Below are 255,696 nucleotides of genomic sequence, written 5' to 3' on the forward strand. Positions count from 1 at the left end.
TCTGAATTTCCTTTCTTGTAACTTGAAGCCTGTGCTGGGCCCAGGGGTAACCCGAGAATCCGGTTCAGAATCCAAAGGTTCCTCTAGGAGTCAGTCTGACAGGGCCAAGGCAGGACACGAGGCAGGAAACCAGGCAAGGACAGGTACAGGATCTCAGGCATACAGCAATGTTGCTCCCGCAACCTGGGGCGGGGTCCGACAGCTTTTTGCCTTTGTCAGGGTAGTGGCCGGTCCTGATCCCCCAGCAATTCACCTCCCTGTTTCGCCCGAAGGCGAGCACTCATCCTGCACGTACTCAGGCCTCTCCTTCTCTCAGACCTGAGTCTCTGCAGCTGGGGAGACATCGGAGGGTTACTAGACCCAGAGGCCGCCTCAGCCTCCCCTGATCAAGCTGGTAGTGGAGCAGCTGTAAGTGATGGCCCAGCTGAAGGCAACGAGGTAATCCCCACACCTGGAGCCAGGGCAGGCTCAGGCCCTGGTGTTTGTTGCAGGGGCACCTGTGCAGACTGGGACTCTTCAGGATCAGGCCCCAGGCTTGGTTCAGATGATGCCTGAGGCAAAGGATCCAGACTGAGACTCCTCTGGTTCCGAGTCCGAGTCCCAGGCCATCACAAAGCCATTGGTTCTAGCCCTACCCTGCTCATGGCACATTTGTTGTGGACCCGTGCATCTTGTCCGCCATACAAAGGCAATCATTATTGCAGAAGAGGGAAACATTTGGCTATCTGCATGATGAAATCTAATTAAGTGCTTAAATGAGCTGGGGCTGACAAGCCTCCCCTCTCTCCCCCTGTCATATGCTTCCCATATCTTTGATACAATTTGCTCGTTCAATTTGCAACTATTTACCTTTGGTCTGTTCCAGCTTCCAAAACCTTTTTACATAAAGGGAAAATGTGAGAACATTACATTCAGGCCATCACACATATGTCAATGTCCAACTCCAACTCCTTGAAAGATCCCATCAACGGGGTCTCCAATTTTTTTTACACATCACTTGGGAAGACAGGCAAACTAATGCCAGTGTACTGGAAGAAGCAAAGATCACCAGTGTTGAAGCAAGGATTCTTCAACATCTACTTCGTTGGACTAAATAAAAAAATTCCTTCCAGTAGCACCTTAAAGACCAACTAAGTTAGTTTTTGGTATGAGCTTTCGTGTGCATGCACACTTCTTCAGATACACACTTCTTCAGTGTGTATCTGAAGAAGTGTGCATGCACACGAAAGCTCGTACCAAGAACTAACTTAGTTGGTCTTTAAGGTGCTACTGGAAGGAATTTTTTTATTTTGACTATGGCAGACCAACACGGCTACCTATCTGTAACTGTTCGTTGGACTAGTCATGTTGTGCAGATGACTGACTATTGTCTTCCAAAGCAACTACTCTATTCTGAACTTAAAAATGGAAAGCGTAATGCTAGTGGTCTACAAAAGAGGTTTAAAGACTCTCTCAAGGCAAATCTTTAAAAATGTGGTATAAATACCGACAAATGGGAAACACTGGCCTGCAAGCGCTGCAATTGGAGAACAGCCTTTACCAAAGGTGTCATGGACTTTGAAGATGCTCAAACTCAGGATGAAAGGGAGAAACATGCTAAGAGGAAGGCACGCTTGGCAAACCCTCACTGTGATCAACTCCTGCCTGGAAACCAATGTCTCCACTGTGGAAGGATGTATGGATCCAGAATTGGCCACCACAGTCACTTATGGACTCACTGTTAAGGCCGTGTTCATGGAAGACAATCTTACTCAGCTACGAGTGATCGCCAAAGAAGAAGAACATATGTCAACGAGTCATGTGCCCACCTTGGGCAACCTCACAATAGCACATTGTTTTGCTTTTAGCTCATGTATTGGTGATCTACAAGGGAAGAATTCTGTGTTGATCACTGTGTGTAGGTTTGAGTGCCCGGAGGAGGAGGAGGAAGGAATTGGAGCTATTTCTGTTCTGAACATGGAAGCATGTTGGAATGGCTGTGAATGAGTAGAGCTAGTGACATGGCGCTGTCCATGCTAAATGCATCGCTTTACCTCTGATCTCAAGGCCAGGTGTACAATAAATGTGGAGTTGATAAATTTTGTCCTTGTGGAACAGAGGATACACGTGTTGCCAAACCAGGAATAGCCTGCACACCTGTTATAACCACAGATGGCTTCTAGGATTCTAGACCAAGGGTTCCCAGAGTGCGTCTGTGGACCGTCAGAGGTCTATGAGCTTCATTCAGGTGGTCTGCAGTGGCAACTCTGTCGGGTGACATAGCTTTGTGTGTGTGAAGAACGTTGCGTGTGTGTGGAATGGTGGATCAAGTCAAAAGCCCATTTGGCCCAATATTGCATTCTCACAGTGGTCAACCATGTTCTGGAAGCCCAGGGTAGAAAAGCACTCTCTGTTCCCACCATCTGGTATTCAGACTGACAGGCAGGGAAAATACATCGTCCGCAAGGCCAATAGCCATTCATACCCTAATTCTCCATGAATTTTGTTCTCTGCTTAGGAGGGCGGACATTTTCTCTTTAGGTTGTTATTGTAGGCTCAGATTTTCACCTCAGCCAGGGATAAGGACCACAGAATAAACATTGAAACTGAAAACAAGGAGATGGTTTATTGATGCAAAACACTCAGTACAGTACAGAACTGATATTGTAGACCAGCGGGCGCCCACTTTTTTTGGACGAGGGTACATTTCAAGTTTTGAGGGAGTGCTGTCGGTACCAGTAACAAAATGGCTGCCATAGGAGCATATAGCATCATACCATAACAAAACATGGCTGCCATAATACAAAATGAGAGGGAATGCAGTCATGATGAAGCTTTTCCCATGACTGTATTTTCATACTAGAAGAGGCTTAGCCTGTTGGATTTCTGCCTGCCAGGCCATTGTTAAAAGCACAAGAACACTGTTCTTCCCACATGCCAATCTCATGCAGCTGCACGGGAAGTGCAAAAACAACTCCTCTTTTTCAGGGCATTGGGGGTGATTGGGGAGGGGGCTGTGAGGAGATTCAGCAGCTCAGTTCAGCTCCTTGCCCGACCAAGAAAAAGGGCCAGGTTTCCTCCCCAAAGAAGAACGCTTCCGGGAAAGTGAAGATCAAGACATCTCCTTCGACATCAAAAAATTCCACAGAACCCCTTTCATAGTCCAGAGTCACCCGGATCTTCCTGAGCTCGTGATTCAGGAGCAAAGCCGCTCAGGGGCAGTAAAAGCCCAAAGTCCATACAATGAGCCAACTATGGCTTTCCCGACAGCCCAGATTCCTACACTAGGTTGAAGGCTGACCTGTCCCTTCCTCGGGGTCGACTCGCGTGCCACCCCCACTGCCCACGTGGCATTTTTCTCTCCCCCAACTTCCACTTCCCACCATTTTCTTACTGCACGGAATCTCTCGCTGCCCAGCACGTAGGTCTTCGGATCAAATCTCTTTGGGCTGTCGGGCAGATTTTGCCTTTCCCCTCCACATCTCACACTCTTCCCGTCTTCAGAGAGAATGAGGTAGTGATTTGCTGTTATTGGATCCAAAACTATGTTCACTGTAAGAGAGATTCACACACAGAGAGAGAGGGGGCCGGGTCAGTGTTTGAATTATAGGGCAAGGTGCATGTGTGCATCTATCTTTTGTGATACCCTATAGTTTATTTATATGCCTGTTGTCTTTGTCCATGGAGTTTTCTGGGCAGGGATACTGGAGTGGCTTGCCGATTCCTGCTTCAGGTTTTTTTTGCTGGAGGAGACTCTTGAGAGTCCCATGGACTGCAAGAAAATTAAACCTCTCCATTCTGAAGGAAATCAGCCCTGAGTGCTCACTGGAAGGACAGATCCTGAAGCTGAGGCTCCAGTACTTTGGCCACCTCACGAGAAGAGGAGACTCCCTGGAAAAGACCCTGATGTTGGGAAAGAGAGAAGGAGAAGGGGATGACAGAGGACGAGATGGTTGGACAGTGTTCTCAAAGCTACAAACATGAGTCTGACCAAACTGTGGGAGGCAGTGGAAGACAGGAGTGCCTGGCGTGCTCTGGTCCATGGGGTCACGAAGAGTCGGACACGACTAAACAACTAAACAACAACAATAGTTTTTTCTGCGTTTAGGAAGCTACTGAGGGGGTTATGGGTTGGCTAGAGTTTGGAGGGGTGGGTGGGAGTCAGGGCTAGGAAATGGCAAATTAACAATTTTTGGTTTCTTATGTTTTCTACTCCTAAATTCAGTTCTCCACATTTTCACATTGCTGTGCAAATTCTTTTCTTTTTTTAAGTACTCATGAAAATCCATCTATGTTGCTAGCTAATCCTGACACTTTTTTGCATGTTTGTACACATTACATCCTTGGAGAACTGTGCTGCAAAATTCGGAGGAGGCTGATATCACAATTTGCATATACTTTCAGGAAGAGCGAATTAGGTATGATTCATTTTTCAGTGTGAATTGACCTGAATTTCTCCCCATCCTTAGTCAGAGTGGAGCTTATGGATTTCGTTAAGGTGGTGAGGCTCAGAGGGCAGTGACTTGCCCAAGGAACAAAGTTGAAGACTGCATTCCTACACTTGGTAGCTTGGAAATGAATCCTTCTGAACTCCATAGAACCTATGTCTGGGCAGACTCAGGTAGGATTGCTCTGTGTATCTCCATCTGCTGGTGGAAGGGGTTAACAGCCTCTGGAGCTATGAAGAAGGAAGGAAGGAAGGGAGGACCAGAGGGAAGTGGGAAGAGAAGAAAAAGGAGCAGGAGAGAGTTTAAAAAAGAGGGAGGGAATGGCTCAACCTCCCCTATGCTCTCTGATGGGTTTTTATTAGGTAAGTGTGGGAATATATTAACTATATTTTATCCCTCCACAGACACATGTGTGTGAGTTAACAAACAAAAGAATCAGCTTATTGTCTGCTTATAAAGGGTGGGGCTGAGCAGAGTTTAAATCCCAATTTAGGCAGTTTAATTCAAATCATAGGAATTAGCCGTTAGGGTGATCTCCTCCTTTGCTTCCCCCGTTTATAAAAAAGAACAAAAACAAAACAAAAACAAAAAAAAAAAAAAAAAACAGGCCACAGACTGAAAAGTAAGTTTAAAACATATAATCATCCTTAGCAGCAACAGCATTAAAGATAATACTTGTATTTTTAAAAAACAAACAGCTTCAGGCATTAAAGATAATACTTGTATTTACAAACAAACAAACAAACAAACAAACAAACAAACAAACAGCTTCAGGCATGCACCAGAATTTGGGGCAAGTGGAGGCATGTCTGCCTCCATTGTTGGTCGAAGGAAGAGAGAGAGAGAAGGAACAGAAAATATTTATTGGCTTCTCCCCCCTCAGGAGAGAAAGGGAAATGACACCACACACTGCCCCCTCTACCAATTACATTTCTATGGTCTGTGGCCTATCAGCAAGACAGCTCTATGGTCTTAACTCATTCACATGCTAACTAGTAAGTATGTGCATTATTACTGTAGTTTTGACTGCAAAATCTCCCCCCCCCCTCTCACACACAAATGGGGGGGGGGGATGTCCCCAAGCAGCGTACCTGATGCTATCTTCCCAAGTCTTCCCGAGTTGCTCTTCTCCCTCATGATGCACATTTCACCTTGTTGTATGCTCTCTGGTGTTGAGGAGTGCAAGACAGAGCCAACTGCAGCAGCAAGGAACATGATTAGTTGGGGACATCTTTAAGAAATGGCCAAGTAAGACACTTAACAGTTGTGCTCTGGTTGACTGAGGGAAACGGTCAGGGATCAACCAAAGCAACACTGATGTTCCTGCCAGGAGGTCCTGCCTAAGGGCATTTTACGTTAAAAACAGCAAAGTATTGTTAAAGGCAAGGTGTGAGGAGGCAAAGCACAACACGGGAAATTCAAGGAAGTGACCAAGATGTGGACTGCATGCCCACCAGGAAAGGACCTTGGAAATTGCCACAAGCAAAGTACAGGTGTCCTCCTTTTACAAGTTTTCTTGAGCTTAAAGGGCTGCACCCTCTCATGAGAGAGAGAGAGAGAGAGAGAGAGAGAGAGAGAGAGACTTGTATTGAAGCCTTGTACAGTGGGTTGTGAACGTGATCCGTGCGGGAAGCACGTTCGCAACCCGCAGTGTTCACAACCCACAGCGCCGTGTGTGCACAGGCACGGGCCACGATTTGGCAGTTCTGCGCATGTGCAAAGCATGATTTAGTGCTTCTGCGCATGCACAAGCGCCAAAACCTGGAAGTAACCCATTTCAGTAAAAATGTTAGCCGCTTTGAGACTCCTTAAAGGGAGTGAAAGGCGGGATATCAAATCCAACTCTTCTTCTTCTAAAGGGAGGTTCATCCTTTTCCATGTTTCCAAATTTCTTTTAATTTCTTGCCAATTTTTTTCATAATTATCTTAAATTTTTTTTTATGTTATCCATATTCCTAAATATTTTACTTTTTTATATGCCTCTATCCCTACCGTCTCTGTTATTTCTTTCCTTTCCATAGTTTTTGCAAGGAAATGGCCCCGGAAATATTTTTCACCCTGCCTGGAAATTTGGGGGGGGGGGGAGTGGAGAGAGAAATCACCTGCGTCTCCCAAGGCTGCACTGCTCCAGTAAATGTGGATCACAAATGGAATGATTCCTTTTTTCTCCAGTGGTAAACATTTACTGTTTTATTCATGTTCAGATGTTAATGGCGTTTCCTTTCACTATGATGTCTTTATTAATACAAAACTGCAAAACAACAACACACAAAATACACAAAATATTCAGCGTTGCTGAATATCGGATTTCCTCTTCTTTGGAAATAACTGCAGACTTTTTCATATATAGAACTCTGGAAACTCCACTGAGTGTTAATGAAGGACAGGAACAATAAAACTGAAACCTCCTTTCCGCAAACCTCAAATTTGTAAGCGGCCTCGTCTCTGCTCCTGCCAAGAATGAATAAGGTTGCACCACTTCTTGTAAACCTCTTCTTGTCACTATTCCAAACAAGGTTCGCTTTTTTTCCAATGAAAGGGCAATTTGCCAGTCTTTACCCTCCTTCACACTTACTTTATTGGGAAGTTTAGTCTTGTATGCCATGTCCCAAATTGAATCAGGGCTTCATTTGGGTTTTTTGTTTTTTGTTAATCGTTGAGCCCTTACCAACAACAGACTCGCACAAACTACACATCAGGGTAGCAGAGCCATAGTGTTGTTGACATCCCATCAGCCCCAGAGAGAGCAAGAAGGGGAACAATGTGGTTCCCCAAAACAACAGGAGGCCATGATCCAGATTTGCCCCAAGACAGACAACTTGCAGGGGGGCAGAGAGGGGGAGAAAGAAAGAAGAAATTGGTGGCTGCACATGGCGGCAGTGACACAGCATGTCAGAATCCGTCCGTTACAAACTCCCTGTAAAGTGTGTGTGTGGGGGACTTAGAGTGCTGAACCCTTTCCCCACCACACATACAACCTTCCCTGCCAAACGCACTTTTGCCAGACATTTCCCCACAATGTAAGAAACCTACACTGGGGGGTAAACAGCTGGGAGCTTTTTGGGGGTAGGAGGGGGAAGAAAGTCTAATGGGGTGGGTGGGAAGAGGATCTGATGCCTTCTTTCCTTCCATGTACCCCTCCCTTGCTTTAAAGGATTTGGCCCAACCAAGTGAGTTTTGCTACTGTCAGATGGATTGAGCCAGGAGCAGACCCCCTCCCCAGAGAACATTTTGTTGTTGTTTAGTTGTTTAGTCGTGTCCGACTCTTCGTGACCCCATGGACCAGAGCATGCCAGGCACTCCTGTCTTCCACTGCCTCCCACAGTTTGGTCAGACTCATGCTGGTAGTTTTGAGAACACTGTCCAGCCATCTCGTCCTCTGTCGTCCCCTTCTCCTTGTGCCCTCCATCTTTCCCAACATCAGGGTCTTTTCCAGGGAGTCTTCTCTTCTCATGAGGTGGCCAAAGTATTGGAGCCTCACCTTCAGGATCAGTCCTTCCAGTGAGCACTCAGGGCTGATTTCCTTAAGAATGGATAGGTTTGATCTTCTTGTATTGGTGAAAGTGAAGGTGATGCTGTGAGAGTCAGTGTCAGAAGAGAGAACTGATCTGTTTTTATAGCTGACACACACATGGATCCTCTTGGACTGGAACTTCTCCAGTTTACAGGTTGGACTGGGGCAATGGCCACAGGGATATTCCAGGAGCCGTGGATAGGTAATAATCACCAAGGGAAGTCTGGACGATAGCCCAGATCCCATGTCCAGCATTCAAACTGTCCATATTGCACCAGCCTGCTGTTATCTGCAGCTTGTCTCGTCTTTATAAACACTGTTGGGCCATTTTTAGTAATAGTTGGTATTACTCCTTGCAGTCTATTTACCAAGATCGCTGTTAAGATTTTTGCATCAATGCTTATCAAAGAAATTGGGCGATAGTTGGCACATTGCGTCAGGTCCTTGCCGGGCTTTGGAATAACAGTAATGTAAACCTGGTTGAATAATGTCAAGATGATTCCATCTTTAAATATCCCATCATATAACTGATATAATCTAGGTGACAGGAGATCAATATACCGTATTTTTCGCTCCCTAACATGCTTCTGACCATAAGACACACCTAGTTTTTTGAGCAGGAAAACAAGAAAAAAAATATTCTGAATCACACCTTGGGAGGCTTTCCTTCTCCCCACTTTTTTCTCCCCTCCCCAAGCAGCACAGTCCCCTTTTCCAGCCTCCTCCTCTCCATCCCTTTCGCCCAAACTCCTCAGGTGATGCCTGCAATTTCTCCCCTTTGCTGCTGCCTCTCCTTTGCTCTCTACCATGACTCTCCACCCATGGCAACCTGCCTCCTCTCCCTTCACCCAGCTTCTTAGTCCCCCTCTTCTCTGTCCTCTTCCTCCCCTCTCTTGGCAAGCAGCCTGCCCGCTGCTCCCAAACCTTCTCCCAAACCCGGCTACCAGCTTTGCCTCCCCAAACCACTTCAGATTGTCACACCGGTGTAGCCTTGTCAAGTGTAAACGCTCTTGCACACTGCACCTCTGCTTTGCACTCGTGCCAACCTTTTGCACCCCTCTCCAATCTAATCAAAACCTGCCCCATTTTACCTGTAATTTGACAAGCCTGTGTCACTTTATACCACCCAAAACCTAAGGTATTAAAAAGTTACTCCAAGTTACTTTTGTAACGGGTTCTATGCTGCTCACCTGCAGAGAACCCAGCTGCAACGAAATAAACAGGATCACAGCTGAAAGCTGCCATGCTCTTCTTTTTCTCGGTTGTGGTAGTCCCCTGACTTTTCAGGCTGCTTAGCAACCCATGAGGGGGCCCTGATCCTCAATTGTATTTTTACAACAACACATAGGAGCCAACTTCTAGTGGCCGAGGTACCGTCGCACCCCTCTATAAAATATTTGAGAGGGCCAGCCCCCCGCTTGATGGACATTGCCATTGAAATAGTGTGTGTGTCATATCATGTGAAAATATATATATATATATATATATATATATATATATATATATATATATATATATATAAAATTTTCAACAGTCATTTAACATAATTTCATATCTTACACAATTTTTAGACTTACATCAATCACATCTGAAAATTTTCTAATCTTTTTCACTTAGTTTACATTTCTTAATTTCACTATTACTTTTAATTATCTTAACTAACAACTCTCTTCGTAACCATCCTTGCAATATTTCATATTTTCCTCCTTACAAAACGTCTTGTAGTCCTACTAGCATAATTTGTTGATTACAATTGCTTTTCAAATATTTGTTTTCAAAAATGTGTTGGAAGCCGCCCAGAGTGGTTGGGGGGACCCAGCCAGATGGGAGGGGTATAAATACCGTAATAAATTATTATTATTATTATTATTATTATTATTATTATTATTATTATTATTAAATAGTTCACATATTTATTCCAGTCTGCCGAGAATCTCTGGTCCCGCAGGTTTCAAATCCTTCCTGTCATCTTGTCCAATTAATTTCGTCTGCCATTCTTCTTTCATCGGTAATTCTTCCTGTTTCCATTTCTGGGCCAACAATACTCATATCATGCGATTGACTATGTGGAGTGGGGCTTACTGGGCCCCCAACATTTTATTCAGGTTGGCACCCCTGCAACAACATACACAGTGGGGTTTGTGAGTGGGGAAGTTCACAATATGGTTGTTCTCCTGAGATAGAGAGAGCTCACAGCTGCTCTGTGACCAGCCTCCTCCCCATATGGGAATGAACAAAGGGGTGGAGAGCAGGTAGCTTCTGCCCCCATCTTCACCTGCAGATGTTTGTACTTGCTGAGGAGTCAAAGTCCAGCCCTCCTTTCCCCCCTCGCTTATCAGGTGAACCTGATCTTGCACCCAATCACCAACCTCAGCACCTGGGATGAGCTTTCTAGCCTGAGCCCCGCCATTTCGTTTCAGAAGCAAGCCCCAGTTGAGGTCAGGCTGTTCTTGCCTTTGCACGTAGCATTTCAAAGGGCTACAGATTAGTTGGGGCAGAGCAGCCCTGGGTGAGTTTCCAGGGGGTTCTTTTGGGAAGAAGCTGAGCTGCCAGAAAATGGAGAAAACAGGAACAAGAAGAATTCAGGTAGGTGGGGCAGATATTTGAGAAGGAAGAGTAGAAAAGAAGGGCAGGGGGTGTGTCTCTGTGTGTGTGATGGTGTTTGTAGAAGGAAGGGGAGTAAATTTACAAAAAAAAGCCAGTGTTTTAGGAGCAAGGTGACAACTCGGTTCACTCAAAGCACTTCGTCTTGCATATCTGTTCTATACCCTATTCTTGTTTCCTTCTTAATCAACCTTTAACAGTGGCGTAGCGTGGGGGGTGCAGGGGGGCCGGCCGCACCGGCCGCAACATCTGTGGGTTAGGGTTAGGGGGCGCAAATTACTTGCCTTGCCCCGGGTGCTGACAATCCACGCTACGCTACTGACCTTTAAGCTACACTGTTGTCCCCGACATATGGCATCTCTCATGAATGTCAAAGTTATGCTGGCTTGGTGGGTTTTTGGGGTGGTTTTTTTTTGGGGGGGGGAGATTTCCTTTTTCATTCTACTTCTGATACAATTTATTATTATTATTATTATTATTATTATTATTATTATTATTATTATTAATTCAAACATACAAATGCATACATAATTAACTAATACATCCATTGATAGCTTCTGGAAAAAAATCAAATATCAAAAAACTATACATCTCGACGTATTTATACTTCCGATACAATTATTTATTGGGACGGATTCCCTCCACCCTGACCCTCATGGGTGATTTTTGCCTGGGCAATCTTCCATTAGGAATCAGTGGGGACCACAATAAGTCTGGTGGATTTTTTGATCAATACATTCCCAATTCGCAATAATTTTATTTAGGCTTTGCTCAATGAAGTTTTTTTGTTTTTCTTAAACTCTTCCAATCCCAGGGGTAATATAGACCTACTTATTGTTCCTTCTCTTAAGTTAGCTGAACTAGAGGAGGGGGCGGGTGGAAGGGGAATTGCTTCCTTATATTTTATTTTACATCCATGCTTTATTAGGTGCCTTAAACTGCGGATGTAAATAGTTATATGTTTCTGCTATTCAGTTTTGTTACAGCCCCATTGTAATTGCTTAATCCGTTGTTTTGTACTTGTGTTTTATATATGAAATGCTGTTTGTTCTGCATCAGGTTTTCGCTGTTTCAAATGAATGCTTGTGATTTTTCTCCATTTGTCTAGTCACAGGTAAATTTTAAGTTGACTTTCATTTTGATATGGTTCTGGTTCTTTGCTTGCTCTCCCTATGCTCACTGAACCAACCAAATATGGACTGAACTTGGAAGCTATTTTCAATAGTTATTTCTAATTTGCTCACTGAGAGCCAGTGTGGTGTAGTGGTTAAGAGCGGTAGTCACGTAATCTGGGAAACCGGGTTCGCGCCTCCGCTCCTCCACATGCAGCTGCTGGGTGACCTTGGGCCAGTCACACTTCTTTGAAGTCTCTCAGCCCCACTCACCTCACAGAGTGTTTGGCGTGGGGGAGGAAGGGAAAGGAGAATGTTAGCCGCTTTGAGACTCCTTAAAGGGAGTGAAAGGCGGGATATCAAATCCAAACTCTTCTTCTTCTTCTCACTAGGAATTAACTCTTCCCGCTTTGTTTACCATCTTGCCTGATGAAGAGTTTCCAAAACTTGCAGCCTGATAAAAGCACCCCCCTATTAGGGCTTATGGGATTTTTCTTAGGGCCAACATGACTTATATTTTAATGTTCTCTAGGGTTTCCTATGCTGCTATTATTATTGTTATCATTTTGCTATCACATTTGGAATTTCAGAGAACAGTCCATTTCAGCTTGCAGTACTAACCCATTTTTAGTATGAAATAAAGTAAATTTCTGCCTACACAATAAAGGTTTATCTACGCATTTCTTTCAATGGGAGGGAACTGCTTGTCCAGTGTTGCGAAATGAGAAAAGGGAAACTGAAGCCTTCGTTACCATTTCAGGGAGACACAATGGCAGAAGGCAGCCCAGTCCAGAACCTCTGCGAGGAAACCACATGCCCCATCTGCCTGGAGTATTTCAAAGACCCAGTGATCGTAGACTGCGGCCACAATTTCTGCCAAGCATGCATCACTCGGGCCTGGGGGGGACCTGACAGGGATGCTTCTTGCCCCCAGTGCAGTGAACCTTGTCAGCAAAGGAATGTCAGGACCAACCGGCAACTGGCCAGCATTGTGGAAATAGCCAAGAAATTCAGCCTTCAGATGGCCAGAGGGGCGGAAGCGCTGGGAAGGGTTTGCGAGAGACACCAGGAGCCCCTGAAACTCTTCTGCGAAGACGACCAAGACCCCATCTGTGTGGTGTGTGACAAATCCAAGGAGCACAGGGACCACAAGGTGATCCCTAAGGAGGAGGCCTTTGAAGCGTATCAGGTAGGAGATGGAAGGTGGGAGGGTATGAGGAACGGGGGACCCATCCATCTGCTTCCATTAAGTGTCTTGACCCTCGTTGAGCATCCCAAGCAAATGCTGTAAGGACATAAGGAGAGTCCTGCCGAATGGAGCCAAGGGAGCATCTAGGAGTCTTGGTTGACCACAAACTTGACATGAGCCAACAGTGTGACGCGGCAGCTAAAAAAGCCAATGCAATTCTGGGCCTCATCAATAGGAGTATAGCATCTAGATCAAGGGAAGTAATAGTGCCCCTGTATTCTGCTCTGGTCAGACCTCACCTGGAGTACTGTGTCCAGTTCTGGGCACCACAGTTCAAGAAGGACACTGACAAACTGGAACGTGTCCAGAGGAGGGCAACCAAAACGGTCAAAGGCCTGGAAACGATGCCTTATGAGGAACGGCTAAGGGAGCTGGGCATGTTTAGCCTGGAGAAGAGGAGGTTAAGGGGTGATATGATAGCCATGTTCAAATATACATGTACAAAGTTTGAAGGAGAGTTGCAATGTGCAACCTTCACAGCCTTCTCCTTTCCCCATCCCAAGGGCCGAGAGAGCTACCACAGCAGCTTTATTTATTTATATTTTTTTAAAAATATAAACTGCTTAAAGGGTTTGTTTTGTTTTCTGCAATTGGGACGTTCCTATTTTCATCACAGAAATGTTGGAGGGGACGTCTCTGTTTTCACAAGGGAAATGTTGGAGGGTATGGAATAGGATGTCCCTATTTTTACCGGAGAAATGTTGGAGGGTATGAATCAGGCGGTGTATAAATTTCATGAAATAATAAGCAAAATACCGCATTTTCCGCTCTATAAGATGCACCAGACCATAAGATGCACCTAGTTTTTGGAGGAGGGAAACAAGAAAAAAAATATTCTGAATCCCAGAAGCCAGAACAGCAAGAGGGACCTGGCTTCTGGGATAGCCTAGAATCATAGAATCATAGAGTTGGAAGAGACCACAAGGGCCATCGAGTCCAACCCCCTGCCAAGCAGGAAACACCATCAGAGCACTCCTGACATATGGTTGTCAAGCCTCTGCTTAAAGACCTCCAAAGTAGGAGACTCCACCACACTCCTTGGCAGCAAATTCCACTGTCAAACAGCTCTTACTGTCAGGAAGTTCTTCCTAATGTTTAGGTGGAATCTTCTTTCTTGTAGTTTGGATCCATTGCTCCGTGTCCGCTTCTCTGGAGCAGCAGAAAACAACCTTTCTCCCTCCTCTATGTGACATCCTTTTATATATTTGAACATGGCTATCATATCACCCCTTAACCTCCTCTTCTCCAGGCTAAACATGCCCAGCTCCCTTAACCGTTCCTCATAAGGCATCGTTTCCAGGCCTTTGACCATTCTGGTTGCCCTCCTCTGGACACGTTCCAGTTTGTCAGTGTCCTTCTTGAACTGTGGTGCCCAGAACTGGACACAGTACTCCAAGTGAGGTCTGACCAGAGCAGAATACAGTGGCACTATTACTTCCCTCTTGCTGTCCTGGCTTATGGGATAGCCGTGTGAGCCTCTCCCGGGCAGCAGGAGGAAGGCTCCCCCAAGAGTGAGCAGAGCATGTGTGCAGCTCTTTAAAGGGAGCGCAGAGCAGAGCCTCCCGCCTGCATTCGCTCCATAAGACGCACACACATTTCCCATTACTTTTTAGGAGGGGGAAAGTGCGTCTTATAGAGTGAAAAATAGGGTAATTTAGAAGCATAGCATGAACAGCGGGGTGGGGGTGTGGGTGGCCTGGGGCCTAGAATCCTGAATATCAGACAGAGAGGTTCTGAGCCATTGGGCCTGAGGTTTCCCACCAATGTCCCCGACTCTCCTCTGTCTTTGTGTACTTAAGAGCCTTGAACTGACATTGCAAATCCTTTTTTAAAAAAAGATCTCTGTCCCAACAATGAACTCAAATGCCTCCTTTTTTTCAGGGTAAAATCCAGGGTCATTTGGAATTCCTGAACAAACAGAAAAAGGAAATTCTGGCTTCTAAACTGAGTGGGGAGGCTGAAAGCCAGAAGCTGCTGGTAGGTACTCGACTGTAGAGGCTCCAGCATCTTTATACTTCCAGGGTGAGGCCTTAGTTCTGAGTGCTGGGATGTGAATAGATGCTATTTATCCAGAGCTATTTTTCCAGAAAAAAGAGGTGCCAGAACTTGCCACAAACGCCTCCCTTGTTCTCCTATAATGGCAATGATGCCCACCTGAGAGGTGCCGGAACTGAGTTCCAGATTTAAAAAAGCCCTGGATATATTTATTAGATATTACCCTTCCTTCCTCACATTTGTGGTTTCAGTAGAGTGCATCGTTTTGCAGCTTAGAAAGGCTACTTTTAGTTTAAGTAATCCAGAATACTTTAAGACAGGCTGGATTTTCCTGCTGTCCCCCCCCCCTTTTAAAACCTTAAAATAACAACGTCCCATAACAAGTACAAATAACATTTACACACTCGAAATACTTGCTGAAGAGTAACAGATACAGCAGGTTTGTCAGGCAGGCTTAAAATGGTAATTCAGTTACAAAGACGTTCTTAAGCCTAGCTTAAAAATGGAGCCTGAGCATGGAGCTCAGACTTAGCAGATACTCTCATGTTGCTGGCATAGTGATGAAGAGCAGAAAGCAAAAGTGTACCCAGGCAGGCAGTGGGAGTGTCTCTCACAGAGTCTTCTCTAGCAAACTTAGAGGAAAACTCTGAGCTTCAGCTCCTATCATGTACCTCGCTAGCAAAACATGAATTGGCCTGTGCCTCACTCACACAGTGTCCTGGGTTTAGTCCCACATTTGAATGCCTGATCTACCCAACCCATCCAAGTTGCTTGGGCAGCGAGAAGAGAAAAAAATAGAAATAGGAAAAGCATAGCCCAGCAGGTAAGGGAAAGGGAAAGGACCCCTGGATGGTTAAGTCCAGTCAAAGGCAGCTATGGGGTTGCCATAGCTCTCTCGCTTTCAGGCCAAGGGAGCCGGCGTCTGTCCGCAGACAGCTTTCTGGGTCATGTGGCCAGCAGGACTAAACCGCTTCTGGCTCAACCAAACACTGTGACGGAAACCAGAGCCACGCACGGAAATGCCGTTTACCTTCCTGTCAGAGTGGTACCTATTTATCTACTTGCACTGGTGTGCTTTCGAACTCCTAGGTTGGCAGGAGCTGGGACAGGGCAACAGGAGCTCACCCCATTGCAGGGATTCAAACCACCGACCTTCTGATCAGCAAGCCCAAGAGGCTCAGGGGTTTAGACCACACCTCCACTCGTGTCCCTATTGCCCAGCACCCTGATGGTAATATAAATGCTGCTTCCCTGGCCATCGGGATGATCACTGGATGCATGTAGAAAAGGCAAAAACCTTAGCTGATTGACAGGAATCAGCTGGCAGGAGGCTATGTGACTTTGAGAGAGGAGGGTGGCCACATTCACATTTGACCACACCCACTGCTGGCATGCAAACTTTGGAAGTTAAGCCAAAATTAATGCTGCCCCTGAGCGAAAAAAAATAGGCCAGCTCTCCCGTTAATCCTTTTAAAAGAACTGAACGCAGCAAAGCCACCCCTTCTTCTTCTTCCCACTTTAGCCAGGCTCCACTATCAGAAAGAAAGAAGTCACACCTAACATTATTGTGGGTGTGCAACGGAGCCATGCAGTCTGCCTTGATTCCCCTAAGGTAGTCTGCCTGCCCTCTTCAATTGTGGAAGAAGCGCTGTCCCGTTGCCAGTGCAGAAGTGAACTGCCGCCCCAGTCAGTTTGCGTACGTGAAATCAGGGAAGCACCTAAATATATTTGACTGGCTCTGACTTTCTCATTACAGAAGCGGACGGAATCGGAGCGGCAGAAAATCATGGCCGATTTCAAGCAATCGCACCAGTTTCTGGAAGAACAAGAGCGCCTCCTACTGGCTCAACTGAAGGAACTGGACGATGGGATTAAATCCTGTGGGGACCAACATATTGCAAAACTCTCTGAGGAAATGTCCTCTATCGATGACCTTATTAAGGAGCTGGAGGAGAAGCAGAAACAGCCAGCGACTGAATTCTTGCAGGTAAGAGTTGGCACAATTAAATAGTCCAGGTTGTCCTGCGGGTAAGGGTTGTACTCCCAACCACTCTGTCTGTTGGTTTATAGAAGTATTCATAGTAGCGATGTGCCCTGGCCACACATTTTGTTCAAAACTGTGATTTGGAGCTTCATCAAAGTGCATGATTCAGGTTTGATAGAAGTGGATGGAATTTGCAGGCAAAGCCGCTCCTGCAGTATGGATGAAGCCAGCCAAATTACAATGGATCCAGGGAGTTTTTGTGCTAGCATTGGCAATGGCGCCAGCAACACCTGGCCAGTTGAGTTCTCCCTCTACCCAATTCAAACATGTCCTCGCTGTTGTGTGTAGAGCAATATACATCATGAGCGGTAGCAAGTTGACATCTGCTCTCAGGCTGGTGGCACCAGTGGTGAGAGCAAGTAGCAGAGCATAGCCTGGGATCACTTCCAGTTGGCAGAAGATCCCAGGCTTGCCACCTGCCTGCCATTTCAGGAAAAAGCATAACTGGGGGAGGTTGTGGGGCAGAGAGCTCCTCTGTTTATCTCAAACTAGGGTTGCCATGCATCTGGGACATCCCAGACATGTCCTCTTTTGGGGGGGCCTACATGCCCACCCAGGGGGATTTTCAAATTTGAAAGCAAATGTCTGGGTTTCTGTAGTTTTTTAAATTGTATGTGTGTGGGGTGCGTGTGTGCTGGCGGCTCGGGGTCAGAGGGCGATTGCCCCCCAAAAGCTCAATTAATGTCGGAATTCTTGCAGTATGGCAACCCTATCTCAAGTTTTCATCCCCTCCATCTCAAATAAGCAGAAGAATCTGCAGCTTAGTGAGCAGGCAATGGAGGATATGGGATCGGGGAAGTATAGGACCATAAAATGCGAAGTTTCCATCTGTCCGATATGTAGGAGGAGACTGGTGCAAGAGGCTGAATTAATATTATTCTCTCCCTTCCCTTCTAGGATATCAGAAGCATCTTGCAAAGGTATGTGGCTTTGTTATGCACAGTGGGCTGATATGAATCTCCTGTCTCTCTGAAGAGAGTTTAGATTGCTTCACTTAAAACCATGTGCCAATCTAATTCACGGATCACAGACAAATATGCCAGTCAGAATACAGTTATTCATTGGATTGCAGATTTTCTGAAATTTTGTGATGTAGCTTTGATGGAAAACTATTGTATTGGGGAAGGGAGGGTGCACATAAAAGGTTTATTTTAGGGGAAGAAGTGATGGTGTTCCTCCACCTATTGTAAACTTTATTTCAGAGCACATTATGATGGTGATTTATTAGATTTCTTACTTGCCCTTCACTTTTTGGGCAGACTACAACAATCTCAAAATAACCCTAATATACATATCCCAGGTGTCAAAAGCCAAGGTAAAATGACGCTGTTATTAGATGCAATGTACATTCTGTGCTTTGGGAAAATATTCAGCATTTTAAAAATCAATTTACCTTAGGTTTTAGGCATTTCTGACCTAGTTATAATTTTAAACAGGGTATGCTAACCAATGTCTCCATCTAAAATATAGGCAGGTTGTTTGAAAATATTGTTTTATATTGACAATAAGGTTGAAAAAAATGAGTTAAAATCTAAAATTACATTTTAATGTAATTATTTTATACTTCTCATTTTTTAAACATTTTACATTGTTTTTAACTCTACATTTAATAGTAGACTTAACGTATTATTGTGTTGTATCTGCTCCGTTATCTTCTCTACTGGTTATTGACCAAAATAAATATACATAATTTTATCTCATCTGCAAATTTTATATGAAAAGTATATGTAAGCTAACTCTTTATTCTTTTCCTTTATTCTTCTTATATTTCATGATAGAAATTTTTTCAGTGTATAATAGGTGTTTGTAATTGGGCAGATAATTCTGCTGCCTGCCTTCTTTCTCTTTCTCTCTGCATTTGTGCTGTTCCCACTTTTCTTTCTCATCCCAATTGCTGATAGGAGACTTGAGAACGAAGAGATGAATTGCAAATAAAATTTGTTTGCTTCTTCCTAGGTGCCATGAAAATAAAGCTGTGGATCCAATAGCTTTTCCTCCCGGATTTAAAAAGCGAATTGAGAAATTCTCTAAAATGCATCCTTTTCTGGAGACCACCATGAAGGAATTCAAAGGTAACGAAGGGTCATTGCGTTAACTTCTGGAAAATGGGTTTGAAAATATAGCTCGTCTGATCCTGTTGCGAGTCTAACTGTGGGTGGGAATTGACTGCTTGATGGAAAAATGGGTGCGTGGAATTTAAGATTTTCACATTTAGAATTTCCCATTAGATACTCGAAATCTCAGCATTTGAGGGATCTGCGTGCAGGACCTTTTCTTCCTTTAAAAATCTGAGCAAACCATCTGTATTTGGCAATGGTTTCAGCTCTACCTTGCTTTTCTTCATGGCACTTAACTGTAATGATGCAAGAGGGCCAAAGGTTGGATACGTTGGCTAAACGTTAGCTTTCCCCCCTTTTTTTGCACGATCACAGTTTCAAGCACTGTAAATCTAAAGCCTGACCCCTGGAGTCAAGTATTAGTAGTAATTCGTTTCTCATAACACTTTTCTTCCTTAGATATTGTGCTCTCTGGGCCGCAAGAAAAGAAAGGTACATTTCCAGGTTTGGCAGATCTTTAAACAATTTTTGCAGATGAGATATAATAATAATAATTATCATTTATACCCTGTCCATCTGGCTGGGTTTCTCCAGCCACTCTGGGTGGCTTCCAACGGAATATTAAAATACAATAACCTATTAAACATTAAAAGCTTCCCTAAACAGGGCTGCCTTCAGATGTCTTCTAAAAATCTGGTAGTTGTTCCATAGGGCGGGCGCCACTACCGAGAAGGCCCTCTGCCTGGTTCCCTGTTAACTCACTTCTTGCAGTGAGGGAACCGCCAGAAGGCCCTCAGCACTGGACCTCAGTGTCCGGGCAGAACGATGGGGGTGGAGATGCTCCTTCAGGTATACTGGGCCGAGGCCCATATGGGAGGATTTTTGCACTAGAGAGAAAACTTCAGCTGTGTTTTGGTGTCAGGAAACAAAATCAGTCTCTGCGTGTCTTTCATGCTTCCTTCGCCTATCCATCCGTGCATGTGCACAGACTGATGTCTCGAGCAGATAATCTGTGACGCCTAATGACAGGAAGTGAAGACCTGCCTTTATATAAGCTCAAGTCATTTCACCCATCTAGCTTAGTGACTGGCAACAGTTCTCCAGGGATTTATACAGGGGTCCTTTCCTTGCCCTACCTAGAGATAGTAAAGGTCAAGCTAAAGGGACCCCTGACCATTAGGTCCAGTCGTGGCCGACTCTGGGGTCACAGTGCTCATCTCGCTTTATTGGCCAAGGGAGCCGGCGTACAGCTTCCGGGTCATGTGGCCAGCATGACTAAGCCGCTTCTGGCTAAACAGAGCAGCGCACGGAAACACCGTTTACCTTCCCGCCGGTGTGGTACCTATTTATCTACTTGCACTTTGACGTGCTTTCAAACTGCTAGGTTGGCAGGAGCACGGACCGAGCAACGGGAGCTCACCCTGTCATGGGGATTCGAACCGCTGACCTTCTGATCGGCAAGTCCTAGGCTCTGTGGTTTAACCCACAGTGCCACCCGTGTCCCAGAGATAGTAGAACCATAGAATTGTAGAGTTGGAAGGGACTTTGAGGATCATCAATTCCAACCCCTTGTGGTGCAGGAACATGCAGCTGCCCCATACGGGGATCAAACCTGCAACCTTGGCATTATCAGCACCACGCTCTAACCAGCTGAGCTATACATGCTGTTTGCATACAAAGCTGCATTGCAGGGGGTTGGACTAGATGTCCGTTGGGGTCACTCCCCTTCTATAACTCTGTGAAACCAAATGCCCTATGCAAGTGGTTCTCCCTCTGCTTCTGAATTTATTTTTATGGGGGGGGGGATACTTTCCCAGGAGTACATTGGCTTCTCAAGCCGCTTCCTAGCTCAGAGCTGCATAAAACTTGGATGTAGGTCATGGGTAGGCAAACTAAGGCACGGGGGCCAGATCCAGCCCAATCGCCTTCTAAATCTGGCCCACGGATGGTCCGTGAATCAGTGTATTTTTACATGAGTAGAATGTGTCCTTTGATTTAAAATGCATCTCTGGGTTATTTGTGGGGCCTGCCTGGTGTTTTTACATTAGTAGAATGTGTGCTTTTATTTAAAATGCATCTCTGGGTTATTTGTGGGGCATAGGAATTCATTCATTTCCTCCCCAAAATATAGTCCAGCCCCCCACAAGGTCTGAGGGACAGTGGACTGGCCCCCTGCTGAAAAGGTTTGCTGACCGCAGAGTAGGTGCTAACTCCTTTGGGAGCCTGCCTCCCTAATCCTTTCCTTTCTTTTGCAGGTGAAGACATGCCCAAATTAGTACTATCATCGTATTCCACCTTGCCCTGGGGTTCTTACAGAGGTCCCAACGAATTGCTTTGTTGTTCCTATGTTATGGGAGTTGAGAGAATCACCTCTGGGACCCATTCCTGGATAGCCAACTTGGGGGGTGAAAAGTTCTGGGCCGTGGGGGTGGCCAACGAGACTTTAAGGGGATGCAATATTGTCAATTTGAGCGCTGGTCTTGGGATCTGGGCTATCGTCCGGACTTCCGCTGGTGATTATTACCCAACCACGGCTCCTGGAATATCCCTGGGTCCATTGCCCGTGTCTAGCAATACAGCCTGTAAGTTGTTGAAGTTCCAGTCCAAGAGGATCTGTGTGTGTGTGAACTATAAAAAAAGATGGGTGATGTTTTCTGACGCCGACTCTCACAGCACCATCTTCACTTTCACCAATGCTGCGTTCTCTGGGGAGGGGGTCTGCTCCTGGTTCAGTGTGGGGCAATGAGGTGAGGCTGTCTTTGGGGGGGGGGCAATCAAGATCCATCTGACAATGGCAAAACTCACTTGGTTGGGCCAAATCCATTAAAGCAAGGGAAGGAAGGAAGGAAGGAAGGAAGGAAGGAAGGAAGGAAGGAAGGAAGGAAGGCACTGAACCCTCTTCCCTCCCACCCTCGTCAGACTTCCCTCTCCCTCCCACCCAAAAAAGCCTCCCAGCTGTTTACCCCCCAGGGTAGGTTTCTTACATGGGGGGAAAACATCTGGCAAAAGTGCCTTTGGCAGGGAAGGTTGTATGTGTGATGGGGAAAGGGTTCAGCACTCTAAGTGCCTCCCCCCCCCCCACTTTACGGGGAGTTTGTAATGGATGGATTCTGATATGCTGTGCCAATGCCGTCACGTATGATTTTGGCCTGAGAGTGCCCGTGCCAAATAATATTATGGTATGTGTGGCAAAACATTAAAAAACCTACAGTGCAGCCACCAATTTCTTCTTTTTCTCTCCCCTTGCCCCCCCCCCCCCCGCAAGTTGTCTGTCTTGGGGCAAATCTGGATCGTGGCCTCCTATTGTTTTGGGGAACAACATTGTTCCCCTTCTTGCTCTCTCTGGGGCTGATGGGATTTCAACTACACTATGGCTCTGCTACCCTGATGTGTAGTTTGTGCAAGTCTGTTGTTGGTAAGGGCTCAACGATTAAAAAAAAACCCAAAACCCCAAATGAAGTACTGATTCAATTTGGGACATAACATACAAGACTAAACTTCCCGATAAAGTAAGTATGAAGGAGGGAAAAGACTGGCAAATTGCCCTTTTATTGGAAAAAAGCGAACCTTTTCATTTTAGTTTGGAATAGTGGGGTACAAGAAGTGGTGCAACCTTATTCATTGTCGGCAGGAACAGAGACGAGGCTGCTTACAAATTTGAGGTTCACGGAAAAAAGGTTTCAGTTTCATTGTTCCTGTCCTTCATTAATACTCAGTGGAGTTTCCAGAGTTCCGTATATGAAAAAGTCTGCAGTTGTTTCCATAGAAAGAGAAATCTGATATTCAGCAATGCTTTTGTTTTGTGTATTTTGTGTTTTTTTCTTTTTGCAGTTCTGTATTAATAATGGCGTTTCATTTCACTATTATGTCTTTAACTTCCAAACATGAATAAAACAGTAAATGTTTATCATTGGAGAATAAAGGAACCATTCCATTTGTGATGCAAATATACTGGAGCAATGTAGCCTTGTTGGGGAGTTGACCTGGCTGCAGGGGGTTCCTCTCTAATTCCTCCCCCCCCCCAAAACCTTCCCAAACAGGGTGACAATTATTTCTGGGGCCATTTCCTTGGTTCAGCAAAGATACAAATATAAAAATGCAGCTCCCTTCTACAATTGGATTTGAAGACTCATACAAACTCGCAACATATGAACGACTTGCATATAAACGCAGACTTGCCATGGACAAATTCAATGATATTTGGAATCCATTCTTACAAATACTGTAATTAGGTTAAGATCTGGTGAAGTAAAGTAAAAAAGGAAAGATACAACCGTCAGTCACTCCGGCCCCCAGTGCAATTGCGGAAGCTTCAGCTAGAGGGTGTCTGTGTCTCTCTAAATTATGAACAAATATCAACAATCTTTTCAATGCTGGCACAAGATATCCCTTCACTCTTTCAACAATGCCCCATTCTGTCACAAGAGGATCTCCCAGATCAGCGAGACACAACTGAATGTGATTGGAAGAAGCAATATTATTATTGTTTATTATACCACCCTATACCCGGGGTCTCAGGGCAGTTCCTAAGAACATGGGTGGCACCAAATCCCTATAAAACAGATTGGAGGGGCAAGATTTCAAGGACAACTTGAAATTTCGTAGGCCAGCTGAACCCTATCCCATGTTTTTCTCTCCAATTGTTTTCCCTACGAAAGGGTTCGTGGAGTTATGCACTCAGAGAAGGGTATATAGAATTTGAACCCATATAAAAGCGGGGGGCATTCTGGTACAAACATAATGGAAACAGTGCTCCCCACAAAAGCTGATGAAGAAAATACCAATGAATGATGTTTCCCCCCTTACAGAGCTATAGAACAGTTGCATGAAATGGTCCCAGGTGACTTTTCACTTCGGTGATGTTGTGGGTGGGTGGGGTTTGGAGGAAGGTGGGTGGCTGGGTGAGGAAGGAAACTAAGCTGCATAAGGGGGGGGGGGTGAATTCAAAAGTCAAAGTTAGTTGTCCCCAAAATCCTGTTAACATTTGGGACTGGAGCAACAGTGTTTGCAAGAAGATACTGTTTGAGAACTGGAGGTGGGAGACAGGAAACCAATTCTTCCCTCACTGATTGCTTCTCAAGTAAACAATTGTTTTTCTTAGGCTTTACAGTGGTACTTCTAGTTACAAACTTAATTTGTTCCGGAGATCCGTTCTTAACCTGAAACTGTTCTTAACTAGAGGGATGCTTTCTCTAATGGGGCCTCTTGCTGCCACTGCATCGACGGCACACATTTTCCATTCTCAACTCAAAGTAATTCTTCCAGGTTAGTGGAGTTTGTAACCTGAAGCGTTTATAACCTAAGGCGTTTGTAAGTCGAGGTTCCACTGTACTTCCTTTTTCTTCCTGCTCCTGTCAGTTAGTATTTGACCTTTTATTAGCCTCATGATGGCCACATACCTCTCCCTCAAATTTTCCTGGGGACTGTAGTTAGTTAAGGGTGCTGGGAAGTGTAGCTTTTTGGGGTAAACGGCCATTGCCAAAATTCTTTGGCAGACACCATGCACTTTGAATTCATGGTACAGATGTGAAGCTGCACACTGTAACGGTTTCCCCCGGCTTATGCTGTTTCTTTTCAAAAGCTATGAGTCACCCAGAGGGAGGGAAAGGCCCGCCCTGTGGTTTGAAACTGGAAAAATGAAACTAAGGCTTTTATTCTCATTTCAGGCAGACGAAATGGCAGACGAGGGTCCAGTCCAGAACCTCTGCGAGGAAACAACATGCTGCATCTGCCTGGAGTATTTCACAGATCCCGTGACCATAGACTGCGGCCACAATTTCTGCCAAACCTGCATCACCCAGGCTTGGGGGAACTCGGACCAAGAGGCTTCTTGCCCGCAGTGCAGGGAACCTCGTCAGCAAAGGAATGTCAGGCCCAACCGGCAACTGGCGAGCATTGTGGAAATAGCCAAGAAATTCAGCCTTCAGATGGCAAAAGGGGCAGAAGCGCTGGGAAAGGTTTGTGAGAGACACCAGGAGCCCCTGAAACTCTTCTGCAAAGACGACCAAGACCCCATCTGTGTGGTGTGCGACAAATCCAAGGAGCACCGGGACCACAAGGTGATCCCAAAGGAGGAGGCCTTTGAGGAGTGTCAGGTACGGAGCTGTAGGATTGGGGACCAGGCTTCCAAGGGATGCTCAGTTATTCTAGGGATGGGGAACATATTTCAGCCCAAGGGCTGCATTTTTCTCTTTGCGAAATTCGGGCGGGGCATGTGGGTGGGTGATGTGGGTGGGTGTTTTTGTCCCAAACGCTGCTGGTTATTGGGTCCCGGGGCAAAAGGGGACAGAGCAACACTTGAAAATTTCACCTTTTTGCAGTAGGCTAGTTCCTACAAATGCTCTTATTGCCGTCTATGTTCACCATCTAAGTAAGTGGAAAGCATTAGTGGAGTTCAGGGACACATTCTAGCCAGGCAAAAAAGACTTGAGGAGGATGTGAACTGGAGCTGGTGAATGTTCCAGCCTGGGGAGAGGCCGGAAGCGAGTTAGGAGCTGCAGGACTCACTATCTTCTACTGAGCATTCAGTAGCAGGAACATTCGCAAGAAGTTCCAAGGGAACTTGAAAACTTGAAGGCTGGTCTGAGGGCCATAGCATTTTTCTGTAGGGCTGGAGACAGTCTTTGTCCCAAATCCTGGAAAGCAGTCTGTATAGAAAACAAGCCAGAGGTCTGATTCTGTATAAGCCAGCCTAGTGGAAGCATTTGATGTCGCCAGGTCCCAGCAGTCTCTCTTTTTCTTTAGTCCCAGAATTTATGTTGGGAAACAGATGTTATGCCCACCAGTTTCTGCTCAGGAGGCCAGCCCCCCCGGTGGTCTAGGAGGGCAGTCTGCCCAGTGGAAAGGTTTTCAGGAGCTGCAGATGCAGGGATTAGCACTCACAAGCCAGTCTTCAGTGGGAAAAGGTTGCACCATCGTTGCCTGGAGAGAAACACCACTGTCACCTTCTCATGCCACAAAGTGGGCTTCTGGGCTCTTAGGGAAGGGAGCTGGGATGTGGTGACTGGCAGGATCAAGGTGTGCAGGGATCTGCAGGCGGGGCCTCACGAGAGTCAGTCCTGCTTGCAAAGGATTCAAACAAGGAGGTTTGTTTTGCACACACTCCCACTCAAATATTCTAACTTCCATGTTCCTCAGTATTTCAGCCACAGAGAAAAGTAACAAAGCCTAAAATTGTAAAAAAATATATTGTAAAAGCTCTTCACTTCAGTCATTGTTTGGATGGGGAGATTTATTTTATCCATATCCGCAGTCACACAATCAATCAATCAATCAATCAATCAGTAGCTGAGCTGGGTTCCACACAGTCACAAAAACAAATCAACTGAAAAAGCCTCAAAAACAAAAATTCAAAATAGATAGCAAAAACAAAGGGGCCAAACTTAATCCGTTCCGGAAGTCCATTTTACTTCCGAAATCTTCGAAAACCAAGGCGCAGCTTCTGATTGGTGCAGGCGCCCCAGAAACAATAGCTGGCAGCCGCATCAGACGTTTGGCTTCTGAAAAATATTCAAAAACAGGAACACTTACTTCCAAAGTCTTCTGGCAGTATTCAGCACTAAAGACATGTGCAAGCTCCATAGCATATAATCAAGGGTCAACAAAGTGAAGTTGAATCCAGATCAGACTGAGGCACTGTTAGTGGGTGGTTCCCTAGACCAGATGGGTGGGAGATCGTCTGCTCTTGATGAGGTTACACTTCCTCTGAAGGAGCAGGTTCGTAGCTTGGGGGTCCTCCTGGCCTGGATCCTTTGCTGTTGCTCGAGGCTCAGGTGGCCTCAGTGGCACAGAGTGCCTCCCTTCAACTTTGGCTGGTGCCCAGCTATGCCCCTATCTGGACAGGGATAGCCTAGCTACTGTTGTCTATGCTCTGGCACACTCATATCTTCCTTCCTTTCAGAAATTTGAAAGCCATTGTGATGTAGTGGTTAGAGGCCTGGGAGAGAATCAGCTTCAAATTGCCACTCTTACTTAAGAAGAAGAAGAAGAAGAAGAAGAGCCAGTGTGGTGTAGTGGTTAAGAGCGGTAGTCACGTAATCTGGGAAACCGGGTTCGTGTCTCCGCTCCTCCACATGCAGCTGCTGGGTGACCTTGGGCCAGTCACACTTCTGTGAAGTCTCTCAGCCCCACTCACCTCACAGAGTGTTTGTTGTGGGGGAGGAAGGGAAAGGAGAATGTTAGCCGCTTTGAGACTCCTGAAGGGGAGTGAAAGGCGGGATATCAAATCCAAACTCTTCTTCTTCTTACTTAAAACTCACTGCTGTGGCCGGAAGTCACTTTTCCCCAGCCTAACCCACCTCACAGGGCTGTTGTGAGAGTTAAAGTGAGGGCAGGGGAGAAGGACCATGTAGATTGACTTGAGTTCCTTGCAGACAGGTGGAACAAAAATGGAAAGATCGGTGGGTGGATAACGCTAGGATAGAAGTCTTTGTTTCATAACTCCATCTTGCTGGACATGAAGTCCCATGGATTTCTGAAAGCCTACATTTGCACTGCTTGCAAACATGTGAGTTCATTAGCTATTTTCTCATATGCATTTTGGGAGCTGTAGCTGTTTGGTAGGGGACGCGGGGGGCGCTGTGGGTTAAACCACAGAGCCTAGGACTTGCTGATCAGAAGGTCAGCGGTTCGCATCCCCACGACAGGGTGAGCTCCCGTTGCTCGGTCCCTGCTCCTGCCAACCTAGCAGTTCGAAAGCACGCCAAAGTAGATAAATAGGTACCGCTCCAGTGGGAAGGTAAATGGTGTTTCCGGGTGCTGCTCTGGTTCGCCAGAAGTGGCTTAGTCATGCTGGCCACATGACCCAGAAGCTATACGTCGGCCCCCTCGGCCTGTAAAGCAAGATGAGCGCCGCAACCCCAGAGTTGGCCACGACTGGACCTAATGGTCAGGGTTCCCTTTACCTTTACCTTAGCTGTTTGGTGCAGTAGGTACCTTTGGATATTCTAATACAGACAACATCTGGTTTCGTTGTGCCATCAGGGAAGTATTAGGTGCAATCCTATCCATGCAGAAAATGCTGAGCTTATTTGGCTCAACATATTTGTGTGAGAAGACATTCTCTGCTATGAACTTTAACAAGAACAGCATGAGGACAAGACTAAATGACTCTCACCTGTGTGGCATTTTGCAGATCAAAACCACTGCCTTTGAACCAGACCTAGCCTATGTCCAGATCTCAGTTTCACCCTTCACATTAGTGCAGGCAAGTTTTGTTTTTCCAATTGAGATGAATACATTGTAAAATCTCAGTTAATGTCAGTTGGTCTAAATCAGGTATAAATATATTTGGACACAACATGTATACCTGGTGTTATGTTCCTGTTCATATTTTTTGAACTTAAAAGTTGACAGGCAACCTTTATTACCAATAACATGTAATGTACTTTACAATGTTTCTGACATGTATTTCAGCTTCCTGAATTTTTTTTTTCATCTGGCCTGCAGATATGAAAGGCAGAGTGATTTAACACCTGTTTAGATTTGTCATCCATGTGACGAAATGAAAAGTATGCCATTTGCAATAAACTTTGCATAAGTACTCAGTGATACGCAGTACCAGCACCTTTCCACCCCAAATCTTAAAAGTGTGGCACTTACAGTAACAACTTCTTGGTGAATACTTGAAGGGTTTTTTTTAAAAAAAGAAAAGAAAGAAGAGCGAGCTCTGAATAGGGCTGTTCACCAGCCACAAGTTTTGGTTCGCACCCCAATTTAACTTTGGAAAAGATCATGGTTTGGTGCAGAAAGTTTTATGAGGCTGCTACGATTTTATGATTATATCTTTGCTGCCAAAACTAACCCAAATGCCTTTTTGGCCACCCCAGGGTAAAATCCTGCGTCATTTGGAGTTCCTGAACAAACAGAAAGGAGAAATTCTGTCTTCTAAACTGACGGTGGAGACTGAAAGCCAGAATCTGCTGGTAGGTGCAAACCTTCTTGCCTATCCAGGATGGTTATATTGAAAGAGTGAGGCCTGCGTTCTGCGGTGAAGCCTATGCTTCACTTGCACAGTGTCCCAGATTTGATCACTGGCATTATCAAAATAAAAAAATTCCTTCTAGTAGCACCTTAAAGACCAACTAAGTTAGTTCTTGGTATGAGCTTTCGTGTGCATACACACTTCTTCAGATACACTGAAACAGAAGTTGCCAGATCCTTCTATATAGTGAGAAGGTGGGGAGGGGTATTACTCAGAAGGGTGGTGGGAATGGGTGATTGGCAGATAGCTGATATAAGCCTGTTGACGACTCTTAACGACTGCAATAGGTCTTACAGGAAAAAGCAGCTTCTCTTTCCAGTCCAACATACCAAACAGTCCATTGTATATAGCCAGGCACTACGTTACAGCCGCATCTGTTCCAATTCTACAGACAGAGACTCTCACCTAAGAGATCTACAGCAAACCTTTTTAGAACTAAAATACCCAGCAAGAGAAGCTGCTGAATTGCAACTCATTACCAAACTTAAAACCATGGAGAGACCTGGTCTGAACAGAGACATTGGATTCTTATCTCATTATACATGACTAGCCATTTCTCACCTTCTCACCCCTTGCCTTTTCCTGTAAGACCTTCTTTGGAAAGAGTGAGCGCCTCCTAAGCACGTGCAGAGCGCCTCCCTCTGCCCCCGCCACGTGGAGCTCAGCCTGCACGTGGGCAGGCCCTTTGCGTCATGTGCGCTTGGCGCGCTGCTCTCTCCAGCTTCCTCCCGGCCGGGCCAGCGGCTCCACCTCTTTTCCTTTGCCTCTTTGAGCCGCTTAATTCCCAGCAAGCAATTAGCAGGCTCGCTCCACCTCCTCCTCCTCCCGGCTTTGCTGCTGCTGCTGCGCGGCTCTTTTCCTCCACCGACGGCGCGCTGCGCCTTGGAGAGGTTCCTGCTTCCTCGAGGGGGGCCGGCCAAACGCGCCCCCCCAAATGTTGCGCCCGGTGCGGCCGGCACCCGTGGCACCCCCTACGCTACGCCACTGCTCCCAGGCTGTGCACCTGGTATTTTAAAGAACGAAGTGACCCCACAAAGCTAGTCCTCCTTCTTCTCGTCACTTCCTCACGGCCCTACTATTAGGCAGAGTGAGGTGGCCAAGGCAGGATGAAGATGCCAGGGAATAGAGAACAGCAGCAGCTTAATAGATCGGTAGGTGAGCAGCAGGAAAATATTGCGGACAGAGCCAAGCAAAGTGGCCATGTCTTGCAAAGCTAGCCTGCCTGCTGCCCTCAGCTGTGACTGAACTGCTGTCCCATTGTGACTGTAAACATCAGCTGCCCTGCCAGTCAGCTTGTGCACATGGAATTAAGGGGACATCTAAATGTCTTTTTCTGGCCATGACTCTCTCCTTGCAGAAGCAGACAGACATGGAGAGGCAGAAAATCATGGCTGATTTCCAGCAATTGCACCAGTTTCTGGAAGAACAAGAGCGCCTCCTGCTGACTCAATTAAAGGAACTGGACGATGGGGTTAAAAACTGTAGGAATCAATATATTGCCAGACTCTGTGAGGAAATTGCCTCCCTTAACAACCTAATCAGGCAGCTGGAGGAGAAACAGAAGCAGCCAGTGACTGAATTCTTGCAGGTGAGCAATGGTGGAACAAAACCGTCCAGGTTGTCCTCTGGGGAAGGGCTGTTCATTGGCCTATAGAAGTATTTACAGTAGGAGTGTGTGCTTCGATATTTGGTAGATATATATAAAGCAAAGGGGAAAGTAATAAACTGCTGGAAGGAACTGGGTTGGTCAAAGAAAGCTTGACAAAAACAAGGAGTCCATTTAATGTCCCTTCAAGTTGCATCTTGTTGGTGTCTCCTTACATCTGTCAGTGTCAAGACCCTGTCCTGGCATCCCTTCTACCTGCGAACAGGTACCTAAAGTCAGCCTAATTGTCAAATCAAAAATACCTGTCTGTGTGTGCACAGCTCAATCCTAGGGAGAAAATGGAATCCCTTTTATTTTTCATTTTCCCAAAATCAACTTTAAAGACTCATAACACCAACCCCTAGAATTATTTGTCCCCTTCCTTCCTTCCTTCCTTCCTTCCTTCCTTCCTTCCTTTACTCCAGTTACACTTGTCTCTCATGTTTTCCTATTTTCAGACTGATTGTCCATAAAACACTAAGGGAAGTTAAGCGATTCCTTTTTTCCCTACTCCAGAACTGTAAAGTCTACCTTTGTGGGAGAACTGTTGCAGTTATCACTCATTCCCTCTGAAGGAGCAACCATGGGCACTAATTTCATCCATTTTTTATTAAAGGTTATAGAAGTTTCCTTAAAAAGAGAGAAAGGGAGCCAAAGCTGCCCAATGGGACGCCCCCTGCATTTATTTGCCTGCAATTTGCAAGGTTTAAGCTACTCTGGAGGGACAAAGAGGCTTGCAAATTTCATCCACTTCTGTCAAACAGAAACAAAGTTAGAGCCATAATATGGAACATTTGTGCTGGTGGAGCTTAATTTTTGACAAAGTAGAATTGAATCTGGACCCTTTGTTGCACTGGGCAGAGTACGAAGTACTCCAGGGCGAAAGAAATCAATGTTTTAAACCAGGGTTGCCAAAACCACACATGACCTTGTAACTTACAAGCAGATGTAAATCTGTACCATTTAAAGGAAGTAAGGAAGCATGTGGAAGAGAAAGCCTGTGGAGGACGGGTGGGGCCCCGCTCCAGCCTGCTCCCCCTTAAGGCTCTAACATGGCAAGGGCTGAGAGCAGCTTCTCACGCCCGCCTTGCCCAGTGGGGCCCGTGGTCCCTGGACCAGCGCGTTGTCTCTGCAGAAAACCTTGTGTTATACATAGAAAGATACAGTATGTCCCCTCTGTGAACTGATATGTGGGAGGGGTCTGGTGCAAAGGACTAAATTTCCCCAGGCCGTGGGGAGCCCTGAAAAAATAATTATTATAATTTGGACTATAATTTGGACTTTTTAATTTTAGTTTTTTTTATTTTAATTGGAGTATTATGATTGGATGTTTTTTATTGGAAAATCAATAAAAATGATTATTATTTTTTTAAAAAGAAGGACTGAATTTCTCTCATTCTGTCTCTTCCATCTAGAATATGAGAAGCATCCTGGAAAGGTATGTGGCTTTGTTATGAATAGTGGGTTGGTATTGATTTCCTTCCTCTGAGGTAAGGGATAAATTGATTTGGTCTATGTGAACCAATCTAATTCACAGTTTACAGACCAATAAGCAGATCAGAAAACAATTACCAATCTGATTGCACACTTATACAAATGTTGTGATGCATTTTTTATCCAAAACTGCGTATCTCGTGCGGGGAAACGTACAAAAAGCGTATTGGGGGATACCTAGAACAGCATACAAAAATGAATAGAATTTTGGTGTGTGTGTGTGTTATGCATATAAAATGCATATTTTAGGAAGGAGTGATGATATTTTTTCCATCTACTGTATACTTCATATCCTAGCAGATATGTTGTTGGTGGTGGATTATTAGATTTCTCACTTGCCCTCCACTGTCAGGTTCCAGGGCAATTTATGGATTAAAATACAATATTAAAAATAGTTAAAACAAATTACAATCCAAGAAAACTGGGTGGGTCCTAAAATACATCTCCTGGATGACAAAGGCCAGAGTAAAGAGATGCACTTATTAGTTACTTGTGTGCATTATCTGCAAACATAATTTGTTGGAGTAAATATTCAGTAAGGCTCTGCTCCAGATTCACCCAGATCCTTAACTAAATTGGGCCGATTTATACCCTCTTCTGATTAGGTAGAAGCAGTGACAAATCACAACTTTGTCACAAGTTAATCAGGCACTTCTGACCTAGCTGTAATTTTAAACATGGTACGGTATGCAACGTGTGTGTCAAAATTTCAGGCAGATTGTTTAAAATATTTCTGCATCTTAACCGTAAAGTTTATTTTTTTAAAAAATAAAAGAGAGGTAAAATAGATTATGGATTGATCATTTATATGTAATTTTTAAATGAAAATGTTTATGTAGATTTACACTTTATACTCTCCACCCCCTTATACATCATTTTCTAGTTTGTAATAGGAGGTCTTTGTAATGGTCACAGGGCAGACAATAGCATTAGTTGCTATCACAGGACTTCATCCACACATCTGCTTTTCCCGTTATTTCTAAGCACACTTCCGAGAATCTTTCCTTTTGTCCTGCCGCTTTTCCTGGGAAAACCTGCTGCTTGCCACAGAATTGGAAGAAACATAAATCCGCAGAAAACCCGATAAATGTTTGGTTCTATTTCGCTGTTAACCCACAGAAAACTCGACTGACCTTTGTTGCGATTCAGTGGTAAACAGCAGGGACTTTCGTGGGGAAACCAGGGGGAATGAAAGAAAAACCTATCATGGCTGAGCCCTTGGTATCTTCCTGCTGTTCCCACTTTTCTCCTTCATTCTGATGACTTGAGAATGACCTGATGGGTTACAATAAACTTCACTTGCTTCTTCCTAGGTGTAATGAAAATGAAAATAAAACCATAGATGCAATAGCTTTCCCTCCTGGATTAAAACAGCAAATAGATAAATTCTCTAAAATGCATCCTTTTTTGGAGAAGGAGACCAAGAAATTTAAAGGTAACAGAGATCATTGTATGATGTTTTATATGTGAGAGAGATGATGATAGATGATAGATATTGTTGCATGCCAGCCCATTCCCAACTGATGAATATTCCAGGGGTTCCAGGCGGTTTCCCCAGGGTTCGAGTTTCCTATTGGCAAATGAGGCACAGCAGAGACTGTGGTGTCTTTAGGATATATGGTTTATTTACACATATATACAATCTGAGCCTACAATGGAGGGGTTCGCAGGCACCCCAAGAGAGTCTTGTTTCTCCCATAGCCCCAGCCTTGGATCCAAAACAGGAATCAACCATCTTGCTCTGATTCTCTTTCCATCTTGCTGCCTTTTACAGCCTGTCACATCCCTAAACTCTGCTCCACTTCAAAACTCTGGTTTTGTCTTCTAACTCTCTCAGAGCTGGGGGAGGCAACTCTTCTCTGTGCCCCCCGCCCCAAACATGCTTTCATAACACTTAATGCTAATGCTGGAAGAGGGAGGAAGATGGAGAACTATGGCTAAATTTTAGATTTAGACACGAACACGCTTGCAAACATTCTAACTCTGAAGCAATGCCCTTGGAGCCAAGTATGAGTATTGACTTTTTCCTCATTTCACTTTTTTTCCTCAGACATTGTGCTCTCTGGACCTCAAGGCGAAAAAGGTACATTTCCAGGTTTGGCAGATCTTTAAACAGTTTTTGCAGATGAGAAATGGGAGGGTTTTGCACTTCAATCTCCCAGCAGCACAAGATTGCTGGGGTCCCAAGCTGCCTCCCCTGGGTTCATATTTCCTTTTGGGAAATGAGAGACAGCAGAGACCGTGGTGTCTTTAGGATATATGGTTTATTCACACATATATAGAATCTGAACCTACGATGGAGGGGTTCACAACACGGACTCCCCAAGAGAGTCATGTTTCTCCCATAGCCCCAGCCTTGCATTCAAAGCAGGAATCATTCCTTGTGCTCTGAGCCAGTGTGGTGTAGTGGTTAAGAGCGGTGGACTCGTAATCTGGTGAACCGGGTTCGCTTCCCCGCTCCTCCACATGCAGCTGCTGGGTGACCTTGGGCCAGTCACACTTCTCTGAAGTCTCTCAGCCCCACTCACCTCACAGAGTGTTTGTTGTGGGGGAGGAAGGGAAAGGAGAATGTTAGCCGCTTTGAGACTCCTTCGGGTAGTGATACAGCGGGATATCAAATCCAAACTCTTCTTCTTCTTTTTCTGGCCTGCTGCCTTTTACAGCCTGTCAAATCCCTAACCTCTACTTCAAAACTCTGGTTTTGTCTCTGGTTAACTCTCTCAGAGCCGGGGGAGGGGGCCATTAGTGTACCCCATTATTGGCGCTGTCTGCAGAAGGAAGCTCTAAATCACATGAGGATCCTACATGAGATTTTAATGTGATTGGGGGCAGGGTATAGAATGCTGGAAGGAAAGAACCGTGTGTAGAAATTTAAATTTTCACACGTATAATTTCCTGTTAGATATCTTATATCTTGACATTTGATGGTTCTGTATGAGGGTCATTTTAAAATTCTGAGTGACCCTTCAGTCTTTGGCATTGATTGCAACTCTTCTCTGAGCGCCCCACCCCCCAACATGCTAGCATAACACTTAATGCTAATGCAGGAAGAGGGTGGAAGAGGGAGTAAAAGGTAAAGGGACCCCTGACCATTAGGTCCAGTCATGACTGACTCTGGGGTTGCAGCGCTCATCTCGCTTTACTGGCCAAGGGAGCTTCTGGGTCATGTAACCAGCATGACTAAGCCACTTCTGGCGAACCAGAGCAGTACACGGAAACGCCTTTTACCTTCCCGCTGAAGCGGTACCTATTTATCTCCTTGCACTTTGACATGCTTTCGAACTGCTAGCTTGGCAGGAGCAGGGACCAAGCAACGGGAGCTCACCCCGTCACGGGGATTCAAACCGCCAACCTTCTGATCAGCAAGTCCTAGGCTCTGTGGTTTAACCCACAGCGCCACCCGCGTCCCTTGAAAGTACCATAGCTAAATTTTAGATTTTGGCATGAACACACTTCCAAGCTCTCTAAATCTAAAGCATTGCCCTTGGAGCCATGTTTGAGTATTGACTTTTTCCTCATTTCGCTTTCCCCCCTTAGACGTTGTGCTCTCTGGGCCTCAAGAAAAGAAAGAGACAGCTGTACCCCAAGCAGCACAAGGTTTCTGGATTCCCAAGCTGCCTCCCCTGGGTTCGTATTTCCTTTTGGAAAATGAGGCACAGCAGAGACTGTGGTGTCTTTAGGATATAGGGTTTATTTACACATATATGCAATCTGAGCCTACGATGGAGGGGTTTGCAGGCACCCCAAGAGAGTCTTGTTTCTCCCACTGCCACAGCCTTGCATTCAAAACAGGAACCAACCCTCGTGCTCTGATTCTCTTTCTGTCTTGCTGCCTTTTACAGCCTGTCACATCTCTCAGCTCTACTCCAAAATACTGGTTTTGTCTTCTAACTCTCTCAGAGCTGGGGGAGGCAGCTCTTCTCTGTGCCCCCCACCCCAAACATGCTTTCATAACACTTAATGGTAATGCTGGAAGAGGGAGAAAGATGGAGTACTGTGGCTAAATTTTAGATTTAGGCCTGAACACACTTGCAAACATTTTAAATCTGAAGCATTGCCCTTGGAGCCAAGTACGAGTATTGACTTTTTCCTCATTTCACTTTTTTCCTCAGATGCTGTATTCTCTGGACTTCAAGGAAAGAAAGGTACATTTCCAGGTTTGGCAGATTTTTAAACATTTTTTGCAGATGAGATATGGGAGGGTTTTGGACTTCAATCTCCCAGTAGCACAAGATTGCTGGGGTCCCAAGCTGCATCCCCTGGGTTCGTATTTCCTTTTGGGAAATGAGAGACAGCAGAGACTGTGGTGTCTTTAGGATATATGGTTTATTTACACATATATACAATCTGAGCCTTCAATGGAGGGGTTCACAACACGGACACCCCAAGAGAGTCTTGTTTCTCCCACTGCCACAGCCTTGCATTCAAAACAGGAATCAACCCTCGTGCTCTGATCCTCTTTTCGGCTTGCTGCCTTTTACAGCCTGTCACATCCCTAAACTTTACTTCAAAACTCTGATTTTGTCTTCCAACTATATCAGAGCTGGGGAAGGGGCCCTCCCAAGAGCTGTCTGGCACAGAGCCCCCTCTCTGTCTTTCTTGATGGCCCAACTCTTGGTTTATGGCCCAGACTAACTGTGTACATGGGACTAACTCTCCTGGCTACTACACAATGATGAAGCTGCCCTCCTTTCACTTGGCGTTTCCGAGCACGATTCAAAGTGTTGGTACTGACCTTTAAAGCCCTAAACGGCTTCGGTCCTGTATACCTGAAGGAGCGTCTCCACCTCCATCGTTCAGCTCGGACACTGAGATCCAGCGCCGAGGGCCTTCTGGCGGTTCCCTCATTGCGAGAAGTGAGGCTACAGGGAACCAGACAGAGGGCCTTCTTGGTAGTGGAGCCCGCCCTGTGGAACGCCCTCCCATCAGATGTCAAAGAGATAAATAATTACCTGACATTCAGAAGACATCTTAAGGCAGCCCTGTTCAGGGAAGTTTTTAATATGTAACGCTGTACTGTTTTTAACACTGATTGGGAGCCGCCCAGAGTGGCTGGGGAAACTCAGCCAGATGGGCGGGGTATAAATAATAAATTATTATTATTATTATTATTATTATTATTATTATTATTATTATTGGCTCCCTTCTCCTGTCTGCAGTAGGACAAACCGATGAATACTACTTCCTACTGCAATCTGGTGAATGAGAGGACTGGGTAGCAAGCAAGAATAGCTGGAGCTACTGGCTCTGCGTTGAAAGGAAGTTCTGAAGTGGACTGTTGCTTGCTCTGAAGCTGGTTCAGATTCATCAAAGCCAAATGTGGAGGGAAGACTATGGCTCTCTTGTGCTGTTCACTTCTCCTACACACTTAGAACCACACGAGGGAGAGCAGAGATATATGCACAAGCTTTGCCCCCTCTAGTGTACCCCATTATTGGCGCTGATGGCAGAAGGGAGCTCTAAATCACATGAAGATCCTACATGAGATTCTAATGTGATTAGGGGCAGGGAATAGAATGCCGGAAGGAAAGAGCAGTGTATGGGAATTTAAATTTTCACATGTAGAATTTCCAGTTAGATATCTGATATCTTGACATTTGAGGGTTCTATGTGAGGGTGAGTTTAAAATTCTGAGTGACCTTTCAGTCTTTGGCATTGATTGCAACTCTTCTCTGAGTGTTCCCCCCAAAACATGTTTTCATAACACTTTATACCAATGCTAGTCATGTCCGACTCTTCATGACGCCATGGACCAGAGCACACCAGGCACTCCTGTCTTTCATGGCCTCCCGCCGTTTGGTCAAACTCATGCTGGTAGCTTTGAGAACACTGTCCAACCATCTTGTCCTCTGTTGTCCCCTTCTCCTTGTGCCCTCCATCTTTCCCAACATCAGGGTCTTTTCCAGAGAGTCTTCTCTTCTCATGAGGTGGCCAAAGTATTGGAGCCTCAGCTTCAGGATCTGTCCTTCCAGTGAGCACTCAGGGCTGATTTCCTTCAGAATGGATAGGTTTGATCTGCTTGCAGTCCATGGGACTTTCAAGAAAAGAAAAGCAAAGACTCTCAAGCCAGTGTGGTGTAGTGGTTAAGAGCGGTAGTCTCCTAATCTGGGGAACCGGGTTCGCGTCTCCGCTCCTCCACATGCAGCCGCTGGGTGACCTTGGGCTAGTCACACTTCTCTGAAGTCTCTCAGCCCCACTCACCTCACAGAGTGTTTGTTGTGGGGGAGGAAGGGAAAGGAGAATGTTAGCCGCTTTGAGACTCCTTAAAGGGAGTGAAAGGCGGGCTATCAAATCCAAACTCTTCTTCTTCTACTATGGCTAAATTTTAGATGTTGGCATGAACATACTTGCAAACATTCTAAATCTAAAGCATTGCCCTTGGAGCCAAGTATGAGTATTGACTTTTTCCTCATTTGACTCCACCCCCTTAGGTGCTGTGCTCTCTGGACCTCAAAAAAAGGAAGACAGGACTGTACCCCAACTCAATCTCCAAGCAGCACAAAATTCCAGGGCTCCCAAGCGGTTTTCCCAGGTTTCGTATTTCCTTTTGGGAAATGAGATACAGCAGAGAACTGTGGTGTCTTTGCGATATATGGTTTATTTACACATATATACAATCTGAGTCTACGATGGAGGGGTTCACAAGGCAGACAACCCAAGAGAGTCTTGTTTCTCCCATAGCCACAGCCTTTGATTCAAAGCAGGAATCAACCCTCGTGCTCTGAATATCTTTCTGTCTTGCTGCCTTTTACAGCCTGTCACATCCCTAAACTCTACTTCAAAACTCTGGCTTTGTCTTTTAACTATTTCAGAGCTGGAGGACTGGGAAGCAAGCAAGAGTAGTTGAAGCTTAACATTTAAGGGTTCTTTTTTCTATTTAGAATTCTGAGTAATCGTCATTACTTGGCATTGATTTCTCTGAACCCCACCCCCCTCAATGTTTTCATAAAATGTAATGATAATGCCGGAATGCTGTGGCTTGCTGAAGTCAGCTGGGAGTTCACCACACCTCAACTGGTGTGTGTTATGAGCACAGCAAACAGAGTCATCAGAGATTTCCTTCTCCCAACCAAACAGCATCTTCCAGAGTCCCAGTTAAGGGGGAAAACTCCTCCCATGCAGTTCAAAGTAACCAAGTGTTTAATGTCTCCAGACACAATGCTTCTGTATAAAACCCACGGCCTCTTTCCCTGAGTCCTACAGAGTCAGACCCTGACAGCAAATGGGACAGGGCACAGACAAGACAGACAGGATGAAAGCAATGCCCCAGAGGCTACTATTGCTGTCTCTACATGTAGGCACATTTCCTGGACCAATGGGAGGGTGAATGACTCCACAAGTCGCACACTCGACCTTTCTGGTGTTGCTATGGCAACCCAGGGCACCTGGCACCCTTATCTCAGAACATCCAGTCGTGGGAAATGTGCTCCTCAAGGCACAAGCCCAAGCACTGTGCAATTTCACCCATTGTTCACATTACACCAACACAGAAGAGGGCAAATGATCATATAAGATGGCTAAATTTTAGATTCTGGCGTGAACACACTTCCAAGCACTCTGAATCTAAAGCATTAGCTTGACTACTTCTTCATATCAATGTTTTTCCTTAGATGTTTCATCCTCCTTACGTCAAGATAAGAAAGAGAAATTCCGCCAAAATCCATAGAAGCCCTGGTGAAGATATTTCTCTTTCTGGACTTCTCCCTGGAACTGAAGCTTTGGATGACTCCATTAACTGATTAATAAGAGGATACACTGTTGAAGCCATTGTTTTGCCAGTCTGGCTGTTCTGCCAATAGAATGGAGTGTAAACAGTCAGCAGTGAAAACCAACAACAAAAGAATGTTTTATACCACCTGTTTATCGACTAGTGAAGCAGCAAAAGTCACCACCGCTTTTTCAATAAAAATATTAACAAGTCAGAATCAAGCTGATAAAAAGAAGTATTTGAGGTATATGAATGGCAGGTTTTATATACAGTGGTACCTCAGGTTAAGTACTTAATTCATTCCGGAGGTCCGTTCTTAACCTGAAACTGTTCTTAACCTGAAGCACCACTTTAGCTAATGGGGCCTCCTGCTGCTGCCGCACCGCCGGAGCACAATTTCTGTTCTTATCCTGAAGCAAATTTCTTAACCTGAAGCACTATTTCTGGGTTAGCAGAGTGTGTAACCTGAAGCGTATGTAACCTGAAGCGTATGTAACCCGAGGTACCACTGTACATGCATATACAAGAAACCTTGTAACAATGAATAGTGGATTTACAACCAAGATAAGAGGGGCCAAAAGGAAGTTAATAATATAATAGGAAGTTAGTTAGTTTGAATGTAAAAGGGCTGAGAGAGTCCAAAAAACAGTGAGTAATTCTGCAATACTAAAAACCTCTAATTACTTATATCGGTTATTTACAAGAGACACATTTGTTAAATCAAGACAAAAAAGTGTTAATGAAGAATTGGGTAGGAAAGGAATATACTGCAAATTTCCAATGCTAGAGGCCTTGCTATCTTGATACGAAAAGGATTGAGAGTGGATATATGACAAGTTATTAGAGATGAAAATGGATGGTATTTAATTTTGTGTGTGAAAATTGACGAAATGGTAATAATGTTGATTAATATATATGGACCAAATGTAGATTCCCCAGATATGTTTTATCAATGTTTTACTCATCTAAGTCAAAGTACATACAATAAACTTATACTGTAATAGGAGGTGATTTCAATGAAATGATTGATCCTAACCTGGATAGAAGCAAGCTTCCATGAAAAAAAAGTTTCATTAGTTAGAGAAACTCTCAAAAAGTACATGCAAGAGTTGAATTTGGTTGACCCTGTTTTAGGTTGGATTTTTTCTTAATATCAGCGTCCATCAAATTCAAGATTGTGATATTGATATATGTTGCAAGACCTGTATTCCCTTAAGCTCCACCACTTATAGCTGTTTTAGCTGCATGTCTTCTAGTTCTTAAAAGTTTTCATTATCAGTTCTTATCCATCCATTATCTGTGTTTAACCTTGTATTCTATTCACATGTTTATCCTATGCTTGTTTTCTTATTTGTATTTGCTTTAACAATTACCTGTGTAAATCCTAACTTCTACAGTCATACCTTGGTCTGCGTCAGCCCTGGCTTGAGTCCGTTCCGCAGAACGTCGGCAGCAAACCCGGAAGTACCAGAACGGGTTACTTCTGGGTTTGCTGCTCATGCATGCGCAGAAGCACTAAATCACGCACGCGCATGCGCAGACACGACACTTTGGCCTGCGTCATTTTCGGGTTACGGCAGGGGCTCCGGAACGGATCCCTGCTGTAAGCCAGGGTACCGCTGTATTTTATTCATATGTTTTTCTTATGCTGGTCTGTGACTGTAATAAAGATTATTGATTGATTGATGTTGTGTATCTGATGACAGTGCAATTAGCTTGGATTGGAAGTATTATAATACAGCTAAGATACCAAGAAACTGGTATTTTAACATCTCATTACAGTCGTACTTCGTCCGGCGTCCACTCTGGTGGGAGTCTGTTCCGCCAAACATCGGCACCAAACCTGGCAGTACCAGAACAGGTTACTTCCAGGTTTGGTGCTTTGCACACACGCAGCGCTTTGGCGTGCATCATTTTTGGCTCCTGAACGGACCCCCGCCTTAAGCCAAGGTATCACTGTACTTAATGGTGACCAGTTTGTAAAACAAATGAAGACTGAGACTGAACAATTCTTTGATATAAATACTGACACGTTGACTGCTAGGATATATGAATGGGAAGCATATAAAGCTTTTATTAAAGGTTGAATTATAGCCTACTCGTCACATAAGGAGGGGAAACTCAAATAGGAAATAAATGACTCATGGACATTGATAATTAACAAGCCAACTGATGAATTATATAGTAAGAGGCAAAAGAAGAAATTTGAACTAAGTAATATATTGTCCCAACAAGTTGAATTCATGCTTATTTGTACAGGACAAAAGTATTGGGAGACAGGTGAAAGGGCCCCCAAGAAAACCTCCCAGCTGTTTACTCCCCACTGTAGGTTTCTTACATTGGGGGGAAACGTCTGGCAAAAGTGCCTTTGGTAGGGAAGGTTGTATGTGTAATAATAATAATAATAATAATAATAATAATAATAATAATAATAATTTTATTTATACCCCGCCCTCCCTGGCCAGAGCTGGGCTCAGAGCAGCTAACACCAGTAAAATTACAATAAAAACATAATGGGGGGAAACACACACACACAAAACACCAATTTATTAAAATACGGGTTAAAATACAATTTAAAATGCAGCCTCATTTTAATGGTAGCCCTTAGATCAAAACCATAAGGGGAGGGAAACTTAAGGGTCAGACTGAGTCCAAACCAAAGGCCAGGCGGAACAGCTCTGTCTTGCGGGCCCTGCGGAAATATGTCCAGTCCCGCAGGGCCCTATTCTCTTGTGACAGAGCATTCCACCAAGTCGGGGCCAGTACTGAAAAGGCCCTGGCCCTAGTTGAGACCAATCTAACCACCTTGCGATCTGGGACATCCAAAGTGTTGCTATTTGTGGACCTTAAGGTCCTCCGTGGGGCATACCAGGGGAGGCGGTCCCGTAGGTGGGGGAAAGGGTTCAGCACTCTAAGTGCCCTCCTCCCACTTTACGGGGAGTTTGTAACAGACGGATTCTGACATGTTGTGTCACTGCCGCCACGTCTGATTTGGGCCTGAGAGCGTCCCGTGCCAAATAATGTTATGGTATGTGTGGCAAAACATTTTAAAAAGCTACCCTGCAGCCACCAATTTCTTCTTTCTCTCTCCCCCTGCCCCCATGCAAGTTGTCTGTCCTGGGGGAAATCTGGATCATGGCCTCCTGTTGTTTTGGGGAACGAGGTTCACGGAAAGAAGGTTTCAGTTTCATTTTTCCTGTCCTTCATTAATACTCAGTGGAGTTTTCAGAGTTCTATATATGAAAAAGTCTGCAGTTGTTTCCATAGAAGGAGAAATCCGATATTCAGCAATGCTTCTGTTTTGTGTATTTTGTGTGTGTTTGTTTTTGCAGTTTTATATTAATAAAGACATCATAGTGAAAGGAAACACCATGAACATCTGAACACGAATAAAACAGTGAATGTTTATCATTGGAGAATAAAGGTATCATTCCATTTGTGATGCAGCCTTGGTTGGGAGATGCAGGTGGTTCCTCTCCACTTCCTCCACCCCTAAACCTTCCCAAACAGGGTAAAAAATATTTCCGGGGCCATATCCTTGGTTCAGCAAAGATACAACTGTCAGTCACTCCGGCCCCCAGTGCAATTGTGGAAGCTGCAGCTAGAAAGTGTCTGTGTGTCTCTAAATTATGAACAAAGACCAGCTCAGTATGCTGACTGGATGCTAACCGTGCCCATGGGCAGCACCAGGGTGCCAACTGCTCTCCCTTCTCAGGGCTCTTTATCCTTAAACCCAACTTGGATTGGCTGCTCCTTCAGATACAGACAGTGTGGTATAGTGGTTACAGCGCTGGACCAGGATGGGGAGTTCAGGGCAGACACACACAATAAAAACACATGAAATCATAAACTTAAGTAAACATTCATGTGGTTTTGCTTTTCTTTCTTTGGGCTTATTTAATTTTATTTTAATCTAAAAGCCTAATCATATCAGCTACAGTGTCCTGACTGTGGTAATTCAAAAGTCAAAGTTAGTTGTCGCCAAATCCTGTTAACATTTGGGACTGGAGCAACAGTGTTTGCAAGAAGAAACTATATGAGAACTGGGGGTGGGAGACAGGAAACCAATTCTTCCCTCACTAATTCCTTCTCAAGTAAACAATTGTTTTTTCTCAGTCTTTACTTCCTTCCTCTTCCTGCTCCAGTCAATTAGTATTAGACCTTTTATTAGCCTCTTGATGGCCACACAGCTCTCCCTCAAATTTTCCTGGGGACTGTAGTTAGTTAAGGGTGCTGGGAAGTGTAGCTTTTTGGGGTAAACGGCCATTGCCAAAATTCTTTGGCAGACACCATGCACTTTGAATTCATGGTACAGATGTGAAGCTGCACACTGTAACGGTTCCCCCCGGCTTATGCTGTTTCTTTTCAAAAACTATGAGTCACCCAGGGGGAGGGAAAGGCCCGCCCTGTAACTTGAAACTGGAGAAGGGAAACTAAAGCCTTTGTTCTCATTTCAGGCAGACGAAATGGCAGACGAGGGTCCAGTCCAGAACCTCTGCGAGGAAACAACATGTTCCATCTGCCTGGAGTATTTCACAGATCCAGTGATCATAGACTGCGGACACATTTTCTGCCAAAACTGCATCACCGAGGCTTGGGGGAAATCGGACCAAGATGCTTCTTGCCCTCAGTGCAGGGAACCTCATCAGCAAAGGAATTTCAGGCCCAACCGGCAACTGGCCAGCATTGTGGAAATAGTCAAGAAATTCAGCCTTCAGGCGGCCAAAGGGGTGGAAGTGCTGGGAAGGGTTTGCAAGAGACACCAGGAGCCCCTGAAACTCTTCTGCGAAGACGACCAAGCCCCCATCTGTGTGGTGTGCGACAAATCCAAGGAGCACAGGAAGCACAAAGTGATCCCAAAGGAGGAGGCCTTTGAGGAGTATCAGGTAGGGAGATGTAGGATTGGGGACCAGGCTTCCACGGGATGCTCAGTTATCCTAGGGATGGGGGAAATATTTCAGCCTGAGGGACACATTTTTCTGTGGGGCGTGTGGGTGGGTGTTTGTGTCCCAAATGCTGCTGCTTATTGGGGCCCAAGGCAAAAGGGGACAGAGCAACACTTGAAAATCTAACCTTTTTACAGTAGACTAGTTCCTACAAACGCTCTCATTGCCGTCTCTGTCTGCCAACTAAGTACCGTATTTTTCGCTCTATAACACGCACCAGACCATAACACGCATGTAGTTTTTAGAGAAGGAAAACAAGAAAAAAAAATATTCTAAACGAAATAGTGGATATATGATTTTTGTGGTTCATGCTGTGGCCACAGACATGTGATCTGACAGTTTGGAGTAGCCCAATGCAAAAATCCTGAGGATCCATGTGGATCCATGCTTTGTAACCACGGAGGAGGGAAGGAAGGGGAACCATGGATCCTCCGCTCACGACTGCAGCAGGACCCCCCCCCCCGCAGGCATTCGCTCCATAACACGCACAGACATTTCCCCTTACTTTCTAGGAGGAAAAAAGTGAGTGTTATGGTGCAAAAAATACGGTAAGTGGGAAGCATTAGTGGAGTTCAGGGACACATTCTAGCCTGGCAAAAAAGACTCGAGGAGGATGTGAACTGGAGCTGGCGAATGTTGCAGCCTGGGGAGAAGCCAGATAGTGAGGCCTGCAGCTCCTATCTTGTACTGAGCATTCAGAAGTAGGAACATTCACAAGAAGTTCCAAGGAACTTGAAAAATGCTCATTTCAACCATCTCCCACCTTTTCCTGCCCCAGGAGCCCAGAGAACTATCAGGGCAGGGAAATGCTGGAAGGCTGATCTGAGGGCCGTAGCTCAACAGTAGAGCTTCTGCTTTGACCGAAAAAGGTCCCAGGTTTATTCCTCAGCATTATTATGTGGGGCTGGGGACAGCCTTTGCCCCAAAGCAACTTTCTGTCGGTATAGAAAACAGTCTGACTCCGTATGAGCCAGGCTTGTGGAAGCATGTGGTGTTCCTCAGGTCCCAGCAGTTTCTCTTTTTCTCTAGTCTCAGAATTTATGTTGGGAAACGGATGTTATGCCCGCCATTTTTTGCTCAGGATAGTCCCCCCCCCAAAATATTTTTTTAAATAAGATATTTATTAAGATTTTTTAAAATATTACAGTAAAAATGGAAAAAGAAAAAGAAAAATACAAAATAAAAACAGTTAAAAACACATTGATTTTCCATTACTTATTTTCCTTAGGCTTATTTCCCCGGACCTCCTCATACCTCCATTTTTTGTATTCCACTTAGATTTATTAGTTCAGCAAATCCTTGCCATTAAGCTTTTACCCATTTATAAGCCTTTTTTCATATTCTCTTAAAGCATTACAGCTGGAAACCACTTAATTTCTATCCAACATCATTCTAACATTCATTAATTTTACAATATTTCTGTAAATAGTCTTTAAATTTCTTCCAATCTTCTTCCACCGACTCTTCTCCCTGGTCTCAGATTCCGCCAGTCATTTCTGCCAGTTCCATGTAGTCAATCACCTTCACCTGCCATTCTTCCAAAGTGGGTAGATCTTGTGTCTTCCAATACTATAGTCCCCCCCAAATAGTCTAGGAGGGCTGCCCGGTGGAAAGGTTGTCAGGAGATTCGGCTGATGGCCGAATCTAATTCCATATTGAGAACGGAAGTTTCCTAGAAGCTACACGTACACTCTTTTCAACTTTCATGTTCTTGGTTTCTTGAACAGACATGCCTGTTAGAGTTTATATCTTTGCTGCCAAAACTAACCCAAATGCCTTTTTGGCCACCCCAGGGTAGAATCCTGCGTCATTTGGAGTTCCTGAACAAACAGAGAGAGAAAATTCTGTCTTCTAAACTGAATGGGGAGACTCAAAGCCAGAATCTGCTGGTAGGTGCAAACCTTCTTGCCTCTCCAGGATGGTTATACTTGACAGAGGGAGGCCTTAATTCTTCCCTTGCACAGGGTCCCAGGTTTGATCATTGGCATTATCAATTAAATGGATATCGGGTGGTAGAGTTGGGAAATGTCTCTGCTTCAGACCTTGAAGACCAGCTGCTTGCAAGGTTAGACAACATTCAGCAGGACAGGCTAAAACTGGTAGGGTTGTCTAAGGGCGAATGTAGTCCTTGAGTCCATAAATGTCCAGCCATGCCAGCATTAATCCTTTAAGAATGAACCCCACAAAGCCAGTCTTCCTCCTTCTCGTCACTTCCTCACGGCCCTACTATTAGGCAGAGTGAGGTGGCCAAGCCAGGCTGAAGATGCCAGGGAATAGAGAGCAGCAGCAGCTTAATAGATCAGTAGGTGAGCAGCAGGAAAATACTAAGGACTGAGCCAAGCAAAGAGGCTGCGTCCTGCTAATTTAGCCTGCCTGCTGCCCTCGGCTGTGATTGATGTTCTATACCTTTGTGAGTGTTGAAGTAAACATCAACTGCCCTGCCAGTCAGGTTGCGCACATGGAATTAAGGGGACATCTAAATGTCTTTGTCTGGCCATGACTCTCTCCTTGCAGAAGCAGACAGACATGGAGAGGCAGGAAATCATGTCCGATTTCAAGCAATTGCACCAGTTTCTGGAAGAACAAGAGCACCTCCTGCTGACTCAATTAAAGGAACTGGACGATGAGATTAAAAACTGTAGGAATCAATATATTGCCAAACTCTGTGAGGAAATGGCCTCCCTTGACAACCTAATCAGGCAGCTGGAGGAGAAACAGAAGCAGCCAGTGACTGAATTCTTGCAGGTAAGCAATGGTGGAACAAAACCGTCCAGGTTGTCCTCTGGGGAAGGGCTGTACCACCACACACTCTGTTCATTGATCTATAGAAGTACCGTATTTTTCGCTCTAGACGCACCAGACCACAAGACGCACCTAGTTTTTGGAGGAGGAAAACAAGAAAAAAAAATATTCTCAATCCCAGAAGCCAGAACAGCAAGAGGGATCGCTGTGCAATGAAAACAGCAATCCCTCTTGCTGTTCTGGCTTCTGGGATAGCTGCGCAGCCTGCATTCGCACCATAAGACGCACACACATTTCCCCTTACTTTAGGATTGGGAAAAGTGAGTCTTATAGAGCAAAAAATACGGTATTTACAGTAGGCGTGCACTTCAGTATTTGGTTGATATATAAAGCAAAGGGGAAACTAATAAACTGCTGGAGGCAACTGGTACAAGGGACTGAATTTCTCTCATCCTGTCTCTTCCATCTAGAATATGAGGAGCATCCTGGCAAGGTATGTGGCTTTGTTATGAATATGAAAATGAATAATATTAATTTCCTTCCTCTGAGGTAAGGGAAAATTTTATTTGGTCTATACTTTTATGTGAACTAACCTAATTCACAGTTTACAGACTAATAAGCAGATCAGAAAACAGTTACCAATCTGATTGCATACTTTTACAAATTTTGTGATTCATGTTTTCGTTTAAAAAATCCACCCAAAACTGTGTATCTCATGCAGGGAAATGTACAGAAAGCACATTGGGGGATGCATAGAACAGCATACAAAAATGGATAGGATTTTGGGGGGAGAATGTACAGTGGTACCTCAGGTTAAGTACTTAATTTGTTCTTTAGGTCCGTTCTTAACCTGAAACTGTTCTTAACCTGAAGCACCACTTTAGCTAATGGGGCCTCTCACTGCTGCTGAGCCGCCGGAGCACAATTTCTGTTCTTATCCTGAAGCAAAGTTCTTAACCCCAGGTACTATTTCTGGGTTAGCAGTGTCTGTAACCTGAAGCGTATGTAACCCGAGGTACCACTGTATATAAAATGCATATTTTAGGAAGGAGTGATGATATTTCTTCATCTACTGTATACTTCATATCATAGCAGAGTTGGTGGTGGTGGTGGTGGATTATTAGATTTCTTACTTGCTCTCCACTGTCAGGTTCCAGGGCAGCTTGTGAATTAAAATACAATATTAAAAATATTGAAGAAGAAGCGACGACAAATCACAACTTTGTCACAAGTTAATCAGGCACTTCTGACCTAGCTGTAATTTTAAACATGCTACAGTATGCAACGTGTGCGTCAAAATTTCAGACAGATAGTTTGAAAATATTTCGGCATCTTCACAGTAAAGTTTATTTTAAAAAAGAGGTAAAATAGATTACGGATTGATCATTTATATGTAATTTTTAAATGAAAAAATGTGTATGTAAATTTACACTTTATACTCTCCACCCCCTTTTACATCATTTTCTAGTTTGTAATAGGTCTTTGTAATGGTCACAGGGCAGACAATACCATTAGTTGCTATCACAGGGCTCATCCACACGCCCACTTTTCCTGTGATTTCTAGGCTCAAGTCCGAGAGGCTTTTCTTTTGTCCCTTCGCTTTTCCTGGGGAAACCTGCTGCTTATCACTGTCTAGGTAGAAACATAAATCAGCAGAAAACCTGATAAATGTTTGCTTCTATTCAGCTGTAAATACACAGAAAACCCGACTGACCTTTGTTCTGAGTCAGTGGTAAACAGAGGGGACTTTCGTGGGGAAAATGGGGGGAATGTAAGAAAAACCTGTCATGGACGAGCCCTTGGTATCTTCCTGCTGTTCCCACTTTTTCCTTCATTCTGACGACTGAATTAAGAAAGACTTGAAATGACCTGATGAGCACAATAAACCTCACTTTCTTCTTCCTAGATGTAATGAAAATAAGAATAAAACCATCAATGCAATAGCATTTCCTCATGGATTAAAACACCAAATAGATAATTTCTCCAAAATGCATCCTTTTTTGGAGGAGGAGACCAAGAAATTCAAAGGTAACAAGGGTCATTGTATGATGTTTTAGATGTGGGACAGATTAGATAGATAGATAGATAGATAGATAGATGATAGATAGATAGATAGATAGATAGATAGATAGATAGATAGATAGATAGATGATATAGATGATAGAGTTGCGTGCCATTCCAATTTCCAAGGAAATTAATATTCTGGGGTCCTAGGCTGCTTCCCCAGGGTTCGAGCTTCCTATTGGCAAATGAGGCACAGCAGAGACTGTGGTGTCCTTAGGATATATGGTTTAATTACACATATATATGCACTCTGAGCCTACAATGGAGGGGTTCACAGACACCCCAAGAGAGTCTTGTTTCTCCCACAGCCACAGCCTTGCATTCAAAACAGGAATCAACCCTCGTGCTCTGATTCTCTTTACATCTTGCTGCCTTTTGCAGCCTGTCACATCCCTCAGCTCTACTCCAAAACTCTGGTTTTGTCTTCTAACTCTGTCAGAGCTGGGGGAGGCAACTCTTCTCTGTACCCCCCCCCCCCTGAACATGCTTTCATAACACTTAATGCTAATGCTAATGCTGGAAGAGGGAGGAAGATGGAGTACTGTGGCTAAATTTTAGATTTAGGCCTGAACACACTTGCAAACATTCTAAATTTAAAGCAATGCCCTTGGAGCCAGGTATGAGTATTGACTTTTTCCTCATTTCACTTTTTCCCCTCAGACGTTGTGCTCTCTGGACCTCAAGAAAAGAAAGGTACATTTCCAGGTTTGGCAGATCTTTAAACAGTTTTTGCAGATGAGAAATGGGAGGGTTTTGCACTTCAATCTCCCAGCAGCACAAGATTGCTGGGGTCCCAAGCTGCCTCCCCTGGGTTCGTATTTCCTTTTGGGAAATGAGAGACTGCAGAGATTGGGTGTTTTTAGGATATATGGTTTATTCCCACATATATAGAATCTGAGCCTACGATGGAGGGGTTCACAGCATGGACACCCCAAGAGAGTCTTGTTTCTCCCATAGCCCCAGCCTTGCATTCAAAATAGGAATCAACCCTCGTTCTCTGATTATCTTTCTGACTTGCTGCCTTTTACAGCCTGTCACATCCCTAAACTCTGCTCTACTTCAGAACTCTGGTTTTGTCTTCTAACTCTCTCAGAACTGGAGGACTGGGAAGCAAGCAAGAGTAGTTGAAGCTTAACATTTGAGGGTTCTTTTTTCTATTTAGAATTCTGAGTAATCTTCATTACTTGGCATTGATTTCTCTGAACCCCGCCCCCCTCAATGTTTTCATAAAATGTAATGATAATGCCGGAATGCTGTGGCTTGCTGAAGTCAGCTGGGAGTTCACCACACCTCAACTTGTGTGTGTTATGAGCACAGCAAACAGAGTCATCAGAGATTTCATTCTCCCAACCGAACAGCATCTTCCAGAGTCTCAGTTAAGGGGGAAACTCCTCCCACACAGTTCAAAGTAACCAAGTGTTTAATGTCTCCAGACACAAGACACAGTTCTTCTGGTCTTTAAAGTAAAGATACATATGAGCAGATCCATTGACAGTGATCACCATGCTAGCTAATGCTTCTGTATAAAACCCACGGCCTCTTTCCCTGAGTCCTACAGAGTCAGACCCTGACAGCAAATGGGACAGGGCACAGACAAGACAGACAGGATGAAAGCAATGCCCCAGAGGCTACTATTCCTGTCTCTACATGTGGGCATATTTCCTGGACCAGTGGGAGGGTGAATGACTCCACAAGTCGCACACTCGACCTTTCTGGTGTTGCTATGGCAACCCAGGGCACCTGGCACCCTTATCTCAGGGCATCCAGTCGTGGGAAATGTGCTCCTCAAGGCACGAGCCCCAAGCGCATTACAGCAACATGGAAGAGGTCAAATGGTCCTATATGATGACTACATTTTAAATTTTGGCGTGAACACACTTCCAAGGACTCTAAATCAATTTTTTTAAATAAATTTTTTGTTAGATTTTCCACAGTGATAACACAAACCACAAAGTAAATGATACACAAAAACAAAAAAGAAAAAGAAAAAGAAAGAAAAGGGGGAACAATAAACAGATAAACAATAACAACAAACTTAATTCTTCACAAATCCAACCTTTTAAACATCTTGGTTGACTTCCTCAAATCCCTCCCTTCTGAGTTTCCTTGTAATTAAAAGTAACAGCTTTCCATTATCATTATTAAACTAAAACAATTTCCAATTATAGTCCATCTTGTTCACTTTTCTTAACATTCTAAATCCCATTTATTTAATTATAACTTAATTTAATCCTAGGCCTATTTGTTTTATTACAATATTTATTCAAATAGTCCTTGAATTTCCTCAAGTCCTCTTGAAACTCCTCTTCTTTCTGGTCTTGGCTAAATTTTAGATTTTGGCGTGAACACACTTCTAAGCACTCCTAATCTAAAGCATTACCTTGGAGCCAAGTGTGAGTCTCAACACCTTCCTCATATCGGTTTTGTTCCTTAAGCGTTGTGCTCCCTGGACCTCAAGTAAAACATATGGTTCCAGATTGGGCAGTGTTACTTGAGCTGTCTGGACCTCCAGAAAAGAAAGTACATTTCCAGGTTGGGTAGGGTTCTTTGTTTTGGGTTTTACATGTGAGATTGGGAGAAGGGCTGAGCACAGGAGCACAGGAAGCAGCTTTTCTGCAGAGCCAAGCCGTCGGCCCATCTAGCTTCATATTGCCAAGAATGACTGGCAACAGCTCTCCAGGGTTTTATCCAGGGAACTCACCCTACAGGATTTGAACCAGGGACCTTTTGCAAGCAAGCCTACCTCTGAGCTAGCATCCTTGCCCTCAAGGGGCGTTCCCTGAATTTCTGAACTGACCTGCATGGGGGAGTGATTTCCCACCCCCCACCCCATTAGTACACTGGCTTTTCAAACCTCCTCCTAACTCAGAGCTGCACAAAACTTGGGTGCAGGTTTGGGGCGATGCCTCCCTAATTGTTTCCTTTCTCTTGTAGGTGAAGACATGGCCATTCCTAAACTAGTCCTAGAAGCGTATGGCCAAGCAACACCCACGTATACGAACCAACCATGGGGTGTCTCCAAATCCTCAAATAAGAACATTAGTAGTTGTTCCTATGTTATAGGAGTTGAGAGAATCACCTCGGGGGCCCATTCCTGGATAGTGGACGTGGGGAACGAGAACTTCTGGGCTGTGGGGGTTGTCAAGGAGTCTTTAAGGGGTCACAATATTGTCAATTTGAATGATAGATTTGGGATCTGGGCTATTGGGAGGATTTCTAATGGTGCATATTATGCTTCCACTTATCCTGGAATATCTCTGGGACCATCACCCTCGATCCACACGGGACCCCTTAAGTTCAACCCAAAAGGGATTCAGCCAAAGAGGATCCGTGTGCTTGTGAACTATGAAGCAGAATTAGTAACCTTCTGTGATGCGGACTCAGATAATACTCTCTTCTCCTTCAATGCTTCGTTCTCTGAGGAGGAAATCTGCTCCTTTGTCTGTGTGGGGAAATGAGATGAGGTTGCCATTTGGTGCAAACTTGACAGGCCAGCGGGAGGTGCCAAGTCCTTTAAAACCAGGGATGGGTGGGGAAGTTTAAAAAACAGTGGGGGGGGGGTCAGGAAGAAGGAACTGAATCCTCTCCCCACCCATACTTTCCTCCCTCAAACGTCTGGGAAAAGAACTTTTTTTTTGGGGGGGGGGTATGTGTGGTGTGGAAAGGGCTCAGGATATTAAGTCCCCGCCCCAAACTGCCAACTTCTTTAGAGGGAATTAGTAACAGTCTGACTCTATCATGCAGTATTATTGCTGTCAAGTCTGAATGGGCCCTGCAGGCTTTCTCCTCCAAATAGCGCTCTGTTGTGGGAAGCCAAACACATGAAAACTGCCATTCAGACACAGCTTCAGCGGGAAATAGTAGCTGAAGGGGGGGGGGGGGCTTTTCAACAAGGAACTGGCATGAGGCCCTGATCCAGATTGGCAGCGTGCTTCGGATCACAACCCCATAGCTATATTTTATTTGGAAAAGAAACACACAAAATAGAAGCATGATTAAAAAGGAATTGTCTGCAAATACATGACACACAAATAGAGACTTGATATGGGGGCATTTAAATGCCCCCTTAATTATCTAAAGAGGTGGGTTGTTTTATGTGTTTCAAGTAGTTGTTCTATGTCTTTTTATAATTGTTTAGTTGTTGTCACTCACTCTAGGACCTGATGTCGAAAGGTGTGTAAGAAACCTTGTAAATAAATAAAAGCAATTCCGCTTACTGCATTTGTGCGTGTCATTAATCGCTTAATGTCCAAGCTGCTCAGGGTGTGGTAGTGGCCCAAAGGGCCATAATGAATGTGATAATGTGAAATCCTTCAATATGCTTCTAATAGAGAAGTTATGGTAACCTGTTGCTTTAAGAAACAGAGGATTTTGCAAGATCCCGTCCCCCACTGGGACAGAAGGGCAGCTAATACGTGAATCACGAAGATACAGCTCATAAGTTAGAACGCAAGTTGATACACGGTGCAAATGGCTGCACGTAACACAGGTTCCCAACTTGCATACTAACACAATGTAACAGAGCACGGTGAGAATCAAAGTTTAGTTAGCAATGCTTATTGCGCATGTGTATTAAACATGAAATGAGGTAATGATGTACATGATTAGTGAAAATTGAAATCCTTTGTTTGAAATGTTATAAATACCACTGCCCTGACCCATGGGCAGGGTTGCAGTTTTGCGAAAAGATTCGACTGTAACTGTTAAGTCGTGGGTTGACATAGCAGCCGGCACAGCGATTTCTTCAAGTAGCTCTTTATTCTGGTAAGCTGGAGTAGAACTGACTGCAAACAGCTCAGCCGGCCTGTATTTATAGGCAGCCGGCTGTCAACATTGTAACCACAACAGCCCAGAGTTCCCGCCTAAAATAACTGCCGCGGACCTGAGTGAAAACTATCTACAGACCTGAGTGAAAACTATATACAGTATCCCCCTGTTGGCCCAGGGTGAAACTACACTACATAACACCCCTCCCCACCGAGATAAGGCGTTAGTTACAATCGTAATGGTTTCCTTATATACAGCACTACGCGTAATGGTTCCATTAAGCACAAAAGCATATTGGTTACATTTCCCATACTTAGACCAACAGTGATACCTGTCCAACAACATAGTCCTTTAAATAAGTTGGGCGCTTGGAAACTCTGCCAGACCGCCGGGGACTGGTAGCCAAGTCCGGAGGGCCACACAGTTCTCGCTGAGGCTGTGGTGCGACCCTAGGTGGCGTTGGAACCAACTCCCCTGGATCCGCTGCTGTGGGTGGAGCCTCCGCAAGTGGAGTGGTCTGAGTCTGTTCTGAAACGGCTTGGTTCGGCTCCACGCTGGCAGTTTGCGAGGGAGGTGTAGGTGGGGCCTCGCCATCTGTACGTGTCTCTTCTGGAGCCGCAAGCGCAGTTGGGGGCACCTCGGTAGTGTCCAAGTTCCCAACCCTGCGCCTAAGCTGGTCTATGTGCCGTCGCCACAAGCGTCCGTCTTCGAGTGCCACCTGGTACGAGCGAGGTCCAGTGACTCCCACTACTGTGGCTGGCACCCAAGGGATGTCCCCCACATAGTTCCGGGCAAAGACCTGGTTTCCTGGGACAAATGACCGTGGTGCGTTGGCACAGCCTGGGGGTTCAGCCACGGCAAAGTCTGGGTGTAGCCGGTCGAGCGGTGACCTGAGGCGGCGGCCCATAAGCAGTTCAGCAGGACTCCTCCCTGTGGCCGCATGAGGGGTGATGTGTTGCACGAACAAGTATTCGGCGACCCGCTCATGCCAGTCTCCCCGGTCCAGGCGCGCCAGTGCCTCTTTTGTCGAGCGCACCATTCTTTCCGCTTGCCCGTTGCTGGATGGATGAAAAGGTGCCGTTAGGGCATGGCGGATGCCCAGTCCCAAAAGATACCGCTCAAACGTGCCTGACGTGAACTGCGGTCCGTTGTCAGAGACAAGGACATCAGGACACCCATGCGTTGCAAACAGGCCTCGCAGCACCCGGATGACAGCTTCGGTAGTGGTGGAGGGCATCAGGGCGACCTCCAGCCATTTGGAATAGGCGTCCACCACTACCATAAAGGTCCGGCCGTGAAAGGGGCCAGCCAGATCGATGTGCACCCTCGACCAGGGTGTCTTTGGCGTCTCCCAGGTGTGTCCCTTAGCTGCCGGTGGTGCAGGCCTCGACTCCTGGCACGCTTGACAGGCGGACACCCAGGCAGTGATGGCATCGTCCATATTAGGCCACCAGACGTAACACCGAGCCAACGCCTTCATTTTGACAATTCCCGGGTGGCCAACGTGCAGAGCCTCCAGGACGCGCTGACGGAGTCCCTGGGGAATCACGACGCGGTCTCCCCACAGCAGACAGCCGCGATGAGCTGAGAGTTCATGTTGTCTGGTTGCGAAGGGCTGGAACTCCGATGCAAAAGGCCCTTGTGGCCACCCCCTCCACACCCAGTTGAGCACCCGGCTGATGGTGCGATCCTGGGCAGATGCGGAGGCCACAGTGGCAGCCGATACAGGCGCTGCCGGAAGATCCTCAATCAGAAGGAGCGATGAAGCTGGAGCCGGGTCTTCCACAAATGCTGGAAGAGGGCAACGGCTGAGGGCGTCGGCATGGCCCATCGATTTCCCCGGGCGATGGATGAGCCGGTAGTGGTAGGCAGCCAGGAAAACAGTCCATCGCAGCATGCGTGGTGAGAGGACCGGTGGAGTTGGACGATCACCGGCGAGGAGGCCCAGGAGTGGCTTGTGGTCAGTGATGAGGTCAAAAGTCCTGCCATAGAGGTATTCATGGAACCTCTTCACTCCAGCCACAAGTGCCAATGCCTCCTTGTCGAGCTGGCTGTAATTCCGTTCCGTCGGAGATAGTGTCCTGGAAAAGTAGGCGAGCGGTGCTTCTCTTCCATCTGGAAAACGGTGACTAAGGACAGCACCGATGCCAAAAGGTGAGGCGTCGCAGGCAAGGACCAGCGGCCTGGATTCACTGTACTGTACCAGCACACTGTCTGAAGAAAGGAGAGCCTTGACCGCGTTGAAGGCCGCCGTCTCCCGATGACCCCAGGCCCAAGGCGTCTTAGTGCTAAGGAGTCGGTGAAGAGGCTCAGCCACTGTGGCTTTGTGGGGCAGGAACATGTTATAAAAGTTCAGCAGCCCCAGGAATGCCTGCAACTCCGTTTTGTTCTTTGGGGTGGGGGCCTGCTGGATAGCGCGGATCTTGGATGTGGTTGGATGAAGACCGGAGGCATCGATAAGATAGCCCAGGAACTCTACCTGTGGAACGGCGATCTGGCACTTCTCCCTCTTTACCTTGAGCCCGGCCTCCTGGAACCTGGTCAGCACGGCACGGAGGCGCTCGAACAGCTGCTGGTGTGAGTCTGCAGACACCAAGACGTCATCAAAATATGGTACCACGCCCGGAAGCCCTTGCAGGAGACGCTCCATAAGGCTTTGGAAGATGCCAGGAGCCACACTCACCCCGAACTGCAACCGGCGGCAACGGAATGCCCCCCGGTGGGTGACGATCGTCTGGGCTTCAGCAGTGGCATCATCGACTGGCAGTTGTTGATAGGCTTGGGCAAGGTCCAGCTTAGCGAAGACCTTACCCTCACCCAGGGAATGCAGCAGGTGTTGGACAACAGGAACCGGATAAGCGTGCTGCTGAAGTGCCTTGTTGATCGTGCACTTGTAGTCAGCGCAGATTCTCACCGACCCATCTGGCTTGACAGGCGTGACGATGGGGGTTTCCCACTTTGCGTGGTCAACCGGCTCCAAAACTCCTTGGGCGATCAGTTTGTCCAGTTGTTCGTCCACCTTAGCCTTGAGAGCAAAGGGAACCCGGCGTGGCTTTAGCTTGATGGGGGCGACTTGTGGATCAAGGCTAAAGGAGATGGGCGTACCTGTATATTGGCCCAAGGTGCCGTCAAAAACCTCGGCAAAGTCTTTGACCAGACCCTCAGTCTCTGCGTTAGAGATGCAGTTGATGCCGGTGACTTCCAGGCCGAGAGCATCAAACCAGTCTAGCCCTAGGAGGCTTGGCCGCTGACCTTCGACCACCACCAACCGGAGCAGGCCCGAAAAATCCTTGAAGGCGATCCGGAACCGGCCAACGCCTACCACGGGAATGTCGTTTCCCTGGTAGTCTCTCAGGTGTACGCAGTGAGAGTCGAGTTGCCTTTTGGACACTCTGGGTACCAGTCTTTTGATGGTGCTCCATGACACGATGGACAGGGCAGACCCGGTGTCGATCTCCATGTCACATGGAGCTCCTTCAATGAGCACCGTGACGTTCAGCTTGCGTCGCGTAGGCGAGTCGGTTTGGCCAATCGTGGTTCCAGACGGGCAGCGGCAGTTGGTGAGAGCGAAACAACTTTCCTTGGCAGACTGGAGTGAAGACTTGGACTTGCGAGTCGATGAAGGGGGGGTGTCAGACGGAGCCGATCGGCAGACCTTAGCGATGTGGCCCCTTCTGGAACACTTCCTACAGATGGCGTCTCTGAATCGACACTTGGCACGGGAATGGTTGCCTCCGCAGCCAGCACATTCCGGTTGGCCCTTGGACTTCTGTTGGAACTTCCTGCGCTCCCGCTTTGTCTGGTGCACGTCATCGTCTTCACTGGAGGATGCCTCCTCACTGCTGGCCTCTTCATGATGTACCGGAACTGGCTCCCTAGCAAGACGCGGGCTGCTGGACTTGCGGATCTCCTGGGCGGAGCGTTCAGCAGCTTCTGAGGCCACAGCCTCCTCAATGGCTTTCTGTAGCGTGAGGTCTGGCTTGGCTAGGAGACGCCGTTGCAGATGGATGTCCCGGACCCCGCAGACGATTCGATCCATCAGGGCATCGTCTAAGTCTCGGAACTCACAGTGCATTGCAGCCTGTCGCAGGGCGGTGGTGTAGTTGTTGATTGACTCCCCCTCTGCCTGGTTCCGGTGGTAGAACGCATGGCGGGCAGCAATCTTGGACGGCTTTGGGGCGTAGTGGTTGCGGAGCTTCTCTTGGATCGTGTCCCATGGTGTTGCCTGGACTGCTTCAGGCGCAACCAACGCTCGGGCCGTCTCAAACACCTCAGGCCCACAGAGGCTGAGGAATAAGCCCCGCTTCCGATCCTTTGATACTGCTGTCAGCTCGTTGGCTTGGAGGTAGCAGTCGAACCGAGCGAGGTAGGAGTCCCATGATTCAGAGGCTGGCGCAAACGGCGGTAGAGGCACAAGTGAAGCCATGATTCCGATGCCGGCGTGAAGGGCGATGGATGGAACACAGTGCTCTAGCCAGAACAGTCAGCTCTGAACTGGGTCTGCCCAGTGATTTCGCTCAGTGATTTCGCTCTGTGATTCAGCTCAGTGATTCAGCTCAGTTCAGAGGCTGGCCGCATCTGGCTGTGCTCTGATGTCCATCAATCCCATCCTCGTCGCCAGTGTTAAGTCGTGGGTTGACATAGCAGCCGGCACAGCGATTTCTTCAAGTAGCTCTTTATTCTGGTAAGCTGGAGTAGAACTGACTGCAAACAGCTCAGCCGGCCTGTATTTATAGGCAGCCGGCTGTCAACATTGTAACCACAACAGCCCAGAGTTCCCGCCTAAAATAACTGCCGCGGACCTGAGTGAAAACTATCTACAGACCTGAGTGAAAACTATATACAGTATCCCCCTGTTGGCCCAGGGTGAAACTACACTACATAACAGTAACCTATTGCTTTGCAATAAACAACAATGGACTTTTAACTCCTCTTGTCTCTGAGTTATATTGGCCTAAACTCTGAAGATAAGCCATTTTTGGCTTACAACAAGGGGATTTGCAGAACCAAAGTTAAGTATCTCTCATTTGAACCAGTGGAGGACAAGGTGCTCACGTCTGCTCTTATATTATTAAACTGCTGTTGCTTTCTTTGAGTCTTTAATATATGAAATAAACAAGGGCTCCATTGATCCAGGAAGTGGGAGCCGTGGTCTGAACCAGCAGGGCTCTTCTGAAAGTATGTGCTTTTAAGTGAGATAAAAATCAAAACAATCCCTTTATGTTTGAAATAACCGGCTTCAGATTTAACATTTCCCAACGTGACCCATGTTGATGTGAGGCACAAGTGGGGAGCCTTTTGCAGCCCAGACACTGCATTCCCTTGTGTCTGGAGTTTGAAAAAATTTGGGCCCACCCCATGGGTGAACTTTGACGGATGGTTGGGACAATCACATAATATCACTATGAAATTACACGATTGACAGATGAGTTCCCTACCCATGCCTTATGGGGAACATTTGAAATAACATGCGCTGCGGATAGATAGGACCAGTAGCAAAAGTGAGCAAAAGTTCCTGCTATGCTCTCCATCCACACAAGCAAGAGAGATTATCACTGTCCAAGGATAGCTTTTAGTCAGAAGTGCATGCAAGGGAGCAGTGAGGCCTGTATCCTGACGGCCATTTTGAGGGGCCTGCATCCTTTGGCTCCTGCAGCTGAGGTTATCCAACCCTAGTGGGAGCTTGAGCTCTTTTTTTATTATTGCGTGAAAACATTTTTTTCAGTAAGCCCACAGAACACTTCTTTAATTGTGTACACTTGCCTTTAAACCTTTGCAGATTTTACCTGTGTTTTTATTGAAAACCATTTATACTATTCTTGTACCACAGCTTAGTTTTTTTAAAAAAGAAAAACCCTGAACTGGTTTCCAAACATTTCCAAATAAACAAAAGTGACAATGATACAACAATATTTCAATAACATTTCTTAAAAACAAAAGTAAACTATACATCATATAAAACTGAGAAGTGTACAGAACAGAAAATTTAAAAACAATTAGGAGCCAGAATCTAGCAAAACCTGGGGAAACATTTAAGAGATGTTTTTAAGAGATGTTTGGAAATCTCTACTGTCTCCTTCTCATGAATTATCTGAGAGAGAGCATTCCAGAGGGCCTCATCAGCTTGAGCTCTTACTACTGAAATTTGACTCTCATTTCACCCAATTTCAAGGGACCGCTTCAAGTTTGAGCCAGGGAACAACTGGTATTTTTATCATACAAAACGTAGCTGCTTATTCACATCCTCCTGGTCTGTCAACAGGGCAAGCAAATGGGATTCTGGCTGGTATTTTTGTCATACAATCTGTAGACTCAAACCAGTCTAACCAGGAGAGCCAGTGTGGTGTAGTGGTTAAGAGCGGTGGACTCATAATCTGGTGAACCGGGTTCAATTCCCCGCTCCTCCACATGCAGCTGCTGGGTGACCCTGGGCCAGTCACACTTCTCTGAAGTCTCTCAGCCCCACTCACCTCACAGGGTGTTTGTTGTGGGGGAGGAAGGGAAAGGAGAATGTGAGCCGCTTTGAGACTCCTTTGGGTAGTGATAAAGTGGGATATCAAATCCAAACTCTTCTTCTTTTTCAAACAGTGCAGACATCCTTCACATTCTGGTCTTGTTTGTTTTTTGGGGGGGAGTTCCCGCACACTGAAATTTAAGTTCCATTCCATTTGCTTTCTATTGTTAACACCTGTGGGAAAGCTAAATACAGATCACCACAGTAACATGCAAAGCAAGAAGAGTTGTGTTCCTATGCCACATCCTCCACCCGTTCATTATTGCATGAAAACATTTATTTCAGTAAGCCCACATAGACACATCTTTAATTGTGTACACTTGCTTTTAAATTCTTGCAGATTTTACCACAGCTTAGTTTTTTAGTTTTTTTTAGAGGAGCTGGTTTCCAAACATTTCCAAATAAACAAAACAACAATATTTCAAGAACATTTACTAAAAACAAAAGTAAACTATACATCAAATAAAACTGAGAAGTGTACAGAACAGAAAATTTAAAAAATTAGGAGCCAGAGTCTAAACACGTAAGTTTTTAAGAGATGTTTGGAAATCTCTACTGTCTTTGTCTCTTGAATTATCTGAGAGAGAGCATTCCAGAGGGTGGGTGCTGCACCCACAAATGAAGTGACCACCTATGGGTGTTGGAGTGACCCCAGCAGGGCTTCATCAGCTTGAGCTCTTACTGCTGAATTTTGTCTCTCGTTTCACCCAATTGCAAGGGTGGTCCGAATTTCATCTGAGGAACAACTGGTATTTTTATCATACAAAAATATAGCTGCTTATTCACATCTTCCTGGTCTGACAACAGGGCAAGCAAATGGGACTCTGGCTCACCCTTCTCATTGTTCATGTACAGTGGTGCCTCGGTTTAAGAACAGCCCTCTTTACGAACTACAGTGGAAACTTGTGTTATGTACCGTCCTCCTTGCAAACACTTCGGGTTACGAGCTCCACTAACCTGGAAGTAGATGCTCCCAGTTGCAAATTATGCCCCGGGATGTGAGTGGAAGTCGCACACTGGCAGCATGGCAGCAGTGGGAGGTGCCATTAGCGAAAGCTAGTGAGCGGTTATGAGCAGTTTCGGCTTAAGAATGGACCTCCGGAACGAATTAAGTTTGTAACCAGAGGTACCACTGTATTCAGTTTACAAACTCCGCAAAACCGGAAGTAGTGTCCCAGAACAGAAGTCAAATGGTAGAAGGGCACTGGCAGCAGGAGGCCTCATTAGGGAAAGCGCGCCTCGGTTTAAGAATGGTTTTGGTTTAAGAACGGACTTCCGGAATGAATCAAGTTCGTAAACGGAAGTACCACTGTACTTTGCAAACAACAGTGAAGGAACAGTATGTTGACTCAAACAGGGCAGACCTCTGTCACATTCTAGTCTAGTTTGTTTTGGGGGAAGTTCCCACACATTGAAATTTAAGTTCTGAAATATACTCAGAGTCGCAAAGTGATTTCATGCTCTTTATTCAGCTCATAGTGGTGAGGAGGAATGAATGAAAGTCCCCTCACAGTATCTGCTTTATATACATTATTTACACAATGGGCTGCACATGATTGGCTAATTCCGGAATTCTACTGTAAGCCAATCAGGTTGTGGATTCACTTCAATCTGGAGCAGGATTGGGTGGTTCCTGCCAACCAATCATACTGCTGCATTGTTCTAGGACCAATCAGACTGCTGCATTCTGAATCCTATTGTTCTAGGACTAATCAGACTGCTGCAATTTGGATCCTATTGTTCTCAGTACATAACACCCCTCCCCTCTAAGTTCCAGTCCTGCCCGGGAGGTCGCATTCATAGTCCTCAAGGTATGCCGGCAGCCTACGTGTGCGTTGCGGCCTGGGGTGTTCCCTGGACCGGGCTCCAGGTTCTGGCTCGTGTTCCAAGGATGCTGGCTGTGATGGGGTTGTTTGGTCTGGTGCAACCGGCTCGCTCAATCGTGGTTCTGGTTCGGGTGTCCTTTCAGCCTCACGGGTCCTCTCTGTATTTACTGATTCTGCCTCTCCTGCTGGCCCCTCCTGCTCTATGGGCCTCACTGCCCCGCTGTTCCCTTGGGACTCCTCTGACCTGTCCTCCTCCTGGTTTTCTCCTGGGAATCGTCGCCGTATCTGGTCGCAGTGGCGCCGCCAGCATTGCCCCCCATCCGTTAGCACCTCGTACGACACTGGGCCAGTGACCCTGGTGACTGTGGCGGGTACCCATGCTGGGCCTGCCCCAAAATTCTTTGCGTACACTGGGTCCTGGGCCTCGAAGGTCCGGGGGTTCCTGCCTTCCCCCACCACTACCTCATCCTGAGCTCTATCGGGGTGAAGGCGGTCCAATCTGATTGCAAGGCGCCGACCCATTAGTAGTTCAGCGGGGCTCCGGCCAGTCGTTGAGCTGGGGGTGCTGTGCTGTGCTAGAAGGAATGTGGCAAGGCGGTACTCCCAGTCCCCTTGCGTCATGCGGCGAAGGGTGTCCTTGGTGGTCCGCACCATGCGTTCTGCTTGGCCATTGGTGGCAGGGTGGAACGGCGCCGAACGGATGTGGCGGATGGCGTTCTGTGCTGTGAAGGTTTGGAACTCTCCTGACGTAAATGCAGTCCCGTTGTCTGAGACGAGAGTGTCAGGGAGCCCGTGGGTTGCAAACAGCCTGCGTAGTACACGGATGGCTGCGGACGTGGAAGTGGACGGTACCAGTGCGACTTCCAGCCATTTGGTGTAGGAGTCCACCACTATGAAGAATGTTTTCCCCTGAAAGGGGCCAGCGAAATCCACATGCAGGCGTGACCATGGTGCTCGGGCAGACTCCCAGGACTGGACTGGGGCCCTTGGGGGATCTGGGCGGGATTCTTGGCAGGCCTGGCAGTGTTTGACCCAGGCCTCAATCTCTCCATCGATCCCCGGCCACCACACATAACTCCTGGCAAGGGCCTTCATTCTTACTACCCCTGGATGTGTCTCGTGTAGGGCTGTGAGGACCCTTTTGCGGAGGGGCTGGGGAACAACGACTCTGCTTCCCCATAACAGGCACCCCTTGTGGGCCGACAGTTCATGTTTGCGGGTTGTGTAGCCGGCGAATTCTGGCCCGGGGCTGCTGCTGGGCCATCCCCTCCACACCCAGTCCAGGACCCGGGAGATGACCCTATCTTTCTTGGAATGGTGTGCAACTTCTTGTGCCTGAATGGGGCGGTCGGGAAGCAGCTCCAGGCTCATAACCTCTTGTGCAGGTGCTGGGTCAGGGCCTGTTTCCGGTAGTGGTAGCCTGCTGAGGGCGTCCGCATGGCCCATCGCCTTCCCCGGACGGTGAATCAGTGCATACTGGTAGCTGGCAAGGAAAATTGACCACCTGAGGACGCGAGGAGACAGCACTTGGGGGGTCTGCTTTTCGGGGGCAAACAAGCCAAGCAACGGCTTGTGGTCAGTCACCACGGTGAAGGGCCGCCCGTACAAGAAATCATGGAATTTTTTTACTCCCTTCACGATTGCCAGACCCTCCTTGTCAATTTGCGAGTAGTTCCGCTCGGTTGCGTTGAGTGTCTGGGAAAAGTACGCCACCGGTACCTCTCTTCCATCCGGGAGTTGGTGCCCCAGGACAGCGCCAATGCCATATGGTGAGGCATCGCATGCTAGCACCACCGGCAGCCTCTCGTCGAAGTGTGCCAAGACAGAGTTTGAGACAAGCAAGTCCTTGACTGCCTGGAATGCGGCCTCCTGGCGCTGGCCCCACACCCAAGGGGCCCGCTTGTCCAGGAGTCTGTGTAGGGGCTCCGCTACCGCCGCCTTGTGGGGAAGGAAGGAATGGTAAAAGTTCAATAGTCCCAAGAAGGCCTGAAGTTCAGTCTTGCTCTTGGGCGCTGGGGCATCACAGATAGCCCGTACCTTGTCCCCAGTCGGGTGGACCCCTTCTGCGTCCACCATAAATCCCAGAAAGTCCACCTGAGGCACTCCTAGTAGACATTTTTCCCGCTTCACCTTGAGACCCGCCGTCTGGAAACGGTGCAGAACGGTGCGGAGGCGGTCCTCAAACTCCTCTGGTGTGGGCCCGGCAATCAACACATCATCGAAGAAGGGGGTGACACCAGGAATCCCTTTAAGGAGAGAGTCCATTAGATTCTGGAATATGCCTGGTGCCACGCTGACCCCGAATTGCAGCCGCTTTACCCTGAACGCTCCTCTGTGCGTCACAATCGTCTGTGCCTCTGCTGTGGCCTCATCTACTGGCAGCTGTTGATATGCTTGGGCCAAGTCCAGCTTGCCAAAAATTTTCGACCCAGCCAGGGTGGCAAGGACATGGCTGACCACTGGCACTGGGTATGCGTGGGCCGTGAGGGCCTTGTTTATGGTACATTTGTAGTCTGCGCAGATGCGGACCGAACCATTAGGCTTGACAGGTGTGACGATTGGAGTTTCCCAGGGGGCATTAGGCACCGGCTCCAGCACTCCTTGCTCCACGAGTCGGTCCAATTCCTCGTCTATACGGGGTTTCAAGGCGAACGGGACCCGGCGGGCCTTGAGCCTGACCGGTCGTACTGCGGGGTCAAGCTGTAGCGCAATGGGGGGGCCCGTATACTGTCCCAATTTCCCGTCGAAAACCCCTGGAAATTCCTTGCATATGGCGTCCACGTCCACTTGTAAGCTAGTGTGGTTCACCCCGGTGACAGCTAGCCCCAGTGGTCCAAACCATGCCAATCCCAGTAAGCTGATGTAGGGGCCCTTGACCACAAGCAAGTCCAGTTGCTGCGTCCGCCCTCGGTATTGCACCCTGAAGGTCCCCACCCCCATTGTGGGGACCTTACGTTTCTGGAAGTCCCGTAGGGTGAATGGGGCCGGCCTGAGTTTGGGACCCCCAGTAGGACACAGTTTCCTTAAGGTCTTTGCCGAGATTATGGATAGAGTTGAACCCGTGTCAAGCTCCATGCGGCATGGGGCCCCCTCTATCTGTACCTCTACATAAATTTTCTCTACATTGGGGTGGGGCAACTGGTATACCTGGCAGTCTGTGAGCTCCGTCGAGTTGCCTTGGTGCGTTGGGCCCCGGGACCTGGGGCTCTTGGGTTGGTCATCTGATGCCTGGTGTCGGGTGGGCCGAGCCTGACACACCCGGGCAATGTGTCCCAATTTTCTGCACTGCCTGCACTCTGCGTTGCGGAAACGGCAGGTCCTCCTCTCGTGACTCTCCCCGCAGCTTGCGCAGTTTCCTCCTTCTCGTCGAGGCAGCTGTGGTCTGTGCGCTGCTTGAGTGCGCTGCTGTACTCGGTGCACCTCCTCCCTGTCGGATCCTGAGTCGTCGGTGAGGTCTTCGTGGTGGACCCTCGGTTGGGATGGCAGGCTCGGCCGTGCCTCTTGCGTCGACCTCTCGGCAGCTTCCGTTGCCAGGGCCTCCTCCAGAGCGACCTGGAACGTTAGGTCCTTCTTGGCGTAGAGGCGTCGTTGCAGCTTCTCATCCTTCAGGCCACCGACGAGGCAGTCACGAAGCATGTTCTCCAGCTCTGAGAAGTTGCAGAACCGGGCGGCTTGGCGGAGAGAGGTCACAAACCCAGTTATGGTTTCCCCAGGGGCTTGTCGCTTTGCGTAGAAGGCATTTCGACGAGCCACCACTGAGGGCTGCGGCGAAAAGTGCCCCTTCAGCTGTTCCATTATTGTTTTGTATGGAACAGTAGCGACGTCTTCAGGCGCAAGGAGAGCCCGGGCGATTTCAAACGTCTCCTCTCCGCAGACGCTGAAGAATATCGCCCTCTTCTTGGCGTCTTCTTCGTCGGTGACCCCTTTGGCTTCTAGGAGGAAGGTGAAACGGGAGGCGTATGCTTCCCAGTCTCCAGATGCTGGGTTGAATGGCGAGAAGTTGCTGTTGGCTGCCATTCTGAGTTCCTTGTGTCCCGGAGCTGAAGCCTGGATACACGGTGCGAGGCAGCGGTGCGGCAGGTGGCGGTGCTGCGGTGCTGTGTGTGGCAGTCAGCTCAGCGGGATCCCACCTTCGTCGCCAGTGAAATATACTCAGAGTCGCAAAGTGATTTCATGCTCTTTATTCAGCTCATAGTGGTGAGGAGGAATGAATGAAAGTCCCCTCACAGTATCTGCTTTATATACATTATTTACACAATGGGCTGCACATGATTGGCTAATTCCGGAATTCTACTGTAAGCCAATCAGGTTGTGGATTCACTTCAATCTGGAGCAGGATTGGGTGGTTCCTGCCAACCAATCATACTGCTGCATTGTTCTAGGACCAATCAGACTGCTGCATTCTGAATCCTATTGTTCTAGGACTAATCAGACTGCTGCAATTTGGATCCTATTGTTCTCAGTACATAACAAGTTCCATTCCATTTCCTTTCTATTGTTAACACCTGTGGGAAAGCTAAATACAGATCACCACAGTAACATGCAAAACAAGAGTCATGTTCCTATGCCACGTCCTCCGACAGTTCATACCTGCTTCAGCTGAGCTGGCGATCAGCAGTCCTCCTGAATCAGGCCGGAGATCCATCAAAAATACCCTCAGCAGGCGACTGACTGGTAATAATTTGGGGGCATTCTTAAAGGAAAGTAGGCTCCTTTTCTTAAAGAGATGGATTGGCTTAAAGAGATGGATTGGCTTCGTGTGGGAGAAAAACTGTGGTTTAAATATCTCTGCTACCAGATCCAGAGAGTAACTCACCCACTGAACATGGAGTCTCTGAGATCTGTGCAGAAACAGTTGCAAGGTTATGAGCCAGACACAAGGAATCTGGTCGCATGCTTGGACATGGCGCTGAGGAATTTCAAGCAGGAGCCTACGTGCGTGAAGGAGAATGCCACTTTGTTGATCAAGAGTGATGGGGTCGAGTTGAAATTCTCCTGTGGGAATCATAAATGTCTCATCTGCATAGATGACGCTAGCGGAGAACTCCAGTACAATGCCTCTGAGCTCTCGGGGGATGTTTATCTGTCGAGATTATGTTGCAGGCCCCAGCCACTGAATGTGGCAAGTCTCCAGGGAGTGAAGGAAAGTTTGGAGAAATGGGAGATGGGAGAAGATTTGAGAAGATGTCTCAAGCTAGCCCTGAAGGAGTTCCCCAAGGAACCCTTATTAGTGCAGGAAAATGCCCGGTTGATCATTAGGAAACGCAAAGTTCAACTGGAGTTCATCTCTGGGATGGGGCAATGTGAGATATCGGTGTGCTTTGACAAGGGGGAACCTCATTATGAGGTTGAACCGAAGACCTGGAAAATGTATCGCGAACGGCTACCACTCCACAAGGAACACCTGAATGCCAAGAATTTGGAAAAGATCCGTAGAACAGTGAGATCCCTAGAAGGGACGCCTCCTGATGTCCGGAAGAGCCTTAATATTGCCTTGCACAGGTTCTGCCAGGAACCGGAGGATGTGAAGAAGAATGCCCGCATGGTGATTGAAGTGGAAGGAGGGGAGATGGAGCTAATCTCTGGGACCAGAGAGAATTGCATCGATATCTCCTGTGTCGGTGGGGAAATATCCTACAGATGCAGCCGTCCAGCTCCAAGGCACAGGAAAGGGGCTCAAAGCAGGCAGGCACGAGGATGCCATCTCCAACGCTACCAGCCCTACCCACGCTACCACCGTGATAAACTCCCGCCCGGAAACCAATGTCCCCACTGTGGAAGGACGTGTGGATCCAGAATCGGCCTCCACAGTCACTTACGGACTCATTATTAAAACTGTGTTTATAGAAGACAATCTTACTCGGCTATGAGTGATCACCAAAGAAGAAGAAGACCAGCACAACTATCACCAGATAGTTCTGGTGGCACTAAGCTTTGTTGTTCATGGGCACCATCTACATACCTAAACAATGTCAGCTCAACCTCACAGGTCTATCTGCTTTCAGCAAGTCCTACGAAGTTCTGGCCTGAGAGTTGCTCCGACAGCTCCCCATTTCCTGCCATTTTCTTAGGATCATGACCCCCACCTGATTTTGACCTTCTATTTGCTGATGTTGCTGACCTTCTGCCCTGGTACTGTTGCCTAAGATCTCACGTGCTGCTTGACCTTCACAATGCTCCTGCCTCCGAGAGCTCTGATCCAGATCCGACTTCTCTGAAACTGGACCTTATGTTGTGGATGCCCCTGTCTCCGGCCATTGGATCCTGATCTCTGGCCAGCTTCCCTTGAACTCTCGGCTCCCTGATGGTTTGGAACAGAACTGGGCTGGGCCCTGACACAAGCCCACAAATATGCAGGTGCTGTGTGGGACACTTTGGGGTGGTAAAGTGCAGTAAAGTGTGCAAACGTGAGTAAAAATAACATACAAATATCTGAAGAAGTGTGCATGCACACGAAAGCTCATACCAAGAACTAACTTAGTTGGTCTTTAAGGTGCTACTGGAAGGAATTTTTTTGTTTTGACTATGGCAGACCAACACGGCTACCTATCTGTAATACAAATATGAATTATTTTAGGGAAATATAAATCTAGGGGGAAATATGCTTTGCAGAAATGTATCTGTTATTTAGGCTATCAAATAGCAAGCCTGTTGATTTCAAGCACCAGTAGCACCTTAGAGACCGACTAAGTTTGTTCTGGGTATGTTTGTTCTTAGTTGGTCTCTAAGGTGCTACTGGAAAATTGACTTTTTCCCCAAAAATATATATATATATATTTTTGGAAGGATTCTTTTAAAGACTTCCTGGGACAATAAGATTTGATTCTTTTAAGGGAGTTTTTAGGAGCAATTTTTTAAAAGAATTTTTTTGTTTATTTATTTTAAGTAAATAAATGTGCATATTAGAAGATTGCACAGAAATGCCCAGGACTTTTAAAACAAAGCAAAGCAAAATGAAACAAAACCACTAACTGATGTAGGAATGCAGAGAACTGAATTTAAGCCTGGGGGAAACAAAATCAGAGTGAAACTGAAATTGCCACATCCATCCATCTGTAGCTGTTGGGGCCTCACTTTAATCTCATTTCCTTTGTGAGTGAAATAAAAGAAGATGGTGCCAAGTACTTTTAGTTTATTTCTTTATTTAAAGCATTTCTACCCTGCTCTTCAGCCAAAACAGCTCTTGGAGCAGTTTACAAACATCAGTAATAAGATGTTCCCTGCTCTTACATTCAAAGAATCATAGGATCATAGAATCGTAGAACTGGAAGGGACCCCCAGAGGCCATCTAGTCCAACCCCTGCAATGCAGGAATCTCAGCTAAGCATCCATAACAGAGGGCCGTCCAACCTCTGCTTAGAAACCTAACTGGAAGGAGAGTCCACCACCTCCCAAGGTTGTGTTTCAGCACACAAATTGTCTTAGAGAATGTGAATTAGGTAGATTTGCCTTTGAACTGAATGAAATTCTTCCCGTGTCCCTCCCATCAGATGTCAAGGAAATAAACAACTACCTGACATTTAGAAGACATCTGAAGGCAGCCCTGTTCAGGGAAGTGTTTAATGTGTGACATTTTAATGTATTTTTAATCTTCGTTGGAAGTTGCCCAGAGTGGCTGGGGAGACCCAGCCAGATGGGCCGGGTACAAATAATAAATTACTACTACTACTGTTTAGGGAAGTTTTTAATGTTGCTCTTTTATTCTGTTTTTAAGATTCTGTTGTGAGCCACCCAGAGTGGCTGAGGAAACCCAGCCAGATGGGCGCGGTATAATATAATAATAATAATACAGTGGTACCTCTGGTTACGAACTTAATTCGTTCTAGAGGTCCTTTCTTAACCTGAAACTGTTCTTAACCTGAGGTACCACCTTAGCTAATGGGGCCTCGCGCTGCCACTGCACGATTTTTGTTCTCATCCTGAGGTAAAGTTCTTAACCTGAGGTACTATTTCTGGGTTAGTGGAGTCTGTAACTGGAAGTGTTTGTACAGTGGTGCCTCGCAAGACGAAAAGAATCCGTTCCGCGAGTCTCTTTGTCTTGCAGTTTTTTCGTCTTGCGAAGCAAGCCCATTAGCGGCTTAGCGGCTTAGCGCTATTAGCGGCTTAGCGGATCAGCTGATAAGCGGTTTAGCGGCTTAGCGGATCAGCTGATAAGCGGTTTAGTGGCTTAGCGGCTTGGGAAAAGGGGGGGGGGGAGGGAAAAAACCCCGCAGGAACTCGCAAGACATTTTCGTCTTGCGAAGCAAGCCCATAGGAAATTTGTTTTGCGAAGCACCTCCAAAATGGAAAACCCTTTCGTCTAGCGGGTTTTCCGTCTTGCGAGGCATTCGTCTTGCGGGGCACCACTGTAATCCGAGGTGTTTGTAACCCGAGGTACCACTGTAATAATAATAAAAATATTAACAACTAAATAATGCTGCATCCCCCAGCCACGCTGCTCATAGTCATGTATTTTCCCTCTTGGGAAAAACAGGTGAGCGAGTAACAATGTCTATCCTGCCAGAGATCTGGTACAACATCTTTGCAGTGGCAACCAGGAAGTTCATGCAGTCAAGGTACAGAGCATTGTGTTGGCTTCTGTGCTGGCTGCAGAGGAAACTCCATTCAATAGGGGGCAGCAGAGAAACACAGGAGGCGAGATCAGAGCTGAAACTAGGCTTTCTGTCACCCCGGTCAAAGACCCAGTTTGGCACCCCAACCCCCCGGATGCGTGTTTGTGTACATACATACACATACATACATAAATACACACACCCCTCAACACATTTATTTGTACAGGGCATAAATACAAATACAAAAATCCTTTGAATACAAAGGAACCCTAAGCATTATTATGACCGTATGACCAAAGGGAAAATTAGCAGCCTCTCTCTTTGGCAAATTGTTTGCCGAAAGTAGAACTTCCATGGGCAGCAATTGTCTATCTGAGGTCAGGTTTTGAATTGGATTTATTTGGTCACAGGATCGTTTAATGACTGCATTTTCATAAGATCAGCCACAATGTTCTGGTTTCCTTTTAAAACGTTTTCTCTCTGTCTCTCTTTGAGGCTTTTTGCCACCCCGCCCCTCTTCCTGGTTCTGCGCAAACCTTTTCAAGATTCCTTTCCATTTTATTTTGGTCTGATTGCTCATTTTAGGAAATGATAATTTTGTACTCATTTTAGGTTCCATGTAAGGCGAAGAAATAAATCTCCCCCCAACAAATTGTGAAATTTGGCTTTCACGACATGTCTTGCTGTTTCTATTTTTCTACTGTCTTTTATCTGTTTACCGTATTTTTTGCTCTATAAGACTCACTTTTTCCGTCCGAAAAAGTAAGGGGGAAAGTGTGTGTGTCTTATGGAGTGAATGCAGGCTGCGCAGCTATCCCAGAAGCCAGAACAACAAAAGGGATCGCTGCTTTCACTGCACAGCGATCCCTCTTGCTGTTCTGGCTTCTGAGATTCAGAATATTTTTTTCCTTGTTTTCCTCCTCCAAAAACTAGGTGCGTCTTGTGGTCTGGTGTGTCTTATAGAGCGAAAAATACGGTATTTGAAAAAGACAATCCCAGTACTGCTCCTATGCTTTGTATCCTTTAATGTTTTTTTCTTGATTGTTTGTACTTTATATTAATAAAAACTATTTTAAAAAAGGAGGTTTCTTCTATGGGGTTTCAAAATCCTACTTGGGGTTGGGGCGGGCGGGCAGAGCAACAGCATCGCCGCTTTCCCGGAAGGTGTGGTGTGGTGTGAATAAGTCTAGATTTAGGGCCACCAACCTCAATCTTCCCTGATCTGATCTTACTGTCACCTCCTTGCTATGTGTACAGCATATATTCAAGAAGAAGGGGCCGTCTGAGGGCAAAACTAGCCTCTGTTAATTTCAAATCTGAGCCCTTAAGTGCAGGACTTCTTTTTTAATACACAAATTGCCAGCAGGATCTCCGATCAAGAATAAGGCCCCTTGAGTGGGTTATTCCACCTACCTGTCAAAGTCCCTTGTGCACTACTTCCTGAGCACCTGACGGATGGCAGTTTTTCAGGTCCTTGGGAGCCGCATTGCAGGGGGTTTCTGATGGCCCTTTGCTCAGCGGGAAGCTCAGGAAGTGCTGAGTGTTCGGCTTGCAAAGCACTTTTGCACCATGCTTCCCAAATGCTCACCGACCCACTCGGCACTTTCCAGGCACCACGCCAAAGCTGCTTCCTTCAGGGATCGTCTGTGCAACTGGCTTCCTCGCGCAAAATTCTGCTGTGCAGCTGATCCAGGCATGTCCATCTCCTTGCCCCACACCGGATACAGCATTTGAAGCCACGTGTGGGGCAAGGGGGTATGCACTGAGGGAAACTGCCTCAAGTTTCAATTTGGGACCAGTGCTGGGCCAAATCTGGCCTGCAGGCTGGAGGATCTCTATCCTTCGAGCCTTCTTGTATAATAATAATAATTTTTTGGTATAATTTTTTTGTTTTACATTTTAGAATACAGTGGTACCTCGGGTTACATACGCTTCAGGTTACAGACTCCGCTAACCCAGAAATATTACCTCAGGTTAAGATCTTTACCTCAGGATGAGAACAGAAATCGCGTGGCAGCAGCGGGAGGTCCCATTAGCTAAAGTGGTACCTCGGGTTAAGAACAATTTCAGGTTAAGAACAGACCTCCAGAACAAATTAAGTTCTTAACCTGAGGTACCACTGTATTCATTTAACTTCCCTTCTTCTCTTTCCATGGTTCATTTTGCATACCATACATCCCTGCATATTTTACATAAACTAAACCATTCAGCATTCCATTATTGCATCCATCAAAACTTATCTACACTGTTGAATTTATCTTAATGCTGCCAACGTTTTTAAGTTTCAAGGACATTTTCCCTTTAGGTTGTTACTCTAGGCTCAGATTTTCACCTCTGTAGGCGAAACACAGCCAGGGATAAGGACCACAGACTAAACATTGCAACTGAAAACAAGGAGATGGTTTATTGATGCAAAATGCTCAGTACAGTACAGTACTGATATTGTAGACCAGCGGGTGCTCACTTTTTTGGATGCGGGCACATCTCAAGTTTTGAGGGAGTGCTGTTGGTACCAGTAACAAAATGGCTGCCACAGGACCATAACAAAACATGGCCGCCATAATACAAAATGAGAGGGAATACAGTCGTGATGAAGCTTTTCCCATGACTGTATTTTCATACTAGAAGAGGCTTAGCCTGTTGGATTTCTGCCTGCCAGGCCATTGTTAAAAGCACAAGAACACTGTTCTTCCCACATGCCAACCCGCTCTTGCCCCACAGGTGGAAAGGCCCAAATTTCTGTGGCTATTCCTCCCTGAGTGCCATTCCACAGCTCTTTGCTTGGATCTCATATAGTTGAACAGGAAGTGCATAAACAACTCCTCTTTTTCAGGGCATTGGGGATTATTGGGAAGGGGGCTGTGAGGAGTCGTGCCCTCAAGATTCAGCAGCTCAGTTCAGCTCCTTGCCCGACCAAGAAAAAGGGCCGGATTTCCTCCCCAAAGAAGGACGCGTTTGGGAAAGTGAAGATCAAGACATCTCCTTCGACATCAAGAAATCCCACAGAACCCCTTTCATAGTCCAGAGTCACCCGGATCTTTCTGAGCTCATGATTTAAGAGCAAAGGGGTCCGCTCAGGGGCAGTAAAAGCCCAAAGTCCATACAGTGAGCCAACTATGGCTTTCCCGACAGCCCAGATTCCTACACTGGGTTGAAGGCTGACCTGTCCCTTCCTCGGGGTGGAGTCGCGTGCCACCCCCACAGCCCACGTGGCATTTTTCTCTCCCCCAACTTCCACTTCCCACCATTTTCTTACTGCACGGAATCTCTCGCTGCCCAGCACGTAGGTCTTCGGATCAAATCTCTTTGGGCTGTCGGGCAGATTTTGCCTTTCCCCTCCACATCTCACACTCTTCCCGTCTTCAGAGAGAATGAGGTAGTGATTTGCTGTTTCTGGATCCAAAACTATATTCACTGTAAGAGAGACACACACACAGAGAGAGGGGGAGCCGGGTCAGTGTTTGAATTATAGGGCAAGGTGCATGTGTGCATCTATCTTTTGTGATACCCTATAGTTTTTTTGTGTTTAGGAAGCTACTGAGGGGGTTATGGGTTGGCTACAATTTGGAGGGATGGAATGGGAATCAGGGCTAGGAAATGGCAAATTATCAATTTTTGGTTTCTTATATTTTCTACTCCTAAATTCAGTTCTCCACACTTTCACATTGCTTTGCAAATTCTTTTTTTTTTTAAGTACTCATGAAAATCCATCTGTGTTGCTAGTGTGAATTTCTCCTAACACACATGTTTTTTGCATGTTTGTACACATAGGGACGTGGGTCGAGCTGTGGTCTAAACCACTGAGCCTCTTGGGCCTGCTGATCAGAAGGTTGACGGTTCAAATCCCCATGACAGGGTGAGCTCCCGTTGCTCCGTCCCTGCTCCTGCCAACCTAGCAGTTCGAAAGCGCACTAAAAAGTGCAAGTAGATAAATAGGTACCGCTCCCTCGGGAAGGTAAACGGCGTTTCCTTGCGCTGCTCTGGTTTCGGTGTTCCATTGCACCAGAAGCGGCTTAGTCATGCTGGCCACATGACCCGGGGGGACGGGGGACTGTCTGCGGAGCGGACAAACGCCAGCTCCCTCGGCCTGTAAAGTGAGATGAGTGCCGCAACCCCAGAGTTGTTCACGACTGGACTTAACTGTCAGGGGTCCTTTACCTTTTTTTACACGTTGCATCCTTGGAGAACTGTGCGGCAAAATTTGGAGGAGTGCAAATTCCGAAGGAGGCTGACATCACAGTTTGCGTATACTTTCAGGAAGTGTGAATTAGGTAAGATTCGCCTTTCCACGTGAACTGACCTGAATCTTTCCCCATCCTTAGTCAGCTTATGGATTTTGTTAAGGTGGTGAGGCTCAGAGGGCAGTGACTTGCCCAAAGAACGAAGTAGGAGACTGCATTCCTACACTTGCTAGCTTGGAAATGAATCCCTCTGAATTCTGTAGAACCTATTGTTAAAACTTTTGGAAGGCGATGAACCTTTGAAGTGCTTTCGCCTGTTGCACAGCTTAGCAGAGTATAGAAGAGTATCGCAGCGATTGTTGAGCAACTCTTGAGATTGCCCAGCTGAACGGCGAGCAGGAACAAAAACTGCTGACTAGTAACTTGGTTCTTGTTGTTTTATTATTTACTGCAGCAAACATACAAGCTATTCACAAGTTACTTTTTACAACACGATTTCTTCACTCTCAGTAACTCCTCAGCACTAACCACACCACACTAACACTCTCCAACACACACCAGTGTTATAGGTCATGCCTGCATAAGGAACTCAGACAATCACTTGGTTGTTGCTGGGTCTCCTTATCTCTAGGCAGATTCCTTTCATGTCCTGTATTCCCATGCTGTGGAGATTCTAATTGCAAACGTGCTAAGCTGCCTGCAAATCATGGATTCCAACACCTATGTCTGGGCAGACCCAGAACCCCTCTGCTGGTGGGAGGGGTGAACAGCCTCTGGAGCTATGAAGAGGGAAGGAAGGAAGACCAGAGGGAAGAGGGAACAGAAGAAACAGGAGCAAGAGAGAGTTTAAAAAAGGGGGAGGGAATGGCTCACCAGTGGCGTAGCGTGGGGGGTGCCAGGGGTGCCAGCCGCACCGGGCGCAACATTTTGGGGGGGCGCGTTTGGCCGGCCCCCCCTCAAGGAAGCGGGAACCTCTCCAAGGCACAGCGTGCCGTCGGTAGAGGAAAAAAGTCGAGCAGCAGCAGCAGCAGCAAAGTCGGGAGGAGGAGGAGGTGGAGCGAGCCTGCTAATTCCTTGCAAAGTCGGGAGGAGGAGGAGGTGGAGCGAGCCTGCTAAGAATTCCTCGCAGCTGGCCATCCAACCTCCAGCGAAGGAGGGCCCCGCTCCACCTTCCGAGGGAGCCTGCTAGGACCCCCGGCTCCCTGCAGGTGGCTCACAACCCCCGCTAGCCCGGCCGGGGCTCGGGGAGGATGGGAGCCGCCTGCTGGGCTGGCACAGCTGCGTGTGAAGGCGCGGAGGGAGGCGCTCCCAGGGCTGCCGGCGGCCTTTCCCCGCACGCGAAGGAGCAAGGGCGGCGGCGGCGAGGCTGCGCAACAGCCGCTGCGTGAGAACGAGCCCTTGCCCAGCCCGGGGGACGATCCGGAGGCCCTCTCCGAGCGCGTCGCGTGTAGCCAGCCTGCCAGCCTGCCTGCCAGGGTGGAGCAAAGCGGCGGAGTGGGGAGAGGTTGCCCTTCTTCGCACGCAAACCCCCCCCCCGTCACGCCTTAAATCCACCCTCCCACAAACTAGGAGTGAGCAGCTGAGAGGGAACAGCTGAGAGCCACGAGCAGCTTTTTCTGAAAATGCCCTTAAAAAAAAAAAATCCTAAAATTTATAAACCGCTTGACAGCTACAAAAGCGGTTTGCCAAGAGAATAAAACTGCCAGGAAACAGTGGTGTAGCGTGGGGGGTGCAGGGGGGGCCGGCCGCACCGGGCGCAACATCTGGGGGTTAGGGTTAAGGGGCGCAAATCCACGGGTTAGGGGGCGCAAATCCACGGGTTAGGGGGCGCAAATTACTTGCCTTGCCCCGGGTGCTGACAAGCCACGCTACGCCACTGTGGCTCACACTCCTCTATGGTCTCTGATGGGTTTTTATTAGGTAAGTGTGGGAATATATTAACTATTAACCTGGAAATATTTATTGGCTTCTTCCCCCTCACCCCCTCAGGAGAGAAGGGGAAATGACATCACACACTGCCCTCTCTACCAATTACATTTGTATGGTCTATGGCCTATCAGCAAGACAGCTCTATGGTCTTAACTCATTCACATGCTAACTAGTAAGTATGTGCATTAGTACTGTAGATTTGACTGCAAAATCTCCCCCCCCCCCACTCTCTCACACACACAAATGGGGGGGGGGGGGGAATCCGCCCCCAAGCAGCATACCTGATGCTATCTTCCCAAATGTTCCCAAGTTGCTCTTCTTCCTCACAATGCTCATTTCACCTTGTTGTATGGTCTCTGGTGTTGAGGAGAGCATGACAGAGTCAGCTGCAGCAGCAAGGAACATGATTAGTTGGGGACATCTTTTAAAAATGGCCAAGTAAGACACGTAACAGTTGTGCTCTGGTTGACTACGGCAGGGGTCTGCAACTTTTAAGACAAAAAGAGCCACTTGGACCCGTTTCCGAAGAAAAAAAAAACTGGGAGCCGCAAAACTCATCATTATAAAAATAACTTTTTTGTCACTTTTTTATTATTTCTTTGTTTGACCCCTCAGAATTACTTCTTCTCATAGAAATAAATGTTAAATTAACAAGTTACCTTTTTGTGTGTGTGTTCTTCACTCCTCTTCAAAACAGTGACCAGCGTACATGCCCCCTTTCAATGCAGTGACCAGCGTACATTCCCCCTTTCAATGCAGTGACCAGCGTACATGCCCCTTACAATGTAGAGGGCGGGTGGGCGGGCGGGAAGGTGACGTCGGGACGGTGCGTGACTGACGCACGCACAGCCCCCATGCGACGTCACAGTCAGTACAGCGCCCGCCACAGTGGGGAGTGTCGGGGCGCACAATGCGCCTCCTCCCCTCGCTAGTATCCGCCCCGGAGCCGCGGCAAAGGTGTAAAAGAGCCACATGCGGCTCCGGAGCCGCGGGTTGCAGACCCCTGGGCTAGGGCATTGCTTTCATCCTGTTTGTCTTGTCTGTGCCCTGTCCCGTTTGCTATCAAGGGTCTGACTCTGTGAGACTCAGGGAAAGAGGTGTGGGTTTTGCACAGAAGGATTAGCTAGCACGGTGATCAGTGTCAATGGATCTGATTGTACGTATCTTTACTTCAAAGATAATGAAGGACTGGTCTTGTGTCTCGAGACATTAAACACTTGGTTACTTTGAACTGCTTGTGAGGAGTTTCCCCCTTAACGAACTCTGGAAGATGCTGTTCGGATGGGAGAAGGAAATCTATGATGACTCCGTTTGCTGTGCTCATAACACACACCAGTTGAGATGTGGTGAACTCCCAGCTGACTTCAGCAAGCCACAGCATTCCAGCATTCCCATTACATTTTATGAAAACATTGGGACGGGGGGAGTGTTTCAGAAAAATCAATGCCAAATAATGAAGATTACTCAGAATTTTGAATAGAGAAATAGATAAGAAGAACGCTCAAATGTCAAGCTTCAGCTACTCTTGTTTGCTTCCCAGTCCTCCAGTTCTGAGAGAGTTAGAAGACAAAACCAGAGTTTTGAAGTAGAGCAGATTTTAGGGATGTGACAGGCTGTAAAAGACAGCAAGACAGAAAGATAATCAGAGCACGAGGGTTGGTTCCTGTTTTGAATGCAAGGCAGTGGCAGTGGGAGAAACAAGACTCTCTTGGGGTGCCTGCGAACCCCTCCATTGTAGGCTCAGATTCTATATATGTGGGAATAAACCATATATCCTAAAGACACCACAGTCTCTGCTGTCTCTCATTTCCCAAAAGTAAATATGAACCCAGGGGAGGCAGCTTGGGACCCCAGCAATCTTGTGCTGCTGGGAGATTGAAGTGCAAAACCCTCCCATATCTCATCTGCAAAAACTATTTAAAGATATGCCAAACCTGGAAATGTACCTTTATTTTCTTGAGGTCCAGAGAGCACAACGTCTAAGGAAAAAAGTGAAAAGAGGAAAAAGTCAATACTCGTACTTGGCTCCAAGGGCATTGCTTTAGATTTAGAATGTCTGCAAGAGTGTTCATACGTAAATCTAAAATTTAGCCATAGTTCTCCATCTTTCTCCCTCTTCCAGCATTAGCATTAAGTGTTATGAAAGCATGTTCAGGGTGGGGGGCACAGAGAAGAGTTGCCTCCCCCAGCTCTGGAGAGTTAGAAGACAAAACCAGAGTTTTGAAGTAGAGTTTAGGGATGTGAAAGGCTGCAAAAGGCAGCAAAACAGAAAGAGAATCAGAGCACGGTGGTGGCTTCCTGTTTTGAATGCAAGGCTGGGGCTGTGGGAGAAACAAGACTCTCTTGGGGTGTCTGTGAACCCCTCCATTGTAGGCTCAGATTGTATATATGTGTAAATAAACCATATATCCTAAGGACACCACAGTCTCTGCTGTGCCTCATTTGCCAATAGGAAGCTCGAACCCTGGGGAAGCAGCCTGGGACCACTGGAATATTCACCATTTGGAAATTGGCATGGCATGCAACTATATTGATATCTATCTATCTATCTATCTATCTATCTATCTATCTATCTATCATCTATCTATCTATCATCTATCTATCTATCCCACATCTAAAACATCATACAATGACCCTTGTTACCTTTGAATTTCTTGGTCCCCTTCTCCAAAAAAGGATGTATTTTAGAGAATTTACCTATTTGGTCTTTTAATCCAGGAGGAAAAGCATCCATGGTTTTATTTTCATTTTCATTACACCTAGGAAGAAGAAAGTGAGGTTTATTGTGATCCATCAGGTCATTCTCAAGTCATTTTTAATTCAGACATCAGAATGAAGGAGAAAAGTGGGAACAGCAGGAATATACCAAGGGCTCGTCCATGATAGGTTTTTCTTTCATTCCCCCCATTTTCCCCACGAAAATCCCCACAGTTTACCACTGAATCAGAACAAAGGTCAGTCGTGTTTTCTGAATCAGGTTTTCTGTGGATTGACAGCTGAATAGAAGCAAACATTTATTAGGTTTTCTACGGATTTATGTTTCTTCCAATTCAGTGGTAAGCAGCAGGTTTTCCGAGGAAAAGCGGTGGGATAAAAGAAAAGCTTCTCAGACCTTTGCTTAGAAATCACAGGAAAAGCGGACGTGTGGATGAAATCCTATGATAGCAACTAATGGTATTGTCTGCCCTGTGACCATTACAAAGACCTATTACAAACTAGAAAATTAAATATCGGGGAGGGGGGAGTATAAAGTGTAAATTTACATACACATTTTTTCATTTAAAAATTGCATATAAATGATCAATCCTTAATCCATTTTACCTCATTTTTAAAAAATCAACTTTACTTTGAAGATGCCGAAATATTTTCAAACAATCTGTCTGACATTTTGACACACAAGTTGCATACTGTAGCATGTTTAAAATTACAGCTAAGTCAAAAGTGCCTGATTATCTAAGTTGTGATTTGTCGCTGCTTCTGCCTGATCAGAACAGGGTATAAATTGGCCCAATTTGGTTGAGGATCCAGCTGAATCTGGAGCACAACTTTACTGAATATTTTCCCCAACAAATTATGTCTGCACATAGTGTATACAGTAATTAAGAGCATCTCTTTACCCTGGCCTTTGTCATCTAGGAGATGTATTCTAGGACCCACCCAGTTTTCTTGGATTGCAATTTGTTTTAACTATTTTTAATATTGTATTTTAATTCACAAGCTGCCCTGGAACCAGACAGTGGAGGGCAAGTAAGAAATCTAATAATCCACCACCACCAACATCTCTGATATGATATGAAGTATACAGTAGATGAAGAAATATCATCACTCCTTCCTAAAATATGCATTTTATATGTATAACCCCCCAAAAACCCTATCCATTTTGGCGTGCTGTTCTATGCATACCCCAATGCACTTTTTGTGCATTTCCCCATACGAAAAAATGCATCATAACATTTGTAAAATTGTGCAGTCAGATTGGTAACTGTTTTTTTGATCTGCTTATTGCTCTGTAAACTCTGAATTAGATTGGTTCAAATAAAAGTATAGACCAAATTAAATTATCCCTTATCTCCGAGGAAGGAAATCAATACCAGCCCACTATTCATAACAAAGCCACATACCTTTCCAGGATGCTTCTCATATTCTAGATGGAAGAGACAGAATGAGAGAAATTCAGTCCCTTGCACCAGTTGCCTCCAGCAGTTTATTACTTTCCCCTTTTCTTTATATATTAACCAAATACTAAAGTGCACACGCCTGCTGTAAATACTTCTATAGACTATAGACTGATGAACAGCCCTTCCCCAGAGGACAACCTGGAGGGTTTCGTTGCACCATTGCTGACCTGCAAGAATTCAGTCACTGGCTGCTTCTGTTTCTCCTCCAGCTGCTTAATTAAACTACAAAAGCCCAGACATTTACTTCTAAATTTGAAAATCCCCCTGAATGGGCATGTAGGCCCCCCTCTCTGCCCCAGAACCCCACCTCCAGTTATGCTTCGTCATGGAATGGGATCTTCTGCCAACTGCAAGTGATCCCAGGCTATGCTCTGCTGTTGGCTCCCACCACTGGTGCTGCCAGCCTGAGAGTAGATGTCTACTTACTACTGCTGATTATGTACATTGCTCTACACACAACAGCGAGGGCATGTTTGAATTGGGTAGAGGAAGAACTCAACTGGCCAGTGTTGCTGGTGCCATTGCCAGTGCTAGCACAAAAACTCCCTGGATCCATTGTAATTTGGCAAGCTTCATCCCTACTAGAGGAGCAACTTTGCCTGCAAATTCCATCCACTTCTATCAAAAGGGAGGAAGGGGTGTAATAGATGTTTTAAATTTTCCAAGTATTGAAGCAGGAGAATGAAGGATATATGGACCAGAAGCAGAACAGGAAAGCCTTCCCATTGGTCAACCTGAATCATGCCATTTGATGAAGCTCCAATCACAGTTTGGAACAAAATGTGTGACCAATGCACATCCCTACTATGAATTCAGTGGTACTTTTAGTTACAAACTTAATTCGTTCTGGAGGTCCGTTCTTAACCCGAAACTGTTCTTAACTAGAGGTTTGCTTTCGCTAATGGGGCCTCTTGCTGCCGCTGCGCCGCCAGCACACAATTTCCGTTCTCATCCTGGGGCAAAATTCTCGAGGTAACTCTTCCAGGTTAGCGGAGTTTGTAACCTGAAGCATGTGTAACCTGAGGCATTTGTAACTTGAGGTGCTACTGTACTTCTGTAAACCAATAGAGTGGTTGGGAGTACAACCCTTACCTGTAGGACAACTTGGACTATTTAATTGTGCCAAGTCTTACCTGCAAGAATTCAGTCGCTGGCTGTTTCTGCTTCTCCTCCAGCTCCTTAATAAGGTCATTGATAGAGGACATTTCCTCAGAGAGTTTTGCAATATGTTTGTCCTCCCAGGATTTAATCTCATCGTCCAGTTCCTTCAATTGAGCCAACAGGAGGCGCTCTTGTTCTTCCAGAAACTGGTGCAATTGCTTGAAATCAGCCATGATTTTCTGCCTCTCCATGTCTGTCTGCTTCTGCAAGGAGAGAGTCATGGCCAGACAAAGACATTTAGATGTCCCCTTAATTCCATGTGCACAAGGTGACTGGCAGGGCACACTGAGAGCCAGTGTGGTGTAGTGGTTAAGAGCGGTAGTCTCATAATCTGGGGAACCGGGTTCGTGTCTCTGCTCCTCCACATGCAGCTGCTGGGTGACCTTGGGCCAGTCACGCTTCTTTGAAGTCTCTCAGCCCCACTTACCTCACAGAGTGTTTGTTGTGGGGGAGGAAGGGAAAGGAGAATGTTAGCCGCTTTGAGACTCCCTAGGGTAGTGATAAAGCGGGATATCAAATCCAAACTCTTCAAACTCTTCTTCAACACTCACAGTGGTATAGAACATCAATCACAGCCCAGGGCAGCAGGCAGGCTAGCTTAGCAGGACATGGCCTCTTTGCTTGCCTCTGTCCTCAATATTTTCCTGCTGCTCACCTACCGATCTATTAACCTGCTGCTGCTGCTCTCTATTCGCCGGCATCTTCAGCCTGGCTTGGCCACCTCACTCTGCCTAATAGTAGGGCCGTGAGGAAGTGATGAGAAGGAGGAAGAAGGCTGGCTTTGTGGGGTTCATTCTTAAAGGATTAATGCTGGCATGGCTGGACATTTTTGGACTCAAGGACTACATTTGCTCTTAGACAACCCTACCAATTTTAGCCTCTCATGCTCTTCATGGTCTGAAGCAGAGACCTTTCTCAACTCTACCACCCATTACCCATTTAATTGAGAATGTCAATGATCAAACCTGGGACACTGTGCAAGCGAAGCATAGGCTCCACCACAGAATTAAGGCCTCACTCTGTCAATATAACCATCCTGGAGAGGCAGGAATATTTGCACCTACCAGCAGATACTGACTTTCGGTCTCCCTCTTGAGTTTAGAAGATAGAATTTCTTCTCTCTGTTCCTTCAGGAATTCCAAATGACGCAGGATTCTACCCTGGGGTGGCCAAAAAGGCATTTGGGTTAATTTTGGCAATAGAGATATACTCATAAACTGTAACAGCCATGTCTGTTCAAGAAACCAAGAACATGAAGGATGAGGAGAGTCTATGTATAGCTTCTAGGAAACTTCCATTCTCAGTGTAGAATTAAATCAGTGATCATATATGCACATTTATATAGCTAATAATTTATTTTCTGATTAAATCTGGGGCAAACAAGAGGGCTCAAAATTATGGGGACACAGTGTAAGAGATAAAAAGTTTTCTTATATACCAGATTTGCCCAAAACAGAATATCTGTATGGGATTTGGATTCAGATCTTGAGCCAAGTCAGTCACCCTCTCACATTTTCTGCACCAAACCATGCTCCAAAGTTAAATTGGGGTACGAACAAAAGGTTGTGGCTGGTGCACAGTCCTTTTCAGAGCTCGTTCTTTTTCTTTTTTCTTTTTTAAAAAGCAGCTTGCAGTATTCACCATGAAGTTATCACAGGAAGTGGCACACTTTTCACATTTGGGGTGGAAAGGTGCCGGTTCCCCCGAGTTCCCCCAGAAGAAACCACACTGGCCCGAATAAAATCCTTTACCCCTCATAACTTCACAACATTTGCTCCTCCTTTTCCCCCTTGCAGTATTTTGCAGGTAGAACTTCCTGGGCCTCTGCTAATAGGAAGCTTTGATATAGTTCTGCAGCAGAATTGTGAGCCACGTGGCTACATTGCTAAGACCTGATACCTATGCTCTGGGGTTTTTGGACATATCTAGAAAGAGGGGAAGCGGCCTTGTACTAGTTATATGTACCTCTGGTCCAACTAGCTCAGTACTGGCTCATAGCTGTCAACTTTTCCCTTTTCTTGCAAGGAATCCTATTCGGAATACGGGAATTTCCCTTAAAAAGGGGGAAACGTTGACAGCTATGTACTGGCTGTACTGACTGGATTTCAGGTCCAGTATATCCCCAGCCCTACCTAGAAATGCTAAAGATTACTGCATTGAAGATTGGGCTACTGTGACCCCTACTTACAGTGGTGCCCCGCAAGACAAATGCCTCGCAAGACGGAAAACTCGCTAGACGAAAGAGTTTTCCGTTTTGGAGGTGCTTCGCAAAACGAATCTCCTATGGGCTTGCTTCGCAAGACGAAAATGTCTTGCAAGTTCCTGGCTAATAGCCGCTAATAGCGCTAATCAGCTAATCCGTCAAAGGGCTTGCTTCGCAAGGCAAAAAAACCGCTAGACGAAGAGACTCTCAGAACGGATTCTTTTCATCTTGCGAGGCACCACTGTACTTACTTACTTGTTCACTTACTTAATTTATATACTGCCCTATACCTGAAGATCTCAGGGCGGTTCATAGAACAAAATCAGAATATAAAAGCACAAAATATATAATCAAAATAAAAACAACTCCATACCCACCAAAAAAGAACGTTTTATTTTTTATTTTTTGAAATAAATTTTTATTTTTATTTTGCAACACAAACACACACACTAACAAAAAGAAAAAGAAAACATAAAACATAAAGAAAAAAGAAAAAACAATATCAAAGGTAAATACAAAATCTTATACTAAGCAAATATTAAACAATATGTATATGCCATATTTCAGTTCTTCTTTTCTTCTAAATGACTTCCTTCATCCTCAGTACAGTTCTACTTTCATATTTAGTAAACTGTTTCCTTCTCATTTCATTTTTACCCCTTTTTTCTTTCTGTTTTTAGCTTTTACCCCATAGTTCGTTTTGCAAAAGTTAATCAAAACAAGTCCAAGGATTAATTTGAGGGCACTTTTTTTTAAGGTAATCTCTCTATTTCCCCCATTCTTTTGGGAATTTTCGTTTGGTCTGACCTTTAATTGCATCTGTCCTTCTGGCCAATTCTATATAGTCAAATAATTTATCTTGCCATTCTTTTTTGTCAGTATTACTTCTTTTCCCGGGGCAGAATCAGCCACCCATGGCGGACATTCGGCGCGTCACCCGCTCACAGCTCCCAAGCCTCCCCCAAGTTGGCAAAACGAAGGGAGAAGGGGGGAATCATGCCGGCAGAGCGGCGTAGCTCCCTTCCTTACCCCAACAGCTCGGGGTAGGCTTGGGGGTCGCTGGCAGGTTGTGCACCAAATGTCACCCCCCTCACTTGGAGCGGCCCGCCCACCCGCACCTCCACTCCCTTCCTGCACCCCTGAAAACACCCACCTGAATGTCACCTAGAGAAAAATGCAGCCCTCAGGCTGAAATATTTTCCCCATCCTTAGGATAACTGAGCATCCCTTGGAAGCCTGGTCCCCATCCTACAGCTCCCTACCTGATGCTCGTCAAAGGCCTCCTCCTTTGGGATCACTTTGTGCTCCTTGGATTTGTCACACACCACACAGATGGGGGCTCGGTCGTCTTTGCAGAAGCGCTTCAGGGGCTCCTGGTGTCTCTCGCAAACCCTTCCCAGCACTTCCACCCCTTTGGCCGCCTGAAGGCTGAATTTCTTGACTATTTCCACAATGCTCGCCAGTTGCCGGTTGGGCCTGACATTCCTTTGCTGACAAGGTTCCCTGCACTGCGGGCAAGAAGGTACTCCATCTGATTCTCCCCAAGTCTCGGTGATGCAGCTTTGGCAGAAATTGTGGCCGCAGTCTATGATCACTGGGTCTTTGAAATACTCCCGGCAGATGCGGCATGTCGTTTCCTCGCAGAGGTTCTGGACTGGACTCTCGTCTGCCATTTCGTCTGCCTGGAACGGGAATAAAAGCCTTAGTTTCATTTCTCCAGTTTAAAGTCCAAGGTTGGGCCTTTCCCTGCCTCTGGGTGACTCATAGTGTTTGCAAAGCAGCAGCATAAACCAGGAGAAACCCTCATAGTCTGCAGCTTCACATCCGTTCCATGAATTCAAAGTGCATGGTGTCTGCCAAAGAATCCTGGCAATGGCCATTTACCTCAAAAAGCTACACTTCCCAGCACCCTTAACTACAGTCCCCAGGAAAAATTGAGCGAGAGCCATGTGGCCATCATGAGGCTAATAAAAGGTCAAATACAAACTGACTGGAGCATGAGGGAAAAGGAAGTAAAGCTTGAGAAAAACCAATCGTTTATCTGAGAAGAAATTAGTGAGGGAAGAATTGGTTTCCTGTCTCCCACCCCCAGTTCTCATACAGTTTCTTCATGCAAACACTGTTGCTCCAGTCCCAAATGTTAACAGGATTTGGTGACAACTAACTTTGACTTTTGAATTCGCCACAGCCGGGACACTGTAGCTACTGTGATTAGGCTTTTAGATCAAAATATAATAAAAGTAAATAAGCCCAAAGAAAAAAAAGCAAAAACACACATTTGCACATGAGTGTTTGCTTAAATTTATGGTTTCATGTGTTTTTATTGTGTGTCTACCCTGAACTCCCCATCCTGATCCAGCGCCGTAACCACTATACCACACTGTCTGTATCTGAGGGAGTACCCGACCCAAGTTGGGTTTAAGGATAAAGAGCCCTGAGAAGGGAGAGCAGTTGGCACCCTGGCACTGCCCGTGTTCACAGTTAGCACCCAGTCAGCATACTGAGCAGGAAGACACAGTCTTTCCCCCTGCTGCGGTAAGATGGACTATATTTCTATTTCAATTGTACTGCTTATTTTAAAATTTGCTGTCTCCACGTACAAATGAGCACAAAGAATAACAGAATTGTAGAGATGGAATGAATCCCAAGCGTCATCTAGTCGCAGGACTCTCAGCTAATGCATCTATGACTTTCATGTATATTTTCATTTAAATTTCTGACCTTTTTGGTGATATGGAGATGGTCGATCTGCTCTGTCCAAATGCCCTCGCTAGTTCACTTATTTACAATTCCTGCTTCTCTTTGTTCCTTAATTCCTCCACATACTGTGAGTTCTCTGCAAACAATAACATTCCTCATTTCACCTTTCCCCCTTTTGGGTGTTAGATTTATTAATTTTATTCAAGAATATTTAATTCTAATTGCCTGCACCTGCCCCATTGCAGGGAATGCTCCTATACAGCTTAGTTTCAATGATCATTGATAAGGAGCATCTCTGACTGGCAACTTCTGCGTTCCTGTGGACTATTTCGGCTGGAAAAACCTACTGAAAATTCTCCTGGAAACCTTGTCGCTGAAGAAGCCCTATGGGTGAAACAAGGTGTATCCTGAGAACTGCCTTATTGTCACTAAGTAGTTCTGTTTGTTGCACTCTCAAGACGTAGGACTATGCAGAAGGAAGATATCAGTATGAAATGAAACTGTACATTGTAATCGTTGGACTTGACTATCCTTGGACTTTACGACAATAAAAACATATAGAAGGTTAATAGTAGTATGATACTGTCAGAGCTGCTCCCAGATCCTAGCTCCCAGAGGATCACGCTAGCCAGCGATCATTTTGTAAAAGTCTTTATTGAGTTACAGTTTCCATTCTCAAGCTGCTGCGTGCAACTCTACGTCTTATGGGTTAGACCGGCGAAGCTCCGTCTGAGTCTCCGCCCCCTGTACACCAGCTAAATGCTCTAGCCTTACTCCACCTTTTCCGCCTGACCGTTCTTCTCTGGGTCCCTCTGCCCCCCGTAGTCTCTTCCTTCCGGGACGCTTCTGACGCTGACCCCCAGGACCCTTCTGTCTCCTTGCGTCGGGCTTTAGGACCTGGCTCCCTTTCCGGGCTGCTTACTGCGCCACCTTCCTGTGCATTTGAACTTGGCGCGCGCGCCCAACCTTCCACTTTCCTTCTGACCGTTTCTTCGCTCCCCGATGGAGGTGTGGCCACTCCTGACTCGTGCCCTCTCCCCTGTTGTGAGCTGCCAGCGCTTGATCCCTGGCGCCCTTCCTCTTCCCTGCTCTCTGGCGGTGACGCTGGTCCCGATTTCCAACTGCTCCCCTCTGAGTCCCCTCTGGCTCTATCTTCCTGGGGTGTCCCCCTAGGCTCCCCCCTTGCCCTGGCCACTGGTGCTCCTTTCTGTGAATCTTCTGATTCACTAGAAAGACTCGGAGATCTCGGGTCGTCGTCATCACTCATCTTTTCTTCTGCCTCCTCCCCCTTGCTCTCTGTTTCCTCCCTTGCCCTTGCCTCTGCTCCTGAACCCCTGACAGATACGTTCTTGCCACCAGGAACTGTGCTTTGCAATTTTTTTATATGATGATTACAGTTTTATTATATACAATGTTATGTTACTTTACAGCCAGTTACGTGTGTGTTGTGGTATTCTGAACAGGATTTACGTAATGAGGCAATTGTGGCGTGTGTTGAACTTCTCAAATCTTCTCCCATCTCCCATTTCTCCAAACTTTCCTTCACTCCCTGGAGACTTGCCACATTCAGTGGCTGGGGCCTGCAACATAATCTCGACAGATAAACATCCCCTGAGATTTCAGAGGCATTGTACTGGAGTTCTCCGCCAGCGTCATCTATGCAGATGAGACATTTCTGATTCCCACAGGAGAATTGCAACTCAACTCCATCACTCTTGATCAACAAAGTGGCATTCTCCTTCACGCATCTAGGCTCCTCCTTGAAATTCCTCAGTGCCACGTCCAAGCATGCGACCAGATTCCTTGTGTCTGGCTCATAACCCTGCAACCGTTTCTGCACAGATCTCAGAGACACCATACTCAGTAGGTGAGTTACTCTCTGGATCTGAGAGCAGAGACTTTTAAACGAGAGTTCTTGACCCAGAAACTTTCCCACAATAAGCCAATCCATCTCACTAAGAATGCCCCTAAATTATTAGCAGCCTGTTGAGGGTATCTTTGATGAATCTCTGGCCTGATTCAAGAGGACTGCTGACCTCCAGCTTAGCTGAAGCAGGTATGAACTGCTGGAGGATGTGGCATAGGAACACGACTCTTCTTGTTTTGCATGTTACTGTGGTGATATGTATTTAGCTTGCCTGCAGGTGTTAACAATAGAAAGGAAATGGAATGGAACTTACTGTATTTTTTGCTCTATAAGACTCACTTTTTCCCTCCTAAAAAGTAAGGGGAAATGTGTGTGCATCTTATGGAGCGAATGCAGGCTGCGCAGCTATCCCAGAAGCCAGAACAGCAAGAGGGATTGCTGCTTTCTAAGATTCAGAATATTTTTTTTTACTTGTTTTCCTTCTCCAAAAACTAGGTGCGTCTTGTGGTTTGGTGCGTCTTATAGAGTGAAAAATACGGTAAATTTCAGTGTGCGGGAACTTCCCCCCAAAACAAACAAGACCAAAATGTGATGGAAGCCTGCCATGTTTGAGTTTACATACGGTTCCTTCGCTGCTGTTTACAAAGTACATGAACCATGAGAAGGGTTAGCCAGAATCCCATTCGCTTACCCTGTTGTCAGACCAGGAGGATGTGAATAAGCAGGTATGTTTTGTATGATACAAATACCAGTTGCTCCTCGGATCAAATTTGAACCGGTCCCTTGAAATTGGGTTAAACAAGAGTCAAATTTCAGTAGTAAGAGCTCAAGCTGATGATGGGTGGTAACTTCATTTGTGGGTGCAGCACCCACCCTCTGGAATGCTCTCTCTCAAATAATTCATGAGATGGAGACAGTAGAGATTTCCAAACTTACATGTTTACCCAAACTTACATGTTTCCTCTTAAAAACTTACATGTTTACCTAGGTTTTGCTAGATTCTGGCTCCTAATTTTTTAAATTTTCTGTTCTGTACACTTCTCAGTTTTATTTGATGCATAGTTTTGTTTTTAAGAAATGTTATTGAAATATTGTTTCATTGTTGTTGTTTTTGTTTATTTGGAAATGTTTAGAAACCAGTTAATTAAAAAAAACTAAGCTGTGGTACAAAAATAGTATGATTTTCAATAAAAACACAGGTAAAATCTGCAAGAATTTAAAAGCAAGTGTACACAATTAAAGAAGTGTCTATGTGGGCTTACTGAAATAAATGTTTTCACGCAATAATAATTAAAAAAAGCTCAAGCTCCCATTAGGGTTGGAAAACCTCAGCTGCAGGAGCCAAAGGATGCAGGCCCCTCAAAATGGCCGTCAGGATGAAAGACCTTTCCTTAGTTCCTTCCCTTTGGAGCATCAGAATTCGCTTCAAAGAGTCAATTTGACAGCAGTAAAATCATTTTTATTTTGTCATGACAAAAAAGGTACAAACAAGGTAAAGTTCATTGCCTGCCCGTCCTCTCTGGGCTTGCCAGCCCTTTTTATACCCTCTGGGACGGATAATCATTTGATTTCCGAGAAAACGTGATTTACGGGAAATGGTATAGAATTTAGCTTTCGTTTCTCCATATTTGGACTTCCTTGTTTCACGTATGTCCAGTCCCTCCCTCTGGGGTGACAATAATATCCATTCATCCTTGCTCTTTATCTTTACTCTGCTAAGCCAGACATTCCTGAGATAGGCCTATTTTCACTGTAACATCTAAGCAAGAAAAAGCCTTGTTCTTCTGGCTGCCCCCCCCCCCTTTGGGATAACATATGAGAGAGGAGAAAATGTCTTAAACAGTTTTTGGGATCATATAGAGAACAATATTCTAATGGCCCTTCAAGGATACAGGCCTCACTGGTCCCTTGCATGCACTTCTGACTAAAAGCTATCCTTGGACCGTGATAATCTCTCTTGCTTGTGTGGATGGAGAGCATAGCAGGAACTCTACTCACTTTTGCTACCGGTCCTATCTATCCCCAGAACAAGTTATTTCAAATGTTTGCCATAAGGCATGGGTAGGGAACTCATCTGTCAATCATGTAATTTCATAGTGATATTATGTGATTGTCCCAACCACCTGTCACCCCATGGGGTGGGGCCAATATTTTTCAAACTCCAGACACAAGGGAATTCAGCGTCTGGGCTGCAAAAGGCTCGCCACCTGTGCCTCGCATCAATGTGCATCATGTTGGGAAATGTTAACTCTGAAGCCAGTCATTTCAAACAGAGGAATAGTTTTCATTTTTATTTCACTTAAAAGCACATACTTTCAGAAGATTCCTGACCACAGCTCCCCACTTCCTCCCTGCAGCCCTTGTTTATTTCATATATTAAAGACTCAAAGAAAGCAACAGCAGTTTAAGAGTTACAATATAAGAGCAGACTTGAGCACCTTGTCCTCCACTGGTTCAAACAAGAGATATCTAACAGTGGTTCTGCAAATCCCCATAGCAGCTTGGATATTAAGCGATTAATGGCACCAACAAATGCAGTAAGCGGAATTACTTTTATTTATTTACAAGGTTTCTTACACACCTTTCGACATCAGGTCCCAGAGTGAGTGACGACAATTAAACAATTATAAAAGGAAACAGAACAACTATTTGAAGCACATTAAATTATCCATATCTGGAGATAACAGGGAATCATTTATATGCCCCCATATCAAGTCTCTATTTGTGTATCATGTATTTGCAGACTATTCCTCTTTAACTGTGCTTCTATTTTGTGTGTTTCTGTTCTGAATAAAATACAGCTATGGGGTTGTGATCCGGAACAAGCAGTCAATCTGGTTTGGGGCCTCATGCCAGTTCCTCATTCAAAAGCCTCCCCTCTTCAGCTGCTCCCCCCCCCCACGAAGCTGTGGGTTTACGGCAGTGTTCATGTGTTTGGCTTCCCACGAGAGAGCACTCTTTAGAAGAGAGAGCCTGCAGGGCCCTTTCAGAATTGACAGCAATGACACTGTGTGTCAGAGTCAGACTGTTACTAATTCCCTCTAAAGAGTTTGGCAGTTTAGGGCAGGGACTTAATATGCTGAGCCCTTTCCACACCACACATACTCCCCCCCCAAAAAAAAAGTTATTTCCCCAGATGTTTGAGGGAGGAAAGTATGGGGGGATTCAGTTCCTTCCCCACCCATCCCTGGTTTTAAAGGACCCTGATGTTGAGAAAGATGGAGGGCACAAGGAGAAGGGGATGACAGAGGACGAGATGGTTGGACAGTGTTCTTGAAGCTACAAACATAGAATCACAGAATAGAATCATAGAATCATAGAGTTGGAAGAGACCACAAGGGCCATCGAGTCCAACCCCCTGCCAAGCAGGAAACACCATCAGAGCACTCCTGACATATGGTTGTCAAGCCTCTGCTTAAAGACCTCCAAAGGAGGAGACTCCACCACACTCCTGGGCAGCAAATTCCACTGTCAAACAGCTCTTACTGTCAGGAAGTTCTTCCTAATGTTTAGGTGGAATCTTCTTTCTTGTAGTTTGAATCCATTGCTCCGTGTCCGCTTCTCTGGAGCAGCAGAAAACAACCTTTCTCCCTCCTCTATGTGACATCCTTTGATATATTTGTATATATTTGAACATGGCTAACATGAGTTTGACCAAACTGTGGGAGGCAGTGGAAGACAGGAGTGCCTGGCGTGCTCTGGTCCATGGGGTCACGAAGAGACAGACACGACTAAATGACTAAACAACAACAACAAAGAACAAATATACCCGGACAAACTTAGTTGATCTCTAAGGTGCTACTGGACAATCGTCTTTTTCTCTTTTTTTAAAGGAAGCATGGGGGATCCTGGATACTTCTGTTCTCCCAGATGTCTGTTTTTGGGACCATAGATCCCAGGATCCCATAATCAATCTGGTGGGAAATTCAATGGCACCCCTCTGGAGGCTTCGCCCGGGGCAGAAATCCAGGCTAGACCTGCCCTCCCCCCGCTACAGCTCTGAGCAGGACACAGAAGAATGCAGCAACCTGGGGGTTCAGCCCACTAACCTGCTGCGCGTTTATGATGGATGTGGGGGGGGGGATGGGGCTCTTTTCAGTGCATTCTGCGTGGAAAGCAAATGGCCTGTCAGGAGAGAGAGGCAACGCTCCATGCCTTCTCCACCAGATTGCTGCATCTGGGAGGGGGTATCATCCTGTCTTTTACTCATAAGAGGGGCTTCCTTCATGAGTGAAAAGGGGTTGTGTGTGTGCGTGTGTGTGTGTGTGTGTGTTGCCAGCTCATAACTCACAGGGAATTATTAGCTACATTTCCCTTCAGGATTCTGCATATAACTTAGAATCATAGAATCATGGAATAGACCACAAGGGCCATCGAGTCCAACCCCCTGCCAAGCAGGAAACACCATCTTAAGTGCAGGTCTGTTGTGTTTTTTAATACAGTGGTACCTTGGGTTACATACACTTCAGGTTACAGACTTTGCGAACCCAGAAATAGTGCTTCAGGTTAAGAACTTTGCTTCAGGATGAGAACAGAAATTGTGCTCCGGTGGTGTGGCAGCAGCAGGAGGCCCCATTAGCTAAAGGGGTGCTTCAGGTTAAGAACAGTTTCAGGTTAAGTACGGACCTCCAGAACGAATTAAGCGCTTAACCTGAGGTACCACTGTACACAAATTGCCAGCAGGATCTCCAATCAAGAATAAGGCCCCTTGAATGGGTTATTCTGCCTACCTGCCAATGTCCCTTGTGCGCTACTTCCTGAGCACTCGACGGACGGCAGTTTTTCGGGTCCTTGGGAACCGCATTGCAGGGGGTTTCCGATGGCCCTTTGCTCAGCGGGAAGCTCAGGAAGTGCTGAGCATTGGGCTTGCAAAGCACTTTTGCACCATGCTTCCCAAATGCCCACCGACCCACTCGGCACTTTCCAGGCACCAAGCCAAAGCTGCTTCCTTCAGGGATCATCTGTGCAACTGGCTTCCTCGCGCGAAAATTCTGCTGTGCAGCTGATCCAAGCATGTCCATCTCCTTGCCCCACACCGGATACAGCATTTGATGACAGGTGTGGGGCAAGGGGGTATGCACTGAGGGAAACTGCCTCAAGTTCCAATTTGGGACCAGTGCTGGGCCAAATCTGGCCTGCAGGCTGGAGGATCTCTATCCCTGGAGCCTTCTTGTATTATTATTATTATTTTTTGGTATAATTTCTTGGTTTTACATTTTAGAATATTCATTTAAACAACTTCCCTTCTTCTCTTTCCATGGTTCATTTTGCATGCCATAAATCCCTGCATATTTTACATAAACTAAAGCATTCAGTATTCCATTGTTGCATCCATCGAAACTTACTTACACTGTTGAATTTATGCTGCCAGCGTTTTCAAGTGTACGCAATTTTTACCCATATACAGTGGCACCTCGGGTTAAGTACTTAATTCGTTCCGGAGGTCTGTTCTTAACCTGAAACTGTTCTTAACTTGAAGCACCACTTTAGCTAATGGGGCCTCCCACTGCTGCCGTGCCACTGCCATGCGATTTCTGTTCTCATCCTGAAGCAAAGTTCTTAACCCGAGGTACTATTTCTGGGTTAGCAGAGTCTTTAACCTGAAGCGTCCGTAACCCAAGGTACCACTGTATTCAAATAAACATTTGCCAATCTTCTTTAAAAGTATGTTCCTCTATTTCTCTTATTCTATATGTTAAGTCTGCAGGCTACGCATATTCCATCAGCTTAAGTTGCCATTCTTCTTTAGCTGGGACCTCACTCGTTTTGCATTTTTGGGCTAACAAAACACGGGCTGCTGTAGTGGCATACATAAATAGCCTTTTCTGTGTTGTTTTTTTTAAAATGATATTTATTAAGGTTTCAAAGAAAAGAATTACATGAATTGAAAAAAAGAAGAAAAAGAAAAACAAAAGAAAAAATAAAAGAAAAAATACAAAATACAAAAAAAGATAAAAAACACTTTAAAAAATACATCAGTCTTTCCATACCTTACATTCATTTCCTTGTTTCCCTGACCTCCTCACACACCCCTTTTTTTGTATTCCAATTCAGTTAGTTAATTCAGCAATTTCTTTCCCTCTTTGTTTTTATCTTAGTCCTTTAACATAATATATTATAACTTTAGATTCTCACCTGTTAACAATCCATTTTTACATACACCTTTATAACATTGCTGCTTAAACCACTTAACTTCATTCTGACATCATTCTAACATTCATTAATTTTGCAGTATTTCTGTAAATAGTCTTTAAATTTCTTCCAATCTTCTTCCACCGACTCTTCTCCCTGGAATTCAGATTTCCCCTCATTTGGTGCATAAAATCCTATTATCAAAAATTTCTCTCCTTGTCATAAATAGCCTTTTCTGACACCTGGGAATTTCCATCTGAATTATCCCCAACAAAAAGGACTCTGGTTTGTTTGTTTTTTGGAAAAGTACTTTTAAACATTTCTTTCCCAATTCATTATAAATTATTTCCCAATACCCTTTTGCCCTTTTACAAGTCCACCACATAGGACAGAATGTACCCTTAGCCTCATTGCCTCATTGTCTCTTGTATAATTATTCTAATGGGACGACCTGTTAAAATTTTGCAATTTGCTGCAGAAGCTGGACGTTTGCTTGCTTGTATCATTTCTGTTTCGCAGCTTTGCCTTTCTAATTCTGGACCCGTCTGCTAGCGATTGGTGCTTCCTTCTTGGGAGCCAGTGTGGTGTAGTGGTTAAGAGCGGTAGTCTCGTAATCTGGTGAACTGGGTTCGCTTCCCCGCTCCTCCACACGCAGCTGCTGGGTGATCTTGGGCCAGTCACACTTCTCTGAAGTCTCTCAGCCCCACTCACCTCACAGAGTGTTTGTTGTGGGGGAGGAAGGGAAAGGAGAATGTTAGCCGCTTTGAGACTCCCTAGGGTAGTGATAAAGCGGGGTATCAAATCCAAACTCTTCTTCTTCTTCTACAGAACACATGGATGGAACGGAACTCCGAAGGATGGGTCTGTGACATCACAGCTGCAAAGACCAATGAGAATCAAGCCACATTCTCTCCTGTCCTCTTCCCAACTCCCATGGATGCTAGTAGGAACCTAGACACAAAAGTAAGTTCATTTCCCCGAGTTACCGACTGCGGCGTTCTCTCCACGATCTCACGTTCAGCCCTGAGCTACCCTCAGCTGTGCCTGTGACTTCAGTTCTGGCCCAAGAACCCCTTGTTGTCCTCCTTTCCCTTTCAGTCCTTGTTCCTAAGGGTTCACAACTGATATAATTGGACAGAAATAACTAACCCTCAAGCATCCCTTCATTAGCATCTTTTCATTACGCACATTTGGCTTGATAAAGTCAAGCTGCTTGCTCATCCATTGCATACTTGCGTGGGCTACACCGAGGTTCTAAGCCACTTCATGGACAGGTCAGAGGACCTCTAGGTTGAGACACGGGGGAGAGAGGGTGCAACCTTGCACCTGAGAGTTGTCAGCATAGGACTTTACTCAAGTAAGTCCTGTTCAGAGTAGATGCAAATAAAATAATGGGCTTGATTGAGTCGTGTCCATTAACTCCAATGGATCTACTCTGAATAAGACAATGGAGACAACACGCTGTTGTGCTTTTTCACAAGCCCATGTACTGCATAGAGGGATGCAGGTGGCGCTGTGGTCTAAACCACTGAGCCTCTTGGGCTTGCCAATCGGAAGGTCAGCGGTTCGAATCCCTGCGATGTGGTGAGCTCCCGTTGCTCGGTCCCAGCTCCTGCCAACCTAGCAGTTCGAAAGCACACCAGTGCAAGTAGATAAATAGGTACTGCTCTGGTGAGAAGGTAAATGGCATTTCCATGCATTCTGGTTTCCGTCACGGTGTTCCATTGCACCAGAAGTGGTTTAGTCAGGCTGGCCACATGAACCAGAAAGCTTTCTGTCAGCCTGAAAGCAGAGATAAGCGCTATACCCCATAGTCGCCTTTGACTGGACTTAACCGTCCAGGGGTCCTTTACGACTGCATAGAGGTAAATGTTACATATATTCACAGGTTCTAAGAGTCATCACTATGCAAGGGCGAGCTTCGCCTGCTACGTTCTGAATATCAAACCACTCTTAGCGCTCAGTTGGCGCAGACGGAAGTTCACCTTTTCTCTGGATTTGCATTTGCTCTGAACAGCGCCAGATTTAGGGCAGTGTGGGAGGTTCCACCATACAGGGAGCTGAGCTGAAGGGGTGCAAAACTGAGAAGATCCATAACTGAGAAGGTGCATTTGAAATTTTGGCACTGTATTGTGAAAGATTACCAAAGCCCACACCTGATCGGATTTAGCACTAAATAGCAGATAGATTTCCTCTGGGGGAGAAGGAAACCACTCAGACCCGTGCTTAGAAAGTGTGGGTTAAGTGGAGAACTGCTCAGACACATGGGATAAGCCTGCACCTCCATCACTAGTTGTGTACGAAAACATCCTGGAATGCATCCCTTTGCAGATTGGCTTTATTTCTCTTGCGTTTCTGTGTGTTGTGGCAAAATAATAATAATAATAATAATAATAATAATAATAATAATAATAATAATACTGGTAGTGCTTTTCATTCAGCAGCCGGTCTGACCATCTTCTTTGTCTGACCTCCCCCTCATGCAATCACTGATCAAGCCTTAAAGGGGCGGGGAGAAAGGAGGCCACATTCTCTTGTCCATGGTGGGTGGGGGACAGAGGCAAAAATGGGCAGGGCCAGAGATGCACCTCATAAACACTCCTCTCTCCATCTGGGCTCGCAAGAGGCAGGATCACAGTTCAAGGGCACATTCAAGCCAGGCAAAGGCACTTAAGGAGGCAGCTAAGCAGGGGTGGTGAGGGCTGTGGCCTGGGGAGAGGAGGTCTGCCCTGGGGAAATGTAAAGGGATTGTCCAGACAGTTACACAACGCTGACCTTTGCACTCTCTTAGGAAACTTCTCAGCCTTCCTAAGTGGTTACCCATGCAAAGCCTCTTCCCCAACCTTGCCATAAAGGGACTCCTGACCATTAGTTCCAGTCATGACCGACTCTGGGGTTGCGGCGCTCATCTCGCTTTATTGGCTGAGGGAGCCGGTGTACAGCTTCTGGGTCATGTGGCCAGCATGACTAAGCCGCTTCTGGCGAACCAGAGCAGCGCACGGAAACGCCGTTTACCTTCCCGCCGGAGCGGTACCTACTTATCTACTTGCACTTTGATGTGCTTTCGAACTGCTAGGTTGGCAGGAGCAGGGACCGAGCAACGGGAGCTCACCCCGTTGCGGGGATTCAAACCGCTGACCTTCTGATCAGCAAGTCCTAGGCTCTGTGGTTTAACCCACAGCGCCACCATAATTCCTGGTGGCTGGCCATGTTGGCTGGGGCTGATGCGAGTTGTGACCCTCAACAACATCTGGAGGGCAACACATTGGCTGTCCCTGTCCTGGAGGAACCAGGCACATGATCACCATTATCAAACGGGCACCGGTTGCCACTTCCGTACAGTGACGGATTCCATTCTGAGATGCCTGCTTTCTTCTCCAGGTCTTGGAGGACCATTGATGCCACTGCACGAGAAGACATGTTTGGCGTTGCATCCGTAGAACCTGGCCTTTCTTCGTATGGGTGCCTGCATCCCCAAGCCCATCCCTCCAGCACCACTGAGTGTCAGCAACTTACTCTCAGCGAAGGAGAGCTTGGAGATAGCCAACCGGGGATCTGACACCATGCTGACAGCTTGCTTAGACCACGCCCTGCTAGAGTTCCCCCGTGAGCCTCGCTGCCTCCAGGACAATGCCACCTTGACCGTCCAGGTGAGAGGGAGGAAAAGGATGGAGTTTGTCTCCGGTGGAGGTGAGAACAAGATAGTCATCTCTTGGTCAAAGAAGAAAACCCGCTATAACATTGAGGTCTCCAACCTGGAGGTGTACCTGGACCGGCTGTCCCTCTGCCCAGCTCCACTGACCTCTGAGAATTTGGAGAAGGTGAGGCAGGAGCTCCTTAAGTGGGGGGATGTCACAAAGGACCTGCGGGCCTGCCTTGATCTAGCCATAACAGAGATTGAGAAGGAGCCACCTTCAGTGAAGAGGAGTGCTGAGTTGACCATTGAATGTGAAGGCTCCTGCTTGGATTTCATTTCTGGGAAGGGAAAGTCCCGCATCCACATCCTTTTCTCCAATAGACAACCTCAGTACCGGGTTCGAGTTACTTGCATGGACATCTACGTAGACAGGTTGAACAGCCGCGCGGTGCCCCTCACCTCTGAGAACTTGCTTAAAGTGTGGAAGGAGACAGAAGGCCTGAAAGGATGTACGGTGGACCTTCGGGCCTGCCTCAAGCGAGCCTTGCAGGAGTTTAATGCTTTGACTCCACGACACCGGGCCAATGCCACCATCTTCATTGACTGCGATGGGAAGAACTTCAAGATGGTTTCCGGGCACGGAGACAGCTGGATCTCTGTTTTCAACGTTGTCGGAGATCAACATTGCCGAAGAGAAGTGGTTCTGGCGCTGGCGGATTCCGGGTCGTCCGGCAGGGTAACAGGCCCGACCTCTGCGAAACAAGGGAAAGAAGGACCATCAGTTTGGATGAGGAAACTGGAAGGGAGGAGAGGGGCAGAGGAGGGCCCGTCCAATCAGGCAAGGAGAACTTTCAAAGTGCTGTCCAATGGGAAGAGATCTAAGAGAGGAGGGCCACCCAATGTGATCGCATTAGAAGAATTTGCCTCTAGTACTTGGAAATGGGAGGAAGAAACAACAGGGAGGACTTTTTCCCGTGAGAAGAGGGCAGATACGGGGCTGTCCAAAAGTTCCAGGGCGCCAGGAAGGGAATGTTCCCTTAAGTCAAAAGCATTATCGACCAGTGGGAAAAGGAAACGGTCTGGTGAGAGGGATGGAAAAGAAGGAGAGCATGCTGGGTTGCAGAGCTTACCCAGTGGAACAGCAACAGAGGAAGTGTTGATCCATGGACACAGGGAGGAGGCTGGGAAAGAAATGGAGCCCACATCCAATGGATCAAGTGAAGATGATGATGAAGAAGAAGAGCCACCTGGTGTTCTAGAGGAGTCTTCAGACAGCAGACAGGCAGATGATGGTCCAGAAAGGTGACTCATCTGGAGGACTGGTGAACATGATGGATCCATCCAAGGTCAGTTCTTGGACTGGGACTGAGATGGATGCTTTCCAGGAGCAGGACGTTGTTTCTGGATCAGGAAGCCGGGGGCTGGTCCACCAAATGAATTGTGCAAGAGTGATACCAAAAATAAATGATCTATGGACCTGAGATGCCACTTAAATCTAGCTATGGGGGTTGGGGGGGCGGAATTTGCTTCCAGATTGTGGTACTGGTGTGGTTCAGCTCACCTCCATGCCACACAATGTCCTCAGCCGTTAATCACCCTGTTAGCCTTGGAGGGGAGGGAACATACAGATAAAAATGTCTCTTGTCAGTGGATATGGTTGGGTTGCAGGGGCAAGTGAGAGGTGAGGCATGGAGGAAAGGGTAAACACTACTTCCCTGCACAAAAGCCCCAACCCAAATTGCACACTCCTCCACACACACACACACACACACTTTTCTTTTTAACCAAAAGAAAAAATAGCATGGAGAAACCTGATCGCTTCCCATCTAGCTTGACCTTTGCTATGGACCCCAAGGAAACACACTTGACACTTCCTTATCCTTCAGTAAAAGCAACTCATTGCTGCCACCTTCTGGCCAAGTCGAGTGTTTGTGAACCGCTCTGTATTTTGCAGGAGGGATTTGAGTGCATATTGGAACTTTATTAGGTTAATGCCATTAAAGCGATTAAAGGGTTCTGCCACCCTCGTGCAAAGAGCCCACTTTTTAAAAGAAGCAGATTTTCTTGTGGTTAGGAGAAAAATGACCGGAAAATGCATTATGAGCAAAGATTAAATGGAGAGATGTATAAACACCCCACAAGCCAAGCAAGAGACATGAAAGAGGAAGGCTCATTGTCATATAACTGCCCCGGAAATGAAATCAGAATGGGCTTGGCACCAGGAGAGCCTTCCTGGGGAAGATCTCTTACCCTACACTCTGCCCGAAGATGACATATGCCCCCCATGTATTCTCAAAACAGTCCTACGATATGGGTGAAGCTAGGAAGGAGTGCATGGCCTAAAGTCCTCCAGTACGTTTTGTAGTAAGGAACTGAACACAGGTCTTCTTGTCTTAAGTCCGACACTCTAAGTGCTGGTGCTATAGGATGACAGAGAATGGCACCCAAGAGATCAAATGGAACATGTTTTATTTGGGTTCTCTCTCTTTTTTTAAAGATATTTATTAAAGTTTTTTTAAAAAATATAACAATGAAAATGAAAAATAAAAGAAACAAAATACAACATAAAAACAGTTAAAAAACAAACAATTTTCCATAACATATCTTCCTTACACTTATTTCCCCAGACCTCCTCAAACCTCCCTTCTTTGTATTCCACTTCAATTTGTTAGTTCAGCAAATCCTTACCATTAAGCTTTTACCCATTTGTAAACCATTTTTTTCTCTCCGTATCTCCTAAAGCATTACAGCTGGAAACCCCTTAGTTTCTATCCAACATCCTTCTAGCATTCATTAATTTTATAATATTTCTGTAAATAGTCTTTAAATTTCTTCCAGTCTTCTTCCACCATCTCTTCTCCCTGGTCTCGGATTCTGCCAGTCATTTCTGCCAATTCTATGTAGTCAATCACTTTCATCTGCCATTCTTTGGGTTCTCTCTCTCTGTGTGTGTCTCTCTTTTCATGAAGTCCAGAAATTATGTGTGGGCCAGCAGGCTAGTAAAAATAATACACAATGTTAGGGGAAAATTGCAGGCAACCCTCCTAATAATAATAATAATAATAATAATAATAATAATACATGCGTGAATAGCTTGTATAAACTTGCTCTGTGAGACACAGGATCTCTCAGGGGCAATTCATGTAGGCTAAGATATCGATGTTACTGGAGGGGGTGGGAATTGGGAGGATAATGCGGGTGAATTTCAATTCACTTTGCTTTATAACACTGTGTCGGAGAATACTCTGAAGACGAGAATTGGGGAGGGCAGGGAGATCAGCTTCTGACAGAAGAGGAGGGGGACTATTCGCCCCCCCCCACTGCCAGTGCTTCCCGAAGCAGAGAGACAGGAAGACACAGAGCTGCCCAGCTATGAGACTGTTGCTGGGCAGAAGAGAAGGAGCAACTGGGCGATACATCAATAGAGAGTGGGGGGGGGAACCCAGCCCCCCGACTTTGTATGAGAACAAAAGAGACACAGCGGAGAGGCGGGACATCCTGTTGGTGAGCTGCTTCCTGAGGAAGTGGAAGAGAGGAGTCAGTGTGGGGTACTCCGATCCTGGCAGAGGGAGGCTGATCTGTGTTTGCAACATGATACTGTAATAAAACAACTATAAATCAACCAGATTCTCGTTAATTCTTATTGGTGAGCTACCAGGAGGGAGAGGGGAACTTGACATACCGTTATGCACCGCCCAATCTCTGAGAGGTGCGAGATTCCAGGGGTTCCAAGCGCCCACTCAGCGTTCATGTTTTCTTTTGGAAACGAGGCACAGCGGAGACTGAGGTGTCTTTATGTTATATGGTTTATTTACACACATATACAACCCGAGCCTACAGCGGAGGCATTCACAGCAGTTCCCAAATTCATGCACAAACCGAAGCGGCACCTATCCTTCGGAATTGTCTCTTTTCCAAATTTTGTAATGCTTTTCTCCAACCGAACCAATGCGTGCAAGGATGCCTAGATTGGGGGAAAGGTAGCGTAAAAAAAAAAAAGTAGCAAACATTAGTGGCAATGACTCGGACTGCATTCTGTTAGGGGAAATGGCTCATGAAAATATTATATGTTAAGTGGGTCCGGCCCGTCGTTGTTCAAGGTGTCTTGAGTTCGATATTCCTAAGAGATCCTTCGCTTTGATCCATTGGAGCCTGGCATGTTGTTGCAGAGTCTATTTGTGGCGGAGGATCTGCACATGTCTTTGTCAGTTCAGGTGCACCCAGTGCAGCACAGCTCCAGCAAGTATCCCCGCGGTGTTCGGAAGCACCTGGCGGCTGGTCCCGCTCCACGGCCACCGCTGCTCCAGCTGCGGCATTTTGTTGCAGAGGTCGTCGCTGTCGCAGCAAGTGGCGTTATAGGTGAATCCGAAGAAGGAGTCCTTCAGGCCCGATGTGTTACATCTGGGAGACTGGTGGCTGCAGCCCAGCCAGGCGAAGAAGTAGAAGGGGCCTGGACATGAAATAAAGAGGGGGACAGGGTTACACTGTGGTGGGACTAGCAGCAAATGAACCCACGAATCTTAGAATCGCTATCAAGACCACCTGACCCAGGAATACTGCAGTACAGTGGTACCTCGGGTTACAGACGCTTCAGGTTACAGACGCTTCAGGTTACAGACTCCGCTAACCCAGAAATAGTGCTTCAGGTTAAGAACTTTGCTTCAGGATGAGAACAGAAATCATGCTCCGGCAGCACGGCGGCAGCAGGAGGCCCTATGAGCTAAAGTGGTGCTTCAGGTTAAGGACAGTTTCAGGTTAAGAACGGACCTCCAGAACAAATTAAGTTCTTAACCCGAGGTACCACTGTACTCAACTCTCTCCTGTTGATCTATCTAGCAATCTATCTCCACCTATCTTTCATAGCCAATTGATCTGTTTGTCTATTTGCCTATCAGTCTATAATCTATCATAGCCAACTGTCCAATTTCTGTCACTATCTGTTATTTGTCTATCTACCATAGTCTATCAACCATTTTTCTATATCTGTGGATCTATCAACCTTTATCATATCCTATAAATCAAGGTTTCCCAAATTTGGGTCTCCAGCTGTGTTTTTTTTTTTGGACTACAACTCCCATCATCCCTAGCTAGCAGGACTGGTCATCAGGGATGATAGGAATTGTAGTCCAAAGACAGCTGGAGACCCCAGTTTGGGAAACCCTGCTATAAATTATCTATCTGCCATCTATCATCTATCTAAATTGACCAATATCTTTTGCTTTGGAAGATGAAGTGTGAGAGAAATGGACTTGTGGTCATCTAAAAGTAGATGGCTGCTCCAGACTCTGCGCACAGGGTAATAATAATAATAATAATAATAATAATAATAATAATAATAATATATTATTATTTATACGCCTCCCATCTGGCTGGGCTTCCCCAGCCACTCTAGGCAGCTTCCAAAAAAAATTAAAATACTGTAATACATCAAAATAAAAAATTCCTTCCAGTAGCACCTTAAAGACCAACTAAGTTAGTTCTTGGTATGAGCTTTCGTGTGCATGCACACTTCTTCAGATACCATGCACACGAAAGCTCATACCAAGAACTAACTTAGTTGGTCTTTAAGGTGCTACTGGAAGGAATTTTTTATTTTGACTATGGCAGACCAACACGGCTACCTATCTACTACTGTAATACATCAAACATTAAAAGTGTTAAGTTGTGGGTGAACATATCAGACGACACAGCGATTCTTCAAACAGCTCTTGTTTATTTCCAGGCCAGGACAGAACTGAACTGAAGGGCTCAGTCAGCCTGCTTATATAGAGCTCCAGTACACGTTACTGTAACAACTTTCTAAAACTATCCAATCACTGAACGTCACTTTCGATCCTTCATTTGCATAACTATCTACAGTATCCCCCTGCTGGCCCAGGGTGAGAACTTCAGTACATAACAAAAAGCTTCCCTAAACAGGGCTGCTGTTGTACAAGCAGTCCCTAAACCGGGTGGTGCTGGTTGTACAAAAAATATACACTACTGTTTCCTGCTGTGCAGATGCCTGTTCTTCAGTTTTATACAGGTTTTCTCTCCCTGCAGAAGAGCCTGATTCCCAAGAGTAAGGTTCCTTTCATGTCGTCATCATCATCATCATTTTTAATTCGTATACCGTCCTCCAATCTTACAATACTCAAGGCAGTTTACAAGCTGAAGAAACAAAAAATGTACACCTAATGCAATACAAAAATATGATAATAAAACAGAACTTTAAAAATAAGCAACCTACATCAAACGAAGTGAGTGTTCCGGTTTGCGGACGTTCTTTGGAACCTGAACGTCCAACGTGGCTTCCGATTGGCTGCAGGAACTTCCTGCAGCCAATCGGAAGCTGCATCTTGATTTCTGAATGTTTTGGAAGTTGAACGGATTTTTGGAACAGATACTGTTTGCCTTCCGAGGTACCGCTGTGCTGAGCTGGACTGACCATAGGCAGTTTCCTATGCTCACGACGTTCCTCTCTTGACACTCACCAAACATTGCGAGCCGTGTTTCGCAGGTCCCGTTTGGTTTCGCCGTGCACTCGTGTTCACCCCAGATGCACCCGTTGTATGGGTTCGCAACCTCACAGGCATGGCATTTCAGGGCCCTGGCTGCCGACAGGAGAAACAGAGATGCAGGCTGTATTAAACAAAGGCAGAAGAGTGCAAACAGCAATTTGCACCAGTTCAGAAGTGGCCCAGTCTAAACCTGGGGGCTCAAGGTAGATTCTGCAAAATTGCAAAAAGGGAGGGGGGTGTTCTGGCCAGTGCAGCTGACTCTAACGCCAAGAAAAAGTTCTTGAGATATCAGGCCAAAGGGTCAGTTTTGACTCTGGCTACAAACTCCACATGCAGCGACTGGGGCAGTTCGGTAATTTGAGATGCTGGGCTTTAGGAGCTTCTGCTGCCTTTAGATGTTCATGGGTGTTAAGTTGTGGGTGAACATATCAGACGACACAGCGATTCTTCAAACAGCTCTTGTTTATTCACAGGCCAGAACAGAACTGAACTGAAGGGTTCAGCCAGCCTGCTTATTTAGAGCTCCACTACAACGCAACAGTAACCATTTTCTGTAACTATCCAATCACTGAACGTCACTTCCAATCCCTTATTTGCATATGTGGACCTGAGTGAAAACTATCTACAGTATCCCCCTGCTGGCCCAGGGTGAGAACTTCAGTACATAACAATGGGTATAACTTCACTTGCTTCAGAATGTGGTGAGCCATCCCTGCTACATTTGGGTGTGTGTTTGTGAGCTCCTGTTCATCCTGTTTTAGAAAACAGAATGATAAAATTGTAGAGTTGGGAGGAAAGCCAAGGGGCATCAAGTCCAATTCGCCTGCGATGCAGGAATCCTGCTGAGAAACGCTATGGACCTCTGCCCCAAAGACTTTTCTTTCTGCATAGCACTATGTGGGAATGGAGGCAGGGGCTTTAATGAATTCCACAATCCCATCCCCCCGAATGTCACCTGCAAATTTAAGCCAACCATTCTTCCTTATGGCCTTCTGTCAAGGCCTGGACTGCAGAGGAATGGTGGAGGCCACCCCGCCTCCACTTGAACCTTCCCGAGAAGAGGAGGACAGTATAGTAATTAATAATAATATAATTTAATTATTTGTACCCCGCCCATCTGCTGGGTTTCCCCAGCCACTCTGGGCAGCTTCCAACAAAGATTAAAAATACATTAAAATGTCACACATTAAAAACTTCACTGAACAGGGCTGCCTTCAGATGTCTTCTAAATGTCAGGTAGTTGTTTATCTCTTTGACATCTGGTGGGAAGGCGTTCCACAGGGCGGGTGCCACTACCAAAAAGGCCCTCTGCCTGCTTCCCTGTAGCTTTGCTTCTCGCAGTGAGGGAACCGCCAGAAGGCCCTCAGCGCTGGACCTCAGTGTCCCGGCAAAACGATGGGGGTGGAGACACTCCTTCAGGTATACTGGACCGAGGTCGTTTAGGGCTTTAAAGGTCAACTCCAATAATTTGAATTGTGCTTGGAAATGTACTGGGAGCCAATGTAGGTCTTTCAAGACCGGTGTTATGTGGTCTTGGCGGCCGCCCCCAGTCACCAGTCTAGCTGCTGCATTCCTGATTAGTTGTAGTTTCCGGGTCACCTTCAAAGGTAGCCCCACGTAGAGCGCATTGCAGTAGTCCAAGAGGGAGATAACGAGCATGCACCACTCTGGCAAGACAGCCCACGGGCAAGTAGGGTCTCAGCCTGCATACCAGATGGAGCTGATAAACATCTGCCCTGGACATAGAATTGACCTGTGCCTCCATGGACAGCTGTGAGTCCAAAATGACTCCCAGGCTGAGCACCTGGTCCTTCAGGGGCACAGTTACCCCATTCAGGACCAGGGAGTCCTCCATACCCGCCCGCCTCCTGTCCCCCCAAAACAGTACTTCTGTCTTGTCAGGATTCAACCTCAATCCATTAGCTGCCATCCATCCTCCAACTGCCTCCAGGCACTCACACAGGACCTTCACTGTCATGACTCTGAGACAGAAGAAGAAGAGAAGAAGAAGAAGAGTTTGGATTTGATATCCCGCCTTTCACTCCCCTTCAGGAGTCTCAAAGCGGCTAACATTCTCCTTTCCCTTCCTCCCCCACAACAAACACTCTGTGAGGTGAGTGGGGCTGAGAGACTTCAAAGAAGTGTGACTGGCCCAAGGTCACCCAGCAGCTGCATGTGGAGGAGCGGAGACGCGAACCCGGTTCCCCAGATTATGAATCTACCGCTCTTAACCACTACACCACACTGGCTCTCTGCCAGAAGAGGGACGAAGCTGGGAGATAATGGAAGAACAGGAGGGGATGGCAGCTGGGCCGGGGCAACTGACTGACACATTATCTTTAGAAAGCATTCCAGACCCCCCCCCCTTCTCCTAGGACCCGGAGGACAGTGAAAGTGGCAGAACAGAAAGCAAATAGACAAAAGACCTTACACAGCCACTGTATGGTAAGGGGTGGAGATTCTGACAACTGAGGGTAAAAGGGGGTGGGGAGGAGATTACTTGGAGCAACGCCATTATTCCAGAGATGACGTTCTACATCTCTCTCTGTGAATATTGAATAAAATACCTCAGTAAGAGATCCTTGAGGGACGCGGGTGGCGCTGTGGGTTAAATCACAGAGCCTAGGGCTTGCCAATCAGAAGGTCAGCGGTTCGAATCCCCGCAATGGGGTGAGCTCCCATTGCTCAGTCCCTGCTCCTGCCCACCTAGCAGTTTGAAAGCACGTCAAAGTGCAAGTAGATAAATAGGTATCGCTCTGGCGGGAAGGTAAACGGCATTTCTGGGCGCTGCTCTGGTTCACCAGAAGCGGCTTAGTCATGCTGGCTACATGACCCGGAAGCTGTAAGCCGGCTCCCTCGGCCAGTAAAGCGAGATGAGCGCCGCAACCCCAGAGTCGGTCACGACTGGACCTAATGGTCAGGGGTCCCTTTACCTTTAAGAGATCCTTGTTTTTTCCACTACTGGCAGCCTGCCACAAGGGGGGTGGGGATCAGATTCTCTGAAGCCTGACACCTTCTAACAACATTAGCTATGGGTGCTGTCACTTCCCACCTGCAAGACCTATTTCCCCCCCTCCTGATGGTGAACCTTTCGGTGTAAGGGGTGCGGGAATGACTCACCAGTTCCCCAAAAGACAAACATGAAGAAGCAGCAGCAAACCAGCGGCTTTCCATCCATTGTTGATTCCCTTGCATTCAAATCCAAAGGTAATTTAAGGAGATGGTTGGGTGTGGATTGAGAGGAGACCACCAACAGGTAAACAGGTAGGGAGGAGGAGGAGAAGGGAGCAAAGCCTGTACACCTGTGCAGACAGACGCTTACTGCTGATCAAGGCTCCCCTCTGCAGCCAGCACACACCTGGGTTTGCTCAGCAGTTATCAGCGCCTGACGACTGTTTACAGATGTGGGCAAGGAAGAAAACCCACAAGCCACCCTTGTCCTATTAAGGGTGCGCCATGATGCCGGCCCAAGGGTAGCGCAGCGAGTCAGCGGGAGGAACCAGCAAACCATGAAAAGCCTGTCAGCAACTGCAGGCCAAGCCAAGCCGGCCGTCGCTAAGAACATCATAAAGGTGGAAATGTAAGGGAAGAGAAGGCACCTTTTATCACAGGGGTCAGCAAACTTTTTCAGCAGGAGGCCGGTCCACTGTCCCTCAGATCATGTGGTGGGCCAGACTATATTTTGAAGAAAAGAATGAACGAATTCCTATGCCCCACAAATAACCCAGAGATGCATCTTAAATAAAAGGACACATGTAAAAACACACTGATTCCTGGACCGTCTGCGGGCAGGATTGAGAAGGCGATTAGGCCAGATCCGGCCCCTGGGCCTTAGTTTGCCTACCCATGTTTTATCACATGTGGTGGAAACATAAGGTAGTAAAAGAATTTTGGGAAATGATATATAATGAGTTGAAAAAAATGTTTAAAATACCCTTTCCTAAAAACAAAAACAAAAACACAACCACCACCTCCCAAGCCTTCATTTTAGGAATCCTAGGTGCCAGTGGTCCCATCACCTCCTGGCAAATGGAAGGGGAAGAAATGGAGGCAGTGAGAGATTTTACTGTCTTGCGCTCCATGATCACTGCAGATGGTGACAGCAGCCACGAAATTAAAAGACGCCTGCTTCTTGGGAAAAAAGCAATGACAAGCCTAGACAGCACCTTAAAAAGCAGAGACATCACCTTGCTGACAAAGGTCCGTATAGTTAAAGCTATGGTTTTCCCAGTAGTGATGTATGGAAGTGAGAGCTGGACCATAAAGAAGGCTGGTTGCTGAAGAATTGATGCTTTTGAATTATGGTGCTGGAGGAGACTCTTGAGAGTCCCGTGGGCTGCAAGAAGATCAAACCTCTCCATTCTGAAGGAAATCAGTCCTGAGTGCTCACTGGAAGGACAGATCCTGAAGCTGAGGCTCCAATATTTTGGCCACCTCATGAGAAGAGAAGACTCCCTGGAAAAGACCCTGATGTTGGGAAAGATGGAGGGCACAAGGAGAAGGGGACGACAAAGGACGAGATGGTTGGACAGTGTTCTCGAAGCTACTAACATGAGTTTGACCAAACTGCGGGATGCAGAGGAAGACGAGTGCTTGGCGTGCTCTGGTCCATGGGGTCACGAAGAGTTGGACACGACTAAACGACTAAACAACAACAGGTGCTGAAATCCCAAGGGAGCAGAAAAGACTATTTATGTATGCGACCACGGCTGCACGGATGTTATTGGTCCAGTGATGGAAAGAAGATAAAGTCCCCTACCAGAGAAGAATGGCAATCAAGATGATGGATTATGCCGAAATGGCTAAAATGACCGGAAGAATCAGAAATCAGGAAGACCAAAGCTTTAATAAGGAATGGGGAAGATTTATAACTCATCTTAAAGACCATTGTAAACAGTTAAAATTGTTAGTAGGACTAGAATATAGCTTGTAGTTTAATGGTGAATTTTGGGCAAAATGGAGAGGTAAAAGATTTGGATTATTATAAAAGATGCAGGCGGAAATGATTAACCATAGGACTCACAAAGGGGAGGAGGGAAGACCAAGAGATTCCTTGGAATCTTGTTTTTATGTTGTTTGTTGGATGTGTGACTGTTAAATTTTAATCTGAAAAAACGAATAAATATATATATATATTAAAAAAATCGTAAGTGTCACAGTGGCCTACCAAGTGGGAAGCTCACAATCGGGGCATGAGAACAGCAGCTCTCTCCACGCCTGCAATTCCAAGCCGCTGGTATTCAGGGATTTGTAAGTTGCCTTGGGCTGCCTTGGGCAAGATAAAGTGACTAACAAATTTAATAAATAATAATAGTATACAGGCGGCTCCCCACTTATGTGGGAGTTACGTTCCTGGCCCCCCGTGTGCATAAGGGAACCGGGGCGATTTAAGAGGCATCAGAAATACCTTTTTCTTTTATACTATACCTTTTTTTGTCTCTGATTGCCAGAAAAGGGCAAGAAACAGCACATCGAAGACCGCTTAATGCAGCTTCCCGCCCAACAGCTGTTGAGTGGGGTAGTGAGGCAGCAGTGAGAGCTCCCGTGTGCCATTTTGGAGCCCATAAGGTTTTTTTTCCCCTTTTAAGCCTTTAAATTCTGGACTTTTGACTCACTGACAGCCTCTTCAGGCTCTGGAGAGGGTCTCCTCACAAGCTATGAGGACTTCCCAGATTTCTCCCATTATTCCCAGGTTTGAATTGATTGATTTATTTCCTGGCACCACACATATATGCAGTTGTGCTCTAGTTGATCACATGCAAGCGGACAGATGCTTGCCTTGCTTCTGACATTGGAAGGAGAACCCAAAACCTTGTGGGAACAGCAGAACAAGCTGATCACAATCCAGTGTTTAACTAGGGACTGTCTCGTCTTTCCAGGAGAGCCCAGGGCAAACATGTAGGATGTCACAATCGAATATACCTCAAATATGTCTCCTATTCCAGGTTGTCTTTGAAGGTGTAGCTCACCTGCTCATAGCTGTCAACCGTCCCTTATTTGGAGGGAAAGTCCCTTATCCCAATGCCGTGTCCCACTGCTGTCCCTTATTGATGATCTCCCTTAAATTTCCCGGGTTTCAAAGGAAGCAGCTCCTCTCCCTCCCTCCCTGCCAGCCAGGGAGGAGGGAGGCTCCAACTGTGTTGCTTGGCTGCGTTACTCACCCAATAAGGAGTCTAAGAACGACTGGGGGGTGGAGCTTGCATGCCTTGTGCCAATCAAATCGGCCGTGTTGCCTGGGGACTCGCCTTTGCTCAGCGCTTCCCAGCGGAGAGGTGACGGTGGTTTTCCTTGCTGCATCCCCTTTGCCAGGTTGCTGCGCTGTGGGAACCACCGCTTGAGGCTTCGTTTGGCTGCTGGCTGGGCTTTCTGCCTTTGGCTCGGAGGGGCTCAGAAGCCGAACATACCTGTGCTCTGAAAATCCCTTATTTTGGCTGCTGATCCCTTATTTTTGAGGCTGCTGGTCCCTTATTTTCAAATCTGTAAGTTGACAGCTATGCACCTGCTGGGTCCTTGCAATGATGAACTCAGCTCTGACCATCTCCCAAAATCCGTTTGTATATTTCCATGTGGCAAAGCTGCTGGAGCTCAGCTGTGGGGGCCTTCTGAGGTTCCCTTGGTGATCAACTGAAAACCACCCAGCAATCTACAAATGGATCCCAATCTATCTATGGGCCTTACAAGACGCCGGTCCTGTGAAGGAAAGGGCTTGTGCAGAGGCAGCATGGTCAAGTCAACCGACTTTATTCATTCCTTCAGCCAAAGATGGCAGCAATACAATTCGAAAGCGACTGCGGTTTACACCAGAAGCACAAAAGCCATGCAAAACACAGCACCACATCGTTGTACAAACTCCACAGTATTTTACTACTGTGTGCAATCTCTTGGACGTTCAGTTTACGGAATCTGATTTCAGATTCTGCTGGAGTAAATGCAGCATGCGTAGTAATAATAATAATGATGATGATTTATTATTTATACCCTGCCCATTTTATCATTTGCCAAGTCAGCAACTCTCCACAGCTCCCCAGTAAATACAAAAAGATATAAAAGAAAACAGGACATTTTAAAACTTTGCATACATATTTTTCTTGACACTTCCCCCCTCCCCAGCAAATAAACACCTGGCAATGCAGCTCAGGGTGAATTCAGTTTGAGAAGAGGACAGCCATTGTTTTAACTAAGGGGTGGGGAATCTCAGGCTCAGAGGCCAGATACGGCCCCCCAAGTCTTTCCGTCCGGACCTGAAGACTATTCTCAAGCCACACCAGACCTACTAGGCAGCCTCACCTGTTTCTAGCTAGCTGTAATGTATCCTCGAACTCTGAAGATGCTTCTTGCTTGAAGGAGAACAGAGGGCTGTGTGTGTGTGTGTGTGTGTGTGTGTGTGTACACTAGCACCACCCACCTTTGTCATGCTGCCCCTGGAAGGTTGCCCCCCTCAAAAATGTGGCCCTCAGGCCGAAAAAGATGTCCCACCCCTTGTCGTCCCCCCTCAGCCATTTGCTAAGATTCTCTCCAGTTAGGCTGTTTCTCTCGGGGAGTTTAAACATACAAATCTTCCTTTACTATACACTTCGATCTTCAGGAGAAAGGCAGTTTGGTTTCTAAACTTGTGATGATGGCAGAGAGAAACAATTCTGAAGACTTTAAAGAAAGGGTGAAAAAGCAACAACAGAGGTTCTTTTCATAGAAGAGCCATTGAAATTAATGAATCTACTATTCAGTGCCTGCTAAAAGCATGTTTGTTTAGGCAAGCCTGCCCAGACATGTAAGCCACTTACATGTGTTTTAATTGTGGGTATTTTTTTTGCCCAATTTTAATTACCTTTGAAGGATTTAAGTTGTTGCTTAACAGTCAATCCCTCTTCACAGGGAATGCTGGGAATTGTAGTTTTGCGAGAGGGAAAAAGGGGTGTGTCTCTCTCTCAATACCTCTCAGCACCCTTGATGGACGACAGTTCCCAGAATTCTTTGGGGGAAGCCATGACTGTTTAAAGAGGTGTCTTGGTGCTTCAACTGTGTGCTTTGAACGTGAGCTACATAGAACTAGCTATGAAGCATCTTCAGCAGGTCCTGTGGGAGAGGCCACAATGAGGTGGGGGAACCTTTGGGAGGGAAGAAGAAGCTGAAATCTTGAGCACTGACAGAAGGTCAAAGTGATGGGATCATATAATCTGAGGGTTGTCTTTTTGAGTGAAAGGGGTCTCTTTTGCCAGCTTTTATTGTGAATGCACCAGCTGTTGGCCCCATGCTAAGCCGAACTTTCCCAGGGACAGGAAACGAGAACTAAGCGTTGCATAAGTCGGTGTCGCAGCAAGTGCGTTCGTAGGACATGTTGAAGGCGTTTTCCCTCCGCTCGATCTTGTTGCAGAGCTCGGCATATTTGCCGCAGCCATAGCGCTTGAAGAGGAATAATTCGCCTGGTGGGAGAGGAACGAGATGTGTGTTAGTTTAACTCCTTCCCTGTACCCAGGGTGAGTCACACCACATAGCGGATAACCCTGAAAATCTAGGTGTTTGGGGCACGGAGCCACAGAGGACCACACCGTACGTTTAAGGCACGACGGTGTCACTTTAAACAATCACGGAGTTCTGGGAGCTGGGGTTGAAATGCAGGAATCTCAGCTAAAGCAACCATGACAGATGGACATCCAACCTCTGCTTAAAAACCCCCAAGGAAGGAGAGCCCAACACCTCCCGAGGGAGTCCATTCTGCTGTTGAACGGTTCATCCGCTCCACTTCCCTGTGGGGAGGAGTTTGCAGTGGACCGCGTGGCCACCCACTCCCCTCCGGGGGCGGGGGACTTAGTTCCCCGTTGCCCAGGGGATCCCGGCCATGTCAGAGCCCGGCCAGCCAATCCGCTGGCCGGGGGGCGTGGCCGGGACCATTTAAACAGAGGCACGAGCCAGAGGGCTTCCTCTTTGGCTCGCTTTCTCAATCAACTGCCCTCCCTCCCTACTTTTCAGGTTTTAGGCACTGGCCTTGCTATGGACCTCACTTGGTTGCCGTTGAGGGGCCTGGTAGGAATTTTCCCACTTGGCAAATTGGCACTGGCCATTTGGTTTTCTCCTACCTTGTAGCAATCGTCACAACTTTGCTAGGGTTGCAGTTAGGCATTGTTTGACCTTGTGATGGGCCATGACCTGCCCCTCCAAGCTTAAGGGTATTCCATTAAAGGAATCCGGGGGTGTTGATCTTGTCCGAAGCTTGGGTCAGGGGCTAGGGCCATGACACGACCCCGACGGGAATACCAGGGGAAGCTCGAGTTGGTATGCATCAACAGGGCTCCCCCTTCCGGTGGTTTACCCTTAACGGACTTCCTGCGCATTGGGCAGGAGTCAGATATAGTCAGGTCCATTCAATGTCTAAGCCAATACCGCTCACATTCTGTAATCAATAAAGTTGTGGCCAAAATTTGCCCAATAACATTAACCTAATATCTGTGTCCTTGTGTGTGTTATTTCTCAACAAGGGGGTGGCTTTGGGGTCTCGACATGCAATTACTGCCAGGATGAATCTCCCTTCTTGTAACCTGAAGCCCTGGGTTCGAGTCCTGCCCTCCACAGCTGGAGATAAGGCAAATGAATAGGCAGCAAGCGCAAGGAGGAACAGGAGCAGGGCCAGGAAACACTGGGGGTCAGCAGGGGACCCCTTTCTGTGGGGCGAGCGCTTTTTCAGGTGCCTGTTGATACCAACACCTCACACCGTTCCCCGAAGACACTAGCTCTCTCGCTGCACAACTGATGGAGATCATACAGCACTAGCGGATTTCCAGTAATTGTTCTTACCAGCATAAACTTTGGTTGTCTCGCAGAACTGCCCATCGTCCGCTTTGCAAGGTTCGTCAGTATCCAGGCAGACCTTGCCAAGTTTGTACTTGCAAACTCGGCACACGAGACCTTCAGCTGCAGGACAGAAGCAGAAAGACAGGCATGGTTTTAATCAGAAATTATAAACGGGCCACAAAAGTGCTTTAAAAAACAACAGCCAAAAACTGCATGCCAACTTTCTTCCTCAGTGCTTGATGGTGCCCATGGTTTCCCCCGCCACATTTTATCCTTTGCAGTGTGTGGTAGGTCAGAAGCCCCTTCATGTGAGCTTCATGTTTTGGTGGAGATTTGAAACCAGCTTCCTGCAGACCTGTTCTGACAATCTAACCCCTATACCACACTCCCCATTTGTAGCAGATGTCAAAGCAAAACTGTTTTGTAAGAATGTATGAATCAGCCTATTTCCATTCCAGATTAGTTTCACATGCATTCAGCCTGTTCCATCCTGTTGTTCTATGGATCATACATACATATGGAGAGAGAGAGAAACCAGGGGACATATTTACATAGGAACACGGGAAGTATACAGTGAGAGTGTTATAGGTTGGCCTAAACCCAAGGAATTAACAAATGGTAGGATTTTGATTGTTTGGGATATGAATGAAAATACAAGCTGCATAATTGTGCCAGACAAGGAATCCTTTGGCCTGGGGAGATCAGTGTTACCAAGGTGATGGCGCATTTGTTTGAGGTGACAGGGAAAGTGTGTCTTTAGCAAGGTGTGCTGGGAAAAGGAAGAAGGGGAGCACAAAGGGAAAGATCCATCTTGGGCAGGCTGGGAAGAGGTGGAGGCTGGATGCGGTGCCTCCCAGCATCAGCTCGCTGCCCTCGCCTGCCTCCGCCATGCCGCCTCCACCTCTTCCCTGCCAGAGGAGCCACCCTCCAGCCGCTGCCCACCTCCTCCAGCCCCGCAAAGCTGCCAGCAGCGCCATAGAAAGGTTGCCAACTCTGGGAAAAGGGGGGCGGCACAAAGGAATCTTTGTACCACAGTGCTGGATAGACTTAAGACGGCCCTGCCCCTAGTCCTGCATGAGTCACTTGTGACCTCCAAACCATCCTAAATATCTTTGCAGAAGCTTACAAAAAGCTTGGCCTATCACTCAACATCCAAAAAACCAAAGTGCTGCACCAACAAGTACAAAATAACCCCTCTGCAGCACCACAAATCCAACTCAATGGTGTAACGTTGGAAAATGTCGATCACTTCTCCTACCTAGGCAGTTGTCCTTCCACAAGGGCCAACATTGATGCCAAAATCCAGCACCGCCTGAGCTCTGCAAGTGCAGCTTTTTCCCGAGTGCAGAGTGTTTGAGGACCGGGACATTCACAGGGAAACCAAAATGCTTGTTTACAAAGCTATTGTATTACCAACCTTACTGTATGCTTGTGAAACATGGACCACTTATAAATGCCATCTCCAACCCCTTGAAAGATTCCATCAACGGTGTCTCCGAAAAATTGTACACATCACTTGGGAAGACAGGCGAACTAATATCAGTGTACTGGAAGAAGCAAAGATTACCAGTGTTGAAGCAATGATTCTTCAACCTCAACTTCGTTGGACTGGTCATGTTGTGCAGATGCCTGATGATTGTATTCCGAACTTAAAAATGGAAAGCGTAATGCTGGTGGTCAACAAAAGAGGTACAAAGACTGTCTCAAGGCAAATCTTTAAAAATGTAGTATAAACACTGACAACTGGGAAACACTGGCCTGTGAGTGCTCCAGTTGGAGAACAGCCTTTACCAAAGGTGTCATGGGCTTTGAAGACACTCGAACTCAGGGCGCAAGGGAAAAACGTGTTAAGAGGAAGGCACACTTGGCAAATCCACACCGTGAACAACTCCCACCCAGAAACCAATATCCCCACTGTGGAAGAATGAGTGAATCCAGAATTGCCCTCCACAGTCACTTACGGACTCATTGTTAAAACCGTGTTTATGGAAGACAATCTTACTCAGCTACGAGTGATCACCAAAGAAGTCACTTGTGACTTACAAAAAATGTTTTCTAAAGGGATCCGCCCCCACCCCCCAGATGCTTGCTTGTGAGGGTGTGTAAACACGTAGCCTTGATCCTTGTTTACATGCTTTGAATATTCTTTCACAATGCTGTTAAAAGCACTCCTGAAACCGCTTAAGGCGCTGGGCTGGCATTCATGTGGACCTCATCCAGCAGAGATTGTGCCATCTCTGTCTAGTGTTAGAAGTTCTTTTGGTTTCTGCAACATCCCACAATCTTCTATGGAGATTAAAAAACCTCGATGATGCACTGGGAATGGAATGCATTTTTCTCTCTCGCTGAGTTAACTCCTGCCCACTTCAGGAGTCCTTTCAAGCATTGGCGCAGGCAACGAGCAGCAAATAAGTGTTGAGTAAGTATAGCAAGCTTGAGGATTGAATTTATCTTTCTTTTCTTTAAAGCTTGCGGTAGCCAACTTCCCCCAAATGAATAAAGATTTGAAACCCTTAATGCAGCTGCGTCACTAAGCCCACAAAGGTACGAGCGCAGCTTTCCTCAAACTGGTGCCTTCCTGTCCCAAAACTGGGGTGTGCATCTTCCCTTCCATGCTCCCACTGAGTTACATGACCTGCGCAAGATTAAGGGCCCCCCAAGAGTCATCAGTCAAATCTTTATTACAGTCATAGACCCAGCATAAGTAGGGCGGGGTACAATCATTTAAAATCTATAAAACATTTTTGGAAATCTAAAGTTATTAAAACAGAAGGTACAGTGGTACTAAGCCGCTTCTGGCAAACCAGAGCAGCGCACGGAAATGCCGTTTACCTTCCCGCTGGAGTGGTAGCTATTTATCTACTTGCACTTTGACGTGCTTTCGAACTGCTAGGTTAGCAGGAGCTGGGACCGAACAACGGGAGCTCACCCTGTCACGAGGATTCGAACCACCGACCTTCTGATTGGCAAGCCCTAGGCTCTGTGGTTTAACCCACAGTGCCACCCACATCTGATATGAGTGCTCATTAAATCTAGTTTGTGGCACAGGTCATCAAGTGAGGAATTTTGAGCGCTGCTATGCAGAACCTGGCAACACTGTTTGTTGTAGGAGGGTTGGTATCTGAAAGCAGCAGGGAGATATAGAATTGTCCTGGGTACTTTTGGAATAGTGAGGAATGAGGCTAATACAGATGTCTCTATAATATAAGTGCTGGAGAAGCACATGCTCTGTTATTTCTGTTTGTCCCAAGTAAGGAATCTTCCTATATCGACCTTCCATGAGAGCCGAGGGGAGGGCGTGGCAACGTGCCAGGGTAAAGTCCCTCCGATGATTAGGGACTTTGAGTTTAGTTAGGTATGCCATGGGGGAGGCAGAATAACTGATGGCAATAAAAAGTTGGGGCAATAAAAGTTGGGGTCCTGGCTAGATCCAATTGGCGCTCTGTTTTAAAGTCAGTTTTTCTGAACTCTGAAAAGAGGGGGAAACGCAAGAGGGTGTCCATTTCAAGATGACAGTATGCTAAGTTCTACAAAACAAAATGAGCGAACGGCAAAGCATGGCTTGTTCTGCAAACACCCATTGTGGAAGCAGCCTTGAGATCAGGTGCCAAATCACTTCCCTGTCTCAACCTCTCCCACTTAATCATTTGCATGCAGTCGGAGCACTGTATTTCTTTGCAACTGTGATATTGGACCCCGCCATCCACAGCAATCTCTTGAGGCAGTAATAGTAATAATAATAATTTATTATTTGTACCCACCCATCTGGCGAGGTCTCCCCAGCCACTCTGGGTGGCTTCCAATGAAGATTAAAAATACATTAAAATGTCACACATTAAAAACTTCCCTGAACAGGGCTGCCTTCAGATGTCTTCTAAATGTCAGGTAGTTGTTTATCTCTTTGACATCTGATGAGAGGGCATTCCACAGGGCAGGTGCCACTACCGAGAAGGCCCTCTGCCTGGTTCCCTGTAACCTCACTTTTCGCAACGAGGGAACCGCCAGAAGGCCCTCGGCGCTGGACCTCAGTGTCCGGGCAGAACGATGGGGGTGGAGACGCTCCTTCAGGTATGCTGGGCCAAGGCTGTTTAGGGCTTTAAAGGTCAACATCAACACTGTGAATTGTGCTCAGAAACATACTGTAATACGCGAGAGCAGCAAGCAGCCACACACACAATTAAAAACCACAATTAGGAATCCGCAGAGATAAAAGCAGGGGACCAGCCAACTGGAGAAAAGAGGAAATCTAAATTTATGAAAGATCCTTAGATGTTAACTTTAAAAGCAAGATGGGCTCAGGGACCAAAAGATAGCAGAGGTGGCACTAGGCCAACTGGTCCAGAGGTTGGATTTCCAACAATTTGGGAATCCCCACACCAGGGGACGCCAGCCTCTCAGTCCTCGCTTGCCTTGTTTCAGAAGCCGGGAAGGTTACCCTGAGAAGAGCCTCATCAGAAAATCTTAATCAACAGGCAAGTTCAAATGGGGAAATCTAAGCTTCTTTTCGCTGGCAGAAGCTTCTTGTGAAACCTGAAACGATTCAGGGTGGAGGGAATCCTTCCCAGCTGGATGGCAGCCAGGCTTCTGTTGTAAACAGATTTCTGTGCCAAGGAATGCTGGAACAAGCATGGGTGGCGGATGATCTCCGTCGAGGCTGCCAAGGCCCTTTCGTAATCCAGGGAGCACCCAGAATGTAAAGTGGGCAGCATTATATTGTGCATTCCTGATTATAGATGCACAAGGTGGTATCTGGGAGGTTACACATGACCCCACTTTCCATTCTGTTTGCGCCTACGAAAGTTTTGGGGCGGGCACACTGCTTCCTTTTTCCAGCCAAGTGAACGTCCTGTAATTTCTTGCAGGAACCCTGTAACTTTTTATAGCACAAACGCTCTGGTTTATTTTATTTCCCCTGCTTTAGTTGCGCTATAAGGCAAGAATGCCTCTTCAGACAGCAATATAGACCTGGGGCACATTCACACTATATACAGTGGTACCTTGGGTCAAGAACTTAATTTGTTCTGGAGGTCCGTTCTTAACCTGAAACTGTTCTTAACCTGAGGTACCACTTTAGCCAATGGGGCCTCCCGCTGCCGCCACGCGATTTATGTTCTCATCCTGAAGCAAAGTTCTTAACCTGAGGTACTATTTCTAGGTTAGCAGAGTCTGTAACCAGAAGCGTCTGTAACCTGAAGCTTCTGTAACCTGAGGTACCACTGTATTACTATTTTTTGTAATTTTAAATGGTTTGAATCTGTTTTTAATATTGTGTAACATTGTATTTTAATATTAATGTTGTGTTTAACTTATTGTAATCCACCCTGGGGCCTTAGGGTGAAGGGCAGATAATAAATTGTAACAACTACTACTACACATTTAAAGTAATGTGGCACACCACCCAAAGCTCTGAGCGGTGTGAGAGTCAGGGTTTTAAGGCATGCTTAACCAAAGTCTGTGTTTCCTATTGGAAATGAGGCACAGCGGAGATTGTGGTGTCTTTATGATATATGGGTTATTAACACACACATATAAACTAAGCCAGCGATGGAAGGGTTTCACAGCACTACCACACGAAGAGGTTCTTGTTTCTCCCATAGCTGCGGCTTAGAATTCAAAGAGACATCAGCCGTAGCTCTGCCTGCTGCTCATCTGTTTCTCTGTCACATAGTTTCTAACTTCTCTAAGATCTGTGGATTTGTCTGTTGAGGGAGGGAGGGGAGGCCATTCATCTGCCCCATTCATCTGCCATCCCAGACACAGTCCCTTGATCCTTTGATCTTCATAATGGTCCATCCCGAGGCTATCACCTCATGAGGATGTTAAACTTGCTTAATTAGCTTTTAATGCTTGCTGATTCCTGGAGATGAGCATTGTCTAGCCCACAGTTTAATACACATGAGTCTGAACCCCAGTTTTAACACTCCAAGCATTGGTTGAATTCTATTTTTTTTAAATATATTTATTAGAATTTCCAATTATTGCAAACAAAAAGAAAAAAGCAAACATAAAAAACAAAAAACACATAAATTTCCCAACTTATTTTCTATAACATATTTCCCCGACCTCCTCATACCTCCCCTTCTTGTATGTCCAGTTCAAATTATTTATACAGCAAATCCTTGTCTCAAAGCATTACAGCTTAAAAAGAAAAAAAAAAGAAAACACCTTATTTTCTCTTCCACATCTAAGAGTATTATAACTTTAAATAAAAGAAACCATTTTATCAAATTCCTTTTGCCATTACAGCTAGGAACCACTTAATTTCAATCCAACATCATTCAGCGTTCCTTAATTTTACAATATTTTTGTAAATAGTCCTTGAATTTTTTCCAATCTTCTTCTGCCGACTTTTCTCCCTGGTCACGGATTCTGCCAGGCATTGGTTGAATTCTAACAGCTACTGGACCCAGAAATTTAGGGTGTTTGGCACCCACAACTCATAACTCTGTTATGGTTCCCACCCCCCAAAAAGAAACTTGGGAACTGTGGTTTACATCTCACAGAGGAATAATCTCCCAGCTGCTCACCCTTAAATCAAACCCCAGTGGAGGACATCATGAGAAAATGTCTCCATCTGCCTTTTTCAGATGGTGAAGCACATTGGGAGAGGCTGACTAGTGCCTGAGAAATGTTTGATGGAAAGAATACGCATCCCACCCTCAGCCATCTTACAAGAATAAAATAAGCTCAAAACCTCACATGCATCGAAATTCTCAGTTGCCCTGAGAATGGGGCAGAAAAACTGAAGCCTTTTTCACAGTGGAAGAAAACTGTTGCCTTTATAGGATTAGCTTGGGGTGTTGTTGCAAATATTCCTTCCTTTCTCCCTCCCTTGTCCACTTTGTTTTCTCAGCTTGTTTTTTGTCACTTAGTTTAATTCTACTGAATGACATGCAGCAAAGGAAAATTCAAACCCTTGGTGGTTGAATTTTCGAAATTATGCGCTGGGACATGATTAGTCCTGCTGATGTGGAGAAACAAAGACAATCCCAAATATTGTAAAGTTATAGCAAGAAGTGAACTCAAGAGAAAACAAGCCTTCAAAGTGTTGGTGCTGACCTTGAAAGCCCTAAATGGCCTCAGCCCAGTATATCTGAAGGAGCATATCCACCCCCATCGTTCTGCCCGGACACTGAGGTCCAGCTCTGAGGGCCTTCTGGCGGTTCCCTCGCTGCGAGAAGCCAAGTTACAGGGAACCAGGCAGAGGGCCTTCTCGGTAGTGGTGCCTGCCCTGTGGAACACCCTCCCACCAGACGTCAAAGAGAACAACAACTACCAGACTTTTAGACGACATCTGAAGGCAGCCCTGTTTAGGGAAGCTTTTAATTTTTGATTCATTACTGTATTTTAATATTGTGTTGGAAGCTGCCCAAAGTGGCTGGGGAAACCCAGCCAGATGGGCGGGGTATAAAGAATAAATTATTATTATTACTTCTGTAATTAGAATTATAGAATCTTAGAGTTGGAAGGGACCCAAGGGTCATCTAGACCAACCCCCTGCAATGCAGGAATCTCAGCTAAAGCAATCATGGCAGATGGCCATCCACCCTCTGCTTGAAAACCTCCAAGGAAGGAGAGTCCACCACCTCTCATGGGAGTCTGTTCCACGGCTGAACAGCTCTTCCTGTCAGAATCTTTTTCCTAATTATTATTAGTCGGAATCTTCTCCTTTTTTTTGTACTTGAAGCCATTGCATTTGAAGAGCAGGAGAAAACAATCATGCTCCCTCCTCCATATGACAGCCAGTAAAATATTTGAAGATGGCTATCATATCACCTCTCAGGCTAAACATTCCTTCAAGCATTCCTCGTAAGGCTGAGTTTCCAGACCCTTGATCACCTTGCCTGCCCTTCTCTGCGCTTAGTGCTTTCTTTTCATCAACAATCTTTTGGATTTCACTTCCTAACCCTCACACATAAATGGGAAAAAGTTGTAGATCCAGTCTGGCAAACCTTTGCCCCTCCAGTTGTTGCTGAACTACGACTCACGTTAGACCCAGCCAGCATGACCAATAGTCAAAGCTGATAGGAGTTGTAGTCCAACAACATTTGGAGGGGCAAAGGTTCCAGAATTCCAACTAACTTCCAGTCACACTAGATCCATCGAAATGAAGGAACCCAAAATATTCATGTCTCTTAAGTTCAATGGATCTGCTCTGATTAGGTCTAGCATTGGACACAACACATCGATTTGGAAAGAAATTTTGATGTGATCTACTCCAGCTTTCGCCAACCTGGTTGGGGCTGATGGGAGCAACATTTGGAGGGCACCAAGTTGGCCAAGGCTGATCTTGTTCAACCCCCCCATTGAATTCAGGATCTGCAATGCAGGAATCTTGTGGTTGCAGCACCCCTGGAAGATGACTGTCCCACCAGCAGGTAACAAAGTGTACAATGTTAGTCCTACTCAGAGCAGACACATTTAAATGAGTGGACACGACTTAGACCTATTGATTTACGTACTCGGAGATAAAAATAGATGGGTACGACCCAAAAGGACTCACCATTCCTAAATACTTAAATATAGTTATGAATTTGTGGGTGCCAGACCACTATTCTCTCCGGATCAAGTTAGTATTAGAATTTAATTAAGGCTCAGGGTGTTAAAACTGGGTGCCGGATCCATGGGTATTAGGCTGGAATCAGCAAGCTTTCAAAGCAATAATTGAATAACAAGGGGAATTTAATAACCAGGCTAGCTTCCTGGGTTCAGATGATAGCCTAGGGCAGGCGTAGGCAAACTCAGTCCTCCAGATGTTTTGAGACTACAGTTCCCATCATTCCTGATCACTGGTCCTGTTAGCTGGGGATGATGGGAGTTGTAGTCCCAAAACATCTGGAGGGCCAAGTTTGCCTATGCCTGGCCTCGGGGATGACCCATTAACACAACAAAGGATCCAAAGGGACCTGGTGTGGGAGGACAAATGAGTGGGGGCCCTCCCTCAACAGAGAAAGCCAGACTTCAGAGTAGAGAAATTGGAGTTAGGTGTGACACAAAGCAGCAGCACGATGTTTGATGTCTGTTTGGATCCAAGGTTGCGCCTATGGGAGAAGCAAATCCCTCTTGGAGTGATTATGCTGTGAACCTCTCCATCATAGGCTCAGGTTGTATATATGTGTGAAGAAACCTAACGACACCTCCGCTGTGCCTCATTCCAAGCAGGAAACACAAACCCTGGGTAAGCAAGCCTAGAACCGCTGAAATCTCACACTGCTCACAGATTGGGGTGACAATGCTGCACCTGAGCTGCTCAAAAAGATGGACCCACCCATTTTCTTACACATTTGCACTAGCTAATTAATAACAAATAATAATAATGATTTTTTTTATTATACCCCACTCATCTGGCTGGGTTACCCCAGCCACCCTGGGCAGCCCCCGACAGAATTAAAAGCACAATAAAACACCAAACATTTAAAACTCCCCTAAACAGGGTTGCCTTCAGATGTCTTCTTCAGATGGTTGTTTATTTCCTTGACATCTGATGGGAGGGCGTTCCACAGGGTGGGTGCCACTACCGAGAAGGCCCTCTAGCTGGCTAAATTCCCATGCAAATGTTTTGCAAAACAACACCCCTATTTTCCTTTTAAAGCCTGGTACTTACATACTGTGCAGAAGAGCAGAAGGGAAAAGCCCAGGAGAAGACGCTTGTTCATCTTGAGAAATTTCACGAGAGAGAGAGGAGGAATGTGTGTGTGGCAATGACAAGAAAACAGAAGAATCTAACTTTGACTCTGAAACAAGACTCCTCTTAAAAGGTTCTGAGATGGGAGGTATTAGGGTCAAGAACTGATTTCCATTTGGAGGCAACCAATGGGATGAAGGAATGGGAACAATAGGCACACCTGATACTTAGAGAATGGAAAGGAGGTGTGTTGGTGGTAGCATGGAAATGGAGTTTCAATCCAATTAAAGCACTGTTCCATAATTAATGGACTTAAGAATCTTCAAACACCAGAGCACCGCAGAAGCTGATCCCGCAAGCATATTTCTCTACATCTTTTCGAAAATATGGAGGAGTGAAGAGACCAGCTAGCCCAATAACTAGGCTTATGCCGGGAAGCAACAGTGAGTCATCATTTCCTAGCACACATAAATTGTGTCTACATAATAACCAAGGCAGAGTCTAAGGGTGGAAGCCGACATGATGCCTTGCAGACGCTTTGGGGTTACAATTCTCAATAGCCCCAGGCAGCATGGTGGTAGTTAAGGATGATGGGAATTGTAGTGCCTTCCATGGAGGGAAGGAATGGGGAGCCAGTGGCCTTCCAGATGTAAAGTTGCATGATTAGCAACTCTAGAAAGATCAAAAAAAGGAAAGGAAAGCTGATCTGAAATCCTGGGAAAGTGGAGGGGTGGAAATTGGGGTATGTATGGAAACTTCATGCAACAGTGAGTGAAACAATGCAGTGTTTTGAAATAATATCCTGACTGCCAAAGACACAGCTGCAAAATTGCCCAGAGCTAAGTTTCGGCAGTAGCTGTTTGTGTTGTGACTGCATTCGTCTCAATTCCAAAATGACATCTTACAGATGCAGACAGACGCAATTTCGATATAAATATCACTCCTTGAACTGTTTCCCTGTCCCTCTCTGTCTCTCACACACATACCTTAAATCTGTTTATGAAAGTAGTTCTTGCATCACCAATGCATTTGCTAATCTAGAGTCACCTGTCGGCAAGGATGCCGTCATTCAGAGTCAGCCAGCCAAATGTTTTGGATCGTGGTGCGTCTTGCAGACGGCTCCCCGGGCAGCAAACCTTCTTTGGCTACCTGGAAAACAGGCCAGAACAACAGTTACGCATTGAGCGAGAGAACTGAAATCTATGGAGCAGGGCCTGTTTGGAACCCATTCACAGCGTTGGAGTGGGATGTTGAATTGCATGGGTACACTGACAGCGGGAAAACTACTGGAAAACATATAGAAAAGCCAAACACAGCAGCAGGCCAGCCTGCCCATGAGGCGGTGCTTGGTGAAGAAGTTTCCTCAGGTTGCAGACAGTTGGTCGGGGCACTAGATTTAGGCACTAAAATAGGACTTCCGGGTTGACGCGATCTGGAAATGGCGGATTCCCTCCGAGCTCCGGAGGGAATCGGCTCTACCGAGGATGGGTCTTAGCCGCGCCGGCGACGCGGGGACCCTTAAAAACCGCAGGCGCGGATGCCTGCGGACTGAAGACTCGGCGGGTGCCTTAAGCGCCCCCCCTGATTCGCGAAGAGCCTTTTTAAAGGCTGCGGAGGGGATACGGGGGTGGCGTGGCACTGAGAGTCGATCGCTACCTCGGTGGAGCGAAGCCGCGAGCCATAACCAGAGAGCGCCGACTTCCTTCCTTGAAAATCTGGACTGAAAGAACTACCCGTGAGTAAGACGGATTGGGACTTTAAAAATTTCTACCCTGAATTAGAGACGACCGGGGGGTGTGCTAAAAGGAAGTCCGCACCCCCCCCCTTGCAGAAGATCTAAGCAACGACATAAGAGCTAAGCTGGAGAGCCTGCCCTTGGTGGGGTGAGTTAAAAAGGACATTAACTTTCAAGATTTCGCTAAGGGAAATTTTATGCTGGAGAGTGGAGTTTCAGAAGCTTTCTTTTTGTTTTGAACTACCCCCCCCTCCCGGGCTCGGGAACGTCCTGTCTTGGTGCTTGTGTTAGAGCCGCGGAGTTTGACAGCTGTCAAAGCTGACAAACGGGCAATTTAAAGCGGAAAAATTGTTGTTTAAGACCCCCCTGGACTAAGACACAATTGAATCAAAATTGTTGGAAACAAAGTAACAATAAGAAGTTAAAGGGTTGTTGAGTAAAAGATTAATAAGTAACCAGATTCCCCCTAGGGGGAATTCTGTGAAACTACAATGGATACAATGGCTGTGGATGGAAAGTTACTAGCTGAAATTGAAAGGATGTTTCAGTTGGTGGGAACCTTACAAGAGCAGAGTTTGGCTATGAATAAACAACTTGTGACTATGACCTTGGGAACAGGCAACTCTGCTGTTTGTGTTGAGGACTTGAATGAGAAAGAATCCACAGCTGAAGAGGAAACAATACTTTCAGAGGTGGAAGAGACTAAACAAGAAAAAGAGAAAGTAACTTTGGGAAGCAACATCCAAAAGCTGACACCTGTGGAATACAAGCAAGGAGACCTAGGGAACACATCTACCACAAGTCTGCGAAAGATGCAGAAGAAGAAGGAAGAGGCCCTGGGACAATATGGAATACAGGAATTTAAAACAAAGAGGCATGATTGGGGCCTCTGTTTGGACTTTGGTTCTGAGGATACAGGCTTGGTGGAAATTTTCCAGCAATTGACTACAAATCTCCTTGTGGGAAGAGAATATATTTGGATGCTGAAAGAGCTTTTTCCAGACTCGACGACTGATATAAAGGGCTACCAACAAGATCGGCGGAGAGGGACTGAAAGGGACTTGAAAGCCTCGGACGTGAGGAACCCAGGCTGAGAATTTCGACTTTGGACTTTCATCGGGAAGGGACAAAAACCGGGGATGGGAGGGAGGGAAGAGGAAACTTTTAGAAACTCTTAAGATTTTTAGGTCTGGTTAATAAGACTTTTAATTAAGACAAAATGAAAAATCGATGGAAGAGAACTTAAGTCCAACTTAGGAATATCAATTTTAATTACAAAAGAGGTAATAAGAAGAACAAGATGGTTAAGAGGAGAAATACCAATTTGCTGATATAATTTTGGGAATTGGGATGCACGAGGGGGGGTGGGGGGAAGTCAGGGAACAAGGTCATGAAACGAGGATTGGCTGAATTTATACATGTTTTGTTATGTGTTATTCTTTTTGTGTGTGTTTTGTTGTTATAAAACTGGAAAACCCAATAAAAATTTAATAAAAAAAAAAAAAAGATTTAGGCACTAAAATATGTGCCACGGGCTGCCACCTGCTATTGTTGCTTGCCTCCGCCGCCTCTAATGTCCCCTGCTACTGCTTTCTGCTCCTACAAAGCCCCTGCCGTGGTGGTGGGGCATTGGAGAAGATACGGGGCACCACAGGAGATGTGGGGGAACAGTCACCATTTTCTGTTTGGCCTCAAGAGGCAAAATGTCCTGGGCCAGCCCTGACGGCCAATTCCAAAGCATGCAGAGAGTTTTGGTTTTTCGTGGCTGTTTTCTCCCCTTCCTGCACGCCACTAACATACAGGCAAGCAACTACAGTGGTACCTCGGGTTAAGAACTTAATTCGTTCCGGAGGTCCGTTCTTAATCTGAAACTGTTCTTAAACTGAGGTACCACTTCAGCTAATGGGGCCGCCCGCTGCCACCGCACGATTTCCATTCTCATCCGGAGGTAAAGTTCTTAACCTGAAGTACCACTTCCGGGTTAGCGGAGTCTGTAACCTGAAGTGTCTGTAAGCTGAAGCGTCTGTAAGCTGAAGCGTCTATAACCCAAGGTACCACTGTAGTACATTTTGCACAAATTCTTTGTACAGTGGTACCTCGGGTTACAGACGCTTCAGGTTACATACGCTTCAGGTTACAGACTCCGCTAACCCAGAAATATTACCTCAGGTTAAGAACTTTGCTTCAGGATGAGAACATAAATCATGCTCCGGCGGCGCGGCTGCAGCAGGAGGCCCCATTAGCCGTAGTGGTGCTTCAGGTTAAGAACAGTTTCAGGTTAAGAACAGACCTCTCCAGAACGAATTAAGTTCTTAACCCGAGGTACCACTGTATATGATTTGGCCACCTGGATCACCTGACAGAGGACTGAAAGGTTGCGAGCATAATTAAGCCAACAATTTCTTCCCGGTATTTCTTTATAGATGGGCAGGACCACCAAACATGCCTCATATCTGCATTTGAGGGCCCAGGCTTCCAACATTTGTCTCCTCATCCAGGTTATGCCAGCTACTGCAGGTAAATCCATTTAGAATAGCTGCCTCTTAGGCCCCATCTGCACTGCACATTTAAAGTAGTATCGTACCGCTTTAAACTACCATGGCTTCCCCCAAAGGATTCTGGGAGCTGTAGTTTGTGAAGAGTGGTGAAGGTTGTTAGGAGACCCTGATTCCCCTCACAGGGTTACACTTCTCAGAGCGATTTAACAACCATTTGCACAGAACTCTGGGAATTGTAGCTCAGTGAGGGGAACAGGGGTCTCCTAATAACCCTCGCTGACAACCTTCACAAACTACATCTCCCAGGATTCTTTGGGGGAAGCCATGGTTGTTTAAAGAAGTGGCATGATACTGCTTTAAATGCTTATTTAGGAGATCACTGAAAGCAGATGAAAACATCAGCAGGATTTTAATCTCACTTGTAATGCAACAAACTTTATGGATAGATATAAAATATAGATTTGATATACAGTGGTGCCTCGCAAGACGAAATTAATTCGTTCCGCAAGTTTTTTCTTCTTGCGAGTTTTTCGTCTTGCGAAGCACGGTTTCCCATAGGAATGCATTGAAAATCAATTAATGCGTTCCTAGGGAAACCGCTTGCCAGGCTGGCGGTGCGGAGAAGGGCTTTTCTCCCCACCGCAAGCCTTCAGGACAGGTATGGGAACAGAGGGGAAGGCGCGCAGCGCTTTCCCTCTGTTCCCGGGGCTTGCGTGGGAGGAGGGTTTTTCCTCCCCACCGCCAACATTCAGAACAGCATTCTGAATGTTGGCGGTGGGAAGGAAAACCCTCCTCCCACCCCAAGTCTTCAGGAAAGCCATCCGAAGCTGGGCGGTGGGAGAAGGTGTCCCCGCCCCCCCGCCCGGCATCGGAGCTTCGTTCCGATGCCGGGCGGCGGGAGGAGGCGTTCCCCCCCCCGCCCGGCATCGGAGCTTCGTTCCGATGCCGGGCGGCGGGAGGAGGTCCGAGGACAGTGGGGAAGACGCGCTGCGCTTCCCCGCTGTCCCGGAGATTTCCCTATGGGCTGTCGTCTTGCGAAGCAAGCCCATAGGGAAATTCGTTTTGCGAAGCGCCTCCAAAACGGAAAACCCTTTCGTCTAGCGGGTTTTCCGTCTTGCGAGGCGTTCGTCTTGCGGGGTACCACTGTAATATACAGTTGAAAACGTTGACATTAGGACCCACAGAGGGGGTGGGGGGAGATCCTGAGATTCAGAGAAATCTCTGTATGTGGAAATGTATTTGGTTTTGTTATAAATCTATATTTGAAAAATCAAATTAAAAACATTTTTTTTTTTTAAAAAAAAGATACTGCTTTAGATATATTGTGCAGCCGGGCCTTACATTCGCACACGGCGATGTTGTTGGTAATCCTTGATAATAAACTTTTATGCCATTTCTGCTGGGGAGAGTTCTTTGCCCACGTCCTTCTTAAAGTCTAGACCTGGCCTGCACAAGAAGTAGGACTGTTATGCCATCAGAGCTGTCTCTCTTCCACTCCTGTGACAACAACAACAACAACAACAACAACAACAACAACAACAACAACAACAACTTAATAAATTTATTTATTTGGTTTTTCAAGTTAAAATTTTACAATCACAAACATACAACATAAAAACAAGATTCCAAAGAATCTTCTGGACTTCTCCTCCTCCCCTTTGTGGGTCCTATTATTAATCATTTCCTTCTGCACCTTTTATAATAATCCAAATCTTTTAAGGTAAAGGGTAAAGGGACCCCTGACCATTAGGTCCAGTCATGGCCGACTCTGGGGTTGTGGCGCTCATCTCGCTTTACTGGCCGAGGGAGCCGGCGTACAGCTTCCGGGTCATGTGGCCAGCATGTGGCCAGCATGGCGAACCAGAGCAGCGCATGGAAACGGCGTTTACCTTCCTGCCAGAGCGGTACCTATTTATCTACTTGCACTCTGACGTGCTTTCGAACTGTTGGCAGGAGCAGGGACCGAGCAACGGGAGCTCACCCTTTTGTGGGGATTCGAACTGCCGACCTTCTGATCGGCAAGTCCTAGGCTCTGTGGTTTAACCCACAGTGCCACCCACGTCCCTCAGTTATATCCAAAATTCACCATTAAACTACAAGGGTTATTCAGATCCTTCTAACGATTTGAACTATTTACGGTGTTTTTTAAGGTAAATTGTAAATTTTCCCTCCTGTGAGAATTAAAAGCACTACTCTAAGCCAAGGCACTTTTGAGCACCGAAGGGAAGAATGGCTAAGGACCAGGGCTGGATGTAAGTTTGATGAGGCCCTAAGCTACTGGAGGTCATGGGGCCCTTTATATATCCAGCTGTCCTTTGTCAACAACAAATTGTCACTGTCTTTTTGTGTTGAATATATGCTATATGGTAACTTATGAGCCTAATAGGTAACTAAAGGCATTTGCACATGCAGAATGTAGGCACTCTATATATAGAAATGAGCAAACCAGTGATATTTTAGGGAGCAGGCCAGCAGGCGCAGCCCATTACTTACATCATAGGAGCCTACGCAACACAAAACACTGTTGCTGTATGTAGGTTTTATTTTATTTGTTTTTTATCTTACATTTTGGAAATGTACATCCAGTTTTTTTCTTTTGGGGGGGCAAGAGAGTGGGGCCCTAAGCTATAGTTTGTTTAGGGGGGTGAAATCCCCAAAAAGGATGTTACTTTTTTTTCTGTATGCCACAACACCTGTGAGAATATTGTTAGCGAAGATTTGGAAGAAACAAGATTTACCAGCTATCGAAGAATGGCAGATGAAGATGATGGACTATATGGAACTTGCCAAACTGACCAGGAGAATCCGAGACCAGAGAGAAGAGACGGTGGAAGAAGACTGGAAGAAGTTTAAGGAATATTTGAAAAAAATATGTTAATATTTAAACCTTAGAATAGCTTTGGAAGTGGATATAAGCTGCAGGGTTAGAAGTAGAAGATAAGGTGTTTTAAAGTGGTATTATTTGTGATTGATAAAATGTGAAGTTATTTTAAGTGTGATTAAAAAAGAGAGATGGTTAGAAAGTATGATATATGTAAACTGCTAAAGATGAAGTAAAATGCAAATCAGATAGGTGGGACTTGGGGAAGCCCACTTAGCAATGTTTAGAAAAATAAGGATATGACAAGAATTTGTTCGTATTGTTTGTCTTTTCTGTTTGTGTTTTTTATTTGTGTTATAAAATGAATTTTTATTTTTTTAAAAAAAGCAAAAGCTATAGTTTGTTTAGCTTATACATACATCTGGCACTGCTAAGGAGTGAGGTTGTGGTGAAGTGATGACACAAGGCATGGCAGTATTGGGAAGCTCAAATTTCCCCCTCATTGCTCATCACTTTTCTGGGGTCACAGAATATGATGTCTGAACGCAAACCCACATAATAACCGCACCTTTCAGTCCGATGGGAGCACCTGATGCTATCTGATTTCAGTCAACCTCATAATCTCCTGGGAAAACCAAAGATGTCGCAACCTTTACACAGGGCTTCTTCACGTAGAAACTGATCTTTAAGTCATCAGATGGAAAATAAATTACCTCAAGAGCAGAAATAGTTGTGGTGTGAATCCAAGGCTTTGCTTATACATAGTTCCTGGAGGTGGAAGATTCTCCCCTCTGTTTCTCATTTTTCCCCCAACCTTAAATTCATTTTTCCACATTTCTGAAGGGATTTGCATTAAAAAAAAAAAAAAAACACTTATGAAAACGCTTCAGCATTTCAGTGCAAATTTAGGTCACATGTCAGGACTGCAGAGCATCATGTGCAATGGCCCTTCCTCTGCAGAACAATTTACCCCACACAGCGGTTGTCAGCCTGTGGGTTCCCAGATGTTGTTGGACTACAACTCCCATCATCCCTGAGCTCTGGCCTTGCTAGCTAGGGGTGATGGGAGTTGTAGTTCAACAACATCTGGGGACCCACAGGCAGAAGAAGTTTTTTTAAAACAACAACACACGAAAGGAAGTTGAGCAGTTGGGGGAGTGGTGCAGGAAAAACAACTTACTCCTTAACTTAAAGAAAACAAAATACAGTGGTGCCTCGCAAGACGAAATTAATTCGTTCCGCAAGTCTCTTCGTCTTGCGATGCACGGTTTCCCATAGGAATGCATTGAAAATCAATTAATGCGTTCCTAGGGAAACCGCCTTCAGACCAGACTTCTGAAGGCTGGGGGGGGGTCAAGGGCTTTTCTTCCCACCCCCAGCATTTTAAAAAACCCCGGGACAGCGGAGGACTTCTCCGCTGTCCGGGCGATCTTAAAATGCTGGCGGGCGGCATTTTAAAATCGCCCCGGACAGCGGAGGACTTCTCGATTTAAAAGCCCCTGGGAAGGCAGGCAGGGGGGACAAAGACTTTTGCCCCCCGCCAGCCTTCAGAAGAGGTCCTGGACCTCTTCGGAAGGCAGGCAGGGGGGACAAAGACTTTTGCCCCCCGCCAGCCTTCAGAAGAGGTCCTGGACCTCTTCTGAAGTCCTGGACCTCTTCTGAAGGCGGGCGGGGGGCGAAAGTCTTTGCTCCCCCCCCCCGCCTGCCTTCAAAAGGTGTCCCCGTGGCGGCGGGAGGTGTCCCCTGCCCCCCGCCCGGCTTCGGAGCACCGGGAGAAGCGATCTCCCCGCAGTCCCTTGCTTCAAAAGAGGTCCGAGGGCAGCGGGAAGCGAAGCGCTTCTTCCCCGCTGCCCCCGGACGTCTTTTGAAGCAAGGGGCTGCGGGGAGATCGCGATCTCCCCGCAGCCCCTTGCTTCAAAAGAGGTCCGGGGGCAGCGGGAAGCGATTTCGATTTCTGGGAATGGAGTTGAGAGATGACCTAACCTGGGGAGAGAACAGCAAAGACATGGTGAAGAGAGCACAGCAGAGGTTATATTTTCTGAGAATACTCCAGAAAAACAATCTCTCAAAGGACCTGTTGATGGCATTTTACCATTGTACTGTGGAGAGTGTATTAACTTATGGTCTGTGTGTGTGGTTTGGGAGCTGCATGGCCAGGGAAAAAACAATGCTGTCCAGGGTTGTAAAGACTATAGAGAGAATAACTGGGTGCACTCTTCCCACCTTGGATCAAATCTACGCTTCCAGGTGCCATAAGAAAGCTGCAGAGATAGTGCAGGATAGTGCGCACCCCGGAAATGATCTCTTTCAGCTTCTGGCTTCTGGAAGAAGGTACAGGGTTATTAAGACTAGGACTATCCACCTTACAAACAGTTTCTATCTAAACGCGATTTTGGTTTTAAACGCAGTGTAAGGTGGTCTTTAATTATTTAATTATGGGGTATAAGAGTTTTTAGGGGGCTAAACAGGCTGGGATAGCTGGGATAGCAGGCTTGTTGGTTTTGAATGTCTGGTGTAGATTTTTTTCAATTTCGTTGTTCTGTATGGGACAATAGCAATAAAGATTATCGTATCGTAAAAAACAAAATGCTCCCCCCCCCCCACTTTCTTAGAATCAGAATTTGCAGCCAGACAGGTTTCTATCAGGAAATACAGGCTGGTTGCTGACAGGATAGCACCCACACCACATTTTTAATCTGCTCCACACAAATATTTCGTGGTAATTCCGCTTGCGAAAATCCAGCTGGTTTTCCTTTGGCATTTAGTATGGGCATAAACACACTCAAACATGCGATTAAAAAAGGCCAGTCCAAACTTGCACGTGTTTTCTCCCTGACAATTTCCCTTAGTGACATCCCCGCCTCAAGAAACATACTGTCTCACAGAGACTAGGTGTTACACCTACAACCCTCAGATATACAACTCTCAGTTATTTTATTTATTTTATACATGCATCTCCCACGCCCTGTGCATAAATGCCAATTGCTGTCCTCATACTGGGGACTTTGCGTGTTTAGTGGTATTCCTGTGTGTGCAAGAGAGACCTTTTCTGGAGAGGCGACCTCAGTTATCAGGTGAAGATCATGGAAAATCCTGCTCAATGATGGAGGAATTATACTTCCTGTGTACAGGGAACCCGCACATCTGTATCTTTGGAACATCATTCCCTCGGAGGAATTTCACATAGGAAAACAGGCAAACCCGTTTTCCATTCTGGGCGTATTCAGAGCACACCTTGTATTTCGTGGGTGTCTTCACACCAATTTCTTTCCCAGGCCAGAATATATTGCAGGAACAAATGGCACCTTGCGTATGCACCAGATCCTGATGGTATCAGTCTTTCCTCAGTATCCCGATTTTGGAGTTGGTCGCAGAGGAAAAGAAATCGTTTGGGATCACGTTACGAGATTGCCTTCTTCCATATGTACCAGCTCATTCCTTAAGATCATCAGAACCCCTTCTCCAGGTTCCCTTACTAGGGATCGGGGACAAATTAAATTAAATTTGCATTTAAAGCCGGATTTAGCAAATTCATAATTTGATATTCCAAAACAACACGAGAACCAGAATGCATCCATCCTTAGAAATCCACACTTATCTGAATCCTGCAATGCCATTCTCCAACAACCAGTGTTTACAAAAATGAATCTAAGATATAAATGTGCGTCAAGATGAATATACTCATGAAAATGGCATGCAAAAATGCATTGTGTTAGGAGAAATACTCCGCGCATCAGCATAGATGACCACACGTGTGAGGTGGTAGATGATTTCCCTGTTTAGGGAAGCTTTTAATGTTTGACAGACTATTGTATTTTAATATTTTGTTGGAAGCCGCCCAGAGTTGCTGGGGAAACCCAGCCAGATGGGCGGGGTAGAAATAATAATAATAATAATAATAATAATAATAATAATAATAATAATAATAATATATTATTATTATCATCATCATCATCATCATCATCTACCTGCGCTCCACCATAACCACCATCAGTCCCAACCAGCATAGCCAATGGTCAAGGATTGTGGGAGTTGTATTCCAGTGATTACTGGAATGCTGTGATTACTAAGACCCAGCAAGGGTTTCTCAAAAACAAGTCATGCCAGATGAATCTCATTTCTTTTATCGATAGAGTTACAAGCTTGGTAGATCAGGGGAATACCATGGATGTAGTGTATCTTGATTTAAGTAAAGCTTTTGACAAAGTCCCTCATGATATGAGAAGCTGGTAAAATGTGGCCTGGATGAGGCAACTGTCTGGTGGAATTGTAGCTGGTTGACTGACCAAACCCAAAGAGTGCTCACAAATGGTTCCTTGTCATCCTGGAAAAAGTGGGGTGCCACAGAGTTCTGTCCTGAGCCGTTGTTGTTCAACAACGTTATAAACGCCTTGGATGAAGGAAATGAGGGGGTGCTTCTCAAATCTGCAGATGACACCAAACTGGGAGGGGTAGCTAATGCCTCAGAAGACAGAATCAGGATTCAAAATGGACTTGACAGATTGGAGAAGTGGGCACAAGCTAACAAACTTAATTTCAATAGGGACTAATGTAAAGTTATGCACTTAGGCAGGAAGAACCAGATGCACAAATATAGGATGGGGGACACCCGGCTTACTGGCAGTATATGTGAAAAGGGACGTTTGAATCTTAGTGGACCACAAGCTTAAAATGAGTCAAAAGTGTGATGCAGTAGCAAAAGAAAAGATAATGCTGCTCTAAGCTACATCAACTGAAGTGCAGAGTCCAGGTCAAGGGAAGTACAGTGGTACCTCGGGTTAAGAACTTAATTCGTTCTGGAGGTCCGTTCTTTTTTTTTTTTTTTTTTAGATAATTTTTATTGCATTTTTCCAGACATCAAACAACAAAGAAAAGAAGCAAGAAAAGAAAAAAAGACAGAGAAAAAATAAAAAGAATCATGTCCTTCGAACAGCTTATTTCAACATTCCAACATTCCGTTCTTAACCTGAAACTGTTCTTAACATGAGGTACCACTTTAGCTAATGGGGCCTCCTGCTGCTGCCGTGCCGCAGCCACACGATTTCTATTCTCATCCTGAAGTGAAGTTCTTAACCCAAGGTACTACTTCCGGGTTAGCAGAGTCTGTAACCTGCAGCGTCTGTAACCCGAGGTACCACTGTAGTAGTACCACCACTCTATTCTGCCTTGGACAGACCACACCTGGAATACTGTGTCCAGTTCTGGGCACCACAATTTAAGAAGGATGTTGACAAGTGGGAACGTGTGCAGAGGAGGGCAACCGAGATGATTAAGGGTCTGGAAACCAAGCCTTATGAGGAGTGGTTGAAGGAGCTGGGTATGTTTAGCCTGGAAAAGAGGAGACTGAGAGGGAGATATGATAGCCATATCTCAAGAGCTGTCACACGGAAGAGTCAACAAGCTTGCTTTCTCCTGCTCTGGACGGTAGGACTCGAACCAATAGCTTCAAGTTACAAGAAAAGGAGATTCCGACGAAATATCAGGAAGAACTGATAATATCAGTAAGAGCTGTTCGGCGGTGGAAGAGATTCTCTCGGGACTGGAGGCTTTTAAGCAGAGGCTGGATGGCCATCTGTCACGGGTGGTTTACTTGAGATTCCTGCCTTGCAGGGGGTTGGAGTAGATGACCCTTGGGGTCCCTTCGAACTCTACAGTTCTATGATTCTAAACCAGTAAACCACACCAGCTCTTGGAAGTGGGAAATCTTTGGCAGCCTGGGAGCTGCAGTCCCTTGTGGTCAACCTTTCAGGAGCCACATGTCAGTGGCAGGTGTGCCTGTGGGAACAGTAAGAGATGTGCTTCATGTCTCTGCATGCCTTTGCACCCATTCTCCATCCAAAGTAAGGAAGGGCACATTCCAGCTGGTGATGCCAGGTGATGTGCCCAGACTGATACCTGCTCAGTTCATCAGGGATTCCATGCAAATCACTTCCTATTAATAATGATAATATAATACATTTATTTTAGGTAAAGGTAAAGGGACCCCTGACCATTTGGTCCAGTCGTGACCGACTCTCGGGTTGCGGCGCTCATCTCGCTTTATTGGCCGAGGGAGCCGGCGTACAGCTTCCGGGTCATGTGGCCAGCAGAACTAAGCCGCTTCTGGCGAACCAGAGCAGCACACGGAAATGCCGTTTACCTTCCCGCTGGAGCAGTACTTATTTATCTACTTGCACTTTGACGTGCTTTCGAACTGCTAGGTTGGCAGGAGCAGGGACTGAGCAATGGGAGCTCACCCCGTCGCGGGGATTCGAACTGCTGACCTTCTGACCGGCAAGTCCCAGGCTCTGTGGTTTAACCCACAGCACCACCTGCGTCCCTAAATTTATTTTATTTATGAATAATTATGAATAATTTTGATTAACATCTGATACTCTTTTAAAATGTGTTGTGGGAGAGGGGATTATATTGGGGTTGTTTTTTGTTCTTCTTTTTATTACGTCTTTTGTGTTTTATATTGTGTTTTTTATGTTGCGAACTGCCCGGAGATCTATGGCAAAATGGGGTGTGTGGGTGTGTTTGTACAAGTTTAATAAGTGATAATGATAATAATTTTCATTTGCAAATTTCACAAGGTAGAAAAGCAAGAAAAAGACTTTAAAAAATCAAAGAACAACAGAGAAGAGGGAAACAAAACCACAACGATAAAAGTAAAAAAAGGTACCCCTGCCCGTATGGGCCAGTCTTGACGGACTCTAGGGTTGTGCGCCCATCTCACTCTAGAGGCCGGGGGCCAGCGCTGTCCGGAGACACTTCCGGGTCATGTGGCCAGCGTGACAAAGCTGCATCTGGCGAGCCAGCGCAGCACACGGAAACGCCATTTACCTTCCTGCCAGTAAGCGGTCCCTATTTATCTACTTGCACCCGGGGGTGCTTTCGAACTGCTAGGTTGGCAGGAGCTGGGACCGAGCAGCGGGAGCGCACCCAGCCGCGGGGATTTGAACCGCCGACCTTTCGATCGGCAAGCCCTAGGCGCTGAGGCTTTTACCCACAGCGCCACCTGCGTCCCATACAACAATAAAAAGGAGCGTACAAAAACACTGAGATGTAAGGTGGTATACAAATTTAACTAATGCTACCACTAATAACGGTAGGTAGACCACTTCAATTCATGGTGTGGATGGAGTCACCATTTACTCACTGTTTAGTTACCATTTCCCATTCTTTAGCACTTACTAGCTAAAGAATCCTGTTCCTGGCCAGTGAATGGAAGTACCAGTATGTTTTAAACTGCAATTGATTTCCGGATGTTTTTAACTGTAACCGATCTTAGACGTATAACGAATGAACGAATGAGTAACGTTTCTCATTTTGCCCTGTTTCAAATCATGTATCTGCATGCCACCCTGAGCTCTGGGAAAGGGGGTTGTGTGGGGGGAGGAGAGAGGAAGGGACAGATACAGATTCCATAAAGAAGGAGGAGATAAATTATTCAGCACGAAAAAGGAAAATCTGTCAGGCGTCTCCCTCTTTCACTTGGAAGGGTGTTGCTCTCGAGGTTAAAGATAAGCTAGGAAAACTTAGTTTATCATGCATTAGCGGGCTAGATGATTCACAGCAAACCTCCCTAACTGTGTGAAAGGGCTGGCTAAACAAAGGGACCTGCTTTGGAGGTGATCTTCACCTCAGTTTTCCTCATAGTAGACTCAATGGAATGAATGGGCCAGATTCAGTCCATTTCAATAGGTCTACCCCGAGTACCGATACAGCCCATGGTTTGTGGAGTACATTCATACTCACTGAGTGACAAGAGGCATCTCTCCGAAGAGGGGTAGCTAGACAACAATGTGCCCTCCATGTGTCGTTTGACTACAGCTCCCCAGAAAAGACAGCCGGGGGGGAAGAGAGAACTATGGAAAGCCCCACAGGTGCACAGTTATGCCAGTGTGGTGTAGTGGTTAAGAGCAGTGGACTCGTAATCTGGTGAACTGGGTTCGCTGGGTGACCTTCGGCTAGTCACACTTCTTTGTAGTCTCTCAGCCCCACTCACCTCACAGAGTGTTTGTTGTGGGGGAGGAAGGAAAAGGAGAATGTTAGCCGCTTTGAGACTCCTTTGGGTAGTGATAAAGCGGGATATCAAATCCAAACTCTTCTTCTTCTTCTTTCAATGCTACCAAGGAAAAAAAGGCCTGAGAAAATGTGGCGTAAGATACCACCATCCCATCGCATCTCCACCCCCATCGTTCTGCCCAGACACTGAGGTTCAGCGCTGAGGGCCTTCAGGCGGTTCCCTCACTGTGAGAAGCCAAGTTACAGGGAACCAGGCAGAGGGCCTTCTCGGTAGTGGCACCCGCCCTGTGGAACGCCCTCCCACCAGATGTCAAAGAAAACAACTACTACCAGACTTTTAGAGGACATCTGAAGGCAGCCCTGTTTAGGGAAGCTTTTAGTGTTTGATGCACTACTGTATTTTAATATTTTGTTGGAAGCCAACCAGAGTAGCTGGGGAAGCCCAGCCAGATGTGCGGGGTATAAATAAGAAATTATTATTATATTATCGCGTTTCGAGCGACACCCTTCCACAGGAGATCAACTGTTATTATTCTCCGGTAAAAACACAGGCCAAAGGAGGCAACAGACGTTATCCTCTACGTCCTGAGAGACAGCGCGGATTAGCGCTTGCGGAACCACATTGCAAAATCCAGGCGAGGTGTGAATTTTTAAAGGTGGGTGTGGTTCAGAAAACGGGGGTGAGCTAGATGTGCCTTTAAATGTGAACTGAATTGAGCTTATCCCCCTTCCCTGGTTAGTACTGACTCCAGGTTTTTTTAGGGCTTTTGGACCAGACCCAGTCCCTGGTCCCACTCTGCCACAATTATCGCCGGCTGCTTCCTCATCATTGCTCCTATTGGCTGGCTTGCCAGGCAGAGGGCCAATGAGCAAGCAAGAAGTGGCATCTGCTCCTCTTCCTTCTCATCATTGTCTGTCAAGGACTGGACTAAGAAGGAATGGTGGAGACCGTCTCTCCCTTCTCCTGAACCTTCCCGAGAAGAGGAGGACAGTATAGATTTACAACAGTGGTTTGCAGAGGGTCACAGCTCAAGAGACAGAAGAGGGGCAAAGCTGGGAAGTAATGGGAGAAGCAGAGCAGGAACAGCTGGCTGACACAGTATCACTAGAGAGCATTCCAGACCCCCCTTCTCCCAGAACATGGCGAGCGATGGAAGTAGGAGAGCAGAGAGTCCAGAGGCAATTGTCCCTAAGCAGTGCTGGATTTACGTATAAATTAAACAAGTTATAGCTTAGGGCCCCACTCTCTTGGCCCCTCCCCCCCAAAAATTAAAGTACAAATAAACTGGATGTACATTTCCAAAATATAAGATAAAAAACAAATAAAATAAAACCTACACACAGTAACAGTGTTTTGCGTTGTGTAGGCTCCTATGATGTAAGTAATGGGCCCCGCTTGCTAGCCTGCTCCCAAAAATATCACTGGTTTGCTCATTTCTATATATAGGGTCCCTATATTTTGCATGGACTGGTTACAGTGGTACCTCTGGTTACGAACTTAATTCGTTCCAGAAGTCCGTTCCTAACCTGAAACCATTCTGAACCTGTGGTACCACTTTAGCTAATGGGGCCTCCTGCTGCCGCCACGCCACCAGAGCACGATTTCTGTTCTCATCCTGAAGCAAAGTTATTAACCCGAGGTACTACTTCTGGGTTAGCAGAGTCTGTAACTTGAAGTGTTTGTAACCCGAGGTACCACTGTATTTTGTTATGTGCACATGGCTTTAGAAACCTATTAGGTCCATAAATTACCATATAGCATATATTCAACCCAAAAAAAAACCAGCGACAATTTGTTGTTGACAAAGGACAGCTGGACATATAAAGGGCCCCATTACCTTCAATAGCTTAGGGCCTCATCAAACCTAAATCCAGCCCTGTCCCTAAGCTATTGTCTATTGTATTATTTAACATTACTTTTAATATATTAGTGGCCCTGCAGTGATTTTAGCTTATAAATTTTTTTGTCTAATGTTTCAATTTGTATATTAAGGAGTTTCTATAGCATTGTGCAGATTAGGTCATGTTTTGACAATGTAAATGTTTTAAGTTTTTGTATCAAACTAGTATATATTTTATGGAATGACATTGTATACATTGCAGCAGCCTTTGGCTATAAGCAATAAACTTGAGTGACTGACTGTCCCTAAGCAGACACCGTAAGGGTGGTGGGACTGCGGACACCCAAGAAGAGAAGGGGTGTGTGTGAGGAGATTACTCAGAGCAACACCATTATCCAAGAGACGGCATTTCTACGTTTCTCTCTGTGAATATTGAATAAAAGACCTTGGTAAGAGCTTCTTGTCTTTCCATTACTGGCAGCCTGCCATGGGGATCGGATTCCCTGAAGTCTGACATTGTCTAAGCCCAAGCATGACATGGTTGAACAAGCAGGTTGCGATGGTGGCGGTGGGGTCAGGATACAAGAGGAGGGGCTTTGTATCCATGGCAGATGGTTACCTACGCAGATCTTTGATGCGTGGTGTGCAAACACAAGGTGGAAAACCACAGGGCGTCCTTGCTTTCTAGTCTGTCCATAGCTGCTGGTTGCAGTGACTATGCCCCACCTCCATAGTTGGAGGCCGTAAGTCCCTGAATGCCACTTTTTGGGAATCCCAACTGGTGAGGATGCTACCCTTCTTGTGGGTTCCCCGGAGGAGGAGGAGGAGGAGTTTGGATTTGATATCCCACTATATCACTACCCGAAGGAGTCTCAAAGCGGCTAACATTCTCCTTTTCCTTCCTCCCCCACAACAAACACTCTGTGAGGTGAGTGGGGCTGAGAGACTTCAGAGAAGTGTGACTGGCCCAAGGTCACCCAGCAGCTGCATGTGGAGGAGCGGAGACGCGAACCCGGTTCCCCAGATTACGAGACTACCGCTCTTAACCACTACACCACACTGGCTCTGGTGCATCTGGTGGACCACCATGAGAACATAATGTTGGACTAGATGGGACTTTGGTCTGCTCCATTAGGTCTCGTCTTACAGGTGGAATACAGGATCAGGTTTAAGGTGCTGGTTTTAACTTTTAAAGTCCTATACGGCCTAGGACCCTCGTACCTACGGAACCGCCTCTCCTGGTATGTCCCACGGAGGACCTTACGGCCCTCAAACAAAAACATCTTGGAGGTCCTGGGCCACAGGGAGGTTAGGCTGGCCTTAACCAGAGCCAGGGCTTTTTCGGCTGTGGCTCCGATCTGGTGGAACTCTCTGTCACAAGAAACTAGGGCCCTTCGGGACTTGACATCTTTCCGCAGGGCCTGCAAGACAGAGCTGTTCCACCAGGCCTTTGGCCAAGGCACAGTCTGACCCCCTCCTTCTGTAATCCTCACAGAACTCTTGCCCAACGGTTGCCATCAATTTGATTTGAACTGATTTTATAATGAATTGGTTTTAGAATGCTGTGTTATTTTACTGTTGTTAGCCGCTCTGAGCCCGGCTTCAGCTGGGGAGGGCGGGATATAAATAAAATGTTGTTGTTGTTGTTGTTGTTGTTGTTGTTGTTGTTGTTGTTGACAATTCCTGCACCAGCCCAGATACTAGTCTCCTTTCCACTCCTTTCCTATGAATAAGCCATGGCTCAGAGAATAGCAGGGATTGTAAAATGTGGTGTAGGGATTTGCTGTGGGTGTGGACTCATCATTTGTGTCTCCCGATCATGGAAATTTGCTGTCAGTTGCACCTGCATTTTATTTCCATGTAACCACCCACCCTCCTCATCTTCTCCCAAAGGTGTGTCTCTCCTCCCCTCCCACTTCCATTGGATGCTCCCCGAAACCTCAACGGGAATAAAGGCTTCATTCTAGAACGCCTCTCTTCTCTGAAGCCCTACTTGAAAGAGTCCTTGTTGCAGAAGAGCTGAGCTGGGCGCTTTTCTCCTCTTAGCCTCCTCGCCATTTCCATAGGCACATTCCTCGCCGCCTCTCCATCATCATCTCCTCCTCTCTCCTTCCCTCTTGTGACATTTATCAAGATGAACAAGTACCTTCTCCTGGGATTTTCCGTTCTGATCTTCTGCTCAGTTGGTAAGTGCCAGCTTTTATAAGAAAGGAGGGCAGTGTGTGTGTGTGTGTGTGTGTGTGTGTGTGTGTGTGTGTGTGTGTGTGTTTCCTGGAAACATTTGTGCGAATAATAGTGAACAGAAAGGGATTGTGTAAAAAAAAAAGATGGAGAGGGAGATGAGATAGATAGATAGATAGATAGATAGATAGATAGATAGATAGATAGATAGATAGATGATAGATAGATATAGATAGATAGATAGATAGATAGATAGATAGATAGATAGATAGATAGATAGATAGATGTCAGACTACAGTGGTACCTCAGGTTAAGTACTTAATTCGTTCCGGAGGTCTGTACTTAACCTGAAACTGTTCTTAACCTGAAGCACCACTTTAGCCAATGGGGCCTCCTGCTGCTGCCGCACCACCAGGGCATGATTTCTGTTCTCATCCTGAAGCAAAGTTCTTAACCTGAAGCACTATCTCTGGGTTAGCGGAGTCTGTAACCTGAAGCATATGTAACCTGAAGCGTATGTAACCAGAAGTACCACTGTAGTCAATTAAGTTTTAAGAAAAGAGGGAGAATGAGTGGGCATTTTATCTCCCTCATTTCATCTACACTCCAGGAGTTCACCTGGAGAGAATAATCTGTCTGTAGCTGGCTCAGGTTTGCCATTCTGGTCCATGTGGTGTTGGTGGTTCAGCAGCACAAGCTCTGGCAGTTATAGTGTGTGCAGGGGTTAGAGAAAGGAGAGAAGATCATCCCAGGGAGCATTTAAATGCAAAAGTACTTAATTTGCACCTTCCAAAACAACTCACCTGTGTGAATTTTGCAATGCAATTATCCAGGCAAGTAATGCATACAACAATGTGTGCATTAGGGTAATGTGTGCACAACCCGCGTCTATTCGTGCAAATAAAACAGAGAACCACATTGTATTAGCGGGAGTGACCTGCGGGGATTTTTTTGTGAGGACACCTAAAGAATGCTAAAGTGGAAATGTGTTTAGCTGAATCTAATTGAAAAGATGAAATGCTGACAGAAACTGAAATCAACCGATTCACCTTTTACTAGTGGGAGTACATAGGAGTGGATCCAACCAAATCATATTCAGAGGAGACCCTCAATTAGATATAAGTTAGTTATGTCCATTAATTTCAATGTGTCTACTCGGGGTAAGACTAACCTGGCTGCCTCCCTTTTTTTAAAAAAAAGCAAATCTAAAGGATTGTGAATGGAAAGGTGAGCCAGGCATTAACTCGTGTTCATGTTAAGTTTGAAATTTTGAATAAGGATACTTTTTCGCCCCCTTGTGAGTGTGGCTGGAGGTTTATAGTTTACAACAGGTCTAGTGGTGGCTCTTTTGAGTCAAGCAAGCCAGCAAGGAAACAAAAACAGTTACTACTACTCCTTGGACCGCATATGTCTGCTTAGCAAGGCAGGAGATCTGTTCATGATTAACTTTTGATAAGGCAATCATCTTAATGATTATTCTGCATTGCTTTTAATAGTGTTTTGTCATTTATTGTGTGTGTGTGTGTGTGTGTGTATTTATATACATGAGCGCACGCACATAGAGAGCTGTAGAAGGCCGTTATATTTTATGAGAAGTGACATATACAGTGGTACCTCTGGTTACGAACCTAATTCGTTCTGGAGGTCCGTTCTTAACCTGAAACTGTTCTTAACCTGAGGTACCACTTTAGCTAATGGGGTCTCCCACTGCTGCCACACGATTTCTCTTCTCATCCTGAGGTAAAGTTCTTAACCTGAGGTACTATTTCTGGGTTGGCGGAGTCTGTAACCTGAAGCATCTGTAACCCGAGGTACCACTGTAGTTACTTTTAATAAATCAAGCAATGTTCCAGAGACAACCTCCCCCTTCATATTCCCTTCCCTGATTTTAACACCTTCGTGAAAAGTCTCATGGACCCCATTTTTAAAGGACTGCCTGGGCTTCTTGGGAGAGGAACATGACTCCATACAGGTGTGCCAGTTTCAAGGCGTCGCTCCCCCTCAACATATCCAGGCACCACTAACAATCTCGGAAATCTCTCAGTGAAAAAACATTGCCTGCCTTGCTCCAAGCTGCTTACATCTCCACACGTTCCATTACTCTTCGCCCCTTTCTGCCATCTTTCCATCTATTTCTCAGCTCAGCACATCCAGCCCTCAATGGAGGAGCTAGGATTTTCACAGCACTCGCATTTCAGCTCCAGGTACAACAGTTATCGCCCTTCATCTCAACATTAACCCACCCATCTGCCATATTCCATAATGGAAAATAAATGCACTAACCATAATATCCAGTGCTGCCTGTTGGAGAAATCTGTTTGGGTGTGGAATCTTCATTGCTTTGGAGCTTTGAAGAACTCAGAAAACAATCCATTTAACCACAGGTGCATCATTCATTTAGGAAAGGGGAGTGTTGGTAATTGTGCTAGGGAGGGGTGAATGACTCAGCCACTGAAAAACAGAGTCTTATAAAAAGGTGTCTCACGAGTGCCTTACCCTCTGTAAAAGAAGGAAGCCCAGTCTGGAGGAGAAAAGAAGATGAGGAGCATAAAAAGCCAATCCAAATTCCTGGCATCTCGAAATTATGGTTGCAGCCACACCTCAAACTGCCTACCGCTGACCTATGGTCCTCAAAAACTTTTCCCAGAAAAAATAAAAAAATTCCTTCCAGTAGCACCTTAAAGACCAATTAAGTTAGTTATTGGTATGAGCTTTCATGTGCATGCACACTTCTTCAGATACCAAACTTTTCCCAGAAAGACTGAAAAACTTCCCCCACCCCTGTTCCAAACTGCTTGCATAAAACATAGGCCGCATCCATACCATACGTTAAAGACACTCGCCTTTCCCCACATGTCCCTGGAAACCGTGGTTTGCTAAGGATGCTGGGGATTGTAGATCTGTGAGGGGTAAACTGTGGTTTGCAGGATCCTTTGGAGGAAGCCACTTTAAAAGTGCTGTCAGTGTATTACATGGATGCGATCAAAGAACCATTGAGCTGGGTACAGTGGTACCTCGGGTTAAGAACTTAATTCGTTCTGGAGGTCTGTTCTTAACCTGAAACTGTTCTTAACCTGAGGTACCACTTTAGCTAATGGGGCCTCCTGCTGCTGTCGTGCAATTTCTGTTCTCATCCTGAGGCAAAGTTCTTAACCTGAGGTACTATTTCTGGGTTAGCGGAGTCTGTTACCTGAAGAGCCTGTAACCCAAGATACCACTGTATTTAGAATGAAAGAAGATATTAGTTGTAATAACACTTCACCACGGAATAATCTGCCTAAAACAGTCTATTTAGCCCCTTCCACCCCTGCACAGAAATGATTCAGTCCCTATTGGGCAGTGCCTATGATAACATGCATCCTCTTTTTTTTAATTGACTTGTAATTTTAAAAGGTTATCTTAACCATTTGACAAAAGATCTACTATATTGTGGAATAAAGAGCAGGAGAGCAGTATGTTTAGTTAGACACTGTTCTGCACATCAGACTTTATTTTTAAGAACCCAAGATTACTTCTCCTTTTCAGTAATCAGAATATTGCAAGTTACAGGTAGGTAGCCGTGTTGGTCTGCCGTAGTCGAAACCAAATAAAAATATTCCTTCCAGTAGCACCTTAGAGACAAACTAAATTTGTTATTGCTCATACCAATAACAAACTTAGTTGGTCTCTAAGGTGCTACTGGAAGGATTTTTGTTTGTTTGTTTGTTTCAAAATATTGCAGTTCAGTGAGTGAAATTACCCATATCAGGAACTGGTCACGGATCTGGTCTGCTCAACTCCATTTTATGTATCTTCACGAGTGTCAATGTGGTGCCCTCTAGTTGTTGTCGGGTCTAAAATTCATATCATAGAATCATAGAGTTGGAAGAGACCACAAGGGCCATCGAGTCCAACCCCCTGCCAAGCAGGAAACACCATCAGAGCACTCCTGACATATGGTTGTCAAGCCTCTGCTTAAAGACCTCCAAAGTAGGAGACTCCACCACACTCCTTGGCAGCAAATTCCACTGTCAAACAGCTCTTACTGTCAGGAAGTTCTTCCTAATGTTTAGGTGGAATCTTCTTTCTTGTAGTTTGGATCCATTGCTCCGTGTCCGCTTCTCTGGAGCAGCAGAAAACAACCTATCGGCTCCAACATGACCAATGGGCACAGAAATTGCATGCTGGTGGTGCAGCAGCAGCAGGAGGCCCCATTAGCTGAAGTGGTACCTCAGGTTAAGAACAGTTTCAGGTTAAGAACGGACCTCCGGAACAAAATAAGTTCTTAACCTGAGGTACCACTGTACCTACAAGGAATTGACCCATGATGGATTACCATAGGCATGCTGCTGATTGTTAGATGAGTACTTTTTGTAGATTGGGCGTACTTGCCTATCGGTTCCCTATTTCACGTCTCACTGCATGACGTGAATGTTTGACAGGTTTCTGGTACATGTAACTGCGACGGGAAGCATCCACGCTCCAGGCTGGGCAGGGAAAGGAAGCCTTCTGCTTTAGGAACAGAAGAACTGGATAAGGCCCAAAGCCCATCTAGCCTAGCATCCTTCTCTCACGATCTCCAACCAGATGACCGTGGAAAGTCTTGCAAGCAACATCACACACCTCACTTGCGATTCCCAGCAAATGGCATTTTGAAGCATAGTGCCTCCCACACTATGAAGGGGGGGGGGTTGCTGCTGCTTTTAATTAATCTTCTGTTGGGAAAAAGAGCACAATGTTTCCACAGAACCTGCTTCAAAGCTGGCGAGAGTCGCTTGAACAAATTAGCAAAATGCCACTCACGAGAGTGTTCTTGTCCCGGTTCCAGCTTGCTGTTATTTCTACCCTGTGTGTTAATCCCAGCAATGATTCATGTGCTATCCTAGAGCATTCTCAGTGGTGTTAATTAAACTCTCTCACAAACGTGTGACTATTCTTTTGGGACGTCCTGGGCTACCTCGTTCTTTTAAAACTTCATTATTATTGTTGTTTAGGGAGAGGCCAGTCTCAGCATTTAACTTTTTTATTTATGTTGAGCTCTTAGCATTTTGCCTTTGACTAGTCTTAGGTTAACAGAAAATAATAGAAATATTTAAAAAATCAACTTTGCGTTTAGTTTTTTTAAAAATATTTTGTATTGATTTTTTAATTTCAGGTAACTTCTATTTTAATCAAAAGAGATACACACACACAAAGACATATTAAAACAGACTGCAGAACGCTTGTAAATGAAGTTGTTTGTTTACAAGATTTATGACCCACCCAACTTTCCAAGTTGCTCAAAACTATATAGGCCTTACTCCGAACCCTCCTTAAGCTCATAGAGATCATAGAATTGTAGAGTTACAAGGGACCTTGAGGATCATCTAGTCCAGCCTTTCTCAACCTGTGGGTCCCCAGATGTTGTTGAACTACGACTCCCATCACCCCTAGCTAGCAAGGCCCGAGCTCAGGGATGATGGGAGTTGTAGTCCAACAACATCTGGGGACCCACAGGTGGAGAACCGCTGATTCTAGTCCAACCCCCTTCAATGCAGGAATATGTAGCTGTCCTTTTCTGCTAGGAGGGTGAACAAGGTTCAAAGTCCCACTCAAAGATTCAGGAATGAATTGCAGGGGTAGGAAAAAGTATGAGGGTTATCCAGCTACATCATACTCAAGAGCAGACCCACCTAAACGAATGAACGTGAATTACTTAGGTGCATGGATTTTAACGGATCTGCCCTGAATATGAACGGTGTTAAAATATCACCCAGTGCATTTTAAGAGTTCGTTGTGGCTGCTTTTTTAAATATACCTCACTATAATCACAGCTGTGTTATCAACACAGAGCAAACAGGCACCCTTTTGCAGCGAAGATTTATGAGCTTCCTGCGGTTTCCTCCCCTAAAACCGAAACAACAGCACATCTATCTCTTCTTTTTTCAGCACAAGGTCTGGTGTGCAAAGTTTGTAAATTCAAAGTCGGTGACCTCTGCTTCGCTTCCGATGACCCCTGCAAAGCCGATGAGGGCCAGTACTGCGAAACAACCAAAGTGTATACAGGTGAGACTGGGAAAGAGAGATTCCTCTGGTGTTTGAGCATACAATACATAGAATTGTGGTTAGAAGGGAACCCCAAAGGTCATCTAATCCAACCCCCTGCAACGCAGCCACCCCAGCTAATCCCAGCCTCCCATCCTCCTTCCACAACCTGGAATGGTCCAGGTCAGCCTTATGCTGGCTGGGGCTCATGAGAGTTGTAGTCCAAAACTTCTGGTCAAGGCAGTGCTGGGATATATCAGTTGTGCAAGGTGAGTAATGACCCCCTCCCCCAAAGGAAAGGACGCAGCACTCAGATATCTCCAAATATCTCTGTAACACAGGATTGGATTTCATAAAATCATAGCCTTGTAGAGTTGGAAGGAACCACGAGAGTTCATCTCATCCCACCCCCCCCCCCCCGCAATCCAGGAATCTTTTGCCAAATGTGGGAATTGAACCCATGAGCCTGAGATTAAGAGACTCATGCTGTACAAACTGAGCCACTTCTGGATATATATATTTTTTAAAATAAACCCAAATCATTCGAGACCTGCCGGACCAAACCAAAGGCCCATCGAGCCAACCATCTGATTCTCACAATAGTCAACCTCGTGCCACTCTTGACCCCGCCCCCCACAAGTAGGAGATGATTGCAGTCGCACGCTCCTGCTTGTGATAATTCGGAGGCATGTTGCTTTCTGACAGAGCATTCTTCCTTCTGCAGAGGTCTCCTGCATTCAAACTGCTCCCTCCAAATGGAGCATTCCCCCCCCTTCAGAAAAAGTGCTGTGGATTCAAACAGTTCCCTCTGAATGGACTTCAAAGGGGTTCCCGGCAACTACCAATCAAAGTTCAGAGGAGGCTGGCAGTAGCCGCCACTCAGCTGATCGGCAGTTACGGCAAATCTGTTTGAAGGTGCCCTTCCAGTAGCGATCAGCTGCTTGGTGCTGAAAGTGCCTCTTCAAAGGAGCTTTCCTTCCTTCACATCTGTTTGGGGAAGTTTTAAATGTTTGATGTTTTGTAGCTTTATTGTTATTATTATTAATATTCTGCCAGAAACCGCCCAGAGCGGCGGGGAAATGCAGCCAGATGGGTGGGGTATAAATGATAAATCATCATCATCATCATCATCACACAGCTCTTCCTCCTCTCCCACCAGGTAGAATAAAGCTCTTCACCAAACATGGCTGTGGCAAGTACTCAGAGCTCTGCAACAAGACTGAGCAGAGGGACAACGTCTTTGACATGAACTATAACCGCACGTGCTGCAACTACGACTTGTGCAATGGAGCAGCCGCGACCAATCCCAGTCTCCCGTTCTTCGCTGGCCTCAGCTTGGCCCTGGGGTGGTGGCTGGCCCACTAAGATCGAGGAGTAGCAGCGATGTTCTTCCCATTAACAGACCCTCTGCATCACCTCGACCTCCTTCGAGCCTGCGGCGTGTGCCCATGTGCCAAAATTTCCCTCGCATGTGCGGATTTCAAATCTTCCCACCTCGTTCACTGCCTCTCCTGTAGGCTTGGTTAACTTGTGGACCCTCCAAGCCCAATGCAATCTGCCTGCCACCAGCAATGGTCCACCAGTCCACCAGTCTCCTCTTCCCTCTACTCTACCTGGGGAGCTTTGACAAGCATAGCTGGGGGGTTGTGTTTGGCTTGTTGGGTCACAGGAATGTTAGGCCTTGCCTACTCTGTGTATCAGGGTTGGGAAAACTTTTTTCCAGACTGGGCACCATATTCCCTTCTGGGGGCCACATGGCAGTGGTGGGCGGGGCCAGAGGCAAAAATGGGAGGAGCAACGGGTGCAATTCCTCCCCTCCTTTGTACAGTAGGATCGTTTATGGGCACACTCGCACACCCCTCCACACCCTCTGCTGACTGGAATGTGTCCTCACACTCTTGCTTGCCCATAGGGAAGATAGTGTTAGTTTCTGTTTCTCACTGTGCAGCAGTGCTTCTCTATGGAAGCAGAGAGCAACTGAACAAAGGAACAAAGGAAACAGGAAACCAGTAACATCACATCCGTCTCTAGTCTCCCTTGAGACTGCCAATAGCCTGGACTGTCTGTGGAATGTAAGCACAGTCCTGGGACTTGCAGCAGCTGCACAGTGAGAAACAGAAACTAACATCAACCATCCTCTGCTACCACTTGTTGGAAAAATGCCCCCGGGACGGGTGCCACTTCCCAAGACATCGTACTTCTCTCCGATGGTCACTCTCTGGCTGGAATCATCCCTCAGTCCAGAGAGACCCCTCCGTCCTGAGAGGAGCACACTAATCTTCTGGCATCCCATCACAGAAGAAAGAGACAGTCCGTAGTCTACTCACTACTTTATTAAGACTGTACACGCAGCTCTTACAAGCATGACTGCTCTCCTGAGCAGCAAACACAAGAGTCTCCGACTCGACTCACACTTCGGCTCAGAAGTGAAAGTAACTCTTTGGTTACATGAGAACTGGCAGAGACTTCCCTGTCTCACGCTCAGAGACATCACATGATGTCAACACTGTAGCTGCTCTTCGCAGCTGGTGAGATATGTAATCCCAACATATAGAGAGAGGTGGTGGGGTGTGTGTGTCCTGGGGAGAGGGGCTGTGGCCTAGGGAGATCTTGTAATTTCTCCATGCATCATCCACCTACCAAGCAGCTTTTGAAAATCCAAAACCAGGTGATTTAAGCTGTACCCGTGAACTCTTCTCTGCTTTGTTCAAACTGATGATGAAAGTAAACCCAATCAGAAAGGCCTGCATGCCTTTGCTCTGTGTTTTCATTAAGCCTAATTAGGTGCAACGCAGACCGCAGGACGTGGCTTCCTTATTCACCCCTGCCCCCCTCTCCTCCACACCCTGTTTTGTTTCCCCTTCATCAGATTTTTAAAATTGTGAGCTCCTTAGGGGCAGAGCGGGTTTTGCGCTCTGGAAAGCACATTGTAGACTGGTGGCGCCAGGTAAATAAAAATAAAATAAAATAAAAATAAAACTCATGTTCTTAACACATGGCCTACATGCCAAAGAAGACAGGGACAGCTGCCTCTTAACAGGTGTTGCTCAGGAATTCTAAGAAACCCCCAAACCAGTGCAGTTTTGAAATTGGTGGTTAAAACACGGAACCTGCTCCTTGGTCTCAGGAACCACCATGCAAAATTTCTGAACAGCCCAGTCCACCATCTTGACTCAAAATAGCATCTGACTGTGTCCAGAACGTAGACCTTCTCCTTGATCTCTGGAGTCACGCTGCAAAATTTGGTTAAGCTTTCTTAAGAGCAGAGGCGTGCCTAGCCTCCGCCATCTTGATTCAAAATGGTGGCTGGCATCCAAACAGCTATTGCAAACACCACCCCTCACCTCAGGAAACCTCACGCCAAGTTTGATAACAATATCTCTAGAGGTGGCTGAACCTATAGGCAGCAGACGGACAGATTGGCAAACTGCTTTCCAAATTATATAATAGTGATAAATATATATATGACGGTATGTATGTGTGGGAAGGAGAATGGTATTCTGTAGACCAAAGGTAGCAATGTGTGAGTCAGACGATGGCATTGGGTACGTAAGAGCGAAGAATCCCATTTTTTCCAGGAGACACACAGCGGGGTGGGTGGAGTAAAGACAACTGCAGCCATTGGCAATCCTTTCCACAGTTTAATTTCCGCCACGAGGCAGAGGTAGGGCTTTCCCATTACACTTGTCAGTGTCACAACAAGAATCAATGTGTGTGTATTTTCCATCCTTTTGAACTGTGTTGCAGTATTCCCAATATTCATCACTCACACAGCCATAACTCATGAAATAGAGCTCATCATCTGTGAGGGGAAAGACAATAATATGACCAAGGAGAAAAACGAGTGACGTCATGGTCAGCTGAAGGCCAACATACAATTCCATGAACCAGGATGACATAATCCGGAAGGCCACCTTCCATTTCCTTTTCTTTTTATGGATACACCCAGACATAATAATAATAATAATAATAATAATAATAATAATAATAATAATAATAATAATACAGTGGTACCTCCAGTTACGAACGGGATCCGTTCCGGAGCTCCAGTCGCATCCCAAGGAACTCACAACCAGAGATGCCGCTTCTGCACATGCACACGGCGCATAGAGCACTTTTGTGCATGCGCATGGCGCATAGAGGACTTTTGCGCATGCGCACGCAGCGAAACCCGAAAAAATACTTCCGGGTTTGCCATGTACGTATCCCACAGGATACGTAAGTAGAGGGGAACGTAAGTGGAGGTACCACTGAAATAATAATAATAATGCTATTACTTGTAAGGTAAAGGACCTCTGGACTGTTAAGTCCAGTCAAAGGAGACTATAGGGTTGCAGCACTCATCTCGCTTTCAGGCCAAGGGAGCCGGCCTTTGTCCACAGACAGGTTCTGGGTCATGTGGCCAGCATGACTAAACCGCTACCCCGTCGTGGGGATTCGAACCATTGACCTGATCGGCAATCCCAAGAGGCTCGGTGGTTTAGACCACAGTGCCACCCGCGTCCAGGCCCTTTAATTATTTGTAAACCACCATCACCCAACAATCTGACTGGGTTACAGCAGCTTCTGGTTTGAATCCACAGCTTTAAGAAGCTGCCTTAGGCAGAGTCAGACTGTGGGCCTATCCGCCTCAGGGCCGCTTACCCTGACTAGCAGGGACCCTCTGGGATTCCTGGCTGAGTCCGTTCCCACCCCTGTCTGGAGATGCTGGAAACAGGGCGCTTTACCGCTGAGCTGCGGCCCATCGCCAGGTCTTACCAAGGTAGCTGGTGTACGTGAAACACTTTCCGAAGCGAGTCTTGCACGTTTCTTCTGTCGAATAGCAGGCCTTGCCATTTCCGGATTGACAGAGCTTACACACGAGGCTTTGGGCTGAGGTTGAAAAGAAGTTGTCGAAAGTGAGGGCTTGGAGATGGTTCTTTCTCGTGTGGGAGCGAGGGTGAAAAACAGGAGAAGGGGTGGATGGGGATAATCTGGGAGCAGCCGTGTGTGGCTCTGAGCGCCGTAAGCCAAGGAATCGTCTGCCCTCCTCCCTCTTTGAAAATTGGGATGCGTTCATGGTTCCCCACCCTTTGGGAACCTTAAGGATGGATTCTTGTAAGCAGGGATGCTTAAGAAACAAGCACCACCTTCTGCCTGAAGCTGGTATTTCTGGGTCACCAAAATGGAAGTGCCAGTTGCAGATACAGTGCTGCACACAAGTGGAGTGGACTTTGACTCACACAACAAGGCTTGCCTTTCCTTGCCCTCCGTGGCACCTGCTGCCACATAGTCCCAAGTCTGCCCTGGATGCTTGGAGGACACCCCAAGGCAGATGAGAGCCAGCGGCACAGGGGCCTGCAAGGGAGAGGAGAGGAAGGGGAAAACCTGTTCTGTGAGCAGGAGTCTCTCCATGGAATGAATTTGTTCATGCACTGAACCCCATCCGTTCCGTTTACGGGACATGCAAATACAAAGAGTATGTGTTTGTTTGGCTAACAGCCATTATGAAAGATAAAAACACATAAAGCAGAATGAAATCTGTTGCACAGTTTAGGTAATTATTATGATGAGACATCCTGTCAGACAAACGTTTGCTTCCCTTAGCATCCCCACAATTTTTTATCCTTGAAATGGCTCCTCTAAGAGCAAAGCAGGTCACTTTTTCCAGAGGTGTAGGTCAGAATATATAATACATACGTAGGTACAGAATCAGAACTTTTTCCAGTTCTGCACCTTCGAGGGAAAAAGGCTCACAAAACACTTGGAAACTCATGCATACCTCTGCTTATTTTCTCTGTAGACCTCTGCCCCCTTCCTCCCTCCCTCCCAGTGGCGTAGCGTGGGGGGTGCAGGGGGGCCGGCCGCACCGGGCGCAACATCTGGGGGTTAGGGTTAGGGGGCACAAATCCACGGGTTAGGGGGCACAAATCCACGGGTTAGGGGGCGCAAATTATTTGCCTTGCCCCAGGTGCTGACAACCCACGCTACGCCACTGCACCTTCTCTCTCTCTCTCTCTCTCACACACACACACACACTCACCAGGAGAGCAGAAGAGCAACATAGAGGCTCCAAGGAGGAGAATCTGGTTCATCCTGAGTAATGTACACAGCCTCCCAAGTGAATATCAAGAATGAAAATGGAGCCGTGGAATATTAGGAAGGTCTGGAGTTCTTTGGCTTACCAGTTTGTGCCCTCTGAGCCTCTGGAAGCAGCCAGTGAGGTCCGGGGCAAAGGTGTGCTGTGCAAATGTTTTCTTTTGGGCAGAAATGCTGGCAGACGCTGTTGCTAAACGGTGCAAGTTAACAGGTCTGGACGAAGTCGGGGACAAAGTTTCCACCTGTATCAACTTGGCGTAAGTCCATTCTGTCCTGTATCTGCATTAATCTGCAAAATGTGTATCCATCTATCTGAATCCTACTTTCTGGAGCAGCAGAAAACAAGCTTGCTCTATGCTCCATCTCCCATGAGACAGCCCTTCAGATATCATATCAGCTCTCAGTCGTCTCTTCTCCAGGCGAAACAAGATTTTACACACCTCCTCCTGCATCGCAGGGGGCTGGACTAGATGACAGTCAGGGTCCCTTCCAACTCTACAATTGTATGATTCCTTGATTCTCCAGTCTCCACAGCAGTACAAGATTCCAGGAGTTGCGTGTCAAAGTCCCCCAAGCTACCCCTAAATAATTCACAATTCACACATCATTTTTGTTTAAGGCTTTTGGCATAATTTTGGCCACAACTTTATTAAAATACATAAATGTGAGTGGTTGCTTAGGCCAGTGTTTCCCAACCTGTGTTCCGCGGCACACTAGTGTGCCGCGAGAGGTTGCCTGGTGTGCCGTGGGAGGGAGGCGGGCGAGGCGAGAGGCGAGAGGATAGGGCGCGGCGGAGGCCAGCCCCGCGCTTGGAGAGGACGCAGCAGCCGTCGCCAAACCCGATCCTCCTCCTCCTCCTGCTCCGCCGCCGTCCTCTGGCTCTCGGCCGGGAGGAGCCTGCGGCGACGGGGCGGGCGCCGAAGTTGGCAGAAGTTGGCGCGCCTCCTCGGCAGCGCCTTCGTCCTCCTCCTCCTGCCTCTGCTCTCCTCCGGCGGCGGGGGCGCGCCGCCGCCGGATCCGCGCGCAGCCTCTCGCCTCTGCCCCTCGCCGCGCCGGCCCAGCCAGTCAGCCAGCCGAGGGCGGGCGCGCTCTCACTCCTCGCTCGCTCTTTCCGTGGCCGCGCCCGGCGCCAACCCCGCGGGAAGACGCTGCGACGGGCGGCCTGTGTCGCGAGGGGCGGAGCCCAGGGGAAAGGACCGTGGCTGGGGGGGTGCGCGCCCTCTGCTCTCTGCCTCTCTCCCCCTCCCCCCTCTGGACCCCGCGCGCGAGGCTCTCCGGGGGCGGGAAAAGGGTTTCCCTCAGGCGGAAGGCCCCGTGGGAGCCGGGAGGGGGGCAGCCGCTGCTCTGGCTCCCCCCCGCCCCGAACCGGCTCTTCCTTTCGGTTCTGGCGGGGAGCGCGCTCTCCCCCCCCCTTGCGCTCCGCTTTCCCCTCAGAAGAGCCCCCTGCTCCCCGTAATCGAGGGTGATCGTGCCCAGGGGCTCGCCAGATCCCCCTCCGGCCGTCTCTTAGTCCCCACACGATCCCAGGAGCGCGACGTGGAAGTGTGTGGACACCCGCAAAGGTCAGGGATGCTTCTCAAACCGCCAAGAGGCAAAGCCAACGTCCCTCTCACCTGGCCCAGGAGTCCCAGATGCGCCAGTTCTCAACAACAAATGCATCGAACAGGGTGTGCAACCCAAGTGAATCACTATTTTAAGCCATTCGGGGGGGGGGGAGATGCAACCCATTCTTAAATCTTTCCTACTGAAAATGACCTAAAAGTGTTACATTTGGACGGATCGCCCCCATAACTAATGTTGCATCATCTCACTATTTGCAGCAAGCATATACATTCTTTTCCACGGTTAACTTTTGTATACCTCAGAGCACCAAAGTTTATTTCCTAATTGCTTACTGATCTGCTGGTGAAGCAAGTTTTCTCTTGACTCCCCTTTGAACCATCAACATATCCTTTAACATCCTTTTGACACTAATCAATAAGTTACATTTTTTTATCTTTTTTATTTAGCTATAAATGCCAGGCCATCTCTTTTCTCTGCCTGGAGAGGAACAGATTGCTCTTGCCAGAGGTCAGATGTGATGGACTTGAGAGGATTCCCTGCTTTCCACCATTCTGTCTGTCTTGACTGCCCCCCCCCCCCGTTTCTTTTTCAACTTTCTCTCCAGACTTCCCCTATCAGCATAAAATTAGGCAGAAGAAGCTTGGTTCCCTACCCCTGATCCAGTGCAGGGGGGACGACGACAAGCAGTTGTAGACAACCTTATTTTAAAAGTTCTCTTCATGTAACTTTAGTACAATTACATCCTCTGTATATCATTTATATCAGAAGTGGGGAGATGATGAATTATGCTGTACCATGCAGCACTAGGGACGCGGGTGGCGCTGTGGGTAAAACCTCAGCACCTAGGGGTTGCCGATCGCATGGTTGGCGGTTCGAATCCCCGCGGCGGGGCAAGCTCCAGTCGTTCAGTCCCAGCTTCTGCCAACCTAGCAGTTCGAAAGCACCCTTATGTGCAAGTAGATAAATAGGGACCGTTTCCGTGTGCTGCGCTGCTGCTGGCTCACCAGAGCAGCTTCGTCACGCTGGCCACGTGACTCGGCCGGGAGGAGCCTGCGGCGACGGGGCGGGCGCCGAAGTTGGCAGAAGTTGGCGCGCCTCCTCGGCAGCGCCTTCGTCCTCCTCCTCCTGCCTCTGCTCTCCTCCGGTGGCGGGGGCGCGCCGCCCTCCCCGGCCGGGGGGCTCGGCGGGGCCCGCGGGGAAGGAGGCCATGTTCGCGGCGCGCGGGATCGCGGCCCCCCTCGCCCGCCTCCGGCCCGCTCCCCTCCCCCTGCGCGCTGCCCTAGCCGTGCCGGTCTCCTCCCCCTGCGCCGCCGTCCCCTTTCCACATCCTAGGAGCCGCGGTCCGCCTACCGCCCCCGGGCCGCGGCGCGGCTCCCAGCCCGGACTGGCCTCCGCCTCCTGGGACGCGCGCCCACCCCCGCGGCCCCCCAAACTGGCATGGTGGTGTGCCTCGAGATTTTTTTCATGAAACAAGTGTGCCTTTGCCCAAAAAAGGTTGGGAAACACTGGCTTAGGCAATGGTTATGACTATCTGTCCCCACGCCCAGGGGCAGAACTGACTTCCGGATTCCAGCGAAAGCCAGTGAGGGGAAACAATATTGGGGAGAGCATGGAGCTGGGCACCTGACCCTCATCCCGCCCCCGCCCCCCGCATGCTCCCCATTCAGGGGTATGAATGAAAGAATGGCAAGCCCCTGGATTCCTTTAATGGAATTCCCTTGCAGCAGCAGCATTGGAGGGGCAGGCACCGCCAATCCTTACCCCTCCACCAACCAATTTTTTAACCAATGCCTAACTGTAACCTTACAAGTTGTGACGATTTACTACGCAGTAGGCAAAACCAAATGGCACCAGCCAATCAGCCAGATGGACAAAATTCCTACCAGGCCCCTGCCCCCAAAGCAGACGACCCCATGACAGGCATAGCAAGGTCAACGCAATAGCCCTAGATTAGGGAGGGTGGGCGGGTGATCCAATGCACGCAGCAAAAGAGCCCAGTCAGTGCTGTGTGACTTGATTTTATAACATTTGGTCCCTCCCCCTAAATGGCAACACCAAAATTTGCCCAGTGACCCAACCGCCCAATCACTGCGGATGGTCATCCATACTAACCCGCCCAGCAACAGAGGGGGGGGCCTGTTCAGACCCCACCTCAACACATGCTCTCTATGAAGGAGAACATGCTTTGCAGTCCCGCTTTACACACCTGTTTCCTTGGGGAAATGAGGCATAGCAGAGACTGTGGTGTCTTTATGATATATGGTTTGTTTATTTACACATATATACAGCCTGAGTCTACAGAAGGGTCCTCAGCATTCATACCCCAAGCGTTTCTGGCTTCTCCTATAGCCACAGCAGCCATGGACCTAAACAGACCCTGCCTGTTGGGATTCTCAGACGTTGCTCTCTCCTCCTCTCTCCAAGCCACCACTTCCTAACTCTGTGGCTTAACTTCTGACACTCTGCACTAAACTTCTGTCCACATTATATTCTCCCTCTCAATTCTAAAGCCCAGGCAGAGAGAGACCCTGCTCCTTTTGACTAGGGTTGCCATATTTCAAAACGCGTAAATCCGGACACAAAGATTGTTGAGTTTTGTTTTTGCAAAGTTATTGAGCTGCTTCTTCTTCTTCTTCTTCTTCTTCTTCTTCTTCTTCTTCTTCTTCTTCTTCTTCTTCTTCTTCTTCTCACCAAAGTTGTTCAGCATTTTTGGGAGGGGGGGGGAGGGAAACGACGTTTTTGAGCTGCTTCTTTTTTTGACCAAAATTGTTCAGCTTTGGGAGGGACAGGGGCCCAAAGTTGTTGAGCTCTGAATTTTTGAACTATTTTTAATTACATCCGGCAAAATCTACACTACCATCATGGGCTGCCCAACACCTGGATTTCCCCAGACCTCTGACGCTCTGGTTGTGTTAACAACCCATAACCCCAGGCTAACACCTCCAATGAAATTAGTCCAAGTTTCTTAGCACCAGCTTTGATTAGCGCTTATCACATGCAAATTCCAGAGGGATTAGAAATGGCAGGTCAAATACACACATGGCTCTGACGTTCCTAACACACAAGTTCCAATTAAATTATAACTTTTACAGAGCCCAGGTGTTCAGCACCTGCAAACCTGTAATGATATACAACTCCCTCAATTGTTTCTCATGAGGAACTGTAGCCCATTCTCTCTGTAGTCCCCTGAACACTTATGCACATGCTCTCACAGACATTTTCATTTGCCAGGAGAGCAGAAGAGCAGCATGGAGACCCCAAGGAGAAGAATCTGATTCATCCTCAATAATGTAAACAGTCTTCCAAGCAAACATTAAGAATGAATCAGGGCTGCAGAATCCTAGACAGATTGGGAGCTCTTTTGCTTACTTACTGCGTTCCACGCTCCAAGCCTCTGGGGACAGCCAGCGATGTACACAGGACAAAGGTTTGGTAAATGTTTTCTTTGGGGAGGAAATATTGGCAGATACTCTAGCCAAACAGTGTCAGAGGGTGCAAAATTTTAGTAGATCTGAACTTTTGCATGTGTTCACCGATAAGTCCACAGCATGAATCTATCTATCTATCTATCTATCTATCTATCTATCTATCTATCTATCCATCTATCCAATACTTTGGCCACCTCATGAGAAGAGAAGACTCCCTGGAAAAGACCCTGATGTTGGGAAAGATGGAGGGCACAAGGAGAAGGGGACGACAGAGGACGAGATGGTTGGACAGTGTTCTCGAAGCTACCAACATGAGTTTGACCAAACTGCGGGAGGCAGTGGAAGACAGCAGTGCCTGGCGTGCTCTGGTCCATGGGGTCACGAAGAGTCGGGCATGACTAAACGACTAAACAACAACAATCTATCTATCTATCTAATCTATTGTTCTATCTATCTATCTATTTTTAATGCCAGGGTACGGTTTGAAAGTTGGGTCAATCTGAGTCTGCTTAGTAATTGGGCTCAATGGCGGAAGAAAAGTGGCATACAAAGGCAAGGAAATAAAGAATAAACAAGCACAATCCTCAGAAATTTGTATTTAATCAGTATTGAAATATGCATTTCCGAGAAAATGCATGCACCTTTCAATGTATGCATTTCTAAATCGTATTGAATACAATTTTTGAACCAAGAAACAGCATCTGGAGATTTGGAAAGTGAAATTGGATACAGATAATCAGGCTCCTATACACATTTTGGTCCAGGGGGTGCGCATGCCCCTGAGCAATTCACATCGGGATTTGCAAAGATCAGGTTCCACAAACAGCACTAGTTTGAACTACTTTCCCATGGCAGGCAGGGGGAATTAAATTCCCGAACGCTTTTTCACAGGAGGAAAAAAAATAGCCATAGTGAATTACATATAGCAAACAACCAGGAGCCCAAGAGTAGACAATGGATTGAGGTGAAATATGGACCCCAGACCTCTTTAACTGGCCCTTGGGACTCTCGTCAGGTCACACCTACTGCCCAGCCAGCCCTTCTCTTCCCAGGCCTAGTGCCTTACCAACCTTCCATTGCAAACTCTCTGCATGCTTCTACCTTGCTGGAACGTGCCCTTGAAGTCAGTCAAGGCTTGTTGCTTTCCTGGATGGGGAATTGAGAGGCGTAAGGGACTGACAGGATGCTGATGACTGTCCACTGGGGGAAGGGGGCGGGACTCTGACTTGGAAGAGGGGGTTGGTGATTTGTGGAGAAGTGTACCATCCAGGAGGCAAGAGTCGGAGACAGGAGAAACTTCAGAGATGGAAGGCGGAGCACAGAATGGGTCTGAGGAAGAGGAGGAAGAAGCAGGTCGGGCAAGTGGAGGGCCAGGTGCTTCCCACCCCCTCTCCTGAGCCACTGTGTCCCAGAACCAAGAGGGGGTTGAAAGGGGACGTTGTGGGAATGTTGTGGATAGTAGGAGAGGATATATTGCTACTAGTGAGCTAGTAAAGGTAAAGGTAAAGGGACCCCTAACCATTAGGTCCAGTCGTGACCTGGGGTTGCAGTGCTCATCTCGCTTTATTGGCCGAGGGAGCCGGCGTACAGCTTCCGGTCATGTGGCCAGCATGACTAAGCTGCTTCTGGCGAACCAGAGCAGCGCACGGAAACACCGTTTACCTTCCCGCCGGAGTGGTACCTATTTATCTACTTGCACTTAGATGTGCTTTCGAACTGTTAGGTTGGCAGGAACAGGGACCGAGCAACAGGAGCTCATCCCGTCACGGGGCTTCGAACTGCTGACCTTCTGATCGCAAGTCCTAGGCTCTGTGGTTTAACCCACAGCGCCACAGCATCGCAATTGTTGTGGATAGTAGGAGAGGATATATTGCTCCTAGTGAGTTAGTAGCAGAGCACATTCCCTCCACATCGCAGGAAGCTAGTTGGTAGATTCATTTGAATCTCTTGTGTTAAGCAATCCAGTCTGGCTTGTCCAGAATGGGTTATTCCTGGCAAATCCCCTTTGTTCCCTCCTAAAAAGGATAAAGACACAACAGACTTATTTATAAGGAATGATAAGGATTACTTACATCCAGTTCACAGTATGTGCCCTGAAGACAGGCTTTAGCTTGCAGTTACAGAAGAGAGTGTGGGTTCATCCCATATGGGGTTTGAGCCCATGTGCTGCTGGCTGAGAACCAGCAGACAGCAAAAGACATCCAGGGAACAGCATCAAGAGAATGAAAGTCAAGAAGAAGGGAAGGTGGCTGAGTGACCAGCCTTTTATGGGGTTTCCTGGGGTCATACACAGGGGCAGGATGCTCCAGACAGGTGTGACAGGAAGTCCTCCTGGATGGAGGACCATCCCCCTGTGTGTCTACTCTGGGCAAACAGGGAAATGTTGTACTTGACTGCTACATGTTACATCCCACAGACGTTGCCACGCAGGCACAGTCTCCAGCTGCATGCAGGCACATAAACTGATGGAAGGGGAGTGGCCCCCTGTTGCTGCAACTGCTCCATAGAGTGCAGACCTGGGAAGAGCTGCCTAGACGCTAGATTGCTGTGTGCAGGTATACAGGGATGCAGAAGCAACTGTGTTCACAATAAACGATAACTGACGTGTGGGTTCCTTTGGCTGGGAAGTACGCTTGATAAGAGGCTTGTGCATGCATGCATGTGTGTGCATGCTCAGACACTGCTGCAAATGAATAAATGAGTGCTGAAAACAAGATCTCGAATGTTCCTTTGAAGGTGGGGCTTGCTTACGGCACTGATCAGCTGATCGGCACTGCCAGCAAGCCCCACTGCGATTGGCCACAGTAGGGAGTTCCCCATCGGCATTCCCCATCACTTTCAGTGAGCCCCTTTGAAGTTGCCACGTGATATCATAATGGCATTGGGTAAGTGACAGGTGGGTGGCTCCACCTGCCCGTCACAAGGGCCTATGAGAGATTGGAGACCATCAGGGCAGCCCAACTTCCCCACTTTCTGGTCTTGGAGGAACTCTGCCTTATATATACAGTGGTACCTTGGAAGTCAAACGGAATCCATTCCAGAAGCCCGTTTGACTTCCAAAACATTCGGAAACCAAAGTGTGGCTTCCAATTGGCTGCAGGAAGCTCCTGCAGCCAATCGGAAGCCGCGGAAGTCACGTCAGACGTTCAGGTTCCAAAGAACTTTCGAAATCCGGAATAATCACTTCCAGTTTTCGATCGTTCGGGAGCCAAAACGTTTGACTCCCAAGGCATTTGAAAACCAAGGTACGACTGTAAAGTGATATGCCTGCAGTTTTTCCACATTCATGCTAATGAATACACCCAAGTCAGTGGCAAAGCTTACCACCTTGATGCTGCCCTCCATATTTTTATTTTTAGGAAGCGTTTGGTGGAGCCGGTCTTTTAAATACATTCTGTTGTATGTGTCTCTTTCTTTTGGAGGACCCTGGCAGCCACCTCCCACCAGCCTCGTTCTACCAACTTGTAGTCAACCCTTCCATACCCATATGTCACTGTGATGAGGTTCTCCCCTTTGCCAGAGATCAGCACAACTTTCTCATTACTGGTCGTAATCAACATTTTGGCATTATCCTGAACGCAACGGGGTTCCTGGGAGAACCGACTAACGGCCTCATCCAGGCAAGACCTTAGCTCCCGCCATTTCTGGAGTCTCAGCCTGTTCTTCACACGCAACAAGTTCTCCAAGCTTAGCGCCTCCACCCCAGTCTGCAAACGCTCCATGACCACATCCCAGTTGTCTACGTGGACTTCATATTTGGCCTCGCCTTGTTTAAAGAAGACCGAAATCTTATAGGTTTCCTGGCCGGAGACAAACCTCACCACCCGCCCACCACATTCCACCAACATCTCAGCATCCTTCTGGATGGTATCGGGTTCCATGCAGAATTTTTCCACTGCTAGGTCAAAGCAGGCCAAAGGAGAAAACCCTTTCCTAAAGGAACCCCAGTTATGTAGATGACCACGGATGCTAAGGATATTGCTAAGGCTGAGAGGCTGCGGATTAGAGCAGAGACGAGCAAAGTAGAGGTCCCAGTTGGGTACCAAGACATTGTAGTGCACTTTGCCTTGATTGTGGAAGACGGTGACTGCGACCGACCCGTCGCCCGAGGTGAACTCCATCAGCGTGCGCCCATCAGAAACGGTGAGATGGGCATTGCTTCTCACACACGGTGGCTCCCTCTGGAGGTTTTCCAGGGCGCAGCTGAAGCAGGAGAACATTTTGCTGTTGGGTTCTTCCTTGGTCTTGGCCAACAGCATGTTCCTGAAAAAGAGGTCTGCTGAGAGACAGGTTGGGATTCCATCAAATGTAGCCATCCTCGTTCAGATCACTGCACAAGGACAATTAAAAAAATTAATTAAAGGACACTTAAATGTATGAGTCAAGCTTTTCTAGAAATGAAAAGGTACCTATCACCCCCCTTGTTGGTTCCTGTGCACCCCCATTATTAGTTTTTTGTTAGAGCGTTTATTGATTTTCCAATAAAAAACATCCAATTAACATATCAAATCATAATCCAATAAAAATAAAAAACTAAAATAAAAAGATAAAATTGCCTTCCAAATTGTAATTTTGATTTTACGACTTCCCACAGTCTGAACCTCAAAGCATGCCCAGATCTCAGTCCTGCCTTTCATCGATGTTTCCATATTTCCATATTTCGATTTTATCTCTCCAACCTTTGCCCTCCATTTGACCTGGATAAACAGGCTTTCCAACCAACAAGGCCTGCAGGGTAAATAAGACACGCAGCATCCTGGAGAAAGGATCAAGGTCTTCTGCTGTGAATGGGCCCTTAGAGCAAGTCTCCACCCCCATTGTTCAGCCCGGACACTGAGGTCCAGCTCCGAGGGCCTTCTGGCGGTTCCATCGCTGCGAGAAGTGAGGTTACAGGGAACCAAACAGAGGGCCTTCTTGGTAGTGGCGCCCTCCCTGTGGAACGCCCTCCCTTCAGATGTCAAGGAAATAGACAACTATCTGACTTTTAGAAGACATCTGAAGGCAGCCCTGTTTAGGGAAGTTTTTAATGTTTGAACTTTTATTGTGTTTTTAATATTCTGTTGGGAGCCGCCCAGAGCGGCTGGGGAAACCCAGCCAAATGGGCAGGGTATAAATAATAATAATAATAATAATAATAATAATAATAATAATAATAATTATTATTATTATTATTATTATTATTATTATTTGAGTAGCTGTCTCACTGAAGGTGCTCCAAGGCAAAGCTAAAGGACAGTATTTGGAAACATCCTTCTGCATTTTCCATTAGCAGAGAAGAAGGGAACCTCGGGCCTGGGGAGCAAGGGGTGAGATGGCTAAAAATACCGTAGCTTTATCATGTATAATAAGGTAAGAATCCAATGTCTCTATTCAGACCAGGTCTCTCCATGGTTTTAAGTTTGGTAATAAGTTGCAATTCAGCAACTTCTCTTTCCTGAGATTCTTTTGTAATGAGACAGCTACTTTGAGATCTTGTATAGAATGTCCTGGGGAGATTGAAGTGTTCTCCTAATGGTTTCTCTGTCTTGTGATTCCTGATGTCAGATTTATGCCCATTCTCTATTAGAAGCACACTCAAGGATTTACAGGGGTACACATTATCACATTTATTGTGGCCCTTTGGGCCGCTACCACAACAGCAGGAGGGGTAGATCTCCTCAGTGCTTCTTCACCAGCCTGACTCATCTCTGCCTCTTGGCCACCCTCACCCCACTCTCCTGCTTCTACTTCTGCCTCTGATTCTGGACTCTTCTCTACCACAGAGTCTTCCTGCTCACTAAGCCCTGTTGCCTCTTCTTCAGCTTCTGACACCTCCTCCCTCCCAGTCTGCTCCCTCTTCTCCCTCTGACCACTCAGTTGGTGCCACCCAACAATCCACTGTGACCTAACAGTCTGTGACAGTTGACCAGTGAGTTGACCAGTACTCTGACTCACTGTAAGGCTGCTTCCTGTGTTCCTATGTAAATATACTGTACACTGCTGGTTTCTCTCTCTCTCTCTCTCTCTCTCTCTCTCTCTCTCTCTCTCTCTATCTATCTATATCTATCATCATCTATCTATCTCTGGCCTTTGGGACTCTCTCAGGCCACAGTCCTTCCTCAGCCACATCCACTGTCCCCAGGCCACACACCTCAGCTTGCTTTGCACCCTTCCCTGAATGCTTCCCCCCGGTCCTTGAATGAGTCCTTGAACTCTGATTCTGCTTTTTGCCTGCCTGAGTTGGGGGACAGACAGCAGTTCGCAGGTATGTGTAGAAATGAGCCCAGCATACAAAGGTAAAAATTAGCACTCGCTGATCTTCCACGTTTGGCCTGGCCTACCTCAAACGTTTGCCCAGAAGGGAATAATATGGCCTTTGGGCTGAAAAACGTCAAACCACCCCCCACAATTATATTAAGAAGAGCAGGAGTTAAGAAAGAAGATTCCACCTAAACATTAGGAAGAACTTCCTGACAGTAAGAGCTGTTTGACAGTGGAATTTGCTGCCAAGGAGTGTGGTGGAGTCTCCTTCTTTGGAGGTCTTTAAGCAGAGGCTTGACAACCATATGTCAGGAGTGCTCTGATGGTGTTTCCTGCTTGGCAGGGGTTGGACTCGATGGCCCTTGTGGTCTCTTCCAACTCTATGATTCTATTCTATGATTCTATAAGCAACATTTTTTGTAAAATAGACAAAGGTTTTTGTTGTTGTGTTTATTCTGCAAAGAATACTTCTGATCCTGAATTATGCTGACATTTATCTTTTGCCCCTCCCTCCCTCCCTCCCACCCACCTTGTCCCATTAATTATTATTTTATTTATTTATTTATTTATTTATTTGTACATACACCGCCCTTCCCAGTTCAAAAACCGGGCTCAGGGTGGCTAACAACAAATTTAAAACACTTTATTATAAAAGCAGCATAAAATACAGTATAAAAACATGAATAACAATAAAATTCAAAAATCAAAAATCTATTAGATAATCCCCAGGGTTAGCTGGCTGAATTGGTCCTGTAGCCCTTCAGGCCTTTCCCATGGGTAGGATGAGCATTGCTCCCGGGGGAGGGAGGAAGGAGCCAAACAGACACCGAGGGCTTAATTCAGAGAAAGAGTCTTTATTCCTGCTATCCGGAGTAGCAGAAAGGAACCTGCGTGATAATTCACAAGCAAGTACACCTGAAAGCATTTTGCATTCAGTTTATATCCCTTTTTTCAGGCCCTTTTCCTTCCCTCCCCTTTCTCAGGGATCCAGCCTCACGAGTTTGCACAGGTATGTTGGCAGAAACAATCTCCATTCATGATGAATAGAATTGTTTCTATCTGGTTCTCCTGGCGCCATTCCCGGGGTCTGTGCGCCAGTGCCAAGAAAGTTGCAAAGTTGGATGTGCTGCTGGCAAGGCCAACTGAAAGCCTGGGAAACAGAAAGCTTGGTGTTATGTACTGATGTTCTCACCCTGGACCAGCAGGGGGATACTGTAGATAGTTATGCAAATGAAGGATCGAAAGTAACGTTCAGGGATTGGATAGTTTGTATGCAAATGAAGGATCGAAAAGTGACGTTCTGTGATTGGATAGTTTTAGAAAGTTGCAACAGTTACAATTGTTCTGGAGCTCTATATAAGCAGGCTGACTGAGCTCCTCAGTCAGTTCTGTTCCAGCTTACAAATACAGTGGTACCTTGCAAGACGAATGCCTCGCAAGACGAAAAACGCGCAAGACGAAAGAGTTTTCTGTTTTTTGAGTTGTTCCGCAAGACGAATTTCCCTATGGGCGAGTTCTTGCGAGTTCTTGCGAGTTTGTTTCCTTTTTCTTAAAGCCGCTAAGCTGTTAATAGCCGCTAAGCCGTTAATAGTCGCTAAGCCGCTAATAGCCGCTAAACCGCTAAGCCGCTAATAGCCGTGCTTCGCAAGACGAAAAAAACGCAAGACGAAGAGACTCGCGGAACGGATTAATTTTGTCTTGCGAGGCACTGTAGCACCCTGCTTGTGGTTAACGCTTAGCTGGAATGAAATATTCAACGCAGCAATAGAGAAATTAAAATAATAATTTATTTGTCAGACAAATAAATGAGAGACACAGTGGTATATGGTTACCAATGCTCTGCCTGCCAGCCCTCATGGCCAGCACTTATATTCCCTCAGCCCAGTCCCCTTGCTCCTCCTTTGGCTGCCTCTGTCCAATCAGCCTGGTTGAATTTCCTATTGGCTGATTGCTAGAACCAATCATATCAGATACACCCATTTCCTATTACCTTTTATGGGAGACAGAGAGCTATATTTTCTTCTATTTATAAATGGCAAACAAGTAGCCATTAACCTCTACAAGGCACCTTAATTACCAGATAACCTTTGGCCTCTCTTTCCCTATTCCCTACAAACCAGATGGTTTTTAATTTCATTTTAAACAGAGGCTCGGCAACCAGATGTCAGGAGTGATAGTGCTTCCCGTTTGGCATGGGTCTGTGGTCTCTTCCAACTCTAGGACTCTATGTCTCTATGAAATAAGAATCTAACATCTAAATTTCATGCTTTCTAAATCCTTTGCATAATTACATTTAAGCCTATATATTTAATACATTAATATATATATACATTTAGAAGAAAGGGAACTTAGTAAAAAACCAGTTTCCAAAAGCAACTTCTTCAATTTACCCTTTGGGCTTAAGTCTAAAATGGGAGGCATAATAATTGTTTTTGCAACTTGATTATTCTGTAATTTGTAAGGTCAGTGACCTCGCTTCTCAGCCTTTTTATGACCGCAATAAACCAGGGGCCCTCTTTAAGATGAGCACATCTGCCGATGCACTCACTGCTTGGCATGAGAGATGCTGCCTGGCATGAGAGATACAGATATTTTAAAATATATTTTAAGCTCATTTTAAGAATACAGGTGTTTGATCAAAATATAAGCCTTGATTAAAATGCAGACTATGAACAGATGCCTCATTCCCCCCTTTCAAGCTCAAGGACCTTCATCCCAAGTGTCCTTGATAGCTTGACCTTCATCATATTCCTGAGGTAAAGCTCTGTATAGGGCCATGATATGAGGTAGAGTTTCATTTGAAATCATCTTGCTAATTGTACTTCTAAAACATGAAATGATACATGGCACCATACATAAAACCATTACCACTACTGTCAAGAAAAACAAGCAAGACAATAGTATCCCTTTGAGTCCTGTGACATTAGGTAACCAATTGGTGAGCCATCCCATATCCCATCCTTCCCATGTTTGTACTGGGACATGTGCTATATTCTCCATCTTTGTGGCCAACACACGGATTGCCTCACCATTATCTGAAATGTTAAAGCAACAGGCATTCCCTGTCAAGTTCAAGACTCCACATAGGCCTCCCTGCTTGGCAAGTACATAATCCATTCCCATTTTCAGCTGCAAAATGGCGGCTCTACTTTCATCCAACTGTTGTGCAATAAGTCTCAAACTCTGAGCCGTTGCATTGGTTACAAGTTCCACTACTGCTTGTAATCGAATTATTCTGTTTAGATTATAAATAGGATCCCGTGCCCCTTGTATGAGCTCACCAGGATTCCAGGAGGCAGGATCATAATAGGCTATAATGCGCTCTGGTGGCCAATCATCAGTACCGCTCCAACTTTGGGTACTTCCTCCTGCTATATGAGAAATATCAGCGTTTCTTCGTGTACGCTTGGCCAAATTAGTAGGCATAATCCACATTGGTGGTAATACCCATCCCAGGAAACAAGTCCCACTCCATTTGGAGGGGAGTTTCTTGTATGCCCATTCTCCACATATCCACCACAACCATCGGGTCTGAGGTTTTTGGTATGTGGAGGACATAAGGCGAAATAGTAAAAGAGGTAGAGAGTTCACAGTGCAGTATGTTAGATTGCCTTTTTCTGTCACAGTTATGTTCCATACCACTTTCCATGCATGAATAAAAGGAGGTGCACAGGGCAAGGTATTCCGAGCTCGATAGGTAGTATCGTGTGCCCAGGTATTCTTAATATTATCCCAAGTATAGTGACAATGAGAAGAGCCTATCATGGTAGAATCAGCTGCATCTGATGATTTATGTACACAGAATTCCCCTTGTACAGGTATAACTCGTAATGGTTTAGTTGAGTTCCATCCGGGGAAATTCTGTACTTCTGTTTGGTTTGGTATTTCGCTTACCATACCAATGGCATCTAATGGTATCGGTAATAAGGGCATACCTCCCTCTGAATCATCTGGCCCAAGAGAGCAAACAAGGCAATTGGTCCTATTTGCAACATTGGCTACCATTTCAGCTAACCCTACCCACATATTGTGGTCATGGTGGAATCCATATTTAGTCAATTTGGCCAGATTCAAGGACCCTTCCCCTTCCCAAGGGATCAGGATTAATAATAAAATCATGTTGATGTCTAGCATATGCATTCCTTCCACAAAAGATTACCTTATAGTGATAGCAAATAAATATTAGTCCCAATATAATTCCCCCAGTGACAGAAATGGGGAACCACCAAGACCAAAACATATATCCCGAGGATCCCCAATGAGTAATATCTCTGATAATTGTTCCACAAGGGGGGGGGGGCAGTTAATTAATTGTATAAGAGAATCTTTCCTTTCACAATCGCTGGTTCAGATGCTCCTCAAGCTTCAGGCGTGCGCAGGTCAGCCAGCTTCCAGGTTGTGGCTGCAGCAGGCCGGTCGTCTAATGTTGCCCGTGACCTAGCCCGTTCCCGGTAGGGCTAGATACAGGGGTTTTTGGAGAGAGTCAGTTTAAGAGGATTAGAGGGGTCACCTTTGCACGTCCAACTGCCTTTGGACTTCTTCAAACGGGAGTGATGAATCCAGGGGGTCACCTCAGCTACCTTCACCGCTGTTGGAGTAGAGAGCAAGACGGTGTAAGGTCCACGCCACTTAGGTGCAAGTGGATCTCGTTTCCACTCTTTCACCCATACGCTATCGCCAGCCTGGAACTGATGAATCGGCTCGGCAATGCTGCACGGCGTGCGCTCGAGGGCCCACCTGTTAAGAGAAACAAAAACACGGGAGAGAGATTGCACTTGTTCCTGTGTCACATGGTCTCCTATTTGTTTGAGGTCAGCTGGAATATCCTGAACAAAGGAGGGCGGCCTCCCATACAGGAGCTCAAAAGGTGACAATTTAAGTCTTTTGGTGGGTGCACACCGAACACGAAACAGTGTTATGGGTAACACATCTACCCATCCCAATCCTGTTTCCTGGGTTAACTTTGCCAATTGGGTTTTCAGAGTCCTATTCATTCTTTCAGTTTTCCCTGAACTCTGAGGCCTATAGGCTGCATGCAGTCTCCATTTCACTTGTAGGACTCGACATACTTCTTGTACTACTTGATCAATGAACGCTGGCCCATTATCACTTCCAATGCATCTAGGTAATCCAAACCTCGGGATCAATTCAGTGAGGAGTCTCTTAGTTACCTCTCGTGCCTTTTCAGTTCTGGTGGGAAAAGCTTCAACCCATCCGGTAAGAGTATCTACAAACACAAGGAGATACTTGAATCCCTTAGAAGGGACCAGCTCTGTGAAGTCCACAATTAGGCTTTCCATGGGGACATATCCCACATGTTGGATTCCAGGAGGTTGTACCGGTCCCTGCCTGGGATTGTTTTTAGCACAAAGAACACATTTCTGTGAAATGCAAGTTGCTAATTGTGATAGGTTAATAATATACAACTTCCGACTGAGACTCTCTCTGGTTGCAGTACCGCCAAGGTGAGTAGATTCATGATAATTTCTTACAATTGTGCCTGCTAGGTGATGAGGTACATAAATCCTATTGTCTGGCAGGATCATCCAACCGTCCTTCACAACCGCTCCTTCCTGTTCAGCCCACTTCCTCTCTTCTGGGGTATAGTGAGGTTTAACTTCTTCTGGAACTACCTCTGGTATGAGGGCTGCTATAAATCCTCCCACAGGCTTTTGGGCTGCCTCTCGGGCTGCTTTGTCAGCAGCATGATTTCCTCTGGTTATTGGATCCCTTCCTCGTCCATGACCTTTGCAGTGCATTACAGCAATCTGTTCTGGAGCCCATACTGCCTCCAACAGGATTTCTACTTCAGGTCCATATTTCAAGGCCTTCCCGTGGGCTCCTATTAGACCTCTTTCTTTCCATAGAGCACCATGTGCATGCAGGGTTAAGAAGGCATATTTAGAATCAGTATAGATGTTTGCCTTACATCCGGCTGCCAATTGCAGAGCTCTAGTTAAACCTATAAGTTCAGCTTTTTGTGCTGAGGTGCCAGCAGGCAAAGCTTCAGCTTCCACAACTTCCTCATTGGTGACCACAGCATATCCTGCTCGTCTGGCACCTTCATGCAGGTAACTGCTACCATCAGTATAATATACAACATCTGGATTTTTCAATGGTTCATCTTTCAGATCAGGTCTACTGGAATAAACTTCATCCATTATTTGGAGACAATCATGTGATTCTTCATCATCTACCTCTGGTAGGGGCAGCAAAGTTGCTGGATTGAGCATATTCACTACTCGTAGATGAATCCTGGGATTTTCACACAATAGGCCTTGGTATCTAGCCATCCTTGGGTTCGTTAGCCAATAACTACCCTTATATTCCATGAGCGTCAGAACAGCATGAGGTACATTCACATACATCGTCTGGCCGAAGGTAAATTTATCAGCTTCTTTGACAAGGCTTGCAGTGGCCGCTACTGCCCTTAGGCATGGAGGCCATCCTTTTGCTACTGAGTCCAATTGTTTTGACAAATAAGCTACTGGACGGTTCCAACTTCCTAATCTCTGGGTCAGGACTGCCGCTGCAATCCCATTCTGTTCATGTACATACAGCTGAAAGGGTTTTTCCGAATTAGGCAGTCCAAGAGCTGGGGCCTCCATAAGTCGTTGTTTGATAACTAAAAAGGCTTGTTGCTGCTCAGGTCCCCATACGAATGGGTCCTTTTCTGCACCTCGAGTGCTTTCATGTAAGGGCTTGGCCAGACTGCTGAAATCAGGTATCCATAGTCTACAAAACCCTGCTGTTCCCAGGAATCCTCTGAGTTGTTTCCTTGTGGTAGGTTCCTTGATAAGGCAAATAGCTTCTTTCCTCTCTGGTCTCAATGCTCGTTGTTGGTGTGAGATGTCAAAGCCCAAATATTTGACCTTTTCTAAACATAACTGTGCCTTTTTCTGGGAAACTCGGTAGCCAGCTTGCCAGAGCAAGTGGAGCAGTTCCTCTGTCCCTTCTTTACAGGTATCAAAATCCTTTGCCGCTAATATAAGGTCATCTACATATTGCAGAACCACCTTTTCTCCAGGTATTGAGGGGTAACTTGTTAGATCCTTCGCCAAGGCAGTGCCAAATAAAGTTGGGGAATTTTTGAATCCCTGGGGCAATCTTGTCCAGGTTAGCTGGCCTTTTGTTCCTGTCAAAGGGTCTTCCCACTGGAAGGCAAATATAGGTTGGCTCTGTGGTGCCAGCCGGCAACAGAAGAATGCATCTTTCAAGTCCAATACAGTAAAAAATGTTGCTTCTGGTGGGATCAAACTCAGCAAGGTATATGGGTTTGGTACATTTGGGTGCAAGGTCTCGATAGCCTGGTTTACGAGCCTCAAGTCCTGCACTGGCCTGTATTCATCTGTCCCAGGTTTTCGAACAGGCAAAAGGGGTGTGTTCCATTCTGATTGGCAGGGCTTAAGCAGACCATATTTTAATAGGCGGTCCAAATGTTTCTGGATGCCCTCTGCTGCTCGCCGGGGTAAAGGATATTGCTTTACAGATACAGGGGTAGCCATAGGTTTTAGGGTTACTACAATTGGAGCTATATTCTTGGCCATTCCTGGTGGGCTATTTTCGGCCCATACTCCTGGTGGCACCTGTAGAGTTCGGAGGAGCTTGTTTAACTCTGTATCCAATGTGGGTTGGACTTGCAGGGCTGACATTAGGCGCCATGATTGTTCCTTAGGTACTGAGAGGGAAATTATTCCTGCTGCCTTTGATGGCAGTTTCATTTCTGGACCTCGAGGAGTGAAGGTGATTTGGGCCTGCAATTTGGACAGCATATCTCTACCTAAGAGAGGTATTGGACACTCAGGTATATACAAAAACTGATGGGTTAAACGATGTCCCCCAATCTGGCATTCCAAAGGTTGGAGGAAAGACCTCTTAGCTGTCTGACCAGTGGCACTTTTAATGACTACACTTTTGGATGCCTTTTTCTGCAGTAGTTCTGGGAGTACTGAGTATTCAGCCCCAGTATCAATCATAAAGTCTATTAAATGGCTCCCTAATTGAATCGTGACCGTGGGCTCCTGGAAGCCTAACTTTATGGAGTCCGGTCGTTCCTAGTCTTGGGTAAAATCCTCCTCTGCCAGTCCAATGACATTGTCCCTACCCCGTCCTTGTCCAGGTCTCTGATATCTTCCATCTCGGGTCATTCCCCGTCCCCGTCCCTGGTTTCTTGGGCCGGAGCCTGGGCCTGGGCCTGGGCGTACTTCTTCCAACCTCAGGGGTTCAGGACACTCCCGCTTCCAATGACCCTCCTTCTTGCAATTTGCACATTGATTCCTTCCCAGTGGTGGATTCCTTCCCCGCCCTCTCCCTCCATTTAAGGGGCGGTAGTCTTGCTTCACTGCTGTGGCTAACATTACCATCTTTTCCTTCTGCCACTTCTTCTTCTCTTGTTTCTCAGCCTCATCCCTATTCCGATAAACTCGGCGTGCAATGGCCATAATTTGGCTCATCAGCATCCCTTCCCATCCTTCTGATTTCTGAATTTTCTTACGAATGTCAGAAGCGCACTGGGCCACAAAAGTAGCAGTAATCATTCTGCTGTTTTCAGGGGCTTCAGGGTCAAAAGGAGTCCATATACGATAGGCTTCCTGCAGCCTCTCTAAAAAGTCTCCTGGACTCTCATTTGGTTTCTGTTCTACTTCTGAGACTTTAGACATGTTAGTGGGCTTCTGGCATGCCCTGCGGATACCTTGCACAAGCGTCTGGCGGTAGGTGGTAAGTCTGGCCAGGTGAATTACATTGTTTGGATCCCAATTAGGATCTTCCAAGGGAAAGTTGTCTTGGAGATGACGGTCAATATTAAAAATATTTCCCACTCTGGCCTGCTCACGCAAATATATCTGTGCCTTTTCAATTATGTCTCTCCTTTCCTCAGTGGTGAACAGAGTATTCAGGAGCTGGCGGCAATCTGTCCAAGTAGGACTATGAGTATTTATTATTGAAGTCACCAAGTCCATCATAGCCTGAGGTTTTTCTGCAAAAGATGGGGTGTGTGTTTTCCAATTCATCAGATCTGTAGTCGTGAATGGAATATATTGCAGGGTCGAAGTTCGAGGTGGCCGTGGTCCAGGTTGCCCGTTAACCAGCACAGGCTCCTCAAGTGCATCAAATACTCTTCTGAGAGGGGCTACTACGTGATCTTTCTCTTCGCTTTGCTCTAGAGGCCTCAAATCATAGGGGATGGTATTTGTCCCAAGGCGTTCTTTTAGCAGCCTTATACGCCTGGCTGTATTGCTTGCTGACCGGTTAAGGTCTCCCTGTAACTTCTGTAATATTTCTCTAGGACTTGGATGTACAGGGGTTTGGGGTAGGCAATCAGTTGTTCCACTAAAGGAGACTGTAGATGGAGTTCTACTGGGACTCACAGATGGAATAACGGCTTCTGCTTGGGCTTTATTATAGGCCTCCAATGCCTCCTGAAGATATTTATCATAATCTATCAAGGAATCAAGTTCTGTGACTCCAGCCCCATTATTCATTCCACTTTCTTGCCTTGGGGTTACAACTGGTGGAGTGTTTGGATTAGGCTCCCTTCGATGTGGAGCATAGGGTGGAGGTGGAAGCACCTCTTCCTCTGGTCCCTCAAAAATGGGTTTGAGTTTATTTGGCAAGATTCCTTTCCTAGCTTCGGCTTTTACAGCCAATAATTTGCATCGTTGGACTTTGCATTCCCTTATCCATGGAGGATTTTTATTTAATGTGCTCAGCCAAGAATCTATATATGAAAATTGTTCTGGGCACCCTCCAGTTTCTTTGGCGATGTTAGACCAAAGTTTACTTACTAAATTTATATCAAAGGTTCCCTGAGATGGCCATCCAGTATTTTGTTTTGGCCACTCTAATTCACATAACGTTCTCAAGTGCTCTGGCGTCATTTTGACTCCATATGCCCCTGAGAAGGCTTTCTTAAAATTATTTAACATACATTCAAGAGGTGTATTTTCCCCCTTTGAACCTCCAACTCCCATTGTATGGCCCTGTGAAGTATCCACTCAGTCACTCACACACTCGTTTTCACACTCAGGTCAGCTGCAGACTGTACTTTCTCACACATACAATGCGCTGGATACTTTACCACACACTACCTCCCAACTTTCCTTTCCCTACACCAGATCACCATCTGATGTACCCAACCATCTAGCGTACTCAGCTCCCACTTACTGAGACGCAGAAGTTTGATCAAGACTTCTCTTCCTCCCAATTAATTGGAGGGCCAAAAACCCCTTTGTGCACTTACCCTTGGTTGGTTCCGTTTCCCCCCGGTCCGTCGCCGTCAGTGGGCAGGGTATCAGACAGACGAGACTTCTGCGTTCCCCTGGAAAAAGACTTTCCAGTGCGCGCTGGGTAGGCAGTGAGTGGTCCTCTCTCTTGTACCCCGCCCAGTAAGGCGAAGGGGCTGCGTTCCAGCAGACCACTTATCCGAGTCACAAGAGCACCATAAAATGTAGCACCCTGCTTGTGGTTAACGCTTAGCTGGAATGAAATATTCAACGCAGCAATAGAGAAATTAAAATAATAATTTATTTGTCAGACAAATAAATGAGAGACACAGTGGTATATGGTTACCAATGCTCTGCCTGCCAGCCCTCATGGCCAGCACTTATATTCCCTCAGCCCAGTCCCCTTGCTCCTCCTTTGGCTGCCTCTGTCCAATCAGCCTGGTTGAATTTCCTATTGGCTGATTGCTAGAACCAATCATATCAGATACACCCATTTCCTATTACCTTTTATGGGAGACAGAGAGCTATATTTTCTTCTATTTATAAATGGCAAACAAGTAGCCATTAACCTCTACAAGGCACCTTAATTACCAGATAACCTTTGGCCTCTCTTTCCCTATTCCCTACAAACCAGATGGTTTTTAATTTCATTTTAAACAGAGGCTCGGCAACCAGATGTCAGGAGTGATAGTGCTTCCCGTTTGGCATGGGTCTGTGGTCTCTTCCAACTCTAGGACTCTATGTCTCTATGAAATAAGAATCTAACATCTAAATTTCATGCTTTCTAAATCCTTTGCATAATTACATTTAAGCCTATATATTTAATACATTAATATATATATACATTTAGAAGAAAGGGAACTTAGTAAAAAACCAGTTTCCAAAAGCAACTTCTTCAATTTACCCTTTGGGCTTAAGTCTAAAATGGGAGGCATAATAATTGTTTTTGCAACTTGATTATTCTGTAATTTGTAAGGTCAGTGACCTCGCTTCTCAGCCTTTTTATGACCGCAATAAACCAGGGGCCCTCTTTAAGATGAGCACATCTGCCGATGCACTCACTGCTTGGCATGAGAGATGCTGCCTGGCATGAGAGATACAGATATTTTAAAATATATTTTAAGCTCATTTTAAGAATACAGGTGTTTGATCAAAATATAAGCCTTGATTAAAATGCAGACTATGAACAGATGCCTCAGCACCACTGTAAAGAGCTGCTTTGGAAGAATCACTGTGTCATCTGATATGTTCGTCCACAACTTAACACTTTGTTCTCTCAGCTTCTTTTTGTTACAGCAAAGCGAATGCTTTTTAGCTACTGAATCCTCAAAGAAAGTAATTGGGAAGTCTTTTGAGGCCTAGTTGAAGTTTTGAGGCCTAGTTGGGGTGAGGCCTAGGTGGGGTGACTTTACAGGTTTGGGGAGCCCCTCCCTTCAGTCCTACTTGGGCCAGCGAGGAGGCCAGGGGAGAATTAGTTGTGGGGTCTCAGAGTGGGTGATCTTCATAAAAGGGGAGGGGGAGGGAAGAGAAGGGAAATAAAAGATCAGGTTGAATTCAAATGAAAGGCCAGGCAGAATAGCTCTGTCTTACAGGCCCGGCGGAAGGAGGTTAAATCCTGAAGGGCCCTAGTGTCATGGGACAGAGCATTCCACCAGGTCGGAGCCATCACTGAAAAGGCCCTGGCCCTGGTGGAGGATAGTCTGACTTCCTTAGGGCCCGGCACCTCTAAACTATGGTTATTCATGGACCTTAAGGTCCTCTGCGGGGCAGACCAGGAGAGGCGGTCCCATAAATATGAGGGCCCTAAGCCACAAAGGGCTTTAAAGGTCAAGACCATTGTTTTCTCCCCCACCCCCAGAATTCATATGGTCATCTTCCAGGGCAGCAATCTTTTTTTAAAAAACATTTTTAAATGAATTTCAGCACCATGCAGATGACAATATCGTTGGAGGGCGGCTGAGGGGGAGGCAGCGGGCAGAGGCCAGCCCTATGTTGCTTTTTTGGGTGGGGAGCCACTTCATCCCTCCCAGGAGAGACACTGTGGCTCAGGATCACTGCAGGCCCAGTGCCAGTCGCAGGGTCAACACATGCCAGTTGCGTCCTTCTCAGCTGCCCTCTGGCATGGGGTGGCGGGGGACCCAGCAGCTCAGCACCCTGCAAGCACAGCCCCAGGCCGGGCCGCTTTGGGGAGTGGGATGCCGTGCTCTGAAGCGCCTTGACTTGGGTGTCACCTTGGGCTCCAGCATTCTGCCCCCAAGTTAAGTGCCGCCCAGTTCACCCCCCCAGCTATGTGACTGCCCCCACTTCAACCCTGAACATTTTTTTTCCAATTGTTTATTTATTTTTCTTTATTGAAAGTTCAAAAAGGACATAATTATATGTACACTAAACATAAAGGTAAAGGGACCCCTGACCGTTAGGTCCAGTCACAAAGCACTCTGGGGTTGCGGCGCTCATCTCACTCTATTGGACAAGGGAGCCAGCGTTTGTCCGCAGACAGCTTCTGGGTCATGTGGCCAGCATGACTAAGCCGCTTCTGGCGAACCAGAGCAGCGCACGGAAACGCTGTTTACCTTCCCACAGGAGTGGTATCTATTTATCTACTTGCACTTTGACGTGCTTTCGAACTGCTAGGTGGGCAGGAGCTGGGACTGAACAACGGGAGCTCACCCCGTCGTGGGGATTTGAACCGCTGACCTTCCGATCGGCAAGCCCTAGGCTCAGTGGTTTTTTTAAAAAAAATTTTTTATTGATTTTCCACATTTATCACAAAATGACATAACAAAGCAACACCAAACACACAACAAAGAAAAACACATTACAATACAATAAAATTAAACACAAAAAGAAATTATTTCTTCTAATACCTAATTCTCATTGATAGCTGACGTCCTCGAATCCCCTCTAACTGAATTTCATTATATCACATTTATAACAGTTCTCCAAGTTCATATTTCTAATAATATTAACTCCTTTCATGTACTAATCTCTTCTCCTTTATTAATCTTTTAATCCTTAATGTTTACTACCACATATCCTTATTCTACCCCTAGGCCTATTTGTTACTTCCAAGTAGGCTCAGTGGTTTAGACCACAGCGCCACCCGCCACTAAACATGGTGAGACGTAAATAAAAGACAGAGAAAGAAAAAGAGAAACAGAACCTGTGTAGAAGGGAAAATAAGGGGGGGGGGGCAAAGCTGTATACTTTACAGGGTGGTTATTGTAGTCCACCGGATCTTAGAATATACCTGACCCTGTCATGTTTGTTTAAAAAAAAAAGCTGTCTAAGGCATCTAACTGTTGGAGATGCAACAGGGATAATGCCTCTCTAAAACACATGGTTTTTTTTTCATTGTCCTAGACTGAAATATTTTCAATGATATTGAAATATCATTGTCCTATATTGAAACTATTACCTTCTGCCAAAAATATTTCAATATAGGACAATGAAAAGCAAAAAAACCACAAAAACCCATGTGCCCATGTGTTTTAGAGAAGCATAGCTTTTCGAAAGCATGTCAAAGTGCAAGTAGATAAATAGGTACCGCTCCGGCGGGAAGGTACACGGTGTTTCCATACGCTGCTCTGGTTCGCCAGAAGCGGCTTAGTCATGCTGGCCACATGACCTGGAAGCTGTACGCCGGCTCCCTCGGCCACTTAGTTAACTCAGTGGCTGTTCGGCTCCCTGCATTGTTATTGTTACATCCCTTTACCAACCTTCCTGACTGACCTCTCTTTTACCTATCTCGTAAAGTTTACATAAATTACCCATTTGCCTCCCCCCCACCCCTTTGTCTCCCTATACTCGCCTTTTGGATAATTCCCCCGATTTTTTGGTATTTTGGAGACATGGGGCTTGGTTAAGCCCTGGGTACTCCGTGTGGGAACCGGTTGGGATTTTGATGGTATCTTTTTGTGTAACCAAACAGACTATCTGGGATAGCAGTACAGAGGGGAACAAGGAGATTGTGAGCCCTTAAAGGGAGAGAATTAGTACTGAAAGGGTCAACAAATAATAAGGTACAAAAATGCAGGGGAAAAATGGGAAAAGGGGAGGGGGAACACCAGGGGAAAGGAAAATTTCTAGACAGGAAGAAATCAAAGACTTGGATTTTCTGTGGCTAAAAATTAAGGAGGAACTCAAGCAGAACGAAAATAATATAGAAAATAAATTAGAGGAAATGCAAGATAGAATAGACAAAAGAATAGAGGGAGCTATAGGAGAGCTCGGAAAGAAAGTTCAAGAGTTGTCAGTTAAAGCAAAGACATTTGAGGAATCTAACAAAAAAATACAAAAAGACATGAGAGAACAGAAAAGGGAGACAGAGAAAATGAAGGAGGAGTTGCGAGAGCTGAACAAATCACAGGAGCAGATATGGGACAACATAGCGATGGCTGAAATGCGACAAAGACAAATGCACTTAAAATTTAGAGGCATAGAGGAAGAAACGAAAGAGAACATTAAAGAAAAAATAATTACTGAATTAGCAAATTGGTTAGAGACTAAAGAAGAAGAGGTCGCGTATACAATAGAAAACGCCTTTAGGATTAAAACGAGAACTTACCAGAACAGAACTAGGAAACCCATAGGGGACTGCCTAGTAATGTTTAACTCAATAGGAATGAGAAACTTGATACTTAAAACAAGTTACCATAAAAAACTCATAATAGGCGGTAGACCAATAATTGTCCTGAAAGAGATCCCGGTCAGGTTATTGCGTAAGAGAGAAGGGTACAGACATATAATAGGTGTTCTGAGAAGGAACAACATTCAATATAGATGGGAATTCCCTGAGGGAATCGCCTTCTTTTTCAAGGATAAGAGATTTAAACTGACCAGCTCATTAGAGGTAGAGAAGTTCCTGAGAAGATACGAGAAGGAGCTCACTAAAAACGAGAGTGGAACATTAGGAAGAAAGGATGTGAGGGAGGGGAGGGAGGGGGAGGGGGGGAGGGGGGGAGGGTGAGGCCACAGAGAGGGGAGGAGGAAGGAGAAAGAGAGGAGGATGAGGGGGGAAGCGTAGCGGAAGGGGAAGAAACAGGGGAAGAATCAGAGGAAGAGGTAGAAGTAAAGAATTAATAATCAGACACAAACGCTACGTTTTATCTAAACAATGTCTCTAACTTTTTTAACATGGAATGTTAACGGTCTAAATGAGAAATCTAAAAGAAATAAAATAGTGAAAGTTTTGAAAAATAAAAAATGTGATGTGGTGTGCTGCCAAGAGACACATGTGGCCAAAAAACATAAACATATACTGACCAATAAAAAGCTGGGAAAGGAGTTTATTAACTCAGAGGTGAATAAAAAGAGAGGGGTGGTCATCTATGCCAAAGAAAAACTGGAACCCAAAGTAATATGCAAAGATGAGGAGGGGAGGATCCTAGGGATCCAAATTACCCACCAAGGGGAAAGATTTAATGTAGTATCGATATATGCCCCTAATACAAACAAAACCGAGTTCTTTAGTAAATTGGAACAAGTATTATTGGAATTAGAAAATTATAAACTAATTTTATTAGGGGATCTGAATGGAGTCCCGGAACCCAATATTGATAGAAGTGAAAAAAATAGGAAAGGGAAACAGGGGAAACTCCCAAAAACTTTCGATGATCTCCAAGAGAATTTAGATCTAATAGATATCTGGAGATACAAAAACCCTACAGAGAAACAGTTCACCCATTTCTCTGGAGTACACCAGAGCTGGGGTAGAATAGACCAGATCTGGGTCTCCAGGGAACTTTCGCTGAGAGCGGGGAGATGTACAATAGAACCCAGAACGTTATCGGACCACAATTCAATCTTTTTGGAAATAAAGGGTACCCCATCAGGCCCGTATAGATGGAGAATGAACGATTACTTATTGGATCAGGATGAGATTACCGATAAGGCAAAGAATGTCTTGAAAGATTATTTTGATCATAACTTACATAAAGAAACAAAAATTAATGTGGTATGGGATGCCAGTAAGGCAGTCCTAAGAGGTTTTCTGATTCAACAGAACAAATATAGGAAGAACTTGAGAGAAGCAAAGAAGGAAGAGGTAATTAAACAACTAAAAGAAGTAGAGGACAAACTAATAACAAACCCTGGGGATGAGAGGTATATTCAGAATTATAAATTATTACAAACCCAATACTCAACACTGCTGAATCAGGAAATAGAATGGGGAATAAGGACGATGAAACAAAGATACTTTGAATCAGCAAATAAAACTGGTAAGTTGTTAGCGTGGCAGTTGAGGAAAAAACAAAAGCAAAAGGTGATTAATAAAATTAAATTTGAAGACCAAATAATAGAAGATCCCAGCGAGATTAAGGGAAAGTTCCTTCAATATTACGAAAATCTGTATAAAAAGAAAGAGGCAGAAGATACAAATGAGATAGGAATGTATTTGGAAAGGAACGGGAAAGAAGATCTAATAGATGAGGAAAAGATAATGTTAAACGAACCAGTAACTATGGAGGAGGTTAGAGACGCAATTAAGAAAATGAAACCCGGAAAAGCCCCTGGTCCAGATGGCCTTTCTCAAAAATACTACAAATCTTTAGAGGAACATCTGGTCCCAGTACTCTGTAGTGTAATTAATAATATCCTCCAAGGAGGGGAAATGCCTGATTCGTGGAGAGAGGCACATATCACATTAATACCCAAAGCAGACTCCGATACACTTAACATATCAAACTATAGACCAATATCATTGCTTAATAATGACTACAAGATTTTCGCAGGAATAATGGCTAACAGACTTAAGAAACATTTGAGTAGAGTAATCCATAAAGACCAAGCCGGATTTCTGCCGGGCAGGCAAATAAAGGAGAATGTGAGACATGTAGTCAACATAATCGAATATCTGGATCTCAGGATTGATATCCCTGCCGCCCTAATCTTTATAGACGCCGAAAAGGCCTTCGACAATGTGTCCTGGGAATTCCTTACTAAATGTATGGAGAGGGTAGGAATAAGAGGGCCATTCCTAGAAGGCATTAGAGCAATCTATTCAAACCAAAGAGCGAAACTTATCATCAACGGTAATTTAACAAACTCATTTAAGATCACAAAAGGTACAAGGCAGGGGTGTCCCTTATCACCCCTGTTATTCATCATGGTCCTGGAGGTATTACTGAACAAGATTAGAGGAACTTCGGAAATAAGAGGGATTAAGATAGGTAAAAAAGAATATAAAGTTAAGGCTTATGCCGACGATCTTGTAATATCAATAGAAGAACCCCTAGAGAGGATAAACACAGTCATTTAAACTGAATAAAATAAAAACAAAAATGTTGGTAAAGAACTTAGACGAACAAACAAAAAATAAAATTGAATTAGATTCTGGGATAAAGACATCAAAAAAGGTTAAGTATCTGGGTATTTGGCTCTCAACGAAAAATATAAATTTGGTGGAGGATAATTACAATAGAACGTGGAGCGAATGCAAAAGAGATCTAGACTGCTGGAGCAGATTACACCTCTCATGGGAGGGGAGAATGGCTGCCATCAAGATGAACATCCTCCCCAAAATGATATTCCTGTTCCAAAACATCCCGGTAATCAGGGGTACAACTATGTTTAAGAACTGGCAGAGGACCCTTTCCAGATTTATTTGGCAGGGTAAAAGGGCCAGAATCAAGTACAAGTTACTCACTGATAAAAGAGATAGAGGTGGATTTGCACTCCCGAATTTACAACTTTACTATGAGGCCTCGTGTTTATGTTGGGTGAAGGAATGGATAGTGCTGGACAACACCGACTTACTAGACTTGGAGGGTTTTAATGTTAGGTTTGGATGGCATGCCTACCTATGGCAAGGCAAGGGAGGTGTGCACAAAAGTTTCTCCAATCACGTCATAAGAGGAGCGTTATTGGAAGTGTGGAACAGGTGCAAGAATCTGGTAGAAAAAAATACCCCTTTATGGCTGTCACCCATAGATATTCTAGCAATTAAAAAAGTGAATATGGAAGGTAGAAGATGGACCTATGCGGAACTCTTGAAAAGATCTGAGAAAGGATGGGAAATTAGACCCTACGAAGAATTAAAAGATAAACTAATGGGGTGGATACAATACCACCAAATTCACTCTTTATGGAATGAACACAAAAAAGCTGGTATGAGTAAAAATAAATCCCAATTCCAGTTAGAAATAATAGAAGGGAAGTCTAAGCTCCTAACTAAAATGTATAACCAACTACTAGACTGGGATACTATGGATGAGGAAGTCAAAGAAGTTATGATCAAGTGGGCCATAGATATAGGACATCCTTTAGAATATGAAAAATGGAAAAAACTATGGACCAAAGACATGAAATTTTCAGCATGTGTCGGCCTCCGAGAGAACATGGAGAAGATGATGTATCGCTGGCACATCACCCCAACAAAATTAGCTAAAATGTATAAAACCGGAGATAAGACCTGTTGGAAGTGTAAAAAGAAAGAGGGAGACTTCTTCCATATGTGGTGGTCCTGTGGTGTAGTAAAGAAGTTCTGGGGCTCCGTCTATGATGAACTAAAAAAGATGCTAAAGTATACCTTTCCAAAAAAGCCCGAAGCATTCCTTTTAGGAATGGCGGGTAGTGAGATTAGCAAGGACGACCAAACCCTATTCCAGTATGCAACAGCAGCCGCTAGGGTACTGTTAGCGCAGAAATGGAAAACCCCCAGTATTCCAACAATCACGGATTGGCGAACTAAACTAATTGAATACATTGACTTAGCAATAATGACGCAGAAAATTAGGCATCAGGAAAACACTAAATTTATTAAGGACTGGAACAAATTTTTTTCATACATGGAGACGACATTAGGAAGCACCAAAGTCACAGTAGGTATAATTTAAAAATTGCGAGGTAAAACACGATAGTTAGTAAAGGACACTGCTGTAAATACTGCTGAGATAGAGGTCTCGTCGTGGTGGTGGGAAGTCAAAGAACGGAAACATTGTATACCGATTCTTGAATTACTTTATTACCTTTGTTTTTTTTGTGCTTTGTTTTATTATTAATAATGTATACGTCTTTTTTAGATGTTGGATTATAATAAAAACTTTTTTAAATGAAAAAAAAAAAAGTCATGCTGGCCACATGACCCAAAGCTGTGTGCTGGCTCCCTCGGCCAATAAAGCGAGATGAGCACCGCAACCCCAGAGTCGTCCGCGACTGGACCTAATGGTCAGGGGTCCCTTTACCTTTACCTTTAACTGAAACTATCAACAGAACTGTACGGAACAACTTTATATTTACAGAGCAAAATACCCTTTTGAATTATATTCCCAGCACATGGAACCTCACAAAAGGACAATTATGAGTAGACTCTCCATGCCCTTTCCACAGCAAAAAGACGGATACTGATGAATTGGAAAAAATAAAAATTCATCTCCCTTCTACGATTGGATTGAAGACTTATACAAACTAGCAACGTGCAAACAACTTGCATATAAACACAGGCTTGCCAGGGACAAATTCAATGATATTTGGAACCCATTCTTACAAATACTGTAATAGGTTAAGCCTGAACATTTTTAAAAAGAAAAAGAAACATTGACTCAGGAGATAGATCTACATTGTTTGTTTGTTTGTTTGTTTGTTTGTTTGTTTGTTTGTTTGTTTGTTTAACCCCAGATGGCTGAGTCTAAAAATCACTAGGATTAAGGAGGCATCAAAGGAAGGCTCCACCTTACCTTAATTCTCTGCTTTGAATCGGAAGCTGATCTACGGTCTGTTGTCAGCAGATTTCTTGATGAGATCTAGGAAGAGGAGAAAATGACGTGTGACTTATGACTGATCTTCAGCCTTGACAATTGAAGGAGTGTTGCCATAGGCCTCTGCTCTCCTGAGGCTGAACGCCATTTGTCTTAGCCAATAAGCAGCACAGCATTGCGGGAAGCCAGCAAATCCCCACTGCCTTGCATTCCTACTGGCCTTGAAGTCTGTAAGTTTTATGAGAACTGGGAAGGAGGGAAGGAAGTCTACTCATTACCAACCTAAAATTGCAGCAAGGAGGTTCTCTCTTTCTTTTTTTGCTGAATTTCAAACCACATTGGCGCCTTGTTGTCTTGCGTTTGCAAAGTAAAGGAAGGGCTGGACCCTGATTAATAAGAATACACACAGAGACTTGAACCAGCAAGACTCTGCGAAGGGTGCATATAATCGTGTGTCTCTCTGTGCCGGTCCGTCAGATCTCCGCAGCCCCCGGCCCAGGCCATTTTATTCACAACTTTTTACAGAGTGTTCAAAAGAACCAATCAGATTTCTTCTGAGCATTTCCACAAATCCACGTGGGGACAAATTAAACTATAAACACTAGTTAGGCATGCATACTCTGGAGTAAATGAATGAAAAACTACAAAGGAGCGAATACAGCAACTCCGGAGGTCATAAACAATCAGTACACATGATAAGAAAGATGGCCAGGAGGACAGTGACCATTATCCCCTTAATGTGAGATCTGCTTCCTGGCCCCAAGATTAACATCTTAAGATAAATATATAAGAAAACTACATCAAAGAAACTTGCCCACTATCTTTATGGCCCAGGATGCCTGCCTGGCGAAGCAGCTGCTGTGTACGTGGCATGAGGAAGAGAGGAATGGAACAGGGATGCAGGGGTGTAGATTGATCAAGAATCATATCAAAATAGTTTAAACCCAGTCAGCACAATGCTTTCATTGCTGACACAGATGGCTTACTCTATATCTGTTATAATTCCTCATAGCAATCCCACCTGATCACTACATCTCTGGATATTTGCACTCCTACATTGTTGTACACATCAGCACAGTTTGATGTGTATACAAGGGCATATTCACAGTAATGGTGCATTTCACAGCTTCTCCCCCCACCAGCTGTTCACATCAGCATGGCTTCATTAGTGTCAGATTCATTTCTGTCTGCCTACGCACCAGGGAGCATTAATGGGGATTAAAGTGGGTTATAATTGCTCCAAATAAATGTCTTCTGGGCCAGGCCAGAATAAAAAGCTCGTCAAGGAACAGCTGAGACTCTTATCTTTGGACAGTAAATTACATTTTAGTCTTGCGAAAGGCCAGGGGTTTGTTACGGAAAAATCTGGGTGCAGTGTTACTCTGCCACCCAGCTCATCGGACTAAGTCCGTGGGTCCCTGCGGAAGAAAATGAGCTCAGCCGGACGCAGGAGCAAACTGCAGAAGATCCAAGTTTATTGCGCAACAGGTTCAAGGCGAGATTGAACCCAGAGAAAGGGGTGACATGAACTTTTGAAATTTCCCTCCATATCCCAGAATACAGTGCATGAAACGTCACGAATACATTATGGGAAGGTTGGGTTTCACAAGTTACATCATGAATATACTTTACACGTCATGAATACATTATGAAAAGGTGGGATTACATTAATTAGCATTTTCGGATGAGGGAGGGGGGATATGCGGAGCGGGAAATATACATAGATACACATTTATTGAGTACCGGTGGTGGCAAGACAATGGGTCAGAGATATGCATCGTCTGCCACCTAATATTGCCTAGAGGGAAGGTTTGGCAAATTAAGAAGTTCCTGCGTACGTGACCTGCCGCTTCGGGGATTATGGAAGTAGGGATAGCATTATGGAGTCCACGGGGAACTGAGTTGAATGACACTGAGAGCGAAGAAATTGGAGTTACGGTTGATTTTATATCAATTTTTAAAGATTTCAATGATTTCAAACCCATTCTGTACTATAGGGCAAAAGCAGAAACAGAATGGATACATTGTAACAGGAGGTCTGTGATTGGCTAAAGCGGGGCCATAGGAATAAGCGGGGCCTCGGATGTTCCTAGAAGGAAGGGGGAAAGGAGCCCCCCCCTTCCGTTCCGTATCAGTCCCCCATTCGGAGATAGATTTGCATTAAAGTTCTGTAAGAACTTGCAAATCTTTTCTCCGCACCCTAAATCTCGGTGAATGGGATGTGTGGCTTTATGCAAACCTGAAAGGGACTTGCAAGCCATGCCTCTTACGGTCATTTGCAAGTATAGCAGTGCAGGTAGCTGCATATAGGGTATTATATAAAGAACACCTCTTGTATTTTGTTGCTAAATCAGTTGTGGCATTCTCAATAGTGTTTTATGCTTTACACCTAGCAGGAAGGTCTAATTGACTGAAAAATGCAGTTGGCTTCCCCCCCGCCATTTGTGTGTTCTCAGGTGTCAAGGTAGCTCTTCTGTGGTCTCACACTGACATAGTGCTACAGCAACACATCCTGTCTGTTGAATCCCCTCAGGGCTTTCATTTAACCATGTCGCCTGGCATTCACCATAGCTGGCACAGGTTTGGGCATCTCGTGAGGGAGAGGTCTTCGCCTTGGCCTTTGGCTATGGGATTCTATTATAGGCTGTGGTTTTGCACGCATGGGGGTTGCTCACTTGCACTTAAAGGACCAAAAGGCTAATTGCAGCCTGGATACACTTGCCCAATTCAAACTGAGTCCAATTTGAATTTATCTTGCCCCATGGTTCTCAACTCTTCAAACCAATCTGTTAAAAGAAAACCATTCTTAACAAGGGCAGTTGTCCAAATAAGTCAATTTAAGTCTATAAGAAATCATTCCTGCTAAACCAAAGCATATCCACCTTCATGTTTCTTAGAAGCTTCCTTGGTAAAGCAAGTTTTAGCACATTTTTTAAAATGGGTAGGGAAGGTTGGCATAGTGCCAGGTGGGACAACGAATTGTGGTTATCTAAACATTGGACTACACAATAGTGTGAGCTATTAGAAAGTATAAAATGCATGAGAATTCTCCATTGGTGTGTAAGCAATAAGACATAAAACATAAAAACAATTACACACAATAAATTGCCCCCCTTTGTGGAAATCACACTGTCAGACACATTTCAACATTCTTACATAATAACACATAATACAAAACAAAATAATTAAATATCTGTTGCATATCTTGACACAATTGTGATCTTTTACGTATGTATCTTTTGAATCCTGGAGCACAGAGGCTTGAGTTTCAAAAGTGAGAAAATGTCCTTGCAATTCAACTCCTCCCCCCTTTGTCAGCCCCACTCCCCCCTCAGTCTATATCCTTTGAAAGAGATAGCTGTGGGCACTTTGAAAACTCTGGTGTTGCTGGTCTTGTGATGGCGAAGAACTGAGGGGTTGTTGCTCCTTTTCATCATTGCACATCTGTAGAAGTGATATCCTGTAAGGAGGCAGGGTTTTTGGGGAGACTTAAAGACACAGACAAGGAAGGGGCAAAAGGCAAAAAGGATGTCCTCCAGTTTCCATGGGAAGCTGCAAATAATAACAATCTTAGTGGATTAAACATTTTATTCATTATCATTATTGGACTATTTTGATTGTTGTTAGCCGCCCTGAGCCCAGCTTCGGCTGGGGAGGGCAGGATATAAATAAAATTATTTATTATTATTTATTATCACATTTCCACATAATTACTGTTATTATCTGCTAAGTTTGTTTGCTTTCCTTCACTTAGTTTTTGTTGTTGTTCTTTTCATATTATAAAATAAGAATTACTCCACATGTATAGAAAGAGAACTGTAAAAAATACAAAGGTTAAAAAATACAAAAGAAAGCAAAAAATTAGATTACCAGTCAGATGAAAACAAACTTGACACAAGGACATCAGATTTAGAAAAGAATTATTATTAAATATATTATCAAAACCACGCAGATTACTACTAGACTGAAAAAAATGGGAAAACAATGGGGGAAAACTTAAAATTCACCATGTGCTATCTGATAAAAGAACTTCATGAAACTGACTTTCAGCATGTGATGAACATGTCCCTAAAGTAGAACACACACACACAAAATGAGCTATGAGGAACCAAAAATAAATAAATGCTAAGACACACCATTAATAAGTAACCTGAAGTAATCTGTTTTGGCATTCTAACATCCCAAATGAAAATAAAAGTGTTTCTTGATGTGACATCAGCTGTAATGTTAATAGCGGAATACTGGGAAATGAGTTAATACCAATAAAATGAATGGCAATTTAAAGTTGTGCAGGTACCTTGCACTAGCCAAAATGACAGAATTAGTAAGAAATGCTCAGGCCAAAGGTAAACAAATACCATTCCACAAACAATGTTTGGTTGTGCTTCGATTAATTTCATATATATAATGGAAGAACTAATAAAACGAACTTAATAAACGAAAACAGATTATTTGTAACCTAAAAAAAAATGTCAAAGCCACAAAGAGATATAAGGAAATCAACTAATATAGCAGGGATTCAGACTTGTTTTGCTGAACAGAAAGAAAGTGACTGTTTGGCTTTAAGGGAAGAAAGACAAAAGAAAAACAAATGCAATTACTTTTTATAGAGTATTTAAATCACTGTTTGCATCCCCTCATTATCATTTGTGCTGTGGGAGAAAAGAAAGGACACTCTGTTAAAAAGGAAAATTATTTCATGTGAGAGGTCTGTCAGGAAATGCTGTTCCTAAAATGTATAGGCATATACACACCTGTTGAAAGGGAAAAAAATTTTCATGTGAGAGGTTTGTCAGGAAATGCTGTTCCTAAAATGCATAGGCATATACACACACACACACAAAAAAAAAAAAACTTATAAAATTTAAATCCCATGGGGGGGGGGGGAACTACTCAAGAGAGGAACTCACAGTGGGAGTGCTTTGATATTTACCTGTGAAAAGAATTTGGCATGTCCAGTACTTAACTTTATTGTCTTAAGTAGCCCTGGAGCAAAACACATTAAGGGTGATTTCCCTCAATGGTTCAAGGTTTTACATAAGGAAATTTGTATAGGTTTCAGGCTCTCCAAACCTTCTCTCTCCCCCCCTCCTTTCTCTCTCTCTCTCTCTCTTTTGTAAGCTGATCTAGCCTCTGTGCATGTGCAGAGTTCATGCCTCAGCAAACCTTTTATATAATTGAAAATGTTGCATCTTTTGGCTCAATTAGAATAAGGAAGGGAAAGGTAAGGAGTAGATTTTAAAAATAGGGTTAGATTTTAAAACAAAAAAGAGAAACTCAGCAATTCAAGTATTCACCATTCAGCCCAAGCAAAGGAGTGCTTCCTTTATGTACAGGAAAGGGCTATCATTATTGGTCATTTTATCTGGTCATTCGCGGAACAATCAACCGCTCTCTTATTTATGAGTAAAAATGGCCAGGTAAGGAGTAGATTTTTAAAATAGGGTTAGATTTTAAAACAAAAAAGAGAAACTCAGCAATTCAAGTATTCACCATTCAGCCCAAGCAAAGGAGTCTGCTTCCTTTATGTACAGGAAAGGGCTAATATCCCTCTGGCCATTCGCGGAACAATCAACCGCTCTCTTATTTATGAGTAAAAATGGCCAGAGAGTTAGAATTCATAGGATTTTTATTTAGTTTTTTTAACATTCTCAGTCATGGTCAAGGCTAATTCTACTTAACTATATGAATTTTTATGTGCTTAAACTTTTAATAGACTTTTAAGTTTGATTTTTTTTTTTTAATAGTAGACAAAATGATAAATACTGTAATCACTCAAATGCCTGATATCACCAGTTCTGTTTCAAACATCACGAGCAAATCTGGGCTGAATTTCAACACATCAGCTACAAATTGGGAAAGTTGAAAGGGACCTGGGGTCATCTAGTCCAACCCTAAAATACAGGGTTCATAGCAAGATTTGTACTACCAGAGAGACACACACATACTTATGTACACAGACACAACTGGGGAAGAGACCACAAGCCATGCGCCTATCATGTACTAAGGAAGAGGAAAATAAAAGTACCCAACCCTTTTAGCAGATCTTGAAGCTAGTTTGAGTGAGTGTTTACTTCCTTAGACTAAAGAGTGAAAGTTCCTAGATAAATTATCTTTAAAGACTGAAGTGAACATTTTTCCTAAGATAGGGAGAGGATCTCTTATAAAGCATAGTTAAAACAGCCATAGATTTGATTTAAAGGGAATACAAAAGTGACAATTTTTCCTGAACTTGCAGAGGAATAGTAAGCCTAATCTATGCCCCCCCCCACCTTTGCAGTTTCCTTTAAAGGAAGCTTACTCGGGAGTAAATTTACCTGGCACAGAATAAGAAGGAGAAGGAAAAAAAAAAAAACCTGAAAGAGACAGAATGAAACAAGGGGGGGGCATTTTCTAAGAAAAGAGGCCAGGACGTCTTATAGAGACTGATATCAGGAGCCTTACAATAACTCTTCTGTCCAACCAGATCAAAGTTAAAACTGGACTCAAATATTTTTTCTTAGAATGAACACCATACTTTTATGGGCATACGCTTAATGAAATACATACACTGCATTTTAGCTTGAGCGAGCAGTTGTGCTCAACTAGGCTTTTGCAGCAGAAACATTAGGTTATCATCACCTTCCAAAATAAGACTGTAGACTCACAATCTCAAAAGTTGGGGCAAAGCAAGAGGTGGGGTAAACATTTGCACACTTCATTCTCATCTTGTCTTATTTAGGACTGCTAAGATCCAGCATGGCTTCCTTAGATTTAAATTTTGAAGCAAGCTTGCAGTTTAAACTATGCACACTTAAGAAAAGCAGTCTGCCAGAGACAGAAGGAACAGACAACACACATAACAGACAACATGTAAACATACATATTCTCATATATGTATTAACAGACAACACACATAACAGACAACATGTAACATATAAACAGATATATTCTCATCCTTTAGTTGGTTATTGCAAGGAGTTGGGCCACTACCTCTGGCTTCATTAAGTGAAATTAGTAGGAAGGTCCCACATGGTTTTATGAGCCTCCTTGCCTCTTCAAACACACCACCAGGTAATCAGACTGGTAGGGCTCACAACGCTTGGTTGACTGGGTACCCCTTTATAGATGCATGCATTGCTGTTGTTGCTTTTTTGCTTTTTCCTTTTTTTGGGGGGGGGTGTCTGGGATAGAGAAGGGGAAAGAGAGGGGTTGATTAGGATTGGTATGTCTAGGGGTTTGGTATGCTTAGTACAGGGACGTATAGTAAAGAGGAGAAGGGGCTTCTAGTTGCCTGGCAACTTCCTTAGTGGGTTTTAGAGAGCTCTAGCTATCCGGTTCCTTGCGTTCCCTTTCCTATTTCCTTATTTCCTATTTCCTTATTTCCTATAACCTGGGGTCTCTTTCCACTCTGCCGGTCCTGCCCAATTCCTCATGGGCTATCCCTCCTGGCAACCTCCTACCTATCGTCACATCTCAGGAAAAGGGGCCCTACTGGACGCCCGCGCCATGCGGTGCCAGATCGGGTGATCCCTGGATAGAATTTCGAACTGAAAATCCCCCTTGCTTTTGGAAGCGGGCTCACGCACGATACACGTGTTACCGACCAGTGCGGCTGGGATTGGGATAGAAAGCAAGACCACTTCCTGCCCCCTAGCAAGGACGCTCGGGAAGTTCGGAAAGAGAACTCCAACCCCTTGCTTTCAACTGAGATGCCCGTTGCGGAGAGTCGGCTGTCTTTCCAAGCCGGGTCTCACCGTCTTACTTTCGGGCTCCCAATTGGTGCGGCTGGCTGGAGATTTTAAGGAAAAGAGATAGAGCTCAGAACCCCCCTTTCGGGTTGAGCAGCGGTCCACGGTCTCTCTCACTAACCGGACCAAGAGAAAGGCAAGAAGGAGCGATAGAGAGGAGGGCAGAGAATTCAGTTGCCAGGAGATTCCACCCCCTTCCCACCAGTGCACTGGATTTTCCTTTTTCCTTATACTCACGCGTCTTCTATGATGATCCCGGGATCGATGAATAAGCCGGCTGGATCCCTCTTTTGCTCCCCGGCTGAACTCCTAGGGCTTTCGATTACCGCCCAGAAGATGGCTGGGGGTCCAAAAGGATCTTCCCAGGCAAAATGGCCCGGAGCCGGCTGAAGATTTCGGGGCCCCCAGTCAGCAGCTCGGGAGAACCGCAAGCCCCACGTTGCGGCGCCAACTGTTACGGAAAAATCTGGGTGCAGTGTTACTCTGCCACCCAGCTCATCGGACTAAGTCCGTGGGTCCCTGCGGAAGAAAATGAGCTCAGCCGGACGCAGGAGCAAACTGCAGAAGATCCAAGTTTATTGCGCAACAGGTTCAAGGCGAGATTGAACCCAGAGAAAGGGGTGACATGAACTTTTGAAATTTCCCTCCATATCCCAGAATACAGTGCATGAAACGTCACGAATACATTATGGGAAGGTTGGGTTTCACAAGTTACATCATGAATATACTTTACACGTCATGAATACATTATGAAAAGGTGGGATTACATTAATTAGCATTTTCGGATGAGGGAGGGGGGATATGCGGAGCGGGAAATATACATAGATACACATTTATTGAGTACCGGTGGTGGCAAGACAATGGGTCAGAGATATGCATCGTCTGCCACCTAATATTGCCTAGAGGGAAGGTTTGGCAAATTAAGAAGTTCCTGCGTACGTGACCTGCCGCTTCGGGGATTATGGAAGTAGGGATAGCATTATGGAGTCCACGGGGAACTGAGTTGAATGACACTGAGAGCGAAGAAATTGGAGTTACGGTTGATTTTATATCAATTTTTAAAGATTTCAATGATTTCAAACCCATTCTGTACTATAGGGCAAAAGCAGAAACAGAATGGATACATTGTAACAGGAGGTCTGTGATTGGCTAAAGCGGGGCCATAGGAATAAGCGGGGCCTCGGATGTTCCTAGAAGGAAGGGGGAAAGGAGCCCCCCCCTTCCGTTCCGTATCAGGTTCTTTCTGCATTCACACACCCTGCAGCCAGATGAGCAAGAGCCATGTTCACATTTCGATGACATGTTCCAGTTAGGCAAAAGCGCTTGAGGAGGGTGTCCAGCAGGGCTGGTGAGGGGTGTGACCTAGTAAATCTTAAGGGCCGGGTAGAGAGGCCGGGGGGCCACTTTCAGCCTGAGGTTCCCCATCAGCAGAGGCTTGATAGCAAGCTTTGTTGGGGGCAAAGAAATCTTGACCACCAGCCAGCTAGCCAGTAGCCACAAACATGGCTGCCATTTGGCTGACGAGCAAAAGAGTCGTATTGGTGTGCTGAAACCCAGCCTTTATTTTTGTGGGACTACAGACGGATGTGTGTTCAGACCCCTGGGCTCTCACTTGTGGGGTGCCTCAGGGTTCTGTCCTCTCCCCCGTGCTTTTCGGCATCTACATGCAGCCGCTGGGAGAGATTATCAGGGGGTTTGGGCTGGGTGTTCATCAGTATGCGGATAATACCCAGCTCTACCTCTCTTTCAGATCAGAACCAGTGAAGGCGGTGAAGGTCCTGTGTGAGTGCCTGGAGGTGGTTGGAGGATGGATGGTGGCTAACAGATTGAGGTTGCATCCTGACAAGACAGAAGTACTGTTTTGGGGGGAGGCAGGCAGGTATGGAGGATTCCCTGGTCCGGAATGGGGTACTGTGCCCCTGAAGTACCAGGAGCACAGCCTGGGAGTCATTTTGGACTCACAGCTGTCCATGGAGGCACAGGTCAATTCTGTGTCCAGGGCAGCTGTCTACCAGCTCCACCTGGTACGCAGGCTGAGACCCTACCTGCCCGCGGACTGTCTCGCCAGAGTGGTGCATGCTCTGGTTATCTCCCGCCTGGACTACTGCAATGCGCTCTATGTGGGGCTGCCTTTGAAGGTGACCCGGAAACTACAACTAATCCAGAATGCGGCAGCTAGACTGGTGACTGGGAGCGGCCACCGAGACCATATAACACCAGTCTTGAAAGACCTACATTGGCTCCCAGTACATTTCCGAGCACAATTCAAAGTGTTGGTGCTGACCTTTAAAGCCCTAAACAGCCACGGCCCAGTATACCTGAAGGAGCATCTCCACCCCCATCGTTCTGCCCAGACACTGAGGTCCAGCGCCAAGGGCCTTCTGCCAGTTCCCTCACTGCAAGAAGCCAAGTTACAGGGAACCAGGCAGAGTGCCTTCTCGGTAGTGGCACCCACCCTGTGGAACACCCTCCCACCAGATGTCAAAGAGAAAAATAACTACCAGACTTTTAGAAAAGACATCTGAAGGCAGCCCTGTTTATGGAAACTTTTAATGTTTGATGTATTACAGTATTTTAATATTTTTTTGTAAGCCGCCCAGAGTGGCTGGGGAAGCCCAGCCAGATGGGCAGGGTATAAATAAATTATTATTATTATTATTATTATTATTATTATTATTATTATTATTATTATTACTACTACGGACTACAAGATATTTAGTTGCTAGGGCTGATAGGAGTTGGAATATAAGACCACAGGTTCCCAACCCCTGGCTTACTGCATGTCAGGATTTTACAATGCTCCCCTGTGTGGCTGATGCCTTTCCTGCAGTCTGCCAAGTCTTCTGGAAAGGAGAGACTCACGTACCCCCCCCCCCCACTTCCCCCTCTTCTGGAGTTGAATCTAACCCCGGTCGCTGCTCTGCAACAGCCTCTGCTGGCTCTTGTGAATTTACAGCTTGGTCTCCGGACAGACAGGGCTTTCCTCCCTCTCATTGTGAGGGGAGCTCAAACGGAACCTCCCCCCATCCAGCCCTCTTCCTTCTTCAGAGCTTTCTCTGGCGCTCATGGCAGGGAGGTCCCTGACACTTTATATATATAGGCTCTTTATCTAACAATCACTGGATTATTGTTATTTTTTGCCTCTTCTTCTCTTCCTCCTCCTTCCCCTTCCTCTCCCTCCTCCTCCTCCTTTCCCTTCTCTTCCTTTTTCTTTTCCTCTTTCCCCCTCCTTTCTCTTCCTTCTCCTCCTCTTCTTATTCTCCCCCCTCTTCTTTTTCTCTCCCTCCTCCTTTTTCTCCTCCTCCTCCTCCAATGTATTATTCACTCGCCACATAAATAATCTGCAACTGACTTACAAAACTTTGAAAACTTCAGAAGCATAAATCACAACATAAAATCAGAAAAAGCACAATGCATTGCAACAAAATCCACATGATAACCTTTAAAAAAACTGCAAGAACTTCAGCAGCAGAGCAGAAACAAAAGACAGTAAGATTATCCGACTCTGTCAAATACATAGGATAAGAAATATGGTTTTGCCTGGCTCAAGGTAGGGATGGGAGAGGGCAAAGTGGATTCAGTTCTCATGTGAGCTCCCTGATTTGCACTTTCTGAAGCAATTCACGAACCAAAACACAGCCATCTTTTGGAAATTTGCACTTTTCTGAATTTTGCAGTGTCGCTCTTCAGCTGAGTGTTGTGTGCAAAATTGCATAGACTTGAGCAAAGTATGCCTAGAAATGGATTACTTTGGGGAAAATGCATTACAGAAAACAACGCTGTGCAAAAAGTGTGTCTATTAGGCAAAACTGCATAGATAAATGTGCGTATTAGAAGCAATTCACACTAAAATGCTGGTGGATTTTGAGGAGGACTTTTTTTTCTTCTTTTTTCAAGAATTGCAAACTGATGTGAAGAACTGAAGAGTGGACCAGACCGGACCGAGAGAGAATGGACAGGACAGATTTCCCCATCTCTAGAACCAGGTAGACCTCACTATAGAATCTATATCTGTCACACCGAAGTTTAGAAATGATTTAGAGTGGAGGGGAATGAAGGAAAGGGAGAGGTGTGATGTGTCTTAGGGATAACAAAAGGTTAGATTCTGTTTTCCCTTCCAATTAGGTTCTTACTCTTAAAATAACGAATTGATTTTATTTTATTTCTAGAAATCATTTTTTGTTTTATTTGTAGAATAAAATAATTTCATTTATAGAAATAACCAATGCCATCCCTATTAGTACCTCAAATGCCCCCCCCCAATAAGCCCTTTGAGGTACCTTTGAGTTTCTCTTCTGAGTGGGAAAGGAGGGTCAGACAGATGCGATGTGAAGGATGTGAAGATTAAGCTGTGTCCTTACTGCTTCTCTGGCGCTGAAAACAGTGATAATAAAACCCCTTTGGCCCCTTCCCTGAGCATGGTCTAAGTTTCGAATTCCCCAAAATGACGTTCCTGACTGATATCCTGCTCTTGCGAAACATCCACACAAGCCTCTGGCAGTCTACCAGTAGGGGATGTGCAGATCAAGAGATGGAGAGGGAGAGAGAGAGGGGAAGAAAGAGAATGAGAGGGAGAGGGAGAAGGAGGAGAGGGAGAAGGAGGAGAGGGAGAAGGAGAAGGAGAAAAGAGAAGGAGAAAGGAGAAAGAGGGAGAGGGAGAAGGAGAGGGAGAGGGAGGAGAAGGAAAAAAGAGAAGGAGGAGGAGAAAAGAGAAAGAGAAGGAGAAAGAGAAAGAGGAAGAGGAAGAGGAAGAGGAAGAGAAGGAGAAAGAGGAAGAGAAGGAGAAAGAGGAAGAGAAGGAGAAGGAGAAAAGAGAAGGAGAAAAGAGAAGGAGGAAGAGAAGGAGAAAGGAGAAAGAGGAGGAGAAGGAGAAAGAGAAGGAGGAGGAGGAGAAGAAGGAGAAAGAGGAAGAGAAGGAGAAGGAGAAAGAGAAGGAGAAAGGAGAAAGAAAAGGGGAAGGGGAAAGAGAAAGAGAAGGAGGAGAAAGAGAAAGAGAAGGAGAAAAGAGAAGGAGAAAGAGAAAGAGAAGGGGAAGGGGAAAGAGAAAGAGAAGGAGACGGGGAAAGAGAAGGAGAAGGAGGAAAAGGTGAAAGAGGAAGAGGAAGAGGAGGAGAAGGAGAAAGAGAAGTAGGAGAAAGAGGAGTTTAAGCAAAGAAGTGGGGTGAAAGTCAATCATCTTGAGGAATTAAGGCCATTGCAGAGCTAGGATGTGTGAGTCTACAACTCGCACAGACCTCATAGCAGTTCCTTCGCTCACAACTGTGCACAGCTACCAGCTGTATGGGGTGTTAGTGGGGGCTAGTTCCTCTGGCGGGGGACACATCATGCTCATGCCACGACCCTTCCAGGGGAAAAGCCACTGGTAGTGCTGGGTGGGGGACGGGTGCCCCCCAAAAGACGTTACTAAATACTGCCATTTCTATTTCTCTATTTTTCATTTAACGCCTTTCAAAAAAAGAAAGAGAAATATGGCGCCTTTTCGGTAAGGTCGCACTTTGCACGTGGTCATGGCCAGTGCTCCCCCCATCCCCAATAAAATGTTTAGGGGTACTCTCATTTTCCTACTCATATTGAAATACTGCCCCCTCAATGAGGCCAAACTTAGATTCGCAAAGTGTTTAAGGGTATGTGTAGCCCTGCGTACCCCCCCCCCCCCGAGAAAAAGCACTGATCATGACTGACCTTCTGCCCTCATTTGCGGAGGTGAAGCTGTTTCCTAGCAAAGGGCACTCTGCATACGGACGGCATCTTTTAATAGGGAAAAAATGGTGCCGGTACTCACCAGGAAGTTGTTATAGTACCGTATTTTTCGCTCCATATGACGCACTTTTTTCCTCCTAAAAAGTAAGGGGAAATGTCTGCGCGTCTTATGGAGCGAATGGTGGTCCCTGGAGCCGAATTACCCAGGGGCGAAAAGCAGATCATGCTTTTTTTTTCTTTTTTTTTTAGAAAGAGGGAAGGGGGTGTTGAAACAAAGCGGCTGAGCAGCTGATCGGCAAGCAATCAGGAGGGAGATAAAGGATGCTAGTGATAAAGGAGGCTGCCTGTGAGGCAGGAGGAAAAAGCACATGGATCCTCAGGATTTTTGCACTGAGTCACCCCAAATTCACCATCAGATCACATAGCATGTCCATGGCTACAGCCTGCACCAAAAAAAATCACACATCCGCTGTTTCGTGGGGCTGCAAAAACGTAGTTACAAAGCACGGATCCACCTGGATCCTCAGGATTTCTGCATTTGGTCACCCCAAATTCACCATCAGTTCACATAGCATGTCCATGGCTACAGCCTGCACCCAAAAAATCACACATCCACTGTTTTGTGGGGCCGCAATGACGCAAAAACATGGTTACAAAGCACGGATCCACATGGATTCTCAGGATTTTTGCATTGGGCTACCCCAAACTCACCATCAAATCACATGTCTGTGGCCACAGCATGAACCACAAAAATCATACATCCACTGTTTCGTTCAGAATATATTTTTTCCTTGTTTCGTCCTCTAAAAACTAGGTGTGTCTTATGCTCAGCGTCTTATGGAGCGAAAAATACGGTAAGTGCCACACTCTTGGGGGGAAAGGTACATGTACTGCGTACCCTTCAGTAACCCCAGAAAAGAATGTTCATTATGCACGCAGTATGCATGTTCAATATGCATGCAACCATCCGCTTATCACCACAAACTTGGAGGTGACTAGAAAAAGGGCAAAAGCAGTCTTTAAAGGGTGCAGAAAGGGCAAAAATGGCATGAAAACAGTGTCTAGCAATCCCATGAGCCTTTGCAAGTGCAGTCCCAGGAGCCATTGCACTGATGGTTGAGGCCTGTGGAGAGTTGGAGAGAATTTGAGCAAGGAGGTTTGGAGGGAGCCATGACCACCATTCATGCCAGTCCTCTAAGTGCTGCTGGTTTTTTAAAAGGTTATTCTAGGATTTTTAGAGATTTAGAGGGTGTTTGCAGGACTTTTCAATGGGTGTTCCCAATATATGTGATTTCACTGCCTCGGAACATGATCCCCACGTAAAATGGTCGTCGCCTCTAACTGTGGGGATAGGAGCCACCGCTTTTGATAGGAAAATGTATGTTTTTCTTCCATACAAGAAAAAGGGAGTTAAGAAGCCTCCGTGGTATGCATAGCAAAAGCAAGAGAGTAGGGGCTGGATTGGAGAATGTGGGCATCGATCCCGCTACCTCTCGCATGCAAAGCGAGCGCTCTACCATTTGAGCTAATTCCCCAGTTGCCTGGCTCAATTGGGCCAGAAATAAAGAAAAAGAGGCAGATCTCAGAAAGGGATCCATAAAGGGATCCAGGGAAGCTTTGCTGAATGCCTGGCAAAAGGAGGAGGTCGTGATGTTTGCTGGAGAATGCGGGCATCGATCCCGCTACCTCTCGCATGCAAAGCGAGCGCTCTACCATTTGAGCTAATTCCCCAGTTGCCTGGCTCAATTGGGCCAGAAATAAAGAAAAAGAGGCAGATCTCAGAAAGGGATCCATAAAGGGATCCAGGGAAGCTTTGCTGAATGCCTGGCAAAAGGAGGAGGTCGTGATGTTTGCTGGAGAATGTGGGCATCGATCCCACTACCTCTCGCATGCTAAGCGAGCGCTCTACCATTTGAGCTAATTCCCCAGTTGCCTGGCTTCACTGGTCCAGAAATACAGAAAAAGAGGAAGATCTCAGAAAGGGATCCAAAAAGGGACTGAGGGAGGATTTGTTGTTGTTCATGGGTGTGGCCAGGATTTATGATACGAGGGAGCCCCAAAAGTTTTTGAGCTTTTGGGGGGGGATCGCGCTCCAAAAAGTTGTTGCCCTTTTTTGGGAGATCACAGGTGAAAACACCCCCCAAAAAGAGGACATTACAGGGGGCAGGCTTCTGCTGGGGAGGGACAGAAGCTCAGTCAATTGAGTATTTTTGGTGCTTTTCTATACTTTTTGAGGTACCGTATTTTTCGCTCCATAAGACGCACCTGACCATAAGACGCACCTAGTTTTTAGAGGAGGAAAACAAGAAAAAAAATATTCTGAACTAAACAGTGGATGTATGATTTTTGTGACTCATGCTGTGGCCACAGACATGTGATCTGATGGTGAATCGACCGACCCCTCTCGCTCTCCAGGCTTCAGCAAAAGCTTGCATTCGCCCCATAGGACGCACACACATTTCCCCTTCATTTTTGGACAGGAAAAAGTGCGTCCCATAGGGCGAAAAATACGGTAAGTTCTTAACCCGAGGTACCACTGTACAGTGGTACCCCGCAAGACGAACGCCTCGCAAGACGGAAAACCCGCTAAACGAAAGGGTTTTCCGTTTTGGAGGCGCATTGCAAAATGAATTTCCCTATGGGCTTGCTTCGCAAGACGACAGCCCATAGGGAAATCTCAGGGACAGCGGGGAAGCGCAGCGCGTCTTCCCCACTGTCCTCGGACCTCCTCCGAAGCCGGGCGGCGGGCGGGGGGCGAAAGTCTTTGTCCCCCCTGCCTGCCTTCCCAGGGGCTTTTAAATCGCCCCGGACGGCGGAGAAGTCCTCCGCTGTCCCGGGGTTTTTTTAAATGCTGGGGGTGGGAAGAAAAGCCCTTGTCTCCCCCCCCCCCCAGCCTTCAGAAGAGGTCCGGGGACAGACTGTCCCCGGACCTGGTCTGAAGGCGGTTTCCCTAGGAACGCATTAATTGATTTTCAATGCATTCCTATGGGAAACCGTGCATCGCAAGACGAAAAACTCGCAAGAAGAAAAAACTTGCGGAACGAATTAATTTCGTCTTGCGAGGCACCACTGTATATGCATTACACAAGGGCCCCATGTGATTGGCTAATTCCGGGCTGCTCCTGTAGGCCAATCAAGTTGCAGATTCACTTCCTCCAGAGGCCTGATTGGCCGCTCCTGCAAGCCAATCAGGTCGCTGATTCACTTCCACCTGCAGCTGGATTGGGTGGCTCCTGCGGACCAATCAGACTGCTGAATTCTGGATCCTATTATTCTAGGATTCAGCTCAGGACATAGCAACACCTTTGTTTGAAACTCTGTCCTGCCAAGTGATACCCAAATTCTTCCTGATGTGGCAGACAGCTATTGAGGCACCACTCCTGAGGGTGATAAATTGCCCTTGACTCACTTCCATAAAGAAGTGCTCAACACGCACACTGGTAGACCTTCATCTTGGTATTGGAGCCCCTGTTGTGTGCATGTCAAAAAGAAGTGAGTGGAGGCTGGATTGGAGAATGCGGGCATCGATCCCGCTACCTCTCGCATGCTAAGCGAGCGCTCTACCATTTGAGCTAATTCCCCAGTTGCCTGGCTCCATTGGGCCAGACATACAGAAAAAGAGGCAGATCTCAGAAAGGGGTCCAGAAAGGGATTCATGGAGGCTTTGTTGAAAGTATGGCAAAAGGAAGAGCTTGTGAGCTTATCTGGAGAATGCGGGCATCGATCCCGCTACCTCTCGCATGCTAAGCGAGCGCTCTACCATTTGAGCTAATTCCCCAGTTGCCTGGCTCCATTGGGCCAGACATACAGAAAAAGAGGCAGATCTCAGAAAGGGGTCCAGAAAGGGATTCATGGAGGCTTTGTTGAAAGTATGGCAAAAGGAAGAGCTTGTGAGCTTATCTGGAGAATGCGGGCATCGATCCCGCTACCTCTCGCATGCTAAGCGAGCGCTCTACCATTTGAGCTAATTCCCCAGCTGCCTGGCAGACCTTTTCCTGTGCCTGCTTATGACCCAAGATGCCTGAGCGCGGATGTTTCTCTCACCTCTCCAGGGAGTGATGGGACTCCAAAAGTGCTTCTCTATTTGTAGAACCTTGCCACCGGGAGAAGAGAGGGCAAGACTCTGCAAACACTTCTTGGGGGGGGGAGGAGTGGGACCGTTTGCAGAGCTGGCTCATTGTCTGTAGGCCAGCTCTGGGTGCCATGCAATGTTGAAATAGTGATGGCAAGGGATCACACCCCAAAGTGCAAGCAAAGAGTTAAATTTTTAAAGCCGCAGGTAGGTGTGGTCTGAGAGGTCTGGAGTACTGTGTCCAGTTCTGGGCACCACAATTCAAGAAGGACACTGACAAACTGGACAGAGGAGGGCAACCAAAATGGTCAAAGGCCTGGAAACGATGCCTTATGAGGAACGGCTAAGGGAGCTGGGCATGTTTAGCCTGGAGAAGAGGAGGTTAAGGGGTGATATGATAGCCATGTTCAAATATATAAAAGGATGTCACATAGAGGAGGGAGAAAGGTTGTTTTTTGCTGCTCCAGAGAAGCGGACACGGAGCAATGGATCCAAACTACAAGAAAGAAGATTCCACCTAAACATTAGGAAGAACTTCCTGACAGTAAGAGCTGTTCGACAGTGGAATTTGCTGCCAAGGAGTGTGGTGGAGTCTCCTACTTTGGAGGTCTTTAAGCAGAGGCTTGACAACCATATGTCAGGAGTGCTCTGATGGTGTTTCCTGCTTGGCAGGGGGTTGGACTCGATGGCCCTTGTGGTCTCTTCTAACTCTATGATTCTATGATTCTAGGGTGCAGAGCTATCAGGTTTGCAGTCTGAGGGGGCTCATGGACTCAGTTTTTCCCCTGTATGGCCAGATGTGTCTTTGGTCCACTGAGGCTGTAGTGTATCAGCTGTCACCATCTTTAAGGTGATATACATGGCCACCAAGTCTCTCCTATTCTTCTGTTTGTGTTGTATACAGGAAAATCTACTAGCCTCATATTCTGCAGAGCAAAAGGAGGAGGAGAAATTTAGCTGGGTATCAGTGTCAATACCTCTTACATACTAAGAGACTATTCTTCTGTTGGAGACAAGACCTGAGCTGTCTGGCATTGATGGCTCATGCATGACAAATCTAAGATGTCACACAGAGCATGTTTCTCTATCCATCTACAGTGGTGCCCCGCAAGACGAATGCCTCGCAAGACGGAAAACTTGCTAGACGAAAGAGTTTTCCGTTTTGGAGGTGCTTCGCAAGACGATTTCCCCTATGGGCTTGCTTCGCAAGATGAAAATGTCTTGCGAGTTCCTGCGGGTTTTTTCCCCTTTCCCCCCCCTTTTTCTAAGCCGCTAAGCTGCTTATCAGCTGATCCGATAAGCCGCTAAAAGCCGCTAATAGCGCTAATCCGCTAATCTGTCAATGGGCTTGCTTTGCAAGACGAAAAAAACCGCTAGACGAAGAGAATCACAGAATGGATTCTTTTTGTCTTGTGAGGCACCACTGTATCTATCTATGGGAGACAAGAGTGCCTGGAGTGCTCTGGTTATTGGGGCCACAAAGAGTCGGACACAACTGAACAACTAAACAACAACAACAATCTATCTATCTATCTATCTATCTATCTATCTATCTATCTATCTATCTATCATCTATCTATCATCTATCTATCTATCTATCTATCTATCTATCTATCTATCTATCTGATTTTATCACTATTTTTCCAAACATTTTCACAATAACCTTCCAATCAAATAATTACACTGTTTTGTAATTTGACTTCCCACCCTCACCTCCACAGCATTTTTACTCAGACTTTTCCACTGCATTTTATCTTTATCTATTACAAAACGTTTCTCCATTACAGTCATTTTTCTTCTGCTGCTTTTATCTCGAATCCTGCCCGCAATTTCATTCGACTGTAATATTTCTTTTAAAAATAGTCCACAAAAGGCCTCCATTCTTCTATAAAAAGTTCCTTGTTTTGATCTCTTAATTTCGCTGTCAGTGTTGCTATTTCTGCATAGTCCATTAGTTTCAAAAGCCACTCTTCCTTTACTGGAACTTTCTCTTCCCATTTCTGTAAATATAATATTCTAGCTGCTCCATCCCTATTACACCAATAAGGAAACCTTCTGGTCTCTGGGGAATAGCCCATTTAAACATTTTCTTCATTACACAGAACGTGTTTCAGCCAGGTTCCGCTCTATGTATGGCAAAAGAAAAGAGAAGGGAGACTTGCCTGGAGAATGCGGGCATCGATCCCGCTACCTCTCGCATGCTAAGCAAGCGCTCTACCATTTGAGCTAATTCCCCAGCTGCCTAACATCACCAGTCTTAGACATACAAAAAAGAGAGGAGGGAGCAGACTTTAGAAATGGATCCAGAAAAAATGATCCAGGGAGGTTTCGTAGGCAAAAGGAAAAGAGTGGAAGATTGGTTAGAGAACGAACACGTAAGTCCTGCTGCCTCTTGCATGCAAAAAGAGCACTTCACCATTTGAGCTGATTGCCCAGCAGAACCATCCAAAAGTATCTCCAAGAAGGAGACAGAGCTTAGATGCCCTGCACCGTTGGAGCAGTGGCGGCCAAGGATGGCACCCCACAGTGCAGGATAAGGGTTGCTTTTTAAGCAGTTTGTGGGTGCAATGACAGTGGCCACTCGGGGTGCAGAACTAAATAATAGTTCTGGTCGCATTTAGTGGCCTCTGATGCAAAATGGGCTCAGCTGCTCCAGGCTTCAGGCAGCCATCCGCAAGCCTTCGGAGCGCAGCGGGAACTCCTGCTGCACTCCAAAGGCTTTCTGATAGCCGCCTGAAGCCCCCGGAGCGCAGCGGGAGTTCCCTGGGCTCCGGGGGCTTCAGGCGGCTTCAGCGAAAGCAACGTGAAGCCTCCGGAGCGCAGGGGGAGCTCTGCCTCTGCGCTTCGGAGGCTTCACGTTGCTTTCGCTGAAGCCAAGGAGCCTGCATTCGCTCCATAGGATGCCCACACATTTCCCCTTCATTTTTTGAGGGGGAAAAGTGCGTCCTATAGAGCGAAAAATATGGTACGTTAGCTGCAGTTGTGCTCTTCATTTCTGCCAGGGTCTGGCCTGATTTGTGTGGTTCACCTTATCTGCTTGTGACTCAGTAAAGCTTGCCACGTTTTTTTCCTTCCCGGATGCAGTCTGTTTTATTCTGCCACTTCTGCAAGCATGCGGAAAACAACCTAAGGAGGCTGGAAAAGGAACAGGGCAGAAGCTCGGTTGGGGAATTCAGGATTCGATCCTGCTACCTCTCGCATGCCAAGAGAGTGCTCTACCACTTGAGCTAATTCCTCAGCTGTCCAGCAGAGCCAGCCCACAGCACAAGATACAAGATGAGTCTGTTCTTCTGTTTGAGCTAATTCCCTGGCTGTCCAGCTTTGCAATATCCCTGAAAGTGGGCCCAGGCCAGAGTTTCTGTACAGAATATGACCTGAAGACGCTTTGCTCTATGCACGCCAAAAGGGAGAAATTAGAGTCTTGACTGGAGAATGCGGGCATCGATCCCGCTACCTCTCGCATGCTAAGCGAGCGCTCTACCATTTGAGCTAATTCCCCAGCTGCTCAGGAAAACCACCTCACAGTATCCTAAGTACAGGCCAGATCAAAGGTGCAATTGCTCTTTGGTTTGAGTTAAATTCCCTGGCTGCCCAGGCCCCACGATATCCCAAGAAGGAAGCAGGGGCCTGAAATGCTGTGGAGAACGTGAACTGGAAAGGCGTTGCTCTAGGTTTGGGAAAAGCAAAAAAGGAGCAGAAGCTTGCCTGGAGAATGCGGGCATCGATCCCGCTACCTCTCGCATGCTAAGCGAGCGCTCTACCATTTGAGCTAATTCCCCATCCCTGTGGCTTCAGTGGCTCAGACGTACAGAAAGGGATACGACAAAAGAAAGTGGTTCAGGGAGGCTTCTGTTTTGTCTAAAAGGAGATAAAGCCAAAAGCATACAGATTATCTTGGCAGACAAGATATTTGGGGCAGACCCAACAAGCATAATAACATGGAAGCTAAAGAGGCATGGCAGCAGATAAGCAAAGAATCGACAGTAGCTGGCTGGTGACACTTCAGCATTTATGCAAAAAACAATATGCTTGGGCTGAGGAATTAGGCCAAACTTTGGCCCCCGGTGATCCTGGCCAGGGATAGCCTGTGCATGAAGCGAGGGGAAGCCATTCATCTCTGGATCCACCTCCCCTTTCTCCTTTGGCGATCACTCATAGCCGAGTAAGATTGTTTTCCATAAACACAGTTTTAACAATGAGTCTGTAAGTGACTGTGAAAGGCCAATTCTGGATCCACATGTCCTTCCACAGTGGGGACATTGGTTTCCGGGTGGGAGTTGATCACGGTGTGGATTTGCCAAGCGTGCTTTCCTCTTAGCACGTTTCTCCCTTGTGTCCTGAGGTTGAGTGTCTTCAAAGCCCATGACACCTTTGGTAAAGGCTGCTCTCCAACTGTAGCGCTCGCAGGCCAGTGTTTCCCAGTTGTCAGGATTTATACTACATTTTTTTAGATTTGCCTTGAGACAGTCTTTAAAACACTTTTGTTGACCACCAGCATTACGCTTTCCATTTTTAAGTTGGGAATAGAGTAGTTGCTTTGGAAGACGTTCATCAGGCATCCGCACAACATGACCAGTCCAATGAAGCTGATGTTGAAGAATCATTGCTTCAACACTGGTGATCTTTGCTTCTTCCTATACACTGATATTAGTTCACCTGTCTTCCCAAGTGATGTGTAAAATTTTTCGGAGACACCATTGATGGAATCTTTCGAGCAGCTGGAGATGGCGTTTATAAGTGGTCCATGTTTCACAAGCATACAGTAAGGTTGGTAGTACAATAGCTTTGTAAACAAGCATTTTGGTTTCCCTCCGACTATCCCGGTCCTCAAACACTCTGCACTTCAGTTGGGAGAATGGTAACAGGGGCAGGATCGTGAAATCTGGAAGCCCCTAGTCATGAACCGGCACAGGGGCAGTGGATACAGATTCAGTTGTTCTGACTCAAGGAACAAGGCAGTTGAGTAGCTCGGTGGCAGTATCCATGGCTTTTTATCCATCCCTTTTTAGGATCCACTCTGCTCACCCAGTAAAGGGGAGGGGCTAGAAAAGGTGCCCTAAACATAGTCTGCCTCCCTTTTCCCCTGACTGGATTACCGTGCCCAGTGGGGTCACCACCTAGCGGTCATAAAAGACAAATGAACTTTGGAACATGGAATATACGGACTTTGTCAGATAACACAGACAGCGAGCGTCCTGAACACAGAACTGCCATCATTGCAAGAGAGCTGTGACATTTTAACATTGATATTGCAGCGCTTCAAGAGACTCGAAGAGCAGGCAAGGGACAACTGAAGGAAGAAAAAGGAGGCTACACATTCTTCTGGAAAGGTCTATCTGAACAAGAACATTGAATACATGGGGTAGGCTTTGCTATCAAAAACGACCTATTGAGGCTTCTGTCAGAAGTCACCTCCCCACCCTCTTCCTGACCCCGCCATGGCTTCTCTCATTGCTGACACAGCACTCCTACCCTCACCTTTGTGCCCATGGCACCTTTCCGGCCACCCTCCTGTAGGTGACACAAGATAATATCACCAAGGCAACTATCTGTAAACAAACGATAAAGGTCCATCAAAATGGCAAAAGTAGTTTCTTTCCCAAATTGGTTTTTATCTTAAACAATTGCAAACACAGTAAATGAAGAGTTCGCTATATAAACATTGGTTGTTGTATCACTGCCCTGTCCGTTGCTTTACTGTACCACTCTGGAGTAGCATTTTATGACGACTGCTCCATAGATATTGTTGTTATACAATTCCATTCACCATATAGATGGGCTTATGAAGCATTTCTGTATCCTTCTGCTGTGCTGAAGAAGAATTCTACGAAACAGTGGGTATATCCGGAATCACTGTTCACTACGTCTGTTTGCGGACCACTTCAGCAGCGTTGGACGTCATAAAACAAAGCTTTATGGCTTGTTTTCATCGGATAAGAATCTGACCCATTGCTTCTTTCAGAGACTTATAGGACTTATGTTTATTTGGTTCTACGTTTTCAAGAGAATTCATCAAGAGTGCACATTTTGTGACTTTCAGAGATTTATAGATTTCTGTTTATTTGGTTTTTCATATTGTTCAATGTTCCGTAAGGATTATTTAAAGAGTTTATATTGATATTGCATTGTTGTACTTGGTCATCGTGTTGCCTTGGATATTACTGATAATTGTTTGCAACACAGGGGTTTAATTGTTTGGACTCAAAACATCTCAGACTGGCTCTCATCCTGGCTGGACTCATCACTGCGGTCTTTCTGCAATTTGCGGTGGTGGTGCCTGAGAACGGATAGCAGGTTTCTTCACCGTGTCCAATCAGTCCATGATGAGAACTGAACTTTGGTCTGTTCCATTCTCTAAAAATGCAACTAGGTTCACCACCTAAAACGAACCTCCAGATTGTTAATATAAAAACTGCCTACTTCTCTGCATTTCTGTTTTCTACCTACCAAGGAACCCAACTGGAATTTATGTTCCCAGAGACAGGGGTTTCACATATTCCAATTTCCATCTTGCCATCAATCTCAGGTGTAACTTGAAGAAGACTGCATTGTGCCTAACAGAGTCTCATTGGAATGTCTGCTACCTCCACCAACATAACACTGAAAATTCTTGTAAAGTGTCCATGCAACTTGAGTTAGTGGAGTGTTCGCACTCTGTGCACATCTCTATGGTATTGCCAGTGTGAAGTTACATGTGAAATGTCCTCTCTGATATATCTTTGGGTGTGATATAGACAGGCCCATGTCAAAGCGAAGTGGATGTTTCTTGAAGCCAGTACAGTCATACCTTGGTTGTCAAACAGAATCCATTCCAGAAATCCTTTGGATTTCCAAAAACGTTCGACAACCAAGGTGCGGCTTCCGATTGGCTGCAGGAGCTTCCTGCACTTAATCGGAAGCTGTGGAAGCCGCGTCAGATGTTTGGCTTCAAAAACCGGAACAGTCACTTCCGCTTTTTGATTGTTTGGGAGCCAAAACATTTGAGTCGCAAGGCGTTTGAGGTCCAAGGTACGACTGTGCTGCAATAGGTTGTTCATTGCCTTGAGGCATAAAGAAATTGAGCATACCCCATGATCTGCCACTAGATGGCAGAAGAAGATAGTTTTATCATAAAGTGAGGACTTCAGATACACTTCGCAAAATCTGTAAAGCAAGGAGTTAAAACTCCATACTGTGCCCAGAAGATTGCTGGGCCACACACAGTGTTTTCTGTCCTCAATAAAGTAATAATTTCTCTAGCCCTGATGAAGGATTAACTAGTCTCAGCATTGTGGAGTCCAATCTATCAACATCAATTTTTGTTCAGTAGTAGATAGGTAGCCGTGTTGGTCTGCCATAGTCAAAATAAAAAATTCCTTCCAGTAGCACCTTAAAGACCAACTAAGTTAGTTCTTGGTATGAGCTTTCATGTGCATGCACACTTCCAGTGTATCTGAAGAAGTGTGCATGCACACGAAAGCTCATACCAAGAACTAACTTAGTTGGTCTTTAAGGTGCTACTGGAAGGAATTTTTTATTTTAATTTTTGTTCAAATATTCTTAAGGCAAGTGTTATCCAACTCTTTCCAGTACACTTTCCCACCACTTTCTTGTCTGCAAAAAAGGGTAAAATTTTGGAGGGAAGAGGGTTTGTTGTGCAAGACCTTTTGATTAACTATTACTCTGGAGCCTGAAATATGTGATTGAAACCACCAAAAAATAATGGCAATCTAGAAGTGCCCGTGATCACTGCAGATGGTGACAGCAGTCACGAAATTAAAAGACGCCTGCTTCTTGGGAAAAAAGCAGTGACAAACCTAGACAGCATCTTAAAAAGCAGAGACATCACTTTGCTGACAAAGGTCCGTATAGTTAAAGCCATGGTTTTCCCAGTAGTGATGTATGGAAGTGAGAGCTGGACCATAAAGAAGGCCGATCACCGAAGAATTGATGCTTTTGAATTATGGTTCTGGAGGAGACTCTTGAGAGTCCCATGGACTGCAAGAAGATCAAACCTCTCCATTCTGAAGGAAATCAGCCCTGAGTGCTCACTGGAAGGACAGATAGTGAAGCTGAGGCTCCAAGAATTTGGCCACCTCATGAGAAGAGAAGACTCCCTGGAAAAGACCCTGATGCTGGAAAAGATGGAGGGCACAAGGAGAAGGGGACGACAGAGGACGAGATGGTTGGACAGTGTTCTCGAAGCTACCAGCATGAGTTTGACCAAACTGCGGGAGGCAGTGGAAGACAGGAGTGCCTGGCGTGCTCTGGTCCATGGGGTCATAAAGAGTCGGACACGACTAAACGACTAAACATCAACAACAACAGAAGTGCCCGTGATCTCCTTGGAGTCGCAAGGATTGAACATGGAATGAGAAACATTCTTTCTGCTGCGAATCGCAAGTGGGGTGTGTGCTTTCGTTTGATCACTGTGAGAGCAGGTTGTTGTTCGCCTGATTCAGCAGGACTCTAATGTTCTAATGTTTATTCCCATTGAGCAGAACTGTGATTCAGTTTCTGTACCTTCCCCCCGCCCCCCAAAAAATTGCATTCCTAAGGCATCTCTAACGCATTCTTGGGGCACATTCCTTGTGTGTTCCTGATTCCAGCAGTGTTTTTCTGTTCTGACAACTGAAACGGCAGGTATGCAAACCTGTGAATCAAACACTGGTTCATCTGTCAGTCTGGGCCCTTGTTTTTGTGTTTTTAAATGCACCAGGTGTACATTTAATTTTTCCAAGTGCAAGCCCATTCCAGGGGGGGGGGGGGAGACAGTCATGGTGGCATCACAGTTAACGGACAATCACTGCTGTGCGCAGCTGATGCCCATAGTACACTTGCAGAACTTTGAGTTCTTTGTCTCAGAACTCAACTCTTGGAAGCAAAGGTACATTTTGTAGAGGTGAGGAGCCTTTTTCAGCCCTTTTTCAAATGCATTTGCTTCTGGGCCCTTTTCTAAAGGCCCCATGTCAATGGGAACCTGGACCAGGAGCAAAATTGGGCAGAACAAGAAATGTGGGTTTTACCTTTGTGCAATATATGACTTTCTGGTCTGGTGGTGTTATCTGAATCAATTTTGTGTTGGCGAAATCTTTGATCTTCGCAGATGTTTATGTACTTTTATATTCCTGTAGTATGGTGGAAATGACGGGGAGGGGCACATCTTTAAAGTTGTTAAGTGTTACAAATATTATGCATAAATGTATCCTTTCAACTTGACAGCTCAGGAAAGTTACCTAGCTTTAAAAATAATATAAAATCAACTCCTTTGCCAGAGTCCTCCATTCCAACGCTATTTTACCCTTGAAAAAGGGACTCCAGGAAGTGCCCAGAGGTGACAATTGCTGAGCTGATTGCTGGCCAAAGGAAAGCTGAATCCCATCACCAGACTTGCCAAGGGGTCCAGACATGCAAAGGAAGTTCTATTGTACTTTGGGTGGTGGGACTTCAGTGGTGTTTGCCTATGCTAATCTTATACCTGGGTCTTGCCCTGCCATGTCTGCTTATGCTAATCTTGTACCAAGGACTTGTCTGGACAAGTTTGCCAAGGTTAAACTAGTGTAACCCCTTTCGTGACATGTCAGCGATGTAGCAATGATGCTGTACGAACTGTCATCTGGGATAAGGCGGGAAAGTTTTAAAAGTCTTTGTCACCCCATCCTCGGGGTTCAAAATTCCTCTTTGAACCTGTTGCGCAATAAACTTTGGTCTACAGCTATTTGCTCTGGTTGGTAGTGTGATAGGAATTTTGAGGTCTTAGATATACAGTGGTGCCCCGCAAGACGAATGCCTCGCAAGACGGAAAACTCGCTAGACGAAAGAGTTTTCCGTTTTGGAGGTGCTTCGCAAAACGAATTTCCTATGGGCTTGCTTCGCAAGACGACAATGTCTTGCGCGTTCCTGCTGGTTTTTTTTCCCTCCCCCCCCCTTTTTCTAAGCCGCTAAGCCGCTTATCAGCTGATCCGATCAGCAGATAAGCTGCTAAAAGCTGCTAAAAGCCACTAATAGCGATAATAGCGATAATCCGCTAATCCGTCAATGGGCTTGCTTCGCAAGACGAAAAAACCGCTAGGCGAAGAGAATCACAGAACGGATTATTTTCGTCTTGCGAGGCACCACTGTATGGTAATGTTCATAACAGCCCATACATAGATCAGCACAGGAAGACCAACCTGGAACCATTTTGATTCCTAAAACGAGTAAATGTTTTTTCCTCAAGGTCAAAGTGGGAAACCTCCCCATTGTCTCTTTCCTCACAAATCCTGTCTTAAGGGCACATTTAAGATATAAATAGGGTGTGAGCCTGTGACCTGGCCCAGAAACGAAGTATTTATCACTACAAAAGACTGGCCAGGCTCCCCAGTCAATCCAATCAAGTAACCTGCCAGACAGGAGATAAACAATGACAGGAGAAAAACAACATTCAGATTTCTGTTTTAAAACCGCCTTTTCTGTGATGTAGCTTTGATGTACTGTATCTGAGGGGTGGACTTGATCTACAGGGTGGCAATTTCAAAAGTCTTTATAAGGCCTTGCGTGCCATTTTTCTGGGTCCCTCCTCTCTCCTGCGGGTGAGGGGAGCACCCTGTTGCAACAGATCAATAAAGATCAAGCTTACTAGCTGCTTTGCTTCTCAATATTCTCTGGCTGGCCTCTGTTATTCTCTCCTACCAATAGGGAACCTACGTAAGGACTCTATATGGGCTCTTGGATACCCCATAAGGGAAAAGGGCAATTTTTGTTTACAACAGTAGCTGGACTCCTTCCTTTATTCCGCAGGCTCTGCCTGCCGAGGTGGGTGAACTGAGCAGCCTCACACCTAGATTTTTCCGTAACAATGGGGATTAGAGGCAGGACAACGAAAGTGGACTCTGTAAGCCCTTTTAGCTGCTGAGAGACTTAGACTTCAAGCCTGGAAGTGTCAGGGACTGGTTGGATGAGAAAGAGCAGGGGAATCGACCCAACCAAGAGCTCCCCACCCCCAAGGAAGGCACTGAAGAGAAGGATTTCGAGCCTGGGAACTGGTGGAGGGACACTGGCCACAACTCAGAGGAGCTGGGAAGTGGTAGAAGCAGGACCCTTGGAGGATAGTGAAGAGACAAGACTGCATGAATGGGTTTCTAGTTTGGGTGAAGGCACCAACAGCGATGACAGAGGGGAGGTAGAGCCTGCAGTTATCGCCCAGGACAACTCTGAGGACTTCTCTGCTGGCAGCTTGCTGGCCCCGTCTCCTCTTAGAACGAGGCATTTATTGCATGTTGCCAGGGCCAGGCAGACACGGAGCGAATCCCTTGGGGCTTGCTGTATAGAAGAAGAGCACAGAGGGAGGAGCTGGACACAAAGGGCTAGGGAGTGGAAGAGGAGAGACACGTCAGCCCAAAGAACTGCTTCATTAAGGCAGGATTACCCCTTAGAAGTCTCTGTGTGTTCTTTGTCCTGATTTCCTTAATAAAGAAACTAGCTGCACGTCAACCAAGTGTCCCTCTCTTCTTTCTCTGACCTGCAAACAACCGGCTTGCCCTGTCAGCTCCCCTGACAGGAAGGATAAATACCCACCTTCTATGACAGGGTGGTCTGGAGATCTCATGTCCTCCCTCCCTTAGCCTTGGTGAGACAATTGCCTCGGGCGGCAGGATGGGGACAGCTGGAAACTGTGGCAGGTTCGGCGGCCCCAGTAGCATGCCAATCACCACCCCCTGCTCCTCTTCAGCCTCCATTTTGCTCCCTTCAGAGTGCCGGGGCTTCCCTGAGCCATCTTCCCTGTCGCCTCAGGAAGAGGCAAGGGGGACAGAGCAGGAGAGGAAGAGGCAATGGCAAGGGGGTATGCCCCCAGTATGCCCCACAGAAGACCTTAAGGTCCATAAATAGTGGTCCCGGGCCCTAAGGAAGTCAGATTAGCCTCAACCAGAGCCAGGGCCTTCTCAACACTGGCTCCAGCCTGGTGGAACGCTCTGCCTCACGAGACCAGGGCCCTGCGGGATCTGATTTCTTTCCACAGGGCCTGTAAGACAGAGTTGTTCCACCTGGCCTTTGGCTTGGAATCAGCTTGATCCCCTCCCCCTCTTTCCTTTTTCCTTTCTCTTTCTGTGATGGAACTCCTATTTCCACCCCAAAAACCTTTTTGATTTGAGTTCCTACGAAATGAGGCTGTATTTTAATGTTTTAATGTCGTATTTTAATCTCGTTTTTAAGTTGTATTTCAATAAATTGTTTTTATACCTGGTGTCAGCCGCCCTGAGCCCTGTCTTGGCTGGGGAGGGCGGGGTATAAATAATAATAATAATAATAATAATAATAATAATAATAATAATTATTATTATTATTATTATTATTATTATTATTATTATTATTATTATTTTATTTTCTGCTTTGCCTCAAGCGGCAAAATGTCTTGAGCCGGCCCTGCACACCTCTACTCCTGAAGTGGATTTGGCCATTGAAATTATAACAAAGATGCTTCTCATTCTCGTTCAGGGGGTGGCCGGCAGTGCCGTCGTTCCCATCAAGGCCTTTCAGCAGGCAGGCGGGGAACACCACTGAGTCACCTGTAAAGCCATTGTAAAAACTTCTTGTAGCGACAGGTGATACTCCCTGAGACAGAACAAAGGCCTTTTAGAGGGCCAGTATTGTTTCTAGAAACATTCACCCAGTTGCATCAAGGGGAGCAAATGTGACAAGCTGGGCTCGGTTACATCATTGCTAGAACAACACCACAAACAAACAAAAACAAGCAGCAACAACCCCACAGCTGAGATAATATCTGAAAATCTCTCCAGAACCTGTGAGTTAAAACTGGAGGGCAATACCCCGTATTTATTTGCAAAGCTAAATTTGAAGTTACACACCAAACATACCCTCCAACATTCCTCAGATGGAAACAGGAACATTTTTCACTCCCCACACTGGGAACACACCCTCCTCGACAACCCCCCCCCCATTTTTTATTTCTTATTTTTTGGTTGTGTGTGTGTCCCTGGTAAAGCATTTCCTGTCATAAGAAGGGCGAGTGCCGCCACCAATGGGACACAGCACACATGCCCTTTGTCATCCAGAAAAAAACCCTTAATCCCATTTCCCCCCCATTCTTCGGTAGATTTACCAAGTGACTTGGAAACCACAATTAATTTAGAATGCGGCTGCCAGACTCGTGACTGCCTGGAGCGACTGCCGGGATCAAATAACACTGGTTCCCAGTACGTTTCCGAGCACAATTCAAAGTTTTGGTGCAGACCTTTAAAGCCCTAAACGGCCTTGGCCCAGAATACCTGAAGGAGCGTCTCCACCCCCGTCATTCAACCTAGACACTGAGCTCCAGCTCCAAGGGTCTTTTGGCTGTCCCCTAATTGGGAAATTATTAATGTTTGACCCTTTGTGGTGTTTTTAAATTTTGCTGGAAGCCGCCCAGAGTGGCTGAGGCAACCTAGTCAGATGGGAAGCATGTAAATAATAAAAGCAATTAAAAATATTAATAATATGCACCTTGTCCTCACGGGGAGAGTACATGCAGACCTAGATGGGTCTTTGGCTTATTCCAGAAGGCTTTTCTTATTTCCATAGAGGTAGGAGTTGTTGTTCTGTTGAAAGTAGGTGTATGCCAGACTTTTTCATGGGTCACATGTCCTGTTCTGCTACGAAAACAGTAGGAAGAAGGTGCTGGACTAGATGGGTCTATGGCCTTGAACCATCTGTCTCATGCCCTTAATCCCACCTGCAAAATAGCAGCAGCCTGGAAGTAGCCAAAGTGTGCTTAATAGAGCATTGGTAGTAAGTGTCAGCAGATCGTGATTTCGAAGCCCATCAGCGGACCTTAGACACTCTGAAAAGAAAAGAAGGAAGACCCTGTGAAGCTAATGTTAGCCAACATCTCAGATGTAGACCTTGGCTACAAACTGGGTGTGTTAATATATAACTGTATAAAGTAAGGTAAAGGTAAAGGGACCCCTGACCATTAGGTCCAGTCGTGACCGACTCTGGGGTTGCACGCTTATCTCACTCTATAGGCCGAGGGAGCCAGTGTACAGCTTCCGGATCATGTGGCCAGCATGACTAAGCCGCCTCTGGCGAACCACAGCAGTGCACGGAAACGCTGTTTACCTTCCTGCCGGAGTGGTACCTATTTATCTACTTGCACTTTGACATGCTTTTGAACTGCTAGGTTGGCAGGAGCAGGGACCGAGCAACGGGAGCTCACCCCGTCACGGGGATTCAAACCACCAACCTTCTGATCAGCAAGTCCTAGGCTCTGTGATTCAGCCCACAGCGCCACCCGCGTCCCTAACTGCACAAAGTAGTGCCTTGCAAAAAAGAAAAGAAAAAAGGAAAGCCCTGTCCAGGATAGATTAAGAGAACTGTGGAAATGCAACACTACAATGTGATCCTTCCACATTTCTGAATCATTGTTTCAATGGAGGGAGAGGCCTGTAGGAACTCCCCAGAACAAAACAAAGGGTTTCCTTCATTTTTCCATGGATCACTGCGAAGGTTCAGGTAGGTATTCAAATATTAGATACTTAAAGGTAAAGGTAAAGGACCCCTGACAGTTAAGTCCAGTCGTGAACAAGACTTGGGTTGCGGTGCTCATCTCGCTTTACTGGCCGAGGGAGCCGGCGTTTGTCCGCAGACAGTTTTTCCGGGTCATGTGGCCAGCATGACTAAGCCGCTTCTGGTGAAACCAGAGCAGCGCATGGAAACACCGTTTACCTTCCCGCCGGAGTGGTACCTATTTATCTACTTGCACTTTGATGTGCTTTCGAACTGCTAGGTTGGCAGGAGCTTGGGATGGAGCAACAGGAGCTCGCCCCATCGTTGGGATTTGAACCGCCGACCTTCCAATCGACAAGCCCTAGGTTCAGTGGACAAGCCCTAGGTTCCACCCGAGTCCCTATTAGATACTTTTGCACTTAGATCTTTCTAAGTATACCCCATCAGTTCTGTTAAGAAACCAGGTTGGCATGATGCCATGTGCCTAGAAAGCTATTTCAGCAAGGGAGCTTCAACAGAACTGCAGGTGGAATTCAGGGGTTCAAAAGCAGAGGCGACACAGAAATGCGAATCCCTTGACCAAGGGATATTGATTGGCATAGCTGGAGTAAAACTTTTTATTTGCACAGCCAATGCTCCAGGGTATAGATGGAAGAACCGGCTGGTTTTTGTTCCCTCAGTTCATAATTTTTGCAATCTTAAATTTGTTTCTCCACACTTCTGCAGCAATTTCTGGGTCTTTCGTGTGTGTGTGTCTGTCTGTGTGTGTGTGTGTGTTTAAAACAAATCCTCACGAAAATTCACCAACATTTGACATGAATTCCTCCCAACACCACACACACACACATTTCTAAATGTGATTTTGACTAATGCACACATTTTTGCCAGCGGTTTTCCCTAACCCAATACATTTTGTGTGTGTGTGTGATTTTTTTGAATAATGCTTTTTGTAGGATGGGGTCAGGTAACGGGAACTGGGGATGAGTTTATGGAATCAGCGTTGGTGGGCAGCTGGCACTGCAAAAAGGTGGGTAAGTGCAAATTTCAAAGGACAGCTGTGTTTCAGCTTGCATATTGTTTCAGAAAAGGTGACTGATACATTTCGCTTCAGCTGAGACCTGAATCAAATTGCTTACCCACTGAGCTCAGGAATGATGGGAGTTGGAGTGTGTCTGGCCTTTAAGACAGTCCTGAGGCCACACCCCTTCCCTAGCCACTCCCCTTCCCCTCTGCCTTTTCACCATCCTTTAGTGTTTCTGCCTGGCTGGACTTTGTCCTTTCCCTCTGTTCCTGCCGCTTCCTTGCCTGGATGGAGGTTAGAGAGAACTCTGGGCAAGGAGAGGTGCAGCTAGGCTCCCCTGAGTCCTTGGTGCCCCCCTCCTGAAAAAAATCTCTTCTCCCCCTTTGATCTTGCCATGACAGTGGCGGTGCATCACGACGCACACATACAGTACAGTGGTACCTCGGGTTACATACGCTTCAGGTTACAGACTCCACTAACCCAGAAATAGTACCTTAGGTTAAGAACTTTGCTTCAGGATCAGAACAGAAATCATGCGACGGCAGCGGGAGGCCCCATTACCTAAAGTGGTACCTCAGGTTAAGAACAGTTTCAGGTTAAGAACGGACCTCCAGAACGAATTAAGTACTTAACCCGAGGTACCACTATACATAATACAAGCCGGCAGTTAGCCTTCATACCACCTTGCCATTTCTGTTATTATCTTATATATTTATGTATTAGATTTATATACTGCACTTCGTCGTGAGATCTCAGGGCAGTTCATAGGAGAAAACACAAGGAAAAAACACAAGTAGACAATTAAAACAATAAAAACAAAACAATAAGCCCCCCCACCCTTTCTCACAAACACATTTAAAAGGCTGTAGAATATTAACACAGCTGTCAACGTTTCCCTTTTTTAAGGGAAATTCCCTTATTCCGAATAGGATTCCTCGCAAGAAAAGGGAAAGGTTGACAGCTATGGATATTAACCAGCCCAAGGCCTGGCTGGGGAGAAATGTTTTCACTTGGCAGCTAAAGCTATACAGTGGTACCTTAGGTCAGGTACTTAATTCGTTCCGGAGGTTTATACTTCACCTGAAACTGTTCTTAACCTGAAGCACCACTTTAGCTAATGGGGCCTCCCGCTGCCACCATACGATTTCTGTTCTCATCCTGAAGCAAAGTTCTTAACCTGAAGCACTATTTCTGGGTTAGCGGAATCTGTAACCTGAAGCGTATGTAATCTGAAGCGTATGTAACCTGAGGTACCACTGTATAATGAAGGTGCCTGACATTTCACAAATAGGCAGCCTGTGCAGAAAAGGCCTATTACTCCTACTGCTCAGCTCCCATCTCTTGCCTAAACACACAACCTTACACAGATCAGGAGCGCCGACTTACCCCCCCCCCCAACTGAGGGGGTGTGGCCACGTGATGCATCACATGACGCATCACGTGATGCCACCCAGCATGTGCCAGGCAGGGGCAAGATGCATGGAGGGGAATCTTCACACTTGTTGGTCCTAGCCGCCACCCAGCTCCCAAGCTCCCAGGTGGATGCTGGGATGAGCAAAGCAAAGATATTGCTCGCCTCAGCTGCTACCTGGCTCCTGGGCTGCTAGGGCTCGCGGAGGGCGCCCTATGGCGGGGTGGTGGTGGTAGCCCCCTTGATATTGGGGGGGTGCCCCCTGCCCCAAAGTATTGGAAGAACTGAAGCCCCCTTGGCCCTCTATTCCCGACATCCCGAAACAGATAGCTGGGAACAGAATTGTGGGGTGAATTTTTGAGCACACCACCCTAGTGGAAGCCAGTTTTGCCAACCCCTAGCTACGCCTCTGTGTGCGAGTGCATGTAGAAACTAGCCTACTAGACAAAGGCAACATTTTACACTTGTTGCCCTCCCTGCTTTGACCTCTGGTTCCACCCACAAGTGGAAGATTCATCGAGGGTGTAATGCAGCCCTAAGGCCTGATAAATAATCCCTTCTTCTCCTCCTCCTCCTCCTCCTTCTTCTTCTAAAAAGAAATTTATATATTGGGTTTTTCAGGTTGAAACTTCACAGTCACATATATCCAACATACAACATAAAAAGTAGATTCCAATATTATTATTAATAATAATAATAATTTATTATTTATACCCCGCCCATCTGGCTGGGCTTCCCCAGCCACTCTGGGCGGCTTCCAACGAAATATTAAAATACAATAATGCATCAAACATTAAAAGCTTCCCTAAAAAGGGCTGCCTTCAGATGTCTTCTAAAAGTCCTCCAAGGAATCTCTTGGACTTCTCCTCCTCCCCTTTGTGGGTCCTACTGTTAATCATTCTCTCCTGCATCTTTTATAATAATCCAGATCTTTTATCTCTCCATTGTATCCAAAATTCACCATTAAACGACAAGCGATATTCTGATCCTACTAATGGTTTTAGCTACAATGGTCTTTAAGATAATTTATTAAATTTCCCCCATTCCTTCTTAAACTTTTGGTCTTCCTGATTTCTGAGCAATGATCCCTAACCCTCTCTATACAGAGTCAGCACCCATGTTGGGCTGGGTGGAGGGAAACCTGGGTTCATGATGCTCACGGAGTAACCAAGGACCAATGGCTTTCTCTTGGCCTCACCTGCCTTCCAGGACTGTTGGGAGAATAAAGGCAGGGGAGAGCCATGTCTGCTGCTCTGAGTTCCTTGTATGAATGCAGATTAAGACGGGCTTAACTAGACAGTTTCACTAATAATAAATAATAATAAATTTTTTTATTTATATCCCGCCCTCCCCAGCCGAAGCTGGGCTCAGGGCGGCTAACAGCAATAAAACAGTACAAAGTACAACATAAACAACATTCTAAAATCATTCATTATAAAAATTAATTAATTCAAGCCACTAGCAACCATTGGGCCAGAGCTCTGCGAAGATTGCCGAGGGAGGGAGTCAGGCTGTGCCCTGGCCAAAGGCCTGGTGGAACAGCTCTGTCTTGCAGGCCCTGCGGAAAGATGTCAAGTCCCGCAGGGCCCTGGTCTCTTGTGACAGAGTGTTCCACCAGATCGGAGCCACAGCCGAAAAAGCCCTGGCTCTAGTTGAGGCCAGCCTAACTTCTCTGTGGCCTGGGACCTTCAAGATGTTTTTATTTGAAGACCGTAGGTTTCTCTGTGGGGCATACCAGGAGAGGCGGTCCCGTAGGTACGAGGGTCCTAGGCCATATAGGGCTTTAAAGGTTAAAACCAGCACCTTAAACCTGATCCTGTACTCCACCGGGAGCCAGTGCAGCTGGTATAGCACCGGGTGAATGTGATCTCGCAGCGAAGACCTCGTAAGGAGTCTCGCTGCAGCATTCTGCACCCGCTGGAGTTTCTGGGTCAGTCTCAAGGGCAGCCCCACGTAGAGCGAGTTACAATAATCCAGTCTGGAGGTGACCGTCGCATGGATCACAGTGGCTAGGTCAGGGCGAGAGAGGTAAGGAGCCAACTGCTTAGCTTGGCGGAGATGGAAAAATGCCGCCTTTGTTATAGCTGCAATCTGCGCCTCCATGGAATGGGAGGTGTCGAAGATTACACCCAAACTCTTAACGGACGGTGCTGGCACTAATTGCGCCCCCGCAAGAGATGGGAGTTGCCCCCCCAATCCCATATCGCCCCGTCCCAGCCACAGGACCTCTGTCTTCGAAGGATTTAGCTTCAACCGGCTCCCACGTAACCATCCAGCCACAGCTTCCAAACATCTGGTCAGTGTGTCTGGGGCCGAGTCAGGATGGCCATCCATCAACAGATAGAGTTGGGTGTCATCGGCATATTGATAGGGTCGTGCACCTGCTGTAATCAGGGCCAAATTTAAGTTTGATGAGGCCCGAAGCTACTGAAGCTAATGGGGCCCTTTATATGTCCAGCTGTCCTTTGTCAACAACAAATTGTCACTGTTTTCTGAATAAACGAACATAAATCTGACATCAAGAATCACAAAACAGAGAAACCAGTAGGAGAACACTTCAATCTCCCAGGACATTCTATACAAGATCTCAAAGTAGCTGTTTTACTACAAAGGAATTTCAGAAATAGACTGGAAAGAGAAGCTGCTGAATTGCAACTCATTACCAAACTTAAAACCATGGAGAGACCTGGTCTGAACAGAGACATTGGATTCTTATCTCATTATACATGACTAAGCCATTTCTCACCTTCTCACCCCTTGCCTTTTCCTGTAAGACCTATTACAGTCGTTAAGAGTCGTCAACAGGCTCATCTCAGCTATCTGCCAATCTCCCATTCCCACCACCCTTCTGAGTAATACCCCTCCCCACCTTCTCACTATATAGAAGGATCTGGCAACTTCTGTTTCAGTGTATCTGAAGAAGTGTGCATGCACACGAAAGCTCATACCAAGAACTAACTTAGTTGGTCTTTAAGGTGCTACTGGAAGGATTTTTTTTATTTTGACTATGGCAGACCAACACGGCTACCTATCTGTAACTGTTTTCTGTGTTGAATATATGCTATATGGTAATTTATGGACCTAGTAGGTATCTAAAACCAGTGATATTTTAGGGAGCAGGCTAGCAGGTGGGGCCCATTACAGTTGTACCTCGGTTTATGAACTTCATCCGTTCCGGAAGACCGTTCTTAAACCGAAACCGTTCTTAAACTGAGGCGTGCTTTCCCTAATGAGGCCTCCTGCCGCTGCCGGTGCCCTTCCGCCATTTGCATTCCATTCTTAGACCAAGGTAAAGTTCTCAAACCGGGATACTACTTCCTTTTTTGCGGAGTCCGTAAACCGAATCTTTCGTAAACAGGACTGTTCTTAAACCGAGGTACCACCGAGAGCCAGTGTGGTATAGTGGTTAAGAGTGATAGACTTGTAATCTGGTGAACCAGGTTCGCTTCCCCGCTCCTCCACATGCAGCTGCTGGGTGACCTTGGGCCAGTCACACTTCTTTGAAGTCTCTTAGCCCCACTCACCTCACAGAGTGTTTGTTGTGGGGGAGGAAGAGAAAGGAGAATATTAGCCGCTTTGAGACTCCTTCGGGTAGTGATAAAGCGGGATAGCAAATCCAAACTCCTCTTCTTCTTCTGCTTACATCATAGGAGCCTACACAACACAAAACACTGTTGCTGTATGTAGGTTTTATTTTACAGTGGTACCTCTGGTTATGAACTTGATTCGTTCCGGAGGTCTGTTCTTAACCTGAAACCGTTCTTAACCTGAGGAACCACTTTAGCTAATGGGGCCTCCCGCTGCTGCCACACGATTTCTGTTCTCATCCTGAGGTAAAGTTCTTAACCCAAGGTACTACTTCTGGGTTAGCGGAGTCTGTAACTCGAAGTGTTTGTAACCCGAGGTGTTTGTAACCCGAGGTACCACTGTATTTGTTTTTTATCTTATATTTTGGAAATGTACATCCAGGTTTTTTGTTTCCTTCAATTTTGGGGGAGGGCCCCAAAAGCTATAGCTTGTTTAGCTTATACCTAAATCCTGCACTGGCTGCAATTTTTTGCCTCTTGCAGCATCGCAACAACTGCCTGCCAAATACCAAGCAGGTGATATGATTGCACCAGCTGTTGCTCGGTCCGGTGACTGTGACAATCCCAGGAGAGAGGGTGGCTTTGGACACCATGGAAAGAGAGGGTGGCCAGCTTGTCTTACTTTGCAGAGGATGTTTCTCTAATTTCCAGGACTGGCAGTCCTCCATTTGAAAGAGGTTCCGTCCAAGGCCAGCTCATAGAACCCTAAGAACGAGGCGGGATCTTTCAGTCACCCAATGAGATTTTGCCACATAGCATGGCAAATGGTTGCGATTTTGTGAGGACAAATTATTCCCATAAGAACTGCTTAGAGGTTTTGACAATAAAGAAGAATATACAAATTTTAAAAGCAAACGACGTGCATTTTAATAGGCAGCTTTCCATTTAAAAATAACATATAATTTGAACTGATGGTTTTATGTATACAGTGGTACCTCAGGTTAAGTACTTAATTGGTTCCGGAAGTCCGTTCTTAACCTGAAGCTTTCTTAACCTGAAGCGGACTTTCCCATTGAAAGTAGCAGAAAGTGGATTGATCCATTCCAGACGATGAAAAACACCCCCTAAAACAGCAATTTAACATGAATTTTACTGTCTAACGAGACCACTGATACATAAAATGAAGGCAATAATCAATGCACTGTATGATAAAATAAATAAGATAGTATTTTAGATGAAAAAAAATAACATTTTTTTTTCTTACATGCACTGATGATAGTCAGTTTGGATGGGGGGGCTTTTATCCATTTCTGCAGTCACGCAATCAACCAGTAGCTAAACTGGGTTCCACACAGTCACAAAAATGAAGTCACAAGCCACAGTCACAAAAGCGAAGTCACAAGTCAGTCCCATAAAATGAAGAACAAGTCACAGTCAAAAAACCGAAAAAGCCACACAAACCAAAACGCAAAAAACTGGCAAAAACCAAACCTCCAAATATAACTTCTGTGTTGTATGGGTGCTCGGGACTCAACAGCTGGCAGACTCAACAGGAAGCCTCTGATTAGCAGCGAGGGACTCAATTAACAAACGAAAGACACCAAAACAGGAATCAGACGATGAAAAGTGACCCCTAAAACAGCAATTTTACACGAATTTTACCATCTAACGAGGCCATTGATCCATAAAATGAAATCAATAAAACAGTACAAAATGAAAATGTGATTCCCCCCCCCCTTACCTGCGCTGATGATAGTCATTGTTTGGATGGGGACTCAGGGTCCTCTTCCACAATCACAATCAGCTTGGCTCCCGGCATTCGCAGAGGCATCAGAGAGCTCCCGCAGCTGGAGCCCATGTGTGTCTGTGTGTGTGTGTGTGTGTGTGTGTGTACCACAAGAAGGGAGAACACAGCTGGAGTGGGCAGGCACACAAGCCAGAAGCTCACATGAGATTTACAGTCGTGCTTTGGTTCTCGAATGGGATCCATCCATTCGACTTCCAAAAATGTTCGAAAACCAAGGCGCAGGAGCTTCCTGCAGCCAATCGGAAGCTGTGGAAGCTGTGTTGGACATTTGGCTTCCAAAAAACATTCGCAAACCAGAACACTCACTTCTGGGTTTGCGGCATTTGGTAGGCAAAACGTTCAAATCTCAAGGTGTTCCAGAACCAAGGTACAACTGTATTTTCATTTAAATGATAGTAACTGGGCCAGGTCTGAAGCTCAACATCAAAAAAGGAAGATCATGGCCACTGGTCCCATCACCTCCTGGCAAATAGAAGGGGAAGAAATGGAGTCAGTGAAAGATTTTACAGCGGTGCCCCGCAAGACGAATGCCTCGCAAAACAGAAAACTCGCTAGACGAAAGAGTTTTCTGTTTTGGAGGTGCTTCGCAAAACGAATTTCCTATGGGCTTGCTTCACAAGACGACAATGTCTTGCGAGTTCCTGCTGGGTTTTTTTCCTCCCCCCCCCCTTTTCTAAGCCGCTAAGCCGCTTATCAGCTGATCCGATCAGCAGATAAGCCGCTAATAACGCTAATCCGCTAATCTGTCAATGGGCTTGCTTCGCAAGACGAAAAAACTGCTAGACAAAGAGAATCACAGAACGGATTCTTTTTGTCTTGCGAGATGAGTGCCACAACCCCAGAGTCAGCCACAACTGGACCTAATGGTCAGGGGTCCCTTTACCTTTACCTTTATTTTTGATAAATAAAAACAAAATGAGGTTCTGGGTACTCATATGTTGATGACTGTTGCAGTTGCCAGCACATAAAGGCTGCCATGGGCACCAAAAAGAAAAAAAAGGTTCTGGTACTCTGAACCAGTGAGCACTGCCACAAAAAAGCCCTGTAAATCAGCACAGGTAAATTTTACTCAAATACTTGTTGTCATTTTGGTGAAGCATTTATTCTTTTCTGGTGACGTATAACTCTTGGCTGTTGTGAGCCAACTTTTTCTTTTTTAAAAAAAACAACCCTTACCTGCATCCCAGGATTTTCTCCCATTTTGGGGTGTTCCCTAATCTCCCCTTTTAAAGCAAGATGCTTGAGAGAGTGATCTCTGTCCAAAGCAGGATTTCCTGGGCGACAGTTTATCCAACCCCTTTTCAGCCTGGCTTATAGCCCAGATTGGGGATCAAAGCTGTGTTGGTCACTCTTTTCGGCCATCTTAGCTGGGAGAAAAAGCAAATGCAATCTTCTTTTATCTTCCCGGACCTCTCAGCAACTTTTACCACTGATTCCCTTTATAGCCCACCTTTCCTTCAAGTGGTTCTCCCACTCCCCATTTTATTCTTACAGCAACACCATGAAGATGAAGCTTAATGCCTGCAGTGGATGCACATCTTCCAAGAGTCCCGGGGAGAAAGGGACCTCCAGTTTTTTTACGCGAGATCTCGGCGGCCATTTTGGGTGCCTCAATCTCACACACTGTTCTGCTGCACTCTTGGTCCCCCCCATAAAAAAGTGGGAGCAAGGTGTGGGTCATGTGACTTGTCTAGGAACACATCCAGGAAGATGTGTGTCCCAGTTTTGGGTCAGAAAAAGTCGGACGCAAACAAGATGGAGGTACCGTTGTCAGTGGGGAAAATTGATCAAATTGAGAAACTTGGAGGTACCAGAAAATTCGGCCTTGGTTGTGAATTTTGCTGGTAAAAGATCTCTGCCAAAGGCATACCCTCCAACATTTCTCTGATGAAAATAGAGGTATCCTGTCCTATATTATTATTATTATTATTATTATTATTATTATTATTACTACAGTGGTTCCATGGTTTTCAAACGTCTCCGTTGACAAACATTTTGGTTTTCAAACGCCGTAAACCTGGAAGTAAATGCTTCGTTTTTCGAACACTTTTTGGAAGTCGAACATGCTTTGCGGCTTCCGTATTGAGTTTTCCGTATTGCATTGAGGCTTCCGTATTGAGTTTTCCGTATTGTATTGAGGCTTCTGTATTGAGTTTTCGGTTTTCGAACATCTCACAACTCCAACGGTCTTCTAGAACAGATTACATTCGAAAACCAAGGTACCACTGTATTATTATTATTATTATTATTATTATTATTATTATTATTATTATTAAATTAATACTCTGCCCATCTGACTGGATTGCCCCAGACATTCTGGGCAGCTTCCAACATATATAAAAACATAATAAAACATTAAACATTAACAAACAGCGCTGCCTTCAGATGTCTTCTAAAGGTTGTATAGTTATCTCCTTGGCTTGGGGGCCTCATAACTCCATACCCTCCAACATTTCTCCGATGAAAACAGGAAAGTCCTGAGGAAAAGCGGAACGTTCTGGGATCAAAGCAGAAACTGGGATGGCCTCTGTAAATTCAGGACTGTCCCTGGAAAATGGGGGCACTTGGAGGGTCTGCAAAGGCCATCAACTCCAGCATCCTGTTGTCATTTTGGCCTCCCAGATGCCTCTTGGGGCCATAGCTGTCAACGTTTTCCTTTTTTGAAGGGAAATTCCCTTATTCCGAATAGGATTCCTCGCAAGAAAAGGGAAAAGTCGACAGCTATGCTTGGGGCACCTGCAGAAAATGGCTGCCTCCACTACCACCCTCTGCAAAGACTTTCATTTTTCAAACCCACCTCACACACCTGATGCTTCCTTTTATGAGGGGGACAGGATGGCTCTACAAAAATGTACATATTCAGCCCTGCTGTGGTTCAAACACCCCAATAGTTTGGGTGTTGCTTGGCTCGGTCAGTAACCTGAGGTGTCTGCCCAGCTGTGGGAGTCACTTGGCTTGGGCAATAAGATGTCACAAGCCTTTGTTGCTTTTAGGCCCAAAATAATGAGGGTTATGAGAAGTGGCTAATTAGTCGTGCCCACATAAAAAACAAACTGAAATAGTCACTCCTTTGGCACAGATTTTATTCCTCTCAGTTCACATACAACGCCCTTCTCCCATTTCCCCAAAACTTAGTCTCCTCACAGTCTTCATGAAGCCCCTCCATGCTGACTCGAGGGACCCACTTGAGAGGAATCTCCCTCGGTCCCCAAGTCCAAGCCTTGGGCTCTTCCAGTCTGTGCTTTGGGTCATTGAGAATATATTGACTGGGGCTGATGGGAGCTGTGGGCATACGTTCTGACATTTTGTGTCCCAAATCTAGCTTGTTCCCCCTCCGCAAGGCCCGCAGAGGCACTCTGGTGTGTCCCGTTGAGAGGGCCATCACGCCATCCCAATAGTCAATGGGATGTGGCAGGGCAAAGGGGCTTCATCCTGGCAAGTCCCTGGCAATGTCAGAGCGATGTCAGAAGGCGCTCTGACACTCGTCAGCAGGGTCGGGCGCAACCCTGCTGACTCGCGCCAGGGTGCCAGTCTTAAACATGGCATTCTGGTATCCTAACAGAAGCTTCTTTTTTTCTGGGATGTCCCGGTTAAAACGAGACGGTTGGGGGGGGGGTTATGGCTGTGGGTGGTCCCAGGTTCGCAAAGGCTATAAAAAGGTAAAGGTATCATCTGCCCGATAACAAATGTTGGAAATGTAAGGAAACTGAAGGTACATTCTTTCACCTTTGGTGGACGTGCCCTAGGATTAAGGCTTTCTGGGAAATGATATATAATGAATTGAAAAAGGTATTTAAATATACATTCCTGAAGAAACCAGAAGCCTTTCTCCTGGGCATCGTTGGCCAATTGGTGCCGAAGAAGGACAGAACTTTTTTTATGTATGCAGCAACAGCAGCAAGAATACTCATCGCAAAGTATTGAAAGATACAAGATCTACCCACCTTGGAAGAATGGCAAATGAAGGTGATGGACTACATGGAATTGGCGGAAATGACTGGCAGAATCCGAGACCAGGGAGAAGAGTCGGTGGAAGAGGATTGGAAGAAATTTAAAGACTACTTGCAGAAATACTGTAAAATTAATGAATGTTAAAATGATGTTGGAATGGAAAATAAGTGGTATTGGCAAAAAGATTATTAAGAATATGCAAATATGGATTGATAATGGTTGAAAATACATAGTTATAATAGGTTAAGATATTGAGTAAAGATAAATGATAGAGGGTAAGGATTTGCTGAAAGGAATTTTTAAACGGGAATACAAAAGGGGAGGTGTGAGGAAGTCAGGAAACAAGTAAATGAACTATAAGACATGAAATACTGATTTTTCTTTTTCTTAACTGTTTTTCACTTTTTGTGTGTTTTGTTTTTGGTATTTTTGTATCCTTTTTTTTCTTTTTTCTACTCTATTTTTTATGTTTAAATTTTGTAACCTTTTATTATTTCTAAAATTTTAATAAATATTATCTTAAAAAAAAAAGTAAAGGGACCCCTGACCATTAGGTCCAGTCGTGACTGACTCTGGGGATGCGACGCTCATCTCGCTTTATTGGCCAAGGGAGCCGGCGTACAGCTTCCAGGTCATGTGGCCAGCATGACTAAGCCGCTTCTGGCGAACCAGAGCAGCACTCGGAAACGCTGTTTACCTTCCCGCTAGAGCGGTACCTATTTATCTACTTGCACTTTGATGTGCTTTCAAACTGCTAGGTTGGCAGGGGCAGGGACCGAGCAACGGGAGCTCACCCTGTCGCAGGGATTTGAACCGCCGGTCTTCTGATCAGCAAGTCCTAGGCTCTGTGGTTTAACCCACAGCGCCATCCGCGTCCCAAGTATACTAAGACATAAATAATCTTGTGTGAATTATAGGGACAGAACTACCTAAACTGTATAGAAATTTATTTACATATGCAACTACAGTGGCAAGAATGCTACTCGCCCCGAAATGGAAAGAAGCAGAGGTCCCAGCAAAGGAAGAATGGACACAAAAACTTGTGGAATACACAGAAGTGGTGAAACTTAACCGGAAGAATAAGAACTTAAGATAACAAACTTTTTAAATAAACGAATGGAAATGATTTATTGAATATTTGCAGATAAGTTGCAAACAGATAAAAACATTGGCAGGATTATTGCAATAACCTGCTGTTTCACAAGAGTATAAATTTAAAGTACATCATTGAATGAGCAAATTAAATGAATTTGGATATGCAGAATATATTTTTAAAAAATAAATTTAAGGAACCCCTGAAAGAAGGGGAAGGAAGTGAAGGATTGAAATGTTAAAATGGTTGTAAAACTAATGAAATGTATAAATTTGAAAAGTATAAATAAAAACCTTTTAAAAAGACATAAATAATCCACACCTGTGCATACTTAAATCACTGTCCGTACCAAAACTCGAGACGAGCGTGGAAACTCTGGCAAACCGTGACGGTTTCACAAGATGGGGAGCGTTCTGCACATTGTTAATTAAAAGCAGCTTAAAAATAGCACAGAAGAAAAGAAGAAGTTGTAAAACAATCCGGAACATGCCAAAAGAAAAAGAAAAAAATTGCTTGAGGTTGGCAAAAAGTATCTCCAAGGCTCATGTGATGCACACCTACTGAGGGTGTCTCATCACATGCTTGGCCACAGCAGAACTCAACACCAAGATGAAAAGGGTGTGTCTGGTACAATAAACTAATCTCCACCCACTGTCAGCTCGAAGACACCGAGGTTGTGACAGGACTGCCGCCGCAATATATAGGGCTGTCATGATTCAGCTCCAGCCTGTGTAGCAACAGATCTGTGGCTGCCGTTTTTCGCAGCTCCTCAAGAGGTGTCATTTTTCTACCCGTCTACCTTCCAGTTGCCTCCGTTGTGAATATTTCGGGACTATGGCCGGGAGAGCTGCCGCTGCCTTGCTTCTCACAGCATCCATCTTACAAATAGGTAAGAAGAGCTGAGAGGTGGAAGGCCACTTGGACCAGACTTGCACACCCGACCGCAGCTGTGGGTGTTGCTTATTTCCAGTGAGGGTCTGTGAACTGCAAGGTCGGCAGGTGGTTTAGGCTGCGGTTGTGCACACCTGCGGTAGGGGAACCTCAAAATCGGGGGGAGGGAAGCCAAAGGAAGCCCCCAAAAGGCCTCTCTAACTGGTCCTCTTCCCAGACCATGGCTTGGTTCTCACTAACCCTGGTTCTCACTCTCCTGGAGTGGCTGGGCTCCATCTCTGAGCACCAATAATGCTTTATGCTTGCCTGGATGGAGATGTGAGAGTGTGCAGAAACTAGCCTACTGCATAATAATGGTTCAGTTTTGGCAAAAGATTCCTGAATCACAGCGGGTTGGATGAGATGATCCTTGTGGTCTCTTCCAACTCTACAGTCCTATGAATGTATAAATCTATGAATTTGCCGTATTTTTTGCTCTGTAAGACTCACTTTTTCCCTCCTAAAAAGTAAGGGGAAATGTGTGTGCATCTTATGGAGCGAATGCAGGCTGCGCAGCTATCCCAGAAGCCAGAACAGCAAGAGGGATCACTGCTTTCACTGTGCAGCAATCTCTCTTGCTGTTCTGGCTTCGGGGATTCAGAATTTTTTTTTTCTTGTTTTCCTCCTCCAAAAACTAGGTGTGTCTTGTGGTCTGGTGCGTCTTATAGAGCAAAAAGTACAGTACATTTGTTGCTCAGCCCACTTTAAAAAAACAATTTATTTGATTTTTCAACTTAAAATTTGCAGAGACAAAGCAAACATAAATCATAAAGCAAGATTCCAATGAATCTCCAGGGCTTCCATCTTCCCCTGTGTGGGTCCTATTATTAATCAGTTCCTCCCGCATCTTTTATGACAATCCATACCCTTTACTTCTTCCTTTATGCTCAGAATCAGCCTTAAACTACAAGTGATATTCCAATCCTACTAACGATTTTAACTGTTCACAGTAGTCTTTAAGATAACTTATAAATTTCCCCATCCCTTGTTAAAATTTTGGTCTTCCTGATTTCTGACTCTTCCAGTCGTTTTAGCCATTTCAGCATAGTCCATCAACTTCATTTGCCATTCTTCTCTGGTAGGAACTTTACAGTATTTCCATCTTTCGGACCAGTAACATCTGTGCAGCCCGTGGTCGCATACATAAATAGTCTTTTCTGCTCCTTTGGGATTTTGGTATCTAAGTCCACTTTGGCCTCTGGCCATGGTCAACCACAAGCATGTCTTCCATCACCCCTCCAAGTCATTGCAAACATCCAAAGGACCTATTGAAAATGTGTGCAGGGATATTTCTCCCTGGAGATCTGGTGTAAGAGAGTCCTTGAACTGCTGCCTGACTGGAGTGAGTCTGCTGCTTCCCTCTCCTTAAAAGAGGATAGGACAAATTTATGGAGGACAAGGCTATTGATAGCTACTTGCCATGAAGGCTGTGCTCTGAATGCTTCTGAATAGCAGTTTCTGGAAATATAATAATAATAATAATAATAATAATAATAATAATAATAATAATAATAATAATAATTTATTATTTATACCCCGCCCATCTGGCTGAGTTTCCCCAGCCACTCTGGGTGGCTCCCAATTGAGTGTTAAGAGAATATTAAAATACAATAGTCTATTAAACATTAAAAGCTTCCCTAAACAGGGCTGCCTTCAGATGTCTTCTAAAACTCTGGTAGTTGTTTATTTCCTTGACATCTGATGGGAGGGTGTTCCACAGGGCGGGCGCCACTACCAAGAAGGCCCTCTGCCTGGTTCCCGGTAACCTCACTTCTCGCAATGAGGGAACCGCCAGAAGGCCCTCGGCGATTGATCTCAGTGTCCGGGCAGAATGATGAGGGTGGAGGCGCTCCTTCATGTATACTGGACTGAGGCCATTTAGGGCTTAAAAGCTCAGCACCAACACTTTGAATTGTGCTCGAAAACATACTGGGAGCCAGTGTAGGTCTTTCAAGACCGGTGTTATGTGGTCTCGGCGGCCGCTCCCAGTCACCAGTCTAGCTGCTGCATTCTGGATTAATTGCAGTTTCCGGCTCACCTTCAAAAGTAGCCCCACGTAGAGCGCATTGCAGTAGTCTAAGCAGGAGATAACTAGAGCATGCACCACTCTGGAAAAACAGTCCGCGGGCAGACAGGGTCTCAGCCTGCATACCAGATGGAGCTGGTAGACAGCTTCCCTGGACACAGAATTGAGGTTCTGCTTTCTGACTTCCAACGGGCCACTGTCAGAAAAGGCTACTGGACGAAGATGAGCCTCTGGCCTGATCCAGCAGCCTCTTCTTTTGTTCTGCTCATTTTGTATGATAAAGCGGCTATAACATGAATGCTAGAAGCCTCAGGCAAGAGAGGGGAGATTTGCGCTTTCCCTGCCTTCCACTTTTTCAATTGCAACGCTCCTCTAGCTGATCTCACCACTAGCCTCTTGGGGAGGGTGACAAACACACACACACACACACACACACACACACCGAGCTTTGCCGAAAGAGAGAAAACGCATCACCCCAGATAAAGACATATATTTGCACAAAATGATCATTAGCAAATGCAAATTTAGAAATACCCCTGGTCCTGCTAGCTAGGTTTGATAGGAAGTGCAGTCCAACGACAGCTGGGGACCCAAGATGGAGAAACACTGAAAACGGAATTAGATTGTGGGCATGTCACCAGCTATAATAATAATAATAATAATTTATTATTTATACTCCGCCCATCTGGCTGGGTTTCCCCAGCCACTCTGGGCGGCTTCCAACACAATATTAAAATACAGTAATGCATCAAACATTAAAAGCTTCCCTAAACAGGGCTACCTTCAGATGTCGTCTAAAAGTCTGGTAGTTGTTTTTCTCTTTGACATCTGGTGGGAGGGCGTTCCACAGGGCGGGTGTCACTACCGAGAAGGCCCTCTGCCTGGTTCCCTGTACCTTCACTTCTAACAGGAAGGGAACCACCAGAAGGCCCTCAGCGCTGGACCTCAGTGTCCGGGCGGAACGATGGGGGTGGAGACGCTCCTTCAGATATACTGGACTGAGGCCGTTTAGGGCTTGAAAGATCAGCACCTACGCTTTGAATTGTGCTCGGAAATGTACTGGGAGCCAGTGTAGGTCTTTCAAGACCAGTGTTATGTGGTCTTGGTGGCCGCTCCCAGTCACCAGTCTAGCTGCCGCATTCTGGATTAGTTGTAGTTTCACCTTCAAAGGTAGCCCCACATAGAGTGCATTGCAGTAGCTACAGGGGGCTGAGGGGTCTTGGGATCCCCTCAATATCTGGGGGTGAGGAGCCAGGTCTCCTGAACGTTGAGGGGGTGGAGGAGGTCAGGTCTCCTCCCAACGATTGTCCTTTCCAGTGTGGGAAGAGTCGAAGTGCACTGTGTTCCTCAGCAAGATCGCGCCGGAGGGCTGGATCTTCAGCACTCTTGACTCTGCTTTCTGAGGAACCCAAAGTGCCTTTCCCGTGCCCCCTACCTTGAGAGAGAGGGAGAGATAAAGAGAAGGGGTTTTTTTTAGAAGCTAAGTAGCTACAAAGAACAAGCACTTCAGCCCAGACATATCCAAATTGCATAACCACAAGGAAGTCGCCAAAAAAAGAACCGGCTGGCAGGCGTCAAGGTGAGGTGAGTGGCAGTGCGATTTAACTCGTCCCTCCCCAGGGAGTTCTCAGAGCACAGGAATCCTGCTGAAGCACTCCTTCAAGTGCAAAAGAAAACCAAGGTGTGTAGATGCGAGGTCAGCTAAAGTCATTCCCAAGGGCCCCACCCCTGACATCTGCATAGTCAGGTGTCGAGTACGAAAAGAGCTGAGGTTGCTTCTCCCAGGCACACAATCCAGTAATTGGGGTGAACAGCAGATCCCAGGTCTAGCAGTGAGGAGGACCTGGGGTGATCTTCAGTTTTTATGTGTGCAGGCTCTGCACAAATGGGGGCGTTTGAACTTGAAGAGCTCCCAAGTGGGGCTAAAGAACACAACACGGTTGATCTCTCTCTTCATTTGTAATAAGAATAAGAATAAGAATAAGAATAAGAATAAGAATAAGAATAAGAATAATAAATTATTTGTTCCCCAGCCACTCTGGGCGGCTTCCAACAAAGATTAAAAATACATTAAAATGTCACACATTAAAAACTTCCCTGAAAAGGGCTGCCTTCAGATGTCTTCTAAATGTCCGGTAGTTGTTTATCTGTTTGACATCTGATGGGAGGGTGTTCCACAGGGCGGGCGCCACTACCGAGAAGGCCCTCTGCCTGGTTCCCTGTAGCCTCACTTCTCGCACTGAGGGAACCGCCAGAAGGCCCTTGGCGCTGGACCTCCGTGTCCAGGTAGAACGATGGTGGTGGAGATGCTCCTTCAGGTATACTGGACTGAGGCCGTTTGTACCCAAATAAAGGCCTAAATGAGGATTAAAAGAGAGACCTGTTGGGTCCCTGGATCAGATCAGATTCTGTCTATCTCATCTTTCCCCCCACAATGGCCAAACGGGCGTTTCTGGGGAAACCAAGAAGGAGGCTTCGATTTATTTGTTTGCCGTTATGAGCCTTACAGAATTACAGTCCTCCCAATATTAAAATCTGTGGTACGGATGTGTCTGTAGAGGCCTGAGACTTCCTCTCTGGGCGGAACCCAAGGGAAAACCTAAAGGGGAAGCAGTTTGGGATGGTCAGCGCTTTGAGCTCAGCGCCGCGTTTCACTTCTTCATGTCACAAAATGCACCTGCCGCTCGATCGCGAAAAGAACCTCAAAGCGGTTTGCAAGCTTGCATTTCTGTGCAGATCAAACCAAGCGCCGCAAAGGCAGGAGCGCCTGCTCCGACGACCTTTGTTCTAAGGAGCCCAGACCATAGCTGTCAACTTACAGATTTGAAAATAAGGGACCAGCAGCCTCGAAAATAAGGGATCAGCAGCCAAAATAAGGGATTTTAGTCAACCAGCTGAAATACGAAGCTAAAAGGGACCAGATGATTTGGCAGAGCAGCGCCGGTTTTTAGCCCTTCGTTTCCAGAGGTTGCTGCTCAAGACACCAGCCGATGAAACACTGCAATTAAATAACTACAAGCAGCAACCACTTTTTGCGCAAAACGAAGTCCAAGCTACGAAGATGCTGTTGCAGTTCTGTATCTTTTCTCTCGTGCTCCATCTGCAGCTCTCAGTTCCATCAGGCGGGGCGGGAGGAAGGGGGCGGGAAATAGCGCCCGAAGTAAACCCGCAGATCAGACCATCTATGCTAGTCTACCACTACAAATCTATGGGAGAAGCGCTTGCGGTCCTTCCTCCGCTTCCCCCCTCTATGATTAGCCCTTAGAACACCTGCCTGCGCCTCCGCCTGCGCCTCCTTCTCCTCTCTCTGAACTGCTTTCTCTATGGTTGCCCTCGCTCCCCTCTCAAGGCTCCGCAGTCCTGGCGGGGAGGGGCTCCCGGGGGCCGAGGCTGGTGAGAGGAGGCCAGAGGGGGGGCGGGCAGCCAAGCAACACAGTTGGAGCCTTCCTCCTCCCTGGCCGGCAGGGAGGGAGGGAAAGGAGCTGCTTCCTTTGAAACCTGGGAAATTTAAGGGACATCATCAATAAGGGACACAGCGCTGGGACAAGGGACTGTACCGCCAAATAAGGGACACTTGACAGCTATGGCCCAGACCCTGAGGGCATGTGCTGGGACCACACTTGGAAGGCAGGGTCTGTGTATCACGGCATGATTCTCCCTTTTTCCTCACTTTAGCCCTGGGCCAAAACGCCACGGAGCCGAGAACAGTGCTCCATTGCTTCAAATGTGACTTCGATCAACCCTGCTCAGAGGCGAGTGTGACCTGCAGTGAAGGAGAGAGCTGCAGCACCATCAGAGGGCATTCAGGTTAGTGCCACTGTCCCAGAGATGGGCTTCTCTCCCTCCAGCCTCCAGTCAGGAGGCTTGTGTGCAGCCATGGGCTGCCCGGAGGTGGCGTGGGGCTTCATGGGTACCCTGCAGGCCGGACCGAGTGTCTACTCCAGTCGGCAGGCTGGCAGGAGGCAGGCATGGCCACCGCCCAGGCACGTCCTGGCAGGCCCTCTCCCTGGCTCCTTGTCCTTCCCTGCCTGCTGCTGGGGGTCTCTGGGTCCCAGAGTCTGGCCTGGCCTTGCTGTCCCTGGCAGGGGTCAGCAACAGCGGAGGTGCTTGCTGTTTTGCTCGGCATCCTGTTCTCCCCACACGGTAGTGGGAGCAGTCTAGGCCCATGGCGAATGGGCAAGGATGGAGGGAGGCGGGCAAGGGGCGATCCCAGTGCAGCCTCTCTGCGGGCATCAGGGGAATTCACCCATCAAGGGCCGCATTGGCCGATCGAACTCTGCCCTGTGTGGGCGGGCATTTAAGCAGCGCTGTGCAGCCCCGCCTGGCTCCAGAGGAGGGATCGCTTCAGCAGTGTCTGTGGCTTGCCTGCCCCGGGCGCTGGCAGTCCACGCTATGCCACTGTGTTCCCTAATAACTACTATACAATATATATACTGCCTCTGCTTCTGGAGGTCATAGAGAGAGAGCTGTCATGTGTCTAAATCCCCCTTTCCAAGCCAGCCTCTGTAAAATCCCTTTTTAAAGATGGGGATTAGGCGAGACCTGTGCTTGCATTCTGGGTGCAGTGCAATGATCTCATTCCCCCTCGGGCTTCGTCTCTCATGGCAAATTTTCTGGCTTAGCATGCCTATGCTCTCCCATTATCATCAGGAGTATCTATCAGCCCCGGTACGTCCTGCCGATCCTCAACCTCTGTAGGAACATATGTACAGTGGTACCTCGGGTTAAGTATTTAATTCGTTCCGGAGGTCCGTTCTTAACCTGAAGCACCACTTTAGCTAATTGGGACTCCTGCTGCTGCCGTGCTGCCGGAGCATGATTTCTGTTCTCATCCTGAAGCAAAGTTCTTAACCCAAGGTACTATTTCTGGGTTAGCGGAGTCTGTAACCTGAAGCGTATGTAACCTGAAGCGTATGTAACCCGAGGTACCACTGTACTGTGTTATATTGAGTTGGACAACTGGTCCATCTAGCTCAGCACTGTCTAAACGGACCGGCACCAGCTTTCTGGGATTTCGGGCAGAACTCTTCCCCAGCCCTACCTTTAGACGCCAGGGATTGAACCCGGAGCCTTCCGCTTGCAAGGCAGACCCTCTGCCGCTGAGCTGCGGCCCTTGTAACTTTGCACCCGCTTGCTCCTTGCAGATTATAAAGTCCACGAATCCATCTACGGGAAGGGCTGCGTCTCTGTCGGGAAGTGCAGCATCTTGGACAGAATCAGCTACTCCAACAACCCTTTCCGCGTCACCTACTCCTGCTGCAACACCGACTACTGCAACAGCGACTACTCCGGAGCACCCCGCCTCCCCTTCGTCTGCGTGGCCACCATCCTGACCATGCTGCTTGCCTACCTCTTGTGAGACCCAGAACATGCCCGCCCTGTAAGGAAACTTACCCGCTCCCCACAGTGACCGTCTCCCCTTGCTCATGTCTCCCTCCGTCTCCAAAACAGCCAAGGCCCTGTTTCTCATAATGGACACAATGCCATCCTTTCGTATCTACAATGTCGCTCCCAGTTTATATTTCTGTCTTTACCTTCTGGCCTACAAATTAGCCCTCTGAACAAACCAATTCGTTTATTATCAAGTTCCCTACAGATGCAGGAAACTGCTGCTCGTCTGGCTGTGCCTCCGTAGGCTCTGACAGCAGGTCCCCATCCTATTTATTTTATTTATTGACAAGAGATAAAAGCCGCTTCACGACCAGTTATAACACGATGAGTTATGGCCGCTTCCCAAACATTGCCATGGCAGTGAGTTGGTTGGGTGGCGCCCCCTGGTGTGCGGTTCCTGAAGTGCTGCAAATCACACAAGCGTCCGTCTGTCCTTTGGTCTGGGATTTGTGAGCTACTTTTGCCCAAACAAAAGATTTTGGGAGAACTTCTTAGAACCTCACAAGGTGATCAGATTTCATGACATAGCCCAGTAGTTAAGGCTGCAATCCCAGGCATGCCTTCTTGAAAGCAAACCCCATTCAATTCATTGGGACTTTCTTTCGAGTAAACATGTGTAGGGTCAGTCTGAAAGCGCACGAGACACAGGCCGCAAAACTTCCTGGTTCAAATGTGGCCTCAGCTAGGAACGCAGAATGAGGAACTCGGAATAACCAGGTCCCTTATTCTCTAGCACTCTCTGACTGGCACCATCTCCAGGGGCCCCCAGAGGTCCCAAGGGGCCTGGGCACCCACACTTTTTTTGCTGTGGGTGCCAGGCCTCCACCCCCTGCCATGACTGCTGCCCCTGTGGCCGCCTCTGTGCACCACCTGCCATGGCGGTGACAGGGCCTGAGCACTAGAGGTAAGGCAGTAGGTGGTTGTGAGAGGTGGCGCGTGGAGGCAGAGGCCCCGATCCAGTCACTGCCACAGCACCAGAACACGTGCACTGTGCTATCATGACAGCATGGCACAGTGCACGTGTTCCGGCCTCACGTCACATCACAACCTCATTATGGCACTGCAGGGCGCACGCCAACATTGGACAGCCACAATGCGGGGCCCAATGTCGGTGCCCCTGCTAAATGGCAACATGGAAATGATAATAACACTGACCTGCTTCACAGGGGGTACTTCTCTTTGAATCTCTGAAAATGGGAGGTTTAAAGAGCAGAGCAGTCGGGGCTGTTTGCAAAAGGGCTTTCAAACAGCCTCACACCTGAGCCTTGACTGTGTGTTCCTGTTCCCAGCAGAAGAACAGGAATGTCTCACCAAACCTAACCCCCGCTGGTCGGTTGATGAGCAGGGACTAAATCCTGCTCAGTTTGACTGCACCTACAAGTGCTCAGCTGTGAAACCGGTCCGTGCAGTCAACGCAGGATCAAACCATGTCCCATCAGCTGGCGTCACCCCCTCATTGGAGGGGAAGGTAGGCATGGTTTCCTTAAAATAGCCTCATGGGCCAAATTCCCCTCCCTAACAGGCCAGGACTGGCCCATGAACTGGAGGTTACCCACCCCTGGTTTAAACACAGACTACCGTATTTTTCGCTCTATAAGATGCACCAGACCACAAGATGCACCTTGTTTTTGGAGGAAAACAAGAAAAAAATATATTCTGAATCTCAGAAGCCAGAACAGCAAGAGGGATCGCTGCGCAGTGAAAGCAGCAATCCCTCTTGCTGTTCTGGCTTCTGGGATAGCTGTGCAGCCTGCATTCGCTCCATAAGACGCACACACATTTCCCCTTACTTTTTAGGAGGGAAAAAGTGAGTCTTATAGAGCAAAAAATACGGTACTTCATAGGGTTAGCCTATATCGCAGGCTCTCACCAGCACAATTTCCCAGATTGCAACCCTGCACAAGCTCTTAGACGTGTCTGGAGCTTTCAAGAAAGAAAACCTTTCTCAAAATTGTTGTGCATATGTCTACACCACTAGCCTTCAAAAATACCATTATTATAATACTGTAGAAACAACGTCTCTTATGAACAGAGTGCTGGTGCACTAAAAAGACCATGTATGTTTCTGTTTGTCTATCTACAATTCCCAATTAAAACATTTAAAATGTTCCTTGCAAGTATTGTTTTGCTGAAGGGACCCACATGAGCCCGAGAGCATGATTCTTTTGCCAGGTAGCCGGTGCGACAGCAACAAGAACAAGGTCAAAGGAGAGGCATGAAGAGGCAGGAGGAGGAAATTCAGTTAAGTTCACATTTAAAGGCAGACATGCCCAAGTCACACTTTCCGAGACAATGTACGATCCAAACCACAGCCATCCTTCAATATTTTCACCCCTGTGAATTGTGCAGTTCAGTTCTCCAACCGAGCAGTGTGTACAAATGACGCATATGTGAGAGAAAAATGCATATATTAGCCAAAACTATATTCATAAATGCGTTAGATCACGAGGGATGCTTTGCAAAGTGTAGATGAATTCTCATGAAGACTTCTTTTACAACCACTGAGCATGTGAAAACGAGGCATGACTTTAAGATAAGGTTACCAGAGGTTTTTTCGATGAATCCGGGGGTACTTTTCAACTTCCGTCGGAATGATAGTGGAAATGATAGGGGTAAAAGGTAAAGGGACCCCTGACCATTAGGTCCAGTCGTGACCGACTCTGGGGTTGCAGCGCTCATCTTGGTTTATTGGCCGAGGAACCCGGTGTACAGCTTCTGGGTCATGTGGCCAGCATGACTAAGCCACTTCTGGCGAACCAGAGCAGTGCACGGAAACACTATTTACCTTCCCGCCGGAGCAGTACCTATTTATCTACTTGCACTTTGACGTGCTTTCGAACTGCTAGCTGATTTGTAAATGGGGATGTCTGGTAACCTTTAAGACTGGGGAAAATGAGAAACTGAGAGAAACATAGATTGAAAGGTTTGCACAGTCCACACACACACATTCACACCTCTGAGGCAGAAAATCCCACAAGAACCTCTCTTCCTCCCTGCCAGTGAAAAGGCAACCATCTTTTGCCCACTCAGAATGAACCACCTGAGACAATTCCCTGTCTTTGTCTAATGGCAATTCTAAGGACATGGCTTTCCCCACCTGGGAGCTGTCATTTCTGAAGGGTGCTGGGCGTTGTGGCTGTGTGAGGAACTGCAGTTCCTAGGATTCTCTGAGGGGCAAGGCATGGTGTTGCTGTGGACCATTGTGGAAGCAAAATAAACGCCTCCAACCTCCCCTTCCCCACGTTGCTGCTCTGAATGTGAACAGGGGCCCTGGAGTCCTGGCCTTGCACCAGAGATATTGTCTGCAGAAGCCATCCTGCAGGGTGTATTTGATGAAATACCACACATATGTTTGCTGCTCACCCAGGCACCACAAATGTTGCTGAACTACAACTCCCACCATCGCTGTCTGTAGGCCCTGCTGGCTGGGGCTAATGGGAGTTCAAATGGGTAAGCCACCTGAGGGGATGTGACAGCAACAGCACAACAGATAGGCTGAGGGAAAAGTCTCGCCAGGAATGAGGAAACATCAGCTTCCAACAGCATTTTCAAGGCGAAGGTTCCCTATTCCTGATTCACCGGGACATAGTGGTCAGGGCTGAGGTGGTACTGAAATACGCAAATGCTGGGAAGATGTACGAGAGAAGAGAATAAAGTTAGAAACAGTGGCAAAGCTATTCAAAAGGTGTCGGTGGAGAGGGATGCGCCCTAATCACAAGGCTGATTTCCCATGTCAAGGAGTGAATTTAGGGTGTCATGTAAAAAAATAAATAAATATCCAAGCACTTTGTCCAGCTCCTCGAGCCTTACTAACTGAAACCCATTCAACGCAACAAGACAACAAGACTAGGCTAGTGGTCTCTGGACCCCCTTTGGGATTCATTGAGCCCCTTGAACTGAAAAGAACTGCAGGCCAGTTCCTTATCTCTCATTGTTTTACTCAATGGTGGAACAATCTTTGGCAAAACGCTCAAGGCAGCTTGAGGGATGATACAGAATGCACAACCAGTTTTAATCCAGCTTCAGGCCGGATTGGCTGATTTCCTCCAACAGGTATACCCAACCTTTTTGTGCCTGGTAGCACATCTGAAAAATCGATAAACGGCTGTGGCCACCACAAAAATACCCATTTCACAGAAGAAAAGCGAGTGATGTTCGGAAACAAAAGAACCTGCCGCCCCTCAAAAAAACAAGACAAAGAAAGCAGGTGACATCCCATAAAAAAACAGAGATCCCTTCCAACCAAAAAAGTTCCTCTTTTTTTTAAAAAAAAAAGTGGGGGAGGACAGATGGCTTTGGTGAGCATGGAGGGTTTCTGAGGGCACCACATTGGGGACCTCAAACCTACCCTGAGAAAGAGAGACAGAGGAGTGTGACCCTGTTCGTTCTCCTAGATCAGGCATAGGCAAACTCGGCCCTCCAGATGTTTTGGGACTACAACTCCCATCATCCCTAGCTAACAGGAACAGTGGTCAGGGATGATGGGAATTGTAGTCCCAAAAACATCTGGAGGGCTGAGTTTGCCTATGTGAGAGCCAGTGTGGTGTAGTGGTTAAGAGCGGTAGTCTCGTAATCTGGTGAACCGGGTTCGCTTCCCCGCTCCTCCACATGCAGCTGCTGGGTGACCTTGGGCTAGTCGCACTTCTCTCTGAAGTCTCTCAGCCCCACTCACCTCAAAGAGTGTTTGTTGTGGGAGAGGGAGGGAAAGGAAATTGTTAGCCGCTTTGAGACTCCTTTGGGTAGTGATAAAGCGGGATATCAAATCCAAACTCTTCTTCTTCTCTTCTATGCCTGTCCTAGATCTCTGTACACTTTTGATTCTGTCAAAGTGATAGTTCATTTCTGGGGTTGGGAGTAGAAGGCAGTGCTTTTCCGTGGCATCATTCTACTTCTCTGCGAGATTTCAGAACGAGGTGCGGGGACACTGTTGCTGTTGTCGTTTTAAATAACTTTTAATCAATCCTCATTTCACAAAGAAACAACAAATATGTCAACAACTGCGGAGAGAGAGCGGTCAGGATTGTCCCAGCAGTGTATCTCAAGTTCTGGACTGTCAGTCAAAAGGGTCTTTTCAGAGAAGAGTCAAAGGAAGGTGAAGTGCATGCTGGGATGTTGTTGTTCTTTCGACTATCTCTTTGCAAAAGGGACCTGAAGCTTCACGTTTCTTCCAGTGCTGTGCATTATACTCCCTGCCATTAAGATAACACTGCTGAGGTGGTTTCTATTTTCTTTTGGGTGTCTAAATGTTTTTGCTACCGTTGATTTAAGCATTTACTCCCTCCTTTTCTGAGCTGAAAAGCGCCCTTCATCCCTCGTATTACTAGCAGAACATGTTTCTGCCGCCACGCTCTGAGCACATTACCTGTTTCCTTAGGATTATTGTGTTTATAATCATTCCCAAGTGAGTTTTTAAACACCCTTCTTCTTGTAGTCACATGCACAGCTGCATTTTGGATGTCCATGCCAGACGTCTCTCATCGCCCTCTTACATATTATGAACTTTTCTCACAACTTGTGAGAAAAACAGTTGGCGACTGTCCTATCCCAGCCTTCAGTAATCTTATGAACTTAAGAGGAAGGTACAGGCAACTGGAGGCTTCAGGACTCAAAACTGTCCCCCTCAATGGCAGCATGCCTTTCCCCTTGGGAGTGTGGAGTGTGCCCTGACCAAAGTATTTAGGACAGGGATGATGGAATCTGTAGCACCCCATTCCCATCAACTCTGAGGCTGGGCTAATTTCCATGTCCTAGGGCAGGGGTAGGCAACCTAAGGCCCGGGGGGTCGGATGCAACCCAATCTCCTTCTCAATCCCAGTACGTTACCGAGCACAATTCAATGTGCTGGTGCTGATCTTTAAAGCCCTAAATGTCCTCAGTCCTGTATACTTGAAGGAGCATCTCCACCCCCATCGTTCTGCCCAGACACTGAGGTCCAGCTCCGAGGGCCTTCGGGCGGTTCCCTCACTGCAAGAAGCAAAGTTACAGGGAAGCAGGCAGAGGGCCTTCTTGGTAGTGGCACCTGCCCTGTGGAACACCCTCCCATCAGATGTCAAGGAAATAAACAACTACCAGACTTTTAGAAGACATCTGAAGGCAGCCCTGTTTAGGGAAGCTTTTAATGTTTAGTAGACTTTTGTATTTTAATATTCTGTTGGAAGCCGCTCAGAGTGGCTGGGGAAACCCAGGCAGATGGGTGGGGTATAAATAAATTATTATTATTATTATTATTATTATTATTATTATTATTATTATTATTATTATTATTATTATTAGACTAGCCCACGGATGGTCAGAGAATCAGCATGTTTTTACATGAGTAGAGTGTGTCCTTTTATTTAAAATGCATCTCTGGGTTATTTGTGGGGCATAGGAATTCGTTCATATTTTTTTTCCAAAATATAGTCCGGCCCACCACATGGTCTGAGGGACGGTGGACTGGCCCACAGCTGAAAAAGTTTGCTGACCCCTGTCCTAGGGGGAGAGAGGGGAGCTGTCCAGCAACAGAAAGGGAGCTGTCCAGACAAGAGTGGGAAGACATTGGTGGCTCTTGCGTGGTTGACCAGAAGGGAATGCAACTCTTGGGCAGAAACAGGTCCCCCATCCCAGAGTAGGAGGTCTTATCTGATTCCAACAGCTATACCAAGCTATAACTGAAGTATACCTGAAGCAGCGTCTCCACCCCCATTGTTCAGCCTGGACACTGAGGTCCAGCTCTGGGGGCTTTCTGGCGGTTCCCTCCCTGCGAGAAGTGAGGTTATGGGGAACCAGGCAGAGAGCCTTCTCAGTGGTGGCACCCGCCCTGTGGAATGCCCTCCCGTCAGATGTCAAGGAAATAGACAACTATCTGACTTTTAGAAGACATCTGAAGGCAGCCCTGTTTAGGGAAGTTTTTAATGTTTGATGTTTTATTGCGTTTTTAATATTCTGTTGGGAGCTGCCCATAGTGGCTGGGGAGGCCCGGACAGATGAGCAGGGTATATAAAAACATAATTAAACATTAAACATTTTTTATAAAACCTTCCCTATACAAGATTGCCTTCAGACAGCTCAGGGGTCGGATAACTCCATACCCTCCAACATTTCTTCAGTGAAAATAGAGACATCCTAAGAAAAAGGGGAACATTCTGAATCAGAATCAGGATTGCTTCTCTAAATCAGGGACGTCCTTGGAAAATAGGGACACTTGGAGGGACTGAAAGCAGGCACCCCAAGATTCAGGCCTGTATGGGAGTCCTGCTATCTGCTCTGGCGGAGCAGGGAGAGCTCATATTCATAATGGCAAGGGCCATCTCTAGACGCAGGGCTGTAGATGCAGCTGCATGGACAAAATAATGGGTGAGGGACACTGTGGCGATCACACAGGGTTCCCGGACATTTGACGGTCTATTGATCCCTGTGCCACCCCTGTGCTTGCTTTCCCGCTGCCACCAACCCATTTCTCTCGGGTACACACTGAGTACAGACAGTTGTTAACATTAAACCAAATAAACAAGTTTATTTCATAAGTATTAACAAGTTTATGGTTTCAGATAATTTTTCTTGTCAGTTTCTTATCCTTCGTTTCTTTACCGGCCTATACCTTCCTAATACCTTCTGACTGACTACCTCAACTTAACAGTTTCACTCACTCTCTCACATCAGACTAGCCCAACCCACAGACTTATCCTCCCTCTCTCTTCTCTAACTCCAGACTGACTTCTTAACAACTCTAACTCCTCCCCTTGGGTTCCTATTGGTTAGTCATTTTACACTTAGTTAACCCTTTCCTTATGAACCCAGTATGATGTCACACACCTAGGAGGACAAACGCCACAGACACCTACACGGTCCTCCTCAGCCTGCTGTCCACTTCCCCATCTGCAAGGGGAATGTCACGTGCTGCATGGGTTAGGGCTCATGGGGGTTGTAGTCCAAAACAGCTGGAGGGTGCCAGGTTAATGAAGGTGGGGGGGGTGTCACTGTCAAGTGAGCAAAGGCTGGTAGGCAGAGCCTTCTTGGCAATGGCACCCTGGCTGAGGCTCACCGGAGGCCTTCTGCACAGCCTCTTTGGTGCGAGGTGAAGATCTTTCCATTCACCCAACCCTTTCAAGCAACTGGCACATTTAAACAAACCAAATAATCTCGGGAAAGCTGTGTTTTGTTTTACGGGTCTGCTAACGGATAGTAATGTTTCTGCCTCCCCAAAAGCGTTATCTTGCTTGTTGTTGCTTTTGTTTACACTTTAAAATATTCACTTGCATTTTAACATTGCATATAAGACATATATATACATATACTGTATACACACACACACACACACACACACACACACACACGTGTGTGTGTGTGTGTGTGTACACAGTGGTGCCTTGGGTTAAGAACTTAATTCGTTCTGGAGGTCCGTTTTTAACCTGAAACTGTTCTTAACCTGAAGCACCACTTTAGCTAATGGGGCCTCCTGCCTCCGCCGCGTGATTTCTGTTCTCATCCTGAAGCAAAGCTCTTAACCAGAGGTACTATTTCTGGGTTAGCGGAGTCTGTAACCTGAAGCGTCTGTAACCCAAGGTACCACTGTATAAAATTAAATTTTCTGTTTTACAATTTAGAATATTGATTTAAACAGCCTTAAAATGTCAGTGACTTCCCTTCTTCTCTTTCCATGGTTCATTTTGCATAACATAAACCCCTGCGTATTTTACATAAACCAAACCACTCAATATTCCATTGTTACATCCGTCAAAACTTGTTTACACTGTTGAATTTATCTTAATGCTGCCGAGCGTTTTCAGCTATACACAATTATTTCCCATATGTTCAATTAAAAGTATTGAAAAATCGAAAGTCTTACTTTGCTTGCTGTTGTTCTGGTTTACCCCTTTTAAATATTCACTTGCGTTTTAACACGGCATATTAGTCTTTGCCCTGTAAGCCGCTCAAGAAACATGCCATTTTAATCCAGTAATGAAAAACTTTTTTAAAACAAATGGTCAAGAATTCATTAGTTTATTTATTTATTTAAGCACAATGCATTTTGCAGTAAGAATGGTTCTTGTGCTCAGGTCATGTGCGCTGGCTTCCCACAATATGGCTTTAGACCATGGGTAGGCAAACTAAGGCCCGGGGGCCAGATCCGGCCCAATCACCTTCTAAATCCGGCCCACAGACAGTCCAGGAATCAGCGTGTTTTTGTATGAGTAGAATGTGTCCTTTTATTTAAAATTCTTGTCTGGGTTATTTGTGGGGCATAGGAATTCGTTCATTCTCCCCCCCCCCCCCAATATAGTCCAGCCGCCAACAAGATCTGAGCATAGCTGTCAACCGTCCCTTATTTGGCGGGAAAGTCCCTTATCCCAACGCTGTGTCCCGCTGCTATCCTTTATTGATGGTGTCCCTTAAATTTCCCGGGTTTCAAAGGAAGCAGCTTCTCTCCCTCCCTCCCTCCCTGCCGGCCAGGGAGGAGGGAGGCTCCAACTGTGTTGCTTGGCTGCGTTGCTCACCTAATAAAGAGTCTAAGAACAACTGGGGGGTGGAGCTTGCATGCCTTGTGCCAATCAAATCGGCCGCGTTGCCTGGGGACTTGCCTTTGCTCAGTGCTTCCCAGCAGAGAGGTGACGGTGGTTTCCCTTGCTGCATCCCCTTTGCCAGGTTGCTGCGCTGTGGGAACCACCGCTTGAGGCTTCGTTGGGCTGCTGGCCGAGCTTTCTGCCTTTGGCTCGGAGGGGCTCAGAAGTTGAACATACCTGTGCTTGGGAAATCCCTTATTTTGGCTGCTGATCCCTTATTTTTGAGGCTGCTGGTCCCTTATTTTCAAATCTGCAAGTTGACAGCTATGCGGTCTGAGGGACAGTGGACTGGCCCCCTGCTGAAAAAGTTTGCTGACCCCTGCTTTAGACAAACAGTGTAGATGGGGCCCTAGACAGAAGATGGGATGGTAAGTAAGAACTGAGTGCGAAACAGCCTTGCTAACAGCTCAAAGCACTTCCAAGGGGTGTGTATGGATCTTGCTGGTGAGGACAGGCGAGTTATTGCCACTGAATGAAGTAACTGAGAATAGTAGGGCACACCCTGCTTCAGGAGGAACAACTGTAGATTTTAGCTCTCTGTCATGGATGCTTGAGTTGAAATTCCTGCCTTGCAGGGGGTTGGACTAGATGACCCTTAGGATCCCTTCCGACTCCACAGTTCTATGATTCTATGCCTAACAGCAGCTTTTTAGGGGTTTCAGGCAGGGGCCACTTCAGGCCCTATCTGGAGACGCCAGGGATCAAACCTGGGACCTTCTGCATGTGGAGCAAATGCTCTACCGCTCAGCCATCGCTCTTCCCCTAAAAATCCATATATCTCCATGTAAGCATGCCAAAAATCCAGCCGCGGCTTCCTCTGGCGGCAGCTTTCGCAAGCGGCTTGAGCAAGGCGTCTGGACAGGCCTGGCTGTCCAGATTGCTTCAGAAACTATTGCACTGTTGCGTCAAGCGCAGCTGCTGTTTCTGGGATCTAAGCGTGTCTTCCAAGTTGCACATCGTTCCCTACTCCCCAAGCAGCTTCGTTCAGAGGGGCTCCGCGAAAACAGGCCCGGGGTCCAGTTTAAATCACCAATTAGCTAATCTGTTGCTGCTCCCATGCCTTGCCTTCAGTCTAGCACGCCATGGATGAGAAAGTGGGAGAAACAAACAAGTACACAAACCCAAATTCCTTGCTCTTTCTCCCATCCAGCCCACCCGAAGTTACGCTCTTTCTCTTCCCCACCCCAGCGCCGCAGCTAGGGGGTGGGGAGGAAGGCCCCCACTAGGGGCGCAGGCGAGGGGGGTGCAAAATCAGCTTAAAAGTGTGTCCATAAATATGTCTATAAATAAAAATATTGATTATTGCCTCATAATTGTTGTTTTTGTTGTTTAGTCGTTTAGTCGTGTCCATCTCTTCGTGACCCCCATGGACCAGAGCACGCCAGGCACTCCTGTCTTCCACTGCCTCCCACAGTTTGGTCAAACTCATGCTGGTAGCTTCGAGAACACTGTCCAACCATCTCGTCCTCTGTCCTCCCCTTCTCCTTGTGCCCTCCATCTTTCCCAACATCAGGGTCTTTTCCAGAGATTCTTTTCTTCTCATGAGGTGGCCATAGTATTGGAGCCTCAGCTTCAGGATCTGTCCTTCCAGTGAGCACTCAGGGCTGATTTCCTTCAGAATGGAGAGGTTTGATCTTCTTGCAGTCCACGGGACTCTCAAGAGTCTCCTCCAGCACCATAATTCAAAAGCATCAATCCTTCGGCGATCAGCCTTCTTTATGGTCCAGCTCTCACTTCCATACATCACTACTGGGAAAACCATAGCTTTAACAATATGGACTTTTGTTGGCAAAGTGATGTCTCTGATTTTTAAGATGCTGTCTAGGTTTGTCATTGCTTTTCTCCCAAGAAGCAGGAGTCTTTTAATTTCATGAGTGCCTCATAATAAAAGGTTTTAAATAGTGGGTCTTTGTGAAATGCGGGGGCCCTGTTTTTCCCTATTTTTTTCCTGTGCCACATTCCTAGGGGGTACAATCTGGATCAGGGGTAGGCAACCTAAGGCCTGTGGGCTGGATGTGGCCCAATTGCCTTCTCAATCCAGCCTGCAGACAGTCTGGGAATCGGCGTGTTTTTACCTGAGTAGACTGTGTCCTTTTATTTAAAATGCATCTCTGGCTTATTTGTGGGGCATAGGAATTCGTTCATTTTTTTCCTTCAAAATATAATCCGGCCCACCACATGATCTGAAGGACGGTGGACTTGCCCACGGCTGAAAAAGGTTGCTGACCCCTGATCTGGGGTCGAGTTCACCTAGCTATGGCTCTGCCCCACCCCAATTCCTCGTTCCTTCTCTCACCCACCCCAATGGAAGCCATGTTCTTTCTCACCTCCACCCACCCGATATACATGATGCAAGCACCTCCACCCGCCACCTTAATAATAATAATAATTTTTTATTTATACCCCACCCTTCCCGGTTCAAAAATTAGGCTCAGGGTGGCTAACAGCAAATTTAAAACACTTTATTGTAAAAGCAGCATAAAATTCAAAAATCAGTTAGATAATCCCCAGGGCTAGCTGGCTGAATTGGTCCTACTTGGGCCAGCGAGGAGGCCAGGGGAGAATTAGCTGTAGATGTTAGGATATTTCCGTTCCACCTTAAAAGGGAGCAGGATGTTTGTGTCACAGCCTGCGTATTTCCTGTTTCTGTTGTGTCTTTGTTTTCGTTTCTCTCTGTGTGTCAGAGACACATGAAGCAGGCAGTCATGTTTTATTTGTTCTGATCAACGCTGAATAAACTTGTAAATAATGCTCTCCTGAGTGCATCTTTCGCTGTGCATTATCTGCTGATAGAGCGTGCATCAGCTCTGGAATGTGGCAGGCTATTTCTGGAGCTCGTGTCGCTAATAGCTGATACTGCGTGTCTATGGGAGATTGATGGACGTCCGGAGACGACGTGGGGCCAAGATGGATTTTGTCTCCCTGGCAGTATCTCAACAGTAGGGTCTCAGTGCGGGTGATAAAAGGGGAGGGGGAGGGAAGAGAAGGGAAATAAAAGATCAGGCTGAATTCAAATTATAGGCCAGGCGGAATAGCTCTGTCTTACAGGCCCGACGGAAGGAGGTTAAATCCTGAAGGGCCCTATCTTATGGGACAGAGCATTCTACCAGGTCGGAGCCATCACTGAAAAGGCCCTGGCCCTGAAAAGGCCCTTACCAGCTGTCTCTCAGCCACTGTCGCCATGGCAGCTAGGCCTCGGCCATAGGGCTTCTCCTGGCCTCTTCTGCCACACCACAGCTGGAGGAAGCGGCATTCTTGCTTCCAGAAGTGTGTTTCTGGATATGCTGTGCCCAATTCTGGATGTGTGGTGGCAGAGTCCATGACAGAGGCTGCCATGACAGCCGCAGCCACCCCAGAGGAGGCAGTAGAAGCAAGGAAGTGGAAGAGAGACATCCCAGGATTCAAACAGAAGCGGCCATGACTACTTTGAATCTTGTGAAGTCCAACTCCATTTGGCACTACTGAGTGGAATGACATGTTGGCTCTCTTACCAAACTTTTCTGTTCAAACTTTTCCATCCTTTTGATCCTTCTGCCGTGGCCTCCTTTTTTTTTTTTGCTTAGGTTTGTGACCCACCCAGATGGTTGCTGGACTTACTGTTGACACTGCCATGTTTCTCAGCTGGAAGAAAACTTGACTGCCTCTTTTCCACCCTGAGTTCTTGCAATATGCCAAGGGATCATTTTTACATGTGGACTCTTAATGCAGTCGGTACTAACTTCTGTGTTTTATGACGGTTTCCAACCAAGGACGAAAACATTTTCTTTTGCAAGAGACTAAATGCGTCCCGGTGGAAGAGCTTTTATGATCACGAGTTTGATTCCAGGGGCAGGGCTTTTGTTTTCCTCTTCTGCCTTGAATGTAACCATGTGTGGAAAAACTGAGCAGCCAAAGTTCTGTTTGCAACTTCGTCTGGCTGTGTTTCCCAGTGATGCTTTAGCCCAGCTTTAAATTCATGCTTTACATCATCTTTACCTTGAATTGAGCTAAGAGTTAAAAAAACATGTTGAAGCCCACAGAAGCATCAACAAGAGATTGTGGCACTTAACTTTGGAATTCTTCAAATTAGTGTACTCCTGTTACTTCTCTCCTTCGAAATTATTTAATGTGCCTTTCAGGAAAATAAAACATCCTCTTGGGTCTTTTAAAATCCCGTCTTTTAAAAATGAAAGATGGAAAATCCAAATACTGACTCCTCTCTTTTTGGGGAATTTCCAGCAGCAGAATACCACATTCCCTTGGCTTGATTTATTAATAGTTTTAATTTTTTCTTCTCCGATAAATATGATTAAAGTGTGAGATTCAGAGTCTCATGCTCTATTGAATGAGCTATCAGTTTGAAACAAACAACAGCACATATGTAAAATAAATTCAGATCCAACACAGGCACCAACTGTGAATAAAAACTATCCGTTTAGAAAGCACCTGTCTGATACATAAAGGGAGGGATATGGTTTCTATTATGTAGTTTCTGTTTAGCAAAGAGGCAGTGGAACACAACCCATTATTAACCCTAGAGAACAAGCCAAACTCCCTCCCCCAACCTCCCCAGCCCTGTGGGGCTTTACAAAACAGCACGGGCATCACTGCATCTACAGTCCTTCTGCGTGTGGACAGGCCAATTATGACAGCCATCCCTAAGCAGGTTCAACACGCAGGGCCGTCTTACCCATAGGTGCTGGGGTGTGGGGCACCCAGGCGCGGGGCTCTCAGGGGCGCCAGGCCAAGAGTCCAGGGCCCAAGAGTTGAGTCCGGGCGTGCCCAAAGATTAAGGACTTCTGGGAAATGATATATAATGAAATGAAAAAGGTACTTAAATGTACCTTCCCTAAGAAACCAGAGGCCTTTCTCTTGGGCATTGTCGGCCAATTGGTGTCAAAGAAAGATAGAACTTTTTTTATGTATGCCACAACAGCAGCAAGAATACTCACAGCAAAGTATTGGAAGACACAAGATCTACCCACGCTGGAAGAATGGCAGATGAAGCTGATAGATTACATGGGACTGGCTGAAATGACTGGCAGAATCCGGGACCAGAGGAAAGAGACGGCGGAAGAAGATTGGAAGAAATTTAAAACTTATCTTAAGAGATATTGTAAAATTAATGAGTGTTAAAATGTTATGATTATAGAAAGTAAGTGGACTACAGCTGTAAAGATTAAGTTAAAAGAAAAGAAAAGAATATAACTAGACAAAATTAAGGGTGAGGATTTGCTGAATTTAAATTGAAATTGGAATGCAGAAAGGGGAGGTATGAGGAAGTCGGTGAAGTAAGGTTTAAGAAAATAAGGTCTTGAAATTATACTTTGTTTGTTTGTAGTATGTTTATATAATTTGTGAAAATTCAATAAATATCATTATAAAAAAAACAAAAACAAGAGTTGAGTCCGGGGAAGAGCCCGCCCGTCGGCCAGAGCGCCGTGGCAGGCTCTTCTGCTGCGGGCGGCTCTGTGCCACGAGTTTGGGGCCGACCGAGCCAGCAAGACGCTGAGGCAGCCAACCAGTTCTGCCCTCCTGTGTGCCTGGGACTGGGCAACCTGGGACTGGGGGGCATTGGGCAGATCTTTGCACCCCA

The 255,696-nt window shown here is 46.1% G+C and overlaps 8 protein-coding genes and 2 long non-coding RNA genes across 17 annotated transcripts; 6 read left to right on the top strand and 4 right to left on the bottom strand.

Moving 5' to 3' along the window:
* Positions 1–2,579: 2,579 nt before the first annotated feature.
* Positions 2,580–87,787, bottom strand: LOC310701545 (zinc finger protein RFP-like). Of its 4 annotated transcripts, none has more exons than XM_083492618.1 (8): positions 86,157–87,787; positions 83,756–83,851; positions 82,664–82,894; positions 81,474–81,496; positions 80,050–80,111; positions 79,299–79,331; positions 5,519–5,623; positions 2,580–3,531 (listed from the first exon to the last, which is right to left on the bottom strand). In XM_083492618.1, exons 1-8 carry the CDS (start codon positions 86,604–86,606, stop codon positions 3,176–3,178), a joined length of 1,356 nt encoding a protein of 451 aa, XP_083348744.1. In that variant the 5' UTR covers positions 86,607–87,787; the 3' UTR covers positions 2,580–3,175. The 4 variants fall into 4 exon arrangements, with proteins under 4 accessions (XP_083348744.1, XP_083348743.1, XP_083348741.1 ...); XM_083492617.1 differs by having other exon boundaries at positions 79,996–80,111; XM_083492615.1 differs by lacking the exons at positions 2,580–3,531; positions 5,519–5,623 and adding exons at positions 73,628–74,656; positions 77,634–77,738 and having other exon boundaries at positions 79,996–80,111; positions 86,157–86,992.
* LOC310700932 (uncharacterized protein) lies at positions 10,397–53,804 on the top strand. The gene is made up of 17 exons (XM_083490885.1): positions 10,397–10,527; positions 12,418–12,846; positions 14,788–14,883; positions 16,658–16,888; positions 17,843–17,865; positions 18,902–19,017; positions 19,462–19,506; positions 21,258–21,745; positions 24,669–25,097; positions 28,830–28,925; positions 30,342–30,572; positions 32,045–32,067; positions 33,437–33,558; positions 34,174–34,218; positions 35,661–35,750; positions 36,236–36,280; positions 52,518–53,804. The coding sequence occupies exons 1-17, from the start codon at positions 10,498–10,500 to the stop codon at positions 53,039–53,041; spliced, it is 3,063 nt and encodes a 1,020-aa protein (XP_083347011.1). The 5' UTR covers positions 10,397–10,497; the 3' UTR covers positions 53,042–53,804.
* LOC310701838 (zinc finger protein RFP-like) lies at positions 43,477–50,392 on the top strand. Of its 2 annotated transcripts, XM_083493280.1 has the most exons (6): positions 43,477–44,717; positions 46,571–46,666; positions 47,292–47,522; positions 47,990–48,012; positions 49,426–49,547; positions 50,244–50,392. In XM_083493280.1, the coding sequence occupies exons 1-6, from the start codon at positions 44,298–44,300 to the stop codon at positions 50,303–50,305; spliced, it is 954 nt and encodes a 317-aa protein (XP_083349406.1). In that variant the 5' UTR covers positions 43,477–44,297; the 3' UTR covers positions 50,306–50,392. The 2 variants fall into 2 exon arrangements, with proteins under 2 accessions (XP_083349406.1, XP_083349407.1); XM_083493281.1 differs by lacking the exons at positions 47,990–48,012; positions 50,244–50,392 and having other exon boundaries at positions 43,495–44,717.
* LOC310702236 lies at positions 48,066–49,426 on the bottom strand. Its single transcript, XR_014523388.1, has 2 exons — positions 49,029–49,426; positions 48,066–48,681 (listed from the first exon to the last, which is right to left on the bottom strand). It is a non-coding gene; the product is annotated as an uncharacterized lncRNA (long non-coding RNA).
* Positions 87,788–96,418: 8,631 nt separating the features above from the next.
* On the top strand, positions 96,419–100,711 carry LOC310701592 (uncharacterized protein). The gene is made up of 2 exons (XM_083492730.1): positions 96,419–96,556; positions 98,975–100,711. Exon 2 carries the CDS (start codon positions 99,052–99,054, stop codon positions 100,534–100,536), a length of 1,485 nt encoding a protein of 494 aa, XP_083348856.1. The 5' UTR covers positions 96,419–96,556; positions 98,975–99,051; the 3' UTR covers positions 100,537–100,711.
* Positions 100,712–103,018: 2,307 nt separating this feature from the next.
* On the bottom strand, positions 103,019–213,316 carry LOC310702004 (lymphocyte antigen 6 complex locus protein G6c-like). Of its 2 annotated transcripts, XM_083493611.1 has the most exons (4): positions 212,882–213,316; positions 108,851–110,007; positions 105,704–105,823; positions 103,019–103,680 (listed from the first exon to the last, which is right to left on the bottom strand). In XM_083493611.1, the coding sequence occupies exons 2-4, from the start codon at positions 108,906–108,908 to the stop codon at positions 103,436–103,438; spliced, it is 423 nt and encodes a 140-aa protein (XP_083349737.1). In that variant the 5' UTR covers positions 108,909–110,007; positions 212,882–213,316; the 3' UTR covers positions 103,019–103,435. The 2 variants fall into 2 exon arrangements, with proteins under 2 accessions (XP_083349737.1, XP_083349736.1); XM_083493610.1 differs by lacking the exon at positions 212,882–213,316 and having other exon boundaries at positions 108,851–110,371.
* On the top strand, positions 110,377–113,593 carry LOC310702257. The gene is made up of 2 exons (XR_014523409.1): positions 110,377–110,876; positions 111,555–113,593. It is a non-coding gene; the product is annotated as an uncharacterized lncRNA (long non-coding RNA).
* Positions 112,456–125,277, bottom strand: LOC310702023 (lymphocyte antigen 6 complex locus protein G6c-like). Its single transcript, XM_083493631.1, has 3 exons — positions 125,121–125,277; positions 115,520–115,636; positions 112,456–114,150 (listed from the first exon to the last, which is right to left on the bottom strand). Exons 1-3 carry the CDS (start codon positions 125,170–125,172, stop codon positions 114,017–114,019), a joined length of 303 nt encoding a protein of 100 aa, XP_083349757.1. The 5' UTR covers positions 125,173–125,277; the 3' UTR covers positions 112,456–114,016.
* Positions 143,981–152,975, top strand: LOC310702014 (lymphocyte antigen 6 complex locus protein G6c-like). Its single transcript, XM_083493622.1, has 3 exons — positions 143,981–144,232; positions 150,135–150,251; positions 151,390–152,975. Exons 1-3 carry the CDS (start codon positions 144,181–144,183, stop codon positions 151,593–151,595), a joined length of 375 nt encoding a protein of 124 aa, XP_083349748.1. The 5' UTR covers positions 143,981–144,180; the 3' UTR covers positions 151,596–152,975.
* Positions 167,309–242,693, top strand: LOC310701995 (uncharacterized protein). 3 transcript variants are annotated; one of them, XR_014523135.1, is made up of 7 exons: positions 167,309–167,574; positions 187,381–187,497; positions 199,087–199,176; positions 233,039–233,121; positions 238,864–238,995; positions 240,333–242,158; positions 242,424–242,693. XR_014523135.1 is itself a non-coding variant. In XM_083493594.1 (6 exons), the coding sequence occupies exons 3-6, from the start codon at positions 199,142–199,144 to the stop codon at positions 240,545–240,547; spliced, it is 465 nt and encodes a 154-aa protein (XP_083349720.1). In that variant the 5' UTR covers positions 167,309–167,574; positions 187,381–187,497; positions 199,087–199,141; the 3' UTR covers positions 240,548–242,693. The 3 variants fall into 3 exon arrangements, 1 of the variants encoding a protein (XP_083349720.1); XR_014523136.1 differs by lacking the exon at positions 167,309–167,574 and adding an exon at positions 168,530–168,548; XM_083493594.1 differs by having other exon boundaries at positions 240,333–242,693.
* Positions 242,694–255,696: the final 13,003 nt, after the last annotated feature.

Source organism: Podarcis liolepis (assembly GCF_965112155.1).
Source record: "Podarcis liolepis genome assembly, chromosome: 2".
Taxonomy (NCBI): domain Eukaryota; kingdom Metazoa; phylum Chordata; class Lepidosauria; order Squamata; family Lacertidae; genus Podarcis; species Podarcis liolepis.

Excerpts from the sequence above, each read along its gene's own strand:
- LOC310702023 (XM_083493631.1), bottom strand. The coding sequence starts at position 125,172 with ATGAACAAGCGTCTTCTCCTGGGCTTTTCCCTTCTGCTCTTCTGCACA. Across the intron at positions 115,637-125,120 it reads TCTGCTCTTCTGCACAGTAT|CTGAAGGTCTCGTGTGCCGA; the intron begins GTAAGTACCAGG and ends TCTGTCCTGCAG. Across the intron at positions 114,151-115,519 it reads GACAACCAAAGTTTATGCTG|GCGAATTATTCCTCTTCAAG; the intron begins GTAAGAACAATT and ends CTCTCCCACCAG.
- LOC310701592 (XM_083492730.1), top strand. The coding sequence starts at position 99,052 with ATGGGTGCCTGCATCCCCAAGCCCATCCCTCCAGCACCACTGAGTGTC.
- LOC310702004 (XM_083493611.1), bottom strand. The coding sequence starts at position 108,908 with ATGGATGGAAAGCCGCTGGTTTGCTGCTGCTTCTTCATGTTTGTCTTT. Across the intron at positions 105,824-108,850 it reads GTTTGTCTTTTGGGGAACTG|CCAGGGCCCTGAAATGCCAT; the intron begins GTGAGTCATTCC and ends TCCTGTCGGCAG. Across the intron at positions 103,681-105,703 it reads AACACGGCTCGCAATGTTTG|GCCCCTTCTACTTCTTCGCC; the intron begins GTGAGTGTCAAG and ends TTTCATGTCCAG.
- LOC310701995 (XM_083493594.1), top strand. The coding sequence starts at position 199,142 with ATGGACAGGACAGATTTCCCCATCTCTAGAACCAG. Across the intron at positions 199,177-233,038 it reads TTCCCCATCTCTAGAACCAG|TTGCCTCCGTTGTGAATATT; the intron begins GTAGACCTCACT and ends TCTACCTTCCAG. Across the intron at positions 233,122-238,863 it reads AGCATCCATCTTACAAATAG|CCCTGGGCCAAAACGCCACG; the intron begins GTAAGAAGAGCT and ends TCCTCACTTTAG.
- LOC310701838 (XM_083493280.1), top strand. The coding sequence starts at position 44,298 with ATGGCAGACGAGGGTCCAGTCCAGAACCTCTGCGAGGAAACAACATGT. Across the intron at positions 46,667-47,291 it reads CTCAAAGCCAGAATCTGCTG|AAGCAGACAGACATGGAGAG; the intron begins GTAGGTGCAAAC and ends CTCTCCTTGCAG. Across the intron at positions 49,548-50,243 it reads GGAGACCAAGAAATTCAAAG|ACGTTGTGCTCTCTGGACCT; the intron begins GTAACAAGGGTC and ends TTTTCCCCTCAG.
- LOC310701545 (XM_083492615.1), bottom strand. The coding sequence starts at position 86,606 with ATGAAACTAAGGCTTTTATTCCCGTTCCAGGCAGACGAAATGGCAGAC. Across the intron at positions 81,497-82,663 it reads CAGCGACTGAATTCTTGCAG|AATATGAGAAGCATCCTGGA; the intron begins GTAAGACTTGGC and ends TCTTCCATCTAG. Across the intron at positions 79,332-79,995 it reads GGGGACCAAGAAATTCAAAG|ACGTTGTGCTCTCTGGACCT; the intron begins GTAACAAGGGTC and ends TTTTTTCCTTAG.
- LOC310702014 (XM_083493622.1), top strand. The coding sequence starts at position 144,181 with ATGAACAAGTACCTTCTCCTGGGATTTTCCGTTCTGATCTTCTGCTCA. Across the intron at positions 144,233-150,134 it reads TCTGATCTTCTGCTCAGTTG|CACAAGGTCTGGTGTGCAAA; the intron begins GTAAGTGCCAGC and ends TTCTTTTTTCAG. Across the intron at positions 150,252-151,389 it reads AACAACCAAAGTGTATACAG|GTAGAATAAAGCTCTTCACC; the intron begins GTGAGACTGGGA and ends CTCTCCCACCAG.
- LOC310700932 (XM_083490885.1), top strand. The coding sequence starts at position 10,498 with ATGGAGAAAACAGGAACAAGAAGAATTCAG. Across the intron at positions 10,528-12,417 it reads CAGGAACAAGAAGAATTCAG|GGAGACACAATGGCAGAAGG; the intron begins GTAGGTGGGGCA and ends TTACCATTTCAG. Across the intron at positions 25,098-28,829 it reads AGGCCTTTGAGGAGTGTCAG|GGTAAAATCCTGCGTCATTT; the intron begins GTACGGAGCTGT and ends TGGCCACCCCAG.